Consider the following 287,750-nt stretch of genomic DNA (forward strand, 5'->3'; position numbering starts at 1 on the left):
ACACCTTGATGATAACCTCATGAAAGATCCTGAGACAGAAACAATCCAGCTTAGCCCCTCTCAAATTTCTAACTCACCAAACTTGGAAGATAATAAATGTTCATTGTTTCAAGCTGCTAAATTTGGGGGTCATTTGTTCTGCAATAGTAGATAACCAATAGACTCTTTTTTCACCCTATGGTTGAAGGTCTGTTCTTCTCTAAGGAAAGGGACTCCAGTCTTCGGTCTGGTCCATCTTGGGACTACAAGGGCCACCACAGGACCCACAGGCCAAGGCACAAACCACAGACACTGGGCCAGGCTGCCTATGTGCTCACAGGCTGTTTATTTATCCATGAGTAAGGAGGAGAGAGAGGCTGAAGAGAAGAACCTGGTGCCCCAAGGTGGTGGAGCATGAGGGGAGAAATGAATGAAAGGCTTCTCTGTCTCTCACCGTGGGCCCCAGGGAGCTCCAGCTTCAGGTGGGGCCTCTGGGGACAGTTTAGGGGCCTCTAGGAGGGCCAGCAGTTGTTAGCTGGGGTCAGGATCCCCATAGGGGCACATACTAGACTCGGAATGGCTTCTGTGTACACAAAATATCTCTCCACGAAAGGCACTGGTGGGGATGTGGGGAGCTGCAGGGACACTCCCCCATCACTGGTGGGATCCACTGTGTCCTAAGCTGGGTCTCCGCCTTCTTGCTCTTCTCCTCTCCCTTCCCTCAGCCCAGCAGCAAGCAGGCAATCAGCGGAGAGCCAGGTCAGGCCATGTGGTGGACACTCCCTCTTCAGGGCTAATGCATCTGACCACCTCTAGGCTAAGAGCCCCAGACGGGTGACCTTGGCCGAGAGGAAGGAGTGGATGATGAACACCATGGTTTTGGGGCACGAATGCAGGTCCAGCTGCTACGGGGTGAACAGAGAGAAGGGTCAGGAGCCCACCCAGCCTGGCCTCCAGGAGAGCATCACCCCTCGACCCCCTCCACTCACAATCTCGCCTTCAGCACCCCCGAAGTCCAGGAATAGGAGACTGGCACCATCGTCTGAGGACATCTGCAGCTTCTCAAAGGGCTGACGCAGCAGCACAGCTCGGGCTGCACCTGGCTCCGCCGCCCACAGTGTGAAGCCGTTGTCGATATGCACGGAGAGGCTGCAGGCACGGCCATTCCACGTGCAGGCTGTGGGGAGGGCATGGGCACGGGCGCAGTGACACCTCAGAGACTGCAAGCCCTCCCTCCAGTCCCCACTGGCAGCCCCCAAAGTGGGGCTTGAGTGCCACCGGGGGTGGGAAGCTCACTGTCTGTCATGCCATTTGTACATCCACCCTGTAGAGAGTCCCCCACACTCTAAAACACAGAAGGATGAGTGGGCAGAAAACCTATACCCCACTCCCAGACCCGCAGCCAGCAGCACCAAAGGAGGACAGGGGAATCTTCAACTCCGCCTTGGACAGGAAGCCCACTCCCTGTGAAGGTAGGCCCACCAAGCCTGGCCTTTGGAGACTTTAGATGCCTACAGACTTCTTGCCCAGTTAAATGGGAATTTCAGATGAGCAATGGGTAATTTGGATCTCCTCCAATTAAACAACTATTTGCTATTTACCTGAAATCCAAATCCAAGTGAGTGTCCTGTACTTTTTCTGGCAACCCTACCCCAAGTGCCACCTCTCATATCCTCACCAGCAGAGTCACAAAGCCAGGACAGGAAAACCCCTGGGAAACAAGTCTCACTACCTTCCAGGACACCTGCACATCCAAAACAGAGGGCCCTCGGAGACCCCAAATCCCACTCTTGATCCCCCTCCTGAAGCATCCTAAAGAAGGAAACTTGAATGCCCCTGGGGACAAGCGGCTCATTACCAAAAAGGCACTCCCAGATCCACCCAGCCCACCTGTCGACACCTCCTGCACACCCTCAGCGGCCCGGTGACAGCCATCCACCAGCTGGCGGGTCCAGGCAGCCAGCTCCTGCGGTGACTCCACGCTGAACAGGTGAGTGTCCACACCGTGGCGCGTGCCCGTGCGCAGGGCAAAAGAGAGCTCTGCATCGTAGGGCACCAAGCCCTTGGAGGGGCCTGAGTGCACCAGCCTGGGGGCAGGGGGCAGAGTGCTAAGCATGAGGCCCCGGGCATCGGGGAAATAGTTCTGGGCCAAGGGAGCAGTGACCTGGGAAGGGGCCCTGCGACTCCTTTTCCACCCAGTGGGGGGATAGGACCTCCAGACGGTCACTGATGGAGTCACAGGAGACCATCTCCTGCCACCCTCCTCCTGGCCCCCTCAGCTCCAGCCACTCTAGCATCTTCAATCACGCCAAGCACACTCCTGCCTCAGCCCCTCTGCTGTCCCCTCTGCCCAGCAAACTTTTCCCTGATTATCTGCATTGCTTTCTCCCTTATCTCCTTCAGACCTTTGCTCAAATGCCAGCTCCTCTGAGAAGCCTTCCTTGACTTCTCTGCCTAAAATGACACCTCAGGACTTCCCTGGCGGTCCAGTGGTTAAGACTCTGCGCTTCCACCTCAGGGGGCCCAGGTTTGATCCCTGATTAGGGAACTAAGATCTCACATGCCACACAGCCAAAAAATAAAATGGCACTCTCCCCTATCACTCACTAGCCACACTTTTCCTTATGGTACCAGAAATTATACTTACTTTTTACTGTTACAGTTGGCTTTTGATTGCTTTTTTCTCTAGAATATCATCTAGGGCACAAATGTTTGTCTACCTTGTTCAACTCTATAGTCTCAGAAACTAAAACAATGCCTGGCACAAAGTAGGTGCTTAGTAAACATTTGTGGCCTGAATTAATGAATCACTTGATTAGGTAGAACGTTCATGACCTGCTCATCCCTAGTAGGCAGCAGGCTCCTGACACGTGTGCTGGAATGCAGCCTGGAGTGAGGAGGCATGAGCAACAAGGGCCCACACCTCACAGCCTGACTCCCACTTGCTGCGTAACCTTGGGCAGTTCACTGGCCCTCCCAGGGCAGCAGACCCCAGAGTTCTATACCTTCGCCCTCTTTGGTCCTCACTCCACAAGCTTTCTCTTATAGCTTCAGTTCCCCCTTGGAGCTGTTTCTGATGCCCAGTCTCCTACTTGGCAGCCCTAAGCAACAGACTCACAAGTTCCCCAGTTTCCTACCCAAGCTCCCTACCTACCCGCCCCCCACCGACACTTTGGACTCAACATCTTGATCCAACCCCCTCCCTTTGCACTCCCACCCTCACTCCTACTGCCCACCCAGACACCAGCTCTAAAACTCCCGTTCATCCATTCATCAGGACACCTCCCTCACCCTCCCCATCTGGCAAGTACGAAGCCTGGTTAATTTTCCCACCATGTGTTTCCAATGCAAATGCGGCCTTTCTTCTCCATCTGCTGCCTCTACCCACCTCCACTGTCTCTCCAGCGTAACTGCTCCCATCCCCCTCCTCCAGTATATTTTCTGCATGGCAGCCACACAGATCCTTTTTAAAACAGGACCCGACGAGACACCTCACTCTCAGGTTAAAACTCTTCTCACTCTGTCTGCCACAGCTCTTAAGATAAAGCTAAAAGTCCTTATCCACGCAACAGAAGCTCTGCAAGATCAGGGCCTGCCAACTCCCTGCCTTCTTTCTCTCCACTTCCCAGACAGAGTCTACACCCTGGTTATAGCACACTCAGTGAGCTCTGTGAAGCTGTGAGAGCTCTTCATGCTTCTGTCCCTCTGACTATATTGTTCCCTCTGTGTAAGATGCTTCTCCACCCTTCCTTAAATAGCAAATTTCTACCCATCTGCCAAAGTCCAGCTCATATGTCATCTTCTACCTGAAGCCTTGCACCACCCCCACCTGCAGGCCAGGTAGAGTTAAGCGGTTCCTACACTCTGCATTGTAAAGGCTGTTTCCAGGCCAGTCTCCTCACCAGGCTGGGTCCTCCCTGAGGACAGAGACCTCTAGGGACTGTCTTTCATCTGAACCAGGCAGCACCAGGTTGGACAGAGCAGGTGTCAATGAGTGAGTGACTGATAGGACCTCATATCCTTCTGTTCTGAGGCCCCATTTTATAGATGAAGAAACCAAGGCCCAGACTGGGCAGGGACTTGCTTCAGGCCACCTGGGGAATAACTCAGCGTAGAATGGGGCTGGAGTCCCCAGCTTCTGAGGTCCATCTAGAGCATCGCCCCCACAAGCTCTGGGTGGGACACACAGGCCTGCCCTACCCGCAAATACCTGGTGGTGATAAGGGGGGCAGTACGCGCCGGCCGGCTCAAGGCCTCACGGGTCTGGGGGAGACAGCTGTAGAGGAGCAGCTCCTTTTCGGTCAGCAGGGCCAAGGTGGGTGCTGTGCCCCCACTGGGCAGCTGCAGGAGGCAAGGCACCAGTGAGAGGGGACAGGGAGGGGAGAAGAGAGGTGAGAGGGCCAGGGCGGGGTGAGGCAGTGAGGGGAAATGGGACTGGGGTCGCCTCTGGGAGAGGGGAAGAGGGGAGGAGGGGTCCCCGGGGCCCCGGCAGGCACCTGCTCAGTCAGCCAGCCTATCCGCTTGATGTCCTGACTCCCGGCTGTGCTGGTGGCTGACAGCAGCGCCTGCAGCTCATCCTTGACCCGGAGCGTCAGAGTGTTGACCTGGGCTTGGATGGCAGCCGCCCAGGACTTGGCACTAGCCTCATCCTTGGCCCTCAGGAAGAGGGTGTCCCGGCCATCAGCCGAGCAGATCTCCAGATACCTGCAGGCGCAAGTGAGGTAGAGGGGAGTCCCACTGGACAGGTGCCCAATGCTACAACTTGAGCCAAGGAACCCCCATCTACCACAAAACCAGAGGAAACCACAGGGGATGTCCATGAAAGAATCAGGAGCAACTCCCGCTCCTGGGCTCTGGCCACAGTTGTTGGGCCTCATGGGGTTTATCTATCTTATCTTATCTTGGGATAAGAGACTACATCTCTCTCTCCAACACACATACAGGCATATACACACAAATACACACACCCAAAAGTGTAGTAGTAGTAATTGTGTTAGTCACTGGGTCATGTCTGACTCTTTGAGACCCCATGGACTGTAGGCAGCCAGGCTCCTCTGTCCATGGAATTTTCCAGGCAAGAATACTGGAGTGGGTTGCCATTTCCTACTCCAGGGGGTCTTCCCGACCCAGAGATGGAACCTGTGTCTCCTGCATCTGCAGGTCAATTCTTTACCACTGAGCCACCAGGGAAGCACCACTACAAGGCACACTGTATGGTTAAAAAAGAAAAGAAAAAGCCAGGGTATGGTGAAGGGAAAGCGTGGGGAGACAAAAAGCCACACAGGCAAGTGTAAGGGGAAGGTCTCAAGGAGGTCCAAGAGGAGTCAGTGGCAGGGAAAGGACCTTCGAAAGTTCTGTGGGGCTTTAAAGATTCACTCCCCTTTGGAATTTCTGTAACCAGTGAAGTGGGGCAGAAACTGGAGAATGGCTTGCACATATCCATTCCAATGCCTTCACCTCTGCCTTCCTCCACTACAGATCTCCCCTGCAGCTAGCACTGGCCATCAATCCAATTCTGACTGTTGAAATAGAAAGCGAAGTCCCTTCCCAACTGAAGTGTTCCTAGCTGGGCCGTTCGTTTCCAAAGATGGCCTCCACCAAACTCATCTCTCCCTATATGCACTCTCTCACCGAGAGGTGAAGTTTATTTCTCCTCTCCTTGACCTTCCGACTTGGTTTGACAAACAAAATGTGGCAGAAGTGCCATTTTGGCATTCCTAAGCGATCACGAAATCCAACTACCCCAAGGTCACCTATGCTGAGAGGGAAAACAAGCTAGCCACGTGGAAAAGCCCTACAAAAAGAGGAATGCTTAGCCAGCCGCCAGCTGTTCCAACCACCCCTGCTGAGGAAGCAGGCACATAGGTGAACCAGCTCTCTTGGATTTGTAGCCCCTGCAGATGGCACAAGGAACAGAAGAACTGCCTGGCTAAGCCAGCCCAGATTACAGAACTGTGAAAAATATTAAACGTGCTATCTTCTAAGCCACTAAATTTTAGGATGGCTGTTTATGCAGTGATAGAACAAAATACCAGGGAAACAATTCCTTTGTCTTTTGCCTTCTCCCTGTCTAGAATATGGACACATGCATAGAGGTGCAGGCACCAAGCTATTTCCAAGAAGAAGAAAATCCACACTAAAAAACGGCAGGAGGGGAATTACCTGCCAGACCAGCCATTAGGACTCCATGCTTTCACTGCCAAGAGCCTAGGTTCAATGCCTTGTCTGGGAACTAGGATACCATAAGCTTCATGGTGCAGCCAAGAAAAATTTTTTTAATAAAAATGGTAAAAGATGGCAGAAGAAGCAGCTGGAAGCCTGATGCCTTGAGGGTACTCTTGACCATCAGTAGCAGCATAAATAGCTGACTGCTGGGTTTCTCTTTTATGTATGTCTGTATTTATTTTTGGCTGTACTGGGTCTTCATTACTTCGTGCTGGTTTTCTCTCTATTGCAGCAACCAGGCGCTGCTCTTCATTGTGGTGCTCAGGTTTCTCATGGCAGGGCTCACTGGACCCACTAGCTGCAGTACACGGGCTTAGTTGCTCCACAGCATGTAGAATTCTCCCGGACCAGGGATGGAACCCAGGTCCCCACGTCTCCTGCTTTGGCAGATGTATTCTTATCCACGGTGCCACCTGGGAAGTCTTGGACTTCTTTTTAAACATGTGGAAAATTAACTCCTCATTTATTAAGCCATTGCTTGTTGGGGTTTCTGATGCTTGCACACCAACGTAATCTTAACACTAAGTAAAAGTGTTGTTCATTATGCTTTGGTTACCGAATGGTGTTCCTTTGACTAGGATATTGTGCTGATATGGAACCCCAGTTATAGTCAAGTTACACATGTGTGCACAGGTCAAGCACATGTACATACATGCACATACACATATGGATATTAACACAAAAACATACAAACACATATGCACAGACCTACATCCCTGCCTGTGCAAATGCTCACATATACACACAAACACTTGCATTTACATGCCATCCACACATACACATACATGGAAATACAAATACACACATGCTTCAGGTGATGTCTGGGATCAGGCTAGGAACCATAACTAACCTAAAGTTCTATGAGTCGCAGGAAGGATTGATACCACCTCACCCTCACCCAACACAAAAGGTCCCTAAGTGGAGCACCTGTAAGTAACCTGAGAATCACTAGTTCTTGCCTCATGGGCGAGGCTGGGGCTAGGGCATCAAGTAGGGATGGGAGGTCTGAATGCTGGACATTAATCAGACCTCCCTGGCCAATTTGGGCATTGACTGGGCATTAAACCTCAGCTGTAATTAGCACCCAGAGCACAGGCCTTTTACCCCCGCCCCAATGCTGCACATTTGATCAACTGGACTGCATTCACCACTGCCATCACTCAAGTAGCTTCTGAAGCTGAGAAGGCTACCTGGAATGAGGCAAGCTCCATTCTCCTCCTGGCTGTGTGATCTTGGGCAGGTTACTTCCTCCCTCTGTCCTCATCTACAATAGCAGGGTGAAACAATAGGACTCTGCTCACAGGGCTGCTGTGAGAGTTAAATTCAATTGTGCATGATAAGTACTCAATAATGCTGGCTAGTATCAATCTTATCATCAATGTCAAGGGCTGCTCAGATGTGAGGGATGGTAACCTTCCATGGCCTTGAGTGAAAGTTACCAGGTATCTTGGAACCTCGGCAGAGTTGGAAGAGACTTGAGGGGATCACTGAGTCTGATATCCTTCTTTCATAAGGGAGAATCTCAAGGTTAGTGAGGAAAAGGGCCCAGTTCAAGGAGAACCAAGACTGGAATCCAGGACTCCTCTGCAGACCAAGTTCCTCCTGAGATGTGAACTACCCAGAGGAAGAAGAGAGAAGAAAAGCACACCATCATCCCCATAACTTCACTCTTGTCTCCATTCAACAAGCATTGCTTAAGCACCTACTGCGTTTGGGCATTGTGCTTGTCACTTGCAACACAAGGGATCTTTCCTTTGGCCCCACCACCTAACATGAGGGCACGTCTGTCTGAGCCGCCCCCTATGCTAGGCTTACCTGGTCTCTGGGTCTGTAGGGGTGCACCTCCTTGAGACATATGCCATCTTCAAGGACATGTGTTTGGCATCACGGAGGTCCCGGGGTGGGGGGCCAGGGGAGGAAGGCTGCCGCTGAAGGGGTGAGGCAGGAGGCGAGTCCCAGCCAACCGAGGTCCCGCTGGCAGAGTTCTTGAAATATGGTGAGACCTCTTTCATGTACTTGACTGGTTAGGGGAGAGGTCAGCAGTTACCACCATGACGTGGGCTCCCATGTACCACATGTAACAACTGTCACTAATTCATCAAATTTTAATTTATGTCCACTCCCCTTCCCTGGTGGCTCAGATGATTAAAGAATCTGCCTGCAATGCAAGAGACCTAGGTTGGATCCTTGGGTCAGGAAGATCCTCTGGAGAAGAGAATGGCTATCAACTCCAGTATTCTCTTTTTTTTTTTTTTGTCTTTTTTTTCAATTCCAATATTCTTGCCTGGAGAATTCCGTGGACAGAGGAGTCTAACGGGCTACAGTCCATGGGGTCACAAAGAGTCGGATACAACTAAGCAACTAACACACACACTTTGACATCACTATCCTCCTCTAGGCTAACGTCTCTGACAGGGCTACATGGTAGAAAATCCTGGATGCAGGCCAACATTCATCCTTTCACCTTTCTTATTCATAGACCCATGGACACCTGGTGGACTACATTTCACAGCCTCCTTTGCAGCTAGGTATGGCCACATGACTAAGTTCTAACCCCGTAAGTATAAGTGTTTAGAGTTTCAAAATGACTACTTAAAGAGAATGGGCAACAACTGCAACAAGGCAGTGAGCAAGCACCAAGACAGGAGTCAGGAGACAGAACTGCTCCCCCACCGTCCCCTTGTTTGCCTCTCTCTCTTCAGTCTTCTCATCTGCTAAAAGGAGGGGCTGCGTGAGATAGTCCTGTGGTGGAGGCTGCCAATTTTCCTCCAAAATAGTGATAACCTTCCAACTTAAGACTTCAATTTCCAGGTTCCCTTGCAGCTATCAGTGCCCATGTGACCAAGTCTGGCCAATAGGATGAGAACAAAAGAGGTGTGTTAGGCTACCAAGTCCTGCCCATTAAAAAGGGGGGCACACCCTTCCTTTCCCTGCCTTTTCCCCTCACAGGGTTGAGCTAGCTGAAACACAGACCGGTGGAGCACCATCTTGACCAGGAGAATATGAGCCATACTCCAAAAGGCTGACCAATAAAACAGAAGTAAGTGGATGCTGAGACTTTGGAGATGCCACGTCAAAATAGAACTTGAACTTCTATTATATTTGTGCCTGAACTTAGTCCTTCAGCCTGACTCTGCAAACCCGCCAGGCTCCTCTGTCCATGGTATTTCCCAGGCAAGAATCCTGGAGTGGGTTGCTATTTCCTTCTCCAGGAAATCCTTCCAACTCAGGGACCCAACCTATGTCTCCAGCACTGGCAGGTGGATTCCTTACCCCTGAGCCACCTGGTAAGTCCATGGTAGCCATTACCAATCAATTAAAGTTGATTGATAATAAAATATTTTGGTCCCTCTTACTCTATCAATTAGGTGGGTTTGGCTACAAATAATAGAATACATGATATTAGTGCCTTAAGCAAGAAAGATATTTATGATTTCATGTGACAAGAAGTCTAGAGGAAAGCAATATCAGGGTTGGTTCAGTGACTCAATGACATTGGATCCTGGATGGGCATCCCTACCATTCTCCCGGCCTTCCTCTCATGACCACAGGATGGCTGCAACACAGTCCAGCCGATGATCCCTTACATGACCAAACCAGGAAGGAAGGAGATAGGCAGCAAAAGCACTGTCAACTCATACCTCCCTCTTATCAGAGAGGTAAATACTTCCATGAAACCTTGTATTTCATTGGCCCAACTGGACTGGCATGCCAACTTCTAGCACAATCATTAGTAAGAGGAAGTAGTCATGATTGATTTAGACCAATCACAAGTCAGCCTCTGGGGCTGACTGAACATTAAAGTGAAAGTCACTCAGTCATGTCCAACACTTTGCAACCCCATGGACTGTAGCCTGCCAGGCTCCTCTGTGCACAGAATTCTCCAGGCCAGAATACTGGAGTGGGTAGCCGTTCCCTTCTTCAGCGGATCTTCACAAGCCAGGGATCAAACCCATATCTCCCACACTGCAGACAGATTCTTTACTGTCTGAGTCACCAGGGAAGCCCTCAGTTCAGTTCAGTTCAGTTCAGTCTCTCAGTCATGTCCGACTCTTTGTGACCCCATGAATTGAAGCACGCCAGGCCTCGCTGTCCATCACCAACTCCTGGAGTTCACTCAGACTCATGTCCATCGAGTCAGAGACGCCATCCAACCATCTCATCCTCTGTCGTCCCCTTCTCCTCCTGCCCCCAATCCCTCCCAGCATCAGAGTCTTTTCCAATGAGTCAACTCTTCGCATGAGGTGGCCAAAGTACTGGAGTTTCAGCTTCAGCATCATTCCCTCCAAAGAAATCTCAGGGCTGATCTCCTTCAGAATGGACTGGTTGAATCTCCTTGCAGTCCAAGGGACTCTCAAGAGTCTTCTCCAACATCACAGTTCAAAAGCATCAATTCTTTGGTGCTCAGCTTTCTTCACAGTCCAACTCTCACATCCATACATGACCACCGGAAAAACCATAGCCTTGACCAGATGGACCTTTGTTGGCAAAGGGAAGCCCTGGGGCTGAGCATATTCCCACCCAATTAAATCAGGCTCTGGTAGCATGGAAGAAGGGGAAATGGTTGAAAGGCAGGCAACCAAGTTGTCCGCCACATCTGACCCAGCATCTGGACTATCCCCAATTCTGATGAGCAGCAGTCTCCTTGTCTCTAAAATGAGCTACTAGGAGGACAGTGTATATGTCAAGATGGTTGAAAGTCTTGCCCAAGGGACTTCCCTAGTGGTCCAGTGGCTAAGACTCTGCACTCCCAATGCAGGGGGCCTGGGTTTGATACTGGTCAGGGAACTAGATCCCACATGCTACAAGTAAGACCTGGTGCGGCCAAATAAATAAATAATTTTTTTTTAATGTCTTGCCCAAGCACTGGTCTCTCTTCTCCCAGTCAGCTGTCCCCTTGGCTGCCGTACTGAAGAACGCCTATGCCTGCTAGCCCTGGGACAACCTCTCTTCCTCTCTTCTCTGCCACCGCTACATCCATGGCCATCTGGCTTGTTGGCTATCTGATGCCCGCAGTCAAGGCCCAGTCAGAATGCTCTGGCTGTGGGTGGACAGACCCGGAAGCAGAGGGAAGAAGTTCTTGGCCCAGCTACCTGGAAGAACCAGATAAGAAGTTATTTCTGTCACAAGAGACTGCTCAGATAGGATTCAAGGTAAACAAGGGTAAAAGTGAGAGGGGCGGTGTTGGAAAAGAAGTTATACTGAATACAACAGCAGAGTTTTTTTGAAAGAACTAAGCCTAAGTCTAAAGACGGGGAACTTAGGCTAAAAATGACTCATCCTCACCATTACAGCAATGACTTACCCCAAGACTATGTCTCAAGGGATGATAGAAATGGGACACATCCCAGCCTCTCTGTCAGTTAAACCATTAAAAAAAAAAAAACAACCCTACTTTTTTTTTCTCCTTGCTAACAGAACCCTGAGCCCTAAAGGCTGGGCTTCTCCCCAGCCCAGGGGGAAAATCTTAATTGGTTAAAGCTAACTATGATCATTAGCTTTAACCATGATCATTAGCTAATCATGTGGGGCCACCCAAGACAGGCAGGTCACGGTGGAAAGGTCTGACAGAATGTGGTCCACTGGAGAAGGGAATGGCAAACCACTTCAGTATTCTTGCCTTGAGAACCCCATGAACAGCATGAAAAGGCAAAATGATAGGATACTGAAAGAGGAACTCCCCAGGTCAGTAGGTGCCCAATATGCTACTGGAGATCAGTGGAGAAATAACTTCAGAAAGAATGAAGGGATGGAGCCAAAGCAAAAACGATACCCAGCTATGGATGTGACTGGTGATAGAAGCAAGATCCGATGCTGTAAAGAGCAATATTGCATAGGAACCTGGAATGTCAGGTCCATGAATCAAGACAAACTGGAAGTGGTCAAACAAGAGATGGCAAGAGTGAACGTCGACATTCTAGGAATCAGCAAACTAAAATGGAGTGGAATGGGTGAATTTAACTCAGATGACCATTATATCAACTACCACAGGCAGGAATCCCTCAGAAGAAATGGAGTAGCCATCATGCTCATCAAAAGAGTCTGAAATGCAGTACTTGGATGCAAACTGAAAAACAACAGAATGATCTCTGTTCGTTTCCAATGCAAACCATTCAATATCACAGTAATCCAAGTCTATGCCCCAACCAGTAACACTGAAGAAGCTGAAGTTGAATGGTTCTATGAAGACCTACAAGACCTTTTAGAACTAACACCCAAAAAAGATGTCCTTTTCATTATAGGGGACTGGAATGCTAAAGTAGGAAGTCAAGAAACACCTGGAGTAACAGGCAAATTTGGCCTTAGAATACAGAATGAAGCAGGGCAAAGACTAATAGAGTTTTGCCAAGAAAACGCACTGGTCATAGCAAACACCCTCTTCCAACAACACAAGAGAAGACTCTACACATGGATATCACCAGATGGTCAACACCAAAATCAGATTGATTATATTCTTTGCCGCCAAAGATGGAGAAGCTCTAAACAGTCAGCGAAAACAAGACCGGGAGCTGACTGTGGCTCAGATCATGAACTCCTTATTGCCAAATTCAGACTTAAATTGAAGAAAGTAGGGAAAAGCACTAGACCATTCAGGTATGACCTAAATCAAATCCCTTATGATTATACAATGGAAGTGAGAAATAGATTCCAGGGATTAGATCTGATAGATAGAGTGCCTGATGAACTATGGAATGAGGTTCGTGACATTGTACAGGAGACAGGGATCAAGACCATCCCCATGGAAAAGAAATGCAAAAAAGCAAAATGGCTGTCTGAGGAGGCCTTACAAATAGCTGTGAAAAGAAGTGAAGCAAAAAGCAAAGGAGAAAAGGAAAGATATAAGCATCTGAATGCAGAGTTCCAAAGAATAGCAAGAAGAGATAAGAAAGCCTTCTTCAGCGATCAGTGCAAAGAAATAGAGGAAAAGAACAGAATGGCTGGAGATCTCTTCAAGAAAATTAGAGATACCAAGGCAATATTTCATGCAAAGATGGGCTCGATAAAGGACAGAAATGGTGTGGCCCTAACAGAAGTAGAAGCTATTAAGAAGAGATGGCAAGAATACACAGAAGAACTGTACAAAAAAGATCTTCATGACCCAGATAATCACGATGGTGTGATTTCTCACCTAGAGCCAGACATCCTGGAATGTGAAGTCAAGTGGGCCTTAGAAAGCATCACTACGAACAAAGCTAGTGGAGGTGATGGAATTCCAGTGGAGCTGTTTCAAATCCTGAAAGATGATGCTGTGAAAGTGCTGCACTCAATATGCCAGCAAATTTGGAAAACTCAGAAGTGGCCATAGGACTGGAAAAGGTCAGTTTTCACTCCAATCCCAAAGAAAGGCAATACCAAAGAATGCTCAAACTACTGCACAATTGCACTCATCTCACACGCTAGTCAAGTAATGCTCAAAATTATCCAAGCCAGGCTTCAGCAATAAGTGAACCATGAACTTCCAGATGTTCAAGCTGGTTTTCGAAAAGTCAGGGGAACCAGAGATCAAATTGCCAACATCCGCTGGATCATGGAAAAAGCAAGAGAGTTCCAGAAAAACATCTACTTCTGCTTTATTGACTATGCCAAAGCCTTTGACTGTGTGGATCACAATAAACTGTGGAAAATTCTGAAAGAGATGGGAATACCAGACCATCTGACCTGCCTCTTGAGAAACCTATATGCAGGTCAGGAGGCAACAGTGAGAACTGGACATGGAACAACAGACTGGTTCCAAATAGGAAAAGGAGTACATCAAGGTGGTATATCATCACCCTACTTATTTAACTTATATGCAGAGTACATCATGAAAAATGCTGGGCCGGAAGAAGCACAAGCTGGAATCAAGATTGCCAGGAGAAATATCAATAACCTCAGATATGCAGATAACACCACCCTTATGGCAGAAAGTGAAGAGGAAATAAAAAGCCTCTTGATGAAAGTGAATGAGGAGAGTGAAAAAGTTGGCTTAAAGCTCAATATTCAGAAAACGAAGATCATGGCATCTGGTCCCATCAGTTCATGGGAAATAGATGGGGAAATAGTGGAAACAGTGTCAGACTTTATATTTGGGGTCTCCAAAATCACTGCAGATGGTGACTGCAGCCATGAAATTAAAAGACGCCTACTCCTTGGGAGGAAAGTTATGACCAACTTAGATAGCATATTGAAAAGCAGAGACATTACTTTGCCAACAAAGGTCCGTCTAGTCAAGGCTATGGTTTTCCAGTGGTCATATATGGATGTGAGAGTTGGACTGTGAAGAAAGCTGAGTGCCAAAGAATTGATGCTTTTGAACTGTGGTGTTGGAGAAGACTCTTGAGAGTCCCTTGGACTGCAAGGAGATCCAACCAGTCCATTCTGAAGGAGATCAGCCCTGGGATTTCTCTGGAAGGAATGATGCTAAAGCTGAAACTCCAGTACTTTGGCCACCTCATGAGAAGAGTTGACTCACTGGAAAAGACTCTGATGCTGGGAGGGATTGGGGGCAGGAGGAGAAGGGGATGACAGAGGATGAGATGGCTGGATGGCATCACCGACTCGATGGACGTGAGTCTGAGTGAACTCCGGGAGATGGTGATGGACAGGGAGGCCTGGCGTGCTGCGATTCATGGGGTCGCAAAGAGTTATACATGACTGAGCGACTGAATTAACTAAATCATGATCATTCCATCCTTCTTACTTGTGATTGGCCTAGAAAGGATCAGATAATATAATTCTGTCCAATGAGCTGTGAGGGAAAATATACTCCCTTCCCTTCCTCTCCTCTAGCCTTTAGAAGTTGCTGGAAAGCAGGGAGTTTGTTCTAAAGCAATGATAGTCACTTTGACCACAGGATTGGGGTCCACACATTGAGGAATGCAAGGCCTTAAATTAATCTACCCTGGAGCCACACTGACTTTAGGTATTCTGGAAGAAAACCTATTTTCTTTAACATTTAAGCCTCTGAATGGGGTTCCTATTACTGGCAGACAAAAGCATCCTAACTAATGCAGCACCCACCCATCCCCCACCCCCACTCAGGGTGCAACTGATATATCTCCCTACTATATTTAGCTACGCCCCTCCCCTGCTTAAAGCCATACTCTGGCTCCCTGCACTCTTCATCCAACTTCAATGTTTTCCAGGACCTGGGCCCTGCCTACCTTGCTGGCTTCACCTCCAGCCACAACTAGCCCTCTAATCCAATCATACTGACCTGCTCAGAGCTCTCAGAAGGTGTAGGAGTTTCCAAACACCTTTGAAAATGCAGCTTCCTCTGCACCGAATGACCTTAGTACATGGTTAGGGGACAGGCACTCTCAGGCTTGAATTCCAGCTCTGTCTAGCTGCGTGGCCGTTGTTGCTGTTGTTGTTCAGTCACTTAAGTAGAGTCCGATTCTTCTGTGACCCCATGGACTGTAGCCCACCAGGCTCCTCTGTCCATGGGATTTCCCAGGCAAGAATACTGGAGTGGATTGCCATTTCCTCCTCCAGGGGATCTTCCCAACCCAGGGACTGAACCCATGTCTCCTGCATTGGCAGGTGGATTCTTTACCACTGAGCCACCAGGGAAGCCCCTGAACAAGGTAATGCACCTCCCTGGCCCTCAATCTGAATAACAATGTATGCCTTAGAGAGACAGTAGAATTAAATGAGATGATGTAAACACTTGACACAGGTTCTGCCCATACTCCTTAGAACTCTGCTCTGCTTCTGTGTGTTGGGGCTTTCTTTCTCACCAAACTGGGAGCGGGCTTCCCTGCTGGCTCAGATGCAAAACAATCTGCCTGCAGGAGACCCGGGTCCGATCCCTGGGTCGGGAAGATTCCCTGGAGGAGGGAATGGCAACCCACTCCAGGATTCTTGTCTGGGGAATTCCATGGACTGAGGAGTCTGGCAGGCTACAGTCCATGGGGTCACAAAGAGTCAGACACAACTGAGCAACACACACACACACACACACACACACACACACACACACACACACAAAGACGACACAAATGGGGTTTGATTCGAACTCAGAGTCAGTGTTCTGTGAATGGAGAAATGAACGCCAGGACAGAAAAGATTCATTCAACGAGGAGAAGTTGCCACAGCCCAGGAGGTCCCAGCTCAGCCCAGACACTGCCCCTCAAGAAAACCGTCCCAGGTGCCCACTAGATCCTGCATACCCACCACCTCTGCAGGTCCCTAGACCCCACTTCCCTATATGTCCATGTGGGAATCTGTGTCCTTCTCCAGGCTGAGAGCACTGGGAGGGCAGGGACCTTGACTGACTGGTCTCTGTAGCCCCAGAATTCGGCAGGGATCTCTGACGCTATGTACTCAGCAAATGGACATTTGTCAGTTTTGAAACCAGAGAAACTGCTAGAGGCCTCTCTCGCTCAGGCCATCCTGGAAGTGGGTCCTCCTTCTCCTTGCCCACAGGAACACACCATAAACGGACAGCACACCAGCTGATGTCTGAAACCGGGCTGGCATTTCACAAACCAACTGGCCTGTCCCAGGGTGGGGGTGGGGTCCTGAAGGCCCCAGAGTGTGGCCGTAAATAGCCTAGCTCTGAGGTCTCCCTGCCTCTGATGTCTGCCTTAGTCACCCGACCAAGCAGGGTGGGGCTGCCCAAAGGCAATGGCCTGGAGAGCTGAGGGCAAGAATGTGGCCCTGTGGCCAGGATTCTTTGAGCCTCCAAGTATAGACCCAGTTGGTGTCCACACCCTCTCCAGCCAAACCTCTGGCCCAGGAACCTGGTAAACAGTGACACTTGGGCCCTTCCTCCTCAGGGAAGCAGAAACAGACACACATAGGACACCCTGCCCTTTCCAGAGGCCCCGATTCCCAACTCTGCCAAGGAGAGAAGCCAGCACTGACCCCAAGGAGCCAGGAATAGATTCCACAAGAAACACAAGGAACTGGGAGTTCCCTGGTAGCCTAGTGGATAGGATTCTGGGCTTTCACTTCTGTGGCTCAGGTCCAATCCCTGGTCAGGGAACTGAGATCCCCCAAAACACATGATAAGGCCAAAAAAAAAAAAAGGTAAAGAAACACAAGGAAGAGAGACAAGGCAGGACCCTTTGCCTGGCCCAGGACAATTGGAAGGGAACCTATGTGTTGCAGAGAGAAGGGGATAAATCCGTTCTGGCTCAACACAGCACACCCAGTGCATACCCTGGTGCTCAATAAAGGTGCATGTCTTGGTTTTGAATCTTGGCTCAAGCCTGTCCTCTAAGCTCAAACTGTTCCTTGTCTGTTCAGTGGGTGGTCACTTACTTGCCCCTGCCTGAAAATACATGATCTATCCGCTTGCTTACTGTCAACAGCCTCTCTCCTCAATACAAAATGTAGGTTCCACAAGGGCACGGGCTTGTTTCCTTTATTTATTAGGATATCCCCAGCATCTAGAATAGTGCCTGACATATCCAGGTAATCAGTAAATAAGAAATACTTTAAATAAATGAATATTGACAATCCTGAGGATTCCCAGGCTAGAGACATTGAATTGGGCTCTCAAGTGATGCAGGCTTGTGTTTAATTTCCCTGTTCTGTGACTTTGAACAAGTGACTTGACTTCTGTAAGCCTCTATTTCTGCATCTTTAAAATGAGAGTAAAATATATCTACCTCCTAGCATACTGAGATCCAACACTTGTAAAGCACTTTGCCCTGCCTGGCACAGAACAGGTCTTCAACAAATCGTAATGTGGTTGGTTATTATTTTTCCTGCTGTTCTTAGTATGACAGAATAAGGAGATGAACACAGGTGACAGGCAAAGATTTCAATCCAGATCCTATCACTTGCATTCTGGCCTAGGCAAGTCCCGAGGTCTCTCTGAGCCTCAGTTTGCCTGCCTATATAATTGGCACTGATATGCCGGCTCTCTGAGCAGGGCATTGTGAGGATTCAAGTCCAGGCTGCCCACCTGTCCACTCAGGATATTGTGACATCCCTTGGGAAGGGATGACCTTTGAGGTCTTGTTAGTCCAGCAAGCCTGGACTATAAATAGTTCCCAGTCATTGGCAGGCCCTGCAGCAGAGCTGCCTGGGTTGTCTGGGGCAACACTCTGGGGAATAAAATCTTACCTTCCAGACCCTTGTGCAGTCGTGTCCAACTCTTTGCAACCCTATAGGCTGTAGCCTGCTAGGCTCCTCTATCCATGGGATTCTCCAGGCAAAAATACTGGACTGGGTTGCCAGGCCCTCCTCCAGGGGATCTTCCCAACCCAGGGATCAAACCCCCATCTCTTATGTCTCCTGCATTGGCAGGCAGATTCTTTACCACTAGCGCCACCTGGGAAGCCCTATATGTGCAGTATAAGAGGCACCATCTATCAAGATCCTAAAGGCACACGAACACTTTGAACTTGCAATAAATACCCTTTCCAGGAATCCTCTTTAGATAAATGTTCACAGGTGCACGAAGGGGTCATGACACCATTATCTATGGTGCAAGAAGCTAGAAACAACGTGAATTCCTTGAATATGGTATTGCTAAATACAAGAAATGAGTTCCTTGGCAGATCACTCAGTCCTGTTCACAGCTCTGTCCCGAGCACCTACATCGAGTCTTGGCATAGAACAGGGGCTCAGGATATATTGGTTAAATGAACATCTGAATCCCAATAATGGGATATTGTGCAACCATTAAAGAAAATGAAACAGCTACATGAGCTGAGTTGGAAAGAGGTCCTCAACTTTCTCAATGATAAAAACAAATATGGAAACTTCTCTCTGGAAGTGTGTGAAAATATTAGCCATGGGTAACATTAATCTATGAGAAGACAATTGCTTTGCACTTTCCTGGGTTTTTTTTTTTTATTTGTTCTTAGTCACTCAGCCGTGTCCAACTCTGCGACCCCATGAACTGTAATCTGCCAGGCTCCTCAGTCCATGGAATTCACCAGGCAAGAATACTGGAGTGGGTTGCCATTTCCTTCTCCATTTTTTAATTTAAGTGTATATTATTTTTGACATTTAAAAAATTCTATTCTTCAAAAATATACCACATTCCAAACCATCTTAGCCAGGATTCAAAGACAAGGCCCTCATCAACTCAAAAAGCCTACTAGGATCTTAGTAGTGGGGGAAAGAAACACTTTTTGAGCATCTACTATATACCAAGCATGAAAGCTCAAATCTCACTGACACATCATCACTTAACCACACCAATTCAATGAGACTGATCCATTGCTAAACTGTTCTATTTAACAGTTGAATAAATTGAATAAACTGAGTCTCACATGGATGACATGGCTTGCAGTGCAGGATAAGCATATAAGAACATGGGCTTTGACGTCTGACAGATCTAACTTCAAATTCCACCTCTGCCTCTGTGTAACTTTGGGCAAGTAGCTTCACCTCTACAAGTTTTAATATTCTTATTTGTACAATGAGATGAATGATGTATCTTGAATCATAGGGGTGGTTTCGAGGCTCCAATGAGAAAACATACAGAAAGCATTTAGCACAGTATCTAGGACATTATAGGTGCTCAATAAACAGCAGACATACCATCACTATTATTAACATTCTTATCATTACTGTTAGAATTCCCTTCGCTACCATCAGCAACCAGCTTCTATTGTTAATAGAGGCCAAAACCTGCCCCCAGTGTCCCACAAGCATTTTAATCAAAGATCCAAGGAACAGGCCAGAGCTGGATTAAGCCAAGTTTTGTCTGTGGGGAATCATATGGCCCTAAGCCATATATGTGCAGAGCCAAATTAATGTTTTCTTGAGAACAATGATTAGAACAACAGGTCCTTGCAGTCATGGCGGGGACTGGACAAGGGCTCCATTTACGCCTCTGTTCCCAGGACAAGAGTCCCTCAGGCACCCCTCAGGCACAGCTACACTCACCTAAACTAAACAGGGTGACCTCACATTAGCTGCATCAGTTAACAACATCCCACTTTTGACAGTGGTGATATATGGAGCCAAATTTCAGGCAGGATATCTGGCAGTACCCATCTGCCAGAGGACGGGCTGGCAAGGACCTGGTCTTGGAGTTCTGAGGACTCATAATGGAAACTCTCAGGAGTCAGTCAAATCCAGCATGAGCCTGGAACCCCTTTTTAAACATTTAGGAAAGTCAACTGCAATTGAACAGGTTAAAGGCAAAGTAGAAAGAGTCAGAGATGTCCCCTCCTAGGGATCACTTCCCCCAAACTCACCAGCATCTAGGTTTGGCGCCAGGCCTGAGGATCTGAGACAAACTACACATGATTCCTGCTGTCAGAGACCTTCAAGTCTACTGGAGAAAACAAAAATTGCTGCTGCTGATACGATGATAACAAAGGTGGACATTGATCAAATGCTTACCGTGTGGAAGACACTGTGCCATAAACTTCAAGTGCACTGTCTCATCCTTATAAATAGCAAACAAAATAAACATAAATGAGTGCCTACTTATGCACACTGGCCTCAGCACATAACATGCCTTATTTCTTAATCTTGCAAACTACCATGAGAAGTGGGTATTATCCAAGGCAGGGTCAACAGTTGCCTCTGCAATCAGAGAAATCTAGGTTTGAATTCTTTTTTGTTGTTGTTGTTGTACCGCACAGCATGCAAGATCTTAGTTCCCTGATCAGGGATTGAACCCCTGCCCCTTGCAATGAAAGCACAGAGTCTTAACTACCAGCATGCCAGGGAAGTCCTTAGGTCTGAATTCCGAGTCTGCCAACTTAGTTGTATGACTTGAAGGAAGTTACTTATTTTTAACAAATCTTGGTGACCTTGTCTGTAAAATGGGAATTATAGCAATTCTGACTATTCTTTGTATTTTTATGTACATACTATTCTCTGCCTGTACATTTTAAAAGCCTGATCTTTATGTGAGGTGAACCTTCTCTTTGTACAAAGTACTAAAATTGACTTTATCCATTTCCTTTAGCATTATTTTTTAATGCATCAAAGGCTCCCTGTTGCCAGCCTTGCTGAGGGGCTATGGAGGGAGTGGAGGCATTTGACCTTCCCTCCCTTTTCCCCCAGGCACAGTCTCCAAGGGCCTGGCTCCAGATCGTGCACACAATGGGCCTCTCTAAGAAGCAGACAGATGAGTACTGGCTGCCAGCTTGGGCCCAGACTCTGATCACAAACACATCCCTTTAACTGAGAATAGGCTCAAGACACTTGTGCAAAATCCTGACCTCACAGAAGAAAAGGTCCCGAAGGCAGGCTGGGCTTGCTGAGTCCCTTAGGCCAAGTATATAGGGTTCTGGCTGGCAACAGCAGTTTGCCAGTGACAGCTTTCCTTCAAGGATGTTCTCAGGGAGTTTTGTACCTACCAAGCCCCAGACCTCAGGAAAGATGCCCTGCTACCCTGCCAAATTCACATCCAAAGGATAGGCCATGGGTCCTTGGAAAGTGAAAGTGAAAGTCGCTCAGTCATGTCCAACTCTTTGCGACCCCATGGACTATACAGTCCATGGAATTCTCCAGGCCAGAATACTGGAGTGGGTAGCCTTTCCCTTCTCTAGGGGATCTTCCCAACCCAGGGATCAAACCCAGGTCTCCCACATTGCAGGTAGATTCTTTACCAGCTGAGCCACAAGGGAAGCCCAAGAATACTGGAGTGGGTAGCCTATCCCTTCTCCAGGGGATCTTCCCAACTCAGGAATCGAACCTGGGTCTCCTGCATTGCAGGCGGATTCTTTACCAACTGAGCTATCAGGGAAACTCTTGTCTCCTTGGAGGTGGCCTTAAGAAGTGGGATGAGAGCGGGGAAATTCTGAACAATGTGATCACTGATTGGGTGCTGGGGAGCAACCTAGGCCCAGAGAGGCTTCTAGGAGCTTTGGTTCCAGACTAGGGCAGCTACCTGTTCTCCACAAACTACCCTAAGTCTCAAGGACCAGCCACAACCCAGCATCTTAGCTTCCTCACATCTTCCAGGCTCTTCAGATCACCTGTGCAATTCAAAGATTCTTGACCCCAGTTCTCGCCCCCAGCCCTTTGCTGCCTTGGGTGGAATTATCTCCTTCTACAGGCCTACTGGAGAGCAGCTGAGACAAACTTCAGCTAAGAAAAGGCTGGAAGAAAGAAAAAAAAAAAAAACCTAACAAGAAGGCTACAACATCAAGTGCATGCATGCGTGCTCAGTCATGTCCATCTCTTTGTGACCCTATGGACTGCAGCCTGCCAGGCTCCTCTGTCCATGGAATTCTCCAGGCAAGAATACTGGAGTGGATTGCCATGCCCTCATCCAGAGGATCTTCCCGACCCAAGGATCAAAGCCTCAACCTCCTGAGGCTTCTGCAGGTGGTTTCTTTAATGCTGAGCCAGTTGGGAAGCCCCACAGCTTGAGACTCTTCTTTTATCCAAGCCTGCTTAGGTCAAACCATCATGATCTCCCTTCTGCTCATGGCCCCAGCCTCCTTGCTGCCATTCTTTTTTCTTTTAATATTTATGTATTTATTTGGCTGCCTCGGATCTTAGTTGGGGCCCACTGAATCTTCACCGCATCATGAGGGATCTTTCATTTCGGTGCACAGACTCTAGTTGTTGCAGCACGCAAGCTCAGCAGTTGCCGCAGACAGGTTGAGTTGCTCCGGGTATGTGGGACCTTAATTCCCTGACCAGGGATTGAACCCACATCCCCTGCATTGGAAGGTGGATTTTTTTTTTTTTTTTTTTGGAAGGTGGATTTTTAACCACTGGACTGCCAGGGAAGTTCCCTCCTTGCTGCCATTCTGCATCTATTGTTGCCTCCTTCCAAATCAGGTTGATGCTGTAAAGCCCAAAGCTGACCGTGTGAGCCCCTGCTGAAAAACCCTTGAAATAGCTCTGTTTCCATCCAAATTCCTTTATTCTGGCACTCAAGGCCCTGAAGGATCTGTCAAGTTGAATAGCCTCCTCTTTCTCCACCCACTTCCTCACACCTAAGCTCAGATAAAGCTGAATTACTTCCCAGGCAGTTCCCCAGGTAAGTCAAGTCATTTCACCCTTCCCTTTTGCTCAGACATCTTCCATTCCTGGAATGCCCTTTTTCTACCCCATTCCCACCTCTGCTTATTGTTCATCAGGTGCCAGCATCCCTCCTCCAGGAAGCCGTTCCTGACCATTTAGAGAGAGGAAACCACTGCTTCCTCCAACCTCTAGGCAGACTCCATCTCAGCACCTGTGACAAAATGGTGATCTGGTAAGTTTGCTTAGCTATCTGCTCCATGAGACAGAATCCCCTTGGAACCATTGAGTAGAGCAGTATAAAGGGAGGAGGAGAGAAAGAGAAAGCAGGAGAGCGCTTTCATCCAACAGGGAGGAAAAATACACGAAGATTATAAACAACTTTATGCCAAGAAATTTGGCAGCTTAAGTGAAATAGACAAATTCCTTGTAAGACATAAACTACCAAAACACATTCAAGGAAAACATAGATCATCTAAATTGTCTTATTAAAGACATTAAAATCGTAACTTCCCTGGCGATCCAGTGGTTAGGACTCTGCACTTCCACTGCAGGGGGCCTGGGTTTGATCCCTGGTCAGGGAACTAAGATCTCATATGTTGCAAAGTGTGGCAAATAAAAAAAAAAACTTTTCTATAAGAGTAACTTCCCTGGAGACTGTTGCTGCTGCTAAGTCGCTTCAGTTGTGTCCGACTCTTCTCAACCCCATGGACTGAAGCCTACCACACTCCTCCATCCACGGGATTTTCCAGGCAAGTGTACTGGAGTGGGGTGCCATCACCTTCTCCACTGGAGACTGCTACCAAACATTTAAGCAGGAAATAATACCAATTCTATGTAAATGTGATGGGACAGGAGAGGAGTTACTAACAGAAAAAAGTGAAAATATTAATCTGACTCTTTGCACCCCCATGGACTGTAGCCTGCCAGGCTCCTCTGTCCTTGGAATTCTCCAGGCAAGAAAACAGGAATGGGTAGCCATCCCCTTCTCCACCCTACTGTGTGCCAAATCCTATGCTGGGCAAGAGGCAGGCCAGGCTCCACCCAGCAGCCTGCAACAGGGCTTGCCAAGGAAAGATCTTGCTCAAAGAAAAGTTTGAGAGAACACAAGTACCAGAGACCCTCAGTCTTGGGATGGTATGTATACCATATCTCTTCCCTTCTCTATCTGCACTAAACATTGCAAATTAATTCCAGTTCCTTTCTGCTGAGTTCAGATAAGACCTCCCAATGTTTCCAAATACAGAACTCCCAGGAGCCACCAAGGAAACTGACACTCAGAATGAAAGCTGTTGGATATCTCTGATCTAGCTTAACCCCAGCAGATATGAGATCTGAGGCCCAGAGAAGATGTGGGTCTTGCTCAAGGCCAGATTAATTTCAGAGCAGACAGGATTGTAGATGCTGATTTTTAAATGGCTTGTGTGGAATCAGTTCCGTCGCTCAGTCGTGCCCAACTCTTTGCGACCCCATGGACTGCAGCACACCAGGCTTCCCTGTCCATCACCAACTCCCGGAGCTTGCTCAAATTCATGTCCATCAAGTCGGTGATGCCATCCAACCACCTCATCCTCTGTCGTCCCATTTTTAGACAGTGTTCATATGTTGTCCCCCCATTCAATAGTGGGCTCTTTTAGGCAGGCCCTGGGTCCAGTTTACCTTCTACCCCAATGCTCTGCACATCGGGTACATAGTAGGTCTCTGGAAAGGCATCTTGGCTTTAATGAGGAAGGAATGGAGTGAATGAGATAGACAGAGGCTTGGGTATTAGCCCCAATACCAGGAAATGCTTCAAATGTCTAACACTCAAAGATACTACCTTCTCAGAATGATCCACACTAAGAACCCAGAAAGAGACATTCTCTACCTAAAGATGAGGAGGGGAGGGAGACCTCAGTGTGGATGAGAGACATGTCTACAGTAGAAATTTTACCATCTATGAACTAAATTTTCAAACAGCAGAGACTAAAAGAGCTTTTCAAGTCAACCGAAATATGACATTTTGATGAATTTCAACTATTTCAAACTGCATTGCTGGCTATAAATATCAAAGTGATGAGGCATGTGGGAAGAAAATCTCCTATATCCATCTCCTTTATGTGTGATCTCATTATTTAACTTTGCTGTTAAAATATGATTGATATCCTTAAGCTTTCAGGGATCAATCCCACAGGGTCAGCTTTAGGTGTATATTTAAAAATGCAACAGCAGCATTTGAATAGACACACAGTACATTTAAATAAATAATAAAATGTAAAAATAAAATAAAACGAAATGAGAGCGAATCGAGGTCAGGGCCACAAGAATGCCAAAGATCATCCAGGCATCCAGAGCCTGTTGGTTTCTGTTGCCTCTTGGAGACATCTTTGGCAACCTATCAGGACCTGGGCCTGGGGCTCAGCGCAGCAGCTTCGCTGGCCGTGGCATTCTCCATCAGCCCCCGCCACCTCCCTGTGCCTGTTCTGGGCCAGGAGCCAAAGACACATTCCTCGGGCCCCCATGGTTTCCGGAACTGACAGAGTAGAATTTGACGAATGGGCTGAGCAAAGCAGAAACCTCCTGACAGAGATGGCAAAAGGCAGAAGCGGGACTACCCCAGCAAGAGACTATAACAAGTGACGGGAAACTGAGGCCGGGAGGAAGCAAAGGTCTCACCTAAGACCACACAGTGAGGGGAGAGGGGCAGGGAGCCACCAAGTTTCCCTCCCCTCCAAAACATATTCCTCTTGGATCCTAGCTAGAAGTAGCCAATGTCCTGCTGCATAAAGGCCAAGTACCCTCCCAAGGCAGGATGGGTCGCAGGGTTCTAGGGCCCCTGGGTGATAGGAGGATTCAGAGTTGAGAGCTCCCCTGGTTTCTCAGGCAAGATTCTAAGTCTCCTGTTCCCCAGTCCCCACCCATTTCTTCCCCTGTGTCACTCACCGAGTGGCAGTTCCTACCATGGACTTTTCATCCTAGTCCCACAACCCAGCAAGGCAGAAGTTATATCCCTGCCCTACCGATGAGAAAACTAAGGCTCAGGGAAATGAAGTGACTCATCCAAGGTCAAACAGCTAGGGAGTGGGAGAGAGGAAATGAAGTCCAGATCTGTCTGGCTCTGAAGCGGCTCTATCTCCACCACACCAATGTCTCAAGGCAGGTCTCCAAGTTCTGTTTCTGTTTTCAACCCTGCCCACCTCCCAGACTCCACTGCTTGAGGCCTGGGGGGTTGTAGGGAAGAACTGAACACCCCTGGGGTCCCCAGTGCTTACCCTCCAGCACCACCTCTTTGCCTGTCTTCTTCAGGACTTGCACCGCCTCGTCATGGGTGGCAGAGGAAAGGTCCTCCCCATTCACGGACAGGATGGCATCCCCCACAAAGAGGGCCTCCGTCTGGTCAGCTGCCAGGCCCTTGAAGATCTTGGAGATGAGAATAGGCATCTTGTTCTCTCGGCCCCCTGGACAAGCACAGAAAGAGGAAGAAATTGAGGCACACATTCCAACACTTGCAAGTCACAACAAGGCAAAATTATTTCTGAAGGTCTCCCACTGTGTCCAGCCCAGTACTGGGAAAGCAGGAGTGCGGGGCAAAGAGAATCTCAGAAAAGAGCCTTAGAAGTTTGGGGCACTAATAATACCTAAAAGGCATTTTCTAAATTTATAATGTTATAATGGATCTTTTGGTTAAGTGCTTTGGGTGGTCACCAGTGTTGGAAGAACTTACAAGATGCTTCAATAACTTCTTATTTTTTATTTTACGTGAGTTTCCCATAATGGGGGAACTCACTGATAACCTCTAATTGAGAATAAAGATAGAAGTCAGTTACTGCTATGGCCACAAAGCTGAAAGCTTCACAACCTAGGTCTCAGGCTAGAAACCAGGGCTTTAAAGTCTAGAGATTTCAAAAGCCTATCTGAATTGCATCTCTGATGCAAAAAGACAAAAAAAATCAAATATTAATACATTTTACCATATTGCTTTATTTATAAACTCTTGAATGTCCTTTAAAAATAATAAACATTGATAACAGTTCACATTAGTTCCACATACCAAGTGCCAAGCACCATGTTAAATGCTTTCAATCTTGTCTCATTGCATCTTCACAATACCCAATCACACAGGCATGTTCAGATTCCTATTGGGAAGGTTGAAGTGTGGAGACAAATCCGTTGTCCAAGGTCACCCAGCTAATTAGTGGCAAAGACAATATCTGAACCTAGGTCTCCTGGTTCCAGAACCAACACTCTTAACCCTCTGGTAGGCTGCAAGTCAGGCCCTCAGATACCACACTATTGCTCCATCCTCAAAGATGAGGAACAAGTGGACCAGGGAGAGGAGGTCATAATTTCAAGGTCACTCAACAGACTGGTAGCCGAAGTAGGACTGGAATGCCTCTCTGGACCCCCACATAGGCCCAGCAGTTTGCCCACTGCAGTGCACAGAGCTTGAAGCCTAGGAAAGGAAGGAGCTTCTGTTTAAACAGAGTTGGCCAAAGTGTTCATACGAGTTTTTCTATAAGATGATATGGAACACCCCAAATGAACTTTTTGGCCAACCCAGTATCTCTCTGCCCTCTTCCACCTGAAACTAGGGACTTCAAGTCAGTTTGAATCCATGGCCATTCCTCGATGCCTTGGGCTGGGCTGGACCCTAAAGGAAAGGTCAACACAGCAACAGGAGTCCAGTCTCCATACAAAAAGAATTGAATGGAGCTGGTATTACCCCTGACACCTCCTAAAAGTCCCTTTACCCCCACCTGGGAGTAAAGCTAGGGAATAACTTTATGTGACCTTGAAAAGTCCTCTTCCTCTCCAAGACTCAGTCTATCTGCAAAATGGAACGCTATCTGAACATTAAGTTCCTTCCTGCTTTAACACAGAGTGTACAATTTCTGCCTTGATCTGTTGCCCTAACCCACACTGGTGTTGAGGGCAAAACAGGTGTCCACTCCCTGGCTTTCTCATTACCCCCCTTTTAGATCCCTTTGGTTGGTTGCATGGAAGTTTGGAGTTTTTCCAAACTTTCCTCCATCTTTGAGGATGGAGCAATAGCGTGGTATCTGAGGGCCTGACTTGCAGCCTACCAGAGGGTTAAGAGTGTTGGTTCTGGAACCAGGAGACCTAGGTTCAGATATTGTCTTTCCTTTTCCTGGGGAAAAATCAACTTCTCTGAACACTCTTTAGTGGCTGGATAATTGAGGTTCAAATGCCAGCTCTGTCACTCATCGACTGTGTGATCCTAGGAAAATCATTTTACTTTTCCAAGTTTCAGTTTCCTCACCTGCTAAGTGAAGATTATACTTCCTATCTTTTGGTACTTGTTGCCAGGATGAAGTGGATCCTGAGCCTAGAGCACTGGGCATAGCGCTCGGCACACAATGGTACCCAAGTCACCACCATCCCCACCCCCTCGGGAAGGAATGGTGAACGCAGCGGCTGGGGTGTGCAGACTTTTCAGCACCAGGTTACTAACTTTGGGAGTCTTTCTTGACTTTCATTTTTCCTCTCATCTAACAGCAGTAACTATCTAGGCACCTATTATGTGTTGGCAGACTGAGTATTTTGGACACCTATTTTCGTAGAAACATCCCAATTCTATCATTACTCTCATTATATAGTTGAGGAAACTCAGGTCCAGAGATGGAAAAGGGCTTCCCAGGTGGCAATAGCGGTAAAGAACCCGCTTGCCAACGCAGCGGACATGAGAGATGTGGGTTTTATCCCTGGGTCGGGAAGATCCCCTGCAGGAGGAAATGGCAACCCAGTATCTTTGCCTGGAGAATCCCAAGGACAGAGGAGTCTACCAAGCTACAGTCCATGGGATCTTACCACACAAGTTCACACAGGTTGATTCTGGACTTCAGTCTGGGTGGCACCTTAAAGAAAGCTGTCAGTACTGGGGGCTGAAAGCCCATCTCAGTGCTGTGATGGTGGACACTTAAGACTCTTCACCTATACATACAGGTTTCCTAGGCGCTCAGATTTCCAGGTCCTTTGTGGCCCCCTGTCTGTGAGCCCAGCCCAGTTGGCACCTCCACCTAGTCGCCATCCCAGCAACGCTTCCCACTCCAGACCTTGCCCCTCCTTCCCTTCTGTTTTGACTGTCTCTTGAAGACTTCCTCCTCCTTTGCCTAGTAGCACCCCAGGCCTCAGTCTCCCTTCTCTATCCTTTGCTCTACTGGGGTCCCTCTTGTCCTTGATACCCATGCAACTCCTGAAAGGCAATCAGTGTCAGACCTCTTTGCCTCAGCACACAACTCCCCACCCACTTGTCCTTGGCGTGCCCCCAAAGCCGTCCACACCTGTGCCCTCTGAATGAGACCTCAAAGCCCTCTCTGACCTTGGTGCTCTGGTGCCCTCGGTTCTGTCCTCCCAGAAGCCGTCACCCCGGACAGAAGTCCACCAACTCCACGTCCTCAATACGCTGCCAGCCCCCGCGATCCCTGCGCCTTAGCGGTCCCACAGACACCAAGACCCGTGCCCTCGTTGCCCCCGCGCCCACCTTTGATGCTGATACCCAGCCCGCCGGCGTCGGCCTTGCGCACCGTCACGCGGCGCGGCTGGAGCAGCAGCGCCTCCGGCAGCGGCGGGGACGCGGCGCCCGGTTCGGCGGCGCCGTTGAGCTGCGCGGGCTCCGGCTCCCGCTGGGCACCGGGCTCAGGTCCGGGCTCGCCGTCGGCGGGGCTCACGGTCAGCGCGTCCTCCTCTAGACTGAGCAGCACCCGCTGCCACCGCTCGCCACCAGCCCCCGAGCCTGCCCCGGCGCGCAGTTCCAGCAGTCCGGTGCGCGGGGCGCGCCTGCCTGACGCCATCTTCGCCTCCGAGCCCCCGGGCCGCCGCGCTCGCCCTGCCCCCGCAGTGCCCGGCCAGCTCCGACCCAGCGCCCAGAGCTGAGGGCAGCGGGGGCCCAGCTGGGCCAGCCGCCACCCTACCCCAGGCCGCTGGGGGTGGAGCATCGGTGGGCGGGGCTGCATGTGGGTGTGGCTAACAGCGAGGGGCGTGGTCACCGGCAAGCCAGAAGGGGCTGTGACGGGTTCCAAGAGCCAGAGGATATACTGTGAGACTACATTACTTTGCCCACAAAGGTCCATATAGTCAAAACTATGGTTTTTCCAGTAATCACGTACAGATTTGAGAGTTGGACCATAAAGAAGGCTGAGCGCCGAAGAATTGATGCTTTCGAACTGTGGTGCTGGAGAAGACTCTTGACAGTCCCTTAAATAGCAAGGAGATCAAAACAGTCAGTCCTAAAGGAAATCAACCCTGAATATTCATTGGAAGGACTGATGCTGAAGCTGGAGCTCCAATACTTTGGCCACCCGATGCGAAGACCCGGCTCATTAGAAAAGACGCTGATGCTGGGAAAGATTGAGGGCAGGATGAGAGGGGACGACAGATGATGAGAGGGGACAACAGATGATGAGATGCTTGGATGGCATCACCGATTCGATGGACATGAGTCTGAGCGAAATCTGGGAGATGGTGATGGACAAGGAAGCCTGGCGTGCTTCAGTCCATGGGGTCACAAAGAGTCGGACACGACTGAGCGACTGATGACAACAACATGGGCATGGGGACATAAGGATGTCCGGATGGGACCCAAAGTTAAGGCAATGAGAGCGTGAAGTGGGGTGGGCGGGGCCCTGGGGGCCCGGCTTCGTGTCCCGGGCTGGACCCTAAGATCCTGTGCAGGAGACAGCCGGGCGAAGCCGTCGAGGGCCGAGGCCGTAGCTCGCAGCCGTGGGATCACGAGAAAAAGATACAGAACCGTGGATCGTGGTGCGAGGCTTTGAACTTGGGTGTGGGGCTGCATATGGCAGAGCGCTGGACTGCAGGGACAGGGCTTGAGTTTAAGAGGCAGACATCGAGCTGCAAGGGACTTCGCAGGCGGGCGTATAGTGCAGGAGATTTGCGGGTTTCCGCCTGTGGGGCGGGAACTTCGGTCTGTGGGTATGGCTTAGTGTGGGGTGCGGTGTCTAACGCTGACAGGCCCCGCCCTCTGGGATAAGCGCGATGCTGGCTGTTGAGGGATTGGGCAAGGCGTAACACTCCCCGCGTTGAAACTGGAAAGGAGTTGAAGAGATTAACCCCCTGTTCTTCACAGTCGAATACAGAAAAGCCTGAATTCCACACTGGACAGAGAAGAACCCAGAACTCCTGGTGTTGGGGAAGACGGCTGGAAGGTGGGGCTTCTGGATCTGGACCTCTGGAGACCTGTTTTTTAACCCTGTTCAGAAACTGTGAGCTCCATATCGACCTTGGTCCTGGCACTACAGTTCTCTAGGCCTCAATTACCTCATCTGTGAAATGGGGGTCCTAATAACCCCTATAACCCTCACAGGGACTGTGTCAGGATTAAATCAGTGGGAAAATATATTTTACTCTGTGAATCTTATGCAATCAATATAATCACTTTGTTTTTTATTGAATCCAATTTTATTTATTTGTTGAGTTGGCCAGGCCTAGATCTGAGCATTTTCATGTGTTTTCTTAGCTTTACAGTAGCCTCGTGAAGTAGCTACAGTTAAGAATACTTCCGTTATACCGAAAGGAAAATTTTGATTCAGAAGATCTAATTGGCCCAGTTCACACATTTGTGAGTAGGACAGAGCTGGGATTCAAACCTAGTCTTGTCTCATACCAGTGCCTGGGCACTGACCCTGGGCACTAGACAGATGAGGTGTGATCATTACCAGAAAAAACACACTACCTCACAGACCTCAACCAGCCCTCATATCTACTCTGTTTCCATCTTCCACTCCTACCTGGGATGCTGTTGGACCATAAATAGGGCCACATCAGTGTATAGATTCCCTGCAAGTAGAATCTTCCACATAAAATACTATCAAGGGGAAGAAAAAAAAGCTCACAAGAAAACAGGTGCAGTGGTACAGAGGAGCCTGTTTTCAGGGCAGGAATAGAGACCCAGACAGAGAGAAGAGACGTGAGGACACAAGGTGTGAGGGGAAGGAGGGGGTGAGCTGAACTGGGAGCGCAGCATTGACATACATACACTACCATGTATAAAACAGAGAGCTCGTAGGAAGCAGCTGTACAGCCAGGGAGCTCAGCTCGGGGCTCTGTGATGACCTACAGGGGTGGGATGGGGGAGGGAAGGGAGGTTCAAGAGGAAGAGGAGATATATATATGTGTACACATATCACTGGTTCACTTTATTGCACAGCAGAAACTAACACAACATTGTAAAGCTATTATATGATTACTCCAATAAAGAAAGAAAGAAAACAGGTACGTATACAAGTTGTCCTCATCAAACATCTATTTGCGAATAACTAGGGAGAAGGCAATGGCACGTCACTCCAGTACTTTTGCCTGGAAAATCCCATGGATGGAGGAGCCTGGTGGGCTGCAGTCCATGGGGTCGCTGAGGGTCAGACACGACTGAGCGACTTCAATTTCACTTTCACTTTTCACTTTCATGCACTGGAGAAGGAAATGGCAACCAACTCCAGTGTTATCACCTGGAGAATCCCAGGGACGGGGGAGCCTGGGGGCTGCTGTCTATGGGGTCGCATAGAGTCGGACACAACTGAAGTGACTTAGCAGCAGCAGCAGCAGCAGGGATGAACCCAAGTATCCAACAATAGCGGAGTGGCTCTATACCACTGAAAACCTACTAAGGCTACATGCATAATGCAGATGCATTATTTGCGCATGTACATATAAAAATAGGTGTCATTTGTTCAGTTTGTTACACATAGGTACATGAGCTGGCTGATCAATATACATTGTCATTTAAACTTCACATGAATTCTGCTCAGTCTGTATATTATCCCCATTTTATAGGTGAGGAAATTGAGGCACAGCGCTAGTAAGAACAGTTCTCTATGCAAACCTTGGGTCTGTCTGGCTTCCAAGCTTATATCCCCCTTACTCCTTTCTGCAACCCACATAGCACCGAAGGATGATTTCACAGTTCATTCGCTCAATCAATAATGCCTATTGACTATCCACTCTATGCCAGACACAGTGGTCATTGTATAAATAAGTAGTTGTAAACAAGTTAGCCAGTGTCTCACCTCGCAGGACGTACAGTCCACTGTGTGGAGGGGAGGATCTCATGGTGCTTAAGAGCAGGTGCTTTGGATTCTGATTTTCTGTGTTCAAATCCCTACTGTGCCTTTTCTTCCTACCTTTATTGAGATATAATTGACATATAACACTGTGCCACTTTCCAGCTCTGTGGTCCTGAGTGACTTTTTTAACATATAAGCTTCCATTTCATAATCTATGATACAGGAATATTAAAATTACCTTGGATTATTATGAGGAATACATAAAATAATATTCATAAACCACTTAACATAGTTCCTGTACTACATAATTAGCATTCAAAAATATGAGTTATCAAACTACCCTGGTGGTCCTGTAGTAAAGACTCCATGCTCCCACAGCAGGGAACATAAGTTCAATCCTTGATGATGGAACTAAGATCCCACATTCCTCCAGGGGCAGCCAAAAAAAAAAAAACCAAACAAACAAAAAAGTGAGTCATAATAATCTTGGAAAACAGGTATCAGTCAAATAGCTTTAATTTAGAGTGATAAGTATCAAAACACCATAGACACAAGTAAAACAAAGAAAACCTAGGGTCTGACAAATACCCGATACTCAATAAATATTGGACAAAACCCAAATGAACTTTTTGGCCAACCCAATATATAGAAGAAAGAGACAAAGTGAGAAAGAACGGAAGGAAGAATGGGAGGAAGATAGAAGGAAATGTAACACTATATACGCACATATTTATGATCATGGAACTAAGATCCCACATTCCTGTGGAATCATATACATATATATATATGTGTGTGTGTGTGTGTGTGCATTGATATTTTTAAAATATGGTTGTGCTTCAAGATTGTTGAAGAACCTGAGAAAACTGAGGCTAAACAATGATAAAAGAGAACAGCATTTTATGTGGCTTTTGAAAGCTTCATTCTGAAGAAGGGGGAGTTGTGGGGGAGGGAAATGGAATCAGGCAGGAGGCAAGAAACCAGAGGGGAGATGAGATTCCTTTCCCAGGACCAAATCCTAAAGCCAGATCCTTAAAAGTCACCCCACGTACTGCCCTGCTTAAAAAAGACTTAATGAGCCCCAGACAAACTTGGTGAGAAAGAGTTTCTCCCCTCGGGGACTGTTTTCTATGGTTTTAAAGAGAAAGGAGGAAGGAGAGGGGCGATGTGTGTAGAATAAAAGGAGGCTAGCAGAGAAGGAAGAAGAATGTAAAGACAGAGAAAACAGTGGGGTGTGTGTGCATGTATATGCGTGTGTGTATAGATGTGTACGTGTATTTTTTCTGTGTATCTGTGAGAGAGAGAGAGAGAGAGAGTGTGTGTGTGTGTGTGTGTGTGTGTGTGTGTGTGTGTCTCCATGATCACGCAGTATGGGCAATGCCAATCAGCTCTGCCCCCGTCTGTCCACTCGCAGCAGTGGTATAGCTGGAGGAATACACTACCCCTCCACTATGTTCACAGCTGCCACTCTGCTGTGGCTCAGAAATTGGCCTTCCAGATACATACAGGCAGGACTGGCTCCTCACCAAACACCAGGGCAGAGCTCCCAAGGGAAACCAGTTCACTCCCAAGAGATAAGAGAGAGGGATGGGGAAAGGAAGGAGAGAGGAGCAGATCAGTTCACCAGTCTCGAATTCCCGTAGAAGGTCCTGCAGGCTCAGGCTTTTGGACCAAGAACCTCAGGCTCTCTTCCAGACAAGGAGGCCTCTGTGCTTTAGCTCCTAGGCAAATAGCAGAGATTCCTACACTCCTGGCCTCCCAGACCCAGTGAAGGCTGTAATAACGAGAGTTTACATGACCAGCATGCTTTCTGTGGATCATCTCATTTAACCTTCAAGAAAATCATAGGTCCTGTTATTATCCCCACTAGGCAGATGAGGAAACTGAGGTTCAGCGACAGGAAGTACTAAGCCCAGCAAATCAGGCACCAGAGCTCGCTGTGACACCATACTGCACCCAGGGAGATATTTGGATCTCTGGAATCCAAAGAGGGTGGGAGGTTTCCAAAATCTAAAACTGTGGTATCCTGTGGGATAGAAATCAAACCAAGTTCTGCCCTTACACACCACATCTTAATCTTCTTGCACCTTGTGAGGCAGGCACTGTCATCTCCATTCTACAGGTCAAGGCTCAGAGACAGAGAGCAGTTTGTCCAAGATTATACAGCTAATAAATGAGAGAGCCTGGATAGGAACCAAGTTATTTCTAATTCCAAAGTTTTAGCTATTTCTGGGCTACCCTAAGATCCAAGTTAAAATCAGACTCTCAGAATGTTTAGGGAATTCAAATTGTAGGCTTGTGGAATTTAGAATAAAGAAATGTTAGCATCCAAAAATCTTGATGTGGGGCTTCCCTGGTAGTTCAATGGCTAAGATTCTGGCTCCCAATCAGTTCATTTATTCACTCATTCAAAAATATTATTAAGTCTCTACTCTGAGCCAGGCACTGGATATTTATTAAATCTCAGTCTGAGCCAATGAGGTGCTGGTCATAGACCATGAACAAGATGTATATAGTCCTGCCATAATGGAATCTACAGTCTAGTGGGGGAATCTTTATTAAGCAAACATGCGTGCCTGCTAAGTCACTTTGGTTGTGTCTGACTGTTTGCAACCCCATAGACTGTAGCCCACCAAGCTTCTCTGTCCATGGGGATTCTCCAGGCAAGAATACTGGAGAGGATTGCCATGCCCTCCTCCAGGGGATCTTCTAGACCCAGCAATCAAACCTGGGTTTCTTAAGTCTCCTGCATTGGCAGGCAGGTTCTTAACCCCTAGCGCCACCTGGGAAGGCCTTATTAAGCAAGAAAACAAGTCAAATAACTTCCAAAACTGATGGGCACCTGAAAAAAATTAACAGGGCACAATAATGGAAAACAGCAAGGAGGACCTATTGGAAAGTGGTAAAGGGAAGAGGTATATTCAAACTAAGATGTAAAAGTTAACAAGGAGCAAATAATGCTGAGAGGAAACAGCCTGTGCAAAGGCCCTGAGGTATGAAAGACCTTGGCTTCTTTGGGTGGTTGTAGTTTAATGGCCAAGGGAGATAGTGCAGAGAGGTCACGGGAGCCAGATAATACAGATCTCATGAGGCAAGGAAGGCATCCAGAGTTACTCCAAGCTGTCACTGGAGGGTTTTAGTAGAGAACTAACATGGTTTGTTTTATGGAGTTACCCTTTATTTTCATTAAGTACTTGAAATATTTAGGGAGGGACTTCCCTAGTGGTCCAGTGGTTAAGAATCTGCCTTCCAATGCAGGGGACCCAGGTTTGATCCCTGGTGGGGGAACTAAGATCCCACATGTAGCTGCTAAGCCCGCACGCTACAACTACTGAGCCCCTGACAGGTGGCTCAATGAAGAGGGCTTCATCTTTGGGGGGGATTTTCTGTAGAGGAGGACTTTCTATTGACCACCAAGGAATTCCCTTAAATATTTTAATTTTTTATAAATGTGTCTGTATATATTTTAGTTTGGTTGATGGGCTCTTTGTTGCTGTGCTCAGGGACTTCTCTTGTTGCAGAGTCCAGGCACAATAGAAAATCTTTGAGAATTTCCCTTAGTGAGAGAGAGAGTATGCTAATGGTAAACTCTCTGTTTTCCTTTACCTGAAAATGTTTTTATTTTATGCTTTTATTGAGAGAGCCTCATTGAGTAGAAATTCTAGGTTGGCAGATTTTCCCCCTAGCATTAAGGATACTGTCTTCTGGCTTCTACTGAAGCTATTGAGAAGTCAGCTGTCAATCAAATACTTCTTTCTGTAGATAATCCATCTGTGGGGCTTCCTTTCAAAAACCAGCAACCCAAATTTAATCATGAGAAAAACATCAGACAAATCCCTATGGAGAGACATTCTACAAAATAGCTGACCAGTTCTCAAAACTGTCAAGGTCATCAAAAATGAGGAAAGTCTGAGAAATTGTCAAGAGGCAGGGATCAAGACGATCCCCAAGGAAAAGAAATGCAAAAAGGCAAAAATGGTTGTCTGAGGAAGCCTTACAAATAGCTGTGAATAGAAGAGAACTAAAGGCAAAGGAAGAATGGAAAGATACACCCATTTGAATGCAGAGTTCCAAAGAACAGCAAGGAGAGATAAGAAAGCCTTCCTCAGCGGTCAATGCGAAGAAATAGAGGGAAATGATAGAATTGGGAAGTCTAGAGATCTCTTCAACAAAATTAGAGATACCAAGGGAATATTTCATGCAAAGATGAGCACAATAAAGGATAGAAATGGTATGCACCTAACAGAAGCAGAAGATATTAAGAAGAGATGGCAAGAACACAAAGAAGAACTATACAAAAAAGATCTTCATGACCCAGATAATCACGATGGTGTGATCACTCACCTAAAGCCAGACATCCTGGAATGTGAAGTCAAGTGGGCCTTAGGAATCATCACTATGAACCAAAGCTAGTGGAGGTGATGGAATTCCAGTTGAGCTATTTCAAATCCTCAAAGATAATGCTATGAAAGTGCTGCACTCAATATGCCAGCAAATTTGGAAAACTCAGCAGTGGCCACAGGACTGGAAAAGGTCAGTTTTCATTCCAATCCCAAAGAAAGGCAATGCCAAAGAATGCTCAAACTACCACACGATTGCACTCATCTCACATGCTAGTAAAGTAATGCTCAAAATTCTCCAAGCCAGGCTTCAATAGTACGTAAATCGTGAACTTCCAGATGTTCAAGCTGGTTTTAGAAAAGTCAGAGGAACCAGAGATCAAATTGCCAACATCTGCTGGATCATGGAAAAAGCAAGAGAGTTCCAGAAAAACATCTACTTCTGCTTTATTGACTATGCCAAAGCCTTTGACTGTGTGGACCACAACAAACCATGGAAAATTCTTCAAGAGATAGGAATACCAGACCACCTGACCTGCCTCTTGAGAAATCTGTATGCAAGTCAGGAAGCAACAGTTAGAACCGAACATGGGACAACAGACTGGTTCCAAATTGGGAAAGGAGTACATCAAGGCTGTATATTGTCACCCTGCTTATTTAACTTATATGCAGAGTACATCATGAGAAACCCTGGGCTAGATGAAGCACAAGCTGGACTCAAGATTGCCAGTCAGTCAGTTCAGTTGAGTCACTCAGTCATGCCGGACTCCTTGCGACCCCCCATGAATCGCAGCACACCAGGCCTCCCTGTCCATCACCAACTCCCGGAGTTTACCCAAACTCACGTCCATCGAGTCAGTGATGCCATCCAGCCATCTCATCCTCTGTTGTCCCCTTCTCCTCCTGCCCCCAAACCCTCCCAGCATCAGGGTCTTTTCCAATGAGTCAACTCTTCACATGAGGTGGCCAGTAGAAATATTAATAACTTCAGATATGCAGATATAACAGAAAGCCAAGAGGAACTAAAGAGCCTCTTGATGAAAGTGAAAGAGGAGAGTAAAAAAGCTGGCATAAAACTCAACATTCAGAAACCTAAGATCATGGCATCTGGTCCCATCACTTCATGGCAGATAGATGGGGAAACAGTGGAAACAGTAACAGACTTTATTTTGGGGGGGCTCCAAAATCACTGCAGATGGTGACTGCAGCCATGAAATTAAAAGACGCTTGCTCCTTGGAAGAAAAGTTATGACAAACCTAGACAGCATATTAAAAAGCAGAGACATTGCTTTGTCAACAAAGGTCCATCTAGTCAAAGCTATGGTTTTTCCAGTAGTCATGTATGGATGTGAGAGTTGGACTATAAAGAAAGCTGAGCACCAAAGAATTGATGCTTTTGAACTATGATGTTGGAGAAAACTCTTGAGAGTCCCTTGGACTGCAAGGAGATCCAACCAGTCTATCTTAAAGGAAATCATTCCTGAATATTCATTGGAAGGACTGATGCTAAAGCTGAAATGCCAATACTTTGGCCACCTGATGGGAAGAACTGGCTCATTTGAAAAGATCCTGATGATGGGAAAGATTAAAGGCAGGAGGAGAAGGGGATGACAGAGGATAAGGTGGCTGGATGGCATCACTGACTCAACGGACATGAGTTTGGGTAAACTCCGGGAGTTGGAGATGGACAGGGAGGCCTGGAGTGCTGCAGTCCATGGGGTCACAAAGAGTCAGACACAACTGAGCGACTGATCTGAACTGAACTGAGAAACTGTCAGAGCTAAGAGGAGCCTAAGGAGACAGGTCATCTAAGGGAAATGTGGTGTCCTGGATGGGATCCTGGAACAAAAAAAAAGACATTAGGCAATAAAAACAAAATTTTTTTAATTAAAAAAAAACAAACCATGGATTCCCTGGAGGTCCAGTCGTTAATACTGTGCTCCCAATATAGGGGGCACAGGTTTAATCCTTGTTCAGGGAACGAAGATCATGCCATGAGGCAGGGTCGGAAAAGAAAACAAACATAAAACAAAAACAAGGGGGCTTCCCTGGTGGCTCAGCGGTAAAGAATCCACCTCCCAACACAGGAGACACAGGCTCGATCCCTGATCCAGATCCCACACACCTCAGAGCAACTAAGCCCACGTGCCACAACTATGGAGTCTATGCTGTAGCGCCCAGGAGCCACAAGTACCGAGTCACCACACTGAGCCTCCTGAAGCCCGTGGGCCTTGGAGACAGCACTCTGAAACAAGAGGAGCCACTGCGATGAAAAGCCCGCACACCGCACATCTCAACCAGAGAAAGCCCAGGCACAGGCAGGATGAGTCAGCAGAGCCAGAAACAAGCAAATAAAATTATTAAAAAATAAAAATCAAGAAAACCTCTAGCCTATGTCAACATCAAACAAAACAGTCAATGTATCCAACAAATATGTGTGAAGGTCAAGGAACTGCACCCTCAGATCACAAGACCTATATTTTTAAAAAAATTAAGAGGTTGTTTAACAAAATAATTCCAGGGACTTCCCTGGTGGTCCAGTGGTTGGTTAGGAGCATGCCTGCCAACGCAGGGAATATGGGTTCGATCCCTCTAGGAAGATCCCACATGCCGAGGGACGACTAAGCCTGTGCACCACAGCTACTGAGCCCACAAGCTGCAAGTGCTGAGGCCCATGCACCCTAGAGTCCGTGCTCTGCAACAAGAAAAGCCACTGAGGTGAGACGCCCACGCACCACAGCTAGAGAGTAGCCTGTGCTTGCTGCAAAGAGAGAAAGCCCACTGGCAACAACGAAGACCAAGTGCAGCCAAAAGTAAATTAAGTAAATATAAAAAAATAATAACAATTTCAGTTTTAGAGTTAGTCTGTTCTTTAAATGTTATGAAGCATTGTTATCATATGATCCAGCAAGCCTATTCCTAGGTATATGCCTGAGAGACGTGAAACCAACTGATGAGTGGATAACAATGCGATAAAAGAAGAACAAGGTACTGATACAGGCTACAACAAGAAAGAAACTCAAAACCATTGTACTAACTGAAAGTCTCTCAGTTGTGTCCGACTCTTTGCGACCCCATGGACTAAACAGTCCATGAAATTCTCCAGGCCGGAATACTGGAGTGGGTAGCCTTTCCCTTCTCCAGGGGATCTTCCCAACCCAGGGATCAAACCCAGGTCTTCCACATTGCAGGTGGTTTCTTTACAAGCTGAGTCATAAGGGAAGCCCAAGAATACTGGAGTGAGTAGCCTATTCCTTCTCCTGGGGATCTTCCTGACCCAGGAATCAAATCAAAGACCCTGCATTGCAAGGTCTCCTGCAATGCAGGCAGATTCTTTACCAACTGAGCTATCAGGGAAACCCAAGTGAAAGAGGCCAGTCACAAAAGACCACATCCTGAATGATTCCATTTATGTGGAAGGAATAGGCAAATCTATATCACTAGGCAAATTTTTAGAGACTGAGACTAGATGGGCAGCTGCCTAGGCTCGGATTGGGAGGATGAAGAGTCTATCAAGGGGTGAAACGGTTCTTTCTTTCTTTAATTGGGGTATAGCTGCTTTACAATGTTGTGTAAGTTTCTGCTGTGCAATGAAGTGAGTCAGCTGTATGTACACATGTATCCCCTCCCTCTTGGACCTCTCCCCCTCCCCACCCCCACCCAATCCCGCCCATCTCAGTCACCGCAGAGCACTGAACTGAGCCCTCTGTGCTATACAGCAGCTTCCCACTAGCTATCCTGCACACGGCAGTGCAGACATCAATTCAAATCTCCCAGTTCATCCCACCCACTCCCCATCCTCGTGTCCAGGTCCGTCCGCTAGTCCGTGTCTCCATTCCTGCTCTGCAAATGGGGTCATCTGTACTATATTAGTAGATCCCACATATAATCCACATATAATGTGTTAATATACAGTATCTGTTTTTCTGACTTACCTCACTTTGTATGACAGACTCTAGGTCCATCCATGTCTCTGCAAATGATCCAGCTTCATTCCTTTTTATAGCTAAGTAACACTTTAGGTGATAAAAATGTAATGAAAATCCATTTAGAGTATGGTGATAGTCACACAACTCTGTAAATACAATAAAAGTGGTTGAGTTATACATGAGTGAACTTTATGGTAGATGAATTGTATCTTGGGCTTCCCAGGTGGTGCTAGTGGTAAGAACCCACCTGCCAATGCAGGAGATGTATGAGACGTAGATTTGATCCCAGGGTCGGGAAAATCCCCTGGAGAAGGGCATGGCAATCCATTCCTATATTCTTGCCTGGAGAATCTCATGGACAGAGGAGCTTGGCGGGCTACAGTCCATGGGGTCCCAAAGAGTTGGACATGACTGAAGTGACTTAGCATGCATGCAAATTGTGTCTCAGTCAAACTGTGTATCTATATAGTTTCAGTTTAACTACAATTAAAAATTTACAATTTTCAGAACCAAAGATTCTACTGTCATACTTGACTCACGTTCTCCAATATGATAGGAAAGGTCTAAAATGGATGATATGATAACTCTTTCCAAAAATGTCTGAGATTTGCATGTAACAGTCCTTCATGAGTTGATTTATTTTCATCATGACTCAGATGTTGCAGAAATACTTGTGTATGAAAATAGTTTTTGCTCTAACCCTTTCATTCTTAGCTGCTCATAGTGCATTTTTAGGTTTTACCCAGCACTTTTAGATTTGTTTGAGCAAAAGAGTTGTTCAGAAAAAAAGAAAGAAATAGAGTTGTTCAGAGTTATCTAATCCACTAAATTGCTGACTGATTCATGCTTTTAAAATAACTCGCTGGCCACCAAATAGAACATGGACAATATGGTGGGTGGGGGTGGTGGATTAGAAACAAGGAGAGTATTTCAGGAGGGAGGCCCTAGAGAGCCTCACTAGCCCTGTTTCCAGAGCCCAGTATGGGTCACTCACAAAGAACACTGTCAATAAGCAGGAGACAGGCTGATGTTGGGGGTCATGCGGATTCCACAGCCTAGTGCCACATCTGTCAGGTGCCAGCAGAGGGCAGCAGAGAGCCAGGGCTGCAGAGTCCTGGGCAGGCTGGCCATCCAGCTCTGGCACAAGAAAGATGGAAATCTAGAAGAGGGTGGGAAGCAGGCATCTTTGAGATTGCCGCTTCTGAAGCATTTTCTTCTCTTCCACAGATCAGAATTACAAATTCACTTCACAGATGGTGATAATTATTACTGTAACCATATTATACCAGTCACCGTTTGTTGAACCCAACCCATCTGCACACTCTCAACCCCCAGTCACAGACCGCACCCGCCTCCCCAGTGGAGGGAGAACCCATTTGGGTGTCAGACTGACTTGGCCTCAACCCTGGCTCTTCCATTAACATCGAATATGCATGTTAAGTCGCTTCAGTCATGTTCCACTCTTTGCGACCCTATGGACTATAGGCTCCTCTGCCCATGGGATTCTCCAGGCAACAATACTGGAGAATCTAACTGACCCAGGGATCGAACTCACATCTCAATGTCTCCTGCATTGGCAGTTGAGCTCTTTACCACTGGTGCCACCTGGGAAGGCCCCGCTAACATCATATGACCTCTAATAGCTTTCTCTTTGAGTCTACTTTCCTTGTCTATAAAATGGAGATAATAAAACAAAAGGTTGGAGGGCTCTGAGAGAATTAAATGGGCCCTGTGTAAGGTGCCTCACACATGGGAGAACTCCATAAATTTCAGTCCCTTCTTCTGGCTTCTATAGATTGTTTTATTTAGATGAATGTTATTGATGTCACTCAATGGACATTCACTTGGTGCATACTCTGAGCCTAGATCTATCTTAGGTGCTTGGGGACACATGGGTGGATCTCCCAGATTGGCAGAATCCAGGAAAGCACCCACGAAGACTATCTGGATTAAAAGTCAGGGTCCCAAATACCTGTTGCCTTGCATTAAATTTATGTTGCACCCCTCAGTTTATGTCCTTGGGCAGGTGATCCTGTCTCTCTGAGCCTCAGTTGTATCATCTATACAATAGGGATAGTTGCAGTACCTAGAGGATCACGGTGACAATTAAGTGTACAATGCACAGCAAATGCACAAAGTAAGTGCTCAGTAAATTTAAAAACAGTGTCAGGAATGTCCTGGTGGTCCAGTGGTCAGGACTCGGTACTTTCCCTTCTGGTGGCCTGGGCTTGATCTCTGGTTGGGGAACCAAGATCCCTCAAGCTGTGGGGAAAGAAGCAAAAACAAAAATTAAAAGTCAGAGTTAGCCTCCCTTAAAGTTACCTCTCCTCTTACTGCTCACTTTGGCCACCAAACACCTCCTCAGATTTACCAAAGCAGGATGGCAGAAGAGAGGAAGCAAAAAGCCAGCATCTGAAGACTCTTTCTATCACTGATCCGCTGTGTGACCTTGCACATTCATTCAGCCTCTCTGTTCTTCAGTTTCCTATCCAAAAATTGGCGTTATAACAGTAGATACCTGTTAGGGTTTTTGTGAGGGTTAACTGAAGATACTACCCTGTTAGGGTTTTTGTGAGGGTTAACTGAAGATACTACTTAGAAATTCTTCTTTCTGCCCATGGACGCCGCTGAGAAAGCATCGTTGAAGTCTTCCCCGCCTCCACTGCCGTCATGTCTAAATCAGAGTCTCCCAAAGAGCCCGAACAGCTGCGGAAGCTCTTCATCGGAGGATTGAGCTTTGAAACAACCGATGAGAGTCTGAGGAGCCATTTTGAGCAATGGGGAACGCTCACAGACTGTGTGGTAATGAGGGATCCAAACACCAAGGGATCCAGAGGCTTCGGGTTTGTCACATACGCCACGGTGGAGGAGGTGGATGCAGCCATGAATGCAAGGCCACACAAGGTGGACGGAAGAGTTGTGGAACCAAAGAGGGCCGTCTCAAGAGAAGATTCTCAAAGACCTGGTGCCCACTTAACTGTGAAAAAGATTTTTGTTGGTGGCATTAAAGAAGACACTGAAGAACATCACCTGAGAGATTATTTTGAACAGTATGGGAAAATTGAAGTAATTGAAATCATGACTGACCGAGGCAGTGGCAAAAAGAGAGGCTTTGCTTTTGTAACCTTTGATGACCATGACTCCGTAGACAAGATTGTCATTCAGAAATACCACACTGTGAATGGCCACAACTGTGAAGTGAGAAAAGCCCTGTCTAAGCAAGAGATGGCTAGTGCTTCATCCAGCCAGAGAGGTCGAAGTGGTTCTGGAAACTTTGGTGGCGGTCGTGGAGGTGGTTTTGGTGGGAATGACAACTTTGGTCGTGGAGGAAACTTCAGTGGTCGAGGTGGCTTTGGTGGCAGCCGCGGTGGTGGCGGATATGGTGGCAGTGGGGATGGATATAATGGATTTGGTAATGACGGAAGCAATTTTGGAGGTGGCGGAAGCTACAATGATTTTGGCAATTACAACAATCAATCTTCAAATTTTGGACCCATGAAAGGAGGAAACTTTGGAGGAAGAAGTTCTGGCCCCTATGGTGGTGGAGGCCAATACTTTGCCAAACCACGAAACCAAGGTGGCTATGGTGGCTCCAGCAGCAGCAGTAGCTATGGCAGTGGCAGAAGGTTTTAATTACTGCCAGGAAACAAAGCTTAGCAGGAGAGGAGAGCCAGAGAAGTGACAGGGAAGCTACAGGTTACAACAGATTTGTGAACTCAGCCAAGCACAGTGGTGGCAGGGCCTAGCTGCTACAAAGAAGACATGTTTTAGACAATACTCATGTGTATGGGCAAAAACTCGAGGACTGTACTTGTGACTAATTGTATAACAGGTTATTTTAGTTTCTGTTCTGTGGAAAGTGTAAAGCATTCCAACAAAGGGTTTTAATGTAGATTTTTTTTTTGCACCCATGCTGTTGATTGCTAAATGTAATAGTCTGATCATGACGCTGAATAAATGTCTTTTTTTTTTTTTTTTAATGTGCTGTGTAAAGTTAGTCTACTCTGAAGCCATTTTGGTAAACTACCCCAACAGTGTGAAGTTAGAATTCCTTCAGGGTGATGCCAGGTTCATTTGAAATTTATTTACAAACCTGCTTGGTGGAGAAGCTGTTGTCTTCAGAACCTTGGTGTAGTTGAACTGACAGTTACTGTGTTGTGACCTGGAGTTCACCATTAAAAGGGTCACCCATGCAAAGTCATGGAGTTTTTTTTTTTTTTTTTTTTTTGGTTATTAATGATTGTTGGCACATCCTATGCAATATATCTAAATTGAATTATGGTACCAGATAAAGTTATAGATGGGAATGAAGCTTGTGTATCATCCATTATCATGTGTAATCAATAAAAGATTTAATACCCTCAAAAAAAAAAAAAAAGAAATTCTTAACACAGTGGCAGACAGAGTAAGTGTACATGTTCAGTTGCTAGTATTATTATTATCAATATTATTGTTACTACTACTATCCTACCATGCTATCTTCCACATCCACTCTGGCATCAATTCCTATGGTTCAGCTTCCTCAAAGCCTCTCAAAGCAGTCTCTATCCTCAATTCCTAAGCCTAGCCCTGTCTATCATTTCAGGCCTCTATTAGGGGCTTGTTAAAACACCAATTGCTGAGCCCCATTCAGCCATTAATAAACCCAGAGTTTTGATTCAGTGGGTCTGCCATAGACTCATTTGCATTTTTAGCAAGTTCCCAGATGACAATGATGCTCTGGTCCAAGAATTATCCTTGGACAACCTTGACTTCTTAGCTCTTCTCAGCTTCTCTGATTCAGGAGTCTCCCACGCAACCCTTCTCCGGCCGGTGGTCCCAGAACTGGGGTGACTTGGGGGTGGAGATCATTCAATGAGGGTCAGAGGTTACAGACTAGGGTATGAAAAGGCAATTGGCCTCTGGTTCCCCCGTTCGTTCTTCACCCAGGCCCCTCCCCAACACACACACACACATACACACACACAGCTCTTCTCTGCCCCTCCTGAGGAATATGTATACATACAGCTCTTCCTCACCCATTCCAGGAAGAGTCCCAAGCAGTGGAGGGAGCCCCCCTGGGCTCAGAGCTCACCCGTCCTTGTGCTGTGTCCAGAATAACCCTTCCTTCCTCTCCACACAGATGTTTCATTCACCCTCCTCTCTAGTCTGAAATTCCCTCAAAAGCACTCACTAGTAATTTTTCCAAATCACAGTAATTACCTCATTACTTTGATATTAATAGACTTTGCTTGGCATCAAGGAGCCAGTTGAAACATGCCCAGACCCTGTGTGGGGAGATGGATTCCTGGAGGCAGGACCGCAGGAGGGCTGGCCTGACTGCAGCCCCGTGCCTCAGCTCTGCTCACCTCCCTCCCCACTGCCTTCTCCCTTCATGCTCTTGCCCACATCAGAGACTATTCTGGAACCACAGACTCCTGAGAAACAGCAGAGGCCAAACCATCCACTCCCCAGAGACCTAGAGTCTCCCAGCAAAATAGTGGTGCATCCAGAGGAAACCCAGGGCTCTTGACCAACCAGGGCAGCCTTGTTCCCTTCCTTCCCTCAGCTACGCCCCAAATCTAACTTGGAGACCCTCTGAAACCCAGCCCGGGTGAGGAGGCAGCAGGGGTGACTCCTAACCTCCTAATAGTAATGAATACTTACTGAATATGGTTCATGAACCCTCCAGGTGATAGCTTATTTCATCCTCATAGCCTCCTAGGAGATAACAGTTCTCATTTAACCCATTTTACAGATAAAGAAACTGAGTCACAGCCAAGAAAAAGGTTGTACAATTGTAATTGGGGGCGTCCTTGGGGAGGACTCCAGGACTGAATCAATCACCTACAGATGCTCTGGGATCCTCCTGTCCCCACCCTGAGGCTTTCTTGTCTCTAGCAGCACCTTCACCCTCTTACTCGTTTCCAGGGACAATAGTGAGATTTATTTCATATGGATTGAGGGCCAACTCTGTACCAGATGCCTTCCTTGCCCTGTCTTCCCTCTCCCTCAGGATTGTTCTCTATGATAAAGATTTATTTAGCCCCATTTTGGATGAGGAATGAGAGTTTAGGTGATCTGCCCAAGGACTCACTCTCAGCGATAGATCTGGATTAATTCAGGTAGGCCTGACTCCCAAGCTTATTCTTCTATCCATGAGACTCTCCTGCAAGCACCCTCCGCTGTAGACTCCAGCTTTCCCATCTGCAGTAATCAGAGGGGCCATCAGTGAGGGCTCCCTGAGGGCCAGGCACTGGTTTGCCGCAATCCCTACATGGCCCGTTGCACTTGATCTTCTTAGTGTATTTGAATTGGTGACCTGTTATAAAAACAGAGCCATACTCGGTCACTTCTCCCCACCCTCAGATGGATAGTAAGTGGGTTTCCAAGTTCAAGGCTCTCCAGGAACACTGCTTGGGAAACTTCCTCCACAAATAGCACAGTGGGGAGGGACAGTTTCAGCAGAAAAGCTATGCAGGGCAAGGCAGGCCAAGGCTGAGGATGACTGGGCAGCCAGAGACTAGACTAGCCAAGCTGGTCAGGGCCGGGGCGGGAGGGGGGGAGCAGGGGGGCAGTATAGAGGATCCTTTGTCAGATCAGAAGCTACAAGGCTGCCCCATCCCCACCATCTGGCTCCAGCTCCAACCCAGTGATGCATGATGGGGGAAATGGGGGTGGGGTGCTGGGGGCTGCCCACCTGCTCTGCCTCCTGGGATAAACCCAACCCAAGACCTCCCAGGCCCATCTGGCCAACATATCCCCGAGCCCTGACTACCCCTGGGGACTCCTTTCGACAGGCTGGAATTGGCCGGGAGTGTGGCCAGCCTGTCAGGGTCACAGGTCACTGTTAATCTGCTAGAACAAGGGAGGGCAGGCAGGCAGGTGGGCAGGCAGCCAGTGTGGGCAAAGCCCTGGCAGTTCCTGCCTTCTGCTCTGGTGGTCTCGGAGGGAGATTTTCCTCTTCTGGAGTCAGGGAGGTAGGTTAGAAAGAACACAGACTCTAGGTAAAGTTGCAAACGCTCGTATCTGGCTACCTAGCAATTCCTCTTCTAGGTAAGGACTCCAGAGAAACTCTCACCCGTATGCTCAAGATGTCATTGCAACACCATGTGTAATAGCTGAACACTGGCAATAACCCAAACACCCATCAATAGGTTCTGGTAAGTCCCCTACATATGAACCTTTAAGTTTCGAACTTTCAAAGATACTAATGTGCATTGCATCAATGTCAGGCGTGAGTGAAACTGCAGTTTGCCCTCTGTCTCCTATTGTTGATGACCCTTCAATTCTAACATCTCCCACCTCCTCTCCATCCTCCAGTCAGTTACTCTTCTTGCCTGCTCACTCGGTGCCAGCCCCTATATGCCAGCTGTTGTTCTGTACTACCGTACTTTTCAAGGTACTGTACTGTAAGATTTAAAATGTTTATTTGTGTGTGTGTGTTGGTTTGTTGTGTATTATTTGTGTAAAAAGTACTATAAACCTATTACAGAGTAGTACTATATAACCAATGGTGTTAGTTGGGTACCTAGGCTAACTTTGTTGAACTGACAAATTGGACTCATGAATGTGCTTTCTGAAAGGAACTTGTTCTTAGGCAAGAGACTTACTGTATAAGAACCTAGGCCATTTCCTCACCGTTACTCAGTCACTGGGTCTGAGAACTGAGGCCCCCCTATGTCAATAGGACTTGACCATTTGTTCCAGGAAATTCTTGCCCAGAAAGATAAGACTGTAAACCAGTAAATATCTTTGCTATTTGCCCCAGGAAATTCTTGCTAACCAGTTTGTTTGGGCAAACAGTTTGCTCACCTTGGCAAATACCTCTCTTATCAGACGTCAGTTCATTTGTCGAAGTTTCAAGAACCTCTTCTCAGGTGTCCACCAGCTCCAAATTGTTTTGTCACAAACTTTGCGCAATCGTAGCCAGTTTTCTGCTTTAAAAGACTTCTACTTGGGAATTCCCTGGTGGTCCAATGGTTAGGACTCTTTGCTCTCACTCCTGAGGGCTGAGATTCAATCCCTGGTCAGGAAACTAAAATCCCACAAGCTATAAATAACCCTGTAAGTATTCTTCCCTGATCACTTTGTTTGAGGCACTGCTAAGAGTCTCTGGAGATACTGCTCCCCCTTATTGTTGTTTAGTCACTAAGTCGTGTTCGGCTCCTTTACAACCCTGTGGACTGTAGCCCGCCAGGCTCATGGGATTTTCCAGGCAAGAATACTGTGGTGGGTTACCATTTCCTTCTCCAGGAGATCTTCCAACCCAAGGATCGAACCTGAGTCTCCTGCATTGGCAGGCATATTCTTTACTGCGGAGCCTCAAGGGAAACCCACTCTTTGCCCTTGCTGCAACAGATTTCATTAACTCAGCTTTACCTAAGAGCAAAAGATTTTCCTGGTGGTCTTTCTGGAGAAGTTAACAATAGAAAAATAAAATGTGGTCTGTTTATATGACAAAATTACTAGAGGTAAAGAAAATGAACTAGAAATGGATGGATCTTGAAACACATAAGGTGAAAAATTCAAGTTGCAGCAAGATGTGGGGAACAATATGACAAATTACATAACACTTTTAAAACACACAAATAATATTGTGTATGATTTTAGGACAACTCATAAAAAGGAGTAAATTATAAACAATGCATGGTGCTCATGGAAACCCAAACTCAAGGCATTTATGAAAACCAAACTCCCCTGTGGAGGGCAGGAAGGGCAGTGGGATAGAGGAGTAGAGGAATGCAATGGAATGGAAGCTCTACTGTTTTATCACTTCTGTAAAAAACGAAAATAAAAAACAATTTGAAAAAACTTGCTTAAAACGGTAGTATTTGATTATTTGGGGAAATAGGTACCCATGTGATCTTTTCATTTCCAAAAATTGTTGGGTTTTTTTAAAACTGTCTACTGGTCAAAAGCTTACTCTTTTAAAAAAATTCTAGTAAAATATATAAAACATGAAAGTTACCAATTTAATAATTTTCAAGTGTAGAGGTGTGTGGCTCTTTTTTCCTTTTTTGAGAATAATTGCTTTCCAATGTTGTGTTATTTTCTGCTGTACAATGAAGTGAATCAGTTATATGTATACATATCCCCTCCCTCTTGGACCTTTCTCCCATTCCCCCCACCTCCCATCCCACCCATCTACATCATCACAGAGCACCAAGCTGAGCTTCCCGTGCTATACAGGGGGTTCCCACTAGTTATCTATTGTACACACGGTAGTATATGTATGTCAATCCTAATCTCTCAGTATGTCCCGACCTCCCCTTCCCCTGCTGTGTCCACATGTCTGCTCTGTAGTTCTGCTTCTCTATTCCGGTTCATTCACATTGTTATGCAACCAGCACCACTATCCATCTCCAGAACTTTTTCATCTTTCCAAACTGAAACTCCATACCTGAAAAAAAAAAAAAAAGAAACTCCATACCTGTTAAGTAATAACTTCCCGTTCTTCCCTCCCCCATCCCCTAGCAACCACTATTCTACTTCCTGTCTCTATGAATTTGACTACTCTAGGGACCTCATATCAGAGAAGGCAATGGCACCCCACTCCAGTACTCTTGCCTGGAAAATCCCATGGACAGAGGGCCTGGTGGGCTGCAGTCCATGGGGTCGCTAAGAGTCGGACATGACTGAGCGACTTCATTTTCTCTTTTCACTTTCATGCATTGGAGAAGGAAATGGCAACCCACTGCAGTGTTCTTGCCTGGAGAATCCCAGGGACGGGGGAGCCTGGTGGGCTGCTGTCTATGGGGTCGCACAGAGTCGGACACGACTGAAGTGACTTAGCAGTAGCAGTAGGGACCTCATATAAGTGATATCATACGATATTCGCCCTTTTGTGGCTTATTTCACTTTGCATAATGTCTTCAAGATTCATCCATGTTGTGGCATGTGCTAGAATTTCCTTCCTTTCCAAGGCTGAATAGTTAATTCAGTTCAGTTGCTCAGTCATGTCTGACTATTTATGACCCCATGGACTGCAGCATGCCAGGGTTCCCTGTCCATCACATGCTCCCGGAGCTTGCTCAAACTCATGTCCATTGAGTCGGTGATGCACTCCATTGTATTTATAGACCACGTTGTGTTTATACATTCATCCATCAATGGACACTCAGCTTGCTCCCACTTTTTCACTATACTGAATGATGCTGCTATGAACATGGGTGTACAAATACTGTTTGAGATCTTGTTTTCAGCACTTTTAAGTATATACCCAGAAGTGAAATTGCTGTATCATTGCTAATTCTATGTTTGATTTTTCAAGAAATTACCATGTCATTTTCTGTAGCAGCTGAACCATTTTCCATTCCCACCAGCAGTAAGGGCACAAAGGTTTGAATTCCACATCCTCACCAGCCCTTGTTGTTCTCTGTTATTTAACGATAGCCATCTTAACGGGTGTCTGGGGCTTCCCAGGTAGCTCAGTGAGTAAATAATACGCCTGCAGTGCAGGAGACACAACAGACACAGATTCCATCCCTGGGTCGAGAAGATCTCTTGGAGAAGAGTATAGCAACTCATTCCAATATTCTTGCCTGGAGAATCCCATGGACAGAGGAGCCTGGTGGGCTAAGTCTATAGGGTTGCAAAGGGTTGAACAAGACTGAAGCGACTGAGCAGCACATTGGGTGTCTGAAGTGGCCTTTTTTTTTTTTAAGTACAAATAATCTTGTATGCTTTTCTATATTGAAAAAGGCGGGGGAGGAAGTAAAAAGGAAAGAAAGAAAAAGAAAGAAAAAAAGAAAACATTTCCAAAGTTAAAGGAAGGAGGACAGGTTGGCTCAAATCCATAATCCAGTAGTTAGGTCTGTTCAGCAATGAACAAACACCACTTCACCTCTCTGAGCCCCAATTCTGTTACCTAGGAAAATGGAGGACTAGTAATCCCACTTCTAGAATTAAGGAAGTAACAGTTGTGCGGATGTTTGTGCAAAGAAAGGAATCTGGCCAGAAAACCAGTACATCTCCCTGCAGAAGTCGGGAACCAGGATCTGCGTGAAGGAAATGGAGCCTCACTAGCCCTTTACAGAGGGCCAGGCACTTCCAAACTTTAAAGTTCTCCCCATTGTACAGAAAAGAAAGTGAAGGTGCAGAGGGTCCAGGGACCTGCCCATAGTCACATATGGCAGAGCTGGGACCTGACCCCAGACTGAAACTCTCAGCCTCTGCTTTGTATGTGACCTGATCCTAATCCCAAGTGTTCACTGGAATAGGGCCCTGTAGATCAGAAAGTTTGAGTACCTCCATAACTGTAACTAATATTTAAAGAGCGCTAGCCCTATGCTAGGGCTTCCTGGGTAGCTCAGCTGGTAAAGAATACAGCCACAATGCAAGAGAGCCTGGTTCAATTCCTGGGTCAGGAAGATCCCCTAGAGAAGGGATAGACAACCCATTCCAGTATTCTTGGTCTTCTCTGGTGGCTCAGACAGTAAATAATCTGCCTGCAAAGTGGGAGACCTGGGTTCGATTCCCTGAGAGAGGCATGGCAACCCACTCTAGTATTCTTCCCTGGAGAATCCTCATGGACAGAGGAGCCTGGAAGGCTGCAGTCCATGGGGTCACAAAGAGTCAGACACAACTGAGCAACTAAACAGCACAGCACAGTCCTGTGCCAAGCACCACTCTAAGCTCTGAATCCTCACAATCACCATGAGTAAGTGTACTTCCTGCTCAGTTATTTGGAAATGGAGTCTCAGATAAGTCAGGAGATTTGCCCAAAGTCACACAGCTAATAATAGTGTCTGGTCTATATGGCTGTAAAGTCCCAACTGCCCCAATCCTAAGTGGAAGACATAGGATTCGAACTCAGAATACATTAGGACACTAAGCCAGTGCACATTCTTGGTATCCTCTGTCTCCCAGGGAATGAAGTGGCCTTGCCTTGCTCCCAGTCCTGGGCAGAACGCAGGGAGAGGCTTCTCCTTCAACTTGGAGGCTGGACCTGCCATAGGTGCTTGGGCATAACTCTCAGAGCCATAATTTCTAGGCCATCTCTGATCATCGGTGGCACCTTTCCAGGTTGCAGAGACTTCTGCAGTTGTGGGACCTTCATCTTGGTCTTCTTGACCTCCAAAGCCTCTTCCCAGGCCCAGCCAGCCGTAAGCAAGGTAGGCTCCTGCTCAGCAACAGATACCCATTTGCGGCCCAGAAAGAGCCAGGACTACCCCCCTCCCCCCCTCCGCCTCCACACACATGCACACACACACAAGAAGTGGCCCTGGGTCATTGCCACCTCCAGATTCCCAGCTTCTACGCCTGTCCCTCGCCCCCTTATCAGCTCCTCCTTCTGTAATCAGTTTAGACTCCAAGGCCAGCTTATGTCTTAGACTTGGTGGCTCAGATGGTAAAGCAATGCAAGTAGAGCTGAGTTCAATCCCTGGGTCGGGAAGGTCCCCTGAAGAAAGGAATGATCACCCACTCCAGTATTCTTGCCTGGAGAATCCCCTGGACAGAGGAGCCTGCTGGACTACAGTCCATGGTGTCACAAGGAGTTGGACACAACTGGGCAACTTTCACTTTTTAGGCCACAAACCACTTTTTCTATTTTTGGCCACCCCATGTGTCATGTTAGCTCTTACTCACAGAGATCAAACCTACCTCCTCTGCGGTGGGAGTGCAGAGTCTTAACCACTGGATCGCCAGGGAAGTCCCAGGAAACCATTCTTTGAAAGCAGGGGAAAGAGTGCTGGGCTAGAAAGATTATGAATAATTATTAATACAGTCTAAATAAGTAAATATTAAAATAAGGAGAAAACAACAGTAATAGCTGACCTTGAGAAGTTATCTATGTACTAAGCACACGTTGTCTCACTTAATCATTATTGATTCTTAATCATTCTTAATTCTCTCAAGAATGCTATTGAGAAAAGAAAAAAAAAAAAAAGAATGCTATGAGGTAAGGTTGATCTGTTTCCATTTTGAAGAAGTAAAAACCAAGCTCAGAGCAGGTAGGTACCTTGCCTGAGATCACACAGATGTCAGGTGGTAAAGTCTAAAGAGGCCTAGTGACCTAAACCTTACCCTCCCTGATGCTTCCTGGGGGCCGCTGGGAAAGGTAAACCCACTCAGAGCCTCAGTTTGCCCAGATGCAGAGAGGAAGAAAAGACAGAGAGGACAGGACCGAAAAAGCATGGAGCCATGCAGCTTGGTGCACTGGTGCAGAGGGGAGCAGCATGCTAAAGACTGTAAGTGGAATCTAATTAAGCCCAGAGGTAGGAACTTCTCTTAGTCGCATTTCACAGATGAGGACTTAGAGGCACAGAGAGGTTAAATAAATGCCCAGTGCCACATAGCTACTGGACACAGATTTGTCAGACTCAAAAGGCCTCATTTTATGACTGCTAGACCAGAAGTCCGTCAGCAATTTCCTTATCCAAAACCAAAGACCTTAAATGCTGTGTGAGGTTTGGACTTTTTCCTCTCAGGATCTGCACTATCCAGGACAGTAACCATTAGCCACATACGAAGATGAAGGTGAAGGTGCTTGTCACTCAGTCATGTCTGACAATGTGCAACCTCATGGACTGTAGCCCACCAGACTCCTCTGCCTATGGGATTTTCCAGGCAAGAATATTGGAGTGGGTTGCTATTTCCTTCTCCAGGGGATTTTCCTGACCCAGGGATCGAACCCAGGTCTCCTGCATTGTGGGTAGGCTCTTTACCATCTGAGCCACCAGGGAAGCCTATATAAGCCACACATACTTATTTATAATTAAATAAAACTAACAATTCAGTCCCAGTGTTGCATTTGCCACATTTCAGATGCCCCATCTCCACATGTGGCTACTGACTATATAGACCATTCCTATCATCCCAGAAGATGTTGGGGAGGGAAGGCATCAAACGGTAGCTGCAGCAGGAATGTCACCAGGGCAGGTCTTGGTGCTGCAACCATCACTAAGGAGTCAGGGAAGGAAACAGGTAGGTACCCAGGAGGTGACAGTGACCAGGTTATGGTGAAGAGCCTGAACCCAGATGGCAGCGGGGCTAGAGAAGTGGAGGCCAGAAGGGAGGAGGGAGATATTCCCAAGAGTTCAACTTTCCTGGAATACCCTCCCTGCCACTTGTTGTGTGGCTTTGGGCACTGTGTGCATGCCACTTCTCTGAGCCTCAGTTTCTTCAACTATAAAATGAAAATAATAAAAGTACAAACTGGGAATGCCCTGGCAATCCAGTGGTTAGGGGCTTCCCAGGTGGCTCGGGAGTAAAAGAGACACAGAAGACACAGGTTCAATCCCTGGGTTGGGAAGATCCCCTGAAGGAGGAAATGATAGCCCACTCCAGTATTCTTGCCTGCAGAATCCCATGGACAGAGGAGTCTGATGGGCTACAGTCCATGGGGTTGCAAAAGAGTCGGACGTAACTGAGTGACTGAGCACTCTCGCGCCAGTAGTTAGGACTCCACACATCCACTGCAGGGGGGATGGGTTTGATCCCTGGTCAGGAAACTAAGATCCCCATGAACCACATGGCACAGCACAAAAAAAAAAAAAAAAAAAGTACCAGCTGCACAAGGGTTGTTGTGAGTTTTGAATGGCTAATGTGAATAAAGCAGAGCTTTTCCTATCTGTGATAAGGGACCAGCTTACTGTTTCCAATCCACCCGTGGACTGACATTTTATAAAATACAATGAAAATGAATTATTTGAAAAATAATCACATGCTCGAATGTCAGAGCAATGTCAAATTGCCATAAAACTTCTAGACATTCTTTTCTTACTCATTTTGCGGTAACAAACAGTTTAGGGACTTACAGTAGCAGTGATTATAGATCACTTGGTTTCAAGACTGGCATGGGTAATGGCAGCCATTGCTATCATTAACAATAATACTGATGGAGCAATGAATAATAAATGTGGGGATGGGGAGAAGAAGGGGTCTTGGATGATACCCTACTGTGGCTAATACTCACAAGGGGGAAGGGCAGGACTGAAGCCCAGATACAAGTCACTCCAGAGTTCTCTCATTCAATGCAGTAGGGAGAAGGCTACAGAGGCCATAGGACTGATTGCAGGTGGTGTTGTCTTGTCATTCAGTCGCTAAGTCATGTGCGACTCCTTGTGACCCCATGAACTGCAGCATGCCAGGCTTCCCTGTCCTTCACTATCTCCCGGAGATTGCTCAAACTCATGTCCATTGATTTGGTGATGCCATCCAACCATCTCATCCTCTGTTGCCCCCTCCTCCTGCCCTCAATCTTTCCCAGTGTCAGGATCTTCTCCAGTGGGTTGGCCCTTTGTATCAGGTGGCCAGAGTAGCGGAGCTTCAATTTCAGCATCAATCCTTACAATGAATATTCAGGGTTGATTTCCTCTAAGATTGACTGGTTGGATCTCATTGCTGTCCAAGGAACTCTTTAAGAGTCTTTTCCAGCACCATAGTTCAAAAGCAATTGATGCTTCGGCACTCAGCCTTCTTTACAGTCCAACTCTCATATCCATACATGACTACTGGAAAAGCCATAGCTTTGACTATAGGACTTTTGTAAAGTGCTATTTACAAAATAGCACTTTTTAATACGTTGATTTTTAATATATTGTCTAGGTTTGTCAGAGCTTTTCTTCCAAGGAGCGAGCATCTTTTAACTTCATGACTTCAGCTACTGTCTGCAGTGATTCTGGAGCCCAACAAAATAAAGGTAGATGTGGGATTGGGGCCTAGCTCATCCAGAGGTGTACCTCTGGGCTTGTTATTTTTACCAGCCTTGCTGCAGATGAAACTCAGATGTTATGACTCAAAGGTGAAGCAATGGATCCTTTTGCAATAGATTGTCTTTTCAATCGAATGCCAGGGTGAGGGGCAGGTTCCAGATCCCAGCTTTTCCACCTTCCTGGCACAGGACCTTAGCACATGCTGTGCATCCCCTCCCCCTAAGCATTCTTCCTCCCTTCACCTGGTTACTCCCACTGATCACTAAGGTTTTGCCACACCCCCTCCGTAGCTGGTTTTGCAGGGAGGTTTCCCAGTTGATAAGAATTTCACAGATTCAGACTTCTATGAGTTAGAATTTCACAACCAGAGAATTTTATTGACTGGAATTTTATGGCGCCAGAAAAGTATTGATTAGCATTCCATGGTCCAAGAATTCTATTACTTAGAATTTCATGACTTGAAAATGCCATTGATTCAAATTTCATGCTTAGTGTTCCGGTAATGAATACTTCCCCCAGATACCAACACAGACTGCTCAGCCCTCTGCTCAAACTGTCACCTGTCACCTTCTCAGGAGGGGCCTTCCTTCACCACCTTATTTCAGATTGTCTGTCTGCCACTTGCTCTGTTTTATTTTTCTGCACGGTGGTGATCACCGCTTAACAGACCAAATTCGTTACTTACTGCCCCCTGCAATAGAATGTGAGAAGATCCACTGGGCAGGGATTTTGATCTGTCTGGTTCACTGCAGTATTCCCAGGGCCTAGAACAGTGCCTGATGCCCAGTAAATGCTCAATTAATATTTGGTGAATGTTTATAAATGAATCAACTGCAGAATTAATAAACTTTTAATTATTACACGTTTATCATATAATAATTTTTAAAAGAGTGACTGCCCATTTATCCACCTTCCTCTTCCAGCATGCTGCCTCTCACTCATTGCCTCAACTTACAATGGAGAGGAGAATGCCTCTCCTTTATCTGTGTTTCACTGCCTAAGACAGGTTTCTCATTTGAGTCAAGATCTATAGGCTTCAAGGAGAGGGGAAGGAATTGAAATGAAGGACAGAGAGAGGTGAGTCAAAAAGGAGATATCCTAACATCAGGAACCACTAATTTTTTTAGGCCTCAAATGTTACCATCACCTCCTCCAGGAAGTTCTCCCTGATGGGCAGATTAACTTGGCTCACCTGTCAAATGCTCTTCAACTTTCGTGCACCTTGTCCACAGCACTCTGTACTATTTGTATTTAGAGATGTGCTGTGTGATTGATATCTGCAGATAAGGACTACACCTGTTTTGTACCTCATGCGAGGACCAGTGCATAGCACACAGAAGGTGCTTCAATATACTTGTGGAATGAATGTATGAACACTGTATCACACTCCTGCTGGCAGAATGGAAAGTAACATGCTAGGGTCAATAGCTGTCAAGGGTCAGGGGATGTCAGAGGAAGAAAGACCCTCAGGAGACCAAACCTCCCTCTGGAGTTATCTATAGGGTTAAGGGGAGGATAGGGTAAGCAAACTTTTAATATGTCAATGGACAGATAGTAAAACATAGCCTGCCTGCTGTTGTAGCAATCAGCCATAAACAATATGTAAACAATAAGCATGGATGTGTTTCCAAAAACTTTACTTAGGGATGCTATTATATAATATACAATAGAATTTATAAACTTCATGTAAGTCTCAAGTGTCAAAGTAACATTCTGACTTTGGTCTGTTCAACAGTTAAAAGGTATAAACAGCACAATACAGCAAGCAGCTATAACCTGCAAAACTCTAAAAAAGTTTTAAGTGGAAAGGGTGGGAGATGGAAGTGAAGAAGGGGCTTTTTTGTTTAAATTTGCAAGGTTGAGCAAGTCACTTAACCACTCGCAGCCTCCTCTTCCTCCTTTGGAAAAGGGTGATAATGAAGTCCTTGGTTCCCAAAGCAGTCCTGAGGATTAACTGAGATAACGCCTTCAACCCAGCCAGGCGGGCTCAGCATGAGCCACTGGGCTGCTATTGTTAATAATAATCATTATTATTATTACCAGGGGGACTTTGGGAGGAGCCAACGGAAGGACATATGCAAATCCCACAGCACAAAGTCTGGCACCCAGGAGACCTCCATAGAAGATCCTAACCTCCCCTGGCCTCCACCCCGCCTCTACCCAGCCTAGGTCACTGGAGATAGACCTCCCTAGCATCCTCCACCAGCCTCCCAGGCTCTCCTGCTCCCCACAGGCCGCTTTGGAGACAGAGAAGGTGCCCACGGCAGCTGGCAGGGTGCGAGGAGGAGGGTTCTGACTAGGCCCCCCGCGTATTGTCTGAGCCCGCCAGCCCGCCAGCCAGCTGATGTCCTGAGTCCCGACACCAGCTGGCCTGCCCCACCCCCATCCAGTACTCCTTCCTCCCAGGTCCCTCCTTGTCACTCAGCCTCCATCCCCACCCACCCGCAGCCTAGAGTCAGGGTGTAACCAGAGGGTCTGAGCTTTTGTCCCCCAAACCATAGGCTGATTTGCATTCCTGTAGCAATTTGCACACCCCATTCATTTGTAGAGGCTAGACAACTGCAAAGCCAGCAGGGTCCTTGGGTTTATTTTATTTGTGAGGGGTTTTGAGAGGTGACTTTGGGTGTTCCCTTTCAGCCTTTAGCACTTTCTCATTCTGGGTCCTTGGCCACTCAAATCCTTAGTTTCCTCATCTGTAAAATGGGTACAATAACGCCTTTCCTATTGAGTGGTTGTGGGGAGTAAATAGGGGCTTCCCAGGTGGCTCGGTGGTAAAGAATCTGCCTGCCACACAGAAGAGCAGAAGAGGCAGGTTCAATCCTTGGGTCAAGAAGAGAAGGAAATGGCAGCGCACTCCAGTAGCCCATGACAGAGGAACCTGGCAGGCTATAGTCCATGGAGTTGCAAAAGAGTCAGACACAACTGAGCAACTAAACAGCAGAGGAGTAAATAAGGGAATGCATGCCGTGTACCTGGTATAAAGTATGTGCTCAACAGATGACAGTTATTATTATTATTTTTTTATTATTATTTTTAATATTTACTTATTTGGCTGCATCGAGTTTTAGTTGCTGCCTGTGTTAGGATGCATGGACACTCTAGTTGTCGCACATGGGCTCCTGAGTGCACAGGCTCTGTGGTGCATAAGGTCTTAGTTCCCCAACCAGGGATCAAACCTACATCTCCTGCACTATAGGGTGGATTCTTAACCAGTAGACCACCAGGGAAGTCCCAACTGTTACTACTTAAACAGAGTAGCACCCTCCTGTCTTCCAGAGCCAACTGTTAAAACTGGTGCCGTTGCATAAGACAGCCACTAGGCATGTGTGGCTATTTAAAGTTAAACAAGCAGTAAAGAATCTACCTGCAATGCAGGAGGAGAATGGCAACCCACTCCAGTATTCTTGCCTGGAGAATGACAGGGATAGAGGAGCCCGACGGGCTACAATCCATGGGGTCCCAAAGAGTCAGACAGGACTGAGCAACTTAACACAATTAAATTACAATTAAAGGTAAATTGAAGGCCAGAGAAGGGGACAACAGAGGATGAGATGGTTGGACGGCATCTCTGATTCAATGGCCATAACTTTGAACAAACTTTGGGAGATTGTAGAGGACAGGGAAGACTGACGTGCTGCAGTTCGTGAGGTCGCAGAGTTGGACACGACTGAGCGACTGAACAACAATTAAATTAAATTAAATTAAATTGGAACTTCAGTTCCTCAGTCTCACTAGCCTCGTGTTCTGATGGCTGTCTTGGGCAGCACAGATATTAAACATCCCCATTAGCAAAGAAAGGTAGGTTAGACTGTGTTGATTCAGGTCCTCGAACTCCCCTGAGCTTTTCTCCCTTTCCCCAAGAGGGCTCTCTCTTCTGCAGTCTTTCTCCCTGCCCCCATCAAGGTAATGACCTTGGTGAGTGGGTGTTCTATTGTTCTCAGCACCTGGGCTAGAGGGTGGAGAACAGGTGTGGAGCTGTGCCCTGGAGCACCGAGGGGGTGGGCGCAAATTGTCCTTGTGGTAAAGCAAACAGCTGCACCCAGCTCTGTGCCGGCCACCAGCAGGAGCCTCCACGAGCCCGGATGTCGATGAGGGAGGGGGAGGTTCCGGGTTTTCATCCTCACCATCATCCAGAGGTGGTTTAAGGTCACACAACAGATCAGCGCCTCAGATGAGCAGCTTCCAGCGCAGCTGACACCTGAGGAAGGTGTGCCAGATGGGAGGCCTGGAGTGCAGGGGGAGGGGAAGATTAGCAACCTCTCCATGCCACGGCTCAGCTGCACCAGAGACTGAAAGGCGTAAATAGGTCACATTCAGACTATTTCAAACCAGGTGGGCCCTGGGGTTTCACAACCGTAGCAAGAAATGTATTCAGTTCAGGTCAGTTCAGTTCAGTCGCTCAGTCATGTCCAACTCTTTGTGACCCCATGAACCGCAGCACACCAGGCCTCCCTGTCCATCACCAACTCCTGGAGACTACCCAAACCCATGTCCATTGAGTCGGTGATGCCATCCAGCCATCTCATCGTCTGTCGTCCCCTTCTCCTCCTGCCCCCAATCCTTCCCAGCATTAGGGTCTTTTCCAATGAGTCAACTCTTCGCATGAGGTGGCCAAAGTATTGGAGTTTCAGCTTCAACCTCAGTCCTTTCAATGAACACCCAGGATTGATCTCCTTTAGGATGGACTGGTTGGATCTCCTTGTAGTCTAAGGGACTCTCAAGAGTCTTCGCCAACACCACAGTTCAAAAGCATCAATTCTTCAGCGCTCAGCTTTTTTCACCGTCCAATTTTCACATCCATACATGACTACTGGAAAAAACAAAGCCTTGACTAGACAGACCTTTGTTGGCAAAGTAATGTCTCTGCTTTTGAATATGCTATCTAGGTTGGTCATAACTTTCCTTCCAAGGAGTAAGCGTTTTTTAATTTCATGGCTGCTATCACCATCTGCCCTGATTTTGGAGACCCCAAAAATAAAGTCTGACACTGTTTCCACTGTTTCCCCATCTATTTCCCATGAAGTGATGGGGCCAGATGCCATGATCTCCGTTTTCTGAATGTTGAGCTTTAAGCCAACTTTTTCACTCTCCTCCACTTTCATCAAGAGGCTTTTTATTTCCTCTTCACTTCTGCCATAGGGTGGTGTCATCTGCATATCTGAGGTTATTGATATTTCTCCCAGCAATCTTGATTCCAGCTTGTGCTTCTTCCAGCCCAGCGTTTCTCATGATGTACTCTGCATATAAGTTAAATAAGCAGGGTGACAATATACAGCCTTGACGTACTCCTTTTCCTATTTGGAAATGTATTGGGTTGGCCCAAAAGTTCGTTTGGGTTTCCATCCCAGCTTACTGAAAAACCCAAACGAACTTCTGGGCCATTCTGATAAATCTTGATGTGACTGTCAATTGTCCTCTCCAAATCAACATCCCTAAAACAACTCACCCTTGTCTCCAGGATGCGTCTGTTCATTTTATAGCTGTCTCCAGCTTAGGCAACGGCTGCCCCATCCTTTCAGCTGTCCCAGCCCAAACCTTCAGATCAACCTAGATCCTTCTCTTTCCACCACCTTACAAAGGAGCCCTGGCTTCCCAGGTGGCCAAGTGGTAAAGAATCTGCCTGCAATGCAGGAGACACCAAAATGATCCCTGGGTTGGGAAAAACCCCTGAGAAGGAAATGGCAACCCACTCCAGTATTCTTGCCTGAGAAATCCCATGGACAGAGGAACCTGGTGGGCTATAATCCATGGGATCGCACAAGAGTTGAACATGATGACTGACTAATCATGCACACAAAGAAGCCAATCAGCAAATACTGTTGGCTCTGCCTTCAAAATATACCTTGAATCTGACTCCTTCTCATCTTCTCTGTCTTCTTCACTGCAGTAACCCCAGTGCTCAGGACAATGCTTGGCACAAAGTCAATGTTCAGTGTACGAAAGAAGGAAACACAGGCTCTGGGCTAGAAACCATGCTAATGCGGTGTACATTTCTATAGGTATGATGCAGTTCATAATAAAATGTCTAAAAAGAGACCAAAATAAATAAAGAAGTGATGAGAGGACTTTCTGGTGGTCAAACGATTAAGAATCTACCAGCTAGTGCAGGGAATGTGGGTTCAAGCCCTGGTTCAGGAAGATGCCACATGCAGCAGGGCAATTAAGCCCAGGCAACACAACTACTGAGCCCGACTGAGCTCTGGAGCCCCTAAGCCACAAGAGAAGCACGGCAATGAGAAGTCCATGCACAGCAATGAAGACCTAGCACAACCAAAAGTAAATAATAAAAACTTAAAAAAAATTTTTTTCCACTGTCCACCCTGGACAGTGGAAGCAAGTATAAAGAGGAAGGCATGGACTCAGGGGCGTTTACTGGTGATGTCAATGGAATGGTGATTGGTTGTGGACGTTGACAGGAGCAAGCCTTTCTCTCATTTCCTGTCGGGCAGGAGGTGCACTGGTTTGGGGTAGCATCTACTTCTATTGGGCACTTCTGAGTCTTGGGGATTTACTCACTCTCGGGAATGGATATTGGCCATTAGCAATCATCCACAGTTTCATCTACAAATTTGGAAGTGCTGTAAAGTGATTGTCATACCCATTGTTAGATGAGCATGCTCAAACCCTACAGGTGGAAAAAATGATTTATTAAAATTGAAAATCCTGCTGTTATTTGATCCAATACTTCCACTCTGAAAAACCTACTTTAACAATCAAAAAAGAGGAAAAGCTAATGCACAGTGGTGTTCAATAAGGCATAATTTGTCACTGAAAAAATTGGATTCTACCAGAAGAACAATATTGTGAGACCATCAAAGAATGTTAATGAGTAGTTTCTAGGACATGAAAAACTGCTGGTAGTGACATGAAAAAATACAGATAGAAAAAAAAAGATAATAGTGAAAAAAGGCTGGATGCAGAAGACATTAACAGCATGGTCTGAGAAGACTGTACAGTGAAATGGTGAGAAAAATTTAATTCTCAGCGTTGAGAATTGAGTGCTTTTCCTTTTCTTCCTGACCGTGTTATGTAGTATTCAAATTCCTCACCTTGAGTTTGCTCACTTCCTCCTCAATCATAAACAGTAGTGAATTTTAATGATACAACTTGCCTTGTTCATCTCTCTCTCAGGGAGCTCTTGGGCTCTTCAGCCTCCAATGGAGAAAAAACTTTGCTTATTAGAAAACTCCCAGCCATGCCAGGTATTTCTCTGGTGTATAGATAGGCTTTCTAAAGCACCATGAGCATTTCAGACTCCTGTTTACCCAACAAGGATCATATACCTTTAAACTGCTTCCCCTCGTTGACTGTCATCTGGCCAGGCCTTGTGTTTATCCTATGTTAGTGGAAGGGCATGGTCAGGGCAGATGGCAGGCAGAGAACATTTCTCTCTGCCACCCATCTTCATCTTCCTTGTCACCAGTTAAAGAAAAATAATTCATTTGGTTTGGACAAGAAACAGTCAGGGTCCCCAGCAATTCTTTAGGTCTACTGAGTCTACCATAATATCTACTACTGTGAGCAGGAATCCCTTAGAATAAATGGAGTAGCCATCATGGTCAACAAAAGAGTCCGAAACGCAATACTTGGATGTAATCTCAAAAATGACAGAATGATCTTTCGTTTCCAAGGCAAACCATTCAATATCACGGTAATCCAAGCCTATGCCCCAACAACTAATGCTGAAGAAGCTGAAGTTGAATAGTTCTATGAAGACCTACAAGACCTTTTAGAACTAACACCCAAAAAAGATGTCCTTTTCATTATAGGGGACTAGAATACAAAAGTAGGAAGTCAGGAAACACCTGGAATAATAGGCAAATTTGGCCCTGGATTACAGAATGAACCAGGGCAAAGGCTAATAGAGTTTTGCCAAGAGAATGCACTGGTCATAGCAAACACCCTCTTCCAACAACACAAGAGAAGACTCTACACATGGACATCACCAGATGGTCAACACCAAAATCAGATTGATTATATTCTTTGCAGCTGAAGATGGAGAAGCTCTAAACAGTCAGCAAAAACAAGACCAGGAGCTGACTGTGGCTCAGATCATGAACTTCTTATTGCCAAATTCAAACTTAAATTGAAGAAAGTACAGAAAACCACTAGACCATTCAGGTATGCCCTAATTCAAATCCCTTATGATTATACAATGGAAGTGAGAAATAGATTTAAGGGACTAGATCTGATAGACAGAGTGCCTGATGAACTATGGATGGAGGTTCATGACATTGTATAGGAGACAGGGATCAAGACCATCCCCATGGAAAAGAAATGCAGAAAAGTTAAATGGCTGTCTGAGGAGGCCTTACAAATAGCTGTGAAAAGAAGAGAAGCGAAAAGCAAAGGAGGAAAGGAAAGATATAAGCATCTGAATGCAGAGTTCCAAAGAATAGCAAGGAGAGATAAGAAAGCCTTCCTCAGTGATCAATGCAAAGACATAGAGGAAAACAATAGAATGGGAAAGACTAGAGATCTCTTCAAGAAAATTAGAGATACCAAGGGAACACTTCATGCAAAGATGGGCTCAATAAAGGACAGAAATGGTATGGACCTAACAGAAGTAGAAGCTATTAAGAAGAGGTGGCAAGAATACACAGAAGAACTGTACAAAAAAGATCTTCACGACCCAGATAATCACGATGGTGTGATCTCTCACCTAGAGCCAGACATCCTGGAATGTGAAGTCAAGTGGGCCTTAGAAAGCATCACTATGAACAAAGCTAGTGAAGGTGATGGAATTCCAGTGGAGCTGTTTCAAATCCTGAAAGATGATGCTGTGAAAGTGCTGCACTCAATATGCCAGCAAATTTGGAAAACTCAGCAGTGGCCACAGGACTGGAACAGGTCAGTTTTCATTCCAATCCCAAAGAAAGGCAATACCAAAGAATGCTCAAACTACTGCACAACTGCACTCATCTCACACGCTAGTCAAGTAATGCTCAAAATTCTCCAAGCCAGGCTTCAGCAATACGTGAACCGTGAACTTCCAGATGTTCAAGCTGGTTTTAGAAAAGGCAGAGGAACCAGAGATCAAATTGCCAACATCTGCTGGATCATGGAAAAAGCAAGAGAGTTCCAGAAAACCATCTATTTCTGCTTTATTGACTGTGCCAAAGCCTTTGACTGTGTGGATCACAATAAACTGTGGAAAATTCTGAAAGAGATGGGAATACCAGACCACCTGACCTGCCCCTTGAGAAACGTGTATGCAGGTCAGGAAGCAACAGTTAGAACTGGACATGGAACAACAGACTGGTTCCAAATAGGAAAAGGAGTACATCAAGGCTGTATATTGTCATCCTGCTTATTTAACTTCTTTGCAGAGTACATCATGAGAAACGCTGGGCCGGAAGAAGCACAAGCTGGAATCAAGATTGCCAGGAGAAATATCAATAACCTCAGATATGCAAATGACACCACCCTTATGGCAGAAAGTGAAGAGGATATAAAAAGCCTCTTGATGAAAGTGAAGGAGGAGAGTGAAAAAGTTGGCTTAAAGCTCAACATTTAGAAAACGAAGATCATGGCATCTGGTCCCATCAGCTCATGGGAAATAGATGGGGAAATAGTGGAAACAGTGTCAGACTTTATTTTTGAGGTCTCCAAAATCAGGGCAGATGGTGATAGCAGCCATGAAATTAAAAGACTCTTACTCCTTGGAAGGAAAGTTATGACCAACCTAGATAGCATATTTAAAAGCAGAGAGATTACTTTGCCAACAAAGGTCCGTCAAGTCAAAGCTACGGTTTTTTTCAGTAGCCATGTATGGCTGTGAGAGTTGGACTGCGAAGAAAGCGGAGTGCCAAAGAATTAATGCTTTTGAACTGTGGTGTTGAAGACTCTTGAGAGTCCCTTGGATTGCAAGGAGATTCAACTGCGCAATTTTGTTCTCATGATCTTAGTTCCCCGGCCAGGGATTGGACTCCTGCACCCTGAAATGGAGGCAGAGTCTTAACCACTGAACCACCAGAGAAGTCCCAGAAAGTTGATTCTTTTTAAAACAATTCATTTGGCTGTGGCAGGTCTTAGTTACAGTATATGGGATCTTCATTGTCTTTTGTGGGATCTCTCCTTGCTGCTCATGTGCTCCCTAGTTGCAGCTTGCTGGCTTAGTTGCTCAGCAGCATGTGAAATCTTAGTTTCTAATCAGTGGTTGTACCTGTGTCCCCTGCATTGCAAGGCAGAGTCTAGACAGTGGACTGGACCACTAGGGAAGTCCCCCAGAAAGTTGATTTTTTTTTTGGGGGGGGTTTTAAGGCTCCTTTTTATTAAACAAAGAAACAAAAATTAAAAAACGTTTCAGTGAGTACTTTCATTTTTTATGAATTTCAAAAGTTGTTTTGAGGTAAAACTTGTGCTCAGTAGCCTCGGTCATGTCCGACTCTTTGAGACCCCATGGACTGCAGCCCACCAGGCTCCTCTGTCCTTGGGGATTCTCCAGGCAAAAATATTGGAGTGGGTTGCCATCTCCTTCTCCAAGAAAGTTGATTTTTTAAAAGAGCAATGAGAGAGTGAAGGATGGGAAGTGACTGCTATGAAGTATGGGGGCGTGTCTCTTTGAGGTGATGAAAATGTTCAAAGCTAGGTTCTGGTGATGGTTGTACAACTCTGTGAATATACTGAAACCATTGAATTATGCCATTTATATGGGTGAATGTGTGGTATATGAATTAAATCTCAATAAAGCTGTTAAGAAAAAATTATATAGCTAAAGTGATAGAATAGTGATGATCTCTGGGTGGAGTCTTAACTGAAAAGGGGCATTACAGAGCCTTCTAGGGTGGTAGCAATGAACTTTGTTTTGATATAAGTAGTGGTTACAGGGTGTTAAGCCTGAAACAATTCATCAACGTGTATGCTTGAGATTTGTGCATATTGGTGTGTATGTACCTTGCAGTTCAATGGTTTCACTTTTACTTTTTAACATTTATTTATTTGGCTGTGCCAGGCCTTTGTTTCAGCACATGGAATCTTAGATCTTCAATCCTTTTTTTGCAGCATACAGGATCTTAGTTCCCCAACCAGGGATGGAATTCGTGACCCCTGCAGTGGAAGCATGGATCACTGGACCACCAAGGAAGTCCCTATACAATTTTTTTATATTCTTTTCCATTATGGTTCATCACAGAATATTGAATATAGTTCCCTGTACTATACAGTAGGACTTTGTTTATCCATTCTATGTATAACAATTTGCATCTACTAACCCTGAACACTCAGTCCATCCCTCCACTACCCTCATTCACGCTGTTGTGCCTTCCAGAAATGTGTCCCTTGAATGATGATTGTACCATGGTTAATCCATTCACTAGGTGAGGAACACTTAGATTTCCAGTTTTTGTTAATTTTGATTAAAGCTGCTATTGACAACAATGCACAAGTTTTTGTGTAAACAAAAGTTTTTAAATCAGCTTCGAACTTCCAGGATAATTCCACTTTGACCATGATATATTATCCTTTTTGTATATTGTAGAATAAAATTTGTTAATATCTTGTTGAGGATTTTTGCATTGCAAATACTTACTAATTTTCCTGTGACTTCTTCTTTGATCCGCTGGTTATTTAGAAGTACTATATATTTTAGTTTTCAAGTGGTTGGGAATTTTTCAGATGTCTTCTCTATTATAAATATTTATTTAGTGAATGCATTGATTCTCTCCTTTCCTGACGATGCTTATATGACTCCCAAGGGCATGTGTTGGGAAACGGTGTCAAGGGGGCTGACTAGAAAGACTCTTTGTACTCTCACAGATGCCTGTGCCTCAGTTCAGTTCAGTTCAGTGGCTCAGTCATGTCCGACTCTTTGCAAGCCCATGAATTACAGCATGCCAGGCCTCCCTGTCCATCACCAACTCCCGGAGTTCACTCAGACTCACGTCCATCGAGGCAGTGATGCCATCCAGCCATCTCATCCTCTGTCGTTCCCTTCTCCTCCTGCCCCCAATCCCTCCCAGCATCAGAGTCTTTTCCAATGAGTCAACTCTTCGCATGAGGTGGCCAAAATACTGGAGTTTCAGCTTTAGGGTCATTCCTTCCAAAGAAATCCCAGGGCTGATCTCCTTCAGAATGGACTGGTTGGATCTCCTTGCAGTCCAAGGGACTCTCAAGAGTCTTCTCCATCACCACAGTTCAAAAGCATCAATTCTTCGGCGCTCAGCGTTCTTCATAGTCCAACTCTCATCCATACATGACTACTGGAAAAATCATTGCCTTGACTAGATGGACCTTTGTTGGCAAAGTTATGTCTCTGCTTTTGAATATGCTATCTAGGTTGGTTATAACTTTTCTTCCAAGGAGTAAGCATCTTTTAATTTCATGGCTGCAGTTACCATCTGCAGTGATTTTGGAGCCCCCACAAAAAAGTCTGACGCTGTTTCCACTGTTTCCCATCTATTTCCCATGAAGTGATGGGACCAGATGCCATGATTTTTGTTTTCTGAATGTTGAGCTTTAAGCCAACTTTTTCACTCTCCACTTTCACTTTCATCAAGAGGCTTTTTATTTTCTCTTCACTTTCTGCCATAAGGGTGGTGTCATCTGCATATCTGAGGTTATTGATATTTCTCCTGGAAATCTTGATTCCAGCTTGTGCTTCTTCCAGTCCAGCATTTCTCATGATGTACTCTGCACCTCCACTTTAATATTACCCTTATTTATTTAACAGGTATTTATGGTGGGCCATCTCTGTCCCAGATGCTGGAGACATAGTGGAAAGCAAGAAAAAGGAAATTTTTATGGAGCTTGAGGTCTATAGAGGAAGATGGATAGTAATCCAAGAATGGGAAAAACAAATGCAAAATGACAAATGGGTTCTGTGCTATGAAGAAGAGCTGCATAGTTCTACAGGAGTGGACACTAGGAGGTCTGACAGGTCTGGAGGGTTTTCTGAGGAAGTACCAGATGAGCTGATACCTAACGGGTGTATAGGAGTAAAGTGCGGGCTGGTAGTGTGGAGGGAGGAAGCGGGCTCCCAGAGGTGAGGTGAGGCTAGAGACCTGGTGCACAATGGGACTCACATCCTGTCCGACAGCCTGAGAGCAATGGAGATGCTGTCATAGAAGTAAGAAGATTTGACTTGACAACGACAGACAAGACTTTGGGAAGAGGTGAAAGTTGCTCAGTTGTGTCTGACTCTTTGTGACCCCATGGACTGTACAGTTCATGGAATTCTCCAGGCCAGAATACTGGAGTGGGTAGCCTTTCTCTTTTCCAGGGGATCTTCCCAACCCAGGGATCAAACCCAGGTCTCCCACATTGCAGGTGGATTCTTTACCGCTGAGCCACAAGGGAAGCCCAAGAATACTGGAGTGGGTAGCCTTGGAAAGAAGCGGAAGCCCCTTTCCTTTCCTTTTACCTCTGGAGGGGAGCTCTTGTGGTTTCAGACGTGGGGGCTTTCCTGATCAGCAGGGCCTGTATGTATTTCTCAATCAGTTTCTCATTTCCAAATGATTTTGACAGTAGCCCACTTTGAGGACCACTGAGTTACGGGCTAGTTTCTCACTACATGTTTAATAAATAAATTCATACTTATCAGCTTGAATGTGATATTGTGGCAGAAAATTCTATGTTTAGCCTCTTTGATCAGGCAACCACTTCATAGTATGTGGTCTTAGGCAGGTTAATTATTGTCCCTACTCCCTTCCTTCCTTCCTTTTGCTGAATTTTCCTTTAATTCAGCAAAAATTTCTTAAATATCTACACCATAAAATACTTCAAATGTTGCTCAATTATTATATTCCAAATAGCTAAGTGCCAAGACAAGGCTGGGCAGTATATGGCAGGATTCAAATGGTAATAGAATGCATTAGGAAGATTTTTTTTTGAGCACCTACTTTGTGTTAACAACTTCCAGGCGTGAAGGGTAGAGGCTCAGTACTGGGAGGGAAAAGAGATTAACAGAAAAAAAGAAGGTGCATATAATAATAAGTGTAACATTTTAAAAATGTACCAGGCATTGTACTTTTCATGCCACCATGTTTCTAGCTAGATACTATTGTGAACTACTTGCCTAGGCTTAGAAATGTAGGATGACTTGTCCAGGTCTGTATAGCTGGTAAGTATGGAGCTATAATTTGTATCCACTTTGTCTGGCTCTGGCATGTGGGCTTAGATTTAGCACCATTTTCAAGTGTACATCGTATGTAGGTGTTAAGAAAAATCATCCAATTATTCAAAACTTGGAAGTAAAGCAAAAGAATAACTATATGGAACTTGAATTTGCTTTTTCAGTTAACAAGTATGTCTTGGCAACCTTTTATTATAAGTAGATCTACCTACTTTTTAAATGTTGCATATTATTCTCCATAGTTTGTTTTACTAGTTTTCCACTTTGGACATTCTAGTTAATTCCACTTTTTGAAGATCTTTTGAATAACCTTTCCTACACAACATTTTGTGCACATAAACTAGTATTTCTTTGGGATGGAGACCCACAGTGGAATTTACAATCTACTGCATGAAATATGGCAACTCATTGTTTGGTGTTGTCCTGATTATTAGAAAGATTGAGCATCTTTTAAAAAATGTTTATTAGCTATTCAGATTTTCTTTTTTGTGCATAGTCTATTTATTGTTTGTCCATTTTTCTATTAAATTATCTTACTTTTCTTATTGGTTTTAAGGAGCTCTTTACTTATTTTGAATATTGATTTTTTGTTGAGTATGTTGCAAATATTTTATCTCAGTCTTTTGCTTGCAAAAGACAAGTCTAGTTAAAAGAATTTTGCTTTTGGTATCTTTGTACATAGAAGAGTTTGGAAATTTTAATCTCTTGTTTTAATTTAGAGACTTTGGGAGGCAGAATACTTCAGAGTAGTTCAAAGTACTGGGTCTGAAGTCACAAGTTCTAGCTTCCAATCCCATCTCTGCTGTTAACTGAACCCAGTGAGCAACCTGGTTGGTGGGAAAGCCCTATCCGCATGTATAGAAAAGGGGGAATAATAATACTTCTTTTGCTCATTGTAAGGATTAACGGGATGGAGTGTATGAAAATAGCTCGGTAATAATAATGACAGCTAACAATTATTAACATTATGATCATGACATTTGAAATACTTGGAACACTGTCGGGAGAAGTGAGTTGCCTAAAGACAGGCGCAAAGGACCTTAACCTGGAGAACTCAGGTGAGGCATTGCGCCCTCCCCCCCTAAGCTCCGCCCCCTAGGGCTCCGCCTCTGGGTTCTGGCAGTTGCCTTGGCCACAGCTGGAATCCCTAAGCCTGAAGAGTGGAACTTGCATGTGACGGGCGCCCGTGACGCAAGGGGGCCGGGACTGAGAAGCAGGGTGCGCCGGGATAGGGTAGTAAGTTCGCGCGGAAGGGGCGGAGCAGGTCAGGAGGCGGGGTTTAGTGCGACTCGGTCCAAGGGCCAGGCTTCCGCGTGCGTTGGTCTGGCGGGCGAGAACGCGCGGCGGGGGCGTGCCCGGCGGGCGGGGCGGGGCCAACTGGGGGGCGGGGCGGCGCGCGGCCTAACGGCGGCGGCGGCGGCGGCGGCGGCGGCATCAGAGCCTTTGGGGTCGGCGAGCTTGGCGGCTACAGGTCCCGCAGCGGTGTCTGCGGGGGACCCGGGCCGCGAGTGGAGGCGGAGGTGCGCGGCAGCGGCGTTGGGCGATGGTGGGCGTCCCTGGAGCGGCCGCCTTCCAACGTAAGCGGGGCGGGAAAGCGGGCGGCTGAGGGGGGCGTGTGAAGGCCTGCAGCTCCACAGGCGCGAGCTCCCGGGAGGCCCCCGGCGCGAGGCCAGGCTGGTAAACTGAGGCCCCAAGAAGGGCGGCAGATCCAAGGTCACCCGGCAGGCCGGGCCTTCCCTGGCTCCCAGGGCCACCCAGGCTCCTCCTGCACCGCTCGAGAGCTCGGAGCTCGTGGTGTGCGCGAGTCTCTGGGCACCGCGGCCTCGGAGCCCTGGCCGGGCCGGCATCCATCTAACTTGCCGGCGGACAAGGATTGTTTTGTTCTCCTGGCGCCGAGGCCACTAAGTCCGGCCCTGGAGAAATATTACACACATCCAATTTCGAAGGGTGTGTGGCGGATGGTGGAAGAGGCGAGGATGGCCCCTCTGAGGGGCCTGTTGAGTGCAGGCTCAGGGGTCTGACTGCCGGGGTTCACATTGCGGCTTCTCCGCTTACAGGCGGTGACCTTGGGTCTCTATGAGCCTCAGTTCCCCCTTCTGCAAAATGAAGGCGAGAAGAACATCTCCAGCCCTTCCCCACGCCGGTTCAGGGTTTTGTGAGGCCAAATAGGCTTGATACGGACTCTGGCACGCATAGGCGTGAAAACTGTCATTATTGTAATCGCTGTTAAACCTCATCCAGAGTGAACCTCACTCGGGAAAGCTCGAAATTCAGCTCTGATTGTGTATTTATTTGAGATTTTAATTTTCTTTTAGGTTAGTCCTGCTTTATGATCCAGTTGTTTTTCTTACCTTCATTTCTCCTTTTCAGCATTTATCAACTGTACCTCCTAGAAATGTGAGATCTTTGGAGGAGGTGTGGGTCTCTTAACAATAAAATTTTCATTGTTTCTTGTTTGCAATAATAGCCATAATAGCCAACATTTTTTGAGCAGCAGGCATGTTGCATTCTATTCATTTAGTATTTATTAAATCAAAAGGACCATTTCGGCCCTGGGAATATAGCAGCAAACTAGATAAACCAGACTCAAGCTTTGAGTTTTAGTTGGGGGAAGGGAGAGAGACACGTTCAGTGAGGAAACAGATAAATCCATTTTGCATGTTTTCTCTCATTTAATCCTGGTAACATAGATAAGAGTTAAGTATTTGTGTATGCCCATTGTGCAGAGGATGAAGCTGAGGACAGGAGGAACCTTGTGGATTTAGCCTCAGAGCCCAGGTTCCTCCACCCATAAAAGGGGGGCTTTACACAGCCTCTCTTCTTTGTTTGATGCCCATTAAATGTTGGATTGAAGAAATGCAGAGTAGGTAGGTGGACCCAGCTAATGCCTCTTCATAGTCAGTCTGCAGTTGCTGCTTTGGAAAGTTTAATCTATTCCTCTTGGAGTTTAACTCAGCAGAGACTAGCAGAGGTGACCCTTAGGTCTGACAAAGTTACACTATCTCTGTATAGTGAAAGGACCTTTAATATGAACTTAGATTTTTTTTTTAATGCCCAGATCTCTTTTATGCAGTTTTCTGTTTAAGCTCTAAAGTACAATTTTTTGGTTCTATTATGTAACTAAGGTTTGTTTTTTGTTTGTTTGTTTATAGTCATCCTAAGAGAATTCTGTATAACATTTCTAGGCAATGTGCTTAGTATGTTTTTTTTTTAAAGTCTGGAAGTATTTATAAGTTGCATTAAAATGTTGAGAGACTTTTTTTTTTTTTTTCTGAAGAGAATTTTTTTAAATGAGGTTCTCATGGTACAGTTAGATTCAACATTGACCATCTGCCAAGCACCCGGTCCTTGAGCTGATGTAGGGGTTCCAAATATAAAGACCAAACTCTTACCTCACTGAAGTTCACCTATAGTCTTGATTGGCTAATGTTTCTTAGCTAAAGTGGTAGGCAGAGAGAATGGAGGAACTGAGTCCCTGGGGGAAATAGTCTAGAATAGTGGCCTCAAATGGTTTTACTGTTCTTTGTATCAGTAAATATGGTTGAGTATGCACACACATTATGTGTGTTTAAGTTACTATTACAGTGTTGACTGTACTGTCTATTATGTACATTTTATAACATGTGCAAAAATAGACATTTTACAAAAGGATGAACTGAAACAAATATAAGTAGAAGTTCCAGTGTTTGGCTTTCCACACCCTAGTGTGTGAATAATAACTGTGCTCCCTGTGGTGGAGACCATTGATCTTGTAGTCCAACCTTCCCCTCAACCCATGATGTCTGTTGAAATTCAGTTCTGAAGTTGTGCCTAGATTGAAATCCTGGGGTCCAGTCCTTCCTAGCTTTGAGACTTTCAGCACTACTTAACCTTTCTGTGCACTTAATTTTCCTCACTTGTAAAACTGAGAAGAGAGTTCTGTCATCTCCTTTTCGGTTTTACTGTGATGACTTACTGTGATGTACATATTAGTAGAATGTATGTGTTAAAATATGTAGAATACTTACACTGGGCCTGACATACTATTTTGAGTGCTGTTAGTGGCTAAGGATACAGATGACTTGGAATCTCACAATCTAGTAGAAGTGAAGTGAAAGTCGCTCAGTCATGTACAACTCTTTGCGACCCCTTGGACTGTATAGTTCATGGAATTCTCCAGGCCAGTATATTGGAGTGGGTAGCCTTTCCTTTCTCCAGGGGATCTTCCCAACCCAGGGATTGAACCCAGGCCTCCCACATTGCAGGCAGATTGTTTACCATCTGAGCCACCAGGGAAGCCCCAATCTAGTAGAGGTCCTGCACAAATAGCTGGATAATGATAAAGTGCTTTAAGTTCTCAAAGTAAAGGCTTTGGGGAATGCAGAGTAGGCGCATTGTAATTGTTCTTTGAGGGTCCAAGTAAGGTTCAGGTAAGGAGGTGACATTTGGAAGGAGAGGGACTTTTTCCAGGAGGATGAGGCGTGAACCTTATTGGCTGAGAGTATAGAGTGGAAACTGGGGCTGTTGAGGGCTTGGTGAGTGGTTCTCCAGATCTGGACCTGTGGGAAACCTTGTTAATAGATAAACAGTGAGTTCTGGCTGAAGTTATGCCTGCCAGGGGCTGGATGGCAACGAAACCTGTCCTAGAACTTTTCACAGCACAACAGCTCTCTCCTCTCTGGTGGCACTCATTCTGTCTTCTTAAGATATCTAAAGATATGAGTGCAAACTCCAAAGTATTAAGTTCCTTGAGGGATGCGATAGTATCTGCGTTATTGTAATTTAATTTGCCTAGTAGGTAAGTGCAAAATCCACAAATGTGGAGAAAGATACGTACATTCTTGAACCTAAAAGATTTCTGAACAGTTACAAGTGGGATGGTAAATGACCATACTCAATTAGTGAAAAACTCACCCATAAATATTTGATGGTAGATAAGCATTACTCTTCAAAAGGGGTGAGAACTGTCCCATTCAGTAACTCTCTTCTTATCTGGCACTTAGCTTAGGATGAAAGAAGAGATGTGAGAGTGCACCAAGAAGACTTCTCTGAGGTAGAATTAGGTCCCTTCTGTTGGCTCCTCTAGGTCCACTCTCCATCCTTTCCCACCCTGGGAAGCTGACTGACTTAGACTCCATCAGTTGGCTTTCTTCTCATCTGAGGATATGGAATTTAATTATCCTGCTCCCTTCCTATGAGTGTTGTCTCTGTCTAGCTGTGTCCCTTGTTCTTCTTCTGAAGGAAATTCTCCCTGCATGCATGACTTGCTCCTTCTGGTTTGGAAAGTTTGTATTTCCTTTGTTCTTCAGGCTTAGAGGTACTCTTACTAGGCCTAGGGTACTTATTCGAGCCCAGATCATAGCGGATGTAAAAGCAGCAAATGCACTTGAAGAGGAGAGAGGCTATTCCAGCTAAGGATACTGACAAGGAGAAACTGGGTCTCATTTTTTCCCCTGGTCATCACCTGCTGTGGCACACTGGTGTGTTCAGTCAGTTTTCCTCCCAAACTATTAGGATATGAAAAAGAAAAAATGGAATAAGATTAAAAACATCCATAACTTGTGACCACACAATAAAGACTAGTAAATTGCAGTTAGTAGCCTGTTTAAAACCACAGGGATAGACATGAGATAGGGCTTCTCTGAGAGCTCAGTTGGTAAAGAATTCGCCTGCAGTGCTGGAGTCCCCGGTTTGATTCCTGGGTCGGGAAGATATGCTGGAGAAGGGATAGGCTACCCACTCCAGTATTCTGGGGCTTCCCTTGTGGCTCAGGTGGTAAAGAATCTGCGTGCAATGTGGGAGACGTGGGTTCAATCCCTGGGTTGGGAAGATGCCTTGGAGAAGGCTACCCACTCCAGAATTCGGGACTGGAGAATTCCATGGATTGTATAGGCCATGGGGTCCCAAAGAGTTGGACACAACTGACTGACTTTCACTTTCATACATGATATAGGTTGTTTGGCGTAATGGAAAAAGCAGAATTTGGAGGCAGACTTTGGGTTTGAGGTTCCATTCTACTGGGAAGTTACTCGACCTCTGAGAGTTGTTTGTTTATTTGAGGTTAACTCTTGCCTAATAATAATGATGACTAATATTGAATGTTTATTTTGGGCCATCTTTTGCCTTTTAATCCTTTACTTTTATTTATATATCCTCTTTTACAAACTAGGAAATTGACTCAGATCTCACCTGTGCATGCTAAGTCTATTCAGTCATGTCCGACTCTGTGCAGCCCTATGAACTAGCCTGCCAAGCTCCTCTGTCCATGGGATTCTCTAGGCAAGAATACTGGAATGGGTTGCCGTTTCCTCCTCCAGGGGATCTTCCTTACCCAGAGATCAAACCCACGTCCCTTACATCTACCTGCATTGGCAGGTGGGTTCTTTACCACTGGTGCCACCTGGAAATACATAGAGCTAATAAATGCACAGTTTAAAATCTAGATCTTTTGTGACTACAGAGCCTGACTTCTTAACATTAAGGTAGCTGCTGAAAGCTTTTAGACTGGAAAGGTGGTTTAAATAAGAGTACAGTGGATGCATGTAGCAGTAGGATAAAGATGAGTTAATACCCTGAGTTCATACTTCCTCCAGGGTAGGGAAAGCAGGAGGAAAGATGAGGAAGTAAGATTTCTTACCTGCTGGTTTTAGCCGCAATTCTTAATTTTAGAGTATTGTTTTGAACTTCATAGAAAGTGATCATTCAATTGTAAAGATTTACTTAAGATCCCTGAAAGTTTAAAGGCTGAGGGAGAATCTCTCCCCTAGTTATCGTTTTTGCTTTAGTAAAATTACAAAGAGGAGGGGTCTTTCTGGTGCTGTATTGACTGGCCCCCTGTGCAATATGAGCTAGTATATTTATATGTGACAGAGTCTGTCTCTGGGTTTTATTATGGCTGGTTAAGTAACTTTTGCCTCTGTCTCTGGTTTTTGTCTCAGGCCTCTCCAAGGCCTGGAGGCTATCTGAAATTATAGCAGTTGGGGTATCATAAATTAAACTTGTAAAATGAGTCTGTAGCAGATATGTCAACTGAATCTGACTGTAAGTCCAGTTGAATTCTTTAAAAAAAAAAAAGTCTTTGCCGCATTTTCTTCTGGGCACTTTTCATGTATGTTGTGCTCAGTTCTGTCCAACTCTTTTGGACCCATGGACTGTAGCCCACTAGACTCCTCTGTCCATGGAATTTTCTATGGCAGGAATACTAGAGCGGGTTGCCATTTCCTCCTCCAGGCGATTTTCCCAACACAGGATCAAACCCAAGCCACCTATGTCACCTGCATGGCAGGCCAGTCTTTACCACACGCCACCTGGGAACCCCCTTTCCCGTATGTCATCTCATGTAATTCTTAAAAACATCCTTGAGAGGGAGTTAGTATCTCTGTTTTACAGATGAGAAAGTAAGTCTCAGAGAAGTTAAATAAATTCCCCTAGGTCACACAGTTAACCAGTAGCAGATACACTATTCACACTTAGTTCCGTCCTGATAACTGAATTCACTGAGATCTGAGTCCAAAACCCACATTTTTCACTCTCTACCATGTGGCTTCTTCTTTTCACTAGCTAAACTATAGGTTTTTAGACATATGTTCCCAAGGATCCTGGTGTTCCCTGAAGATACTTGATTTCCCGTCATTTTTCTTCAACACCTTTCTTTAACATCTTTCCTTATTTAAAAATATCCTGGGATTGGATATGGTTTAAAGAGTGCTGTATTAAATCTTGGTCTTGTTTAGAGGTATTCTGAATTGGCCTTAGCCATGAATTAAAAACAGAAAACAAAAAGGCAGCAGAAACTCCCAGCAGCCTTTACCAATTCATCCCATATGTTTCCTGATTTTAGCAGTGAAGCACATGATGGCTGTGAACATCAAAAGCCCAAGAAACGTCCATGCTAATTTTGCATGGCCCTGTGAGGAGCTGTCAAATATGGATCATCAAATATAATATATGGACTGTACAGTAAACCTTTACTTTGGAATGTGGCTCTTTAAAATATGGTTCTGGCCCTCTATTTTGTATTCCTGTAATTAAATGCAGAAATCAAAGTAAAACTCAGAGGTACTTGGAGCTAGGTATCCTTCTGTCTGGATTGATAGCTTTGGAGTTGGCTAGACCTTTCAATTAAATTAGCTGATGGCGACAAATATGTAATCTGACCTCTCCAGCAACTCAAGTGAAATGTTAATACCAGGCATAGCAGAGTTCCCTTGACACACTGCTTTGACCTTTTCCTCTCATACAGATGTTTCCCTTATTCCTTTGTTAACTTAGCCATCTCAATGCAGAGGTCCTGCCTGCTTTTAATTTTTTGAAGCCACATGGGAACAGACATTCAGATAGCACAGATTTATTCATTGTTACCTTATATCCCTAGAGGTTCACTAATCAAAATCACTATTTCCTCTATTTCACATAGTTTTTAGCTGGTTTACTATCTCTTTCCACTATCCTCTCCCTCTCCCATCCCCCATAGAAGTTAAAACACTAGTGATATTTTTTTCCACCAAAAATGTGGCAGTATTTCTTTGTCCTTAATTTTGAGAAAGTGATTATGATTCATTTTGTTTCTCTCTTGAGAAGTCGCATCAACCTTACAGGGCAGAAGCTGGCAGAAAGCAAGTCTTAACTGCCTAAATTAAAAGTAACAGTGGCTTAGAAGAGGCAGGTTCTGCGGTGGGGAAGAGGAGATGATGGTCTTAGCTCCTCTGGCATTCATTCACTAGCTGCCTGGAGCTAGGCGCTTAGAAGCTCAAGTTTTCATAAGTTCCTACTTAAGGGCTTCTCTTGAGTTGTGGCCCCTGGGCTCAGCAGTTGCTCTTAGGCTCGGCAGTTGCGCCTTAGGGGCAACTCACCAGGACCAGGCGTGGAACCAGCATCCCCTGCGCTGGAAGCTGGATTCTTAACCACTGGACCACCAGGGAGGTCCCTATATTTTTTTTATATATGCATATTAATTTTTGAAACTAGAGTAAGTTACAAGTATGATACTTCTTTACCCTAAATATGATAATGTATATTTTCAGTAAACTAAGATATTCTCTTATGTAACCACAACGATGTTCTTTCCAAAATCAGGAAATACAGATTGGTTATAATATTATTATCTAATATACTGACTTTATTCAAATTTTTGCCATTTGTTTCAATGTTTTTTGTAGGGAAAAATTTTTCTAATCTAGGATCCAGTCCAGGATCTGCATAAAATATTTGTTTACTCTCCAGTCTCCTTCAGTTTGAAAGAACCCTTCAGACTTATCTTTCATGATCTTGTCTTTTTTGAATGGTATAGGCCATTTATTTCATAGAGTGTCTCTCAACTTGAATTTGCCTTCCTTATGAATAGATTCAGATTATGCATTTTGATGGGAATATTGCAGAATAATGTTACATCCTTCCCATTGCATCATATCAGGAGGCATTTGATATCCATTTGTTCAGTACTGATGATGATAACTTTGATCACTTATTTAAGATAATGTCTGTCAGGTTTTTCCACTATAGAGTTTAATATTCTCCTTTTTAATTAGTAATGTTAAGGAAGGTGCTGCTGCTGCTGCTAAGTCACTTCAGTCGTGTCCGACTCTGTGCGACCCCAGAGATGGCAGCCCACCAGGCTCCCCCGTCCCTGGGAATCTCCAGGCAAGAACACTGGAGTGGGTTGCCATCTCCCTCTCCAATGCAGGAAAGTGAAAATGAAGTCGCTCAGTCGTGCCCGACTCCTAGCAACCCCATGGACTGCAGCCTACCAGGCTCCTCTGCCTATGGGATTTTCCAGGCAAGAGTGCTGGAGTGGGTTGCCATTGCCTTCTCTGATGGGAGATACTGAGTCCATGTAAATACCTTGATTTCATCAAACTTTTATCCGGTAGTTGTAGCATCTATTGATGATGTTTGCCTGAGTCAGTTATTACTATGATAGTTGTGCTTTCATATTACAGAACTGTGCTATCAGTTTTTATTTTCTACATATCAGTTTTATTCCTTTCAGCTTATCAGTTTTAGTCTTTGCTTATTGGTTAACATTCTGCTGGAGAGCATTTTCTTACCCTTATTTGTATGTATTAATATGGATTCTTATTTTATGCAGTAGGTCATACATAATCTGTTACTGTCAGCATTTTTTGTGGTTTTCACATTGTCCCAGATTCGGCAGTGGGAACCCCTTCAAGCTAACTTTTGACAAGTTCCTAACATTCTTGAACCTTTTTGGCACAAAAAAGATGTTCCAGGCTTATCTTCCTACCTGAACTTTGGAATCAGCTATTTCTCTAAGATGTTTCTCTCCTAATTTCTGTTAGTGGAGAAAATTATTTAGAAATCAAGATCTAGTTGCTGTGTATGCTCATTGCTATGGGTTGTCATTGCTTTCAGATCCCTTCAATGGGCAGAGCTAAGACATTTATGTATATATACACACACACACATATATATACACATACGTACATATACACATACATATATATACACATATGTCTAAGTTTATTTCTGTTTTTATCTAAATATAATAAAAACTGAAACTGAGCAAAGGGCTCCTGTGCCTCCAGTACTGAAACTCAAACTCTGACAATGGGAGTTTGCAGCAAAGTCAGGATTTCAAACCCACCTGGTCTTTGAGTTGGGGTTATGTTTTAGAGGAAGAACAAAGAGGCATTACTGTGACATTCCTTATTTGTAGTTTTGGGAAGTCAGGATGTCTCTGGTTTACGATTCTCCAGCCAAAGTGGTCCATGGCACTGGGACCACTCATCTTGTGCTGGAGAAGCAACCTGAGTTTGTACATTAATGATGATGTCCATAATAGCAATTTTAGTTGCTTAATGATGTTGTCAGTAATAGCAGTTTTAGTCATCTGACTCTTGTTGATTAGTGTTCAGTTAGCACAGGCTTGAGGTCAGAGTGTACAAGAGAGGGAATCAAATTTTGGATAGAGAGATTGATCATAAACTTGATAAGGGAACTTGGTTTCAGAATTGTGTGTTCAGACTAACACCTCCAATACCACAAAGTTTATTTAGCCTTTATCTTATTTTTCCTGTATTTTTAAGCCCCTTCTCTTACCTAGGGATTGTAAACCCGACTCACATAATCCATAATATATTTATTTGTCCAAACCTAGAATATACTGAAAATAGCTCCAAGATTGCTAACCCATGTTACTATGAAATTTAGTTTATAAACCTCATTATAGCTTTTTGGCTTTAGTCTGGGGGTATGTGGTCAGTATATTATACTCAGAAGTTACTTTGGGAAAACTTCTCAGTGATTTAAGCGCATTGAAACATATATATTATCATATGTGAAACAGATCGCCAGTCCAGGTTCGATGCATGAGACAGGGTGCTCAGGGCTGGTGCACTGGGATGACCCAGAGGGATGGGATGGAGAGGGAGTTGGGAGGAGGGTCTAAGATGAGGAACACATGTATACCCATGGCTGATTCATGTCAATGTATGGCAAAAACCACTACAATATTGTAAAGTAATTAACCTCCAATTAAAATAAATTTTTTAAAAAATAAAAATTAAATGTAACAAACATACTAAAAAAAAATAGATGTAACTCAGCTTACAGAAATTTGATGTATCAGTTCAGTTCAGTTGCTCAGTCATGTGCAACTCTTTGCGACCCCATGAACCGTAGCACACCAGGCCTCCCTGTCCATCACCAACTCTCGGAGTCCACCCAATCCCATGTCCATCAAGTCGGTGATGCCATCCAACCATCTCATCCTCTGTCATCCCCTTCTTCTGCCCTCAATCTTTCCCAGCATCAGGGTCTTTTCAAATGAGTCAGCTCTTTGCATCAGGTAGCCAGAGTATTGGAGTTTCAGCCTCAGCATCAGTCCTTTCAATGAACACCCAGAACTGATCTCCTTTAGGATGGAATGGTTGGATTTCCTTGCAGTCCAAGAGACTCTCAAGAGTCTTCTCCAACACCACAGTTCAAAAGCATCAGTTCTTTGGCACTCAGCTTTCTTTATAGTCCAACTCTCACATCCATACATGACCACTGGAAAACCATAGCCTTGACTAGACGGACCTTTGTTGGCAAAGTAATGTCTCTGCTTTTGAATATGCTGTCTAGGTTGGTCATAACTTTCCATCCAAGGAGTAAGCTTCTTTTAATTTCATGGCTGCAATCTCCATCTGCAGTGATTTTGGAGCCCCAAAAAATAAAGTCAGGCACTGTTTCCCTGTCTGTCTGCCATGAAGTGATGGGACCGAATGCCATGATCTTCATTTTCTGAATGTTGAGCTTTAAGCCAACTATTTCACCCTCCTCTTTCACTTTCATCAAGAGGCTCTTTAGTTCTTCACTTTCTGCCATAAGGGTGGTGTCATCTGCATATCTGAGGTTATTGATATTTCTTCTGGCAATCTTGATTCCAACTTGTGTTTCTTCCAGCCCAGCATTTTCATGGTGTACTCTGCATATAAGTTAAATAAGCAGGGTGACAATATACAGCCTTGATGTACTCCTTTTCCTATTTGGAACCAGTGTGTTGTTCCATGTCCAGTTCTCACTGTTGTTTCTTGAGCCGCATACAGGTTTCTCAAGAGACAGGTCAAATGGTCTGGTATTCCCATCTCTTTCAGAATTTTCCACAGTTTATTGTGATCCACACAGTCAAAGGCTTTGGCATAGTCAATAAAGCAGAAATAGATGGTTTTCTGGAACTCTCTTGCTTTTTCCATGATCCAGCAGATGTTGGCAATTTGATCTCTGGTTCCTCTGCCTTTTCTAAAACCAGCTTGAACATCTGGAAGTTCACGGTTCATTTATTGCTGAAGCCTGGCTTGGAGAATTTTGAGCATTACTTGACTAGCGTGTGAGATGAGTGCAGTTGTGCAGTAGTCTGAGCATTCTTTGGCATTCATTGCCTTTCTTTGGGATTGGAATGAAAACTGACCTTTTCCAGTCCTGTGGCCACTGCTGAGTTTTCCAAATTTGCTGGCATATTGAGTGCAGCACTTTCATAGCATCATCTTTCAGGATTTGAAACAGCTCAACTGGAATTCCATCACCTTCACTAGCTTTGTTCGTAGTGATGCTTTCTAAGGCCCACGACGTCACATTCCAGGATGTCTGGCTCTACGTGAGAGATCACACCATCGTGATTATCTGGGTCGTGAAGATCTTTTTTGTACAGTTCTTCTGTGTATTCTTGCCACCTCTTCTTAATATCTTCTACTTCTGTTGGGTCCATACCATTTCTGTCCTTTATTGAGCCCATCTTTGCATGAAGTGTTCCCTTGGTATCTCTAATTTTCTTGAAGAGATCTCTAGTCTTTCCCATTCTATTGTTTTCCTATATTTCTTTGCATTGCTGAGGAAGGCTTTCTTATCTCTCCTTGCTATTCTTTGGAACTCTGCATGCAAATGGGTATATCTTTCCTTTATTCCTTTGCTTTTCGCTTCCCATCTTTTCACAATATTTGTGTGTGTGTATGTATGTATTTATATGACTGGTTGGTTTTGGTGCATAGTGAAATTTTAAATATTTTTTTCTTGTGAAAAAGGCAGAGTGATTTGCTACTGAGTGGTTTGCCTTTGAAATTCCAAGTAAGGAATTTAAGTGTGCTCATTTCTCCGATATATTTGTAGAGAACTGTAGGTTGCCTTTTTTGAAGTTTTGGAATGGGGAGAGCACTGGAAGGAAGTAGGTGGTAATGAATGAAAGTTAAGTAGTAGTGACTACTGGAGTGAGCACTGTCAAAATAATTAAACTAATGATTAAAGAGAGAGAATGGTTTCTCTGAAAACAGGGTATTCCTGTAAAACCTCCTCGGAGAGGTTTAACCCAGCAGTTGTTAGGTGGTTTAACTAAAATTTCTTAAGCAAATACTGAACCAAACTGAGCATAAATATTGTGATAATTAACTATTCCTTTTTCTCCCAGATGTGTAAATGAAGTAGTTTAGTTTTTCTTTCTCTTTTAGTCATGTTTTTGAGGTATAATTTACATATAGTAAACTTTATTCTTTTTTAAGGTTACAGTTCTGTGAGTTTTGACGAATATATGCAATTGTGGTCATCACACCAACCAAGAGATAGATTATTTCCATCATCCTCAGTAGTTGCCTCATGCTCCTTTCCCTTTGTTTAGCAGCCCCTGCTAACTACTATACTGGTTTTTGCCCCCCTAGTGGTTTCTATCTTTCTCTCTAGTTTTTTGCCTTTTCCATGTCGTATGAATGAAACTGTACGATATGTAGCCTTTGTATCTGATATCTTTCACTTACTATAATTGTTTTGAAAATCATCCATGTGGTATATATCTGTGGTTCCCTTTTATTGCTGAGTAGCATTCCACTGTATGGATATACTGTAATTTTTTAAAATCAGTCTGTCTACACTTGGGTTGTTTCCTGTTTTGATGATATGAATGAAACTCTAAACATTTATGTCTTTTGCACACACGTCTTCATTTCTCTTGGGTAAATACTTAGGAGTGGGCTCCCTGGGTTCTAGGTAGTTTCATGTCTAACTTCTTAAGAAACGCCCAAAGTATTTTTGAAGTGGCTGCACTGTACCATTTTGCATTTTTACTAGTGATCTATGAGAGTTCCATTTGCTTGTTGGGTGTTTTACTTTGTTTTAGAATTAGTTGTTAAGGAAACAGTGTATTTGGGTAAAATCAATTTTGGTTGTCTTGTTTCTACTGAAAGGCATATTCTCTTTTATAATATAGAGTCTGTCTTCTGTTGGGGTCAACAGTCATTTCTTATTTACGTATCATTAACAGAAATAATAGCAACTACCACTTAAATGTCAGAATAGTTTTCACACATCTGATTTTTACAGCAATCAGTGAGTAGTAGTATTCTCATCCTCTTATTTCATATAAAGTTCAGGAGTCAGGTGATTTGGTCACTATCACAGGTAGAATGCAAGGGTGTAAGTTTTTGGGAGTTGATCTGTAAGGGGACATTCTTTTCTTTTTCGTTAGATGTGTAATAAGTGAAAACATGGGTATCATCCCAGTGCTTCCTTTTACCTTCAGCTCACAAGCAGTGCAACCTTGGACAATTCATATTTGGATTTTTGAATGGCTTTTATCATCTGTGGAAAGGGGACAGCCATACCGTCCCTGTCTACCTGACAAGATGAGAATCAATTGAGAAATTGTAAAAGCATGTTCTAGACACTATTTGTTATTACATCAGTGATTTTGTAATGCATGAATATATTTTAGATATTTAAACAATACAGATGAAGTAAAAATCTCCTTTATAGTCTTAAGTGAAGCTGTTCATTTAACAACTATATTGTGCTGCCTTTAGCCGCAGGGATGGTTCTAGGTGCTGAGGGGGTTGCCAGGTGGATAAAATTCAGTCCCTGTTTTCAAAGATCTTCCAGTCTGTCTTGCCCTGTATGTCGTAACATGGATTTTTGTTGATTGCTCTTGTAGTGAAAACTTTGACAACTGGGTTTTAATTAAGTTTGGACAGTGATTGTCCATCTTTTCCTCTTATAACTGATGCTGTTGGGGAGAGTTGTATTGGGAAATACTGAAGCAAAGATTCTGGTTCAGTTGATGGAGGTAGTGAACTTCTTGGCGAGGAGATGGGATGCCAGACATGCCTCCGAGCCACTGAGCACATAACTAGTCGTGGATACCAACGCTTGACTTGTTCTGAGCGTCCTATAGGTCTCTAAATAGTCCATGCTAATTTTGTGGCTGTTGTACTCTAAGGAATGATTAGGTAAATAAAGAGAGTTTCCATTAAAGCCATGGTTTTTAAATAGTAATTTGAAATCCTAGAATCAATTATTGATTATCTTTTTCTTGAATCTCTTGGTTCTCTTTATTCTGCTAATTAAGTTCAATAAATCATTTATTTGAGGGGCCGAAATGGCAACCCACTCCAGTATTCTTGCCTGGAGAATCCCGTGGATGGAGGAGCCTGGTGGGCTGCAGTCTATGGGGTCGCAGAGTCGGACATGACTGAGCAACTTCACTTTCACTAATATCTGTATTCTACTGTGACCCAAGCTAATTATACTAGAAGGTGAACTTTTTTAAAAAAGATATTTTGTTTATTTAGTGGTGACATGTGGGATCTAGTTCCCTGACCAGATGAACATTTATTAAGCCCCTAGTACAGGATGTTGGCAGATACAAGAAAATTCTAAGGTGCCAGAGAAGTTTAAAAGTTGTTCAGTGGTGGAGGGAGGAACAGATTGATGTTTCATTATCAATGGTAAGCAGTAATAATAGCATGATAAGAACCACCACCAATAGGCATCTGACCTAACATATGTTCATGGATGTATGGGTATGTTTCAGAAAAGGCTTCTCCAACAACTGTTTTTTAAAAATCAGGTTTTTAAAATCTGGTAGTATATTTACATAATTCAACAATTAAAAGGTACAAAGGTTATTTAGTGAACTGTCTCCTTCACCTCTGTGCTCCAGCCAACACTTGCCTTCCTTGGAGGCAGCTAGCATTACTAGTTTCTACTGTATCCTTGCAGATATATTCTTGTAGGCCATATAATAACATAGATAAAAGAACTTCATCATTTATAATACTTTTTTTTCTACAGTCCACTACTGATGAACATTTCACATGCCAATCTTTTTCTGTTAGAAACAGTGCTGCATAGCTTTGCAGAAAATGCCATTTCATAAATCTGCCGACTAGATTCCTAGAAGTAGAACTGCTTGGACAAAGGGTACAATTTGTATAATTTTGATAGATGTTGCCAAATTACTCTCCAGAGATGATATATATCAAGTTTTTTTTACTTCTGACAACAAAGTGTGTGACCCAAGTAAAGAAAGGGTAAGAGATGGGAAAGCTGAGTCTGGACCAGGTTTGAGGGGAGGGATTGAAAATAAATATGTTATTTAAAGTATAAAGTGCTAGGTGAAGAAGGATAGGAGATGAGACTAGAGAACCAGGCAGGGAACAGGTTTATGCTTGGATTTTATTCCGTAGCGAATGGAGAGCAACAGAAGGACGAGGGAATGACGTCGTTACGATTGTATTCTAAGTAGAGCACTGTAGTGGCTCTGTGAGGTTGCATTTGAACAGGCAAGATGGAAGCAGTAAAATAATTTTGGTTAATGCAATAGCTTTGTCAGACCATGTGTTGTCATTTTTGGGTTTGGAAACTAGAAGGATATAGTGTGCTAAGGGAGACAGAGGATATGGATTTAGAAGAGAAAGAGTGCATCTCACTGAAAGTAGCAAGAAAGGCTTAACTGAATATTACTTAGTCGCATTTTGATGGGTGGGTCCATCTTGGATTGGTAAATACAGAGAGGAAGAAATGCAATAAAGAAAATCATGCCAGGGCCTGATACTGGAATAAGCCAGCAATAGGCAAACTTTTTCTGTAAAGAGCTTAATAGTAGATATTTTAGGCTTTATGGAACACATAATGGATTCTGTCACATATTCTCCTCCTCTTTTTTTTTAACAACTCTTTTAAAATATAGAAATTGCTAGCCTATAGCCATTACTGAAATAGACCATGGGCAAGGTTTGTACAGGAATGGGATGAGAAGTGGCCTTAGTTACTAACTCTTGGTCTGGAAGGTATGGGATGTACTAGTAAAAGCAAGAGTAAAGGCAGGTTGAGGCAGAACTGTGGGACACTTTGAATATCAGGCTAAAGAATTTGTTCCTACGTTAGACTCACTGAGGAATCGTCTATCATACTGACTCTGAGATGGTGACATTTTGCCTAGTACTGTAAACTTACTGTATTGTCAGCTATAAAAAGCCTGCCTGGGAGAACTGTCTTGTGTAGACATTCGTATTGCATGCATATACTGCTGATGGATTGCCCGATATTAGCATGAAATACTGAGTGAGGTCTTACCCATTTACTGGGGCTTTCCTGGTGGCTTAGCAGTAGAGAATCTCTTCTGCCAATGCGGGAGACATGGGTTCAATTCCTGGGTCAGGAAGATCCCCCGGAGAAGGAATTGGTAACTCACTCCAGTCTTCTTGCCTGGGAAATCCCATGAACAGAGGAGCCTGGTGGGCTACAGTCCATTGGGGTCACAAAGAGTTGGACATGACTCAGTGGCTAAACAACAACATCTCATTTTATGAAACTGCTTTTATCAGCACAAAGACCAAGAATAGATACTCTGCTCTTGCTGCCTCTAAGTCCTTGAACTCATTTTGAGCACCTTATGTGTACACAGTGGGTGTGCAGGTTTTTGTTGAGGCAAAATAATGCTCTAAATATAGGAAATTCAAAAGATAAAGGATCCCTGAGGTTCTTCTCATTCCACAGTCTGTGTGTCCATGAATTAAAAGGCAATAAATTCTGAGGAAACCCTCAAGATAAAATTCTCAGACCATCCACCAGACATGGTATCTGACAACCTTTAACAACTGCTTCTTTATTCCTTTTGGTGGCCAAAGTGAATAGGATAACTATGCAGACTATTAGGACATGCAGAGTTTGGGAGACAACAATTTATCAGTCATCTTTTTTTTTTTTTCTCTAGCTTCATTCACTTTATTTTTCTCATATAAAATTATGTGGTAGCTACGGCTGGAGCCTGGTTCCTCTGCACAGAGATTCTTTACAAGATGGTCAGTGAATTCTGATACAGAGACTTAGTGAATACTGTCTCCTTCCAGAGATCAGGGATGAGTAACTGTGAGTCTTGGAAATGGTGTCAAAAATGGCCTTCGTGAAGTTGTCCAAGGTGGCAGTGCAGCCCCTGGCAGAGGTGAAGCAGTCGTCAATGCCAGCCCTCATCAGGAGCTTCTTGGGCACAGGGGCTGAGACAGTACCAGTGCCCCTGGGGGCAAGGATGAGGCGTACCAGCACAGAGCCACAGCGGCCAGTCTCCCTGCAAGGGACCATGTGGGGCTCCAATCTTGTTCCCCCAGTAGCCGTCTCATCACACAGGGATGATGGAGAGCTTGGCCAGGATGATGGCTACCTCTGTAAAGCACTTGATGCCCAAATTGACATGCCCCGTAGTAACTCCTGACAGTGACAGATGCCTTGAACCTGGTCTGCTGGTCAGCACAGGTCTGCTTAATTCAGGGATGCTCCCAGGAAAAAGTGAGCAATCTCAGATTCCTTGATAGCAGAGAGAAGAAATAGATCTCCTCCAAGGACTTGATCTTCATTTCTTTGAGCAGGCAGCCCAGCTTGGTAATGGGGAGCCACTTGTCCTCTTGGCCTTGCCTCTGCGAGGTCCACAGCCTCTGCCTTGGCCTCAACCCCGGCCCCAGATGCCACTGCCAAAGCCTCTGCAGAAGCTACCGTGGCCTCCCATTCCAGGGCCCCTGGGGGCCTCCTCCGGGCCCTCCCAAGCACCAGCGTCATCTGCCATTTGGTGTTTTTACAGAGAAGTGCCATCTTTTCTAATTAAGGCTGTTATTTCCATTTTGAAGCAATTGAAATTTCCCAGTTTTTTAAAGCACATGTTGGTTGTGGCAGTGAAAGCTGTAAATGCAGTAATCAAAGCCTTTTTGATTGTAGCACATTTTCAGATACGCAGATTTGGAACTAAGTCTAACAGGATTATCTGGATGGTTGATAAAGATTATAAACTTACAGGGATCTATTAAGACTTCTTTCAGAAATAAGAAATTGGGATCTCATTAGGGCTTAATTGGTTTCACTTCAGTTTTTTAGCTTGGAGGCTGCTAAGAGTTAAGTTATTGTGTGAGGGTTTGGCCGTGTGTGGAGCACAGATTTATTTTAAGGAAAGGATCTCTTTGTATGTTTATGCATTTGTGAGATCAGTCCTGTTTACATGTGAACCCGCTTCTCGATTATAGGGAAAACAGGCAGACAGTTGATGCCAATATTAGAACATGACACTGATTTTGGTTCCACAGATTAAGGGGGAAAACATGGCTGAAGGTTTTATTCAACTTACCCTGAATGCTGACATTCGAAAATAGAAACCATTGGGGAAAGGTCTATCAGGAACAGATGAGTAAATTTTTTTCATTTGAATAGGTCCTTGTATCTAGTTAGATATTAACAGTATTGTGTAATGAGAAAGATCTTTAGGTTGATTTTCTTAACACTTGGATTCCAGTTTATAGGTGAATGAAGATGTGGCTTTAATCACCTAATCTTGAGTTATGTTTTAAATGAAAATAAATTTGCTTTTGGCTATTAACAAAAAGATGTTAAAAAGGTAAGTGGAGGGACTTCCCTGGAGGGCTCTGCTTCCACTGCAGCAGACATGGGTTTGATCCCTGGTTGGGGAACTGAGATTCCCATAAGCCTCATGGTGCAACCAGACGAAGGAGGGGGAAAAAAAGATAAATGGAATCATTAACTGTTTGGAAGATTGCTTAATAATGTTAATTTTTCCCTGTAGCATTCTCTTTTTTTTGGTAAACTTTTTTATTAAAAACTTCACAAATCATAAATGTACAGCTCAATAACTTTTCATAAAGTGATCATACTTGTGCTTTCCAGATCAAAAAATAGAATATTAAGAGCAGCTACTTCAGAAACCCACCTCTCACCTGCCAGGTACTATCCCTCTCTCTCTCCCAGGGTAACCAGTATCCTGACCTCTATTACCATTCATCAGCTTTGTCTTTTTTTTTTTTTTTTTAAGGAACATTATATAAATAAGAGTCATATAGTATATATTCTGTCTGGCTTCTTTTGTTCAACAGTAATGACCCATGTCCTTGTGTCAATAGTTTTTTCTTATTGCTGTATAGAATCCCATTATAAAAATATATCGCAATTTATCCACTCTGTTGTTGATGGACATTTGATTATTTCCAGTTTTTGGCTGTTAGGAATAATGCTCCAAAGAATATTCTTCTATGTCTTTGGGTGTATGTGTGTATGACTCTTTGTTGGGTACATACCCAGGAGTGGAATTAGAAAGTCACTGAGTGTGTATATTGCCAAAAGGTTTTCCAGAGATGCTGCGCCATTTATGCTTGTGTCAGCAATATATGTGAAGTTCATTTTTTTTATATCCTCACCAGTCTTTTAACATTTGCTGAGTCCTACTTTGTACAGGTGTCAGGGATTCACTAGTGAACAAAAGGAAGTCCTCTCAAAGAGTGTGATGAAAAATATATTTCTACGTGCATGTAAAATTTTGTGTATTTAATTGGCCGTGCTGGGTCTTTGTTGCTACATGGGCTTCTCTCTGTTGTGGAGTGTGGACTTTTCATTTCAGTGGCTTCTTCTGTTTCTGAGCACAGGCTCTTGGGGCACGCAGGCTTCAGTAGTTGCTGTTCCCGGGCTCCAGAGCACAGGCTCAGTAGTTGTGGCACTCAGGCTTAGTTGCTCTGAGGCATGTGGGATCTTCCTGGACCAAGGATCAAACCTGTGTCTCCTGCATTGGCAGGTGGCTTCTTACCACTTGAGCCACCAGGGAAGCCCCAACACAATATTGAATATCTTCAATTCAGTTCAGTCCAGTCGCTCAGTCCTGTCTGACTCTTTGCATGCAATGGACTGCAGTGTACCAGGCTTCCCTGTCCATTACCAACTCCTGGAGCTTACTCAAACTTGTGTCCATCGAGTTGATAATGCCATCCAACCATCTCATCCTCTGTCGTCACCTTCTGCTCCTGCCTTCAGTCTTTCCCAGAATCTGGGTCTTTTCAAATGAGTCAGTTCTTCGCATCAAGTGGCCAAAGTACTGGAGTTTCAGCTTTAGCATCAGTCCTTCCAGTGAATATTCAGAACTCATTTCCTTTAGGATTGACTGCAGTCCAAGGGACTCTCAAGAGTCTTCTCCAACACCACAGTTCAAAAGCATCAGTTCTTCAGTATTTGGCTTTCTTCATAGTCCCACTCTCACATCCATACATAACTACTGGAAAAACCATAGATTTGACTAGACAGATTTTTGTTGGCAGAGTAATGTCTCTGCTTTTTAATAGGCTGTCTAGGTTGATCATAGCTTTTCTTCTAAGGAGCAAGCATCTTTTAATTTCATGGCTGCAGCCATCATCTGCAGTGATTTTGGAGCCCCCCAAAAATAAAATCTGTCACTGTTTCCATTGTTTCCTCATCTATTTGCCACAAAGTGATGGGACTGGATACCATGATCTTAGTTTTCTGAATGTTGAGTTTTAAGCCAACTTTTTCACTCTGCTCATTCACTTTCATCAAGAGGCTCTTTAGTTCTTCTTTGCTTTCTGCCATAAGTGTGGTGTCATCTGCATATCTGAGGTTTTTGGTATTTCTCCCAGCAATCTTGATTCTAGCTTGTGCTTCATCCAGCCTGGCATTTCTCATGATGTACTCTGCATAGAAGTAAATAAGCAGGGTGACAATATACAGTTTTGATGTACTCCTTTCCCGATTTGGAACCAGTCTATTGTTCCATGTCCAACTCTGTTGCTTCTTGACCTGCGTACAGATTTCTCAGGCGGCAGGTCAGGTAGTCTGGTATTCCCATCTCTCAAAGAATTTTCCACAGTTTGTTGTGATCCACCCGATCAAAGGCTTTGGCATAGTCAATAAAACAGAAGTAGATGTTTTTCTGGAACTCTCTTGCTTTTTCTATAATAGAACAGATGTTGGCAATTTGATCTCTGGTTCCTCTGCCTTTTCAAAATCCAGCTTGAACTTCTGGAAGTTCATGGTTCATGTACTGTTGAAGCCTGGCTTGGAGAATTTTGAGCATTACTTTGCTAATGTGTGAGATGAGTACAATTGTGCAGTAGTTTGAGCATTCTTTGGCTTTGCCTTTCTTTGGGATTGGACGAAAACTAACCTTTTCCTGTCCTGTGGCCACTGCTGAGTTTTCCAACTTTGCTGGCATATTGAGTGCAGCACTTTCACAGCATCATCTTTGAGGATTTGAAATAGCTCAACTGAAATTCCATCACCTCTACTAGCTTTGTTCGTAGTGATGCTTCCTAAGGCCCACTTGACTTCACATTCCAGGAAGTCTGGTTCTATCACACCATCTTGGTTATCTGGGTCATGAAGATCTTTTTTTGTATAGTTCTTGTATATATTCTTGTCACCTCTCCTTAATATCTTCTGCTTCTGTTAGAGCCCTACCATTTCTGCCCTTCATTGTGCCCATCTTTGCATGAAATGATCCCTTGGTATCTCTAATTTTCTTGAAGAGATCTCTAGTCTTTCCCATTCTGTTGTTTTCCTCTATTTCTTTGCGTTGATCACTGATTAATTGATTAATATATTCAGGTGGTGATAAAGTATTACCTAAGTGTGTTAGTTAGAGAGAGGAGGGTGGTGGGGAGTGCAGTTCGATCCAGTGGTTAAGAAAGACTTCTCTGATCAAATGCTATTTGAGCAAAGACCTGGAGAAAATAGGCTAGCCATGTGGATATCTGGAAGAGGAGCAGTCAGACAAAGGGAAGCAAGTGTCACAGCTCTGAGGAGGGAGTATGCTCGATCAGTTCATAAAGCAGCAAGGAAGCCAGTTTGCCCAACAAACTGAAAACACTGTAAGGGCAATAGAGGTCGACTGTCAGGAGGTAAATCGGGGCCAGAGCGTGTGGGGTCTGAAGAGTCAAGGGAAGGAGGTTGGGTTTTCTAAACGAGGTGGGAGACTGTTGGAGGGTTTTGATCAGGGGGAGACTTGATCTCTTTTATCTATTTTAAAGAGTTAATTCTGCTCTTGGAGAAAATACTAATGGCAATGGTGGAAGCAGGAATGTAAATTCAGAAACTTATAAGAACAAAAAAAATTATTGCTCTGAGCCAAGAGAGGGAAGTTGACTTGGATCAGAATATTTATTAATGGTGGAAGTATGGAGAAATAGTTGGAGTCAGGATATTTTGAAGGTGCAGCTGATAGAATTTGCCCCAGTGGCTTGGCTAGAATTTGCCTCAGTAGGTGGTTGTGTGTCAAGGATGACTCCAAGATATTGACTTAAACTGCATCTTTACTGATTTGAGAAAGACTGGGGAGGTGGTAGAAGCCCCAGATAGGTTTAGGCTGGGATGGGGAACCAAGAATTTGAAATGGGAGTGGCAACCCACTCCAGTGTTTTGCCTGGAGAATCCCAGGGACGGGGGAGCCTGGTGGGCTGCTGTCTATGGGGTCGCACAGAGTTGGACACGACTAAAGCGACTTAGCAGCAGCAGCAGCATTTTGTATATGAGGTATCTGTTAAATGTCCAACTGGAGATGTTGAGTAGACAGCAGGATATGTGAATAAGATGGTGGGGGATTCCCTGGCAGTCTAGTGGATAGGACTCTGCTTTTACTGCCCGGGCAGGTTCATTCCCTGGTTGGAGAACTAAGATCCTGCGAGCCACACAGCTCAGCTTAAAAAAATGGTGAATGAAAATAGAGACTGGACCTAACAAGACCTTTGTAGTGAACAGATGAATTCTCTTTATCATATGAATGTTTGTAAAGCTAATTATTTTGAATTTAGATATATGCAGACTTTTCTGGTGTTTTTGTGAGAGCTATTTGAAAAAGAAGTAATATATTAGGGATTTATTGAGAAAGTTCCTGGGTTCTTCTTTGCAAAATCTGTGGCCGAAATTTATTAGACTTTGTATATATTTAATCGGCACTTCCCAGGTGCCGTCAGTGGGGAAGAATCCACCTGCCAGTGCAGGAGACGCAAGAGATATGGGTTTGATCCCTAGGTCTGGAATATCATCTGGAGGAGGAAATGGCAACCCATTCCAGTATTCTTGCCTGGAAAATTCCATGGACAGAGGAGCCTGGTGGGCTACAGTTCGTAGGATCACAAAGAGTTGGACACATCTGAGCACGGACTCCTTGTCGATTTAATCTACTGTACCATAGTTTATACTGTTATTCTGTGTAAAATGATCATAGTGACCTTAGAAGATCTGTATGACTATTAAGTATATGGTGAATTATTTGAAGAAAGAAAGCTTTAACCACTATTTTATGTTTTATCACATATTTGTAATTTGTACCTACACTGAAAAATAGTGGTTTACATGAGGATTTCATATAGATTATTTTATTCAGTGCTCACAACAGGCTGATTTGTACTATTGCCATATCCCACTTTACAGTTGAGAAAACAGAGGCTACATGGATAATGAACTCAGGGCATGTCTCTCTGTTTAGGTAGTAGAGACAGGACCTGAACTCCTCAGAACTATATAGGCTAACTCTGTTAGCTACCATGTTCCATTTCTCTGTTATGCTGAATCTGTGATAATTTATTATAATTACATAATTTTTGAAAGATAGTTTACAAAAGTAGCTTGACATTCTCATAAAAAATTTATAGCAAATTGCAGTCAAAAGTAAAAATTCCGTTTCACCTCATCACTGAAAGTTTGTATTTCCAGACTTTTTGGAATACCTTTACAGACATCTGTAAAACATACGAATGTATAATTTTTTAATAAATGGAATCATAGTATTTTGTGAAGTCTTTCTAATTTCCAGTCAGATGAGCAGTCCACAAAACCATTCTGTCAGACCTTTGCTTTAAATAAGAGCAAAGACATTTATCTCTTCTGCTATCTTAAGTACCTTGGAACATAAATGAATGACTGCAGCTTTCAGTATTGATTTGTTCAATGTTAGTAGTGAGATGCCTTTAAAGTGGTCACACCTTTCATCTCAGAGAACTTTCCAAATGCTCTGTAAAAAAGGCAAATATATGACCAATTGCTTCTTGAGGTTGCCAAGAACCATTCAAATCCTTTTCCCTTTCTCAAAAAGCGCAGGCTTGTCTATTTTGGAGCAATTGGCTCTTGCAGATGCACCTGTTACCTGCAGTTGTAGGAGATGATGTCTCATTATAGTTTTTTTTTTTACAAGATATTGAATGTAGTTTCCTCTGCTGACAGTAGGATTTTGTTGTTTATCTATTTTATGTATAGTAGTTTGTATCTGCTGATCCCAGACTCCTGATTTATCCTGCTGCCACCCCCAACCCCTTTAAGACTTCCCAGGTGGAGCTAATAGTAAAAGAACCCAACTGCCAATGCAGGAGACATAAGAGACGGGTTCGATTCCTGGGTTGGGAAGATCCCCTGAAGGGAGGGCATAGCAACCCACTCTAGTATTCCTGCCTGGAGAATCCCATGGATAGAGGAGCCTGGCGGGCTACAGTCCATAGGACTACAAAGAGTTGGACACGACTGAAACTGTGTAGGAAAGGGGACCCCTTCCAGGGCCCAAAACTGGGCTCTTGTCTAACACTCGGAAATGAATTGTCCGAGGAGACGCATGTGCTGACAAAGCAAGAGATTTTATTGGGAAAGGGTGCTCCAGTGGAGAGCAGGAGGGTAAGGGAACCCAGGAGAACTGCTCTGTCACATGGCTTGCAGTCTTGGTTTTATGGTGATGGGATAAGTTTCTGGGTTGTCCTTAGCCAATCATTCTGACTCAGAGTCCTTCCTTGTGGTGCATGCCTTGTTCAGCCAAGATGGATGCCAGAGAGAAGGATGCTGGGAGGTGGTTGGACAGGTGGTGTCTCGTTTTGACCTTTCCTGAACTCTTCTGGTTGGTGGAGGCTTATTAGTTCCCTGTTCCTTACCAGGACCTCCTGTCGTAAAACAACTCATGCAAATGGTTACTGTGATGCCTGGCCAGGGTGGGCAGTTTCAGTCAGCGTGCTTCCCCTAACAAAACAAATTAGCACTCACACATGAGATCTGAGTCAATTTCGTAGTTTGTAAAAGAGGATGTATATCTAATTTAAAAGGGAAGGATTAAAGGCAAAAGGTGGATATGATGCTTGTCATGGTTCAGTTCAGTTCAATTCAGTCTCTCAGTTGTGTCTGACTCTTTGCAACCCCATGGACTGCAGCACGCCAGGCCTCCCTGTCCATCACCAACTCTCGGACTTTACTCAAGCTCATGTCCATTGAGTCTGTGATGCTATCCAACCATCTCATCTTCTCTTGTCCCCTTCTCCTCCTGCCTTCGATCTTTCCTAGTATCGGTATTTTCGGATGAGTCAGTTCTTCGCTTCAGGTGGTCAAAGTATTGGAGTTTCAGCTTCAGCATCAGCCCTTCCAATGAATCATGGTATCTGCCCCAAAATTAACATATCAAGTAACTAGTAAATGTAGGCTTATTAAAATAATGATTAAGGAGGAAAAAATAACTACGTGCCACATATGCTTTGGTGTGCATCCCAGGCATCTGGGAAGCTTGTTAAATACAGCTTCTGGGACTTCACCTTCCAGAAATTTAAATTCCAGAATTTAGGATCAGGTCAAGAATCCGTGTTTTTTCATCAAACTTCCTAAGTTCTTTTAGGTGGTCTAAAGACTACTTTCAGAAATACTGATTTAGAGTATCTAAACCTGATAAAGACCATCCAAATCTAAATGGAGAAAGCATTAGGGGGAGGAAGAATTATTTTGATATAGGACATTGCAGTAAAGTTAAAGTGAAAGTCGCTCAGCTGTGTCCGACTCTTTGCAACCCCATGGACAGTCCAGTTACAGTCCCTGGGATCACAGAGTTGGACATGACTGAGTGGCTGAGCGTATACACACCTAAGTTAATTTAAAGTCCCGTGGGGAGAATAAAAAAATCTCAATTGTAAAGTTTCTTAAGTGTAAAACTAGGAAGAAATTCTCATTTTGCACGTTTATTTGGCGTTATTTCTTATGTGAGTACATTTACTAGTATTGATACTGCCATTCTTAATATAACGCACTGACTGCTGGGAGACAATGAGCTCATTTTACTGGGATTGCTGCTGCTGCTGCTGCTGCTAAGTCACTTCAGTTGTGTCCGACTCTGCTACCCGGTAGATGGCAGCCCACCAGGCTCCCCCGCCCTGGGATTCTCCAGGCAAGAAGACTGGAGTGGGTTGCCATTTCCTTCTCCAGTGCATGAAAGCGAAAAGTGAAAGTGAAGTCGCTCGGTCATGTCCGACTCTTCGAGACCTCATGGACTGCAGCCTACCAGGCTCCTCCATCCATGGGATTTTCCAGGCAAGAGTACTGGAGTGTTGTGCCATTACCATCTCCTTTTCTTCCTTTAAGTGCTCTGAATTAAGTAGTTTGGGAAGTGATTAATGATAACCAAATTTGTAATCTAGGATTTCACACTTTATAACAATTCTTTAGCATTATTACTCTAACTTCTTTGACATTGTTGTATTTGTGTTTTGGATATGAAAAATATATTTAAACATCTTATAGTTAAGAATGACGTTGGTCTTTAATTTTGGCAATACGATGAAAATGCTGACTTGGGCTTGCCTGATTGGTAACTAGGGTTCTAGCAAGCTGCATGGAATGGGTGCACAGAACCAGGTGTTTCACTTTAACGGCAGCTGTGCCATCTGTGGGAGCAGGTGGACAGATTCTGTGTCATCAGGAAAACACAGCTGGTGAGACTTATGAGAAGAGGTAACGGGCTGCTTTTCCTCAGCTATAGCTCTCTCCAATCACGTACATTTAAGCACAGCTTTTACCTGTGCACAGGTGTTGCCTTTGGTCAGGAAGACAGCAGCAACCCAAGTGAACAAACAAGTGTACATTTGGCTGCTTGTGCATTTTTGGGATTGGCACTGAGCAGGATAATTTAAGGTTTTATTTTTTTTGCTTTTTATTTTTGTTTTTACTTACTTGAGGATATTTCCAGTTCATCATATTAACTTCTCTGAGAGTTCCTTGTAAAGATAGTTCAATATAGGAATGTCTATATATAGTTTATGCAGGCTACTTTCTCTGGAGAACTGGGAAGTAAGCAAAATAAAGCAAAGTGTCATAGATCTCAAGTACTAAAGATTGGAAGGGAAATAAACTCTAGAGCCATAGATTCTTAGAATAGACTTACAAGGAATTATTTCTGTTTCACAGATAACAAAACTATGACTTAGAGAAAATAATTCCTCAGTATCAGAGCCTGATTCCTTGGAGAACTGGATTAAAATTCAAAATAACTTGTAATTCTGAAAAAGTGGATCAAATTCAGTGGTATTTTACAAAAAAATAGCAAAGTGAATGAGCCAACTGAATATAGGGAGCAACTAGTTATGTACATAATTTCAGTTCATCTGAGACGGCCAGTCTAAAAATGAGCCTGTATTGGTGGTGTTTCAGAAAGAATCATGCCACTGGGTTGCATCAAGGGAGCCAGGAGTTTGCTCCTTCCTACCTAAGGTTTAATTTAATATTTATGTACCTCAGTTTAAGAGATCTATGTGAACAGCATTTGAGAGATTCAGCCCCTAAAATGTGATTAAGAAAAAGAAACTCCGATTGATGAAGAGCATGCATGGTGGATTGATAGGCCTTTTGCAGAAGCTGGCTGTTTGTATTCCCCTTCACTTTAGACAACAGTGGTCAGGCAACATCAACTTTACCTTAGCCATGAGAAAAGTAAATACACGTTGTCTATGCTGAGGCTAGCAGCATCATTGTCACCTGGGAGCTTTTTAAAAATGTAGAATCTCAGGCTGTGTCACACATCTAGTGAATTTGCATTTTAATAAGATTTCCCCAGGTAATTCGTATGTACTTAAATATTTGAGATGTACTGGGTTAAACCAGTGTGGAATCCAGGTAGACAAGGTGACTTTTAGATGACTTTTTAAAAATGTTTCTTCTTTTCTCCTTTTCATAATACTGTGACTTTGGCTGGAATTCAGAATCAGGGTTTGGACAGAGAAGTGACTTACTCTGTTGCTTCTGTCAACCATCTACAGGGATTGGCTTTGGAATATCTAAGGGGTCTTCAAGCTGAGTTCTTGAGTGATCGGTGACATCTCTCTCCCTTTGTTGTTTCTTCTGGAACTTGTTTTAGATGGATGTGCTGCAAACATGCAAATGTTCTCATTTTCAAATAAAACACTTTTGTTGCAAACTCATTTTTAGGTTTTTTTTTTTTCCTCATCCATAGGCAATGGCCAAAAAATAAAGAAAAGAGAACAAACAAAAATACCCCAAGGCTCTATCTTAATAAGGAAAGAAGTGTGTGCTTAGAGAAGGGCCAGTTTTAGGCTTGCTTTGCTAGAAGTGAACTGGTTAAGTTATACCCAAGTAATTGTATGATAAGGCACCATTTTTCTTTTGGTGTTAATTTGAAAAGCAGGTCATAAGCATATTGCTATGCATAAGTCAGGAAATAATGTAGGGAATAGTGTTTTTTCATTAACAGCTTTATAATAGATATAATTCACGTACTATACTCTTTTAAAGTGTACAATTTAATGAATTTTAGTATATATACAAGGTTGTGCAGCTATTGCCACTGTATACCGGGACATTTTCATAATCCCCAGAAGAAACTCCATACCCATTAACAATCACTCTGCATTTTCCCTCTTTCCCATCTCTTCATCTATTTTCTGTCACTGGATTTAAGATTGGGAAAAATACAGTATTTTGTGACTTGGTCAGTTTTTTGTGACTGACTGCTTTCACTTAAAATGATGGTTTTTGTTTTTCCATGTTGTAGTGCATATTAGCACTTCATTCCTTTTTAGGACTGAATAATGTTCATTGTATGATACACAGTCAGTCCTCATCAATCACAGATTCTGTATGTGTGAAACTGTATACTTGCTAAAATGTTTGTATCCAAAAATCAATATGAGGTCATTTTTGGACATGAACAGTGAAAATTTTTGAGTTGCCCAGCACTCACATTCCCAGTTGAACTTGAACATGCATGATAACACTCTGCCTTCTTTCTTGCTTTAGTTCTCATACTGCAAACAAGTTTGTTTTTTTTTTTTCCCCCAAACAAGTTCTTTTTGTGGTCTATTTAGTGCCGCATTTTTCTGCTGTTGGTAATTTTTCTGTTTAAAATGGCCCCCAAGTATAGCACTGAAGTGCCGTCTAGTGTTCCTAAGGAAGAGAAGACTGTGATATGCCTTAAAGGAAATATATGTATGTCAAATAAGCTTTGTTCAGGCATGAGTTATATTGCTGTTGGGAATGAATTCAGTGTTAGTGAATCAACAATATATTAAATCAGATAGCTTTAAACAGAAACACATAAAACAAGGCTATATATTGATCCATTGATGGAAATGTTTTGACCAGAGACTCGAAGGAACCTAACCTTGTGTTTATTTCCCTAGGAACAGTGGTTTGGTATTTGGTAATTCATGTTTGCAGTAGCTTTACAGAAAACAACTACTGTGAATAAGGAGTATATGCTGTGCCTCATTTCTGCTTAAATGTTTATCAGTTGATGGAGTTTGGCTTGTTTCAACTTTCTGGCTAATAAGAATTGAGTTGCTATAAACATTTGTCTATGAGTTTTTATATGGACACACATTCTCTGTTCTTTTGGGTATATACCTAGGAGTGAAATTACTGGGTTATATGGTAATTCTGTGTTTAACTTTTTGAGGAACTGCCAGGTCCCTTTGGAAGAGTAGCCAACTATTTTACATTCCCTTTAGCAGTATATTTGGATTCCAGTTTCTCCACATCCTCCCCAATACTTGTTATTATCTGTCTTTTTCTTTATTATAGGCATCTAGTGGGTTGGAAGTAGTGTCACATTGTCATTTTGACTTGCATTTCCCTAATGGCTAACAATGTTGAGCATCCTTTCATGTGTTTATTGTCCATTCATATATCTTCTTTGAAGAAATTTCTAGTCTTTGCCGCAAAGATAGCTTTTTTGGGGGAGGGGGAATATCCAGGATTCTTGCCTGGATAATTCCATGGACATAGAAGCCTGGCAGGCTACAGTTCATGGGGTCGTGAAGAGTCGGACACGACTGAGCGACTAACACACACACACACAAAATATATATACATATATATATATTTGGTTATGCTGACACAGCTTGCAGGATCTCAGTTCCCCAACCAGGGATCAGACCCAGGCCATGGCAGTGACAGTGCCGAGTCCTAACCCTAGGCCACGTGGGACTCCTAAAGATAACTTTTTAATGAAATCAAAACATCTATTCGGTGAATATATTTATATCAAAACTGAAAATTTTAAATTGTCAACAACCCAAATTCAGAGTTATAAATTAGCTTTTTGCAGGATATTGATAGATTATTGATTAAAAATTTCAAATTGATTGTAATATAGGAAGTATACCTCTTAAAGCCATATTTCCATGTGAAAGAGGACTGTGTTTTCAGTATGGGTTTTGAGAGGAATTTAGCCCAGTCTGCTTCTTTGCGGTTGGAAGACTTAGAAAGTTCTCCATTTTGCTCATCTAGCTTGTATTGCAATATTTAGGGTCAGAGTTGGGCCACAGAGCCACACACTCAAGTGAGTACAGGTGTGTATTTGAATGGTACACAACTCCGCACTTGAATAAGGCAGATTTCCACACTTGCCATTATCTGAGTGTGTGATCACCCCAGCATTTCCTAATTTTGTAGGATCAGTTGATAGTAAGCTGCTTTCTTGTTCAAGTCTTCATCTGTGTTATTATTATAAGACTTAAGGGATCTTGTTGAGCCACTACCTCTTTGTATGTATATTTGGTAAAGTTTGCTAAATTCAGGAGCCTTTTGAAATTGTTCTCCTTTATCTCCTACCTACAGTTGTTATAGATCATTTACTTTGCATGTTTTATAATAAGTGTGTGTTTTAGTTCAGTTCAGTCGCTCAGTCGTGTCTGACTCTTTGCGACCCCGTGAATCGCAGCACGCCAGGCCTCCCTGTCCATCACCAACTCCCAGAGTTCACTCACACTCACGTCCATCGAGTCGGTGATGCCATCCAGCCATCTCATCCTCTGTCGTCCCCTTCTCCTCCAATCCCTCCCAGCATCAGTCTTTTCCAATGAGTCAACTCTTTGCATGAGGTGGCCAAAGTACTGGAGCTTCAGCCCCAGCATCATTCCTTCCAAAGAAGACCTAGGACCAATCTCCTTTAGAATGGACTGGTTGGATTTCCTTGCAGTCCAAGGGACTCTCAAGCGTCTTCTCCAACACCACAGTTCAAAAGCACCAAAAGCATCAATTCTTCAGCTTTCTTCACAGTCCAACTCTCACATCCATACATGACCACAGGAAAAACCATAGCCTTGACTAGACGGACCTTTGTTGGCAAAGTAATGTCTCCGCTTTTCAGTATGCTATCTAGGTTGATCATAACTTTACTTCCAAGGAGTAAGCATCTTTTAATTTCATGGCTGCAGTCACCATCTGCAGTGATTTTGGAGCCCCTCAAAATAAAGTCTGACACTGTTTCCACTGTTTCCCATGTATTTCCCATGAACTGATGGGACCAGATGCCATGATCTTCGTTTTCTGAATGTTGAGCTTTAAGCCAACTTTCTCACTCTCCACTTTCACTTTCATCAAGAGGCTTTTTAGTTCCTCTTCACTTTCTGCCATAAGGGTGGTATCATCTGCATATCTGAGGTTGTTAATATTTCTCCCGGCAATCTTGATTCCAACTTGTGCTTCTTCCAGCCCAGCGTTTCTCATGATGTACTCTGCATAGAAGTTAAATAAGCAGAGTGACAATGTACAGCCTTGACATACTCCTTTTCCTGTTTGGAACCAGTCTGTTGTTCCATGTCAATAGTTCTAACTGTTGCTTCCTGGCCTGCATACAGATTTCTCAAGAGGCAGGTCAGGTGGTCTGTATTCCCATCTCTTTCAGAATTTTGCACAGTTTATTGTGATCCACACAGTCAAAGGCTTTGGCATAGTCAATAAAGCAGAAATAGATGTTTTTCTGGAACTCCCTTGCTTTTTCGATGATCCAGCGGATGTTGGCAATTTGATCTCTGGTTTCTCTGCCTTTTCTAAAACCAGCTTGAACATAAATGTGTGTTTACTGGTTATTTAAATTTTAGTCCTGAGTTTGGGATATTTGTGAGTTGTCCAGATTATAAAAAGCAAACAAAATATATTTAGCATGGTTTTCATGAAAGGCATAAAGCTAGGAGTTCTTCAGAAGACAAGTTTTTCAGGTCTTAAGAAACTTGATACCTTGTGAGAGGTGTATGGCCTGTGCACTTAAGTAAATGAGTGAGACAGGTTCAGATGAGGACACATGAATGGAATAAAAGAGATAATCAGTAAAAGTTGCATGTGGAAGATGTCATCTGAATCATCAGGTCTTGAAGGATAGCTTTCAAAGAGCAGATCATGAATGGAATCCAGGCTTTTTGATTGGCTTGATTTGTTCAGTTGGCTGCTTTTCCTTCTGCTTTGAATCAGAGGATTCCCAGATGAGGCCTTTATCAACCTTTGACGCAAGTGTAAGTTTTATTTTTGCCCCGAATACTTGTGTGTAGAATTAGGACTTTATGACTTACAAGTTGCTTCTTAAGTGGTTCTTATACCTTTTTGCCAGCATTTTGTATATAACTAAGTTCAGTCTTCCTGAACATGTCCACTCTTGAGGAATTTGCTCAAGAACCAAACTTAAATAGCCTGTATTCAATACCAAGGTATTATCCATATCTAGGCTCGTGGTGCCACCAGTTCACTGGTGTGAGGAAATGTTTTAATCTACCCCCCTACCCCCACCCCCTACACCGCCGACTTGCACTGCCCATGGCCTAGTTATTTTCACATTATAACATTTCTCTCATATTCATGTTCTTTTTAGTAATTTCCATTCTTCTGGAAATGCTAGTTTTATTACTGTAGAACATCTTCCTATCTCCCCTGTTTACTTTGTTCTCATTGTGAGTTAAGAAAAAGTAAAAGAAAAAAACTAGGCATAAGATTATTGCCACTATCTTTGTATCAAGAAAGAAGAAAGCAGTCATATTAAGGGAGAATGTTAACAAAGGCTCAGAATGACAGAAGCTCTAATTTAGGCCAACATGTATCTCATATACCACCTAGACATATTGTTATTGTATAGCCTCCTGATCTTGTGTCTGGGGATTTTGAAAATACATTTTCGTTGGATTATTGCCCCACTAGGAAAAAATTTCAATCTGTTGCAGTTCCACATTTGAACTGCTTCATTCTGGATTCCTCATCCTTGGACCTTTCTGATAATTTCTGTGGTCACACTGGATCGGATCTGTTCCTGTGCTAAGTGAAAGCACACAAACTGTGTAGGCATAAATGAGAGGCATATGGGAGTGGTGTAAAAGGGACTCTAGGAGTCTTCATATGCCTGGGTGGGCAGGCTAAACTAATAGCTCCCAGCAGTTCTTCTGAATCAGACATTGTGGAGCCAAGAGTCTAGCATTTGGAATTCCACTGCCTGTGCAAAGGGTCTGTCTTTCATCCTCCAAACCAACATTTGTTAAATGGCTAATGACCCAGTGGACCTGTTGACAACAGAGGAAGGAGGCTGGCTAAGATCATATTTAAAGGAAAAAAGAAAGTTCAAAGGTACAAAAGTAAGAGCAAAAAGGATTTGAGCCTATCTTCACCTACTCTTTATTATTATTTTTTAACAATTTATTGTGCAGAATTTTGAACATACATAGAGTAGACAGAATAGTGTAATGAACCTCCATGTACCTTTCCCCTCAGCCCCAGTAAGCTGCAATTACCACACTTAATGAATGGAAACCAGAAAGAACTCTGCTGAGCCTTCGGTTTGGTTTTCAGGCCTCTTTAGGTCTTGTCACCTTTAGCCTTAAGCCATCGAACTCCTCTTTTCTCTGTTTTAGCACCTACTGTATATAGAACACTGAGGATTAGGGCAGTACTTAATCTCTAATAGCTCAAGGAACTAAGTACTGTTGTTTAAGTATAGTTATGAGGGCAGAAAAGTGTGGAGAGGGCTTAGAAAGGCTTTATTGAGAAGGTGGCATTTTTAATTTACTGTAGAAGGTTGGGGCATGGGAGTATGGACTGGATTCCTGATCCAGATAGCAGTGTAAGCAGTCTATTAGTTCTTTTCACTGGACTGTTCAGAACATGACATTTTTGTTATATTTCTAACACAAGATATATTTTAGATGAGCTTTTCCTCCTGCTTTAAGCAATTTAGAAATATAAGTCAGTTTCAGATATTTTTTGTTAAACTGTCTGTCTTCTTGAATGCATATTAAGATGAATTATTTAAGGTATGTTAGATTCTTTTTGAGAAATACCATTCAAAGCAAGCTGAGCCAAGTTGATTGTCTGGACAGGACTTGTGAGAGGATGTGGGCTTTGTCGGGATCTCTTGTTTCAGTTGTATTTATCAGTGAAATAAGCCAGGAGAGCAGTCTGACTTTTGCATTTTAGAAAGCTGACAGGCCATGGGGAATGCACCGTAAGTAGCGTGTTACAGATTAATGAGGTATTGAGCTAGCCCAGCACCTTCTGCCTTGTGCGCCGTCTTCTGTTGTTTCTCAAGGAATGATTCCTCTTTGTGTTTCATATCCGTGTTACTCTCTGCCTGCAGAAGATGTTTGGCTTGTTTCACTGTCTTCTCATATCCAGCTGTTTCTAACTGCATGGAATCCTCAGGGATCTACTCACTCCCTCCTGAACACACAGTGCTTCTTCCTGACTCTATTTAAAACTTTTTATTGCTTTTTTCCTTCAGTTCAGTCGCTCAGTTGTGTCCGACTCTCTGCGACCCCATGGACTTTTTTTCTTACATATACCTTGTCTTGTTCTTTTACTTTTTAAGAAGTGGAAGTATAATGAACATACAATCAACTATACATGTTTAAAGTGTACAGTTTGAGTTTACTTATGGTTATACGTGTGAAACCATCACCGCAATCAAGATAGTGAACATATCAGTCACTGTCAAAAGTTTTCTTGTGCCTCTTTGTTGAAGAGTACTTCCACTTCCAGGCAAATCTGCTTATAGATTAGTTTGCATTTTCTAGAATTTTACATATATATTAATATTTTATATAAATGAAATAATTTATTTATTTCATAAATAAACTGAGTATATTCTCTCTCCCCCATTTTCCTTTCTTTCTTCCTTGTCTGGCTCCATTCATTCAGCATAGTTATCTTAATATATTGTTGTATGTATCGTAGTTTATTTCTTTTTATTGTTGTAGTATTCACTTGTATGGATATATCATTTGTTTATTTATTCACCTCTTAATAGATGCTTGAATTGTTTCCAGTTTTTGGCTATTGTAAATAAGTAAGGCTACCTTTGTAAATACATAGGAATGGCATGGCCAGATCATAGGATAGTTGTATAACTATTCAAGAAATTGCCAAACTGTTTTTTCAAAATATTTTCATATACATTTACCATCCATATTTTTTCCATGGTGAAATGTCTGTTTAAATCTTTTACCCATTTTAACAAATTGAGTTGTTTATTTCCTTATTGAGTTTTGAGAGTTATTTATGCTGGGTGTTTGCAGATACTTTCTCCCACTCCGAAGCTTGTCTTTTTGTTCTCTTGGTAGTGGTATTTAGTTGCTAAGTAGTGTTCAACTCTTTACAACCCCATAGACTGTAGCCCTCCAGGTTTCTCTGTCCATGGGATTTCCCAGGGAGGATGACTGGAGTGGGTTGCCATTCCCTTCCCCAAATTCCTGGGGATCTTCCTGACCCAGGGATTGAACCCAAGTCTGTGCATTGGCAAGCAGATTCTTTACCACTGAGCCATCAGGGAAGCCCTTTGTTCGCTTAGTGATTTTTTTTTTTTTTTGGAAGAGTAGAAGCTTAGAAATTATTTGAAGTGCAGTTTGTCAATTTTTTTCTTTTATGGACTGGGCAATACTTTTTTGTCATATTTAAGAAATATTTGCCTAACCCAAGATTGCGAAGATTTTCTTTTATGCTTTCTCCTAGCAGTTGTGTACTTTTGGTTTTACATTTGGGTCTGTTAATCCTTTTTTAGCTCATTTTTCATATGGTATGAGGTATACATCAAAGGTAAGTTTTTTGCAGTGAACTTGGGTCTGTTAATCCTTTTTTAGCTCATTTTTCATATGGTATGAGGTATACATCAAAGGTCAGTTTTTTGCAGTGAACGTGTAGTTTCAGTGGCAGTTTTTTGAAAAGGCTGAACTTGCTCTGCTGTATTGCCCTTACACTTTTGTCAAAAATTAGTTTTCCAGGGACTTCCCTGGTGGTCCAGTAGCTAAGACTCCATGCTCCCAGTGATCAGTTGTCCATGAGTGTGTGGGTCTATTTCTGGACTCTGTTTATTTATTTATGGCTGCCCTGAGTCTTTGTTGCTGTGCATGGACTTCTTCTAGTTACACAGTGCAGGGGCTTCTCTTTGTGGTGGCTTCTCTTGTTGCAGAGCGCGAGGCTGTAGGGCATGTGAGCTTCAGTAGTTGCGGCTCTCGGGCTCTGGAGTCTGGTTCAGTAGCTGTGGTCCAGGGGTTTAGTTGCTCTGCAGCATGTGGAAGCTTCCTGGACCAGGGATGGAACCCATGTCCCCCTGCCGTGTAGGCAGATTCTTAACCACTGGATTGACCAAGAAAGTCCTCTGTTCTTTTCTACTGATATGCTTGTCTTTATGCCTCTTCCATGGGATTTGATTTACCATAATTTAAAATCAGATAGTGTTAGTCCTCCAACTGTATTTTTCTTTTTCAAAATTGTTTTGGCTGTTCTAGGTCCTTTGCATTTCCAAATAAATTTTAGGACCAATGTGTCAGTTTCTACAAAAAAAAAAAAGGCATGCTGGGATTTTGCTTGGGACTACATTGAAGTTTTGGGTGGGGAGGGAGGAGAATTGCCATCTTAACAATATTGAATCTTCTCATCTGTGAACATAGTATTTACGTTCTTTTACTTAGGTCTTTGTTAATTTTTCTTAGCAATGTTTTGAAATTTCGAAGTATAGGTCTTAGAAATCTTTGACATTTATTGAGTATTTTATAATTTTTGAGACCATTTTTTGAATTTCCACTTTTGATTGCTCATTGCTACTGTGCAGAAATAATTGATTTTTGTATATTGATCTTGTATCCTACAACTTTAATAAATAAATTCACTTACTATAATAGCTTTTTTGGAGATTATATTGGCTTGTCTGTACCATCTGCAGCTAAAGAGTTTGTCTCTTCTGTATCATTTATTTTACTTATTACTAATATTTTCTGTTGTCACTGTCTCAGAGTCTGTTGTAAACTCTCTTGTTACCTTTTTATTTCTAGCCATTATCATATATCTTTTTTTCTTTTTTAAATGACTTAATAGGAGGTTGCTCTAATACCATAAATTCATCTCTCAACATCTATCTTGCTTTTGGCTATGAAAACTTATCCTCAGGAAACACTGGTTTCATTCTATTCAAGGCCATATGTATCACTTACATGAAGTCCTAAAACTTACTTATCCCTCCACATTGAAATCGTTCCCTTACTGATAGTAATTGACATTTGTGTTCACCAGTCTGACTTATTCTAGTCCATTTCCCACCTAAAATAGTAGATGAGGGGAGTGAGCATCAGAGTTGAGATTGAGAGGTTTGGTTTGAATCCTTGCGTTGCCGCTTACTATCCGTGTAATCTTGGGCATGTTTCCTTGTATACTGTGTGCTCATCTTGGAAGAGAATTAACACAAGAAGGCCCTAACAGTGTGTTGTGAGGACTGAAAGAGCAGAGTAATCCTAGCCGTGTGCCTGGAACACAGTGCGGGTAGTCCATAAATATTTAGGCTGGCACTAATGTGAGCACTGAGTGAATGATTGCTTGACTGCTTGCTTGATTGTCCTATTCTGTACTGTTGTTAGTGTTGTTCTCTCATCTCAGGGTATCCCTATAGGTTTTCAGGTCCTCTGAATTCTTCCTCATTTTTCAGGGTCAATTAAGTTTGCTTTAGTTACTCATTTCCCTCTGTTCTTTACATCCCTGTTAAGTTGACTTCTTCCTGAACTTAAGGACTGGGACTCTTTTTGAGCATCTTTGTATTCCTCAAAATGCCTTGTTCAGATGTATCATAGGTGCTAAAATGATTAGTTGATTATATGGTTAATTCAGCAATACGTGAACCGTGAACTCCCTGATGTTCAAGCTGGTTTTAGAAAAGGCAGAGGAACCAGAGATCAAATTGCCAACATCCGCTGGATCATCGAAAAAGCAAGAGAGTTCCAGAAAACCATCTATTTCTGCTTTATTGACTATGCCAAAGCCTTTGACTGTGTGGATCACAATAAACTGTGGAAAATTCCTCAAGAGGTGAGAATACCAGACCACCTGACCTGCCTCTTGAGAAACCTGTATGTAGGTCAGGAAGCAACAGTTATAACTGTTGACATGGAACAACAGACTGGTTCCAAATAGGAAAAGGAATACGTCAAGGCTGTATATTGTCACCCTGCTTATTTAACTTCTATGCAGAGTACATCATGAGAAACGCTGGGCTGGAAGAAACACAAGTTGGAATCAAGATTGCCAGGAGAAATATTAATGACCTCAGATATGCAGATGATACCACCCTTTTGGCAGAAAGTGAAGAGGAACTAAAAGTCTCTTGATAAAAGTGAAAGTGGAGAGTGAGAAAGTTGGCTTAAAGCTCAACATTCAGAAAACGAAGATCATGGCATCTGGTCCCATCACTTCATGGCAAATGGATGGGGAAACAGTAAGCAAAGGGAACATGTAAGGCAATATATGATGTGGGACCAAATGAATTGTCCATGTATAATAGAGGTAAGTAATTACTGGAGTTCAGAGAAGAGGGAGGACCTGGAAAGAGACTTGAGAACCTGAGAAGTCTCCAAGGAGAAAGTAACAGGAGCTGAACCTGAAGAATTTTGGAATTTGATCAGAGGAGTAGGGCATCCTAAGAGGGAAAAACATACAAAGATTCATTTTTTAGATGAAAAAAATGGAGGCCCAGAAAAGGAAGTGTCAGGTGAGATACTGGTCCCCCCACCCCATGCTCTTTCTCTTTGTTCAGCATTGGGATATTTCCAGTGTTACCAAGTAAAAGACAGGTAGTGTTATGGTAACCAGGTGTCAAAGCACTGATAATTCCCAGTTTTAACTGTGATAATCTGAAAGTTGAAAATGAAATTTTTTTTGTAAAAGAATTATTAATTTGACAGAGTTGATGTTCCATTAGTACACATTTAGTTTGCATTTTCAACAGTACATTTTCAGAAGTAAAAAAGAAGTTGAAATAATAATTAAATATAATAATTTTGTATTGTATATTCCTTGAAGGCATATTTATTGTAATGAGTACATGTCTGAGGATATCTAGTAGTCAATTCTTAGTTCTCATCTTACTAGAAGAATTGACTCAATTGGTCATACTATTTCTTTAGTTTCTAGAGTACCACCATACTGTTATTTTTCCTCCTATCTCACTGGGAGACTATTTCTTCTCAGTTTTCCTTGATGGTTCCTTCTTTTCTTCCTGATCTCTTTATGGGCTCCTAGAACCCAGGAATTTCATGTCTTTATCTATACTTATTCCCTTCATGAACTCATGGCTTTAAATACTATGCTGACAATTCACAGATTTGTATCGTGAACCCAGATCCCTTCCCAGAACTCTTGATTGGTTTGTCCACTTGTCTTTATGACATCTTTACTTGGATATCTTATAGCTGTCTTAAACTAAAAAATGTCTAAATCTGAACTTCTGGCCTTCCTCCTCAGATCACATCTTCCTTCCATCTTCCCTGTCCTTTAATCAGAAACCTGGGAGTTATCCCTGACTTTTAGGATATGTATTAAAATACATTTAACATAAAATTTACCATCTTAACCATTTTTTTAAATTGGAGTGTCAAAGAAGGCTAGGCACTGAAGAATTGACACTTTCGAATTATGGTGCTGGAGAAAACTCTTGAGAGTCCCTTGGACAGCAAGTCAATCTTAAATAAAATCAGTCCTGAATGCTCATTGGATGGGCTGCTGCTGAAGCTGATGCTCCAGTACTTTGGCCACTTGATGTGAAGAGCTCACTCATTGGAAAAGGCCCTGATGCTGGGAAAGATTGAAAGCAAAAGGAGAAAGGGGCACTAGAGGATGATATGGTTATATACCATCACCAACTCAGTGGGCATGAATTTGAGCCCATTCTGGAAGATAGTAGAGGACAGAGGAGCCTGGCATGCTGCAGTCCATGGGGTTGCAGGCTTGAGTAAACAACAGCAGCAATAATTGCTTTACAATGATGTGTTAGTTTCTGCTATTTAACAACATGGATCAGCTATAAGTATACATATGTCCCCTCCCTCCCCCTCATCCCACCATCTTAAGCATTTTTAAGTTCAATGTGTTAAATACTTTCACGTTGTTGGGCTGCAGTCACCACCATCTAGCCACATAACACTTTTCATCTTGTAAACTGAAACTCTATACCTTTTAAGCAGTAACTTCCCATTCTCTCCATCCCCTAACTCCTGGCAACTACAATTATACTTTTTGTCTCTAATTTTAACTACTGTTAAGTACCCCATATAAGTGAAATGCATAGTGTTTGTCTTTTTGTGAGTTCCTTATTTCTCTTAGCATAAAGTCCTTAAGGTTCTTCCATGTTGTAACATAATCACAGAATTTTCTTCCTTTTAAAGGCTGAATGATATTCCATTGCATGGGTATAACCACATTTTGCTTATCCATTCATCAATGAACATTTGGATTGCTTCTGTGTTTTTTAGCTATTGTGAATAATGCTATTATAAACATAATGATACACGTATCTTTTCAAGACTCTGCTTTCAATTCTTTCGGGTATATACTCCAAAGTGGAGTTAATTGTGGGCTCAAATGATAATTCTCTTTAATTTTTTAGGAACCTTTACTGTTCTCCACAGTACCATTTCACATTCCCATCCACAGTATATCCTCTTTGGAGAAATGTCAGTTCAAGTCCTTTGCCCATTTTTCAATTGGGTCATTTGTCTTGTTGTTGTTGTTAGGAGTCCTATATATTAATCTGGGTAGTAATCTCTTATTACATATATAATTTGCATTCTCCCATGGTCTGGGTTGCCTTTTTACTCTGTGGATAGTGTATTATGTACAAAATTTTTAATTTTTTATGAAGTCACTTTGTCTGTTTTTTATTTTGTTACCTAGCTTCTAAACAAAAACCGTTCAACTTTCGGTGTAAATTTTATTTTCATTACCCACATTGACTCAGGAGATCATGTTTGCTTCACCTTGAGAATATATGCAGAATCTAAATAACAACTTCAGTTCTCCCGTTCTGGTCCAAACCACAAACACATCTGACTTGGCTTAGTAGAGCTGCATGCTAGTTGTTTTCCCTGCTTCCATTCTTGCCCCTCAGTAGGTTTTGAACATGGCAGCCAGAGTGATTTAGTTTAGTCAGGTCTTATGAATTCTCTGCTTAGACCCCTGTTAATGACTCCCGTTTTACTCAAAATAAAACAAGAGTTTTAAAAAAGACTTTCAAGGACTTCCCTGGTGGTCCAGTGGTTACGACTCAGTGCATCTACTCCAGGGGACATGGGTTCAATCTGTGCTTGGGAAGCTAAGATCCCACACGCCGTGTGGTGTGGCCAAAAATAGAGATTTCCCAGCTTTCTGTGTTCTACACCCATGTGTTACTCCCCCTTGATCTCTGGACTCATACCCTACTATTGATACCTTTCCAGCTCCAGCCGCAGATCTTGCAGTTCCTTTTGAATGCTCTAGTCCTTGTCTTGTGTTGGGACCTTTACCTAGATTGCGTTTTGTTCACCTGTCCTGTGGTTCATTTCTTCACTTCCGTCCTCAATGAGGCCAACCAGGCTACCCTATTTTAAATTGTGTGCCCTTCCCCATTGCCAGCTTATCACCTTCTGTGTATTTTGCTTACTTTGTTTATTGTCTGTTTCCCCTTTCTAGAACGTAAGTTCCAAAGGGAATAGGGATTTTTGTCTGTTTTATTTATTGATGTATTTCCATTGCCTAAAACATTGTCAGGCACATGGGAGATGTTCAGTAAATATTTGTTGAATGAATGAATGGAAGAGGAAGCAAAGTAGCCATGTGATCCTTGCTTTCATGCAGTTTTCAGTTTGTGGTTTGCTTTCTCTAAATGAAGTTGACTACATTTTCCTTATTTTTTTGTTTGGCTTAAGTATGTGTAATTCAGAATCTTTGTGAAATTATAGGCATTTAAGCTTTGGGAAGCAGTGTTTGTTAAAGAGAATGCTATCTTGAGTTATGTTTTGAATGAAAGGAAAACTGTAAAATATTGAAGTAAAAAGTCATGTGCATGCATGTGGCAGGAAAGGTGATGATATGACCAGTTTTTGAAAAATACTGTTAGGTCACTTTGGGTCTTAAATCATTGCTATGAAACTCTTAATTACATAATGTTTCATTTCCTTGCAATAAAAAGCAAATTCTTGTGGCTTATAAAGTGGACTCACAAACCAGATTATTTTAGCTCTCGTTAAGATTATTTATGAGGATGAGATGGCTGGATGGCATCACCGACTTGATGGACGTGAGTCTGAGTAAACTCCAGGAGTTGGTGATGGACAGGGAGGCCTGGCGTGCTGTGATTCATGGGGTCGCAGAGTTGGACACGACTGAGCAACTGAACTGAACTGAAGATTGTTTATCTTTTTGTAATCTACCATAAAAAATCTTAAATTTCATTGAAACCCAAAATTCTGTGGTAGAAATCACATATGGAAGACTTTTGAACAAATATCCAGTGTTGAAGCAAACGTAAATAGTAGATATCATATTGATGCCAACTGAGGAAATATGATTAGACTTAGTCAATAAATAAATCTGTTAACATAATCTGCCATGTGCCAAATGAAATAATGAAAGTATTACTGTAGGAGGATGTTTTGTTAAATGTCCTACAAAGACCTGTGTCTTCTCTGCAGGCCTACCATGTGATAAACACTTAATAATAATTGGGAAATAATAATATTAAGACCAAATTTTCTATCACTTAAATTGTTTATTTGAGGGAGGGGTATTTACTTATACATAAAACTTTAATAAGACAGCTAATATATCTTGTCTGTTAGTGGCTGACACTTTTTCCTTTTCCTGAATATTTCTAGTGATTCCATAATAGAACATTTATATCTTGATGGTTTTTTTACTTAAAACTTTAGAAGAAATAGCCATATGCTAAAGGAGAAGGAATTTTCAATTGATATGAATTTTGCATTTCTGTTGGTTTACTCCAGAAAACTAGCTCATTGCTGTATTTTCTTTGCAATTAAAAGTTTACCACTTGTAATAGCAGAGGAAAATAAGTTTACATTATCCCTTTAGTTTCATTTCAGAGTTAGAATTTGTTAAAGATATGAAATACCAGGACTTATTAAGAGAAATTAAGAGAGTTTTCAGGGAATGTGATAAAAGTCAAATTTTCTATGAAAATGCAAGAGAAAAATGGGATGAACTGAAGAATTTGTAAGGTTTTCCAGCAGGATGTATGAATTATATGTTTATCTGTAGATTCTGTAGTTACTTTATAACAGTAGAAAGCTATCATTAACCTTAGTATTTTGTGTCTCCAACTGAAATATTGATTGTGTGCTTGAAATACTGAATGATTTCAGTTTTCTTATGTTTCATGCTTCCTAAGTTATCAAAAGATAGAAAATAAAACAGACTACCTGGCAGAAATTCAACTTAGGTGTATATAAAAATCTGTTATGGTCACTCCCACATTTGAGCGAAAGAATTTGAACAGAACTAGTTGTAAAAAATTTCTCTGAAGTGACTATTTTCTGACTAACTTTTGGTATAAAACCAGAAACACTTTCCTGAAGGGTAAAAAGAAATAATCCCAATGTGTCAAGTGGGAAATCATAAGGAAAGTAGCATCTTTTTATTATTCCAGTTGTTGTATAAGTGCTAGACCAGTTGTGAGTTTTAATCTGTACCTTATGTTCACTTTTACCTTGAGAACTGGGAATTTAGATCTCTTTAACTGCTTGTGTGGTTTTTGGACATTAGTTTCCTCTAGGTAATAATAGGGGCTTCCCTGGTGATGATGGTTGTAAAGAACCCACTTGCCAGTGTAGGAAACATAGAGATACAGGTTCAGTCCCTGGGTTGGAAGATCCCCTGGAGGAGGGCATGGCAGCCCACTTCAGTATTCTTTCCTGGAGAATCCCAGGGACAGAGGAGCCAGAGGAACCCTATAGTCCATAGGGTTGCAAAGAGTCAGACATGACTAAAGCGGCTTAGTACATGTACAGATAATAATAGACAGGCTTCAGCAATAGGTACTTGTCTTAATACTAATAAAACTCATATTTTAGGCTTTTTAACCTCAAATTTGAGTACCTGAAGAATATATAGATGTATTTTTAAAAATCTTTCTAAGTGAAGTGAAAGTCACTCAGTCGTGTCCGAATCTTTGTGACTCGATGGACTCTACAGTCACAGAGTGATTCCATGTACAGTCCATGGAATTCTCCAGGCCAGAATATTGGGGTGGGTAGCTTTTCCCTTCTCCAGGGAATCTTACCAACCCACAACTTGAACCCAGGTCTCCCACATTAAACATGACATCAAAATCAGGCAGACTTCTTGTAAGAACAAAATTGCCTCAAAATAATCAAGAGAAATTACCATTATATATTTTAAAAAACTTGTTTAGGGTGAAACTTCCTGAATGGTGGAGTAAGGGGCTTGGAGAATTCCTTCCTCTCAAATTTTTGCAGTTAAAACTGGGCAGAATTGTTAAAAGCAACAGTTCTAAAACTTGTCCTGGTTTGTTCCAAGCAGCATTACTCAACAACCAAAAGCTGGAAATAGTCCAAATATCTGTCAGCTGGTAAATATAAAGAATGTGGTGCATCCACCAATAGAATACTACTCTGCAGTAAAAAGGAATGACTGTTGATACTTGGATGAACCTCAGAAGCATTGTGCTTGAGTTACGGTAGTCAGATACAAAAGACAACGTATCATGATTCCATTTATTTGAAATGTCCAGGAATGGTTAATTTATAGGAGCAGAGCAAGCAGATTAGTGGTTTCCTAGAACTGTGGGTATAAATGGGATTTCATGTAAAGGACCATACAGGATCTCTGGGGAGCAATTGAAATGTTCTAAAATGAGATTGTGGTGATGGTTATACAGCTCTATAAATTTACTAAAACTCATTGAATTATACATTTAAAACAGGTAAATTTTATGGCAAGTATGCTATGTCTTGGACTTCCCAGATAGTGCAGTGGTAAAGAATTCACCTGTCAGGCAGGAGACTTGGGTTTGATCCCTGGGTCGGGAAGATTCTCTGGAGAAGGAAATGGCAACCCACTCTAGTATTCTTGCCTGGGAAATCCCATGGACAAAGGAGCCTGGTGGACTACAGTCCATGGGATGGCAGTGTTGAACTCAACTTAGCAACTCAGCAGCAGCAGCAGCATGTTATATACCTCAGTAGAACTCTTACATTGAGTTCCCCCCACCTCCACCATTCTAAAGGAGTGGCCCAAGTATAGCACATTTCTGCAGATTAAATGGCTTTTTTCAGCCTATTTAATTCAGGTATTCTGAGAGCTTGAGGCCAGCAGGAGATAGAGCACTGGCTTTATTTGATCTTAGGCACATCAATGACACTAACATTGTATGTTTTTAAATTTATAAAATAGGATTCATTAAATACCCAACTTTGAAAAACCTGACAAGAATTTGGACATTGAGTTTTGTCATTCACATAAAGTCTTCTGAAAGATAGAGCTGTAGATTGTAGTAACTTGACAACTCTTGCACCTTGTTGCTAGGTATTCACCCCTGGGATAAATGATACCTTATCTGGGACAAGGCAGGGGTAGCAAAAATGGTCAAAATGTTTGGGGAAACCAATTCTAGGCTAGTAGTTTTTCATAGTTATTAGCAAAGTAGTCTTGAAATTATTAAAAGTTTTTGCCATTTCAAAACAGCTTTCCCATAAAAATTCTTGGAGAGAACATAACTTGATTTGACCACAGCATATTTAATAGGAGTTTAATCTAACTTTTCAGAACTTATCCTCTCCTTGCTCTATTTTTTAAAACTTTTTTTTTTAATTAATTTTTGGCTGTGCTGGTCTTCATTGCTGCAGGGGCTTTCTCTAGTTGCAGCAAGTGAGGCTGCTCTTTGTTGCAGTGGACAGGCTTCTCACTGCAGTGGCTTCTCTTGTTAGGGAGCACAGCTCTAGGCATGCGGGCCTCAGTAGTTGTAGTACACAGGCTCAGCAGTTTTGGCTCTCGGGAACCCGTGTCCCGTCCGTTGACATGTGGTTTCTTATCCACTGCACCACCAGGGAGTCGCCCTTACTCTATTTTAGTTAAATGAACGAGTTGGATTTTTGTTTTGTTTTGCTATTTCTTTTTGGCTACATCATGCAGCTTGTGGGATCTTAGTTCTCGGGATTGAACCCAGGCCCACAGCAGCGAAAGCACCATGTCCTTACCACCAGACCACGCAGGGACTCCCAAAGTGGCAGTTGGGTTAGATTTTTTCTAACGTTGATATTCTGTGGTTCAATCCTGTTAAACTATTTTTGAAGCAATTAGGAAATTTCAGTTTATCTAACAAATAAACATTGGGTATGTTGATTAAAACATACTGGTTGTCCTCAGAGAATAGTAGTAGAGATTCAGGTCAACAAAAAACTGAAAATCTTAAGTACTAGTGTGGTATTATGTCAGGCTTCTTGGACAGCACTTTGAGGGGCCGATTGTCAACTCTGCTTGCTTTGAGAATCATCTCTCCTTAAGGGAAAGCCTCTAAGATAAGCCTTTAAAAGATGAATCCTTTCCCAGGTGTGTAGAGAAGAGCTTATTTGAAGTGCTCATAGTGAAGGAAAATTGTTGGTACTCTGATTTCAGTAGAATACTTGTGTGTCATCCCTCGTGCCTTAAAATATAGGGTAATGTGTTGGTTTATTCTAGCAAATGAAAATTCCTGCTTCATTTATTTTCTGTTCTTCTGATCCATCAATTTTTAAAAAAATTTGCTATCACAATCAAATTAAATTCTTGATTTTAAATAATGATCCACAGCTGTTGCAGTCTGATTTGGTCCCATAAGGGTCGATGACTCAAACATCAAGAGAATTGTTTCAGCTTTGTTTTCAAGATCTCTTGTGAATTTGATTGCTTCTCTGCTTTTTCTGTTAAAGTTGACACAAAATTCTTATAAGCTTTGTAATGGTAACTATGTAAAGCAAATAATCAGGAAATTATGACGTTTTTAATAATAGTAAAACAGGAACCTATACGTAGTCACATAAACTGGAAAGTTAGAATATCTTGTTTCTGGAGAGCCTCCAAACATCTCTCATTTTCAGGCTATTTTCAGGTTACTAGACTACATGGAAAATAAATTTAAATAAGACATAGAAACAAAGAAGTTTAAGCAAGAAGCAAAGCTATAAGAGACCTCGTAACACCTAGTTTGATATCTGATTGGACAGATGGAGAGGGTTAATGATTTAGATAATATACTTAGTAGCTGAATTGGCACAGGTTCTCCAGGCTATTTTTATAGAATTGTGAGAGAAAATTAGTATCTCTTAAAATGGTTGCTGTAGATAACCTAAAAAAGAGGACACTCCATAGTCAGATCAGCTGTATATTTCAAACTTTAAATATGTGTTGTCTCGTCCCGTTGAACTGAAGATGAGTGAGACAGCTTTTGTCCGTTGAGGTTTTTGCAGGATTGTCTGACATGGAGAAGCTGAGACAAACTGGCCTATGTTATCTTCTTACTATTCCCAATAAAGCTCTGTGTGGTCTAACCCCTTGCTTGTCACACAACTTCAGCCTTCTCCTGCAGGTTTAATGCTGTGTAGTCATGCCAACCTCCTTCCACTTCTTCAAACTAGCCATGCATCAAGTTCAGTTCACTCACTCAGTCATGTCCGACTCTGCGACCTCACGGACTGCAACACAGCAGGCTTCCCTCTCCATCACCAACTCCTGGAGTTTACTCAAACTGATGTCCATCGAGTTGGTAATGCCATCCAACCATCTCATCCTCTGTCATCCCCTTCTCCTCCTTCCTTGAATCTTGCCCAGCATCAGGGTCTTTTCAGGTGAGTCAGTTCTTCATATGAGGTGGCCAAAGTATTGGAGTTTCAGCTTCAGCATCAGTTCCTTCCAATGAATATTCAGGTTTGACTTCCTTTAGGATTGACTGGTTTTATCTCCTGGCAATCCAAGAGACTCTCAAGAGTCTTCTCCAACACCACAGTTCAAAAGCATCAGTTCTTCGGTGCTCAGCTTTCTTTATAGTCCAACTCTCATATCCATACATGACTACTGGAAAAACTATAGCTTTGACTAGATGGACCTTTGTCAGCAAATAAAGGTCTCTGCTTTTTAATGTGCTTTCTTCCAAGGAACAAGCATCTTTTAATTTCATGGCTGTAGCAGTGATTTTGGAGCCCCCCAAATTAAGTCTGTCATTGTTTCCATTGTTTCCTCATGTATTTGCCATGAAGTGATGGGACAAGATGCCATGATCTGAGTCTCTTTCACTTTCATCAAGAGGCTCTTTAGTTCATTGCTTTCTGCCATAGTGTATCTGAGGTTATTGATACATCTCCTGGCAATCTTGATTCCAGCTTGTGCTTCACCTAGCCTGGCGTTTCGCATGATGTACTCTGCATAGAAGTTAAAGAAGCTGGCTGACAATAGACAGCCTTGATGTACTCCTTTCCCGATTTGGAACCAGTCTGTTGTTCCATGTCTGGTTCTAACTGTTGCTTCTTGACCTGCATACAGATTTCTCAGGAGGCAGGTCAGGTGGTCTGGTATTCCCATCTCTTTCAGAATTTTCCACAGTTTGTTGTGATCCACCCAGTCAAAGGCTTTGGCATAGTCAATAAAGCAGAAGTAGATGCTTTTCCGGAACTCTGCTTTTTCGATGATCCAACAGATGTTGGCAATTTGATCTCTGGTTCCTCTGCCTTTTCTAAAACCAGCTTGAACATCTGGAAGTTCATGGTTCACGTACTGTTGAAGCCTGGCTTGGAGAATTTTGAGCATTACTTTGCTAGCGTGTGAGATGAGGGCAATTGTGTGGTAGTTTGAACATTCTTTGGCATTATTTCTTTTGGATTGGAATGAAAACTGACCTTTGCCAGTCCTGTGGCCACTGCTGAGTTTTCCAAATTTGCTGGCATATTGAGTGCAGCACTTTCACAGCATCATCTTTGAGGATTTGAAATAGCTCAACTGGAATTCCATCACCTCTACTAGCTTTGTTCGTAGTGATGCTTCCTAAGGCCCACTTGACTTCACACTCCAGGATGTTTGGCTCTACGTGAGTGATCATACCATCGTGATTATCTGGGTTGTGAAGATCTTTATTGTATAGTTCTTCCGTGTATTCTTGTCACCTCTTCTTAATATCTTCTGCTTCTGTTAGTCCATACCATTTCTGTCCTTTATTGAGCCCATCTTTGCATGAAAGGTTCCCTTGGAATCTCTTAATTTTCTTGAAGAGATCTCTAGTCTTTCCCATTCTATTGTTTTCCTCTATTTCTTTGCATTGATCACTGAGAAAGGCTTTCTTATCTCTCCTTGCTATTTGGAACTCTGCTTTCAAATGGGTATATCTTTCCTTTTCTCCTTTGCCTTTTGCTTCTGTTGTTTTCTCAGCTATTTGTAAGGCCTCTTCAGACAGCCATTTTGCCTTTTTGCATTTATTTTTCTTGGAGATGGTCTTGATCACTGCCTCCTGTGCAGTGTCACGAACCTCCCTCCACAGTTCTTGAGGCACTCTATCAGATCTAATCCCTTGAATCTATTTGTCATGCCATGCATGCCTCTTCGCATATATCCCATTCCCTCTGCCTGAAATACTTGAAATACTCTTCATCTCCTTTTGAAAAAGAAGCCTAGTTCACTTTTTAACTTTTAATTATTCACTTTACCAGAGAATTCTCATTTCCCTCACTAACTCTCACTTCAACCCCTGATGGGAGGTCCACAGTTCTAATATCTTTCTAATTTTTTTTCCCCTTTATGTTAATAACAGTGGTTCCCAACCTTTTTTTGCACCAGGGACGGGTTTTATAAAAGACAGTGTGTCCATGAGTCAGAGTTGGGGGATGCTTTCAGGATGATTCAGGTATATTAGATTTGTTGATCAACACCACATCAGCTCTACCTCAGATCATCAGGCATGATCTGATTCTCATAAGGACCATGCTATCTATATCCAAATGCCGCTGCTGATCTGACAGGAGGTGGAGCTCAGGCAGTAATGAGAGCAATGGCTGTAAAGACAGAAGAAGCTTGCTTGTTCGCCGCTCATCTCCTGCTCTGTGGCCTGGTACCTCATAGGCCATGGACTGGTCCTGATCCATGACCCATGGGTTGGGGACTCCTGCTTTATTTACTATTTATTATATATTTATGTGTATGATAATTAGAATACTTTTCCCTCCAACAGACTGCAAGTTCTTTGTGGACAGAGTCTATATTTTTGTTTACTGTTGTATCTCCACCACATAGCATAATGCCTGGCCCAAGTAGGTGTCTGAGTCTTTCTAAATCTACTCTGTTGCAATGAAACCATAGAAGCATAGTTTTATGTATAGAGTCAGATAGTAAACATTTTTGGCTTTATGGGCTAGTACAATCTCTGTCTCAACTCTGTCGTTGTCATGGAAAACCAGTTATAGATCCGACAATATATAAACAAATGGGCTATATAAGTTTTAGTAAAACTTTATTTACCAAAAGAATAAAGAATTTACCAAAACTATAGCCTGCTGATCCCCACTTTGAATAATCATCTCCTAAATCATTTTTGTGGACCGAAAGTTCTCTCATTATGCAGTCTTGCAAACTTTCCCTAAAGGTTTTTTAGATGATTTCATTTTTGTATAGTGGATGTTAGAGCAGTGACTTTTTAAAAGACTGGTGTTAAAATATTTTTTCTTTCAAAATAAATCTTTAAGATTTATATTTTCTTATTATTTACTTGTATTATATTTTTTTGCTTTCCCCAATTTAGCAAGTATACTTGTACATTTAATTTTATATTTCTGTTTAAGTAAAACATTATTCTTTATATTAATTTAAAAATAAAAAACTGGGGGACCTTCCTTGACAATTCAGTGGTTAAGACTATGCTTGCGCTTCAGGGCACAGGTTTGAACCCTGGTCAGGGAACTAAGATCTCACATGCTGTGCAGCAAAGTAGAATAAAATAAAATATTTGGTTTTGGGGTAAAGTGTAGGTTGAAATTTTATAATGTGTTAAATTTTAAAAAATAAAATTTGATGTTTGAAATGAAACATAATATTGTTTTTAAATGACAAAGAAGATTCCAAATATGCAAGTAAATATGATCCACAGTGGGGAATTCCCTGACAGTCTAGTGGATAGGACTCCATGCTTTCACTGCTAATGCCTGCTCAGGGAAATAAAATCCCACAAACTTCATGGTATGGCCCCCCAAAAAAGCAGACCATCCACAATGAAAGTGTAGTTGACTGTAAGCATCAGTATTTACTGTTATTTTTTGACACCATTGTTTTGAGGATCTAGACTCATCTTTATGTGCTGGATGAGAGATAGTTTTAATCTAATGAATCCAACTCAAAGGTCCGGATTACAAACATATTTGTAGTATCATTTTTAGGCTTCTCAGTTTTATGTTATATATTTTTAAAAAATAATTTTTAAAATTTATTTACTTTTGTGTGTGCTGGCTCTTCATTGTTTTGCGGGCTTTCTCTAATTGTGGCAAGCAGGGCTACTCCAGTTGTGATATGTTGACTTCTCATTGCTGTGGCTTCTCTTGTTGCAGAGCAGGGGCTCTAGAGCACAGATTTCAGTAGTTGTCACAGGGACATCGTTGCCCCTCAGCAAGCGGGATCCTCCCAGACCAGGAATTGAATCCATGTCCCCTGCATTAGCAGGCGGATTCCGAACCACTGGACCACTCGGGAAATCCCTACTTTGTCTTTCAGCAGTGGCCCATTATAGGTATGAAATGAACATTATTACTGATACATCACTAAAAGTAACAGTTTAAAATAAGTTACTGTTCAGTACCACCACCATGGCAGTAGTTGTGATCATCAGAATACGAAACCAAAGGAGTCTGTCATGAGCATCTTCATTAGAACCCCATGGACTGCTGCACATGTTCACTTAATACCCCAGAGTTTTCAAACTGTTTTGTTATTTGGTGTTACAAAACATTTATAGTAAGTTGCAAGAATCATAAAACAGACCCTTGTTCACCACTTGTTAACATTTTGTCCCATTTGCTTGATCATCATTGTGTGTGTGTTAGGTAAATATAATTTTTAAAACCACTCTGAGAATATGTGAAACAATGTCCCTCTTGCCTCCAGATACTTAAATGAGACAATGTCTAGATAATCCTGTTTTTCATCAAGTTTCTAGTGACTCGTCTGCCATGGTGATTTTCTGCTTCCATCATCCTTTCTGTTTTTATAGGTTGACATCTGCTAGAAGGGATTGCTTTCTTTTCTTCCTTATATATTGTTGGATTTTTAAAATTCAATTTTTATTTCACATGTTATGCTTTAATCTGTTATTGCCATTTATTTTGATGCTCAGATTGTCTCACAGTTGACCACAGTAGCCCTTTCTAACTGGGATCAGTATCTTTTTTACATGCTCTCATCATTTCTGAGTAGTCTTTTTTATTTTCTTACATGAGATGTTGCCTGCTTATTTTGTATTTTCCTGCCCTGTCCTGGATCAGCCATTCCTCCAGGGAGCTCTGGTTTTACTAGAAAAATGTGGTTTAGATACCAGGATCTGGATATAAGATGTGTTCATCACTACAAGATGTCATTGCTTCTAAACTCTGAGTAAACAGGTAGGAAGTATATGTATGAATGTGTTTGTGTGTGTATTCCTATGTCCATATGTTTTTATAAAAATTTATAATACAGTGTCATATATAATATAATAGCCATGTGTTCATATTGATACCTCCAATTCAAATCTAATATCCAGAGGCATATTCTAATTTTCCTATAGGAGGACATTAAAAAAAAATACGTGTTCCTCCCCAAGTTTTTGGCTGCCCTGCGTGGCATTCAGGATCTTAGTTTCCGCCACCCACCAGGGATTGAACTCATGTACCCTGCAGTGGAAGCACAGAGTGTTAACCACTGGACAACCAGGGAAGTCTTAGGAGGACATTTAAAAAAAAAATCCTTTACAAATTTCATTGTAAAGCAACCAACTAGCACCTGAGTTCACTATTCCTGATAGATTGCACTATCATCCTTTATTTTTAAAAGTTGATGACATATCAACTCATGATGTAGTCAGTGAAATAAATGAATATGTTGGTACCACGTTAAACCTCATGTCAGACTTCAATTCATTTTGTCTGAGTTGCTTTAAAAAACTGTCTCTAGACACGGATACCAAGGGGGAAAGTCGGGGGAAAGTGGGATAGGATGAATTGGGAGATGGGGATTGATGTACATGCACAGTTGATACTGAGTATAAAATAGATAACTAATGAGAACCTACTGTATAGTACAGGGAACTCTACTCACTGCTCTGTGGTGACCTAAACAGGAAGGAATTTTTTTAAAATGGGGATATCTGTATACATATAGCTGATTCACTTTGCCATACTGTAGAAACTAACACATTATAAAGAAGGTATACTCCAGTATAACTGTTCAAATCAGCCTGCCATTTTCACCCATAATTTGGCACACTTTAAAAAAAAATGCTGTCTTTATTTTTTACTTTGTGTTATGGAAAATATCAAACAGACCTAAAAATGGGCCCTCATGTAAGTAAACACCATGCTGTGGTAGTCACCGACTCAGCTTCTCTTGAGGGAAATCTTAGATAGCATATAAGTTTATCAGTAACAGTTTCTATACATCTCTTAAATAAAGACTTTTCTTAAAAATATAAATAATAAAAAGTTTAAAACAATTCTTTAGTATAATTAAATGTCAAGTGAGTCTTACAGATTTCCCAGTCACAGGTTATTTTTTATGGTTCTTTCAAGTCAGAATCCACATAAAGTCCACATACTGCGTTTAAGTCTTTTATTTCTCTTTATTTATAGGTTCTCCTCCAGTTCCCTTCCTCTATCTCACCCTTTTTTCTATAAATCTAGGTTGTTTGCACTATAGATTTCTTCGCATTCTGGACTTTGCTAATTGTACTTCAAGCTGTCATTAACACGTTCGTATGTTCTCAGTGTCCAGTAAATCTGTTGTTAGATCCAAAGGCTTAATCAGCTTCAGACTTACTTTTTTTCTTTGGCTGCGCTGGGTCTTCGTTGTTGCATGTAAGCTTTCTTTGGTTGTAGCGAGCGGGAGCTACTCTAGTTGTGGTGCGTTTTCGTCTCATTCCAGTGGCTTTTCTTGTGGAGTACAGGCTCTAGGCTGGGTGGGCTTCAGTAGTTGTCGTGCACGGGCTTCTTTGCTCCATGGCATGTGGGATCTTCTCAGACCATCTATCAATCAAACCCATGTCCCTGGCATTGGCAGGTGGGTTTGTAACCACTGAACCACTAGGGAAGTCCCCATATGTACTTTTTTTTAAAATCATGAATGCTTCACAGGTGATGGTATACTTCCTCTAGGAAGGTTGTTAATGTCCATGTATCTCTCATCTCATATGAGCGGCAATTGATTTATTACCTAGATTAGTTTTTTCCATCACGGATTTGCAAAATGATTGTATTGTAAGTGCATACGTATCTCAGAGATAACTTTGGTTCAGTTCCAGACCACTCCGATAAAGTGAGTATCACAATAAAGTGAGTCACGTGAATTTTTTAGTTCCTCAGTGCATATTATTTACACTAAACAGTAGTCTATTTAAAGTGTGGAGTAACAGGCCTTAAAAATGTACATATCTTAATTTAAAAATTGTTTATTGCTAAAAAATGCTAATCATCACCTGACAATGCAAGATTGCCATTCACTTTGTTTAAAAAAAAACAAAACCAGTAGTATATGTAAAGTGCAATAAAATGAGTTAGGCTTGTATATAATTTTTTCATTTTAGTTGGACTATTTCAGTAGTGGTCAGTTTTCAGCAAGTATTTGTTTTCCTAGAGGTACAGCTCATATAGGAAAGCAGGTAAAATGCTTGATATATACTGGTTTCAGAATAATGAATTGGTTCCCTAGTATCCTCAAAAAGGTGAAAAATCAGTTTTTTTCTAAGTTCCATTCTAAAGTCATGAATGTAAGTATTTTGTTGTGTTTCAATCCATTGAAGTTATTATTACTATTTTACTGATGCTCAAATTATCACATTTTAGTTAGTGGGAGTCTCTTCAGGTTGGCTTCTAAGTCCCTTGGACTTAACTCCAAAAGACTTGGATCGCTTAATTGATTTCTGATATGACAAGTTTTGTACATATCCTGCCCTATACCTGGAGTCAGCTGTTTTTCTAAAGAACTCTGCTTCCTTTTAGTGGGAAATGGTATTTAGGAACTGTAGTCTGGGTGCTAGAAGTGAAAGAACCATTTTTTTTTCCTTTTTAAAATAATACTAGATTTATTTATTCTCTCCTGCACTTCCTATAGGTCAAAATTCCAAGGTATTTTAATTGGGTGATTGTGGTTAGTTATGTGAACAAGTTAATGCTGGCGTTGGCAAGAGATTTCAGTTCTTTACCATATAGACATCTTAGGGCTGCTGAAGTTTTTATGACATGGTTGCTGGCTTCTCCCAGAGCTAGTGATCCGGGACAGCCAGTGGCATCTTTTGATTCATTTTTCTGCTAGGCAATAGGCTATAGTTTTCTGGCTGTGAATCCAGACTACTTGGTGCTGACATTCGCTTTGTGGGCTAAATAGCCAAGTTATGTAACTCTTTGTGCCTATTTTCCTTAGCTATAACTTTGTGATAATGGTAATATTTAGAAAGTTTATAATATAGGGTCTTTGTGAAGATTCAGACAATTGAAACTGTCTCTGGCATTTAATACGCATGGTAAGCACTCAGCCGGCTGCTGTTGCTTCTATTACTGCCCCCACTGGGATGGAGCTACAGACATGAAACCTAGTCAGTAAGTTGCCCTTGACAGAAATAATCTTTCTTCTTATTTGCCCAAAATTGCCATGACTGAAAAATTGTTTACAGATTCCAGATATTCCAAGTATGATAGAAAAGGGTTAGAGAATCATAGCCACACCTGTTTTGATTATGTACATAGAGGAGCTTTCATTCTTAATCTGTGTTCATGGAGACTTTAGTGCAGATATGTGTTGATGTAATGTGACCAGGAATCAGCCATACACTCCCCCTGGTAACTTTTTGTTTTAAAATACTGATTTTCAGGGAGTTTTAAAAAAACAAAAAGGAGGTCCAGTGGACCTTTCACCCAGTTTACCTTGATGGTAATATTTTGTGTGTCAAGTACAATGTTGGTTATTTTTTTTTTAATTTTTATTTTTACTTTATTTTACTTTACAATACTGTATTGGACAATGTCAGTTTTTGATGATCAATTTTCATTTAGCAGAAATTGACTAAGCAGCTGTTATATGCTAAGTATTTGGAGGTATAAGTGATTAAACTCTGACCTTGAGCAGCTCAGTCCTCCTCTTTGGGTTCTCATTGTTAATATTTCTAAATGTATGTTTTGTCTCTTCATTGTTGAAGCTTGCATAAGCAGCTCCTCAGTGTTAAGCATTATGTTATTTCTCACATTCATATTTGCCTTGTTTTAAAACAATTTTTTGAATTGTGTCTCCATCTTTCATTTATAATCTTTACAGCATCAGAACCATGTTGCCTGCATTGTCTTATTTTAATCACGTGCCAGTTTTGCAGTGCTACCAAGTCTGGATCTGAGAGGCGGCTTGTGTGATTCATTTACATATATTTCTGTTAATATAGCTCCCCAAATTAATTTTCAACTTTGCATTTTATGTCCAATTACATGTTCGTTTTTAATCATTCGTCTTAAGAAGGAATTTTTCATATCTAGAATTTTAAAACTGGTTCAAAGAGCAGAAGCTATTAAACAATAGCAGAAACCAGATAATATGTAGGACTTTAAATAGTAATTGTTAAACATTTGAATAGTCCCCAAAATATGAGTCTCTGTGTCAGTGTGTGTTTCTACATGTTATTCCACTAGGGACTTGCACAGATAGGTTTTGCATAATATCCTTGCTGTTATTGTCAGCCATAAACAAATTACACGTATTTAACAAGTTAATGTCAGATTGGCCAGGAGCCACTGGGAGGTGTGTACTTAGTGACATCAGCTGGCAAAGAGCCCTGGTAACAGGGAGGGTTGGAAGGGTAGTGGAGGGAGAGGAAGCAGGAGGGAGGGAGAAAAGGAGAGAGACAGAGAGACTGACTGTATCTGGGGATTCTGGCAAGGTGAAGAGCTGGTCTGTTTGGCAGGACCTTCCCATCTGGGATCCATCTGTGTTTCCCTGGAATGGGACAGGCAGCTCTAGTCAGTGAGAAATCGCAGATGTGAGAGAGCTGACACATGTCCAGCTAATGAAAGAAGGAAGAAGGCTGGTCTCCATCGGGCTTTGAAGATTAGGCAGAGAAAAAGAGGAGCTTCTCTGTATCTATCTCTAATAAATTTGGTATATTTTAAGACTCTGGATTGTTATAACCTGGGCATTTGGGGTAAGTACACTTTAGTTTTGGGGGCTAACATGGGCAATCATTTATTTCCGATTATGATATAAATCTTTTGATATTTGATGAGAGTTTAGCCTTTAGCTACTCAGTGTTATTTTGATACTTCATTTAGTTCATATCTTTACTGTATCATTTTTCACTTCCAACTTTATATTTGAATGCCATGCTTTCTTGAATGGAAACTTTAATCAGATGTTACATATGAATTCTATGGCTAGGAAAGTAGTCCCACAAAAATTTCTTTAAGGTATTCTACATTGAGTCTTTCTGTGATATTTTGAGGGAAATTTTTTTCTCCTTTAGTATGCATAATACGAATAGTGTTAAAAAAGATGACTCATAAAATACTCTTTCTTATTGGCACATTTTATTTCAACATATTTGGTTGAATTACAGCTACAAGATAGTTTTAATGTATTTAGCTGTTTTTTTTCCTCTCATAATTTCTTCCTATCTTGTTTTCTTCTGCTTACTTCCTACATGCAAAATAACTAACATTGACAAACCTGATTTGAATTGTAAGTTTGGAGTAGTTTTGTAATGCAGTAAATTCATGTGCAGTTAGCTACTGCGTTCTATAGTCCTTTTTAGTTTGTGATCCATAATTTAATTTTTTTGGCTATTTCTGTACATTGTATTCATGTTTTTCCAGGCCCCCTAATTTGGACAACTATGAGAAGAGCATGGGTTTGGGAATTAGACATACTATACAGCTCTTATTTGCTAGTTTTCTAATCTCAAGCAAGCTACTTATTCTCTTTGAGTCTGTTTTCTGAAATTCCTGCCTTATGTCATTATTGGCGAAATTTGTCTGGCACATAGAAGGCATACAAGTTAGTTTCAGAACTTTCTAGATGTTCATTATTTTGCTGTGATTGTCTCCTAAATCTTCTGTATTTTTTAACATCAGGCTCTTAGACTAAGAATAGATCTTATCTATGTAGTTTTCAGGGTACTTTCCTCTCACTGTACTTACCTCCCAGATCATCATTTCTGTTACAAATGTTGTATGCCATCTTTTTTTCTCACTGTGATTATAAATGATTTGGAAAGTAAATATTGTAATGCAAATGAACCTGTTTTATTATATTAGAACAGAACTTTAAATTGTATTTCTTTTCTTTCAAAATGCAAATAGGAACTTTAAAAAGCACTTTATTCCATAAAAATTCTTCAGTCTTCACTTACGTCAGTTGGGTAATTATTTTAAGAGCACAGTATTAGTACAATACTATTCATTTTCTTCTTTCAGTTTTGTAGTTAGATTTCTTTAGCTGGGAGGAGACTTTGTAAATGAACTTTTAAAATGCATATTCTCTTACACCCAGTTGATTAAATGATTTAGTAACAAATTTCGAGTTTCTTTCTTTGATAGGTTCTGGTGTTCAGAATCTTTGGAGACTTGTTTGAATATTTGAGAAGGTATAGGATTTATATTGAATTTAATTGATACTCTTTCAGTGAGCAAGCTCTTTTCATTGTACTCTAAATGACGTGCTCCTAGGTTGAGTGGAGAGAAAAAGACTTAATGCTGAAGTGTAGTACAGGTTAGGGTCTATTGTGAAGTCATTCTCATACTGCCACATGTCCTTACCAGGAATACTTTTGATGCTAGAGTTTCAAGAAGCATATGAAATGATAAGTAATATGCATTTTAATATGTGGAGTTACCCTGACTGCAAATAAAGGTGGCTTATTAAATGTCCTCCTAGGGCCAACACAGTTCAGGGGGATAGCTGCTTATTACTAAGGCAATAAGCAATATTTTTGACTTGAATATTAGATAAAATGGTAGTATTGGGTTGGCCAAAAAGCTCATTTGGGTTTTTCAGTAACATCTTATGGAAGATGTTCATCTTTCTGAAGACTGTGAAAGCTTTCAAGAAACTTTCCTACTGTAAAAAGAGGAAACCTTCTAAATTGGCTTCCAGGAATGACCCAAAAGAAAGAAAGAAAGAAAGAAAGTGAAGTTGCTCAGTCGTGTCCAACTTTGTGCAACCCTGTGGACTGTAGCCCACCAGGATCCTCCGTCCATGGGATTCTCCAGGCAAGAGTACTGGAGTGGGTTGCCATTTCCTTCTCCAGGGGATCTTGCCAACCCAGGGATCAAACCCGGGTCTCCTGCATTGCAGGCAGGCGCTTTATCCTTTGAGCCACCAGGGAAGCCCCAGGAATGACCCAACCAAGGCTTATTTTATAAGCAAGGGGCTATAGCAAGGGGCCATGTTTGGTTGAAGGTATTTACTACAATAATGTCAGTAAACTAGAGAAGAAGATAATGACATTTAAATTGCATCTTTGGAACATAAAGGAAGAGTGCTTTTAAGTTTGAATGAACATACTTTGTATGAAACTGGAAAAATTCAAGCTGATCTGAAAGACTAGTTGGATCAGGCATTGAAGGTTTTTTAAGGCCAGTAATGTTCATAAGTCCCCAGTAATAACCTATTGAAAATGTTAGGATTGAAAAGGATCTTAAGGATAATCTAGTCAGTTGCCTTATTTTATAGATAAGGAAAGTTGAGGAAGGGTGATAGAGTGGTAAAAAGTCAGCCTGGCCCAGCGTTTATTACCCTAGTTGGTAACTGAGCTTGGACTGGAATCGTATCCTGAGTTTCCAGGACATTGATTTTACAGTTTTTCATTGCCCATTGTGTGTGATAAGATAGTAAGAGATAAAAATCTTCTAGAGGAAGTAAAATGAACTCAAATGTGTAAGTCCTGGAAATTACTGCCGACTCAGGCAATCAAGAGAATCTTCAAGAAGAGTTAGCATTTGATTAGAATTTAGAAGGACAGGAAGAATTTGGACTCTTTTTTTTTTTTTTGGAAGAAGCACAGTGGATAGTTGAAAAAGTTCACCTTTCATTAGCTCCAAATGCGTTAACTCAGACTTTGTCAGATACATAAATACACAGTGTTAATTTCTACCATGTTTTCAATTTGCCTAGCTGTTGTTGCTGCCTTTCCAAATCCAAGAGTAATTGTTTGTTTCTGAGATAATTATCTATATACATGATACCCCCTACCCCCTTTTTAAACTTAGATTTATACCAGGAACTCTGTAATTTAAAAGGTTTCTACTTAGGTGGACTGTGTGAGTTGTTTAATTTTCCCTCCAAGTTCAAGTCAATAAATAAGGAATTAGGAGTGGCTGTGTCTTGCAGAAAAACAACCCACTATAACTGGGTTTTTATATTCTCACTGGTTGATGGGCTTTCAAACAGTGTTTAACTTTTAAGATCTATGTGGCGTCATATTTATGCTGGGAAACTTAAAATGCATATGGATTTACTTTTCTCAAGCATGCCAAAACTTGCAAAAGCTACTCTTTGTGCTTTGTTTAAAGCAACGGCTAGCAGAAATCTTGTTATCATTCAGTCTTGAGCAGCTTGTTAGAGATGCCTGGCAAGGTGGAGTGCAGTTCTGTATGGAATATATATATGTGCATATGTCTGCAGTTGCTTCTCATGGCTGAAGTTCTGGAGTAATTAGGATATGTATTTTCATTTGGTTATGCTAGTTAGGACAGGTGGGGGAAAGTCAGTGAAAAGATAATATGTAGGCTTTGGCATTAGACTGTGTAACCGTGAGCAAATTTAACCATCACTACTGACCCCCAGTTTTTTCACCTGTAAAATGGGAATAAAGATAGCTATTATTGTGGGTTGTAAGAATTAAGTTAGAAAGTAGCGAGCATGATACTAGCAGCATAAACACTCAATCAGATTTACCTTACCCTGTGATTTTTCTCAGTCTCCCTAACATCAAAGTTGCAGTTAAAATGTGTTTCTTGCATTTTTAATAAGCCTCGCTTCAAGCTGACAAGGAGCCAACCCTGCTTCCTTAACTAATTCTTAGTCATGGGAGAAGAGTGTGTAGAGAGAATGCATCAGCCTTAACTCAAACCTGTTGCTGTGTGGCAAGCTGTTAGTGTTTAGGGACCTTGGTTACTTGCCCTGCTGGAAGAGCTGGGGGATGGGCCTCTTGGAGGGTGACAGATGTGCCCTCTGCTGCCGGCGGGCGCGTGCCGGCTCTGTCCCTCTGCTCCCAGCACCAGGTGCAGCCATTGTTCTAGCTGGTCTCTCTTCATCCGGCCTCGTCTGTTACTCTGCTCTTTCTAGCTCATTGTTTCTGTAGGAAATTAGCATTAAAAACCCATCTGAAACCCCCATGTCCCTCAACTGCAGGTGACTGTTATTGGCCCCAGCTGCCACCCTTGCGCTTGATTACTTCCATATGGGTCTGTGCAAAGAAGTAGTAGCCATTTATTGATTTCCACCACAACCCCCACCTCTATTACTCAAAATGTAATACCCTGAAATCTATTAGACCCCCAATAGGCTGTATAGCTCAGTTGGCACTACAACTGTGATGAACGTTTTACAAGCAAAACTAATTATGCCCTCTTTCTCCCCCTTTACCACCTCCTACCTAAATATTAAATGTAAAAAACCAGAGTGTCATAGTGGAATAGTAAATCTTTTAAATGTCTGGAGATGAATCTTTCTGAGTAGGAAAGCTTTTAGATTTTGGATGGGCTTTTATGGAAAATTTTAGTCATTGCTTTAAATATTTCATACCACACCCATAAACATTCAAGCAAACCATGGCCCAGTAGGCCCCTAGGGTGGGGGTGGGGGGACACAAACATTTTGGTCATCTGCTCTTTGGTTTATTAAATTTAGTCAGGGCAGGCAGAATGTTAGTAAAGGGACCTAGTTTTAAATAATAATATATTTTGTGGAAAACTGCACACATTTAGAACTAGCTAAGTCCTCTAATTTTGTATCATTTTGTTGTTTGCCCCACTATGTTTGCACAAATGGTTATTCCAGGTTATTTACTCCAGTAAATACCACAGAGGGGAGATTGGCTTCCTAGGCTTTTCTTCCTTCATCAATAAATTAAGTGTTCTATTTTGGTTATTGGACTAAATCAAGATTATAATGTATAACAAGTTACCAGACTTAAACCCTGAATCAAAATTGTTACATAGACAATGTCACTACCCTTATCAGTAAAGAGAATCTGGTCCTGGTGGCCTTTAAGAGTAAACAACTCAGAAAAAATCAAGGTGGGGATGATTGACTAAGGCATTTTGGCTGGTTATTAGATGTGTCAGGCTGAAAGAATTATTAGGCTGATTATTTAGATGTGTCAGCTCAGTCTTAAACTCTTGAGTTTATAATATTTCAAATTAAGTTATTTAATAATTCTGATATATAAAGTAACAATTTCAGTATTTCAAATTTAGCTTTGTGGTGCTTATAACATAAATAATTACAGAATAAAAAGCCATTTCTGTTGGAGAAGTGTCCTTTTGCATTTCTTCCTTTTTTCCTTTTCCTTTCTCTTCAGGAATTTGGAGTTTGAAAAGTTCCTGGAGGCCCTGGCAGCCAACATTTTACCGGATAGCTCCTTTGGAGGCAAGGCTCCAAGTAAAGCTGTATGATTATGTGTGGAATAGTTTACGATTTGTCATTTTTGAATAGTCTCTGGAGCGCTTTTAGATTTGTCCTTCACTTAAGTAATGAAGAAATGGAAGATTAGAGAGATCAAGAAAGGAGAGAGTTGAGGTTTGAAATTGAGTCTTCGGACTCCAAATTTAGTGTGGGGCTAGTAAAAGTTAAGCCTGATCGTAAGGATGGCAGATGTTACTGTCTTGGAGTGTGTGTATGTATTCTTAGTTTTTCTTCCTTTTTTATTAGTTTTTCTTCTTGATGCTCTGGAAGAACAGAATTTTCCTTTAGTAGTCTTTCTGAAGAGAGAAATATTCTTTTATTCTGTCTTAGAGATTTGCAACCATATGTAAAATAGATAGCCAACTGGAATTTGCTATATCACTCAGGAAACTCAAACAGAAGCTCTGTATCAACCTGGAGGGGTGGGGTGGGGAGGGAGGTTCAAAAGGGAAGGGATATATGTATACCTATGGCTGATTCATGTTGAGGCTTGACAGAGAACAACAAAATTCTGTAAAGCAATTATCCTTCAATAAAAAAATAAAAAGAGATTTGCAATCTAGTATGAGATAAATTTTCTGTTCATCCCTTTTAATGATGTAAATTGTCCTATACCATTCATGGGTCCAGTACCATGATGAAGCTGGCACTGGCTTTATTTTTGAATGAGAACTGTGATTTCAAAAGCAGTGTTCTTGGGTTGCCCCAAGTAGAAAAGCATGGCAAATGACCATGTATGCTTGTATTGCTCAGATCACATTTATGATAGAGATTCTTCAACAGGACTGGGATTGGGGTAAGGCAACTGAGATGCCTAGGTGAAAAATATGAGGCACTCTCTAAGGGAGGCACTCAGCTAAGGGAACAATCTCTTACACCTAATTTTTTAAAAATGTATCAGAGACTTCCCTGGTGGTACAGTGGATAGGAATACACCTGCCAATGCAGGAGACATGGGTTCTATCCCTGGTCCAGGAAGATTCCACATGCCACAGGACAACTAGACCCATGTACCACAACTCCTGAGCCCAAGTTCTGCAACTGTTGAAGCCTGTGCTGCCTACAGCCTGTACCCTGCAACAAGAGAAGCCAGTGCATTGAGAAGCCTGTGCACCAAAGTGAAGAGTAGCCCCCGCTTACCACAGCTAGAGAAAGCCCTCACACAGCAACGAAAATCAGTGCAACCAAAATCTTTTTTAAAAAAAGGTGTATCTGGAAGAGGAGCAAGAGAACCTGTGATTGGCCTTGGGAACTTTAAACACTTTAGTGCACGTTTCTGAAGGTCGTTCAGCTTTCTTGGTTTCTTACTTTTTAATGTACCACTTAATTTTTCTCCTCATATTTTGCATTCATAAATCAATATATTCCCTTAATAGGATAACTGAAATTATGGGTAGTGTGAGGACAGACATTAGAGAATATCCCACACTGCATATTTTCTGCCTTTTTGAGGGTGATTGTTTAATATCCTTTAACTGCATCCTTCTATGTCATCTTCCTGTAGCTTTACTTGTGTCTATATGCTGATGACTCCTGCTGCTGTTGCTGCTAAGTCGCTTTAGTCGTGTCCGACTCTGTGTGACCCCAGAGACGGCAGCCCGCCAGGCTCCCCCGTCCCTGGGATTCTCCAGGCAAGAACACTGGAGTGGGTTGCCATTTACTTCTCCAATGCAGGAAAGTGAAAAGTCAAAGTAAAGTCACTCAGTCGTGTCCAACTCTCAGTGACCCCATGGACTGCAGCTTACCAGGCTCCTCCATCCATGGGATTTTCCAGGCAAGAGTACTGGAGTGGGGTGCCATTGCCTTCTCCCGATGACTCCTAAAGTTATACTTTAAGTCATATTTGTCTTTTGAACTCCAGAATCATCTCTTATCTCACTGCCTAATGAATGTTTCCGCATGTCAGACTTGTTGATTGTATTGTTCAAGTACAATGCAGCTATAGTAATTTCCCAATTTTACTAGTTTTTAGAAAAGATGTGTTAAAACTTTCCACTGTGTTTTCAGTTTCTCTTTGCAGTTCTGTCAGATTTTGTTTTTGAACCTGTGTTACTGGGTACACACTTTGTCCAGGATCATTATATTTTCCTAGGGACTCATTTCTTTGTCAATTAGATAATGATCTTTTTTATCCCCAATAGCACTTTTTTATTGAAACCTGTTTTCTCCAGTATTAATTGCTAATTCATTTGTCTTTTTTAAATGATTTTTTTCTTAACCTTTCAGTATTGTTATGGTTTTAACATGACTCTTACGAATATCAAATATGCAGATTTTGTTTGAATTCAATATAAAAATATTCTTTTACTTGGTAACATTGTTCTTGTTCAGTTGCTCAGTTGTGTCTGACTCTTTGGGACCCCATGGATTGCAACACACCAGGCTTCCTTGTCCTTTACCATCTCCTGAAGTTTGCTCAAACTGACGTCCACTGAATTGGTGGTGCCATCCAACCATCTCATCTTCTGTCATCCCCTTCTCCTCCTGCCTTCAATCTTTCACCAGCATCAAGGTGTTTTCCAGTGAGTTAACTCTTGGTGAATGAGTTTGATACTTTTAAAGAATAGAAAAGTGGCCAGTGTAGTTAAAATGGAGTAGATGATAAGAAGGGCTTCCCTAGATGGCTGAGCAATAAAGAATCCGCCTGCAGTGCAAGAGACACATGAGACATGGGTTCGGTTTCCGAGTTGGGAAGATCCCCTGGAGAAGGAAGTGACAACCTCCTCCGGCATTCTTGCCTGAAAAATCCCATGGACAGAGGAGCCCAGTGGGCGGTAGTCCATAGGGTTACAAAGAGTCGGACACAACTGAGCTACTTACTGAGCATGCACGCACAGATGAAGAGAAAAGGATGAAGTATGAGAAACAGGGAGACATCTCCTGTAGAACTTTGTAAATCAGGGTGAGGACTTTGGATTTTGTTCTTAATAGTGAAAGGGCTGTCAGTGGGGTTGTAATGTGGTCTGATTTATACTTTATGAGGGTTCCTCTTCTGTGATAAGGAGAAGGAGTTATATGGGGGGATGACTGAAAGCAGCAAGGCCAAAAGTGAAAAATAAGTTTGGATTATGTTCATGACTTGGGAGATAGACAGGAGATGATTTGATTCTGATTTGGATGCAGATTGAGTTTTCTGAATTTGTCAGTGTAGTGAATATTGAGAGAAGAAGTGTGCTTTCAAATTATTGTCGCATTTGTTCTCATTATTCTTCATCCATTTAAATATTTATTAAGTACCCACCGTGTGCCCAGGGACTCTTCTGGCATTAAAGTTGTATCAGTGAAAAAGCAAAGACCCTGCCCTTGTGGAGATTAAATTCTACTGGGAGAGACAAATGGTAAAGTTGTTTAATAAGTAATATATGTGACCTCAACTATATATGTTGTATATATTGAAAATGTCTGAAATATATGTTAGAAAAACGGGAAGTGCTAAGGAATAAGGGAAAGAGTTTAAGAAGATCCAGGTGAAGTTGAGGCAGGTGTGTGGATGTGTGTGTAAAGGGTAGTTAAGGAAGGTCCCTGCTGAAAAGGTAACGGTTTTGAGAATGCAAAGGTAATAAATATAAAAGTTCAGCACATTTTTGTGGCACATTGTGCCTCTCACTTTTTGAGTACTTATTATGAAGATTGAAGGTGATAGTTTTTTATGGGATACAGTCTTGACTCTGTGCAGTTGTGTTCCTCTTTTTGAGCATAGGCAAGGACTCACCAAATGAGAGACTAAAGTATTTGGAGTGAGCCTTTAAGAAGTATAGGTCTTGGTGCGTGTGAAACATTCATAAATAGTTAGGTAGTAATTTAATAGCAGAAACATACTCTTCTTTAGAAACAACTTGCAAGGTCTTTTTGCTTTGACATTCATGTGTATCCAAATGGGGTTTGAGGTGGCATACAATAAAAGATTAAAAAGAAGGCAGATTAAGAGCCAAGGATTTTGGACAAGTATCCTAAGTGGAATTAAGTTCTTGCCACTCAGCCCTGCATTAAACTTTTAGCTAAAATGAAAAGGAAAACCCCTAGGTGTTTACCTTGTTCTCATCATCTGGACAGAGGATACATACTTAGGAGAGCCTTTTATCCTAGCTTAGCAGGAGAGCCTTTTATCCTAGCTTAGTGAATCTGGGAAGGTATGTCATGAAAAGATGATACCCAGGTCAGTTCTTTTGGAAAAGGTAAAGAGTCCCAGTAAACTTTGAGTTCAGAAGTATAAGACTGATGTCTAGATTATACAACATAATCTGTAGAAAATAAGATTAAGATTCCTTTAAAAAAATTTTAAAGCAGGAAAGTGTAACTTGTTTGTCATTTTTGATGATGGAGACTTCTGGGCAAAAGGTGAATTTCAAGAGGGTCGTCTTAGGGTTGAGAAGACCATTTTGAGATGATGGGAGTAGTCTAGGCAAGAGATGATGAGGTCTGTATTTTGTTTGTTGTAGATGGAGTAGAGAGGGCCAGAGGATTTGAACTTGGCAGGGAGTGGGTAGAGGATGCAAAGTAATGGTCGGTTTTAAAATATAAATGAAAAGACTGAGCCAATCAGTTGTTGTTTTAAATGCAGCCTATGAAGGGTTTTGTGAAAAAGGGAGGTTTAAAAGGGTGAATAAACCTTCGGTACTGTATGTATTTTGTTAGCTATTTGGGGGTGGCAAAATAATTTCTAAATATTTCTGGCAACTTTATTTTCATTTTTTTCCTGCAACATGAAAAAGTAAATCCTAGAGTTCTTTTTGATTGAATTAGCAGACCATATGGTGTTTACACAGACTGACTGCTACACGAGGTAGCTGTGTTATTTTTCTCTTTCAGGATATAATACTTACCTGATGCCAATGTTCTGAAATATTTATTTTCTGGTGAACGGTATGTGAAACAATTATTCTAGTCAATGTATTTTTTCTTGATGTCTCAGTTGATATTACTCTGTGTAGTGTTTAACCCTACTTGTTTATTTAATCTTTTTAAAAATTAAATCTTTTTAATATAGGTCTGTATAGTGCTTTCTAACCTTTTCACATCATAGCACACAGAGAAACTGATAAATTCTGATTGGCCATCTCAGGCTGAGTAAATCATATCTCAGTACACTCAGTACACCTCTCCAGTGTGCCTTGCCACACAGCTGGGGAAACTGCCTTATAGAAAGATTCTTATACTGCTTTTCTTTCTTTCTTTTTTTGGCCGCTCTGTGTGGCTTGCAGGATCTCAGTTCCCCAACCAGGAATTAAACCCAGGCCATGCCATGGCAGTGAAAACCCAGGATCCTAGGCACTAGACCACCAGGGGAACCGACCTCCCCCCTTCCCCGCCCATGCTGCATTTTAGTTAACTGAAATTAGGAAAGAGTTACGGTCTGTAGCGTGTATCAGATATGACAAGGAAGAGCTCAAAGAACTCACATGGGCTAGTGGAGAGAGATGGGCACAGAAAAAAAATGTTAGATAGTACAGCATGACAAATGACATCCTATCAGTGCTTATAAGGAGTCGTGAGAGTGCAGCTGTGGGAGAGTTTAATTCTGTCAAGTTGCAGTTGAATATCTGGGAGGACAAAGTTCCTGAAAACAGGGAAGACAGGGCAGTTTAGGGAGAGGGGACAGCCTGTTTGCAGGCTTTATGCAGCTTTAATTTCTGTCAGAGATCTTGCTCCTCTTACTGTATAAGAAGATATTGAAACTTAAGAAGTTTGCTCTAATGGCAAATACAGTTATCTGCCCTGCCAAAATGTCCATTTACTTTCCATTTATGTTGTTTGGATTCAGTCCCTACTCTAATCCAGACTCATATTTGTGTTGTGCTTTTAATTTTCAAAGCTTTTTATCCCCCATAACAGCTCCCCAGGGGCAGGAAATAAAACACAGGTGGTAGTCTTTTTATTTTTATGGAGGAGAAAACTGAGACATCATCATCATATCAGCATTTTTGTTTTCCAGGTCGTTAAGAAGCAGGAATAGAATCTTGAAGAGAAATCCCTCTGTGATGACTGTCAGTTCCTAGATACAGTTTTTGTTCTTTGCTTAATTACAGAGGGCGCTGTCCAAGAGGAAGAACCTCTGGGCACAGCTGGAGTGCTGACTGCTCGGGCAGTGACCAGGAGGGAGTCAGCAAAGCAGACAGCATGGGTGCCAATCCCAGAGCTAACAATCTGACATCTGCAAGCTGCAGCTCTAGTCATTGGTCACGGTGTATTTATGTACCTGCTCACACTGGGTGAGGAATCACTGAGTCTGGAGGAGAAATGGGACTGTATAAGAATATACAAGAATATGTCACTAGGACTTCTATTCTGTATTGGGTAGAGTTGTCCGTGAGATTCCATAGTTGGTAGTTGTCCCAGTTCATTTATTGCTATGTTTATTCCATCTTCCTTGTACCAATTTTAATTTAATGCCACAATAAGATCGAGCTCTCTTAACAGATGAATTGAGTAGGTGCTAATTGCATCACTGTGATACTTGCCAGAGATTTTGTTTTCTAGTTGGTTTTGATCTGTTCTATCCTTCAGGCTCTCTTGGAAAACACAGAATACCTGGTTATGTTTTAGGGTATCATTGTTAAAAGAGTCATATCAATGAGCGGTAATGGCAGTTGACCCTTTATATTTGTATCTGAACATTGTATTTACCATTTTTGTAGGTAATTTGTTACATGGAAATAAAACAATTTCTTTCCTGTTTTGTCATGTTGAGTAGAAGATGTCAGGTAGCACATGAGGGTCTAGGACATTTATTTTTTCTTAATTCTTCAAGCTCTTTTTTTTTTTTTTGTCCTCTTTTATCAGAAGCCTCTCTGATTTGGGCTGAGGACATAAATGGGTTCCTACATTAACAACTTTTACTTTTCAGTCTCACTTCCCCAGGACCCACTTCAGCTACAGATGCTTTATAGTTACCATCATAAAATTATGAGGAAGTCAAGTACCATAGAAGAATATGAAGTCTGTGTGCTATGATGAGTGTTCATTTATTGTATTCAGTTCTTTGTTACGGTGTGCAAAATTCATTGAGTCTTTTAATAATGCATTCTTCCAGCATCTTTCAGTTTAGATTTCTTATGTTATAGTTATGGTCTCTGGAGTCCAGCAGAGCTATGGTTTCTTTTGGGGTAAGGAGGGGGTAGTGTTCTTAACACACAGCTTGTAGGACTTCATTTCCCCAACCAGGGATTGAACCCAGGCCACAAGTCGTGAAAGCCCAGAATCCTAACCACTAGGCCAGCAGGGAACTCCCAAGCTGTCACTTCCTAACTACTGTGTAAAGCATTGAGCATAGTGTAACTTCCCCAGAGCCTTAGTTTCTGTTGAGTAATGATGATGGTTTTTCCTGTCATTTTGGTGGTGTTGCATAAAGAAAATATTTATAGAGTGCTCAGTACCATTCTTTGCACATAATAAATATTATGTTATCATTTACAAATAAAAATAGAGGGTAATGGGAGATATTATTGTTGCCAAAATTTGCTTCCTGACTTCTCCTTTCAAGCAAGAAAGTCTTGCTGAACTCAATATATTGGATAAATTGGAAACCTGATTCCTTATCAGTATGAATTAAGAACATGGGCATGGGCATCTGAAGAAAGGCTTTTAAATCAGTTTTCCTTTGTTATCAGTTGCTTACATTTATAGTCATTGTTAACATGGATGGCTGCATGATACAAGTAACATCAAAATATCACAAGTTAATGTAAGAATAATGCAGACTGTTACAGAAAAAACAAGGTAAGATCAAAAGTACATGACCTCTCTCCTGCCCCACTCCTTTCCTCTATAGCTGACTACTTTGGTGTTTGTACACCTAATTCAGGTTTTTCCACACCTCTAAAACTGTAATGTTTTCAAAGTAGTTTATATGATTGAATTTACTTGAGTATTACTTTCCTTGGAAATATTAGTTTTTAAAAATAGATCCCAGAAAAGTAGTAAAGAATTGAGAAGTCACATCTAAGAATAGAGAACTGGGGCCCAAGTTGAATATGGAAATGAGATAAACAACAACTACTCATTTGTTAAAAGAATCATAGAGGAATTTTATTAAATGAACTTCTGCATGCACCCATTTGTTAGTTTCCCTTTGAGCTTTCAGCACTTTATCCATATTGCAAGACTGTGGAGTTGCTATATTCTACAGCATCACAAGGCTGACATAACAACTCTCTGCTCACATTGCCTACAGTTATCATCCAAAGGGGCCAAACACATGGCATTGTAGTGTTATTTCCAGATGTCATTTGCTCTATTTTGATGACTTGGAGTTTAAAGAAAGGTATTTGCTCTTGAATGGGAGAAAAAATTGTTACTTTGGCATAAGGTCTACCTTGGCACCGTTCCCACATCTGTAATTGATTAGGAGTGAATGCTGGTCAGTCAGAATGCAAGAGTGGCAGCCGATTAGCAGGCTCACTCTTCAGGGTGACATACTTAAGGAAATTGCAAGGGTGGCATAAGCTGGCTGAGCAAAAGATGTGAAAGACCCTCTGATAGACGTACAGAGACTTGACGTACCCAGACAGTGAGTGGTTTCCACATGCCAAGAAGATATCATAACATGTGCATGCAGAACCTGTCCTTAGAGGGGGCAGTGGAATAGGTGGTGGGACCCTTTTTTGCTGATTTTAAAATAGATTTACTTAACATAAAATGTGCAGATACTGTGTTCAGTCCATTTGAGTTTTTAATAGTTGTCTACTCTTGTGTAGCTATGCTGCTCCTGCTGCTAAGTCGCTTCAGTCGTGTCCGACTCTATGCGACCCCATAGATGGCAGCCCAGCAGGCTCCTCTGTCCCTGGGATTCTCCAGGCAAGAACACTGGAATGAGTTTCCATTTCCTTCTCTAATGTATGCATGCAAGCTTAGTCGTTTCAGTCGTGTCTGACTCTGTGCAACCCTGTGGACTGCAGCCCACCAGGCTCCTCTGACCTCGGGATTCTCTAGGCAAGAATACTGGAGTGGGTTGACATTTCGTTCTCCATTGTGGAGAAGGAAATAATTAAAACATTTTAATTTACCATAAAATTTCTATGTATCTCCTATAACCAGTATCTCATTTCTTCTCTTGTATTAAATGAAGTCATGCAGCATGTATTCTATGTATGATTTTTCTGGTTTTGAGTTTCATACATGTGATTGCATAAGTCAATGGATCGTTTGTTTTTAATGTTTAATGTAGTATTCCGTTAGGTATATTTCAATTAGTTACCTATTGATGGACATTTGAGTTGTCTCCAGTTCTGGCTGCTATAAATGTCTATTTAATTTTGTAAATATACTCTTGGGCTGGAATTTTTCAGTGATTGAGTAGCTGTATGTTTGTTTGTTGTTGTTTAGTCGCTCAGACCTGTCTGACTCTTTTGTGACCTCGTGGACTGTAGCCCACAAGGCTCCTCTGTCCATGGGGTTTCCCAGGTGAGAATACTGGAATGGGTTGCCATTTCCTTTTCCAGGGGATCTTCCCGACTCAGGGATCTAACCTGCATTGCAGGCAGATTCTTTACCACTGAGCCATCAGGGAAGTCCATTTAACATTATAGGAAACTGCTAAATAGTTCTCTAGTAGTCCAAAGTAGTTGTACCATTTACATTTCTACCAGCAATTTGTGAGAGTTTCATATGCTTCATATCCTTAACATTTCATCTTTTTTATTTTAGCAATTTTAGTGAGTTTATTTTTGGTAGCACCTTGTGATTTTAATGTGCTTTTCCTTGATGATTAATGATGTTGGCCACATGTATATATTGGACATTGCTACATCTCGCTTTGTGAAGATATGTTAATCTATTCTATTTGCACAATCTATGTTCAAATCTCATTGTCAAAATGTAGATTATTTGTGTCTTTATTGGTAATTTGTCAGAGTTCTGTGTGCATTCTAGATATGAGTCCCTTGTTAGATATGTGAACTTTAAATAATTTGTGTTATGCATGGCCCATCTGTCCATTATCTTAATGATGTCTTTTTAAAATATTCCCTGTTTTTGGTGGTGCTAGGTCTTTGTTGCTGCATGTCGGCTTTCTCCAGTTGCAGAGAACAGAGGCTGTTCTCTAGTTGCAGTGCATGGGCTTCAGTAGGGCACGTGGGCTCAATAGTTATGGCGCACAGGCATAGTTGTCCGTCACTCAGCATGTGGCGTCTTCTGGGACTAGGGATTGAATTGGTGTCCCCTGCATTGCAAGGCAAATTATTAACCACCAGACTATCAGCAAAACCCTTAATGATATCTTTTGATGAATAGAAAACCTTGACTTCATAAAGTCTAATTTATCAATTAAAGATTTTTTAATAGTTTTTTTTAATAGTTTATGCTTTTTTTCTTTTGTGACCTGCCCAGGGATTCTTTGCTTACCATATGGTCATGGAGATATTCTTCTGTTCTGTTTCTAGGAACTTTGTGATCCTGGGTGTTAGTCTGAACTCCATGTTGCACTTGTGTTTGTGAATGGACTAACATAATATTGAGATTTTATTTTTTTCCTACTTGAGTGTCCCCCCACTGAATTGATTTGGTACCTTTTCTAACAGCCACTTGCCTTTGAGTAATTTGTCCTCTAACCTTTTTTTTTTTTTTTTGAGGTTGTTTTGACTGTTCTATATGCTGAACATATCATGTAAATAAGTTCTTAGTATCTATCCCTCTTGTCTTTCTGTTTTTTAATGCAGAGATATTCTTGAATCTAAAACTTATAAAATTGAGAATATACTTTTTATGTGGTTATAATGAAAAGTTGTAGAGTAATGAATGCTGTTGCACAATATAATCTCTTTTGTGCTTAAAATATAAAGGCATATGACAAATTATTTTAAAATAGAAGAGTGTTTTGAGTTACCTCCCATTATAAGCAAAGCCAACATTTACCTTGTTTTTATTTGGATTTAAATCCAAGTTGAAAGTTTGGGTTCTGATTTCCCATCCTGATTTTTCTTTAACCTATATTCCATTATTACGAAAATTCAATAATTCTGTGTAACCCACTAACAAATGCCTGAGAGTTGACTTAAACAGGTTTTTAAAAGTTAAATAAGCAAGTGTGTACTGGACTTGGCACTGGGAATATAGCAGTAATTGAGACAGTCTTGGGCCCCAACTTTCAAGGGATTTACTTACTGTACAAGAGACAGAGGCTGGCCTCTTCTGGTGGGGGTGGGGGAGAAATTATGCATTTGGGGACCGTGTGACTGTGAACAGAAGTTTTTTGATGTTTATTTCAAACAGCTGATAGAAGCATCAAAACCATCACCTAAGCAAGTGATTTTTTTTTTTTTTCCTATTTGGGTAGAACCATATCTAGCATAGATAATATTGCAGGTTTTGTTTTGTTTTTTAATGAAAATAAGGCCTGAAGCCATGGGATACAGCATGAACATTGGAATGAGTAGGTGTGTATGTCTACAATTTTCTTTGTCTATTATGTAGTTACTTAGTGTTTTGCACTTTCTAAATTCTCTTTACAAAGACTTGTTTTATACTGTGATTGGTATTGTATCTCAGGTTCTTTGTTTGTTTGTTTGTTTTTTAATTTTGGTTTTGTTTTGTTTTAATCCAGAGGAACTGGAGGTGTTAGCCTATGTTTTAAAACTCACATTTGATAGTGGTACAAACAGCTGTCACACTGAATAATTGTCAAGTCATTCTGAGGGTTTCTTTTGCTCACTAATCTGTAGGTATAAATCTGGGTTTTAACCACATGTGATTGGTAAAAATTAGTTCTTGGGAGAGTTTATGCTGTGTGAGCCATCTGTTCCCTGTTCTCAAACACTGAATGAAGTTAGCCTTAAAAATTTCAAACCATTGAACTAAGATGTGTATTAGGAAGGTAGGCTGAATGAAATCTCTAGAAGAGACACTTGTAATTTGGGATCTATATGTGGACACCACTGGATTTGGTTGTAGAAGCATTAATATATGTGAATATACTCTTCATTTGGTGGACAGAAGTTTTCATTTTTAGCTGATTCTCAGTGGTGACCATGAGCCAAAACAGGATCTTAAGCTGATAGTACAATATGATTTGTTTTTATGAGATTCAGCTAAATCTTCCTTTTTGTGTACATCCCCACTCCCTCTTGGACTTCCCTGGTAGCTCAGTCAGTAAAGATTCTGCCTGCAGTGTAGGAGACCCAGGTTTGATCCCTAGGTCAGGAAGATCCCCTGGAGAAGGAAACAGCAATCCATTCAGTATTCTTGCCTCTAAAATCCTTTGGACAGAGGAGCCTGGTGGGCTGTAGTCCAGAGGGTCACAAAGAGTCCGATGTGACTTAGCAACTAAACCACCACCCACTCTCTTTCTACTTGAGGTTCCCTCCTTTGATTCTTGTCATCCGTGTATACCATGGACTCTTTCTGGGTTAGAACTGCGGCTTCATTTTTGTATTCTGAGTACTTAGTACAGTACTTGGGTCATGTAAGCCTTTAGCAGTGATGGATAAGATGAATCATCATGGTAACCTCTTGCTTTAAAAATGGCAGTACTACATTCAGTTCAGTTCATTTCAGTTCAGTCACTTCAGTTGTGTCCGACTCTTTGCGACACCATGAATCGCAGCGCACCAGGCCTCCCTGTCCATCACCAACTCCCAGAGTTCACTCAGACTCACGTCCATCGAGTCAGTGATGCCATCCAGCCATCTCATCATGGGTCGTCCCCTTCTCCTTCTGCCCCCAATCCCTCCCAGCATCAGAGTCTTTTCCAATGAGTCAACTCTTCGTATGAGGTGGCCAAAGTACTGGAGTTTCAGCTTCAGCATAATTCCCTCCAAAGAAATCTCAGGGCTGATCTCCTTCAGAATGGACTGGTTGGATCTCCTTGCAGTCCAAGGGACTCTCAAGAGTCTTCTCCAACACCACAGTTCAAAAGCATCAATTCTTTGGCACTCAGCTTTCTTCACAGTCCAACTCTCACATCCATATATGACCACTGGAAAAACCATAGCCTTGACTAGACGGACCTTTGTTGGCAAAGTAATGTCTCTGCTTTTGAATATACTATCTAGGTTGATCATAGCTTTTCTTCCAAGGAGTAAGCGTCTTTTAATTTCATGGCTGCAGTCACCATCTGCAGTGATTTTGGAGCCCCCCAAAATAAAGTCTGACACTGTTTCCACTGTTCCCCCATCTATTTTCCATGAAGTGATGGGACCAGATGCCATGATCTTTGTTTTCTGAATGTTGAGCTTTAAGTTAACTTTTTCACTCTCCTCTTTCACTTTCATCAGATACCATTACCTTTTATTAAAAACAAGTTCTATTTTTTCCACATTTTCTTCCAGTTTTTGTCTACAATTTTATTTGTTTTATATATTATTTCCATAATTACATTATATATTCTCTTTTCCTTTACCTTAAGGCCTTACTATGTTGTCATTATTTCAGTAGAAAAATATACTCAGAATGTGCATTGTTTTTATCACATATCATTATTTCCATGAAATCTTGTTGCCGTTTACCAGTCCTTTATACAAGAATACTATTGTACTAATTTGAGAACTCATTTGTTTCAGTTCAGTCATTACCATAAAGTTGTTCTAGCCACATGGTCCTGGGCTTTTCCCAGGGTCAGAGCCACTAGCTCTAAAATCTTGTCTGGGTCTCATTTTCTTTGTCTGGACAGCCTGCCTATATGGCTTTTTAGCTTAAACGTCTTTAATTTTGTAAACCTTATTTTGGGAGAGGTAACTATTTTGTTGTTGTTGTTTTAGTTACTAAGGCTTGTCCACCCCATGGACTGTAGCCCACTAGGCTTCTCTGTTTATGGGATTTCCAAGGTAAGAATACTGGAGTGGATTACCACTTCCTTCTCCCCAGGATCTTCCCAACTCAGAGGTCAAACCCATGGCTTCTGCATTGCAGGTGAATTCTTTACTGCTGAGGCAAGTCAAGTATGAGAACTATTTTTACTAATCAATAGTTTAAATATAATATGTGATAAGGTTTTAGGATGTTTCTTTTTGAGTTGAGTATGTTTATACAATGTCTTCATATTTTATGTTTCATAAAGCATAGTAAATATATTAAAATCACTTTGTTTCTAAAAAAAGATAAAATTACAATGAAGAATGAATTATTTAGTTGGATTTAAATAATGAATCATAGAGGAATGTTGATTGGATATATTTAAAGCCCTGAGTCACTTTCTTTGGATTTAGGTGGCAACCAAGTCTCCACCAGCAATGCATTTTGAAACCGTTTCATCAGATGTGTTCTTTCTGCAGGGAGTTCTGCTATAGTATGCATTTATTTCCACCTGCAGAGGACAACTGTGAAAAATGCTATAAGCACTTTCCTGTACCCCGTCTTATACCAACCATACCATGCATTTGGTTATAAACTTTCTATTTCCCCTTCTTGATTGTGTACTCTAGTCTTAGTTGGCTTCTTTTTTTTTTTTTTTTTTTTTTGAGGGGAGAGGTGTTTAAGTATCATTGAAATGGCAACCCACTTCATTATTCTTGCCTGGAGAATCCCATGGACAGATGAGCCTGGTGGGCTACAGTCCATGGGGTTGCAAAGAGTCAGATATGACTAAGTGACTTCACTTTCACTTTCGCTTTTGGATTAGAAGATTTCTTCTCAACCTATTAGGTAAAAACTGTAGCCAGCTTCTTCAGCCGGCTTCTTGATAGGAACAGTAGAGTTAGTAACAACAATAATAGTGGATGATGTTGATGATGACAATGTTGGTGTTTTTGTAAAATGGTTTGCAATTTAGAACAGGACTACTAACTTCATTTCCTGATGACAAAACAGGTTGGAGAGAGGGGCAGACGTCATTGTCCGTTTTACAGACAGTGAACCACTCTTTCAGGTGTGCTTATGTGTTTAAGCAGTTACTGTGTATGGAAAAATGATACCCTGTAAACTCACAGTGAAGTTTTGACAGGTTAACTGTCATGCCTTTGGTCATACAACCAAATTACTGGGATTATAACCTAGGGCGGTTGGTCTGAATTAAGAACCTTTTTTTACCCATCTGTGCTGCTCATGTGGAGAAGGACTGGGATCTAGGGCTTCTGACTTTGAAGTCTTGGTTTTCCTGTCATGCTTCCTATTTCAGGTAATCTGTCCCATTGTTCCCTGACCCTAAGTATTTGTCAAAATTTTAGTTTCAGTAATTAGGTCACTGTAACTAGATCATACTGCTTGTGTGTAAAGGAAGACTTAATATGTTAGGAATGCTTGGCAGCTCAGTGGGTATCTTATGATTCCTCTGTAGAAAAGAAAATCTAGTGAGGAGACTAAATGAAAATATTTCATAAGCAGTGTTTTAAAAGAATTCAAGAAATTGGTATTTACTTGCTATGCCCACTATATCCTCTATTTCGTTTTCATGCTTCTTTACATACTCTGTGTCCATGTGAATCAATTTTTTAAATAAATAATTATAATCATACCACATATATAACTTTATAGGAGGCTTCCCCCTCCATAGTTTTGTTTTGTATGCATGTTCCAAGTGTTGAATGATCTCTATAATTATAATTTGTGATGCCTTCATAATTCACATTGACATGCAGTTCCACCATTTAATTAACCATTCCTCTGTGGCATAGATTGTTTTATCCCTTGAGTTATTTTCTTAAGAACAAATTCCCAGGAGTGAGGTCACATAGTCAAGTGGTATGAACATTTTTCTGGCAAAGAAATCATTTTTTAACCCCAGTAGCTGAAGTGGTACTTGGAAATATGTTTATTTCTGTGTTTATTCTTTCTAGTACATTACTAATCAGATACTGGAACTAATGAACGATAACAAGCATATAGATAGTCCAGAAAGCCTTACAGTTTGAGCTGGAAACACATCAGTACTTTCTCCCAGCATCACTATCCATTTTCTTATACTTCGGCAGAGTGATGGAGGACTGGCTGACTGAGGAAATGTGGAAAATTGGTATTAAAGCCTTGCCCGTGGCGAATTGAAACTTAACTTTAGAAGAAAAGCTTAACAATGAAGAAAGGCATGATTACTCTCCATGGTTAATTATGAAATATAGATTTAAGTCTTTCGTCCTTTGTTGCATGTAAGACTATATTTGACTATTTGCCCCATTTCCCTGAAAAGATAGATATTAATGGGCATCTTACTTTACCATGTGCAGACAGACTGCAGGTATATGCTCATGTAATCCTATTAACACTGCAATTATTTATTATTATTTTTATCCATATTTTAGAGTAAAGTGAGGTTCCTATTGGTATTGGTTCTTTGCCCAAAACGATGAAAAAATGCTCATCATATCTTTCTCTGAAGGTTTTAAGTGGACACTGGACTCATGAAAGTCATTCATATCTTACAGCAGGTCCTTGCATTGGACATGGATTCAAAGTTGATAAAATCTTAAGATCCTTCATAGTGAGGAGTTTCTAAAATCAAAAGTACTTTGCCATAGGGACTGATATAGAGAAGGAGAAATAGAAAAGATGCTCTTGAGTCAGGAAAAAGTCCCCACAGAGTCCTGTCCTGTCCCCACAATGATATGTATTTTGACTCTTTAAAGTTTTTTTTTCCTTAAAATATTCATAATTAGAGCACAGAAATTTAGGATTGTCTCAGTTTGAAAGCTGTGTACTTGATTGCTAGCTTCCTAAAAGTATATGGGATAGTCTCATAGAATTGTCTCTACCTAAGTCTAAACTTCACTACTAAACTGTGATTAATACTCTTTGCCTTTGTGTTTTTGTTTTTTTTTTTTTCACTTTATTTTACTTTACAATACTGTATTGGTTTTGCCATACATTGACATGAATCCACCACGGGTGTACATGCGTTCCCAAATATGAACCCCCCTCCCTCTTTACCTTTGTTGACTGGAATTAGTTTTAATTACATTCTCTTAAGTGGAACTTGTATGGGAAACATCTTAGATGTTTCCAAGGCCTAAAGTTGAATTGTTTACATGTATTTCATTTTAACTTGTTATGTCTGGGCTGTTTTGGCATTTAAAGCCATTAATCTTAACATTTGTACCCAAGGCAAATGAGAGGCAGATGCTCACATCTGGACCATTTGTTCCGAACATTGTTTCATTCATGTAGGTTAAATTACACTAGAAATTTTTGTAGTGATAAAGTTAGAAATTTAGAGTGAACCATTTTTTCCCATTGAAAGGGAATGTTGTCTGTAATTTCAGTAGAAATCTAGGTGTGAATAAACAGATACACACATTTTAAAAAAATGACCATTGTCATTCAGCTCATCATATTTCTTTATTTTTCCTTTTTTTCTGGCCTGTTTGAAAGGCTTATAACTGCATGATCTTTTTCTTTATTCCTTGGTTTATTATAAATAAGAACACTGTATTTTAGAGTAATAACAGTACACCCTAATCAAGCAAAGTGATTCCATCATGCAGGGATGGTTCACCATTAAGGCCTTCAAGGAGGAAAAAAAAATTTCTATAAATAGATCCCTTCCCCACATAAAAAAAAGTGTTCGATTAAACTGAAGACCTATTTCTAATAGAAACACATAAAAAGCAAGTTTGTTGTTGATAGAAACTTAAAGGATGTAAATGCATAATGTATGGCTTTAATTAGAGCTGAAACTTAATGATGGGGAAGACAAACAGAGGACAGTTTGGGGCTGTGGGAAATGCACAAATGAATAAATCTGATATAGAACTTCAGGGTTAGAAGTCAGATGCCCAGACACAAAGATCACGAGGAGGCTGAGGAAACACCCCCTTTAGTCTTTATCCTTTGTGGGGCTGTTAGTCTCGATTCTGTTTCTGCCAGATGCTTTGTAATAAAACATCTTGTTTATATATATATCTTATTACATTTTTTTAAGATTTAGGCCCATAAAATGATCAGTTAATATAAATTCTCTTTATTTTGAGCTTAAAGGAACTAAGAAGGGACAATAAATCAAAACTATCCCCCCTGGGTTTTTTTTTTTTGGTTTTTTTTTTTGGCCATGCTGTGTGGTATACGGGCTGGAATTGCAGTTCTCCAACCAGGGATCGAACCAGGGAATTCCCAAAACTATCCTGCTCTTAACTGATCAGCCCAGACAGTGCTAGGTCATTATTGTCCAGATTTCTCTCTAATTGAGTTTCTTTTTGTGGCGTGCGGTTTGTGCTAGATTTTTCTATATTTATTTCATTTGCTTGTCAACAGCAGCTGGACAGTATTGACAGCATTTTATAAACAAGGAAACTGAGACTTTTCAGGAAGAACTATTCCTACTATTAAAGAGTTAGAAAAGTAGCAGAACCTCAGTTTGAATATGAATCTGTCTGAATCCAGAGACCATGTTTTTTTTTTTTCTTGGTGTGTCATATTTCTACATCAGAGCTGTCCAGTTGAAATATAATGCACGCCATGTAGGCTTATAATAAGGGGCACATAATGTAAAATTTTCTAGTAACTTCATTTAAAAAAACATTAAATTTATTTTTTATTTTCATTTTTTCTTTTTTAAATTATGAGAGTATGATAACACATTCATCGTGTGTTTACATGTAACAGTGTTACATGTAGTCCTACCATATATTACAATTTTTTTAAGTAGATTAATGAAGATTTTTAGTTAGCGCTTCAATATCAAACTCTCAAAAATTAATAGAATGAGTATACAGAGAAGTAGAAGGATATAGTAGACCTGAAGAGCACTATGAACCAATTTAGCGTAGTTAAGATTTATACAATTTTCATGCAACAGTAGGATACAAGTTCTATTCAAGTTCTCATAGACTATAAACTCAGAGACACTAGAACATACCCAGGGACATAAAACAAGGTACAAAAATTTCATGGTCTAAAAGTATAAAAATCATTTAGTGTCTGTTCTCATATCACTGTGGGATTATGTTAGAAATCAATATCAAGACATATTTGAACATAACCCACATACTTGCAAGTGCAGTGTGACATTTACCAAGAGAGATCTTTGACTTAGCCAATTCTAAAGCATCATTTCCTCAGCACTCAGCTTGCTTTATGGTCCAACTCTCACATCCGCACATAATTACTGGAAAAACCAGAGCTTTGATGAGATGGACCTTTGTTGGCAAAGTGGTGTCTCTTCTTTTTAATATGCTGTTTAGATTTGTCATAGCTTTTCTTCTAAGGAGAAAGTGTCTTTTAATTTCATGGCTGCAGTCACTGTCCATTGTGATTTTGGAGCCCAGGAAAGTAAAGTCTGTCACTGTTTCCATTTTTTCCCATCTGTTTGCCATGAAGTGACGGGACTGGATGCCATGATCTTAGCTTTTTGAATATTGAGTTTTAAGCCAGCCTTTTCACTGTCCTCTTTCACTTTCATCAAGATCCTCTTCGCTTTCTTCCATTAGGGTGGTATCATCTGCATATCTGAGGTTATTAAAGTTTCTCCCAAGCAATCTTGATTCCAGCTTGAGAGGCTGAGGTTTAGATCGTATATAGTAGGGATAACCTCCACCTCAAGGCATGATGCTGATCAAATGTAATTTTAAGTCATTCTGTTCATGTGAAAAATATTAACTTGGTGGAGACTTGAAACAGATGGTATGCCGTTGGAATAGATAACTTTATTATTCCAAATAAACATTTGTTGAAGCTGAGAAGCAACAATCCATATTTCACTTTTCCTTATTTACATTATCAAGTCAGCTGTGTTGCTGCTACTTTTAACTTACATTAAGGTTATCAACACAGTTTTGATGTTGGCAGGCAATTAGAACATATCCTTAAATTTTTTAAATCATTAGCATTGGAAGAGACCCTTCAGTTACTTTCAACATGTAGTGGTATAATGATTGTTAATACATTGCTGATGGAAAGCTATCTAATGATACCTTATACATGAGTCGGGTAACAGAGCACTTTCTTAGTTAACTCCTTTGGCTTTTCAGCACCTCCCTCCCATGTTACAGATGAGGAAAACTGGATTCTGGAGTGAATTGTACAAGGTTCCACAGCTGATATAAATTGGCAGAAAATTAGGATTCAAAGTCACATCTTGTCGTTTCATGCCCAGTCTTCTTTCTGCTACAATACCCTGCTTTTGACTCTACAAAGACTTAAATCTCCAGCTGGTTTGGAATTTGGTCCATTTGTCAGACTGTCCTTTTCTTCTTACTTTTGCTGCAAACTGGCCTTTTTGTCTTTGCTATATATTCTGATTCAACTAAGAGTCTTAATTTGGGAGAGGAAGGAAGATTATATATTAACTGTTTGATATGGCTTAAAGCACTAACCATTGTGCTTTACTTGTTCCAGTTAAGTTTTGGAATGAGATTTATGTACAGTCTCTTAAATGCCTTTGTATCTTTGCTACAAATAATATATTTGTTCTAGACGTCTTCCTAATTTTTTCTTGTTTGTTGATGGTTTGACAAAAGATGAAGTTTTTAAATACTTGGTTTTGAAAGGTGTTTTATTTTTTTATTTTTATTTAATTATAATTTTTAATTATAATGTATTAATTGCTGCTGTACAGCCAAGTGGCATGTTGATATATACATTCTTTTTCATATTCTTTCCCATTATGGTTTATCACAGGATATTGACTATAGTTCCCTGTGCTTTAGTAGGACCTGATTGTTTATCTATTCTGTACCAGTTTGCATCTGCGAATCCCAAACCTCCGATGCAAGCCTCTCCCACACCCCTCCCTCTCGGCAACCACCAGTCTACTCTTTATGTCCCCATTTCTGTTTCTTAGATTCCACATTTAAGTTATATTATATAGTTCTTGTCTTTCTCTTTCTGACTCACTTCACTTTAGTGTGACAGTCTCTAGTTGCATCCATGTTGCTGCAAATGGCATTATTTGCTTTTTTTATGGCTGAGTAGTAGTCCGTTGTATGTGTACACCACAGCTTCTTTATCCACTCATCTATCGGTGGACATTTAGGTTGCTTCCTTGCTTCAGTGGACACAGAGGTGCATGTATCTTTTTGAAATTATAGTTTCGTTTGGATATATGCCCAGGAATTGCTCTATCATATGGTAATTCTGCTTTTAGTTTTCTGAGGAAGCTCCATAATGTTTTTCCACAGCAGCTTATGTTTGAACTTACATTCCCACTAACAATGTAGGATTCCCTTTTCTCTACACCCTCTCCGGCATTTGTTATTTGTAGACTTTTTAATGAGGGCTCTCTGACTGGAGTGAGGTGGTGCCTCATTGCAGTTGTGACTTGCATTTCTCTAATAATTAGTTGAGCATCTTTTCATGTGCCTATTGGCCATCTGTATTTCTTCTTTGGAGAAATGCCTCTGTAGATCTTCTGCCTATTTTTCAGTTAGGTTGTTCTTTTGTTGTCAGATTGTTTGAACTGTCTGTATATTTTTGAAATTAATCCCTTATCATTTACATTGTTTGCAAATATTTTCTCCCATTCTTTGGTTGTCTTTTCAGTTTGCTTAAGTTTTTCCTTTGCTATGTGTGAGTTTTTAAGTTTGATTAGGTCCCTTTTGTTTATTAAAAGAATATATTCCTACATGAGTATTTGTATATTTAATTTTGAAACTCACAGTGTCTACAGTTTGAAAGATTAGAGTCTTTACTTGGCTTCTGTTTTTTTTCCCATTTCCCTGGCTGCTCATTTTCTTTTTTTTTCTTCTTAGTTTTCTTTTCATTTTTATTGAAATATAATCAACATGCAGCTCTGTATAAGTTTAAGGTGTTCTGCAAAATGACAACACAGTGCTGCTCATTTTCTATCTGCTTTTTTAGTTTCTTCTCATCTTGCATGATCCCCCAAATTAGAATACCTAAAAATCAGTCCTTGAATCTCTATTCTTTACTCACTCACTCTAATATAACGTTTCAAGCTTTAAACAGCATCTGTGTATCATCAGTTGACAACATTTAATCACGAGCTCACACTTTCCCACCTCATTTTCAGACTTTTATATCCACCTGTCTATACAGCATCCCCATTTGAAAATCTGCTAGGTAGGCATGTCTAAGTTAGTTATGATCTCAAACTACAACTCCCTCTCCGTCTTCTTTTCACAGTTTTCCCCTTCTCAGAAAAGAGCAACTCCATTCTTCCAGTTGCACAGGCTAAAAATCTCAAAATTGTTCCTTGAGCTCTGTCCTCAGCAGTAGGATACTTTGTGGATAGATACTCACCTTTTTTGAAATGAATGAATGAGAGAACACTAGAATTCAGTTCAGGAAAATTTGCTCAACCTCCTCCACTATTAAAGAGCTAAACTGTAAAAATATATTTGTTGGAGTCCAGACCCCGAGTACTTCAGAATGTGACTGAATTTGGAGGTAGGGTCTTTAAGGAGGTAATTGAGTTAAAATGAGACTATTAAGGTTGTCCCTAATCCAGTATGACCGCTCTCCTTATAAGAAGGGAATTCAGAAACACAGATGTCTTCAGAAAGACCATGTGAAGACACATGGAGAAGAAAGATACAAAGGAGGGAGGCTTCCGAAAAAAACAACCCTGACAAAACCTCAAACTTCTGGCTTCCTGAATTGTGAGAAAAGAAAAATCTCTATTGTTAAAGCTACCCAGTCTGTGATACTTTGTTATGACAGACAAACTAACATGCCAAAAAGGACAGTTCCATAAAAATCAGCTATACAGTTTTTTTAGGGTCACACAGAGCCAGACACAACTGAAATGGCTTAACACACACGCATACGCTTTTTAAAAAATATTCCAGTGTAGGGAAGTAACACCTTTCTTACCACGTCCTTTTTTCTGCCCTCCTTTGTTGTCTTATTCATATTTTCCCTGAGAATCGATTTCCACTAAAAAGGCTTTGGTAAATAGAAGATGGACATGGGTGACTGATCCTGGCTGTCCAGAACTGGGAGCTGAAAATATCACCAGAGAAATGCAAAGTAGAATGTTCTGTGAAACAGTATGGACAAATTGCGGAACGTGAGAAATGGTGAGAATGAGGAGCTTGTAAACACATGCTATAAATTTTTGACTTTATGACTAATCCAAAGAAACTGATTAGTAACTTGAAGAAGAGGATGTAAGTAAACTATTAAAGTATGAACGAGTATTTGGTGTATAAATAGTCACTATCCTGTTTTTAACTTTATTTTTCACTGAAGTAAAGGTGATTTATAGTGTTGTGTAATGGCACCCCACTCCAGTACTCTTGCCTGGAAAATCCTATGGACCGAGGAGCCTGGTGGGCTGCCGTCTCTGGGGTCGCACAGAGTCAGACACGACTGAAGCGACTTAGCAGCAGCAGCAGTGTTGTGTTAAGGTTTCTGCTATATAGCAGAATGATTCAGTTTTACACATAAATATTTTTTCATATTCTTTTCCATTATGACTTATTACAGGATATTGAATATAGTTCCTTGTGCTTTACAGGAGGACCTTGTTGCCTATCCATTCTCCGTACAATAGTTTGCCAAACTCCCTGTCCACCCCTCCCCCATATTCCCTCCCTCTTAGCCACCACAAGCTTGTTCACTCTGTGAGTCTGTTTCTGTTTCATAAATAAGTTCATTTGTGTCATATTTTAGATTCCACATATAAGTGCTATCATATGATATTTGTCTAAACAATCAACAAATCTTATTTATTGTAACTCTAAATATTTTTTAAATCTATCCCCATTTTACCATTCCTACTGCTACTCCTATCCAAGGCCACAGTCGTCTCCCACTATAAACCTTGTAAGTTAGTCTCTTATTTCCCCAACTGTAGCTAGTGATCTTTCTTTTCTTAGGACATATTTCAAGTTTACAAAATAGGAAAAAGACAGTGTAACAAACACCCATGTACCCACTGTTTGTCAGATTTTAATGATTTGTCTTATAATTTGTTTCAGATCTTTTAAAGAAGTGAAATGTTAGAACTATAGTTTGTGACTATACCTGATTCCATTCCTTTCCTCCCTTTGCAGTAATCATTATCTTGATGATTTAATGTTTATTATTCCCTTGCTTAAAAAAGTACTTTGCTACATATACATATGTAAATGTAAATCAGTCCCTTATCGCATAATTTTAAATGGTTTTTATAGAAGTAGCCTACTGTCCCTGTTTTTCGTACAACATACTCTTTAGCAAGTATGGCTACACTGTTTGGGGATTTAGCTTTTCAATACACAGAGTTTTAATTCGTTCACTTATTTTAACAGTCTTCACTGTTTTCTTATGAATAAGCCACAATTGTCTATTCTCTGTTGCTGGACAGTTATGTATGTAAATTTTGTATATTTTAGTAATTGCTTATCAAGTTACACCAAAAGTCTTGCCGGCATGTAATGAGATTTATGTTGAATTTATTAATTAAAATGAAGTGAAAATATTAGTGATAGTGAGTTTTCCATCCATAAGTAATTTTTATATGTTATTTTCTTTCATTGTCAGTAGTAGATGTCTCTTTACATCCAGGCTTTAGAAGATAAAACTTTATTCAGATGAGCCACTTTGGTGGATGTGGTTTTTTACAAAAAGGTTTATAGGCATAAAATAAAAAATAAACTAAGAATTAGGCATTTGAATTTTTCCAGTTTTTTAATCAACCATAGTAGAGATCAGTAAACTGTGGCCCACTGCCTGGTTTTGCAAATAAAGTTTTATTGAAACACAGCCCAGTTCTTTGTATACTGTCTATTGTGCCACCACAGCAGAGTTGAATAGTTGTGACAGAGAGCATATGGCCCAAAATGCCAAAAATATTTACTGTCTTGCCCTGTAATTTACAGAAAAAGTTTGCTGATCCCTAACTGTAGAAATGTATTAAATTAATTTTTCAATGTATTTATGAATGTGGAATGGAAACATCTGTTTTTTTCAATCCTTATCATTAGTATATGGTAAAGCATTTATTTTGTTTCAGTTGGGTTCTGTTTTCAAAGTCCATTGTAAAATACTTTCTGGTAGTTTCTTTACCTGAATACTTATGCCTCTGTTTTTGTTGAATAATAAATTATCTCTCATTGTAAACAATTATTCCTGGCTATCACTGCATATGAAGCCTGCATGTTGTTAGAAAGTTGAATGTGTTGTCAGGTTTGTGGCAGAGCTACAAGAACGGGAAATGCTTATCCTTAAGCCTTATAAGCCTATAAGTGTGACAGTAATTTTGATGTTCTTTCCGTGATCTTTAAAAGATTAAAATAGTCAGTTTTGGAAATGCTTCCTACCTGATGGTTACACATTTAGAACATTTACCTATCCTTGACAATTGTTAAAGAGAAATTGTGGTCAAGAAAATCTTCTTCCTGATTTTTTTTCCTTGGTCTGATACCCACTTTGGGGACAGCATTCAAGCCATACACTTCATGCTTTTTGTCCAGATGTGCTGCCTGGACAGCCCATGTAGCCTTCCCAGTAAACTACTTAATGGTCTGTAAAGACTTCCCTGGCCTTCGTGAATCAAGTAATGCTTCTACTTCTTTATTTTCTTAGTATTTTGTACACATTTAAATGTATCTGTCTTTCCTGTAACTCAGGGTCCTGTCTTCTTTCTCTCCCAGAGTTTTGCAAATACAGGGCAGTTGGTATTATGGAAACTAGAGCACCTCAAAATTCAGCTACAAATGATTGCAAATAGTTCAGTTATATATCAGTAGAGAATTGTTTGAATAAACTGTGGTACACTCCCACAATGAACTGTCATGAATTGATTTTGTTTTTTTTTTTAATTACAGTATAGTTGGCAATGGCACCCCACTCCAGTACTCTTGCCTTGAAAATCCCATGGATGGAGGAGCCTGGCAGGCTGCAGTCCATAGGGTCGCTGAGGGTCAGACACGACTAAGCAGCTTCACTTTGACTTTTCACTTTCATGCATTGGAGAAGGAAATGGAAACCCGCTCCAGTGTTCTTGCCTGAAGAATCCCAGGGACGGGGAGCCTGGTGGGCTGCCGTCTATGGGGTCACACAGAGTCAGACATAACTGAAGTGACTTAGCAGTAGCAGCAGCGTAGTTGACTTACAGTGTTGTGTTACTGTTGTATAGCAAAGTGAGTAAGTATACCTATACTTACAGTCTTTTTTAGATTCTGTTCCCATATAGATCATTACAGAGTATTGGGTAGAGTTCCTTGTGCTATATATAGTAGGTGCTTATTAGTTATACAGTATATATTTATACTATGCTCTCTATATTTACTATATACTATAAATATTTAAATATACTATATATATTTATATATAGTAGTGTGTATATGTCAATCCCAATTTCCTAGTTTATCCGTCCCCCACCCATCATTCATTTGTTTATTAAAAAAAAAAGTTGTGGAATTAGAACTTTTCACGACATGCTGTTAAATTATAAAATGAAACAAAGAAACAAGGAGCAATACAGTTAGTATGTGGTATAGATCAGTTGCCTGTTGGTTTATTGCTACAACAAACCATGCTAAAACTTAGTGGCTTATAAATCTATGAGACAAGAGGTTCTGTTCTTGCTTGTGCTCATTTGTTCATATGTCTGCAAGCAGTTAACTACAGATCATACTCATTGATTAGGCTCTTACATGTTTGGGGATCAGCTCATTTGTAGAGAGAAAGAATGGGTGGGTATACAAGAAACAGATTTAAGTGGTTTTGGGTGAGATCTGGGGTATATAGGGACAGGAGCAGGGAATATTTCTTTTTATATCATATATTAATTTTTGAACCATATAAATATATGCTTATACATACAAAAAAGAAAATTATCTACCTAACCTCTGCCCACCCCCCCCACCCCCCCCCACTATCCCCATAGTTCTGTTTAAACTATGACAGTTGTTTCTTAGTTAGGAATCTGGTTTGTTTTAAAGAACTGGTAATGACTTCCTTGGTTCACCCTGTTTGGAATGATCAGTATTCCTGTGCTATTCATCTGTAAGATGTATCAGTTCAGTTCAGTTCAGTTGCTCAGTCGTGTCCAACTCTTTGCAACTCCATGGACTGCAGCATGCCTGGCCTCCCTGTCCATCACCAACATCATGAGTTTACTCAAACTCATGTCCATTGAGTTGGTGATGGCATCCAACTGTCTCATCCTCTGTCATCCCCTTCTCCCTCCTTCAATCATTCCTAGCATTAGGGTCTTTTCAAATGAGTCAGCTCTTTGCATCAGGTGGCCAAAGTATTGGAGTTTCAGCTTCAGCATCAGTCCTTCCAATGAATATTCAGGACTGATTTCCTTTAGGATGGACTGGTTGGATCTCCTTGCAGTCCAAGGGACTCGCAAGAGTCTTCTCCATCACCACAGTTAAAAAGCATCAATTCTTTGGTGCTCAGCTTTCTTTATAGTGTGAAAGTATAACTATAGTATAATAAGATCTATATTCAGCTTATTTTTCTGAGAGATGATAATCAGGAGCACTTGACCATATCTTCTTCTCTCCAGAACTTAGCATAGATTAACATCTCAATGGCCAAGTGAAATCATTAACAGGGTTATTGGGAGGGGGATATGTCGCAGAAACCATAGTCACAAAGAAGTAAGTGATAGAGCATCCTTCACATCAAGCTCACCTTCTTTCACCTAAATTTCGTTCCCCTTTGCAGCTCTGGGATTTCCACCTCTTTCCAGTTGTTTGTGGGCACTCCTGCCCCTCACATAGTTGCATTTGTCTTCTCTCGTATTTATACTTCTTGTATATGTTGCTCCTTCATCAACCTGAAAGTAATTTTTTTTTAACTGTAATAAAAAAAAATCTGATGGAAAAGCAGTTTATAATGACTTGTAAATGCCCTCACTTGTGGGCAGTTTATCATACAAGATTCTTCTCAAGTAGGACTTAGTTACACAGGATGTTTATGTTTGTGTTTAACATTACTTTCTCTTAAAGCTACAGAATAATTCTGCCCTTTAGTTTCATGTTTGATTCTTCAACTTCTTATGTGGGGAGAAAATATCACAGTACCCTCACACAGAGAACTGTTTATTATTTTTCTCTTTTGTCAGTTTTCTGTTTTTGTGACTTCCTTAGCGTCTTTCACAATGGAGGGTTAAAATCATTACCCAGACATATTTTCCCGTGTTTGTCCTTCTTCTTTAGCTCAAGTTGTTTGGCTTTATGTTGTTAGGTGGTGAAGCATCAGTGATTTTGCAAATTCATGTGATCACATTTCCAATATATCCAGATATTTTAAATAATCAAAGCACAAACTCATAGAGTGACCGAATAATTACTTTGAATTTTAGAATCTGTGTTTATGATCTAGTTAAACCTTTCCAATAAAACTAAGGGTTAATTGAATTTTCTAGGACTGAATACTTTGTCTCTTTAATGGTTCAGGCAGTGGTGTTTATGGACTCAAGTCACACTTTTAAGAAAATAGAATTTCTTCTGTTTGAACTTTAAGGTTCTCTGGAATCGAAAAGAGCTCAAAATATGGTTGATTCTTTCAAGGGATCCAGCTAGATGTTTTATAAAACATCAGTTTTAAAAAATTCAGAAACGATGTCACTCTAAAAGTGATTGGCCACCAAGCAGAGGGTTAAAACACCTGCTCTGGAATATACTCCTCATCCACCATCTGAACAACTGCTCGATTTATCAGGTTATGAACCAGAATAGAGCTCTCATGTTCCCAAGTGCAGTCTTGCTGCCAGCTTCCAACACAGCATCGTCTTACATTATACTTGGTACTTTTGCAACTGTTAATTCTTACATTTTTTCCCATACAATATCACTGAGGTCGCATGGACTGTTGTTGATCATATACTCATTTTCTGTGGGGAGCAAATGTCAATATTAACTTGGACATAGTCACAAGGCGAGTTAAGTGATAAAATCAGGCACTAGTCTTCATGTTTTTTAATCATTGTTAGTATTCTTTCTTAAAGTAGCTTGTTTATATCCAGCACTAGCATTATCTCTAATCCTTAAAACAGAATGAGGCCCAGAAAAGTGAAGTGATTTAAAAAAATTCATGCAGCCTGTTAGAATGATGGTTCACACCAAACCTTTCCATCTCTGTACCCATACTCTTCCTGCTAGATGGTGTTGCTCGAAACCTGAGGCATATCATTAGTGTTGCAGGTTTGTGAGTAGTGATGTGAATAAAGAATAGGTAGTTTTAACCTATAAACAATACTCTGGAGTTTGGGTTTTTCCCATTTTCTAAGCTTTCACTTGGTATGTAATTCAGTGTTCTGCAGTTGGGCTGCTCTGAGTTTTTCATTCTGCCAAGTGCTTAGTGCTAAAACACATCTCGCTGCTAAGCCCTCCTCGGGCCTTTGGCGCCCTTGCTGTAAAGGCAGGTGGTCTGAAGAAAGGCTCCCTCTAGGTTGCTGCACACTGTACACAACGCATAACAGTGCGAGACAACTGTCAGCTCCTTCCTCCTTTTCTCCCCTCACCCTCCAGAAAGCTGGGCCCAGATGGGAGAGCTGGAAGCGCGTCAACTGTGCTCTGAAGGGCATTGAGAAAACACTGTCAAGAAGAAAAAGGCAAACGTGATAGCTAATTAGTCCACTAATCAGACAGGACTTCCATCAATTTTATCGTGAAAATGTCCCCGACAGAGAGATGGAAGGGCTGGCAGAGTGTTGCCCACATGGCTCTCAAAGAGCTGCACATTTTTGTCAGGGGATTTGTAACTTGGGATTGCTGCCCTGATTGACTGTACATATGCATTTTCTCTCTCCCCAAAATGTGGCCACTGCAAACTAAAGTAGAAAAATTCTTTGGGGGGATATTTTCCTCATGAGAAAGTGCCCTTCAGTGTACAAAGATTTGCCTTTTTGCCAGTGTCATGAATGCTTTTAGATGTATTATATTTATAACTATGATCTCAGTGAAAGAAAACTTTGATGTAACATTCTCATTTTTCTATTTCTTGTACTTTGAATTTAGCAGTTATTGGAGAATAAGTGCATGGTACTTAAATGAAAAGCTTGGAATTGCTGAGAGGAACATAGCTCAACTTAAAGGATATTATGGTAGTCCTGACCCTATTTTTAACCAAGTAGGTAACAAGTTTCCGTTAATGGGAAAAATAACCCCCTGAAGGTACTAGAACATTACTCTTCAAGTCCTATTCGTATTAGCTCAGACCTAATTCTAATGTCAAGTTTAATCTACCCAATCTGATTTTCTGGGATTTGTTGCCATCGAGTATTGTCAAACAGCTATAAATTGTCCTTGTGGATGAAGTAGCCTGTGTTTAGGGTCACCTCTACTTTTATTTTGGAGACGGCGATGGCACCCCACTCCAGTACCCTTGCCTGGAAAATCCCATCAGTGGAGGAGCCTGGTAGGCTGCAGTCCATGGGGTTGCAAAGAGTCGGACACAACTGAGCAACTTCATTTTCACTTTATTTTTTGGACACTCATCATAAATGACATGCCTGGTATCAGAGATGTTGTCTCCACTCTTTTTTCTTACTTAGAAGAGTTGATATATATAAACATGTATTTAATCATCCATAGTAATTTATATACAGCCAACTATGATTCTGTTTCCATGCCATGCAGTTGATGTTCACTTGTCTGGATAGTCCCAAATTAGCTACCCACTCCCCACTACTTTGATTAATTTATTAGAAGTCAAGAAAGAATGCAGTTGAGATAAGCTGAATTCATAAGCTGGTTTCTTTCTTTCCCAGCCACTGTTCTCACTCTTAACCCTTGTGTCACATAATCCCTTGACCTTGCTGCCTTGTCTTAGATTCCTAGGATTGCCATAACAAAGTACCACAAACTGAGTGACTTAAAACAACACTATTCTCTTAAAGTTCAAGAGGCCAGATGTCCAAAATCAAAGTATCAGCAGGGTTGATTCATTCTTGGCCTCAGAGTAAGAATCTTTTTTATCCTTGTCTTCTAATTTCAGGTAGTTACTGACAATTCTTGGCATTCCTTAGCTTGCAGATGGCACTATTCCAATCTCTGCCTCCGTTGTCACATGGCGTTCCCTCTGTGGGCCTAGGTCTGTCTTCAGGTAGACTTCCCTCTGTCTGTCTTTTCCCTCCTCTTATAAGGACATCATATTGGATTTAGAAACTACTCAGATAATCCAGGATAATCTCCTTCCCTCAAGATCCTTAATTACATCTTCAAGGACCTTTTTTTCCAAATAAGGAAACATTCACAGTTCAAGGAATTAAGAGGTGGATATATTTGGGGCAACCACCATTCAGCCTATTATACTAAGTAATCATCTTCATAACTTCTCAGTCCTCTAGGTAGATATGTTGGTATTAGGTTGGCACAAAAGTAATTACAGATTCAGAACGTGAATTTTAAAATATTGTAACCAGGCTAAAACACATCTTTATTAATCAAAATAGGAACCATTACAATCAGCACATACTTGCCAAAGAGAAAGAAGTTTTGTTAACTCCTGTAGCCTAAAAATCCGTGCTTCAGAATTCAACCAACTCTTGGAAAGCATTTTCTGCCTCCTGCTGATTGTGAAAGCATTTTCCCTGCAAAAAGTTGTTGATGCTTGAAGTGGTATTTGGTTGGCAAGAGGTCAGTGGAGCATGAGGCAAAACTTTATATCCCAATTCATTCAGCTTTTGAAGCACTGGTTGTACAACGTGCATTCGGAAGTTGTGGAGAATTGGGCCCTTTCTGTTGACCAATGCCAGCTGTAGGCATTGCAGTTTTCGGTGCATCTCATCGATTTGTTAAGCATACTTCCTAGGTGTAATGGTTTGGCTGGGATTCAGGAAGCTGTACTGGATCAGACGGGCAGCAGACCACCAAACAGTGACCATGACATTTTTGGGTGCAAGCTTGGCTTTGAGAAGTGCTTTGGAGCTTCTCGGTCCAACCACTGAGCTGCTCATCACCAGCTGTCATATAAAATCCACTTTTCGTCACATGTCATAATCCAGTCAAGAAATGGTTCATTGTTATTGTGTGGAATAAGAGAAGACAACACTTCAAAAAGATGACAATTTTTTTGGACTTGCAGTCAGCTCATGAGGAACCTGCTTATCAAGCTTTTTACCTTTCCAATTTGCTTCAAATGCCAAATGACCATAGAATGGTCGACGTTGAGTTCTTGGGCAACTTCTCATGTAGGTGCAAGAGGATCAGCTTCGCTGATTGCTCTCGGTTGTCGTTGTCAGCTTCCAATGGCTGGCCACTGCACTTCTCATCCTCAAGGCTCTCGTCTCCTTTGCAAAACTTGATCCACCCCTGCACTGTGTGTTCATTAGTATTTCCTGGGTCAAATGCATTGTTGATGTTGTGAGTTGTCTCTGTTGCTCTATGACCCATTTTGAACTCAAATAAGAAAATCACTTGAATTTACTTTTTGTCTAACATCATTTTCCTATTCTAAAGTAAGATAAAATAAATGGCAAGTGATGTCATTAGCAAAAAAAAAAAAGGAGAAATGTGTATATAACATAACCACATTATTTAAGAATGTATTCTACTATCAAACAGCAAATTTCAACAATGCAAAAATGGCAGTTACATTTGCACCAACATAATATTTCAGATTGTTGTCACTATTTTTATTATCTTATAGGAAATTCTGACTTCCATTCCTTTTATTCTTTACAGTTGGTACTGACAAAAGGGTGCCAGCGATGCCTGGATCTCCTGTGGAAGTGAAGATACAGTCAAGATCCTCACCTCCCACCATGCCACCCCTTCCACCAATAAATCCTGGAGGACCCAGGCCCGTGTCATTCACTCCTACAGCATGTGAGACCTCTTAGTTACTTGGGTTTGTGGGTCACAGTGACGTTTGGATCTAAATGAATGTCATTAAGTCTACTATATGCACTACTCAACATTTTCTTAATGGCTATTAACCTACATACATATATTTGGTTGTTTCTTTTTCCCTCAGAGAATAGTACATAACTCTTTCAGGTGCTTGGAAATTTAGTAGTATAAATATTTTGTTTTCATATTTTTGACTTAAAAGTATCTATTTTAATTTCTTTGACTCTAAAAGGATGAATTTTCAATTATTATACTGGTTCATAGGATTCAAAGTAAATTTTATAAAATTATTGAACTACTCCACGAGTGTCATGGTAAGGTTTTTTTACAAAAGAAAATGATTGTTTTATTAGTTTAGTAGGGCTGCTTTAACAAAATTCCAAAGACTGGGTGATTTAAACGACAGAAACTTATTTTTTCACAGGTCTGGAGGTTAGAGGTCTAAGATAAGATGTCAGCAGATTGGTTTTTTTTCAGAAGCTCTCTCTCTGTCTTGAAGAGAGCTGCCTTCTTGCTCTGTCCTCTCATAGCCTTTCCTTGTGCATGTGCGTCCTTGATGCTTCTTCCTCTTCTTAAAACTACAATAGTCGTATTGGATTACGACCTAGGTTCATGACCTCATTTAACCTTTCAGGTCCCTGTCTCCAAATACAGTCATGTTCTAAGGTACTCTGGGGTCAGAACTTCAACATAGGAATTTGAGAGGGGGATATAATTTAGTCCATAACAATCTTATTAAGACAATAAATGTATAATAAGTTGCTCAGCCTTATTAGTCAAAAAGGAACTGAAACCAGTGTAGTACTGTGTACACCCAAAAGAATGTTCAGAATGAAATAGAACATCAAGTCTTGGTGAGAGTATGTGTGGAGCAACTTGAACATTGTTTATAAGAGCATTTTTTGGTACTATCTACTAAAGCTGAATTTCCCCCAAACCCAGTAACTTAATCAAATTTGCCCTAAAACCTCAATTTTAAAAAGAAGGTTTAATTATTTATGGTCCCAAAACATTTCAAGTTAAGTAACTGGCAACTGGAACAATTTGAGCCAGAATTTATGATATGAAGTTTGGTATCTTTTCCCCTTAATTTCTGTAATTTTATCTCACAGTTTAACAGCCTTAGATAAAGGTCCTATCTTTGATGTGAAACAGATTTAAATCTAGACTGTCATTCAGATTTCAAGATACACACTGTAGAATTCTGTGTGTGTCTGTATGTGTAACTAAATTGAGCCCTTTTGACCTCCATACTTGACTGTTTAGGGGTGAATATGTGTTATTTCAGAAAATGTGATCACATACTTTCATTGAAGAAACTGTAAAATAGCCCAAGTGAGTATCAGAGTGGCCAAAAGCATGGTAATGTGTTATATTTATGATTTGCGTCAAAAGAGGCCAGCTCTCCAGTGACAATGGTCCTTTCTGTGAACACCTTTGCTGCTAATTTTCTGAATTGCTGAGGTTGAGTTCTGAACCTTCCTTTCCAGTAGTAGCTCTAATGTCCTTTCCTGGAAGACAGTAGAAAGATCACCATCTTTTTTCTTAGCCTATTAACCTTTTATGCAGTGAGCCTTTTAGCAACATTTTAATATATGCTTTGATAGCTCATTATGATATACACAGATGTTTATTTATCAAGAAGTGGACAGTCTTTCAAGGCAGTGCAAACATAGAAAGAACTAAGTATAATTTGGTAAGTAAAATAAGGGGCACATGTACATAGCACAGGAAAAAGTTATGAAACCTAGTAGGAGCAACATGCACGCATGCTGAGTCGCTTCTGTTATGTCCAGCTCTGCGACCTCATGGACTGTAGCCTGCCAGGTTCCTGTGTCACACAGTCTGTCAAATAATGCTTCTTAATACAGGTGATATGTTTTTAGACCTTGCTTTATTTTGCTAAATTTTCAGGCATGGAAATGATTAAATAAAAATCTATTGACACTTAGGCATATTTATTTCATTACAGGGAAGAAGGAACTTTGCCTCTAAGATCATAGCTCTAGAGTTGTGTTCCAGATTAAAACTACAAGAAATCAGTGTTCAGAACAATGGGCAAATAGGAAAACTGTAATTAATCACATGTATTATCATTAGGCCAGAAATATAGAATGGAAGTGTCCCATATGGTATCTAGAAAACGCTTGGCACTATCAAGGCAGAGAAAAACAGATTTTGATGAATGTGAATATTCTGAATGGTCAAAGAGATACATATCTCATTGTAGGAATAAGTCAATAAACCTATGGGGTAGAAAAAAATTTTTTCATATTTAATTGACCGCTTTGCTTCTTTGGGAGTCTGAAGTTGGGATCAATGTCCTTTCGGAAATAGGATTCTACCAGATTCCGCTCATGCAACCCATTGCAAGAAGTCTTAAAAGCTACCTTTCCTCGCCACCCCCACACCTGCAGAAATTAGATGTCCCTTCTCTTTGCTCTTGTGGCTCTCACACTCTTCTCTCTTAACATGTCTATGTTACTCTGTTACCATTTTTTATCTGGCAGTCTGTCTCAGAGGGCTGAATCAATGTCTTCTATACGCTTTTATCATGTGATGTACAAAATTAAAATCAATAAATGAAAGAGAATGCAAAAATAGGAAATTAACAGAGATCATTGTGATTTGCACTTAAACCAAGTCTTTCTTTTAGTGAGCAATGGCATCAACCATTCTCCTCCTACCCTTAACGGCGCCCCATCACCACCACAAAGATTCAGCAACGGTCCTGCCTCTTCCACATCATCTGCACTAACTAACCAACAGTTGCCAGCCACTTGTGGTGCTCGGCAGCTGAGCAAGCTGAAACGCTTCCTCACCACTCTGCAGCAGTTTGGCAATGACATCTCACCTGAGATTGGGGAGAAGGTGCGGACTCTTGTTCTAGCACTGGTGGTAAGTACAGCATCACTGTCAACGACTGTTTTGAGTATGTGGCTCAGAACCGAAGCCAACAGAGAAATTTATGCATACTTCTCCTCATTCCCAAACTTGTAGCAGTGTGGTAAATTCTACATCTGGATTAGTTTAATTTGTAAAATATTGTTGAATCATAGATTTCAGTTGTGGATAATGGTTATCAATTTAATTCCTTTAAGCAACTTTGAATTTGTCTTAAAACTGAGTTTCAACAGATCCATTGAGGTTCCACTGTTTTGTTACTTAATAATATATTCAGTGCCTGGTGCATTGTTTCCTCATACAAATATAATTTCTTTTTAGGATTTTCAAGGTACATATAATTTCTTTTTTCTATACTGAGGGGCAAATCCATGCTATAAGTTAGAGATTTTCTTACATTGAAATCTGGGAGGGTTCAACTCTCAGTATATGTAAGAAAAGACCTACCAGTTCTTAATGTTTGTAAATTGAATTCCTCAAGATTTACCTCTACTAAAAGCACACTGTGCTCCTGCATATTAGCCTCTTACGTGATAAGGATAATTCACACAACTTGGCAGTTCTCAAAGTGTAATTAGTGACCCCTTGGATTTCTCAAAAACCTTTCAGGAAGCCCAGGAGGTAAAAAGCATTTTCATAATAATATTAAAGTATTACTTATGTTTTGACTCTTAATTCTCTCATGACTGTTCAATGAAATTTTCTAGAGATTATATAATATAGGATATTGCAACACATTAAATGCAGAAGAATCCAGCTCTCTTTTATTAAGTTATGTAGCAGAGAGATTTGCAAAAGAGGGGCTTCCCTGGTGGCTTAGACAGTAAAGAATCCGTCTGCAATGTGGGAGACCTGGGTTCGATCCCTGGGTTGGGAAGATCCCCTGGAGAAAGAAATAGCAACCCACTCCAGTATTCTTGCCTGGAGATTCCATGGACAGAGGAGCCTGGTAGGCCACAGTCCATGGGGTCACAAAGAGTCAGACAGGACTGAGGGACTAACACTTTCACTTTAAGTTACAATGTTGTGTTAGTTTCAGGTGTACAGCAAAGTGCTTCAGTTATATTCTTTTTCAGATTTTTTTCCATTATAGGTTGTTACAAAGTATTGAATATAGTTCCCTGTGCTATACAGCAGGTCCTTTTTGTATATCTGTATTATACATAATACTGTGTATCTGTAAACCCCAAATTCTTAATCTGTCCCTCTCCCACTTTCCCCTTTGGTAGACATAGTTTTTAATCATAAACAGATATTGAATTTTATCAGAAGCTTTTTCTGAGTCTATTGAGATGATAATATGGTTTTTATTCTTCAGTTTGTTAATGTCATGTATTACATTGATTGATTTATGAAATTTATGGTGTATAATCCTTTTAAAGTATTGTTGGAGTTGGTTTGCTAGTATTGTTGAGGATTTTTCCATCTGTGTTCATCCATGGTATTAACCTGTAATTTTCTTTTTTTTTTAATATCTTTATCAGGGTGATTGTCACCTAATAGAATGAGTTTGGAAATATTCGCCCCTCTTCAAGTTTTTGAATAGTTTCAGGAGGATATGTGTTAACTCTTCTCTAAATGTTTGGTATAATTCACCTGTGAAGCCACCTGGTCCGGAACTTTTGTTTGTTGGGAGTTTTTTAATTACTTATCTAATTTCATTACTGATAATTGGCCCACTCATATTTTCTATTTCTCCATAGTTCAGTCATGGCAGATTGTATTTTTCTAAGAGTTTGTCTGTTTCTTCTGGGTTGTCCCTTTTGTTGGCATATAGTTGCTCCTGATAGTCTCTTACAGTCTTCCGTTTTTCTGTGGTATTGGTTGTAACTTCTGCTTTTTCATTTCTTATTTTATAGATTTGGGCCATCTCTCTTTTTTTATTAGTCTGACTAAAGGTTTATCAGTTTTGTTTATCTTTTCAAAGAACCAGTTTTTAGTTTCACTGATCATTTTTTAAATCTCCACTTCATTTATTTCTGCTCTGATCTTTATGCTGTGTTCCTTCTGCTAGCTTTGGGATTTGTTTTTTCTTCATTCTCTAGCTGCTTTAGGTGTAAGCTTACGTTGTTTGTTTGAGATTCTTCATATAACCTGAGGCAAAGTAGTATCACTGTAAACTTCCCTCTTAGAACTACTTTTGCTGCAACCCATAGGTTTTGGGGTGTCATATTTTTATTTGTCTCTAGGTAATTTTTTATTTCCTCTTTAATTTCATCAGTGATCCATTGGTTGTTTAGTAGCATATTGTTTAACCTCTATGTGTTTGTGTTTTAAAAGATGCTTGATATGATTTCAGTTTTCTTATGCTTTAATTGCCCAGCCTGTGGTCTGTCCTGCAGAATGTTCCATTAGCACTTGAGAAAAGAGTGAGTATCCTGCTGCTTTCAGATGGAATGCCCTATAAATATCAATTAAGTCCATCTGGTATAATTTGTCACTTAAGACCTGTATTTCCTTATTGATTTTCTGTCTGGGTGATATGTTCATTGATTAAATAGAGTATTAAGGTCCTTTGTTAACATTTACCTTGTATATTGCTCCTGTGTTGGGTACATATATATATTACAATTGTTCTGTCTTCTTGGGTTGATCCTTTAATCATTATATTTGGTTTGTTTTGGGTTTTTTTTGGTGGGGGTGGGGGAGAGGTTTGGCCATGCCACTCAGCTTGTGGGATCTTAGTTCCCCGACCAGAAATTGAACCTGAGCCCTCAACAGTGAGAGCATGGTGTCCTAGCCACTGGACCACTAGGGAATTCCCAGTCAGTCTTTATTTTGTTTATTTTGTCTGATACGAGTATTGCCACTCTGACTTTCCTTTGATTTCTATTTGCTTGGAATACCTTTTCCCATCTCCTCTTTCAGTGTCTATGTGTCTCGAGATCTGGCACATGCCTCATGCTCAGTCACTTGGTCCTATCTGACTGTAGCCCACCAGGCTTAGGCAGCATATATATGGGTCCTGTTTTTGTGTGCATTCAGCCAGTCTGTCTTTTGGTTAGAGCATTTAGTTCATTTACATTTAAGGTAATTATCAGTATATATGCTCACACTGCCATTTTGTTCATTGTTTTTTAGATTTGTTTTTTAGGTCCTTTTTTGCCTTTCTGTTTTTGTTCTCTTCTGTAATCTGATGACTATCTTTACTGTTGCATTTGAATTCCTTTTCTCTGTGTAGATAATATTACAGATTTTTGTTTTGCAGTTACCATTAGGTTTTTGTATAGTGGTCTCTCTCTCTATATATATATATATACACATGCTTGTTTTAAGTTGCTGATTTCTTTCAGAAGAGTTTTAGATACCCTGCATTTTGTACTCTGCTCCCCTCATGATTACTGTTTTGGGTTTTATATTTTACATCTAATTATTTTATGTGTCCCTTAAGTGCTTATTATGGATACAGAAATGTTGCTGCTTTTGTCTACCCCCCCCCCCCCCAGTAGCTTGTGTATGGATGATTTCCTGCCCTTATTTTATATTTCTCTTTACCAGGAAGCGTTTCCATTTCCTAATTTTTTCATCACTTTAAGTGTATTGTGCCACTCCTCTTTTTTTAGCCGTTTCTGCTAAAAAAAATCAGCTGATAGCCTTAGAGGAGTTGCTTTGTATGTTACTTGTTACTTTTCCCTTATTGCTTTTAATATTCTCTGTTTAATTTTTGTCATTTTGTTTACAAATGTGTCTTGGTGTGTTTTTCTGTGGATTAACCCTGTATAGGACAGTGCTTCCTGGGCTTCCAGGTTAAAGAAGTTTTCAGCTATCAACTCTTAATATATTTTCTCAGACGCTTTCTCTCTTTCTCCTTCTGTGTCCCCTATAATGCAAACATTAGCGCACTTGATGTTGTTCTAGAGGTCTCTTACACTGTCTTCATTTCTGTTCATTCTTTTTTCTGTTTGGTGGCAGTGATTTCCATACTTTGTCATTCAGCTCATTTATCGATAATTCTACCTCATTTAGTCTACTATTGATTCCTTTTAGTGAATTTTTCATTTCAGTTATTGTATTCTTCACCGCTTTTTGGTTGTTTTTTTATTATTTTCTAACTGTTTCTTGAAAGGGTCTGGTTTATTGCTCTGTGTATCTGTTTTCCTCCCAAATTCTTTGATCATCTTTACGATCATTACGCTGAACTCTTTCTTAGGCCGATTGCCTGTCTCTACGTCACCTGTTCTCCTGGGGTTTTATTTTCTTCCTTTGCCTGAAACATTCCTCTGTTGCCTCATTTTGTCTACGTTTCTATTTGTATTTTTATGTATGTGGTAGGTTAGTTACATTTCCTGATTCTGGAGAAGTAGCTCTCAGTAGGAGATATCCTATGCATCCCAAGAATGCACTCCCCTCTCTTCATCCATGGAACAGGGGCCAACTGTTCTACGGTAGTATCTGACATGCATTTGCAGACTTGGTTCTTATTTCCTTACAAAAGTTTGTATCCGTCACAAGTGTTTTTAATTCTCAGTTTTATTTTCAGATTATTGATAGATGTAACCCACAATAATTAGAGGGATTATGAGACTAAAAAGTTTATGAACTGCTGCTTTAAAACATAACTCAGTATTGTGAGGAAGAAACCACTTTCATACAAGGCAAAATGTAGTAAATGACTTCTTTATCATGCGAGATTCTATCCCTGTTGTTTTGTATATCTGTAGGTGGTTCATTATCATTGCTGTATAATGTTTCATTGTAGAAATATGCCACAATTTATACCGTTTAAAAATACTTATATCTGCGGTTCATGGGCTTCTCATTGCTCTGATTTCTCTTGTTGCAGAGCGTGGGGTCCAGAGCAAGGGTTTCAGCAGTTGTGTTGTACAGGCTTAGTTGCTCTGCAGCATGTAGAATCTTCCTGGACCATGAATCGAACCTGTGTCCCCTGCATTGGCAGCTGAATTCTTAACCACAGTTTATAGTTTTAAGTGGACATTTGAGTTTCTTACATTTTGAGGCAGCATCATAGGTCCCCCAACACTGCTCCCACGTCTTGAGATTTGCTGGAATTCTCGGGACTTGGCATATTGTTGTGCCCAGAGCTGAGATTTAATACAGAAAGGATACACAACTGGATCAGAAAGGTGAGATGCAGTCAGGATCTGGAAGAATCCATGTGTAGGCTTCCTTTTTCCCCTGCATGAGTGGTCAGAGAGAGTTCACTCTTCACCCATCTGTGAAGATAACAGCAGCATATGTATGATGTATGTATATGTATGATGTTTCTACCCAAGGAACCCCATTAAACACGCGGTGCCTGGGCAAATAGGCACTCTGTGCAGCATGTATAAAATTCCAGACTCCTAGAAGGAAAGTGAGTGTTTAGCATAAATCAGAGCTTGTAAAAATAGTACTGTCATCCATTGAGGGATGGTGTTTTTGTTTCTTTGTTTGGGGTGAGGGAGGGGTCTGTTTATTGGTCAGATTTTAGAGTACCATAGAAAAGTTTCTGACTCTAGACTAATAAAATTTACCTTAAATGTCAAAACGAGTTTGAACATAATTGGAAGCAAAGTAGACATCAGAATTTGTCTGATGCCATTTCCAGCAGCAAATTACTTTAAGTAGGATCTGCTTAATTTCAAGAGTAAAAGGAAAAAATGACAGCTCATTTGCATGTGCATGCACACACACAACGAATTTTTTTCTAGCTATGAGCTATGAAAATATACTTTTTTGTTTGTTTGTTTGGAGTCTCTATCTCAAGGAGAGCAGAGAAGACTTCAAGAGAAAGCATCTTGAGGACACAGTGGAGTGGTTTGCTAGTCCTCGACAGTGAAAGTGTTAGTTGCTCAGTCATGTCTGAATTTGCGAATCCATGAACTGTAGCCTGCCAAGCTCCTCTGTCCATGGGATTCTCCAGGCAAGAATACTGGCCTAGGGTGCCATTCCCTTCTCTAGGGGATCTTCATGACCCAGGGATCAAAACTAGGTCTCCTGAATTGCGGGTAGATTCTTTACCATCTGAGACAAATGTAGATATAGCTAATTGTCTGTTTTAAATGGTTGTGCTTGGGTTAAAGTTTCGTTTTTTTTCTCTTTCAGATTTTTTAATTGTTTGATCATGAGGTGGTAAGATACACATAGCACAAAATTTACCACCTTAACTATGTTTTTCATCTTAACCATTTCTAAGCGCATAGTTCACTGGTATTAAATGTACTCGTTGTTGTGCAACATCAGCCACCATCTGCCTTCAGCGCTTGTTTTATCTTTTGGAACTGTGACTTGTGCCATTAAGCAATGGTTCCGCGTTTCCTTCTTTCCTCAGCTCTGTCAGCCATCATTCTACTTGACCACTCTAGGTACCTCATATTAGTGAAATCACAGTATTTATCTTTTTGTGGCTGGCTTATTTGACTTATATAATACTGTCAAGGTTCACCCTATTAGTCTAGAGTCATGTTGTAGCATGTCTTACAATTTTCTCCCTTTTTAAAGATGAGTTAATACTTCATTATACACACACTCACACACATACACACTATGTTTTGCTTACGCAGTCATCCATTGATGAATACTTGAGATGCTTTCACTTTTTCAGTTATGGAAAGTTTTGTATCAGTGTAGGAAATTATAAGTTCCTAGACACCAGTCAGTGCCCCAACCTTGCAAGCAGGCCTTCCTAAGGTTAGCTGTTGTTGACCAACTATATTGTCTATTCTGTACAGAGGCCATTGTAAATAATGAGCATTTTTATGTATAGTACATGTATGCAAGCATTGCACTGAACAATGGAATTGTGATTTCATAGGGTATACATGTATATAAATTTAGTATATAAGGCCAAATTGTTTTTCCAAGTTCATGCCAGTTTATATGCTCACGTATTAAGATTTTCATTGAGATCAACATCTTGGGACTTCCCTGGTGGCTCAGTGGTAAAGAATCCACCTGCCCAGTGCAGGAGAGTGAGATTCAGTCCCTGATCTGGGAAGAACCCACATACTGCAGAGCAGTTAAGCCCATGTGTCACAACTGTTGCGCATATGCCTGGGAGCCACAATGTGGCTCAGCACGTGGAGCCCACGTGCCACAGCAGCTGAAGCTGGTACATCCTAGGGCCTGTGCTCCACAAGAGAAGCCACTGCAATGAGAAGCCTGTGTACTGCAACCAGAGAGTAGCCCCCACTTGCTGCAACCGGAGAAAAGCCCGCCCAGCAACGGAGATCCAGAACAGCCAAAACTAGATAGATAAATAAAAATAAATAAGCTTATTTTTAAAAAAAGATCAGCATTTTATGCAGACACAGACAAATGGATTTGTGGACACAGCAGGGGAAGAAGAGGGTGGGGCAAATTTAATAGCATCTAAATACATATGTTACCATGTGTAAAATAGATAGCTAGTGGGCAATTGCTGTGTAACACAGGGTGTTCAGCCTGGTGCTCTGTGTAAACCTAGAGGAATAGGATGGCGGGGGTGGGGAGAGAGCCTCAAGGGGTAGAGGATATATATCTATTTATGGCTGACTCACATTGCCGTGCATTAGAAACCAACACAAGATTGTAATGCAGTTATCCTCTAATTAAAATAGATTTTTAAAAAGATGAGCGTCTTAGTCCTTTTAAGCTCTTAGAATATTAAAGAGTAGGTGGCTTATAAACAACAAATATTCATTTCTCACACCTCTCAAGGTTGGTAAGTTCAAGATCAAAGTTCAGCATATTAGGTGTCTGGTGAGAGCCTACTTCCTGGTTCATAGATGGTCTTCTCACTGTGTCCTCACAGGGCGGAGGGGTCAAGAGAGCTTTCTCAGATCTTTTTTATAAGAGCTCTAATGCCATTCATTAGGGTTCTGTCCTCCTGACCTAGTCATCTTCCAAAGGCTGTGCTTCCAAATATTGGAAATGAAGTTTCAATGTAGAAATTTTGAGGGCTTACAGAAACATGTAATCTATAGTAATTGGTATTGAAACTATATTTGGAGACAAGTGTTTGTTAAATTTAATATCTGTTTGTTGTTTAAAAATGCACACTTAGCAGGAATTTTCTTAATCTGATGACAGTTGTATGTATAAACCAAAAACCTTCAGCAGACCTGTGCTTAATGGTGAAATTTCAAAAGCTTTCCCTCAGATAATATGAACCAGATAGAAAGTCTATTCTCTGTAAACCTGAACATTATAGCCTAGTAAATAAGATATAAGGATTGGAGAAAGATAACAAAACTCATTATTTGTAAATAAAATGATTATCTTATGCATATTACATTTGAGCTTAACAATCAGTTCTTTTTCCTGTCTTTTTTTTCCTTTTTCCCTTTTCTTTTTCTTTTTTTCTACCCTCTTGGTGAAAACTTTGTCTAATTTGGTAGAAAATTAACACCTTTAGATTATTATATTTCCCCAATCCGTGAAAGCCTTTTTTGATCTTCTGTTTATGTAGGGAATGGTTAAGATTTGGCAAGCGTATATAAATGCACAGTCATTCCATGTGGAGAAAGCTTGCTTGCAAAGTCAGAAAAGGTCACATAGGTAGCATAGCCAGAGTTTAGTTTACCTGTGTGTTGGTATTTCTGTTGTGTAAGAGGTAAGGTCCTGGTTGGCCCTAACTATACCAGGAAGCAAGGGTGGCAATTTCCACTGCAAGGTAAAGATAAATGTTTTCTACTCTGTTTCTACTCTTCTGGAAGGTAGTTTATGCCTTAAACTAGACAATTCTTTTGACTTTCCAGTATTTCTCCTTGACATTCATCCTAAGAAAATGATAACCAATGTGCACTAACAGTATTTATAAGGCAAAAAAAAAAATTGAACCAGCTAAATGTTCTATAAATGCCTGAGTAAATGACAGTACCTCAGTTTAATGGAATATGGTTTGGTCATGTCCAGTCTGATTCAGAGATGTAACAAAAAGGTGTGTGTAAATCACTCTAGTCAAGTCCAACTCTTTGCGAGTTGAAAGGAATTCCATGGAATTCTCCAGGAAAGAACACTGGAGTAGGTTGTCATTCCCTTCTCCAAGGGATCTTCCCAACCCAGGGATCAAACCCAGGTCTCCCACATTGCAGGCAGATTCTTTACCATCTGAGCCACCAGGGAAGCTCCAACAGAAAGGTATACTTCTTCCTATTCCTCCTGAAAAATACAGCCAGAAAAAAAAAAAATGAACAGTTACATAAAGCAAAATTAAGACTCTTGAAGATAGAAGAAAGCAGATTGGCTAGTGACCTTGAGACCCAAGGAAACACATAGCAGTGAGTTCCCTTGGTTTTATGCTTTCATCATGTATCCTGGACTGTGGTCTGGAGAAATCAGTAACAAGGAAATGCAAATGAGCACAGACAAAAGCAAACCAAAAACCACCACCACAACAAACCCACCTCTTTCTAGCCAAAGGACTAGAAGAGGATCATCCAAGTAAGGCAGAAAACTTTTAGACAAAAATCACTCTATTGTAGTTGACCAGCTCAGGAAAAAAAATAATACTGTACTACCTTCCCTCTCCCATAAGAGACCTAGTGGGGAGTCTGAGCTCCCATCACTGCCCATCAATAAGGAACCCCTCCTTCCTCTTCAGATCAACAGAGGTTGAGTGGGAAACTTGGGATTTTACTGCAGCTGGCAGGTTCAGAGATTCTCCTGTTCTCAACGGCACAGTGATGGAGGATGCCTCAAAAACAGAATATGTAGATAAAATATGGAGTCTTAGAACCCAAAACATCCAGTATACTGCAGAAAGTCGCTTATACCAAGACATGACCATCTTGAGTGTAAAGAGAAAATGTAACCAAGAGACATCAGTCAAGATGACCCAGATATTTGAAATATGTGACAGGGGTTTTGAGTCAGCCATCATAAAAATGCTTCAGTGAGCAATTACACAAATGAAATACAAAGGTCTCAGCAAAGACATAGAAGGTATAATAAAGTAGAACTAAATGCAAATTGGAGAACTGACAAATACAATAACAAAATTATAAAAACTCAGTGATGGACTCAACAATAGACTGGAAAGAATCAATAAACTTGAAGCTAGAGCACTTGAAAAAACTACCCAGTCTGTACAACATAGAGAAGTTAGAAAAAAACATGAACAGAACCTTGGGGACTTGAAAGAGATCTGAGTCATAGTAGGAGGAAAGAAAGAATGTGGGGCTAAAATAAAGGCTGAAAATATAACAAAAGACCTGTGCCTATAGATTCAACAGCTGAGCAGACCTCAAACAAGACATCACATCTGAGGAATTCCCTGGTGGTCCAGTGGTTAGGACTCCATGCTGTCACTGCTGAGCACCCTGGTTCAGTTCCTGGTTGGGAAACTGGAATACCCCACAAGCTGCATGTCCTATTCTTTGTGCCCCATGGACTAGCCTGCCGGGCTACTCTGTCCATGGAATTCTCCAGGCAAGAATACTGGGGTGGGTTGCCATTTCCTTCTCCAGGGGATCTTCCTGACCCAGGGATTAAATGTGAGTCTCACGTATTGCAAGCAGATTCTTTACTGTCTAAGCTACCGGGGAGGCCCCTTCTCTTATACTTAATTTTTATTCCCTGATTGTCAGTAGATTTGGTTGCATTATATGCCTGTCATTTACAAAATCAGGCATTTGGGTTTAAAAGGAATTTTTTTATATGAAATGGGATAAGCTATTCAAACATTTTCATTTAACCTGGTTAAATTTGATATATTCTTTTTTCTAAAGAAATATTTTAGTTTTTGCTCAATATTATATGCTGTGTTTGGAAAATCAAACATAATTTCACATCTAGAAATAACTACTGTTGTAATTTTCCTTCCAGATACTTAAATATTATATAAATGTATGTGTATTATTTTCAAAAACATGTTATTGGAATATACTTCTATGTTACTGATTTTTCACTTAGTATATTATATGTATCTTGCTTCATTTATGCATACAAATCTACCACCCTAAGTGTTCTAATGTATTATGCATTATAATAATGCATTATTAATAATAAATACATTATAACTTTTAATGCAGTTTTGTGTTGGTGGACCTATATATTTTCCATTTCTTCTTATTAAGAAGTAATACTTTGCCGATGAATAATTTGTGCGGTACATGTTGCATCTTTGAACATTTGATGATTTTATATAAATAAATCCTAAAAGTCGTCATTGTTCTTTTAGGCAAGCAAGAATTCATATTAATGTTTTGTTTTTAACTTAGTATGCTGTGTTTTAAGGAATTGAAGTAAAAATAAAAATAGTTTGCGAACTTTGAAGAAAATATTTGTATTGTTATATTCCTCTTAGAGAAGCTGAGAATCCTAGTTTAAAGAAGGACTTGAAAAAATACTGGGAAAATGCTGAAAACTTCCCTGGGAATACTAAAATCTAACTAGTAGAAGTCTGCTCACTTGGAGGTACTCTGATTTGTAAACAAACCACTTGAAGAGCACCTATTTTTGTTGTTAACTTCCAGCTTAGGAAGATTTAGGGAACTGATGCTAGGAGGTAGGCAGAACCAGTGAAGAAATGAACTGAAGAAATGATGCTCCAAGTCATTAAGTTGATATCCTAGACTAATTTGGGAACTGTTCAACTGGAAACACTGTACTCTTGGTTACTTGTACCTAAGGTGACTTGTGATGAACCCCTCAAGACAGAGGACCTCAGTGCCACTCTTCATGGGAGGAATGCAGTGCCCTGTTTTGCCCAGGCTCCCAAACATCATGGGGGACTTATTAGATTTGGGACAGTTCAGAAGAAAATCAAAGAGGCTGGATTTCTTTCATAAAGGAAACAAAATCTGGTTAACTTTTGAGAGGGATCTGGGTTCACAATAGTGCTCTTGGAATTATCCTCATTATTTCACAGGGCTCAGCACTGTCAGATTTATATTAGGAGAACACTGTCCAGTTTTTGAAGTTGACCAGTGTTATTTTATCTTTTCAGAACTCAACAGTAACAATTGAAGAATTCCATTGCAAGCTCCAGGAGGCTACAAACTTTCCTCTTCGTCCTTTTGTTATTCCATTCCTCAAGGTAATTTTTATAACTACTGATTGTAAATTATCTTCAGCATTTCTTCAAAACTGCTACTGATCCCTCTTCTATGATCTACAGCAGGGCAGCTTGCCACATTTTCATATCTTTATTTTATTTGAGGCTGCTAGAGAAAATGTGAGTGCAGTTTTCAGATAAGGTTTATGTTTGGTGAGATGAGAGTTGCAAAAGCCTTGAGTTGTGATTTATATGCAGACACTGCTGATGACACACAGAGGAGCAGGTGGGAGGTGGGGAACAAGAGTGGGGTGGGCTAGAGGTGTGTGCATGACATGATGGTTGGGTTCTTGGCAGAAGAAGTAACTGGACACTCTTTTGGTTGTGGCCAGTGGGTAAAGAGTGTGTGTTATCAGTGGAGGCTGTCAAAACAGAGGCCTTTGCAGTTAGGACTAACCCTGTGGGTAGAAGAGCATGTGGGAAGTCATTGTTTGCTTCTCTCTTCCCCTCATTTAGTCTCGTTTCTAATTACATCCTCTGAAATTAATGGTCCTCTGGAACATAGCTTTTGGGGACATTGTTTAAAATTATTGTGCATCCCTGATAGGCAAGTCTGGGTTGAATTTATATATAAAAGAAGACAATTTTATTTTGAATTAATTTCGTGCTCACAAAAAAGTTTTAAGATGGTACAGTAAAATTCAGATTCTCTGAATGTTAATATTTTATCACATCATTATTATTCTCTTCCTATTATTTTTTCCACAAATATTTTAGAATAAGCTGCAAGCATGATGCATATGAATACTTTAATTATCAAATCTAGAAATTAACATTGATACAGTATTATCTATAGATCTTGTTCATATTCACCGGATGTCCCACCAATGTCCTTTTTAACAAAATGTCCTGATTTTTGGTCCCGCATCTAATTCAGGATCACATGTTGGATTACACTGTCATGTCTCCCTTCAGTTCATTTTAATCAGGAACAGCTTCTCGGTCTCTTATGATCTGGATTTTAAAGAGTGTGTGATAGTTATTTTATAGCATATACTTCAATTTGGCTTTTTCTGATGCTGCTTTATGATTACAGCAAGGTTATGCATTTATCACTGCATGCTATCAGAAGACATAGATGTTAATTTGTCTCGTAATTGGTAATGTTGACTTTGATTAGTTGGTAAAGGTGGTATGCCACTGGTGCTATTTTTCCCTATTAAACAGTAATTTTTAAAAACAAGAGACACATAAATGCATATATATATATATATTGATGAACCTGTTTGTAGAGAAGGAATGGAGGTGCACGCATAGAGAACATACTTGTGGACACAGTTGAAGGGAGAGAGTGGGAAAAATGGAAAGAGTAGTGTTGATATAGGTGAGGAGTTGCTGTATAACACAGGGTACCAAGCCTAATGCTCTGATGACCTTGAATTACAGCTGATTTGAGTGGTTATATAGCAGAAACCAGCACGACATGGTAAAGCAGTTTTCTTCCTATTAAATAATAAATTTTTTTAAAAAGTAATATTATAACTCATAAAGATGTTTTAAAACTGAACCTGTGTCTGTGACACAATTTGAATTGTATTTAATTCAATTCATTAATAATGAGGGAATCTATAAAGTGTTATAACCTGTTCAGGAGAAAAGCCAAAGAATATACATTATAGATCAGGATTGTTGCTAAGAATATGTGAACAGGGAATTCCCTGGCAGTCCAGTGGTTAGAGCTCTGCGTTTCCACACTACAGGGGGCACAGTTTTGATCCCTGGTCTAGAAATTATGATTCTGCATGCCACAAGATGTGGCCAAAATAAAAATATGCAAACGTGAAATTGGCTGCTTCTACAGTGGGGCAAGGGAAAAGTCTCTAGAACCTTTGCTGCATGTAATTTTATGCACGTTCACAGACAGCAAGTTTTTGCATTGCCATCTAAAGGTTAAGCTGCAGTGTTATAAAGTAGGTCAAAGGCAAGCACAGTTTGGAAACTTATGACCTGTATCCAGCCCACTACATGGTTTTACCAAGCGCTAGAGAGAAGGATGATTTTTACAGATGAACATTGGGATCGATTTGATGATAGGAAATACTTACTTTCAACTCCAAATAAGCTAAAAATGTTATCCTTAGTCCATCCCTAGCAAATGAATTTCATTCTTTTTGTTAATAGTAGACTATTACCCCCCCCCCCAAAAAAAACTGAACTCAAATTTTTTATATTTTGACTTTTGTCAATACAATATTTGTGGAAATGTAATTTCTCTCCTTTATCACAATGTGAGTACTCACATAATATCAGTTTTTGTCTCGACAAAATAAATATGCCCCTGTACCTTGTTTATTTCCTAAGAAAATGTAATAACATCAAAAGGTTGAGTCAACTACTGAAGTACTGACTCTGGGGTTTGGGGTTTTTTAAATGAGAGCATTAGAGACACGCAAGGAAATGCACAGGTCTCCACGCACAGCCTGTGTTGGGCTCTGTTCTGATGGCATTGACGCCTTGGCCTCTCAGAGCCGTCTGGGATGCCTTTTTCAGCCTTGAAGCAGCTGTGTGAGTTCTATCTTGGTCTCTTTTCTGTATATCAGAGCCAGTAGATAATTATTTCCCCCAAGACTCCAGAATCAGAGAGATTTGGGAAATTTGTGTTAATAGGAAACAATTAGCATTTTTAAAAATTCATCAAAGGGCACATGTCACAGGCATAGAGATCTAACATTGTATATTTTCCAATTAAGTTTTTACAGTTGCTACAAGATTGAAGTTATAAAATAGAAAACTTTAAAAGTGTTTTATATCATCAAATTCTCTATTCCTAACTCTTGTTATTTTGGAAAACAGCATGAGGTAGGTTGTTCTGGCAGCTTTTTGGCTAGCATTTGGGTTTTTGTCAATTTATTTCTGCTTTAAAACAGTCACTAATTATGGTGCTTGCTAAATTAACTGTTGGTAAAGGGATGAGTACTTGCATATATTAAACTCTCCTTTCACTTGCTCATCTGTTACCCTTGGGATAAAGACTTATTATGAGCTCAGTCTGAGTTGTTTTCAAATTTGAGGGAAAATATAATTATTTTTTAAGAAAATAAATATGGGGAAAGTACATTTTAAATATGAAGGACTTACAGTGAAGTTTAAAGGTGCACAGTGGTTTTTGTATGATTTGTCTCGTTAGAGATTTAAGTTTGAGGAGAAGGAAAAATAATCAGTATATAAATAATTATCCTTTTACAAAATAAGGTATGTGCTCAATGGAGCACCACAGTAAGAAATAGATTCTGCCCGTGGGATACCTGTGTATACTCAGATACTAAACTAGTCTAAGGCTTGTTGCCCCGTTCCTATCACTCCTGTTACTTTTTTCAAGACCCCATGTTCCGACTAAGCCAGAATAATCGCTGTTTCCAGAATTCCCTGGCAGCTCTAAGCAAGAATGGGAAGGCAAGGTTTTTGTGCTATCAGAATGTCCTAGGATTCAGAAAAGAGAGTGAAGTGAAGTCGCTAAGTCGTGTCTGACTCTTTGCAACCCCATGGACTGTAGCCTACCAGGCTCCTTGGTCCATGGGATTTTCCAGGCAAGAGTACTGGAGTGGGTTGCCATTTCCTTCTCCAGGAGATCTTCCCGACCCAGGCATCGAACCTGGGTCTCCTGCATTGTAGGAACCAGGACTTAAAATGAGAAAGGAAAGAGTGAGTGCCTCCTACTCCCGTGTAGACATTACTAATTCTCTAACTGGTCAAAGTCTTCAAAAATGTTTAAGTTTTGCAACTATTATGTTCAACAAACCTTTATTGAGCTTTGACTCTGTACTGGGGCCAGAAAGGTAAATAAAGCACAGTTTCTTGCTTAAAGGGATTTAGATCTTGTGGGGACAGTAGACAAGTTAAAATTTAAGCTCAGTATAATGGATGTCATATGAAAATTGGACTGACAAGGAGAAAAGGGCTTTTGTTTTGTGTCACCCTGTTTGTGAAAGCCTTTGGAGGTGCTGAGCCCTGTGTGTAGGGCCCAACACTGGGAAAACTACCTTCCAGCCCCTGCCTCTTCTTTTCAAGGCCAACCTGCCTCTGCTGCAGCGAGAACTGCTGCACTGCGCTCGGGCCGCCAAGCAGACCCCATCCCAGTACCTGGCTCAGCACGAACACCTTCTGCTCAACACAAGTATTGCATCCCCTGCTGACTCTTCTGAGCTGCTCATGGAAGTGCATGGAAATGGAAAAAGGCCCAGTCCAGAGAGGTGAGCCGAGAAGAGCTGCTTTGTCCTTGATTTTCTGGAACAGCTCTGAGCTTTCCCTTTCTTGTGAAAGAAAAAGAACTGGATGACTGTGGTTATATATAGGTATAGACTCAGAATTTCTAAGGCTAGTTTTGCTTTGTCACAGCATCAGGCAGCAGAATGCTTTTCAACTCTTCAAATGATTCTGTACACCCCTGATGATAAATTCTGCTCTCAAGTATTCTGTGGGTCCACTGCTCCAAAACCATAGAAAATATAATCTGTTTAAGGCATTTTTTTCTGATGTGAAGTCTTATAAACATGTAATCACTTTACTTTGAAAATTGAAATTATATTAATTTATCCTGGAAATTCATGTATGAGTATCTAACACTATTTTCTATTGTTTGTTCAGGAAGCAACATTTTAATAACAGTGGAAAATTTGCTACAATTGAAGAAAATGACTAAAAATCCTACCAAATCACAAGTATATTAATTATGTGAGCCTTTTTCCTCCTGTGTGGAGAATTGTCTCTTTCCAATACTGACCTCCACAGTAGCAAATTTGACATTGAACAGCATTTCTACACATGGTTGAACCCATAATCTTTGATAGTCCTGTCAAGTAAGAAACTGTTATCTCCTTAATTTCTCCTTTGCTTCATTAGGTTGAGACGTTTCTGCTTGGTGTGGATGGGTCTGACCTCTCCCTTATGCTAGGATAAATCAGTGGTTGCCTTCATCTGCCTAGCCCCTGAAGACATTTCAGTTCATGCTTCATCTCAGACTGTTTCTTAACATCTTCCTGTTTGTGAAAATGCACAATACATAGCCCACAGTAGCTGCCCGGGAAGTGTTTGCACCAACACTTGCTGACAGGTTCAGACATGTACTTGCCCATTCTTCTACAGGCGGGAAGAAAGCAGTTTTGAAAGAGACGCAGTTGCTCCTGAGCCTCCTACCAAGAGAGTGTGTACCATTAGCCCTGCTCCCCGGCACAGTCCTGCCCTCACTGTGCCCCTCATGAATCCTGGGGGCCAGTTCCATCCTACTCCTCCGCCTCTTCAGCACTACACCTTAGAAGATATCGCAACTTCCCACCTATATCGTGAGCCCAGCAAGATGATAGAACATCGAGAAGTTCGTGATAGACACCACAATCTTAGTAAGTGGCATAAGCAGCACAGGAATGATTTAAATTCAGATTGAATTCGTGGTTTTCTTTCCTTCTTAGTGATAAAGCAAAATACTGTCATCATTGCTTTTTTCCCACTGATAAAACAATATCATACATGAAAAGAATGTTAGAATTATAGTATTCTCATTTGAAATTGATCTCAATTCATACTTTGTTTCTATTATCATTATAGGGTGGAAGTGGGCTAAACATATTTTAGGAGATATGCAGTGAAAAGCATTTAAAAATAAAGGTATTATTTATTCTGATATAGTTCAGAAAAGAAATGGAGAATGGCAAAGTGAGATAAACTTACTCACATTTAGGAAATCTGGGTGAAGGGTATATGAGAATTCTTTATTCTTGCAACATTTCTATAAGTCTGAGTTTATTTCAGAGTGAAATGTTTTAGAAGTTAAGCAACAAAGACGTAAAACATGGTAAAAGGTGCAGAGACATTTAGGTCAGAGGTGGGGCATACCGGAAATTAAATCTTGATTCTGCATTATAACTAGCTGTGTGATCTGATGCAAGTTGTGTAGGCTTTCTGTGCCTCAGCTTGCTCATTTCTAAAACGGAAAGAAAACCACCCCCTGTGCTGGGTCATTGTCATGTGCCAGGAATGCCTGGCATATGCGTCCTCAGCAACCATTAAATGTAAGAAAAAACAAAAAGTCCCCTAGCAAACCTCGCCTGAGATCAGTTTTTTTTTTATTAATTTTTTTTCAATTATGAAAGTATGATAACATTTATGAGAGACTCGGAAGATGCAGAGTGAGATCAGTTTTGAACAAAGCTCTTTGTCATGCACTCATGTAACTTTACTGCAGACGGTTCTTGCAGTTGTTCTACTGAGGTGTGTCAGAGCAGAGAACCAGAGGGCTACTAGCTTCCAGGATTGCCCATACATTTCCATTTGTGGGTTGCCCTGTGGAGTAAAAAGTTGCAAAACATTTCCCTGTCCCCCTTCTGACTTAGATTCACTGTCATCTTTCAGAGCCTTGAACCACAGTAGGGCTCTGGCTTCATGCAGTGGTAGCTGAATGGTGAGGCCCGTGACAGCAGTGATGTTCTCATCCGCCAACATTTACTGAGTCTTAAGTGCTTAGATTGTGGTATATGTCGGTTGTCTCATTTAATCCTCACACATGGGGCTCCATGGAGTTTACATCTTTTTATACATGAAAATAGAACTGTGGCCAGAATCACATAGCTAGAAAGTGGCAAAAACAAGATTCTGACCCCAGTTGTCTGATGCTGAGAGCTTGGCTATATTCCCAGTATGCTATGATGCCTCCCTTAGCAGCTGTTCTGTATGTTTCATTTTATGTTAAAAATGAAACTTCCTATTGATTTCTTCCATATTCATACAAGTTTTTTTGCCAGTCGAATCCGTTAGAGAGAAGAATGCCACAAACTAGCTATAACTGCATTTTGCTCAGGTTTTCCTTGTATTTCTACCAGTTTTAGAAAGAGGTTTTTTTTCATCTTGAAGTGTTGTGCTCGAAAGATCTTTAATCCACTACCTTGATGGTTGTGTTTTCCAATCAACCATTTGCCTTCCAATCTGGATATAGATTCTGTAATTTTCCCCAGTCCTCTTTTGAAAGCATATGCCATAATAAAATAGTTCTTACCTAATCATTTCCCACCCCTCATTTTTAAACAAATAAACTGTAACACTCCCCTAATTTATTCTCCTAAAATAAAATTTATGGATACTATCCTGTGGTCAGAGGCGCCTAGCCACGCTACAGTCCATGGGGTAGCAAGAGTCAGACACAACTGCACCACTACTATTGCATAGCCTGCCTTAGTGCCGTAATTTCAGGGTCAATATTAAGTAGGATATTAATATGCAACCGTGTTTTATAATATGTTAGTGCTCAGGCATGACTACACAAAAAGATATGTAAGCAGATGGTTGCACAAATACAGATTCACTACGAACACAACGCCTGTAAATTCAGACTGATGACAGGTCACAAAGAGTTGGGCACAGCTAAAGTGACTTAGCATGCACACAGTTGTGTTACATTGATGATTCAGATACCAGGAGTAGTGGTGACATATATGACATGATTTTTCAAAATAGTGGATAATTCAGTATACCCTTGATTCACAGTCATTGCATTCTTGCAAAACCATGCAACAAATAATACTTTGGGAATACTGAATTGTTTACAAGTGCTTGTACAGCACCAACTCTTTTTATAGTGATTAAGTCTCTGTATTGTGCCACAACCTTGCCAATACTTAGTATGAATGACAATTTAATTTTTTCCAATAGAGATATCAAATTATCTTCGTGAACATTTTATTTACACCATGTGACTACTTATAAGTTTGAATATCTTTTCATATGTTTATAAATCATCTCTGCTTTTTTTGTCTGGGACGTAACCATCTATTTCTTTCACCTATTTTTCTTTTTGCCTACTTGTCCTTCATAATTGATTTGTAGGAGTTTTTAGTACATTCTGAGTAGTGATTTCTTGTTGGTTTTATGTCATTTTGCGGTTTTAAGTCATTATGAATCATTGGCGTTAACAATGTGCTCATAGCTAGTATGAATGAATGTGCATTTACTTGGTAGAATTCTGTTTACTATATTCTTCCCTTTATCTTCTAATTTAACTTCTAATAGGTCTAAATGGAGGCTATCAAGATGAGTTGGTAGACCACCGTTTGACAGAAAGGGAATGGGCTGATGAATGGAAACATCTTGATCATGTAAGAATTTTACAGTGTATAATTTTCCTAACTACTTACTACTTTTCATCCTAAATATTACTGAGAGTAAGAGTGTGTATGCTTGAAGTGAACTTAACCAGAGCTGCAGTGTCTTTGCAGTGATAGCTGATTTATCTCCTACTCCCCAAGCTAGAGTGTGAAGAGTAAGTCCCAAATCTTTGTGGTGGGTTTTCATTTTAGGTCATAACCAAGTGAAACGCTGTCATATAATGGTTAAAAACATAGGTTTATGAGTTTTAGGTCCCAGCTTTGTCACATCCTGCCTTTGCAATGGTAGGAAAATAGAAAAATTAAGTCTAAAAATGGGGAAGGAACTTGCCCATTACCATTTTTAGGCTTAATTTTTATATATTAAAAAAACATGCTATATTTGAATTTACAGGGGGAGTTAGAATGATATACAAGGTGCTTGTCACAGGGCCTGGTATAATAAATGGAGCTTCTCTAAATACAAATGAGAATTAGTACACTGGCACAGAATGTAAAGTTCAGTTCTCTGCCCCACTGGAAAAGAGAGTTTCCCCTCTGACTTAAAAGTGAAGAGAGGATGTCATAGCTCCTTAAAATATACATACAGTAGCTTTTCCTTTCTGAGTGGTGTTGTCTCTGAACATAATTTCTCTGATTGCATTCTTACATAAACCTGCTCTGGACAAAGATTATACTGTGCTTTCACCATACTCTGAAGAATCACATTATGAGACTGGCTGCTTCAACTGTGAAGAATCCAAAAAATACTAGTTTGAAATCTTAAGAAAAAGAAAAGTATGTGTATATATTTAAAGAGAAGCCGTAAGATAGGCTTTCAAATGTAAACTCTGTTGCTAAATCTGTAAGATTCTTAAGCCTTTACTCTGTGTATTTTGTTTACCTCTTCTCGATGTTCACTGTTGATTGTCTGAATGTCCTTCTTCTGGGGCTCCGCCTGACCTCCTGCCTGGCTCAGGCCCTCAACTGCATTATGGAAATGGTAGAGAAAACAAGGCGCTCCATGGCAGTCCTTCGGCGCTGTCAAGAATCAGACCGTGAAGAACTCAACTACTGGAAAAGACGATTCAACGAAAACACAGAGATGAGGAAAACAGGGAGTGAGTTGGTCTCCAGGCAGCACAGTCCTGGGAGTGCAGATTCTCTCAGCAATGGTAAGGGGAGGGTCTCTTTAGTTGGCAAGGGAGGCTTTTATATATCTTTTGTTCTTGTTTTTTTTAATATTTGAGGCTTTTTATATTTTTCTTTGAAAGGAAGATGGTACTTGATTGTGGAATTATAAAGACCTTGGGAATTATGAATAGTAAATGACAAAGTATGTCAAGAACTTGGTCAGTATCTGATATGTTCAAGAAATGGTGTCTTCCCCACATAGAATGAGAATGTTTGCCGTTTTGTTCTGTTTTCAACTCTCTACTGTATATAAGTATGGGGTGATGTTCAGAGAGTGTTTGAATGTTAAATTAAGCCTGGCTGAATGTATTTGGGACATCTCATGTACATCACATTCATTCATTTCTTATAGTAGCCCTCAAAATATTCACCTCAGCTTCCCTCCACTTTTCCCCACTCCCTGTCTAGAAAAATACCGTTTATCAACCTCTGCCTGGACAAAAAAACAAGTCGTTTTGCTGTACTAAGCTGGGTCGTCCCTTCCTGCCTCTTCCCATCCTGAAGCAATAGAGATGAAAATTGTTGAGCTCTCAATCCAGGATATATCCAGGATACCACCTGAAACTATTCCTCCAAAAATGTTCCCTTGCATTCACCTAGTGGCTAAAAAAGTGCCCTGTCCAAAGGCATGGCTAGATGAGGGGCCACCTGTGATCAGGCTGTTTCACCTAGAATTCTAACAAGACAGTTGTTAAGATTAATAACCCACAATTTAGGGGGAAAAAATCGCCTCCCATCTGCCTTCATTGTAGTATCTACCACATTTGGGTAGGATGTGCCCTAACACAGGAACCAGAAGCTGGCTGGAGATTTCTTTAAGAAAAGGGAATTTATAATGTATTGACACCACAGGAATAGAGTTTGAGATTGAATTTGAAATAATTACAAATTCATTTGTAATTATTGATGTAACAGAATTTGAGTATATTTATTTGGGGGAGGGGAAGAAGGAAATTTTTATTATGTCTGGTGGGCTGAAAAAAGAATGAAATTCTTTCCCACTGAAAAGCCTAATCAATTAATAATGCCTGCAACTGAAAGATCAAGGTGTACCAATATTTAAAGAATCAGCTGAAAAGGACTTTACCATTGTTACAGCAGAAAGTATATATATGTGTACATATATGACCTACAGAGAGGTGATGCTCCTAGTGTGGTTTGGGAGACCTTAACTGTGAACAGTGGGTTCTAAGCCAGGCACTTTTCTTTAGTCATTAATCCTGGATGCCCCTCAGAACCCATCTAAGGACCTTTGGAAAATGTGCCATGGCCCCAGCTCCAGAGGTTCTGAGTTAATTTGTCTGAGATGGGACCTGGTCTCCCACAGTAGAGAACCATTTCTTTTTGTTTGGGGCGACCTCATGAAGTTGTTTATGGTTGGTTTTTTTTTTTAACAGTCAAACTGTATAGCTCATTTTAGAAAACACAGAAACATATAAAGAATTTACTAGTTCATCATCCCACACTGAAGAGCTTTGGAATGTATCTGAGAATTCTGTATTACAACTTTCTGTTGATTTCTTTGAAAACATAACTGTGTATTAAACATGTTTCTCATATTGAAGATTTTATAAACAACATTTTAATTACTACTACAGTATTCCACCATGTAAATATACTATTATTTTTTTAAGCCATTCTTATTGTTGAACTTAAGGTTTTTTGCTTATTTTTTGTTTTATGGGAAGTGATATATAAAATCTTTATAGGTGGGAATTTTTCCTTCAGGATACCCTTAGCTGTAAATTAATGAGTTATGGATACAAGTGTATTTGTTCACTTGATCTTGTTTTGTTTTAATGGATGAGATAGTTGATATGGGGTCAAATCTAACATTTTATTTGTAGTTTTTCCTTGACCTTGATCCCTTCCCAGAGCACAATAAATTTCATCTATATTCAAGTTTTATGTGTTTGCATATTAGCTATCCAACTTTAAATTCTCCAAATAGTTTAAATTTTCCTACCATCAATTGATACCCATCCTTTACCTGTTAGAATGAAATAACTATCATATGCTAATTTTGTTCATACTTAAATATTATAGTCTTAAGTATTATAGTCTTTCTGACTATATTAGTTATCACTTCTGGTAATAATAGCTGTATGGACTCTTACTGTGTTCCTGCCAGTGCTAATAAGCCTTTTACATGGGTTTTCAAGCCTGCCTATGGAGATGATAGGAACTACCATTAGATTCATCTATAGATGGCAAAACTGAGGCTTAAATAAGTTAGAAACTTGGCATAAGTAGTCCTACAGCTTATTAAGTTTATTCCAGAACCAGCATACATGCTTGGCGATTAGGATAGCTTCCCTGTAATGTCAAACTTAATTATTATAGCTTCAGAATGTGTTTTAATATCTGGTAAAATTAGATCCCCTTCGTTTTCTTGGATATTTCATTTCTTTTTTTTTTTTAATGGAATTTTAAAAAATAAACTGCATTGCAAAAATGTCAAGCAGTACAGAAACATATAGATTGTGAAAATCTTCCCTATCCCACTTTTTACCTCCTCCATTCCTGGGCTCACTTATTAGCAAATTAGTGTTCCTAAGAAATGTTGTATGCCTATACTTAAAGATAATTTTTTTCTCAGCTTTTTGTTTTGAAGTTTTCTAAACACATAGAAATACTAAAAGAGCAGCAGCACAGGGGCCAGTCATGTGCCCTGTGCCTCAATCCACCGTTTTTTCACGGTTGCCGCACTGGCTTTCTCAAGTGCTTCATTCTGTTTCTCCTGCTAGAGCATCCTCTTACAGAACCACAGTTCTTCCTGTCCCTCACTTCTGATCTAAATACTTGCATTCTCTGTCTGACCTTTGATTAATAACCTCTGAAACTCTAGTTTTCTTAGTAAATGAGCTGAAAATTTTGACTTCTGGAAATACCATGAAGATACCACATCTTTATCCATCCATATGTTGATGGACACAGGTTGCTTCCATATCTTGGCTATCGCAAATAATGCTGCTGTGAACATTGGGGTGCTTTTATCTTTTTTAATTACTGTATTCATTTTCTTCAGACATGCACCCAGGCATGGAGTAGCTGGATCATATGGTAGTTTTTAGTTTTTGAGGAACTGCCATACTGTTTCCTATAACGTCTGTACCGATTTACATTCCCCCAACAGTGTACAGGGGCTCCCTTTTCCCCACACCTTCGCCAGCATTTGTTATTGTAGTCTTTTTGATGATAGCCATTCTGATAGGTATGAGGTGACATCTCATGGTTTTGATTTGCTTTTCTCCAGTGATTAGCAAGAGAGCATCTAAAAATTAAGCGTACTATTATAATCTGATTTTATTCCTTGTCACGATATTTTTTCCAGTAAATGAATGTGTATGTTTGAATCTTTCTAAGTGGTGAATGAGAGTTTTCCACAAAAGTAAAACATGCCAATTATAGACAGTTCTGCGCTATGCTGTTTCTCTCTCTCTCTGTAGATTCTCAGCGGGAATTCAACAGTAGGCCGGGAACAGGATATGTACCTGTGGAGTTTTGGAAAAAGACTGGTATGTCTGTCTGCTTAGGGGTCACATGTACTCACTGATTTGAGTGTAGAGTACATATTTGTGAAAAGGTGATCTTCTCATAACTTCCTCTTCAAAAATCTCTAAGTCCCTGCTTCTTCCCCTTTAGCTGTCCCTCCTTCTGGACTGCCTGTTGTGTTCCTTGCTGGTTGAGAATTTGTAGTGGCTCTGTACAGTCCATCCAAGTCCTTTTCACCTGCTTCTACTGGGAGGCATTAAGTAACCGACTCTTCCCTATTTATATGCCCTGTTTCTGGAAGTATAGCTTAATTCGTTTCTGCCTGTCCTCATCACTGTATTCTCACATTCCCACATTTGGTTCAGTCTACTCTTCCTTTCACCTTCACTGTCTCTAGCTTCATCAAGGCTGTTCTTGCTAGGTGTCATTTTCTACAAGAATAAGGGAGGGTAGGAACTGCTTGTTATACGGATTATGCTAACCTCATATTACCTTATCCAAATACTAGTCTTTTTTTCCTTCTTGCCTCCCTTTCTCAGTAGAATTAATAGTTTTGGGGTTTCTCCCTAAGAAAAAATTTATTTCTACAAAAAGATTAATACCCACTTAATGTCAAGACCATAATATAAACAAATAGACAGACACGTCATGTTATGAGAAATACGGATAACCCTATTGCAAAATGTTTATTTTCACTGACAGGAAAGTACAAGATGATGCAACCCTGACCAATTAGCCCCCAAAGTCTTTAACACCTAATTATTGACAAAATTTTAGAGGACCCTGTTAATTTCACTAAATAATTATTAATGGGTTAATAAGATTAAAAATAATGAATAATAATAATGAATTATTAAGTATTACCACCTGTGAACACATGGGTATTTTGAAATCATTTCTCATTTGCATGCTTTTAGAAGAGAGTGATCCAGGGACTTCCTGGTGGTCCAGGGTTAAGACTCCGAGCTTCCAGTGCAGGGAGAACAGGTTTGATCCCTGGTTGGGGAACTAAGATTGCACATGCCACATGGCACAGCCAAAAGAATTAAAACGAATTTAAAAATTAGAGTAAAAAGTAGACTTACTTAGTGGGTTAGCAGTTGAGAAGCTGCCTACCAATCCAAGAGATGTGGGTTTGATCCCTGGTCTAGGAAGGTTCCACATGTGGTGGGAGCAGCTAAGTCTGCAGATGGCGACTACTGAGCCCACACACCCCTGAGCCCATGCTCCACAACAAGAGAAGTCGCTGCAGTCAAAAGCCCACCCACCACAACTGGAGAAAGCCCATGCACAGCAGCAAGGACCGAGTGCAGCCAGAGATAAATAAATAAATTTTAAAATAACAGTAGTGGAGTCATGCTCAAAATTCTCCAAGCCAGGCTTCAGCAATACATGAACCGTGAACTTCCTGATGTTCAAGCTGGTTTTAGAAAAGGCAGAGGAACCAGAGATCAAATTACCAACATCTGCTGGATCATGGAAAAAGCAAGAGAGTTCCAGAAAAACATCTATTTCTGCTTTATTGACTATGCCAAAGCCTTTGACTGTGTGGATCACAATAAACTGGGAAATTGTGAAAGAGATGCGAATACCAGACCATTTGACCTATCTCTTGAGAAACCTGTATTTAGGTCAGGAAGCAACAGTTAGAGCTAGACATGGAGGGGGGGGCGGAAACTAGACATGGAACAGCAGACTGGTTCCAAATAGGAACAGGAGTACGTCAAGGATGTATATTGTCACCCTGCTTATTTAACTTATATGCAGAGTACATCATGAGAAATGCTGGACTGGAAGAAACACAAGCTGGAATCAAGATTGCCAAGAGAAATATCAATAACCTCAGATATGCAGATGACACCACCCTTATTGCAGAAAGTGAAGAGGAGCTAAATAGTCTCTTGATGAAAGTGAAGGAGGAGAGTGAAAAAGTTGGCTTAAAGCTCAACATTCAGAAAACGAAGATCATGGCATCTGGTCCCATCACTTCATGGGAAATAGATGGGGGAACAGTGGAAACAGTGTCAGACTTTATTTTGGGGGGCTCCAAAATCACTGCAGATGGTGACTGCAGCCATGAAATTAAACGACGCTTACTCCTTGGAAGAAAAGTTGTGACCAACCTAGATAACATATTCAAAAGCAGAGACATTACTTTGCTGACTGAGGTCCGTCTAGTCAAGGCTATGGTTTTTCCTGTGGTCATGTATGGATGTGAGAGTTGGACTGTGAAGAAGGCTGAGCGCCGAAGAATTGGTGCTTTTGAAGTGTGGTGTTGGAGAAGACTCTTGAGAGTCCCTTGGACTGCAAGGAGATCCAGCCAGTCCATTCTGAAGGAGATCAGCCCTGGGATTTCTTTGGAAGGAATGATGCTAAAGCTGAAGCTCCAGTACTTTGGCCACCTCATGTGAAGAGTTGACTCATTGGAAAAGACTCTGATGCTGGGAGGGATTGGGGGCAGGAGGAGAAGGGGACGACCCAGGATGAGATGGCTGGATGGCATCACAGACTCGATTGACGTGAGTCTGAGTGAACTCCGGGAGTTGGTCATGGACAGGGAGGCCTGGCATGCTGCAATTCATGGGGTTGCAAAGAGTTGGACACGACTGATCGACTGAACTGAACGATTTGGAATGACTCCTTACAATCCATGATTATAAGGAATGATCCCGATTTAGACACAAATTGTTAAAGAAGCAGTGATATAAAAAAGGACTACACCAAAGCCTTTGACTGTGTGGATCACAACAAACTGTGGAAAATTCTTAAAGAGATGGAAATACCAGACCACCTGACCTGCCTCCTGTGAAATCTGTATGCAGGTCAAGAAGCAACAGTTAGAACTGGATATGGAACAACAGACTGGTTCCAAATAGGAAAAGGAGTATGTCAAGGCTGTATATGGTCACCCTGCCTATTTAACTTATATGTAGAGTACATCATGTGAAATGCTGGGCTGAATGAAGCACAAGCTGGAATCAAGATTGCTGGGAGAAATATCAATAATCTCGGATATGCAGATGACACCACCCTTATGGCAGAAAGCAAAGGAGAACTTAATGAAAGTGAAGGAGAACTTGATGAAAGTTGAAAGAGGAGATTGAAAAAGTTGGCTTAAAACTCAACATTCAGAAAACAAATATCAGGGCATCTGATCCCATCACTTCAATGCAAATAGATGGGGAAACAACAGAAACAGTGAGAGACTTTTTTGGTCTCCAAAATCACTGCAGATGGTGACTACAGCCATGAAATTAAAAAAACGCTTGTTCCTTGGAAGAAAAGCTGTGACCAACCTAGATAGCATATTAAAAAGCAGAGACATTACTTTTCTGACAAAGGTCTGTCTAGTCAAAGCTATGGTTTTTCCAGTAGTCACATATGGATATGAGAGTTGGACTATAAAGAAAGCTGAGCACCGAAGAATTGATGCTTTTGAGCTGTGGTGTTGAAGACTCTTGAGAGTCCCTTGGACTGCAAGGAGATCCAACCAGTCCATCCTAAAGGAAATCAGTCCTGAATATTCATTGAAAGGACTGATGCTGAAGCTGAAACTCCAATACTTTGGTCACCTGATGCAAAAAACTGACTCATTGAAAAAGACCCTGATGTTGGGAAAGATTGAAGGCAAGAGGAGAAGGGGACCACAGCAGATAAGATGGTTGGATGGTATCACTGACGCAATGGACATGAATTTGAGTAGGCTGGAGGAGTTGGTGATGGACAGGGAAGCCTGGTGTGCTGCAGTCCATGGGGTCACAGAGTCAGACACAGCTGAGCAACTGAACTGAACTGGAGCAAAGGAAAGGCAGCCCAGGAAATGCCCACCTGTCAATGAATGATTATGTGAATTTACAGTGTGGCACCACAGAATATTATCTTACCATTAAAACTAATCTGGAAAACTACATAGCACTTCAGAAAAATCTTTGCAGTTGGCAGTGGGGAGGTATATATTATATTACCAAGACATAAAGTAGAATTATGGGAAATGAAAATAGTTATCAGCATCACCCTTGACATTTGGGGTGAAAACTCTTCTTGGCTGGAGCAATATGATGGAAAGTTCTAGGTTGGCAGCCTAGAACCCTGTGTGTGAACCCCCTTTGAACCTCGGCCATGTGCAAGAACCAGGCAGTAAGGGAGTGTCCTTAGGTTTCATGGTTGTCCAGTCTTGTGGACTCAGAAGGAACGTCATTCACATTGGGACCTAGGACTGAGGCTTAGGTGCATACTGTATGTCACCTGGAGTATACATCCTGTGGAAACTAAGCAGGGTCTGATGGGAAGAACTGATTAGGATCCAAGTGGGGTAATAGCAGCTGGGGTTTTTGTAGCCCAGAGCACCTAGCAACCTTCCCAGAACTATATCTTCAGGCAGCATTTCTCCACTAAGTTCAGTCTTCTGTACCTAACTGCCTCCTAGTGATTTGTACCTAGATGCACCTCAGCCTTCTTGCTTACCTCCACACCAGCATTTTGCTCATTATCTGTTTCAATGCACAGCACTTCCATTCTTCACCTTTACCTCCACCTCCAGACCCTTAGGTGCACCAGCCTCATTCTGTCTCACCCCCTCCTCTGTGTTACTTGCTCCTACCGACATTCAGAATCTCTATTTATCAGTCAGATTATTGACCAGCCTCTCAGTTGGTGTCTCTGCCCTCACTCTTTTCATTGTGCGTAGATCCCTTTAGGGTTTCACATTTTCTTTAGAAGGGCCAAATTCCTTAGCGTGAAATACAAGACTAGAAGATTCCTTTCCACCAACCATCTCAACCAAGACACATTTTCCTGATCCTCCTCTGCCACTTACAGACCTGGTCACCTTTCCCCTTGGAATTCTTGTCCCTGATAATGAAAAGTATCATGTCCCCTCAGCCACACTTATACTTGATCACGGTTGTGAAAATATGTTACATCTTAGTCACCGAGGTCGCCTCAGCACCTTGCATAGTGCCGACAAGTGATTGAGTCTGCAGACCCAACAAATGATCACGTGAATAGACAAGTGAAGATAAGAATGAAAGTGAATGCCATTGTCATAAGTATTTTTAGAAGAAAAATCATGTTTCACCTCTGTCCCTTCTTTGAAATGATGTGGAGTAGGAGGGGAGAAATTTCTCGGCCAGTTGATTTTACTGTCACTTTCTTCCAGAAGAAGCTGTGAATAAGGTGAAAATTCAGGCCATGTCAGAAGTACAGAAAGCTGTTGCTGAGGCAGAGCAAAAAGCCTTTGAAGTGATTGCAACTGAGAGAGCTCGAATGGAGCAGACAATAGCGGACGTCAAACGGCAGGCTGCAGAGGACGCCTTTCTCGTCATAAACGAGCAGGAAGAGTCAACGGAGGTCAGAGCACTGGGGGCCGGGGCTGGGGGGACCAAGCCCACTGCTTTCCTCTCAGGTGCAGGGCAGTAAGAGCCAACAGTCCTCTCTTGAACTAGATAATTATAATTTTTATTCAGTTCCCGAGAGGTTTGTTTCTCGATTATTATATTCTTACATATTGGCTCATTATATTGGTTTAAGTTATGAGAAGTCTCCCTGAAGCTTGTGGAACTGCATGGCGACAGTGACCACCCCTGCCTGAGTGGGCTTCCTGGGCGCCATGTACAGAGCTCAGTGTGTTTGTGGTCTTTGTGATCCTCACAAGGGGTTGTGGGTGTTGTTGGAATCCAGCTTTGCCAATGAGGAAACTGTGATTTCGAGAATTTAACTGACCTAATCCCACATCACTGAAGCCAGAGAAAGGCAGGGCAGGGTCCTGCAGTATCCAGTCTGTTTACAAAGAGGCTACTTATTTCATGGATTGAGGGGATAGATCCGGCAGGCCTGCCTGCCTGCCCTGGGACATGGTGGTGCTTTGTACCACTATGAGGAAAAAAATAATTAAAAGGCACATGACAGAAACATCCTAACAGCCCTTTCAAATGTAATGAAATTTTTCTTTAACTTTGATTTCAGTTACTTTTCAGGTTTAAGACGAACTTTTAAGTCCTGAAACAAGTCTGTTTCTATAAATAGGTAAATCCCATGTACTCTCTGGGATATTCCTGAGGTTATAAAGAACTGAGCTTTTTTGTTGGTGGTGGTTTTTTAAACGACAGAAATTTTATTTTCTCATCCTCCTTAAATCTTTCTCAAAGAATAGTGTTAAGCATGACAATGTGAAGATGAACATGGCTGACTATCGTGTGGCCATTGAGAAAGGATGTAGGCAAGTCCTGCTGTAGCCTTTCCAGCTGACTTGGAAGACAATAGTTCCTCTGACTCTCCCCTTTTCCTTCTCCTCTCCTATTTGTTTTTGTTGTGTATTGGATTCATTATAGCCACCCATATCAATATCTATATTCAAGGCACAAAGTGACTTGCAGGTGAGGCATACACTGGCACCCATCCCTGCAAACTTTCCTTCCAAAACAAGGCAGGATAGCAGGGCGTATGCTCTGAGTGAGTTTGTATTGGACCAAGAGAGCTGGTTTCCTCCAGTTCACTCAAAAAGTTCTGCTTGATATCTAGCGGTACCCCTGGAGTTTTTCGTTCATCCTGTGAGAGGTAGTTCGGTACAGCAGAAGGAGCCCAGGAGCCCTGAGCACTCGTCCCAGTTCCCCTCACACTGGGAGTGTCCCCTTCGGGGGTCAGCTCCTTCTCTGTATAGTGGGTGAGTAGCAGCCCCTGTCCTGCTGGTCTCATACTTTTTAAGGAAGATACAATTAGATCACAGCTGTGGAAGTGTTTTTAAACTGCAGTGCACTGTTCAGACAGAAAGGATTTTATTATGTTGTTAACAACGTAGGTGTGGCAGCTCCTACTCTTGCAGAGCAGCTGCGTCCTCTGGGGCCAGACCCAAGCATCTCCCTTGGAATGACACCTCAGGTAGAGATACCCTTCTGTCCCCAGCCTAGATTTCCTGGCAAACGTGATGGGCTAGCAGTTGAGTATAAGATAGGAATCATTTCTCCTTTGAGCCAGGTTTGAAATAAGGTCAGGAAACTTCGGGCTTTGGGTCATTCTGATACAGGTGTTCCCCAGGCCACACCTGGAGTAGTAACTGACATACACTGATGGCCCCTGCTTGTCAAAGGATATTCTGGAATACCATCTCTGACTTCCCTGGCCAGTAACTCAGAAGATTTGTAACCTTCCCCCATAAATTACAAGGTCTGTTTGGCCATGTGCTTTGCTCCATCTTTGAGGAATGCTGATTTGAAGGGTGATGACCACAGTAATTCTTTCATCATGTTTTTGGCAAAGCCACAGAGATAGGGAATGCAAATTGTCCTTTTCACCCTAGCTTTTCAGTGGTGGTCAAGGTGAAAGCACCGTTGATTTAATCCTCTGGCCCAGTTTGAGATGTTCTTGCAGACTTGGACAGAGGAAGTAAAGGCCTGTGTTTCCACAACAGCTCCATGAAACACATTCCCCACAAGCAGTACTGTTTGACCAAAGCATTGTCTGGAGTCAGCCTTTCAGAGTGTGAAATTTTCTGGAATATAGCTTGCTTGAGGATCTGTGAAGATCCTAAGAATGACATCTGTCCCTGATTCTGGTTCTCCAGTGTTGGTGTTAACAAGGTTGGGAAAGTCCCTGGAGTGTATTTCCTGAGATGTCTCTAGTATTGGAAGGGATCTTCAGTCCTTTCTGTTGCTCTTTGAAACTAAGTGTGTCCCTTGAGAATAGTAGAGACAGGAGGCCCAGGTTCCAGGTTTTGCACAGCCACGTGATCGTTTTATAAGCTCAGACAAGCCCTGCCTACCAGCCCTCAGTGTCCCATCTAACTGCACAGTGCAGGAGGCGGGGGACCTCAAGGTCCCTTTTTGCTCTTATCAGTCATTTGTTGTTGTTGTTTATTAGTTGTTTTTACACTTGAGGAAGAGACAGCATCTTTCTTCCTTGATCATCAGGCCAGGCCTCATAATTGGCTTCTGCCATTCTGCAGAGCCTGCAGGGGAGGGCGCAGCTGGCTGATCAAATCCATAAGTGGGTTGTGGAGACCTTAGGTGTAAAACACTCATGTGTCAGGGAGGAGAGTACCAAGGGGCAGGTGTGGGAGCAAAAAATAGGAAGGGAACTCCCTGACGTAGACCTTGGGGCCTTAGGTTCTGAGGTATTGCAGGGGCTCTTGTAAACAGACCAGAAGTAGTCCCATGATCCCCAGCCCACCTCTGACGGGATGTATCACTGAATGGAGAATGGGCACAGAGCGAGTAGCACAGCTTCCCTCACTCGTGGCCACCCAGCCTAGTACCCTCGCAGGTGACTTGTGTTTTAAAGATTTCAGGTGTTGTCAGTGAACACAGTCAAGATCATTTCTGCATTGCAAAGGGTAGGAAAGAAAACTATCTAAAGCACATTTGTGGTCTTGGAACAGATAGCTATAATGTGGGAGCCTGGTTTGGTTTGGTTTGGTCACTGAGGATTAAAATGAATCAAAACAAGGAGTTGTTGCCTTCAGCAGGACTTGCTCCTGCGCTACAGTGATGTGTGCATGTCTTCACATTCCCTTGTGTCGCTGTCCCCGCAGCCCAGGGTAGGTAGTTTTCCTGAAACACAGAAGTAAACAGAAAGCAGCAGCAGGGCAGGCAGTACAGGCACAGGGGCATGCAGCTCCAGAGCCCACACTCTCCCCACACGGCCCCGCCGCCTCTTCTGCAGAGGAGCTGGCACGTGATGGCAAGCATGCCCCCCAGGATCCCAGCAGCTGACCGATGCCTGTGTCTTGCAGAACTGCTGGAACTGTGGCCGCAAAGCCAGTGAAACCTGCAGTGGCTGCAACATCGCACGATACTGCGGCTCTTTCTGCCAGCATAAGGATTGGGAGCGGCATCACCGCCTCTGTGGCCAGAACCTGCACGGCCAGAGTCCCCACAGCCAGAGCCGACCCCTGCTTCCTGGAGGGAGGGGCTCCTCAGCCCGGTCCGCCGACTGCAGCGTCCCCAGTCCAGCCCTGGACAAGACCTCGGCAACCACCTCACGCTCCTCCACACCAGCCTCTGTGACAGCCATCGACACCAACGGACTCTGAGCCCCAGACTCACTTCCCCCGGCAACCTCACAGCACGACAGGACTCCGCACAGAAGGCTGGCATTGTGAAGCAGTGCCAGTTGCTGTTGGGTCATCATCCAGAAGAGAAGTGGAGGCAGGAAGACTTCAAGCCCCCGCCTGTCCACACACTTGTCCATTTCCCACCTGTGTGCACATGGCCGCTGGCTGGAGCTGCCTCCTCCATAGCTTCCAAGCTTGCTCTCCCAGCTAAAGCTGGCATGGCCAGCCACTTTTCCATGTAGACCACCAGCTCCTCCCTGCCTTGTGAGAAAGCCGACTGTCAGGTGTGCCCAGTCAAGCTGGAGGCAGCTCGCGCCTTCACCGTCTCCTGCTCCAACGTCCTTCCACGACAGAGGCCTGGAGACTGATAGCAAGCCGGAAAGGAGGGCGCGCTCTCACCGGGAGTGGCTCCTCTGCCCCTGAACAGTTCCCTGAGCCCATTTCCACCCTCAGCAGGTGCCACTGATTAGTCCCTGGGGAATTGGGCAGGCAGAAAGCAGCACTCAGGACACCCTCATCGGCCCTGCCGTTCAGATGTAAGATTTTCAGAAACCATAGGAAGAAGTCACCATTTCAGTAAAAGCACCCATAATAAAAAATAAAACTTCCACCAAGCATCACAGATCATGTTGGACAAGATTTTCCAGCCTGGCTGGCTATTTTAGTTTGGGACCTGTTTTTTTTCTCTCTCTCTCTTTTTTGATTTTGCTTATGCAGAAAATAGTTTTCAGCGCATGGATTGGTCTGAGGGAGAATGAGACTCGATTATGGATTGTCTGTTCTCTCTGAGCATGTTGGCCAGACTAGTGCCATCACGTTATCGAATGGATCAACTGTTGGAGATGCAGAAACTCTTGTCACCACTTGGCTCTTTGCACAGTCGTCTTGTTCTGTGTCCTTTTATCTCAGACCGTGCATGTCCAGATCACTGGGTAGATCTTCTTCCCATGGTCTCTGTTTGGCCCCTCTGAAGCCATAGTTGACCCATAGGATGTGATGTGGTGTGGCTGTGACTTGCCTCACCCATCAAGGCCTGGTCACTGCTGAGCAACCCTTTTGGACCTGAAAGAATTCTTCAGACTTTGTCATTATATGTCCTATGTCAGTTTATTATTGGGCATACAATCCTGTTTTCCTTCTCTAATTTTGTTGATACCTACCCTCTTTGAGCTAAGAAAAGTTCCCTGAAATGTGACAACCATTTGTGAGAGCCTGACCAATTTTTCTTCCTGTTTTCAGGGAGTTTTTCCAGCTGCTTACCTGATTGTCCAAACATGATACCACCTATACTCCCTTTAAAATGTTAGGAATTGCCACACACGTTCTTCCTTGCCATTCAAGTTTTATTGGGAGCCCAAGGACCCTGGCCCTCCCCTTCTCCAACTCCAAGCCTCTAGCACCCTCTTGCACCAAGGAGTGAGTTGGTTGGCCCTGCTCCTGCCGACCCTTGAAAGCCCAGCTTTAGACGGCCATTTTCTGCACATTGACCAGAGTGAACTGAAAGCTCCCAGTAAGGTATCAGCATAGGTAGCGTTATCCTTACATGTAGGTATATCTTACTTTAAAAACTAAGTCTCAGGACCTCCCTAGTGGTCCAGTGGCTATGTTTCTGTGCTCCAAATGCAGAGAGCCAGGGTTCTATCCCTGGTCAGGGAACTAGATTCCACAAGCTACAACTAAGACCCAGAGTAGCCAAGTAAATAAATAAGTAAAAATGCTAAGTCCTTAATTTACCTTACTCAAGGATTTTCTGTCTTAAACTCAGTATGAGGCACCATTAAAATATCCAGAGTTCTGCTGTGTGAAGTAAGGTATACCCAGAGAAAGAATAACAGAATAGTTGCTTTATTGTTCAGCTTTCCTTTAGTTGCCGCAGTTGAGGTATCCTGCCTAACAGAGATGAAACCAGAACCCCAGACAGGAGTTGCCTGCATTTCCCTGAGAAGAGATGTCCCTTGAGAGGTGGTCACTGAGCCTACAAATCTGGTGGCAGCAAGAGGGTGTCTCATGGTGTCCACTGGGTCTGACCTCAGCTCCCTTTTTTGTCGGCAAGTTGGATGAACACCTAGGTGTGTCCTGTAAGTCTTCAGTGGCCGAGCCAGGGCAGCTCAGGCTTTCTTGGGTTGGAATAAAGAGCAAAAGCCAACCAAGCACTGTTCGTCAGACTCGATGTCAGTCTGTGCAGCTAAGGTTTAGTTTAGTGTGCAGGTAAGTCCTAGCTGACTTCTGTGGACTGTGGGTCCAATGACAGCTTAGTTTTCAGAATTTCTGTAATGCTGTTCTAAACTGCTTTGCTCACGTGCCACCCAAAGACCAAGCTAAAGATTTCAGCAGTGTTCCACACTGCGATTCAGTTCTCAGGCCTGGTGCTGTATTCATTTTGGTCAGTTTCACATGCCGGTTGCTAGGGCATCTGTCCAGAACTTCCGATTTATATGTAAAGAATCCCTTTCTCCAGCTCCCTCTCTTCTGAAAGTCTCAGCTCTCTGGTTGGAGTTGGGAGGAGAAGGGACAGTCTTGGAATGGGGTGAGGGGACTGGAGGGGCAGGGCTGAGTCCAGGTTCCCCACTCGGTTTCCCGTGTCTGCTGATAACCACATTGATGGTGCAGATTCAGGCTCCCCCCTTTCATCTAGTTAGATTTAAAGCATCTTAATGTAATCAGACTGCTTAGAGGACCGACCTTTACAGTGTAAGAGGACAAAGACATGGTGGTGGTACTGAGGTGTCGTCAGCGCTCCTGGGCTCTCCAGTGTTATCCTAGGGATCAAAAGTAAGTGCGACAAGCAGTGGCACATCACTCCTCTGCCCAGTAGGGATGGTTGCAGGAGCCAGAGGAGACTGGAAGTAGCCAGCATGGGAGCTGTTTTAAACGTTCTGAGGGAAGCTTTAGGGCCGGATCCTCAGAGCTTCAGTCATCCTCTGGCCCCACTGCCTGCTCCACCCAGTGGTGAAAACAGACTCAGGTTCGTTCCATCTGCTCAGAAATGAGCAGCCCTCCTCCTGAGTGTGAGAGCTTCACCTGGGGGCTTCCTTGCGGCTCTCAGGATGGGGCTCAGTCATGCCACCCTGAGGTCACAGAGCAGATGCACCTTTTCTTGGACAGTGCTGAGTCCTGTGTGTCTCAGTGGATTTTAGTCTGGAAATGAGACCCGTCACCCTGGCCAAGGTCCATGCCTGGCACTGGCTGCTGCGGGCCCTCTGCCGTGTAGATGACTTTTGCACATCTGGGCCAGTGGCTCCACCTGGAGCTCCTCACTTCTTGGTGTCAACGTGAGCATCTTCAGCTTCTAGACAGAAAATCTCCACTCCACATTGTACAGCCTTGTCCCAGAGTCAGATGGAGCCCCAGTGCTGTCACCTGCTTGCAAAGGGCAGACCTTGTGGGCCGTTCCAGAAGAGATCTCAGCAAGTGGGCTTGAAGTTTCAACAACACAATTAAAATTGTGTGGTCATGAGTTCTTCAGGATGAAAGCATGAATAATGACCACATGGCTGTTTGTCCTGGAAACTGTAGATGAGATTATGGATTGAGTAAATCATTTAGAACTCGTCTTTGAGGCTTTCTTCAGAACTGGTTTCCAGGCTCCCGGGACAATAGACCAAGCCAGCTTTCTTAGATTTTTTTTTTTTTCCTTAAGCAATTTACAGAGAACTGGGTGGTAGCAGTAAGAAAAACCAAATGTAAGAAAAACCAGAGAGAAATGGACTGTTCCAGCATGGGCCAACCAGCCAGCTGTTGGGACTCCGTCCTGGGGTGGGGGTGGGGGTGGGGTACTGGGCAAGCTGTTGAATAGGGCCCTTTCCAACTGAGTGTCTGTAGTTCTTGTGAAACCAAAATGTTGACTACCTGCCTCTTTGCCCACGTGCATTGACATGCTCAATTCCAAAGATGATGGTGCAGGCAACCTTTTCCATCATGAGCCAGGAGAAGGTTGAGGCCTGAGGGCGGCCTTTGCCTCCCCGCTTCGCCTCCACAGCCCCAGAGATGGCGCTTCCCCTGCTCTCCATCTGGTCAGACTCACAACTGCCCAGTGTACACTCACTGATGCTTATACCAAATAGGGCACGTGCGGCTGGCGGCTGGCAGGGACAGCCCCGGGCCTGCGTTGGAGTTGGCAGAGAGAAGCGGCAATAAGCATTAGGCGGATGGCTGAAAGTGCTGTTTGGCTCAGAGGCCTTCAGTCCACTTTCACAGCTTTCCAAGTTCCTGATGAGGCTACAAAAGCTCCATCCACAGAGAAAGCCAATAATGTAAATAAATCCAAAACTGAGCTTCCAAGCGTGGTTTTTTAAGGGGGATGATGAATGTGAAGCCACCCACAGGATGCGGTAGAGTTGATTTTTTTCTGTGCTTTGTCATTTTACTCTGATAGGAACTTTTGTTACTTAACTCTGTGCATAACTTATTTAATGTACTGTATAAATGAACCAAAACTGTTAAATATGTATTTAGTTTGTTCTACTTCAAGTAGTCAATAAAAAGGCTATATTCCTTTTCTGACTCAAGCTGGAATGGGACTAGGAGGGAAGGTGATGCGTAGACTTGTGTAAGACATCCTGCCAGCAGGCTTCTACGTCGCCTCTGCCTTGTTCCTCGATCTGCTAGGAGGTGGTTCTGGCTGCTGGAACTCTGGGAAGCAAGTGCCAACAACACTCTACAGATGCTCCCAGCTCCGTGTTAGCTCTTCACCAATAAGTGAACCTTTAACGAGGAAAATAACCACAGAAAGTTTGAAGAATAGCATAGTGGCTCTGTAGGTCCTTTTTCTTTTCCAGTAACTTATTTCCTTAAACATTTTTTAACATACCTGGATTTGGGAATATTCATTTCCTTTTTACACGGATGTTAAATCGTAAGTTCACTGTTGCCTTCATGTCTATTTGCTTACTAGTTGTATGATCTCATCAAGGCCGTGTTTTGCTTGTCTGATTTGGCCACACTACGTGGCTCGCGGAGGATCCGAGTTCTCCTCCCCAGGCTTGAACCCTGGTGCTCATCAGTGAGCATGGAGTCCTAACCCCTAGACTGCCAGAGAGTTCCCTCAAGGCCATGATTTTCCTTAACTCCTCACCTCTTGTTGGGCAGCTGGATTGCTTCAGGTTTTCCCTCATGTACTAAAGTGAACATCTTCCTAAGCATGATTTCCTTCTTTGGGGTAATTTTCCAGTGGGATTTCTGGAACTGGACATTTCTTGGGTCCTTGACTGTGTGTCCAGACTGCCTCCCCTGAAAGCCCACCAGCTTGCTGTGCCTCCAACAGGACCCACGTAGTACTTCGTGTGGCTCTGAGGTAGCCTGGCCAGCTGAGCCGTGATGGTTGCTACAGGCACACCTGTACATGTGAGGTCTTGGGCTGTCCGGTTTCCTGGCCAGAGACCATTTCCCATGGGCCCGACTGGCCCCAGCCTCACTCCTGTCACCTAGATACCCATTTCTGGAAAGTAAGTAGCCCTAGAACCACTGAGCAGCCTTGCCCTGGAGGCTTGTTGGCACCATCAGCTTCACAGGCCCCCGAAACGCAAAGGGAGAAGTTGGTTACTAGGTCTCAGTGTTGGGAAAAGGATCGCCGTGGCCCTAGAAGGCGAGATGGGGGCTTAACCATATGAACTTCCATGCAGATGGTGCCAACTGCCAATCTTTCTCAGCAGCTGCCCAGCACTGCCCTCCACCACCCAGCGGATCTCAAGCCTGTGACTGTAAGTTAAAACTGCACTAGTAATTCAGTACAGTAGAGGAAAACTCCTTGAGGGCAAAAGAAATTCAAAGAAGTCAAAAGTTTAAGGGACTGTACAAAATGAAGCAACGACCGAGACCTCTCCGTGAAGCCAGGGCAGTGGCTTTGGCCTCAGTGAGAAGGCAAGCAGGGGAAACTGACCAGAGCCTCTAATGTCTGCTCTCTCCTGGGGCTAAGATCAGATTCTCCTTACTCCAGAGGTCAAAGAATACTTGGACTGAGGAATTAAGATGACTCCAGGTTTGTATTTCCTGGGATCTGGCAGAAGCAAAAATGCAAATCCTCTAGAGAAAAATATTAAAACAGCAATCATATTATTATATATCAACCAAGTGTAAGTTGTCCATAAACTAAAGTTCATATCTGAGCAAATGAGCCGTTATGAGCAACAGCAGCACTAACAATAAACTGATTTAGCGCTCACCCCAGGTGGTGCTCGTGGTAAAGAAACCACTTGCTAATGTAGGAGATGGAGACGTGGGTTTCATCCCTGGATCGGGAAGATCCCCTGGAGGAGGGCATGGCAACCCACTCCAGTATTCCTGCCTGGAGAATACCATGGACAGAGGAGCCTGGTGGGCTACAGCCTATGGGGTTGCAAAGAGTCGGACATGACTAAAGTGACTTAGCACACATGCACACAACTTGGTTTGACCCAGAGGTGCCCAGGAAAGGACAGCCACCCCAGCAGTGTCTGGACTCTCCAGATACTGTCCAGGGGCAATGTTCCAGGACATCTGTGCTGAGGTCATTCATCAAGCTTGTGAGGCCACCTGTTCAGATATAGGGTATCGAAGGTCACTATGCCACTGCTCTTTATTCTGCTGCATCTAAACAGAATAAATTGGAGTGAGTAGCAAAAGAATTGTTGAGATTGTCACGAATCTTGAAGGAATCTGAAAAGGCTGCTTCTATTATGAATCATGTAAAGCGTTACATTAACATAAAAAGCCTAAGTGACGCTACAGCAAAAAAGGTTTTCTGCCCTCAACCAGTTGGATCAACTTGCTTGCAGTAGAGACTGGCTTGAACACTCCTCCCTGGAGCCATCGCTGTGATGAGTCTCCCTCCACTGCAGAGAAGGGAGGACCTTGGACAGTTTGCACCGCAGCTCCTTTAGATGAAGCTACTCTTACGGAAGTAAAGCCTGTCCTAGGGACTTCCCTAGCAGTCCAGTGTTGAGGAATCTACCTGCCAATGCAAGGGACATGGGTTCCATCCCTGGTTCGGGAAGATTCCTCACACTTCGGTGGAACTAGGCACCTGGACCACAGCTACTGAGCTGCAACCCCTGAAGCCTGCACACCACCCTCTGCAGCAAGAGAAGCTGCCGCAGCGAGGAGCCTGCACACCACTAGAGTAGCCCCTGCTCGCTGCAACGAGAGAAAGCCCACGCACAGCAATGAAGACCCAACCACATAGCCTAAATTTAAAAAAAAAAAAAGAAGGAAAGGTCCTGAAGAGCTAAGTAAAGGCCAAGTACTGAAACTGGAAGTTAAGACTGATCCATCAGTCATGGGTGGAATGATTGGAGAGAAATATATCTGCAAAAATCAACATTCAGAAGTTGAGCAAAGCACTGCAGATTTTCAAAGTGTCGATTTTTCTCAGTGGAAATTCTTTTTTTTTTTTTTTAATTCTTAATCTTGGAGAAACAATAAAGTGCTTCCTGAACAGAAAAAATATTTTTTTATCTAGACTCCTGGGACTTCAGGTATTATCAGATACAGAATATAAAATAACTATGGAACCTGAAGATACTGCTACTGCTAAGTCACTTCAGTCGTGTCCGACTTTGTGCGACCCCATAGATGGCAACCCACCAGGCTCCCCCGTCCCTGGGATTCTCCAGGCAGGAACACTGGAGTGGGTTGCCATTTCTCTCCAATGCATGAAAGTGAAAAGTGAAAGTGAAGTTACTCAGTCATGTCCGACCCTCAGCCACCCCATGGACTGCAGCCTACCAGGCTTCTCTGTCCATGGGATTTTCCAGGCAAGAGTACTGGAGTGGGGTGCCACTGCCTTCTCCGAACCTCAAGGTAGTGCTGGAAAAAAATAGCAGAAAGTAAGAGACTGACTAGGTAGATTTGAAGATAGGGGAATACAATCACTGAAATAAATACTCTGCACTATTAAACAGCAGATTAGATGAATCAAAATGAGTGATGTACGGGTCCTTGACAGAGAGAGACAAGGAGATGGAAAAAAGAGTTGTTCCCCTTTTGGAAGGTAGGTTTCAAGGAAAGAGCCCTTCCAAATTTTACCAAGAATGCAGTCAAGAACCCTACTGAGTATAAAGGGAAATAACTGCCCTGAGACGATCCAGTCTCAGAATGAGCAGACATGCATTAATCTAAACCATCGCCCGTCTGTGCTTGTTCCTGATGCTGGAATTTCATGGTAGTGAGTTGGGTGTATCCCCTCCACATCCTCCCTCCCAAGAGCCTTAGGGAACCAGCAACAAACCACCCCCACCTTCTCAGGAGTGGCTTCATTGCCTGGTGCCAGGCGCCCCCTTGTGGCTAGAGTCAGATCTGCCTCCCTCCACAAGCCGGCTTCCTGTCCAGGAAGCTGATCCCTACACCCTTCCCCTTCCCGTTCGCATCAGCCTTTTCTGAAGCTGCCTATCTGCCCCATGAATTCAGCTGACTTTCTCTGGGCACCGCCTAGAGAGTTCCAGAAATGATCAGGACTCGGCACCTTCACCTTCCAAGGACTGAGCTCTGAAAAACCCACATCAGATCCCCCCTCCACCTCGCAATATGCTTCCATGGATCTTCTTGCCTTCTCCTCTGCTATCCTGCAGCCCCAGGGCTTGGCCTTGCTCCCTCGTCAAAGCTGCCACTGCCCTCCAGCCTCAGCCTGGTTTCCGTTACCAGAGAGAGTGGGAGATTTTGCTCAGCTCAGCAATGTTCACATTTGACAGCAAGCAGCTCTCCGTGCCAGGGAGCAGACCCAGCTGTGTGACTCACAGCAGGCACTTGCTTGCTGAGCTTCTGGTTCTTCCCGTGTAAATCGAGGAAGCTAATGGTGCCTTCACCACCAGGCTGTTGTGGGGTGAAATGTGATCAAATGGGAGTCACCCCCAGCTCTCGAAGCTCAAGTCAGTAAAGAATCTGCAATGCAGGAGACCTGGGTTCTATTCCTGGGTTGGAAAGATCCCTTGGAGAAGGAAATGGCAACCCACTCCAGCATTCTTGCCTGGAGAATTCCATGGACAGAGGAGTCCACCAGGCTAGAGTCCATGGAGTCACAAGTTAGATACAACTTAGCCACTACACGACCACCACCACCACCCAGCACAAGGCCTACCACCCAGGAAGCCCAGGCTGCCATCACAACCTGCTCTCTCTGCCAATATGTGACATCCTTGAGGATTCACCTTTGTCCCAGTATCCCTCCTGAAGGCTGATGTCTTCCTCAAGTAGTATTCGTTTCAAGGATAACCTTTTTTGGCCACGCCTCGAGGCATGCGAAGAGATCTTAGTTCCTTGACCAGGGATGGAACCTATGCCCCCTGCAGTGGAGGCACAAGTCCTAACCACTGGACAGCCAGGGAATTCCTTCTTGAAGGCCTTTTGTTTTGAGCCATCCGAGTCTGTTAAGGGGACTTGGTGTGCGTGTTTCTCTCTGAAAGCTGGAGGGGAGTGGAAGCCACCTAGACTGGTGCTGTCTCGCCAGCACCTGGCCTGGCCCCGAGCCAGGCCCCAGGTTTTGATGTGTGCAGGTGAGTCCCCAGCACAGGTAGGAGGAAGGTGAGGAGGCACGCGCAGGGAGTGGGTGAAAGGTGGGTGTGGCAGCTGGCAGGAGGAGCTGGGATCTCCCAGCTTCACTGCTCTGCCGGCTCTTGACCCAGGTGCTGTCACCAGCCTCGGACATTTCACCATCCCCAAAGCAGGGGCTGAGTGGCTGTTGAAATGAGCTGAAGAGCCAACGAGAGTGGGGCACTGAGGGCCAGGAGTGGAAAAGCAGGTCAGACTTGATGGCTTTGACCTGCTGCTAGAAGGCTAAGGAGGCAGTGGACAGGTAGGGAAGGGGGAGGGAACAAAAGTCTCGAGGGGAGTGGCCGAGTTTGCAGACAGCCCAGCTCAGCTGAAGTGTTGTAGGCTGCACATAATGGGCGTGGGTATTGATTGCTAAGAGCCTTGAATGCCAAGTCGAGATATCAGACTTGATGCTGAAAGCATTGAAAGGTCTTAGCCAGAAGGGTGTGGTCACCATGGCAATGTCTGAAAACGCCGCCCCCCCCCCCAACCCCTGTCTAAGGGAAACCCAGAGAAAAGCCTGCCACAGTTATCTCAACCAGAGATGAAGGTGGTCGAGACGTGGGGGCCTAGAGGGAGGGCAGGATGGAAGTGAATGTGGCGTTTTGAGAGTTCAGTAGACACATGAGAAGGCCTGGGGCCCTCCATGCCCCTACAGCCCCAGCTCAGAACTTCATTCTCCCTGTAGCTGGAATTCCCAGCTCCTGTCCAGCTCCACACTTGCGCACAGCACTCCCATCATAGTGATGCCCAGCTCCCCGTTCCCTGAGAGACTGATCATTCGGAGTCCCCCCAACCTGGTCTCCCTGCCCTCCTCCTATCCCTTGCACTCCACTTTCTCCTCCTGCTCCCTTTGTCTGGAACATTCTCCCTGCTGTCTACCCCTCACCTCTGTCTGGAGACCCGCACTCATCTTTCACAGCTCTAACCCAACATCACCATTTCCAAGTGGCCTTCTCAGACCCTGCAGGACTGACCCTCCCCTCCCCCTGCAGGACCCTCCCTACTCCAAACGTTCAGCCAGGGAGGAAGGATGCAACCTATCTTTTTTTTTTTTTTTTAAATAAAAAAGGTATTAACTTCAGAACTCCATCACAGGGTGAAGCAGGCACCCACTTGAGAGTTGTCAGCCTGAGCTGAAGAATTTCAGCATCCTGGTCCAAAGGCAATGAGACGATTTTTAGTGTTGAGGGTTTGCTGTTGGTGCTGTTTTCGTGGAGGAAACAGAAGGAATCAGAACCAGGCAGCCAGCCAAATTACTTCCTCCTAGGCGGGCTTCTCTAACAAGATAGACCCTGACCCTCCTCCAGCCACCCAGACCTGAGTGACTCAGGTGCTGGCAGCACTTTCTAGGAACTGCCAGGAGTCCAGGAAGTGTGGTAGCCTGCTGGCCAGGGGCCCACAGAGACCCCTGTGCTGGTTCCTGGCCTGGGCAGCTAGGCCAGTGGGAGCAGCTGTCTGTCCCTGCAAGTCTGAACTCCTACAGGGATCCCCGAAGAGAAACCTCCCACCCTAGGGCATCTATCCTGAGCTGGCACCATCTGAACTGCCTTCCTGGCCGTGCCCCAGTGCCCAGCCATGACTGGCACCAGCAGGGCAGCCAGGTGCCTTGGAGAAGTGGCACTCAGCCCACTGGCCAGCCACCCCCTAAAGCCTACCGTAGCTTCTGCAGGATGCAGTGCTTTCGAGGCCCAGCCGCCTCCCTGCCTTGGCCTTGACCTCAGCCCACCTCTGGGCTCCCTTCTGTTCAGTGAGGCAAGCTCTCCCCGCTCTCAGAGCCTCAACTTGTACATTTCTTCTGCCTAAATGCTCCTGACCCCACACCCTCCAGACGAGGTCAAGAGGCCAGCCTGTGCTCTGGTGCGGCCACGTGCCTCCCTGCTAGAGCCCACGACCTGGGTAGCCCTCTCCCACCCACCTTCATGTCAGTCACCTCCCTCCATGCCCCAAGTCCCTTCCCTCAGGGCTGCTCGAAGGAGGTCCACATAGCTGGAGGACTGACTCATCCAGTATTCTCCTGGAACTGCCCTCTGGCGCCGTGAGGCAGCAGGGCTGGAGACAAGTCCAGCCGGGAAGGGTGGGGGAGGTTCTATCTGGGGACAGGTCTTCTCACAGGGGTCAGCCATGCTCTTTGGGCCTTGAGAGGGCTCTGTGGTCTGCCCCCACCTTCATACCACACCTTGCTGGTAAAGGAAGGGGGTGAAGCTAGAACCCCCAGGATTTTAGGGGGGTTATGGCAGGGCCCATGTCCACTCTCCTTTCCCAGAAAAGATTTCAGAAATAGGCTTTGTGGAGTGAGAAGGTCCTGAATTAAGGGAACCTGGACTGGCCATGATTAAGTTCCCAATATCCACGGGCACAGGGACCAGGCTGCCTTGCTGAGAGAGAGAGAATGGAAGCAATGCCAGAGGTGACCACTGCCTTTATTGCCTCTGGGCTGGGGTTCAGAGGTATCTGGGGGCAGCAGGTGACTCTGGGCCCAAATTATTGCTACCTAGCAAGGTCACCCTGGGGCTTCCCATAGTGCCCTGAGTATGGGTGGGAATAAGCATGCAAATAATATGCAAATAACATGCAAACCAATCCAGGATCCTCTGGAGGGCTCTGGTGCAGCCACAGGTGCTGAAAGCGTCAGGAGCCCGCCGGCCCAGGAAGGGGGTGGGGACCCCCAGGTCCTTTGCCCATACAGCAGACTGATCCAGCCCAGTCTTGGGGCTCGAGGTTGGGGGCGGGGTGGAGGATAGTTCCTGAGCATCAGCCCTGGCTCTGCTGCTGGCTGGGAAGAGCAGAAGCCTAGTCCCAAGACAGCAAGAAGAAAGCAGGCACCCACTAGGTAGCCAGACAGCCTCAGGCCACCTCAGAGAGGGAAGGGACCTGCCCTGGTCACACAGCAAGGCAGAGGCAGAGGGGACCAGAATCCAGGCTTCCTGAGGCCAGGGTATCTCAGAGGCCGAAGCTATAAGCAATAAAACACACTGTTAAGAGAAAGAGGAAGCAAGCAGCCCAGTCTCTGATCCCTGGGCTGTGAGACTCCACCAGCTGGCTCCAGGAGGCTGAGAGCCAGGCCCCAGGTGCGGAGGTGGCAGCGTTCTGGTCTTGAGCTGAGTGGAGCTGACCAGTCCAGAAGCTCCAGGAGGAGGCAGGCAGGGCTCAGGGGTCCTTAGCTTGCGCAGATCAGGCTCAGTTATTATTCATAATCCACCAGGAGGCTGCGGGTCAGAGATTGGGAGTCAGAGGCCATCAGGTGCCCACTGCCCTTCCTCAGGGGTTGGTGGCCACTGCCCACCTGGGAAGAACACAGTGGTGAGGGTGTCTGGAGCCCGTAGATGGTCAATGAGGATGCGCTGGAAGGCCTTACTGCAGGCGGACTGCTGGTGCCTGGGAAGGGCCGCAGAGGGGACCAAGGCCGGAGCTGGTCCCCAGTGACCAGGACCACATGGTTAAAAGTGCCCCACTCCCGCCTGGTCCTGCTGCCTGGTTTCAGATCTTGGTCCTTCCTCATAGTGGCTCTGAGCCTCAGTTTTCTCCTCCGTGACATGGGGATGCAGTGTGCACTTCACTGATACCATGAGGATTACATGCAGTCACAACAAGGCACGTGGCATGGGGTGTGGCATGGTGGGAGCTGTGTGTATTCACTGAGCACCTACCTGGCACCGGGCACTGCGTTCAGTTCTTTACATGCCAGCTCGTAAGGGTGACAAGAGGAGGGACTTAGCATCACTCCCATTTTCAAAAGGAGGCCACTGGGGCTCAGAGGGGTTAGGTAACTCTCCTGATGTCACAGAGCCAGCAAATAGGAGAGGATTTGAACCCAGGCTTGGTTCACTCGAGGTCCCACAATAAACGTCAGACCACTGCTCCTACCTTCTCCAGGAAGCCTCGTCCTGCCAGAACTCGTACAGGGTGAAGGAAGCCTTGTCCAGCATCTTCTGGGCAGACACACTGCAGGGCCAAAGAGACGGCCAGGCCAGGCCAGGCCTGGGCTGCCACCACCCCTGCCCACCTCACCAGGGGTGTCTAATGAGAGCCCTGGCCCAGGACACCCAGCCCAGCATTCCTCCCTGCCCATCCACCCCACACCTTGGCTGGCCACCACCCAGCTGAGGACTCACTGCAGGCAGTGGCTCTGGGACCCCGTGAAGTCCACGTAGCAGCACAGGGCATGGCGGAAGTCCTGCAGGGCCTCCTCGGCCACCTGCACCTGCCTCTGGGCCACAAGGATGTGCTGGCAAGAGAAGCAGCCTGGTCAGCTGGGGTAGGGCAGGGCAGCGGGTGAGGGCCTACTGTGGCCTTCAGGAGGACCCTGCCCTTCTTGGCTTGCACCAGACCCAGCCAGCCCTGAGGTCGGGCTCCTGCCCCAGGCAGCCCCCAGCATTCCTGGCTCCATCCTCCTCCTCCTGTTGCCAAGGTTACTGCCTCGCTCCAGCCACTGGCCGGCTCTCCTGCAGCACCGCACCACTTCCGACCGCCCCTTTCAGTTTCTGTCCACACTGCTCCACACACCCAGCTTTCAGAACTGTAAGCAAGGAACGCTGATGCCCATGGAGGGACAGAGGACTTCAGAGTCACGAAGCAACGACCAGAACCCCGCACCTGCCCGCCAGTCCTGGGGAACAAAGGCTGGGCCAAGCCTGGAGAAGGGGGTGTATGTACAAGACAGAGGCCAGGGGTGGCTAGCCCCATGAACCTCCTCACTTCACGGCCTCCTCCCGGCCCCAAACCAGCTGCCTGCCCCTCTCCCAGACTCACCGAGCTGGGCCCCTTGGTCAGCTCCTCTTCATGCAGGGGTTCCAGCCGGGGCGCCTGTGAGGGATGCAGAGCATGGGCCGGGTCCCCTGTGTGAGCCTGCCTTGCGTGGGTTCCAGACAGTTCCCCCGGCACAGGGCGGTGGCCACACAGCACTCACCTTGCACTCCAGCTGGTCGATGAGCTCCTGGAGGCGGTTGATCTGGAGCCGCCACTGCATCTCAGCCTCGGAGCTCTGCCCTGGGGGTCGGGCACGGGCCCCTCAGGCTGGGGGCTTCTCAGGATGAATTGAGGGCGAGTGGAGGAGCAAATGCTGGGGCCCCGGGGGATGCCGTGCCCTCCCACCCCACCGCAGACACACCTGCGTTGGCGGAGCCAGGAGACCAGGTGGATGACCGACTGACGCTCCGCAGGGCCCTGCGCCCTGCCCGCCGGCTGCCTCGGGGCCGGCTCGGCACCTCCACCCTCTCTTCATCGGACCTGAGGGGAGTGGAGGGTCAGTCCACTTGTCCCAGACCCATGGGGCCAAGCACTGGGGCCCCAGAACAGGCCTGGCCCCAAGCTTCAGGACATTGAGGTCCAGCTGCAAAGCCAGCCATGCCTTCTCGCCCTCTCCTGACCTCCCTCCCTAAGAACAAGAATTTGGGCTCCGGGATGCCAGCACTGTGCAATGTGATGGGAGCTGAGGGACCTGACAACAAGGAGATAATGGCCATTCATGAACTGGACCCACAGGTCCAGGCGCAGGTGGCCGAGCTCCTCACATACCGCGGGCCGTGGGCCTGGGCCTCCAAAGTGTCTGACGCCCCCTCCAGCGAGCTCTGCAGGGCCTGGAGCTGGCTCACCGTCTCCCGCAGTAGGAAGCGTGTCACAAACTGGTCCACCTTGGACGCCCGCTCATACTCCTGGGGAAGAGGGGGGCATGGTTGGCATTTCCTGGCTCCAAGTATGTATTTCTGAATGGGGAGCTACCCCCCTGCGCCCCACCACCTACCCATCAGAGCACCTGTGGCAGCGTAAAGAGCAGAGGGCCTGCAGACTTGGCATCAACAGGAGGACACAGAGTCTCCAGGGGGCAAGGAAACCCCACACCCCGTCCTTGTCTGGGCCCAGCCTCTCACTGGGAGGGATGAGGCCAACACCCAGAGAAGCGTGTCCCATTCTCTGGGCCTCAAGACCCCTTCCCTGTTGGGGCTGCCACTTTCAGCCAGTAAGGCCCCAGGCATAGCTAGACTGGGTGTGGGTAGGGGCTGGGGAAGGCAATGGCCCCAGACTCACCAGCTGGCCCCAAACTCACAATCTTGTCATTCATCCATGCATTAAATCACTTATCCACACACCCCACATTTACTGAGCACTTCTTACTAGAAGCTGTAGATAAAAGACAGCGGGTCACATACGCCAGCGCTGATCCCTGTCTACACTGCCGTTTCCTCCTAGCCTTTGCCAAGGTAGGCAGAGACAAGGAGGCTGAGCGTTGCCAGGCCCTGCGCTGCCCACTCGGAACGCCCAGACTCCCCAGCTACCTTCATCTCCTCGTGCCTCCTCGCCTATGAAACAGGGTGGGAACAGCCATCTCACTGACCTGCTGAGAGGCTCCAATGAGTTATTTCCTACACAGGGCTCGGCCTACTATCTGGTACATAAGTTCTCAATAAAGAACTGCTGTCACGGGACTTCCCTGGTGCTCCCAGGGCAGGGGGCCTGGGTTCAACCCCTGGTCAGTCAGGGAACTAAGATCCCACATGCCACACTGCCATTGTTTTTAGTCAAACATAATACTAACAAGAAACCTGGCCACTTGTACATCGAACAGTCACAGATTTCCTGAGGGTCTCCTCACCGACACCTCCCTCAGCCCCATATACACACTTGGTCCAGGGTGGGAGTCCCAGGGAGCTGAGGTGACCCCTCCCCAAGGGGCCCCAGAGGCAGTTTGTCTCCAGCCTGTGACCTGCCTCAGTTCAGCCATCAGATGGGCAGACAGACTGGTGGCTGGGACCTCTCATTCTCACACGGGTCAGTAGTTTGTCCAAGCCACTGGACTTCCTGGCCATTTTTTGAGTTTCCTGAAATCCGTCCAATAAATTCCCTTTCTAGTGCTTAAGGTGACTGATCAGTTTCTGTGGCTTACAAAGAACCTGGCTGACACCATTGCTTGCCAGGTCCTGTTTCCAAGCAGTTTCATTTAATTCTCATAGGAATTTACAGGAACCATCACTGACCCCATTTTGCATGTGAGAAGACTGAGGCCTACAGAAGTAGATTACCTTGGCCAAGGTCACACAAGTGTCAGAGTCAGAATACAAACTCAGGTCACAGAAATTCCTCTCTCCTCACCACGAAGCCTTTTCATACTATTCACAGGGTTCTCAAAGTGAGAACACTAGAGCAGTTTGCCCTTCTCTTTTCCAGTGGACCATGTGTTGTCACAGTTTTATTGAGTTACGCAAGCCCCTTTCCTTTGTCACGGCAAGGCTGTGATCCATGTGATCATTTTAGTTAGCTTTCTGTGATTGTGGTTTTCGTCCTAGAGGATGTGGGACTGTAGCTCTTGCTTATTCTGTCTGCCAGACATCCTGGAGTGTGAAGTCAAGTGGGCCTTAGGAAGCATTAGTACAAACAAAGCTTGTGGAGGTGATGGAATTCCAGCTGAGCTATTTCAAATCCTAAAAGATGATACTGTTAAAGAGCTGCTGCACTCAACATGCCAGCAAATTTGTAAAACTCGGCAGCGGCCACAGGACTAGAAAAGGCCCAGCTTTCATTCTAATCCCAAAGAAAAGCAAAGCCAAAGACTGTTCAAACTACCATACAACTGCATTCATTTCACATGCTAGCAAGGTAATGCTCAAAACCCTTCAAGCTAGGCTTCAACAGTAGATGAGCCAAGAACTTCCAGATGCTGAATTTAGAAAAGGCAGAGGAATAAGAGATCTAATTGCCAACATCCGTTGGGTCATAGAAAAACCAAGAGAATTCCAGAAAAATTTCTGCTTCATTGATTACACTAAAGCCTTTGACTGTATGGACCACAACAAACTGGAAAATTCTTAAAGAGATGGGAATCCAGACCACCTTACCTGTCTCTTGAGAAACCTGTATGCAGGTCAAGAAGCAACAGTTCCAGACATGGAACAACAGACTGGTTCAAAACTGGAAAAGGAGTATGACAAGGCTCTATATTATCATCCTGCTTATTTAACTTATATATACAGAATACATCATGACTGGACTGGATGACTCACAAGCTGGAATCAAGATTGCTGGCAGAAATATCAATAACCTCAGATATGCACATTATACCAATCTAATGGCATAAAGTGAAGAACTAAAGAGCCTCTTGATGAGGGTGAAACAGTGTGAAAAACCTGGCTTAAAACATTAAAAAAACTAAGATCGTGGCATCCAGTCCCATCACTTTGTGGCAAATAGAAGGAGAAACAGTGACAGATTTTATTTTCTTGGATTCCAAAATCACTGTGGACAGTGACTGGAACCATGAAATTAAAAGATGCTTGCCCCTTGGAAGAAAAGCTATGACCAACACAGAGAGCACATTAAAAATGAGAGACATCACTTTGCCGACAAAGGTCTGTATGTCAAAGCTATGTTTTTTTCCAATAGTCATGTATAGATATGAGTTGGACTATAAAGAAGGCTGAGCACCAAAGAACTGATGCTTAAAATTGTGGTGCTGGAGAAGACTCTTGAGAGTCCCTTGGACAGCAAGGAGATCAAACCAGTCAATCCTAAAGGAAATCAACCCTGAATATTCATCAGAATAACAGATGCTGAAGCTCTAATACTTTGGCCACCTGATATGAAGAACTTACTCATTGGAAAAGACCCTGATGCTGGGAAAGATTGAAGGCAGAAGAAGGGGGCGACAGGGGATGAGATGGTTGGATGGCATCACTGACTCAGTGGACATGAGTTTGAGCAGGCTCGGGCAGATAGTGATGGACAGGGAGGCCTGGTGTGCTGCAGTCCGTGGAGCCACAGAGTCGGACACCACTGAGTGACTGAACACCACCATCACTAAGCACCTTACAAGCCATCACCTCACTAATCTTTAGCCCAGTTTTGCACTGAGAAACCAAAGCCGGAAGTCACAGACAGAGTAAATGGAGTCAAGATTCATCTGTGGGTTCTGGCAGGAGCAGCTCGGAGCCTGGAGCTGATGAGGTCAACCCATGAGGTCACAATGTGGTCCCTGGGACAGAGCCAGGGCAGGGGGCCCCCAGCCAGAGGGCAGGGCAGAGGCAGCATGGGCTGGGGCCCCCAGTGGTGACCAGCCCTGCCATGGGAAACAACAGTTCCCACAAGAGAACCAAAGTGCCCAAGCAGGCCCGCAAGGAGAAGCCACCTGACATGGACAAGGCCCGGCGCAAACGGCAGTTCTTCAACCACTTTAAGGGGAAGAAGCCCAGTGTGAGTCCAGGGAAAAAGGGGCAGCTGGGGTTTGGCGGACCTGGACAGGTGGGCAGGAGCGGATGCTGGGGGTCTAGGCCACGTAGGGAATGGAAGGGGTTGCGTGTGTGTGCTAAGCGGCTTCTGTTGCATCCGACTGGTTGCAACCCCATGGACTGTAGCGCACTAGGCTCTTCTGACCATGGGATTTCTTCCCAACCCAGGAATGGAACCCACATCTGTCTCCTGCATTGGCAGGCGGGTTCTTTACCACTAGCGCCACCTGGGAGGCCCCTATGGAAGGCATTAGAGAACCCCTGTTGAGGCAGAGGGACTCAGGAATCCATGTGGGTGTGGATGGTATCCCAGAAACCAGGAGGTGGATGAGACTTGGGAGCCTAGGAGGGTGTGCAGGAGACGGCTCTCCCAACCTGGAACAGATGGGTGGAAGTCCTGGCACGGCGAATCAGCCCTAGCGGCTGCCACTGGGGCTATGGGCACAGGGAGCTCCCTTATCCCCGCCTTTCCATTCCCCAGCTTCAAAACGTGTTAGTTTCCCTTCTCTTCAACTAGGCATGAGGACCTGGGCCGGGACCGGGGTGGGTGAAGGGTCCCAGCATCAAGACTGGAAGGGCAGACAGGGGAATCTCATAAACTTGATCCGAGTCAGATCTCAGGAAGTCAGCCTGGGGTGGGTGAGGGTTTCCAGGTGGGGAGGCAGGGGTCTTGGGAGATGGAGAAGGGTGCCTGCCTCCCCCACCTCCCCCTACCCAGGCTGGGAGGACAGCGGGTACCCCGGGAACGAGAGAGGGCGGGCTTCTGGGAGACAGGACCCGCTGGGTGAGGGTCCTCGGGAGGCAGGCGGGCGGAGCTCGTTCCCCTCACGCCCCTGCTCTACCCCCAGACCAAGATCGTGCTGCTCTTCCCCCTGGACAAGCGGCAGCAACTAGCCGAGGCGACGGCGGGGCCCGGAGCGCGGCCCGAGCGGGTGAGCGAGGCTGTGGCGGACACCCCCGCGGGGGCCCCGGCGGCGGCACCCATGTTTCGAGGAGCCGGCGACGGCGCTGAGCGGCGCGAGAGCGCGCGCGCGCGCGAGATGAAGAAGATCCTCGTGCTGCTGCTGCTGCTGGACGCGCGGCTGCAGGAGGAGGGGCGCCGCGCGGCGGGCGGCCCCGGGGGCGGGGCCAAGGAGGCGCAGGGCTGGCAGCGGCTCTACACGCGCCTGCTGACCGAGAGCGAGACCGACTGGGAGGCCGAGGCCGCCGAGGAGCAGCCGCGCAAGCGGCGCCGCTGTCCCCGCCCGCGGCCCTGAGTGCCTGGCCGGACCCCCTGTACCCTGGTCTGGCCCAATAAAGAGCGCATAGCAACGCTGGCGTCTGTAGCCCAGTCTGAGGCGTTGGGGCGTGGAGACAGGGTTGGGGAAACTAAGGCCCAGAGCAAGACAGGGAAGAACAGGCGAATGGCCGTGGCCTGGGGCCCAGGCTGGTTTTGCCTTCTTTCTTCTGACCCAAGTGTCAGAAACCCTGTGCCGCAATGGAGAGGGGGCACCCTACCACAGTGGAACAAGGGTTCTCCTCTCCCTGCGACACCTGGCCGGGGTCAGATCCAGCAACCAGGTCTGCAGATCCGACGGAAGAGCGCTCGGGCAAAGCCAGGCTTGGCCACGCTAGGAGAAGGAGAGACCTTCCAGCAGAGGCCAGGCCAGTCCAAAGTCTTCAGCACTCAACAAGTCTTTCCTAACTGAGGGAAAGTCCCAGGCAAAAAGCCACCGCCGTGTGGAAGAACTGGGAAGGTCCACAGTCAGCATAGTTTGAGCCTTAGACTCACATCCTGCCTGTGTGAGCAGCCAGGAGGAGAGACTGAGGTCCCTGGACCTCTGACCCCTCAATCCTACCCCACTGTGCTTGATGACCCCCAAGGCAACTCAATCACCGTCTCCCCACCTACCCCACCCCATTCTCTTCCCCACACTGCACCCAAAGAGGCTTCTTCCAAACCACTTAATAGGGCAGTCCACACTTCTGCTCATAAGCTCACGCTGGCTCTCCACTGCCCGCAGAGAAACACCCAAACTTATTATTGGAATGTGCAGGCCCAGATCCCCAGCCCCAGTCCTCCCCTCTGGGGCTCCTTAGTGACTTCCAGTCTCACTCCTGCTCTGGCCATACTGCCACTTGTGGCCTTCGATTCAAGGTTCACCTCCCCAGTTCATCCACAAGAGGCCTGGCATGCTTTCTGTGGGCAGGACCCAGCTGCTTCTCACGCTCCTGGGTCCCAAACCCAGCGCCAGACCCTAGTCATTCTTGTCCCCTCCAGCCATGCCAAACCTGCAGCCTGCTTTCCGCTGGCAACCAATCTCAAAATGCCCCTTTGGGGAGAGGGGGCGCGATGCAGAGGGGTGAAGGTCCCAGCTCACTAAAACCACAGGTACAACTTTTCCTGAAGGTACACTTTCGTCAGTGTCAACACCAGATTGCCTGCATCAGGCTGGAGGTCGCACTACCCGTCACATCTCCCCCGCTGCTTTGTGAGAACTGACCCTTTCCTACCATCCACATGGTTGCAATCAAAATAACCACCTTCTTCAATGTGGCCACATCTCCTGGCATAAGCAATTGGCCCAAGCCCAGTCCTATCAGTTCCTTCCCTGGATCTGTAATTCAGGAACTGTTGTTCAGTCGCTCAGTTGTGTCCGACTCTTTGCAACCCCATAGACTGCAGCACTCCAGGCATCCCTGTCCTTCACTAATCTGGAGTTTGCTCAGACTCACGTCCATTGAGCCAAGGATGCCATCCAACCACCTCACCCTCTGTTGTCTCCTCCTCCTCCTCAGGAACTGGAGGAGACAATTTTTTCTACGGGAACATGCACAGACTGAAGCCAGTCTTGAGAAGAATATAAACACAATGCAGACCCCAATGCACCTTTTGGGTCCCCCAAAGCCTGGCAGCCAGACCCTGCTTCCCATCTTTTCCGAAGACCTGTTTCACTCTTGCCCTTAGTAGATATAAAACATATAAGGCTCTTGTGATAAAATTCGTATTTTAGCTTAAGCTCACCTGAATAGGTCTTCAACTTGCAACCATAATGGTCCTAAAGAGAAAAAAGAGACTCTGCAGAGACATGACATGGCCTGTTTCCTGTGTTGGGGGATGACCGCCTTTGGGAGAAGTAACTGAGCCCAGGGTGAGATTCGGACTCACTCAGTACACAGTGAAGGCAGCCTCAGAATTGAGTCACAAACTCAGGCCCACGTTTGTAAGCCTCTGAAGGTAGGATCCCTTTGTGGGCTACCTGGGCCCTAGAAAGCTAAGCTCACAGAGGTCTTCAGGGTGGCTGGAGATCCATGATTAAGAGTTTTCTCTAGAGGAGAGAGGCTGCACGTTTGTCCAGAGCTCATCAAAGTGGTTTGAGGAAGCAATTAAATTGGTTGTGCTGGCCCCAGGTGGCTCAGTGGTAAAGTATCTGCCTGAGAACCCTGGAGACGCAAGAGATGCAGGTTCGATTGCTGGGTTGGGAAGATCCCCTGGAGTAGGAAATGGCAACCCACTCCAGTATTCTTCCATGGAAAATTCCATGGACACAAGGGCTTGGTAGGCTTCAGTCCATGAGGTTGCAAAGAGCCGGACACGACTGAGCGACTGCATATAAACACTGAGCACAGCTGGGTGGCTGAGACCACATCCCTGGATGTCAAAATCATTACCATTGGCCCTGTCCCTGGAGACAGGCTGGGTCTGGGCGTTTTCATCTGGGTAGAGGCTATGGAAGCACAGCAGATGCTGAGAACTGAGGTCACAATGAATCCAATCCAAGTTCTTTTCCTTGCTTCTTTGACCACCCCCTCCCACCTCCACTAGGAACCACAGTACTTCGGTCATGCCCAGTTGAGAAGTGCCAGGAGACCGCTGGAGGCTCAAGGGTCGGGCTGGACTCCTGGGTTCCCAAGCGGAACAGATGTCTGGATAGTATTGCCACAAAGGCCTTTTATTCCCAGAGCTGCTCCTGGAGGCTTCTCAATCTCTTCAAGGATTTGGCCCTCCCCTCTCATCATCCATCTAAGCAAGAGCTTAGGGGGGCGGAGCCGCACCGCTGAGGCGGGTCCTCAGAGGGGCCTTGAGCCGGAAGAGGGGGAAGACAGCCCGAGGCCCAGCGAGAGCGGAACCTGACTCTCGAACCAGAGGCCGGGCCTCAGGCCCAGGGGCGGAGCCAAGTCAAGCGCGGAAGAGACCTCTACTCAGGCCAGAAGAGTGGGACCTCGGGACCAGAGGGCGTGGCCCAAGAGCTGCGAGCTGAAAGGCGGGCCTCCATCGAGGCCAGATGAGACGCGGTTCTCAGGCCGAGGGCGGGTCCGAGCCTTCCGGGGCCGAGGTTTTGACTGCAGGGCTTGCCGGCCTGAAGATGGCTTCGCTGTCCAATAGTCGCCGGGTCCGCCGGCTGTCCTCGTTGGGCCACGTCGCGGTGGTCGTGGACCAGGGTTCCGGCTTCACCAAGGCGGGCTTCGCGGGAGAGGAGCAGCCACGCCTGGTACTCAAGAGCTCCAGCCTGGTCCCCAGCTGGGACCGGCCCGTGCTGCCCGGGGCGCCTGGCTGCGAGCTGGCGGGCGGCGTGGCACGGACACACCCCATCAAGCACGGCGTGGTGGTGGACTGGGAGGCGCTGGAGGGGTTGTGGGAGCGCCTGCTGGTGGGCGGCCTGCGGGTGTGCCCGGACGAGTGGCCGGTGCTCGTGAGCGACTCCCCGTCGGCGCCACCAGCGGGCCGCGAGAGGGTGGCCGAGCTGCTGTTCGAGGCCCTGGCAGTGCCCGCGTGCCACCTGGCCAGCACCGCCTTGTTGGCGCTCTGCTCCGTCGGCGCGTTCAGCGGGCTGGCCCTGGAGGCGGGTGCGGGCGTGTGCCATGCCACGCCCGTCTATGCCGGCCACTCGTGGCACAAGGCCACCTTCCGGCTGGATGTGGCTGGCAGCACCCTGTCGCGCTACCTGCGGGAGCTGCTGGTGGCAGCAGGGCCTGACCACCGTCTGCAGGCCCTGCCACACAAGATCATCACGCAGCTCAAGAAGCGCTGCTGCTACGTGTCCCTAGACTTTGGCGGTGACCTCTGTAACCCCGCCCGCCACCACCCAGTCAGCTTCTACTTAGGCGGTGGGTGCACTGTCTGCCTTGGCAGCGAGCGCTTCTGCTGCCCAGAACCCCTCTTCCAGCCGGGTCTGCTAGGCCAGGCTGAGCCGGGATTGCCCATCCTGGCCTTCCAGGCACTGCAGAGGGTGCCCGCAACACTACGGACACGGCTGGCCAACACCGTGGTGCTGGCCGGTGGCTCCACGCTTTTCCCTGGCTTCCCTGAGCGCCTGGAGCTGGAGCTGGAGGCCCAATGCCGGCGGCAGGGCTGTGGGACGCTGCAGCCGTGCCTGGTGGCCAAGCCTGGGCGCGGGACAGCGGTGTGGACGGGCGGCTCCATGGTAGCCTCGCTGCGCACCTTCCAGTGCCGCTGGATGACCCGGGCCATGTACCAGGAATGTGGCTCCAGGCTGGTGCACGAAGTGTTCCACTGAGTGCTGCTGGACTGGAAGGGGTGGCGCCACAAGGGGGCGCTGCAGAGGCAGACGCTCGGCAGGCTGAGTGCAGCTGTCAGAGGCATTGAGTGCCAGATAAAAACCTCAGTGATTACAGCTGGCAGAGTCGTGTGGTGATGGGTCACCTTCTACGCCTTTCTGGGCCAGGAGGGGGTGGTCAGGAACCCTGGGGCTCTTACTTTGAGCTGCAGTGTGAATTCCCGCTAACCAGTGCCAGTTCAGAGAATGCCACTAGAGCTGCCCACCCCCAGGCCCTGTTTCCATGGCAACAAGGAAGGTGCTGCCCCTACTGGTGTCCAGGCCACAGATATGGAAGTCATCACAGCACACCAACCCCTCATCATGTAGCATTCAGATCCCCAACCTGTGCCAGGCCCCAAAGGTGACCGTTGGAAAAGCTACTCGACCCTATGTGAAAGCAACCAGAAGGGGAAGCCCTGTCCTCAGCTGATCATTAATTCACAGAGAGCCTCAGTTTCTCCTTCTGTAAAAATGAGGTCAGGCACAATTCCAAGCCTGCTCACTGCTCCCTCCTCGCCCCCTCACTCAGAGTTATGGGACAAAGAAAGGTGGAGACATCTCTTACAAGGAACACAGAAAGGGAAGGGTAGCTTTCGGTGTTTTTAAAAATACCATCCAAGGGCCTGGAGCCCTGGCTGAGAGCACTGTTTATTCTGTGTGCACATGTCCATACTATACACAAACATGGGCGCACACATGCCTGTCTCCTCACGCATGTCCTCAGGCTGTCCCCACCCCCGCCACCAAGCTCTACACACCAGCATGGGCCTGTGGATGCGTGTGAGCCTGCCCGACCCCCAACCCATCCCTGCTGGAGCTGGGCTTGATACCCCACAACAGTCAAGTCCGGTCAGTAATAAACGCAGCAGCAGCTCCACATATGAAATGGCTATTGTGAGCCAGGCAGAGACAGCAAGACAGACAAAACTCTGCCTTCATTCTCCTTTAATTGTCACAACGAACGTCTGGAGGTAGGTTCTATTAATATGCCCAGTTTACAGATGAGGAAACTGAGACCCAGAAAGGTAAAGATGCACAGCCAGAAAGTGGAAGCCAGGCCTCTAGCCCCACAGCCCTGAGTCCAATGATGGAGGCTCCCACAACATAGCAGACACCCCCGGCCCTCATCCTGCCACCCCCCTGCAACCATCAGCCCCTCCACTCACGAGCTTGGTGGTGTCCATGGCAGTGAGCACAGCACAGTTGAGCGACTCCAGCGCCGCTAGCACAGGCCGGTAGACGCCCAGGTGTTCAGAGAAGTAGTCTGAGGGCAGAGGAGATACTCAAAGGTTCCTGGGGTACATCCCCCGATTTACAACCTAGAATTCCCCAGCAGCCAACCAGGCCGTATGCTCTAAGCCCAGCCCAGCCTGCTCCATCAGAACACCAGCAACACCCACCTGCCCGGGAGACAAACACCCCCATGGGCCTACTCACCGCACAGTTTCTCCGTCTCTAAATTGCTGCAGGGAAAAGAGAAGGCGTCCTTCAGACCCTGCTGGTAAACTAAGACTGACTTTGAAGCCAGTGGTCCTTTCCTCTCTCTGCCCAGCTCAGCCTGACACGGAGGCAACTTCTGACTCTACCCCACGTTACGCTGCTCAGTGGACAGAGGTGGGGTACTACCAGCCCATCAGTGTCTAACGGGGAACATTCAGTCCTGCTCTCAACCTCCAAGGGGATTTCAGGCTGGGAGAGACAGATGTGGACACAGGCCAGAGAGGAGTGGTTAGAGCTGGGAAGGAGAAGTCAGGTCTGTGGAAGCGCAGAAAAGGCATGGAGTACCTGTAGGTCAGGGAGGGCTTCCTGGAAGAGAGGCTCCCTAAGCTAGGCTTTGAAGGACAAGGAATTTGACTGGTGTTATCTGGTGGTGGTAAGGCAGCAGCAGTGCAAAGGTCTGGCCCAAGCCTCAGAAAATGGGAGAGCATGGGAGCCTAGAATTTCTTTTAAGAAGAGGGGAGTAGGGGGAAGTAAGAGGGAAGGATAGCCGCACACACGTGTGCACCCACGTGAGGAAGCAGGCGAAGGCAAGCAAACTCGCACAAAGGCCTGAAGATGCGGGAGCACCTGCACCCACGGGTGGGAGCAGGCAGGGCCCAGCTGTCCCCAGGCATCCGCTGGTCGCTCAGCAGGAAGCGGGAGTGCTGGGGGGGCACCTGTGGGCTGAACCATAGGTGGTGACTCAGGCCTGGCTATTTTGGGGTCCCAGCTGGAAGCAGTGTGATGGGCAGGACTGGAGCCAGGGAAGGGGTAGGTAGGCGGGTAAAGCTGGCACTTAGCCCTGGCACTCCTTTCCCCGTGCCCCACCAATCCTCCATAAGGAACCCAAGCAAGCAGGGGACACAGAGGGGTAGGGACAACCTGGGCTCACATCTACGCATGGCGTGTGCACCCCAACCCCCATACTCACTCAGCGGGATGCCCATCAACACCACTGAACAGCTCTCGCAGCTCCCCGGGGCTGAGAACCCCATCGGCAAAGTAATTCTGGAATTCTTCAAATGAGAGCTTCCCGTCATCTGGGGGTGGGGGTGGGCACAGGGAGCAGAGTCAGTATCTCTGAGCCCTGGCTGCACCCCTGCCACCCAATGGAGGCCCCCTGAAGGCTTCGCAGTATCTCATAACCACCCAGCCAAGTGAAATGGGATTCTGGGCTGGAAAGAAGGCCCGGCCGTTGGGGACCAAAGGGTTGGGGCCCCCAGAGGTGCCCACTTCAAGCAACAGGGCCCACTCTGCCGGCACCCAAGGGACAAGGCAGTGCATATGTGACACTCGGCAGCAACTCAATGTTTGCCAAATGCAGAAATAAATGAACAACTGCCTGGGGCACAGTTAGATCATGGCAGGGCCTAGATGTCACTTGGAGGAACCAGGGCTGGGTCTCTGCCCACATGGCTCCCGGGTGGAGAGGACCTCCGTGCTCTGGACCCAGGCCCTTCACAGAGAAGCTGCAGGGAATCAGATGAGATCTTCCTAAGAGCAGGGCCCCAGTAAGAAGCAGCAGACTGGAGAGGGAAAGACCTCCCCATCACAGAGGCTGCCTCCCCATCACAGAGGCTGAGATCATAAGAGCACTGGCCAGAGGCACTGGGGATTTGGCCTGCAGGGTCTCTAAGCAGATGGAGTGGGAGAATGGAGCTGGGGAGTGCCTGAGCCTCCCTCCCTAGACGGAATGCTATGAGCCAAATGAGACCACGTGCCCTGATCAACCGGCTGAAACAAATTTGAGGAGACCCAGGGAGAAGAGGCAAGGGGTGGGGACCGAGTCCTCTCTCAAGGAGGCCAGGTGAAGGTGAGGTCAAAGCTGACAGGTGGTCTCAGCTCAAACCCTCCACTGGCCCATCAGGGCACCGTGGGCTGCTCTGAGTCATCTGTGGGCAGCAACCTGCCTGCAAGGTCCCCTGATGGCTCTTGCTTTAAGCTTTCCAGATTTTGCCAGGCCAGCATCTGAGACTGCCCAGGACTCAGGGCATCGGGGGAGCTGACTCCCTGGACCTAGGTCTGTCCCGCCCACACCTTCCCTGCATCCAGGTGGTTGGTAATATGGAAAGTTACTGAGCTCTCTAAGAATCTACGATAGAATCTCCCACGGCCCTGGCTCCGTGACCACACCCTTCCAAGCCTCTCACAGAGGAAGCCTAGAACCAGGCATCGCATAGACCCGGGTTGAAGGCCCAGCACCTCCAGCTGTACCTCTCTGGGCCTCGGCTCCTTTGTCTGTGAAACGGGGTGAGGACTTCAGCAGTGGTGAGGAAGACAGGAGATCATCTATAGAAGTACCCCTCACTGGGCCAGGACACTGCGTGAAAGTCAGCCCCCACCTCCAGCCTCTGGCTCAACCACATTTCCTCCACTCTCCCTCCTGCCAAACTGGATTCAAAACAAAAATTTCCTCCGAGAAGGACACCTGGGTTGATTCTTCTGATTCGGGTCCTCTCAAGATTTCTCTCCATTCTCAACTGTGCCCCAAACCCTCCCCGGAGCCTCTCTGATGCCCCTCAACCCCCAGCATGGGACTCAGGGGAAGCCACACTCACCATTCTTGTCTGCTCGGCGAAAAACCTAGAGGACAAAAGGGCAGGGGTGGGAGCTGGGAGGACAGAACCACCCCACCCCTACTCCACAGAGCCCCAGCTGGCAGGCCTGCCCCCTGCATCTCCCTTCCTCCTGCCCAGCTTGGTCCCAGCCCCCGCCCAGCTCAGCCCTCCAGGGCCTTTTCCAACAAGGGGAAGAGCACACAGCGGGCCCCACGGCTTGCTCCCTTCTCCCACAGGGCCTGGCCTTGTGGGGGGTGCTCCAAGCTGGCTCTCCGCTTCTTCACCTCCCACACCCGCGAGTCAATCCTGAGTTCTTTCTAATACATCAGCCCTTGGAACGGTCCCAGCTTGAGGCAGGTGGGGAAACGGGCCAAGATGCGGCCAGAAGATCCTGGGCACCCATCCCAGAGCTGAACCCCAACTCTGCTGTGTGGCCAGGGTTCGTCCCAGACTCTGCCCACCCCAGGCTGTTTCTCAGTCAGCTTCTTGAGACCCTGCCATGCAGGCGGTGGGTCCTGTTTACTCAGTAACATACCGGGGACCAGCCCAGGGTTAACCCTTCCAGGGCTGGGTCTTCCTATGAGGCCAACTCAGTACGAGGGTCTTGGGCAGGCCCGTGTGGGTATGTGTGTGTTGTACGTGCAAGGGGAGTAAGAGGCACAGAAAGCAAGGGTGGACAGATGGTATTTATGGAGAAACAGACAGGAAAGACAACAGAAGTAGCAAAAGTAGAGTCCAGACGTGGTCCCTGTCTCCCCTATAGGGACCAGAGACTCCCTGGTCACCCAACACAACCCAGCAAAGAGGGCACCAGCAGGTCTGGCAAGGAGGGGCAGGCCAAAACCTGGACAGAGAGCCCTGGTCTGCTCCAGATTCGGAGTGCCCCTCCCCTCGGGCTGCTTTCTCGGGGATGAATGTACTCCCTGGCCTGAAGCCTGACTCACAGAAGGCTGCCACCGGCTCACTCGGGGTCACAGAGCCACCCAGGGTGGCCTGGCCAGGACAGACAGACATACTAGGGGTGGGGGTGGGGGCTGAGAGAGAGGGAAGGGTTCTAAGCTGTGAACACTGAGGACATCAAGGGCCACACCCTAGTGCACCCCTGCCTCCGTGTGCAAGCTGGAACACATCCCTAACCCTCCAGGCCTTGGTTTTTCCATCTGGGAAATGGAAGGGTCAGGTCCCTTCCAGCTGAGAGGGCTCTGGCCAAGGTGCTGAGTCACTAGGGACAGGGGAGGGGGCAGAACAACCTTTCCCACCCGAAAGGGACCTCTGGGAGTGGGGACGCAAGAGGAACAGGACAGGCTGTGCAGAGGGGTGAAAGGTGGGGAAGGGGTGCAGGTGAGTGACCCAGGCCAGGCCAGGGAGCTCCAGGTAGGTGCTCATAGGGGCTGCAGGGCCACCTGCCAGGCAAGGGGCAAATGTACAGACCACAGAGGGCGTGTGTGGGCAGCGCCGACCAACTGTGGGATCCCACAGCCCTTGGGTGGGATCTGAGGGGGTCCGGGGTCAGCACTAGGTCAGGAGTCGGGGGCGGGGGGCTGCTTCCTCTCCCAGGCCCCCTTGCCTGGTCAGTCCAGCCTGGGGCTGCCAGAAAGGGACACCGTGGCCGCTCCCGGGACCAAGAGTTGACAGCCCCCACCCGGCCAGACACATACATGGGGTGGTTTGGGGTCGGGGGGGCCGCGGGGGCAGTTACACTGAACAAGGAGAGATAAGCAGAGAAAGAGTGAGAGGCAGAAGACGGGACACAAAGGCAGCGAGATAGAGATAAGGGAAACACACGGAAACAGAGAGCAAGAGAGAAATCGTGAGAGACCCAGAGGCCGAGGCAGAGCCCCCAACAAACCTGGAGGGAGACACATGGACGTGGGGAACGGAAAACCAGAATGAGCGAGGGCAAGGAGACTGAGGCTGTCCACAGAGACCGGGAGCGACCCCGCGGGAGAATGACCAACCCCAGGGCCACAGCGCCGGCACCCCCGGCCCGCTCCCCACTCACGTCCTGGAAGAGCGCGTGTCCGGCGGGCCCGGCGGCGGGCGCGGGCGCGGGCGCGGGGGGTCGCGGGGGCTCGGGCGCGGGCGGCCGGATCAGGCACACGGTGAGCAACCCCGCGCACGCCATGGTGCCGCCACCCGCTTGGCTCCGGCTCGGCTGCGGCTCCGGGCTCTGGACGCCGCCGCCACCGCCGCCGCCGCGGACTTGGGGGGACGCGCAGGGGGGGCGCCCGCCCATCGGCGCCGGCGCGGAGGCTGAGGGCCCCGCCCCCCGCAGCTCCGCCCCCGCCGGGCGGGCCGCCGAGGCCCCCTCCCCGCCCAGCCCCGGCCAGCGCCAGAGCTCGGCCCTCCGCCCGCCCGCCTCCAGGGCCTCAGCTTCCCCGTCTGGAAAAGGGGAGCCAACTCCAGCCGTTAGGGCCGCGCGACGCAGAACCGCAACACAATGCACCTCTGCGACTCCCCATTCTCCGGGGGTGGCGGCCACTGGGGAGAAGTCACTCAAGGGGTCATTCCCTCTTGGGGACCGGTCGGTGTGGAATATTACACAGCCAGGAACAGGACGGGAAGGGGCTGCGCGTGCCCGCTGAGGGCGGGTCCCCACATCTTTACAGGGTCCAGTGAACTGCGGAAGCACAGGCGCGCCACCTGGTGGGCAAAACCCGCAAGCACCTTCCCCTGTGAGTGTATCTTCTGCAAAATGGGAGTGAAGGGAAGACATGATTGTTGTGGGGACTGACAGCGAGGACTTAAAATAGGGGTTGGCTCAGAGAAAGCCCACCTAAGGGTATGCTAAATAGATCCGTGTGGACAGTCTGCCAGTCAGTCACCCTCCACTCTCAAGCTCAACTCAGACTTCCCTCCCCCACCATGGGGCCCCCTCTTCAATCTATCATCCCCCGCTGCAGCCAGAGGAAGCTTTTTAAAATATAAAAAGGGAGCATCACTCCTCTCTGACTCACCAGTTCTTTCCCCCTGAATAAAGCCCAAGACTGAATGTCTCTCCACTCTGGCCCTCAGCTCAGGGCTCCAGCCACCCTGGTTTCTCTCGGGTCCTGGGCCCATATTGCCTTCTCCTGGTTGGTGTATTCCTCTTCCTTCTCAGTTAATTTCTACTATCCCACAGCCTTAGGTCAGGCACCACCTTTTCCAGGAAGCTCTCCCTGATTTTCTCGTTTATTTGAGAGTTTCCTCCAGCAGATTCTGAGAGCTCCACAAAGGGAGGAACACGTCCCCAGAACCTGACACAGAATCAGCTGGTTGTAATTATCTGCTGCCTGTTTACAAATGTCCAGAAACATCTGGACGGAGCATAGCCAACTGATCAGGGTGGCCTCTCTGTGGCTGGAAAAAGGAATTCATTGCTTACTTTACTCAACCAGTTTTTTAATTAGGATTAAAAAAAGGTGATGAAAACGATTATTCTTGGGGCTGTGAGGCTCAAATAAAATGAAGCCAGGCAGGGACAGGGAAACGTAAAGTAGGGAATGGTCATCACACCAGCAACCTTGACCTCTCCCACCCACAGACCTGCTCCCAGTACAGAGTCCCCAAACAGGGCCCAAACACCATCAATATATTTATTAAAACCAAAGCAGAGGGAACAGAGCTGTTAGGAAGGCAAATCAAAGTGCAGATTGGAGGGTGGGGCAGAGCAAGAAGTAGGGTGGAGGGGGCACTTCAAACGCCACAGGAAGGGCCCCTGTGGTCTGGGCTGGGGGGGGGAGGCCCTTCACCCCACCCCTCCCGCCCACCCTGTCAGTGAAGGTCCCCCACTCACCTCTCCCATCTCACATCCATCCTGGGGGCAGCTGGGGCCCTGCAGGGACCCCGTCGGGAGGGACCACCCCCTCAATCCACCCATGGCTGTCAGTCAGTCAGTCTGTGTCTCCCTCCCTCGCTTTCCGAATAAATAAACCACTCAGGCCTCAGCTCCTTCGGAGTGGGGCAAAGAACAGCTCAAGGACCCCTGCCCTCACTCAGGGAGTAAGGGAGTTGCGGCACCAGTCCCACATCCCTCCTACCCTTTGCTGATGCCCCAAGCTTGCCAAAAAGGCCTTGATAAATAAATAACGCTCCATTAAAGCTTCAATCAGAAAAACCTTTAAGACGATAGAAGTGCTCTCGCTGTCCTGCCAACAAGCAGGCCAAGGCCTCGCCACCTGGCCTGGTCAGCACACAGGATTCTGGGGGCAGGTGGCCACCCTGGGCCTCATGGGGCCCCTGGAGCAAGAAGACCAAAAGTGCAGTTAGAGCCCCCACCACGCGCACACATGGACTCATGCACACACACGTGGACACACTGGGGCGTGTTTTCAGTGCACGCACAGATGTGTTCACCTTCATTCCCCGGGACATGCACACACACATGCTCACACACCACTCACCCCGTGGACACACACGTCGGGGCTTGGGTGCATGCACAAACACCACAAACAGAATTCTTCCCTTCCTGGCTTGCTCAGCCTCCTGGCAGGAGCCAGGCTCCAGAGCTAGAAGCCTCTGGAGGTAGGAGAGAGGGGCATAAATTAAATGTTTCCAATTAGGCTAGGACGGCCAGGGGCGGGGGGCTCCAGGGCTGCAGAGACGGGGTGGGCATCTCAGGAGGCCCTGGTCCCCCTGAGCCCCGTCAGAAATCCAGGGGAGTGAGGTCCCCAAAGTCACAGTCGAAGAGGTCTCTGATGCCCTCACCCTCCTCGAGGCCAAAGTGGTAGTCGAGGGCCTCGTGGGGGGGCGACAGGCTGATGAACTCCTCGGGGAGGAGGCCGGAGAAGTCCTCCTTCACGTGCTCCAGGAGTGAGTCGGCCGCCACGAGTGGGGACAGGCGGTCCTCGTCCACGGGGGCCCGCAGGCCACCCATCCGGGAAAGCAGAGGCTCTGGGGAGATGCAGGAGCATCACAGCCGGGGACACCCCCGGCAGGGAGGGGCTGACACACCTGCCCACCCACCTCGGGGAGGGGCCGGGCCCACCCTGCCCACCCGGCCTTCACCAACCTTGCTCCAGGCTGAGCAGGGACTGACTGGGATCCGTGGCAGGGGATGAGGGAGGTGACGACGGTGGTGGTGGCACCGCGGTGGCAAGGTCAGCTGCCCTCTCCTCCTCCCCCGAAGCTGCCCCCTGGGACGGGGTCTTTCCAGGGCTGGTTCCGCCCACACTCTCCTCAGGGCACAGGAAAACGTCGATGGGGCCTTGTTTGCTCTTAAGGGAGATCTGAAAGTTCTGGATGGAGGTAGCAGGCAGGGTAAACTGAGGCTCAGCTGGACTACCAGCCCAGCCCAGTCCAGTCCATCCTAGTCCCGTCTAGACTCCCAGGTCTCACCTCCGAGGAGTCCACGGCTTGGAGCTGGGTCTCAGGGGGGGCCTTGATCACCATGACCATCTGCTCTGCAGGGTCTGCAATGCTACGAAGGTCCTGGCAGGTCACATAGGCCAGGGTTGGTGGAGTCAAGGACCACATGATCTTTGGCCTTTGGGGGCCACCCACCCAGACAGCTCAGAAGGCAGAGCCCATCGCTGCCTAGTCACTCCTGTCCTCTGCATCACCCACTCCAAGGCCTGGCACATGGTTGGGGGTCAAGCAGATCTCATGCCCTTGAGCCTGCTTCTACATCTATACAATGAGATCACTCTACCTATTGAAGCTCAAGGTAATGACAGCTGCCTATAATCATTTCATAAAAATTACTTAAATCCAGGCATAGTCCTAAGAATTTATTCTGACCCATGACCTTGATGTCAATTAGTGTGTGTGTGTGTGTGTGTGTGTGTGTGTGTGTAAGTGTTAAATTCTCAGTCATGTCTGACTCTATGACCTCATGGACTATAGTCCACCAGGCTCCTCTGTCCATGGAATTCTCCAGGCAAGAATACTGGAATGGGTTGCCATTCTCTTTTCCAGGGAATCCTCCTGACCCAGGGATCAAACCCGGGTCTCCCACACTGCAGGCAGATTCTTTACCGTCTGAGCCGTTATCTCCAAAATGTATAAACATAACTTCTTTCAAAATAAAGTTTATATTTTTGCAAATAAAAGCAACTCTAACCTTGAAGCTACAACCAGGTATTAAATCCCTGTATTAAATAAATGTTATCCCTGTGTTAAATAAACCAGTTATTACTGATATTAGCTTTTCTGGTTTTAATCCGAAAAGCTTTGAAGTAGGATTGTTTTTCCCCTTTTCCAGAGGAAGCTGAGACTCAGAGAGGTTAAGTAACTTGTCCAGTGTCACACTGGGAGTGAATGCTGAGCCAGGACCGGTATCCAAAGCCAGAACTCTTTCCTGAATCCAGGGCCCAAGGTAAGGCCCTCCACTCCCACTTAGATGGGGCCCTGGTGACCCTCCAGGCAGTTCAAGGATATCGCTGGCTGTCCGCATCCTCGGAGAGCAGACGCAGCTGGGTGCTGCAGATGTGGAGCAGGTGATCCAGCTGCTGCTCGCTCTCCTGCAGTTGCTGGAGGTCCTGGGTCAATCCTTCAAGCCGCCCACCGATCCCCACCGTTGCATGGTTGCCTCTGCCAGGAGGCAACGGGAGGGGTCAGCAGCTCCCAGCCCCTCTTCCCTGGAGCTGTGACCCTCAGCAACCAGTCTGCTGCTGCCCCCTGCCCCTCACAGCCCGGCTCTTCAGCCAGGCTTCCAAGGCAGACTGGCTGGGTTCAGAGTTGGGCCTGAATGTCTGTGAACACTGGCCCTTGTAGGGGGCTGGATAAGTACACGAGGGCAGACATGCCGTGGAACACTCTGTAGTTGTGTAAAAAGACATGGATGCATTAGATGCAAAAATGGAAGCATTTGTAAGACATATCAAGTGAAAAGAAAATAAATAAATAAATCGATGTAGAATGGAATATTTACCCAAAACTGAAAACACAAATGTGTCAGAGCGTAGTAAGATGACCGGGGAAAGAGGCGAAAACGGGGGGAAAAAAAACTAAGAATTAACCAGAATAAAACAGCTGTGTTAGCCAAGCTCATCAACAGCAACAGAAGCCAGAACAGTGGTCACCTGGGTGGTATGAGGAAGGGACAATGTCTGGGAAGGGGCACAGAGGAAGTTTCTGGGCTGCTGGAAATGTTCCTTATCCTTATCCAGATGGTGGTTACCCAGGTGAAGAAATGGAAAGTTGCGCTGAGCTAGATAGGTAAGATTTGTGTTCTTTCCTGCATCCATCACCTCACGGAAGCCAGCTCTCCTCTCTAAACCTTGGTTTGCCCAGCTGTTAAGATGGGGAAGTGGGCAGCCGCAGCAGGTATGGCTCTTAGCTCCTCTGGCCCAGCCCACCCCAGGCCTCCGCCTACCCTCCTGTCCAGCTGGTACCTACAGCCACTGGATGTGGTTCTTGGACTTCTTGGCGATGAGCTGGATGCCCTCCAGGACGTTGGTGATGTCGTAGATGCGCCGTTTCTGCACCTTCAGCACCTCAGCCGCCCAGTTCAGGTCGACCACCCCATCGGCCGAGCGGCTCAGTAACTCCAAGAAGCGTTTGGTGGTCAGGTTCAACGATGTTTCATAGCGTGACTTCTCCCCTGGGGACTTCACACCTGGAGGCCAGGCAGGACAAGGTCTCTGAGCACCAACCCCAGCCACACTGGGCTCCCTGGCAATAGCAGGGCAGCAGGATGGCAGGGGGCAGATGGTTCCTTCCCTTTGGTGAGGGCCAAGCAGGGAAGCCCCATGACTGCTGCCTGCCAACCACAGCATTCCTCTTCCGGCTGGGGAACTTCCCACCCCCTAGGGCTTGGGGAAGCCATGCCAGGTGGCCACTCCAGCTGCCCCTTGGGGCCCCCCAAGGCCTGGATCAGACCCAGGCCTGACAGACCAGAGCTTACTCTGCAAGCATGCCTGTCTGTCCACGTCCCCTCAATGTGGGTCTGGCCAGGGGGCCTGCCTGAGCCCAAGCCCTGGGGCTACCTTTTCCTGGGTGGCGGCCTCTGCCCCGAGCTGGCCCGCTGCTCTCAGCCAGGTATTGATGGTCAGTTTCCAGGTTCAGCCTCCGCTTCACCTATGGCAAAAACAATGGGAGGATGCCCAGTAACCAGGAGAGTGGGGCCACAAGAGACCTGGCTGAGGACCGGGTGCTCCTGGGCCGCCCCCTGCTCGACCAGGATGCCCAGGAGTGTGAGTGAGGGGGCGTCCCAGGAAGCATGATCCTACCCCACAGGACAGAACACTCAACTGGAAGGCAGAAGTTCAAGCCCCAGTTCCGCTACTACCTCCCTGGGGGACCTGTGGTAGTCTGCAAATTTTTTTGCTTCTCCTCTTTTCAGCAGATGGAGCCTAATGTTCCCTTAAGTACGGGCCCGATCTGGTAACTCGCTTCTAATGAACAGAATGTGGTGGAAGTGACAGTATGTCACACCTGAGACAGGGTCACACAGGTACTGTAGCTTCCTCCTTGTCCTTTATTTGATCTCTCCCTCGTGGTTGGAGCTAGCGGCCATGTCACGTAGGCACTCAGGTAGCCCTAAGGAGGCCCAAGTGGCAAGAAACTAAAGCCCTGCCCCCAACAGCAACACGGGCAGGCTTAGAAACACATCCTCCTGGTCATGCCTTCTGATGACTGCAGCCGGGCCAACATTTTGGCACTAACCTCAGAAGAGGTCCTCAGCCACAAGCACCCAGCCAAGTCACCACTAAATTTCCCACCCTCAGAAACCATATAACAAATGTCTGATGTCTTAAGCCGTTGGGATACTGATCTCCTAAGGGGGTAACTACCTCTCTCTGGTTTCTGATTTGTCTGTGAATACGGCAGCACAATCATGGCCCCATTTTACAGGTAGGACAACCGAAGCCCAGAAAGACTCAAGGTGATACAGGCAGGAAGTGCCAGAGCCAGGATTCCCGCACGAGGATGGAGACTGCCCTGGGGATTTCACAGGCATCTCCCTCATATTCTGACCCAAACCAGCAATACCTGCCCCTCTGCCACCCACAGGGTTTCCTGAGCTAGAACCTGGTTCAGGCCCATCCACTGCCCTCATCGCATCTAGCTGCCAAAAATCCCATCACCACAGCCACTGGCACCTCCTATCTGGACCACCCAGCTGTCTTCCCACTGGTCTCCCTGCCTCCGTCTGTCCCCTCCACCTTAGTACCCTCATCTGCCACCACTTTTCCCACAGGAACTTCTGCTGAGCTTCTGAGTTTCTTCACAGACCTGCACCTCCAAGCCTTAGCCCATGCTGGTCCCTCCCTGGCTGGCCCTCGCCTCCCTCCCTCCCAGTTCACACCAACGCTTCCCCCTCCAGAGAGGCACCTTACTCATCACCTCAGTCTTTTCAATCAATCGCGCAATAGAAACTGAGCCTCATCTCCCTCAGGACGGCTGCAAACCCAACCCTTTCCCACATGGTCTCTCGCCACAAATTTCTGCAAGTGTGTTTGTCTCACCCAGAGGCCAGGGAGCCCCTCAGAGGCGGGCACTGGGTCTGAATAATCCCTGCACATAAGGTCTGGGCATCAGCACGTTTGCTGAATGAATCGCCCCACATGCTGCCGGACTCAGATACTCTCACATAGGCACTCGTGGATTTCCTCAGTCGTCTGCCAATATCAGAGCTAATGCATGCTGACTGCTTCCTGTGTCCTGAGCACTGCTAGGTAACTGCTTCACCTGTGTGTGATCACCGACAACCTCCAGCCGCCTTGCAGCAGGGGTTCTGATGACTTCCACTTCCTGAGGAGTCTGCACCTCGCAGAGGTCACACAGTGAGGTGGAGTCAGGATTCGAACCTTAGTGGGCTGGGCAGAGGTTCATCCGGAAGCCAGGCTCCCGCAAGCCAAACCACAATGTACCCGCTCTCCAGCCTCGCCCCAGAGCTCTGAACTCTTGCATGTTCCAGCCAACCGCACCCTTTGCCTCCTTCCTGTCCTCGCAAAAGGGTGCCCGAGCTGAAGGCGGATCCATGCCACACTCAGAGATGCAGGCACAGGGACCCAAAAAGCAGGGATGAAAGAAATCCGGATGACTCAAATACCTATCCATGGGAGAGGCCACAAAAACTGGTTCATCCAGCCCTTGGAATACCACACTGCTGTCAAGAAGGATGGGGGCAGGTTGATACAAAACTCCCAAAGACATATTGACAAGAAAAACACGGTTAAGAAGCAATCCGTTTATGTGATCCCTTTTCGGGATCAAAAAGCTCATGAAACCACTTTCTCTGCTTCAGTTTGTATTATTATAGAATCCATTTCAAGAGTAACCTTGGTATCAGGGTGAGGACCATGAGGAATTGCTGCCTTGTCTCTAAAGTGGGGATGATGTGCTATCGGAACACAGGAAGAGAAAAAAGAAAAAATGGATGGGGCTGGGGATCTTGTCCCCCTCAACTTTCGCATCTCTTCCATAGTAAATATGCATTACATCCAGTTTGTTTTTTAAGAGCCATGACAACAGGGGAGATGTGGACCGGAAGAGCCAGGAGGAATGGTTGAATTGCACAGAGCCTTGTAGGCAGGAGGTACTCAATGAATGCTCACTTGTGCAGAAGCTGAGCCTGTAGCTTGTTTCAAGGACTGCCCCCAAACAAATGCTAGTGCAGAGGGTGAGTGGAGGCCACAGCTCAGATAGCCAGTGGCTACTCACAGGTACAATGTTAGGAGGTGTTGCACAGCAAAAGCTGGGCCCATGTTTCTGAACTACAGCAGCAAGGTGGTACTGGGCCCTACTCCTGCTCACGGCAGAAAACACGTACTAGCCCTTAAGTACTGTGACGGCAGAGGCTCTTTACGTGCCTGTGCCTAGAACCTCAGAGGCACTCACTAACAACTGCTGAATGAATGGAATGCTCAGACCCAGTGAGGCTGCCCCTGACACCCTGGGTGTGGAGCAGAGGGCAAACTTCCTGATCCCAGTCCCTGGCTGTCCCTCTAAGCCTGAAGCTCCATTGCCCAAGGGCAGGACCTGGGCCTAAGCACCTGTCCATCAGCTAAATGGAGGCTACTCGATCAGGCTCCAAGCTGGTACCTGCAGGGACAGGTTGCTGGGGTATAGGAGACCAATCAGGGGACCCACCCTGTGCAACTTCCCTCCCTCTCACTCATTTGGAGGAAGGGACCCTGGGCTTCCTACAATCTCTATTAGCATCTCCAGGAAGTAAGGCATGCCAGCAGTTAACCACTCAGGAAATCTGGTCTGGTCCCACCACTCATGAGCTGACTCACCAGGGAAGGTTCTAACATCTCTAAGCCTCAGCTTCCCTATCTGTAAAACGGGAAAGCTGTTGACAGGGTTAAATGAGTTAATTGGGTAAAGTGCTTGGCACATGGCCTAACTCACAAAACAGTCTCAAAACAATGGTGCCTCCTATTGTTATTATTAGCATCTCAGTGATTCCGGAAGGAAGGATGTACTGGGCAGGGGGCCAAAGGGGTCGGGGGAACCTTGTTGGGATGTCTCAGGGACCAGCTGCTACCCAGGCCTCCATCAGCAGCTGGGCTTCCACCTCCTTGCCCTGGGCCCTGCCTCCCTGCCTCAACTTGCTCAGCCAACTGTGCTGAGACCCCATCCTGCCTGCCCATCCATGCCCTAACTTTACCCACAGGCTGCACCAGTCAAACTGGTCTCCACGCCCTGTCCTGCAGCCCACAGGACCAAGCTCTAGGCCTCCGCCCCCTCCTTCCCCCCACCTCCTAATTCAGACACCTCTCTGGGCCCCCTAGTCTCAACTGTCTTTAGCCTCTCGCTGTGCAGGGAGCACTTTATCAAGGGATATCCCTGGGGCATTTACTCTCTCCTGGTACTGGGGGCCTCCTCACCAGCTCCCAGAGGCCTAGCCCACCCAGGACTTCCACTGGGGCCCGGGGGTCTGCCTGCCTGATTAATGAGGTTCCATGGCAACCAGGGCCTGGGAGGGTGGAGGGTGGCAGATGGAAGGACAGGCAGAGGGAGGGGATCAGCAGCTGGCCCAGTTACCCCCGCCCCTGCAGAGAAGGCCTCCCAGCCAGGCAGCCTGTCCCCAGAGGCCCGGAGGGCCAGGCCTGCACCTGGCAGTCCCAGAGGCAGGAAGGAGGGTCTCCTCAATGGCTCTTCTACGGACTGGTCCCAGAACACCCCACTTTGACCTCCCCAAGCAGCCATGCCCACCACCCAGCCACAAGTTATGGTCTGAAGCCAGAAGGCCTCAGTTTAAATCCCACTTGCAGCCTTGTGACCAGGGGGCAAGCCACTTCCCGTCTCTGGGCACAGTTCAGATGGGCACAGTGACAACACCGAGCTCACAGCATGGATGTGAGTTTTAGCTGCCTTGAAGTCAGCCAAAGGCCTGGCATGCAGTCAGCGACAGCTGAATACACGTGGACCATTATTATCATTGAGTCTGCTCCGGCGAGGAAGCTGAGGCCCACAGCACAGAGCAGCAAACAAGGACTGGCCCGAGGTCACCCCGCACCCCAGGGCGGAGCCCCGAGGCCCAACCCAGGCTCGGCACCGCCCAGCCTGGACGCCTCAGCCCACCCTCCCCCGCCCCCGCTGCCGCCGGGCCAAACATTGCGCCCCGCCCGGGTCTGCGCAGGGGTCCAAGGCAGCGCACTCAGCCCAGTGTCCCTGATGTCCGTACCGGCGGGCGGCCGAGCGCGGGGCGCGGCGCGCTGGGTGTGGGCCGGGGCGCCTGCGGCGTGGCGAAGAGCAGCAGGTCAGGGTCCCGGGGGCCGGCGGCCGGTGCGGCGGGGCCGGCGGGGGCCGGCGGGGCGCTGGCGTCCTGCGCGGTGGAGATGATGACGATCTGCGAGGAGTCGAGCAGCCGCAGCGCGCCGGCCCCGAGCAAGGCCTCCAGCGCCGGCGCGCAAGGGCCGCCCGCGGGGGCCCCGGCCACGGCCATGGCGCTCACGGCCCGCGCGGCCCGGGTGGCAGTCGGCGGCGGCGGCGCGGGCCCATGGCGGCAGGCCGAGGCGAGGGCTAGATCCCGCTCCGGATCCCGCTCCGCCCCCGGCCGCCGCTGCCTGCAAAGTCCCGGCCACTTTTACGCGCCAAATCCTTTTTGCCGCGAAAGAGCCACGAGCCGCCGAGCGCTACCACCATTGGCTGCCCGGACTGTGACGGAGGCGACGGCGACGTCACCCATTGGCTGCAGCGCGCCGGTCCGGCGGCGGAGGGCGGGACGGGGCGGCGGCGCGAGGGAGCACGACCAATCGGGGGTCGGGGCGCGCGCAGGCTTTGTCGGGGCGGTGCCAGGCGCGTTCGCACTCCCCGCCCTCAGAGGGGACGGCCCCTGTCCGAGGAGTGGTGGCCCCACCCCCTCCCCGACGCACCCCCATCTGGCCGATGCCTGTAAGTTGAGGACAGAATGTCCATTAAGCATATCTCAACGTCAGCAGACCCCACGTGACCCCGATAACTCTCACCTGTGGCCCCGACACTCTCGGCCAGATCTCTAGAAACTGCCCCTCCTCTCTTCTCGGTTCTCAGGCCCACCTCCAAGCTCCGGCCACTTCTCCCTCAACTTCCGTCACCAAAGCCGTTCACTTTCAAATCGTGTGCCCACCCTATTCCTCTCACCCAGAGCCCAAGCAAAAGGGAGCTGTCAGAAAACGGGGAGGGATATCTGGACCAATACAGCTCTGGGCTTTTCTACAAGCCCTCCTATAGCTGGAAACTCCAGTACCCTATGCACAACTTCTGCGTGAACTGATTCACTCGTTCAACAAACGTTTTGAGAGCCGGCTCTAAGCCCCATTCTTGACTCTTGGCGCTAAGGAACTCACAGTTTAGTGAAAAAGGGAAGAGAGAAACAGGTACAAGCATTTACAACATGATGTGGAATTTTCACTATTAATTCCATGTTAGATCTCACAAAGGGAGGAGGTGAGTATGCTGAGCATGAAAATGCATTTAATCCGGAGGCCCTGGGACCTCTCCATCAGCCATTTCTCATTGCTCAGATCAGCTGATTTGAGCAGTACTGTCCCCTCCTCTATGCCAGGCTCTGTGCCAGCACTAAGGGCAGAGATGCAAAAGGCTTGATGATTTCTATGAACTTGCCTGCCATCTGGTGGGGACTGACCCATCAGGGGAAAAAAAAACACTAAGACGCAGTCAAGAATGAGATCCCTAGGCCCCATATAAATATCACTTCTTCCAGGGAACACTCAAGTATTGAAGTTACTCGCTTCCTCCACTGTCCACCCCCACTTCTGTTCCAGCACTGAGCGGGCACACTGGATCTCTTTATCTGCTTTCCTTATCAGACTGGGAGCTCCAATAGGGCCTCTTCCCAGCACTGGCCTGGTCCACAGTAGGTGCAGAGAAGGACTGTAAAAAGAAACAGGCTCACACTGGAGGCTACCTGGAATGTCCCAGGTCTCAGAATCACCTGGGTGCTTGTTAACTATGGGCCCACCCCATCCCTGCCAATTTAGAATCTAAGTGCCCAGGCATCATTTTCACAAGCAAACCCCTACTCTCATGCCAGGTGATTTTTATGTACGTTCACATTGGAGAACAAATCAGTGTACTTGTATAACCAAAATGTGTGGGGCAGCCTCAAATTACAGCACCTTGCAGACACTTAATAGCCTCAGTTTCCTCATCTGTAAAATGGGCTCACTGCCATTCCCCCACCTCACCTTCCAGGGTTGCCATGTGGATGAAAAGTATAAGGGATCTGAAAGTGTTTCAAAAACTATTAAGATGGGGTGGTTTAGGAACACAACAGGAGTTTCCTAAGCAGTTTGTGAAATTACTCATCACAAATCCTAGACTATATGAGCACTAGAAGGGACCAGAGAGACTAAATAAGCTTCTTACAGCACAGAAGGGAAAACTGAAGCCTATTCAGGAGTGAACCAGCCAGTGACACAATCTGGCAGGCAATGGATTTCCAGCCCCAGGGTTGACCTGTCCCCCTCCTCCCTCCCCAGTTCGAGAAGCTCCCACTAGAATGGTAGGTCTCATTCTAAATAGCCAAGCCAGATCCTGATAAGAGGGTAAGAGAAGCCAGCAGCATTCCCACTTCAGAGGGAATTTCCTTCCTTCACACATTCCCAAAGGGGCTCAACAACAGTAGCATTCATTCTGTGAAGCCCTTTCATGCCCAACAGTCATTCAGCAAACATTTATCACGCACCTATTATATACCAAGCACTGTACTGGTTCCCGGTGAAGGAAGACAGATACCATTATTATTGTCCCATTTAGGATGAGGAAACTGAGACCTAAAGGCCATGAGCTTACCTAGCCAATGAAAAAGCTTATTATTCAGACTCGATAAGACCAAAGCCTGGGGATTTTCAACGCCCTGCCCTCCCTAAATTATTCCAGTACACAATCTCCTAGGTCAAAGCAGGTACCCTCCTTCCCACAAGCTCTCCTGTCCTGTAGCAAAAAGGAGTGAAGAGCAGAATTTCCAGCGTGAACTCAGAGATAAGGTCCTTCTGCATCTATTAATACGCACTTGAAAGTAGCAAAGGCTTTCTAAGATAGAGCCTCTTAGCCCCAAGCCCGAGGTATCCTGATAAGCCTGTTCTCTACAGTTCTCGGGCTTCAAAATAAAAATCCACAATTACTGGGTAGCCAGTAATTCCACTGATGATCTCCTTTCGACCTGATAAATAAGTGAAGCTCATTTATCTACATGGCGCAGGAAGGAGGCTCAGAGAGGGGCACTCGCTGCTCAAGGTCACACAGCAGAATAGAAGTCTTCTACTGTAAAATCCAGGGCCTGCCCTTCAAGTACAACCCCCTCTGTAAATACCCCAGGGTCAGCCTCAGGGCTGTTAAGAGTACAATGTGTGGTTTCCAAAAGGTATTATGTGGATAGTGGCTTAATTAACAGGGGCTCACTGTCCATCTCCACCTTCCTTAAGTCCTAACTCAAGAGGCGTCCAAAGGGGTAGAAGCTCCTGGAGCCACTATCCTTTGCCTGAAGATCTCTTTCCAAGAGGCAGGCTGGTGGAGGAGTGATAGCATGGGCTTCTAAATCAGGTGGATGTAAACGAGAATCCGAGTCTGTGACCTTGGACGAGTCAATTCACTTCCCCTGAGCCTCACTCATTCAATCCACTCCCCACTCTCCACTCAATATTTACTGAGCCCCTGCTATGTATCCAACATTGTGCCAGGTGCTTGGGGGACAGCTGAAAGCAAAACACTCATCTCTGACTCCTGGAACTCACCCTCCAATGGGAGAGTCAGATTTCTATGTATCTGCACAATATGCTCATTAAGAAGTTTGACAGGCAACACAAATAGTTCAAAGCTATTTATTCCACATACACCAACTCCCCTAAACGTACATTCATAGCTTAAAAAAAAATCTCCAAACATGAACATCCCATTATTATAAGGAATACATAATTGGGAGAAATGATCCTGTGGGGACTTCATTTTATTAAGAGGCACAGAGACATCCATTGTTGAGTTCTGGCAGAAGGAGGTGGGGAGTTTTATGTCTGCAACATTACATTCATCTTGAATGATCCCTTGTCACTACGCTGAATGGTTTGACTGACGGTTTTCTGTCTCTGGAGACGTTCTGTCACGGTGCCAGTCCTGGCTGTGTCTGAACACAGGCCTCTCACCCATTCGGGAGGCTGTCTCACATACGAGTAAGCCCTGGGAGTCGGGCAGACCCCCACTGTGTGGCTTGGCCAGATGGGTAAGTGATTTACCCCCCTGAGGAGCTCTGATTGCCTCCTTCGTAGAACAAGGGGCAAGGGTTCCTCAACAGAATGGGTGTCAGGGTTCAGTGAGAAAACAAGACAAGCAGAGTTTGCAAACTGGCCCACAGGCCGGATTTAATTTGCTCAGGGTATTCTTCCCCTGAAATATGAATTTGTTTTTAAAACAAATTTTAAATTGGGACATGCTATAGAAAAACTTAAATATTTGGATTTTTAAAAAATTTTGGCCATGTTGCATGGTTTGCAGGATCTTAATTCCCTGACCCCTGGAATCCTAACCATTCAATTACAAGGGAACGCCTAAATGTTTGGCTTAAAAAAAAAAGTAATATTTGGCAATGCCAGGTAGGCCATCAGTGTACTGAGCAAGTGCTGTCCCCCATTTAGCTAGAGCCTTGGCCCTCCAGGCAACCAGTGTCCCTGCCTGGCTTGCCTCACGTGATGACCTTACTTGCCCTGCCACTCAGTTTGCAATCCCTAAGGCCTGTGCCTGGCACTGAGTAAGCATCCAATAAATGTTGACTACTCTTAGTAACATTACTAGAGCACCAGCATGGTCCTCTTTGTGGAAGACGTGGATGTGGAAGGGAAGGGAAGTGGGTGTTCATGGGGCTTAGTGCCAGCCAGCAGCTGCCTATGTGGCCTTGGCTAAGTCTTCGGTCATCAGCCAGTCCAAATGTCCAGCCAGAGGGTCCAAGGTCAGTGGAAGTGGACAGGCTGCCAATCCATAAGTGAGCCTCCCTTCCCTTGCACCCCCATTATTCCATGAGCTCAAGCTCTGGGGACCCCCTCTCCTCTCCAAGGCTCACCCAGTGCCTCTTCCTTTGCCTGTATCACTCCAGCCTCCGCAGTGGGATTATGCTTTTCCAAGCGGAGGGTAGAAAACCTGACACAGTGGCCATGCCTGCCCTGACCAGGGCTACAGTGAGGGGCTGGGGAGTCCTCAAAGCAGAAGGGCTCTGTTTTCTCACCTGTAAAATGGGGATGGTAATAATAATAATCACAGTGTTCACCTTACAGGCCTGGTGGGACATTAACTGAGTTATGAAAGCGCTTAGGGCACTAGTTGGTGCGCAGAGAGCCCTCAGTAAATGTCAGCAGTTACTAAGAATGAAGGCTGAATTACGGGAGCAGCTTGCCTACATCTCCTCCTAATTTTTCCAAATGAGAAAAGAAAAAAACTTCTTGTTAGGCTGCAGAGTGAGTTTTCAAGCAGCAATCCATGCACCGCTTCCCAAATTTTATTAGGCTCAGAGACAAGGAGAAAAACACACTTGGACGGCGATGAAGTGTGTAGACGAGACAATCATATATTCCACTGATTCTCAGACCATTTTCTAAAAATCAATTATTTTGTTTTTGGCTGCACCAGGGGGCAGGTGGGAATCTTAGTTCCCTGACCAGGGATTGAACCCATGCTTCCTGCAGTGGAAGCACAGAGTCTTAACCACTGGACCGCCAGGGAAGTCCTCTCTCAAACTTTCTTTTTTCGTATTTAACAGCTCTGAAAGTGAGGTGCATCATACAATCAATGGCATGCCCGTTTTTAGTCAGCAGCTCTTCTCTTTCCTAGGGGCTCAAGATAAAACGTTGTGCCTCATTTTGGAGGGTGTCTTGGAAGTCGGAGATAAGGTGGCTGAAAAGCACGGGGCCCCGGGGCCTGCCCCCCAAGAGGCCTCGTTGTTCTCATCACCTCCAGCCTCACCAGCACATTTGAGGCTGGCCATGGTGGAGCGAGTCGCTTTTCTCTCATTTTTCTCGTTTTCTTTCTGACACCTGCTGACCTGCATTTGGTCCCGGGGTTGACAGCACATGGCAAATGCGGTCAGGGAGGGGAGTAGCAAGAGCTCACGAAGAGAAGAGAAAGGCTTTTCATAATATATTAAGATATTCAGAAAGGAGGAGCCTGAGATATTCTCCCTCCCTCCTTCTCCTTTTTTTTTTTGAACAACAAAAAAATCCCTGCTGGAAGCCAGAGTTATATATATGCCAAACAGGCCAGGAAACCCAGCAGGCCTCCTGGAGCTGGCAATGAACCGAAACAGGGGCATTGTGTCCAGGCCACTGGCTGGCTGAGGGGCATTGTTAGGGCCTGGCCCTGTCTAGGAAGAGGGGGGCGCAGAGGGCAGGGGGAGTGTGTTCCCATGACTCCCTGGGGAGTGACAACAATCAAGGCCAGCTGCGAAGCTCGCATGCCAGGGGCCCGTGGGCGGGTGGCTGGCCCCAGAGGGGCCGGAGGGCTGCAGGGGGCTGAACAGGCGAGGGGAGGCAGCAAGGTCCAGGTCTGTTTCTCAGCTGGGCGGGGAGCGGGGGGGTCATTTGCTATACCCGTCTCTCTCATCCCCACCTCCAAAAAGTCCTGGGCCACTGAGCCACTTTGCAAATGATACCCCAGATCTGTCCACTTCTCTCCACCCCGAGGCCCCACCCCGGTCCAGGTTGCCATGGTCTCTCACTGGGACCCCTGCCTGGCCTCCTCACTGGATCTTGCTGCCAGCCTGGCTCTCTCTGTTCTGTTCCCCACACATAGCTAGAAGGATCTTTCCAAAATGTAAACCACATCACAGCCATATCACTCTCCTGCTTAAACCTGCCAAAGGCTGCCTGTCAAACTGAGAAGAAAACCCAAACCCCTCACTCTGGCCCACAAAGCCTGCCTGATGGGCCCAGCCAGCCTCTGGGACTCCATCTCCGACACTCCAGGAAGCCCCCACCTGCCACTCAGTCCCAGTCTCTAGGACCTCCTGCAGGCCCTGGAATGCTGTCAGCTGTTCCCCGCTTACGGCCTGTGCACTTTGCAGCTCCTATGCCGGGAACACCCTTCCTCTACCTCTCAGCATGGCTCGATCCCAGAGCGAAGAACACCTCCTCAGAGAGGCCTTCCTGGGAAACAGACCTTGCTGTTCTCTTCTGCACTGCCTTCCTGGCACCTACCACTCGGAACTGTATATCCCCTAGTCTTCCCTCCCTGGGTGGTAAACCCCAGGTGAGCAGGAACTGTTTTTTTCATTGCTAAACCCTAGCCTCCCATATCACCAGGTAACTAGTACCTAGCAAGAACTCAGCCAATATTGATTGTTGTTGCTCAGTTGCTAGTTGTATCCAAGTCTTTGCAGCCCCATGGACTGGAGCACGCCAGGCTTCCCTGTCCTTCACTATCCCCCAGAGTTTGCTCAGATTCATGTCCATTGAGTCGGTGATGCTATCCAACCATCTCATCCTCTGTCATCCCCTTCTCCTCCTGCTTTCGATCTTTCCCAGCATCAGGATCTTTTCTAATGAGTCAGCTCTTCCCATCAGCCAAAGTACTGGAGCTTCAGCTTCAGCATCAGTCCTTCCAATGAATATTCAGAGTTGATTCCCTTTAGGATTGACTGGTTTGATCTCCTTGCAGTCTAAGGGAGTCTCAAGAGTCTTCACCAGCACTACAGTTCGAAAGCATCAATTCTTCAGCGCTCAGCTTTCTTTATGGTCCAGTTCTCACACCTGTACATGACTACTGGAAAAACCATAGCTTTGCCTATACGGACCATTGTCAGCAAAGTGATGTCTCTGCTTTTTAATACGTTGTCTAGGTTTGTCACAGCTTTTCAGCCACCCTCAAGCAGTTCTGAAACTGTGATGCATGAACCCAAGTTCCATGCACTTGGACAGGAAAAAAAATTACACCTATATTTTCACTAGTCTCTAACTGAAATGTAACATTTCCTTCCATTTTAAATGTAGGCAACAATCCAGAGGCCAATTACCAGCAACTTGGGACTTTATCACCAAGAGAAATCACAGCTACTTCCTTATCACAGCTGCCCCAGGGATCCTAAGATACTGTTCATGCTTATGACACCTGTGACATCCTGGTAGTTTTGGACCTGCCACTCGATCTTTTTATCTGATGTGTTTAAAAAAGAACACACAGGGCTTCCCTGGTGCCCTGGATTCTTTCAGTAGTAAACAGGCCACCTGCCAATGCAGGAGACACAAGTTGGATCCCTAACCTGGGAAGATCCCACAGGCCTCAGAGCAACTGAGCTCCTGTGCCACAGTTATTGAGCCTGTGCTCTAGAGTTTGGGACCCATAACTACTGAGCCCACGTGCTACAACTACTGAAGCCCATGCACCCAGGGCCCATGCTCTGCAACAGGAGAAGCCACCGCAATGAGAAGCCTGCACGCCGCAGCTAGAGTAGCCCCCGCTTGCTATAGCCAGAAAGAAGCCTGAGCAGCAATGAAGACCCAGCACAGCCATAAAAAATATTACTAAGTCACAAATACAAAAAATATTATTTAAATATTCAATATAACTGTCTTTTATCATTCTATTTATGGTTTAAAAAATAGCATTCTTAAAAAAAAAAAAAAAAGCAGAATTCTTGAGAAGGGTCTAGAGGCTTCACCAGATGCCAAAAAGGTTCATGACACACATAAAAAAGACATCCTAAAAAGGAGTGTCCCGAAAGAGCTGATGTAGGGACTTCCCTGGCAGTCCAGTGGTTAGGACTCTAAGCTTCCACTGCAGGGGGCCCAGGTTCAACTCCTTGTTGGGCAACTAAGATTCCACAAGCTGGGGAGCATGGGCAAAAACAAAAAAGAGCTGATGAGGTATGACTTTGATCTCTCTCAGCTGACATCCAGCCCATGAGAGGATGAAGGGAGAGCTCAGCAAAGCAGGAGAGCAAGGCTTCCAACAGGAACCTCATGACCTGCATTTCACTGCTGCCTGGTCCTGTCTTGTTCATGAAATCATGAGTACACAGGCCTGCAACAGAAAGCAGGGAGCCCTCTCGAAAAATCAGTACTCAGAGGGGAGCCCCGCTTTCCGTCTGTCCTCTAGCTGGGCCCCTGTGGCCTCCAGTCCCAAGAGTGAGTCCTGCAGGAGGCCTCTGGTTAAACTTAACACGCTCTCATCCAAAATGTGGGCCTTCCCCGTGGCTCAGTGGTAAAAACCCACCTGCAACACGGGAGCCACAGGTTCAACCCCTGGGTCAGGAAGATCCCCTGGGCGAGGGCATGGCAAACCACTCCAGTTTTCTTGCCTAGAGAATCCCATGGAGAGGGAAGCCTGGCGGGCTACAGCCCATAGGGTCGCATGGAGTTGGACATGACTCAGCACGCACACACCCAAAATGCTTTTCAAGACTGAAAGAAGACCCTCTCTATCCCTACGGATCTGCAACAAGCAAGGGAAGGAAAAAAATTTTTCTTTTTATAAATACCCTCATAGAAAGCAACCCACCTGCAGTCACAGATTGGTTCCAAGAGGTGGACATAGCACGGCGTGCTGGTTTAGGAGGGTGTCAGGTTTAAAGCCTGATTCTCACAAACCCAACACACACTCACGGGAGTGGGAGAAGCGAACAGTGTGGACAGAAACACCATCTCCAGGATCCTTTCTGGAGCCTGCTGTGAGGAAGGCAGCAGTCGTGAGAAGCCGAGGAGGCAGCTTCTTCAAGCCTGGGTTTGTGAATCATCACTCTCACATAGGTTCCCCAAACAACCTCTAATTTGGGAAAGGAGCAACAGAAAGGCCCCAAATTCACTTCAACTTTGTCCTTCCCCTTTCAGTTGGAGTTCCGTGGGCATTCATGTTGGGCGTCATCTATGGCAAGACTCAGGACATTGAGGATGATTCATCTCCATGCTGATTTGCCCGAGATATTTGGGGACTTGGGGGTGGGGTTGAGGGGGACAGGAACTGGCTCAAAGAAAGGACTCCCTTTTTTTTAAAAAAAAAATACTGACTTTTTTTTTTGGCCACGCCCCACGGCTTGCAGGATCTTATGTTTCTGACTAGGGATTGAACCTGTGCCCTTGGCAATGAAAGTGCCAAGCCCTAACTACTGGACTGCCAGGGAATTCCAGGACTCACTTTTATATCAGGTTATTGATCAAAGAGAAACCAAACATGCAGAGAACAAGGAAGGAGTGTCTAAGAGTTCTTGAGAGGACAGCACAATGTAAAAGCTTCTCAGAGGACAGAGATGGGTGGTTGTGCAGAGAATTTCTCAGGAAGGGTGCACGAGAATGTATGGATGGGGGCACCCCTGGCTGGGGCAGTGGTGGGTAAGTGGAGCTGAGGTTCAGGGGGAACTGGACTCTTCCTTATTATACACTTTTTGTGCCCATTTACGTTTTGTGCTATTGTGTATGCATTATTGCTTTAAAATTTTTGTTTACAGCTTTGCAAGTCAGAGACCTCATAGGAAAGTAGCAGGTGCTTAATTGACAGATGTTAAAACACTGCTATTTCAGGAATTAGCATTTATGGAGCGCCTACTGTGGGCCAAGGGCCTCTGGCAATCCCGGTTTTCCAGGTCTTACAGACACGGAGGCTGGGCCAGGAGGGAGCTGAGTGGGAACTCCTCCCAGGAGCCGGGGCTCTAGTCCTGCATGAGGACCACACCGCCTCCCTCCCTGGAGTGAGCAGTTGGAGACACCAGATGCCTTGGCAGGATCCAGAGAGATGCCATCTGTGAGGGGAACCTATTCTTAGAGAGCAGAGACAGTGGGTGGGGTAGCCGGCCAACCCCCAGCAGCAGTGGGGGGACATCGGGAGGAATGGGGGGTGGGCAGCCAAGGCTTTTACCTTCAGCTGAGGGGTGGCGCAGGCCAGGTTGAAAGCAGAGTGTCCGTAGTCCTTGGGGCCAAACTTCCTTTTACATTTGGATGATACATTGGAAACAGCAGCAGGCATTCATCGAGTGCTTACTTTATATGCTGTCGTATCATTTAATCCTCCATACCACCCTCCAAGGCATGTGCCGTGAGAATGGCTGTTTAACAGATGACAAGACGGAGGCCTTGAATGGTTAAGTCACTTACAAGGAACCAGCGGGGCCAGAACTGAGCCCATACATTCTGGGTTCCAAAGCTGATAGCCTTAACCACCAAGCTCTGCTGCCCCTCAACTCGCTGCACCAGGGGCCAGTTTTAGTTTGGGTTCCCCCAAGAGCAGACCCCGAGATGAGGATGTTGAGGGCAAGCAGTTTCTGTGGGAAGTGGTCCCGGGAAGCAGTGGTAGGGGCACAAGGAAAGGGGACAAGGGAGGAGGTGTTACCACACAAGTGACCGCTGTGGGCGGCCGGAGTTCAGTCCTGCTGGGTGCTCCGGGGGCCAGCGTGGAGCAGGCACCTGGGAGTTATCCCACCCAGTGGCAATCGGAGGGCAGGAGTGGGGGTCGCCACCAGTCCCTGGTTGACAGCTGCTCCCAGGATGTATTCATCTCCAGCACTGCAGGTCTGCCGCAGGCTGACAGAGCAGGTGCCGAGAGCAAGGGAGGAGCCCTCAGGCAGAAAGACTCAGGGTAGCAGTATGGTGGCTGGTGTGCACTGAAGTGGTAAGTTAGACGGGATGTGGGTGGGGCACTCCAGCATCTGCTTTAAAACCCACTGCTGGTGGCTACCCTCTACCCTCCCCACAACCTCAGGACCTCATTCAGCCTCCACAGAGTGAGCTAAGGGAACTTCAAGGCTACCTTCTCTAAGCTGGCAGTACAACGTTGTGCCTGAGAATACACCGTTTAGACTCAGACCCAGTCCCGCCTTCATGACCTAACAGCTCTGTGACATAGCTTCCTCATTCGTCACAAGGGCTACTGGCTGGCCCCTGTCATTCCCTACCACCTTGTTACTCAAGCTCAGAACAGCAGTAGCCATCACCCAGGTGCCGTGAGAAACCCAGGCCCACCCCAAACCCACTGAATCAAAATCTACATTTTAATAAGATCTCCAGTGACTCATGTGGATATTTCTACTAGTAATTTTCAAAATATAAAAAGAGATTGAAGTACGCCTACTCCAATTGATGGCCCATGGACCAAATCTCCTGGAGATGTGTTTGATTTGTTCAGCTTGGTGGTTTAAAAAAAAAAATTAGTTCTGGCACACACACAAGTCTCCAGTTCACCAGGTCCCCGTCCCTTCCAACTGCATAGCACCCAGAACATCACCATTTATGCCACTTCCCAGGTCCCTATAGGCATTTGAGTGTGCGCCCCAATAACTCGCTAATTTTGCATAGCATAGTTTAGCTTTCTAAATTTAAGGCACTGAAAAAAAAGGAGCTTTGAAATTGCACAGATCTGGTTTGGCTGTCACACTTGTTGTATTGCCTTTGGCAAGTTACTTCTCTGAGCCTCAGTTTCCACATCTGTGAAATGGAGATTAAGATATGTATCTGCAAGGTCATTGTATGGGTTACAAATAATAATGTGCAAAGCACCCAGGAAGGAGGAAGGAGGAGTTCACTAGGTGGATGTCATTAGTAGTTGAAGCAGCCACGTAGTTACACAAGTCCAATGTAGACACCAGGTATTACTATGATTATCCTCACTTTAGTAGAAACTGAGCCTCTGAGAAGAACCTTCCCCAAGGTTACACAGCAGTCCAGTAGGGACTCAAGCCCAGGTCCTCCAGCTCTGTATCTGCACTGTCCACTAGAATTTTCTGCAAGGATAGAATGTTCTAATCTGTGCTGTCCAATACAGCAGCCACTAGCCACATGTGGCTGCTGAGCACTTGAAATGTGACTAGTCCAAACTGAAAAATGCTGAAAGTGTAAAACACACACCTAATTCTGATGACTTAGTACAAGAAAAACAGAATGTAAAATATCTTATTAATTTCTATATTTAACACATTAAAATGATAACATTTGAGAAATATTGGATTCAAAGATATAATTAAGGTTAATCTCCTCTGCTTCTTTCTCTCCCCACATTTTTTTTTTTTTTTTTTGGCCATACCTCGTGGCATGTGGGATCTTAGCTCCCCAACCAGAGAGAGAATCCATATACTTGGCAGTGACAGCGGAGTCCTAACCACTGGACCACCAGGAATTCCCTCCACTTTTTAAAAATTGTGGCTGCTAAAAAAAGCTCAGTCACATATGTCTCACACTGTGTTTCTTTTGGACAGTGGAAACGCTGGAGCTTCTACAATAGAACACCCAAGGCAAGAAACTGAGTATTGTCTAAAAATGCATTTTTGCAACCCACTGCCCAAGGCAATGGCACTCCACTCCAGTACTCTAGCCTGGAAAATCCCATGGACAGAGGAGCCTGGTGGGCTGCAGTTCCTGGGGTCGTGAAGAGTCGGACACGACTGAGCAACTTCACTTTCACTTTTCACTTTCATGCATTGGAGAAGGAAATGGCAACCCACTCCAGTGTTCTTGCCTGGAGAATCCCAGGGACGGGGGAGCCTGGTGGGCTGCCGTCTATGGGGTCGCACAGAGTCAGACATGACTGAAGCAACTTAGCAGCAGCAGCCCACCACCCAGAAGCCCTCTGTTACAGAATGGTCAGAGAACATACCCACCAGAAAGAGACTTCGGTGCCCTCGTCTGGGCTCGATGATCCCTGAGGCCCAGGGTGGGGTGTGACCTTCCCTGGTCTCTCAAGAGTCAGCAGCTGTCACCGTGCCCAAGGCTCCTCAGCCTGATTCGGTGGCTCGTTCTACTATTCAAGAGTACCTAATGAGAACTGATAATCAGTGCTTCCATTTCACCAAATGGAGCCCTGGGCTAATAAAAGTTAGAGTCTGAGACCCCAGATCTTGAAGAGGTAGGATCCTCTGGGATGGTTAGCAGGTGGAGCCATAATCTCAAACCACAGCTGGACACCTCCGTCACCCGACTGGGGTGCAGGAGCCTTCCTGAGCACCTGAGGGCCCTGTTACTTGGAGGGCTGGCTCTTGTTGTAGATAAGGAAGTCCGAGAGGTCGTGCCACACGTTGCTGTCCTCGTACAGGTAGGTCATGGATGACTGCAGCGAGGGTTGCAGGGTTGGCCGGTGGTACTCGAAGAGCCACAGTACCAGCCCCCACACCAGCCCCGTGAACCATGGAAATGGGTCCGACCTGGGTTCAGGGATGAAGCCCTTCTCCACACCCAGGCGGCACAGGGCAAACAGGACGCGGGATAGCAGGTACATGTTGATCTGTGGGGGGGAAGGACGGGGTTAGAAGTGGGCCCAGCCACTGGGAACCTTCCACCCACCCCACCCCACCCCATCCCTCCCCCATTTCCCCCCATTCTCCTCCCTGACCCCGCCCCACCCTGGAGTGCTGCCTGTGCACTGGATCAGGGTTTTGCAGAGTATGAGCAAGGTGATTTGAAGCAGTTTGCAGCAGGCATTTGAATATTACTATTTATGTCTTTTTTTGTTAGCAGTATCGCATGGCAAAAGGGATCTTAGTTCTTCAACCAGGGATTCAAACCATATCCCCTGCAATGAAAGCACCCAGTTTAAACCTCTGGACCGCCAGTGAGGTCCCACTATTTATGTCTTTTATTATTCTTTTTAATTAAAAATTTTGAAAAATGAATATATTTACACAGCTCAAAACTAAAAGGTAGCTTGCTGACAAAAAACACAGTCCACAAATGAAAAAAAAATTAATAAACTGGATTTCATCAAAATGCAAAATTCTCCAGTTGTGAAAGTCCATGTGAAGAGGTTGAAAAGAAAAGCTACAGACTGAGAGAAAATATTTACAAACACATATCTGACAAAGACTTGTGTCTGGAAAATATTTTTAGAAACTCGCAAAACACAACAGTGAAACCAAGAGGCAATCCAGTTAGAAAATAGGCAAAAGACACAAACAGATATTTCACTGAAGAGGTTACACAAAAAGAAAATAGACAATTTACATTCCCACATGTAAAAAAGTTCAGCTCCATTAGCCATTAAGGAAATGCAAATTAAAACCACAATGAGAGGGACTTCGCTGGTAGCCAGTGGTTAAGACTCTAATCATCCAATGCAGGGGGCCCAGGTTCCATCCCTGGTTGGGAAACTAGATCCTGCATGGCACAGCTAAGACCTGATACAGTCAAATAAATAACTAACTTTTTAAAAACCACAATAAGCACTACACACCTATCAACATGTCAAAAATCTGAAATGTAATAAACCACATGCCAACTTGAAGGTAAAGAAACTGGACCACACATATATTCCTGACAGGAGTGTAAAATAGGACAACCACCCTGGAAAATACTTTGTCAGTCTCCTCTAAAACTAACTATATATGTACCGTGTGTATGTGCTCAGACCCTGAGTCGTGTCTGACCCTTTACAACCCTCTGGACTGCAGCCCGCCAGGCTCCTCTGTCCATGAGATTCTCCAGGCAAGAATACTAGAGTGGGTAGCCATTTCCTCCTCCAGGGGACCTTCCCAACCCAGGGATCAAACCCATGTCCCCTACATTGCAGGCAGATTATTTATCTCTGAGATATCAGGAAAACCCTTTATGTATCATATGACTAGGAACTGTACTCCAGGTATTTATCACAGAAGTGAAAACTTATGTTCACCAAATACATATACAAGAAGGTTCTGAGCAGCTGCATGCCTAATAGGCAAAAGCTAGAAACAACCCAGATGTACTTCCATAGGTACACCATGGAACACTACTCAGCAGTGAAAAGGAATGAACAGCTGATACAATAACTTGGAAGAATTGCCAGGAAATTATGCTGAGTGAAAAAAGCCAATCCTCAAAGATTACATACTATAATGACTCCATTTATATTTTTTTTAATTGAAGTATAGTTGATTTACAAAGTTGTGCTTCAGGTGTACAGCAAAGTGATTAAGCTACACACATACATATATGTATGTGTATTCTTTTTCAGATTATAAAAAATTTTATATTATAAAATATAAAATATTGAATATACTTCCCTTACTAATTGTTGTTTATATATTTTATATATAGTAGTATGTGTTAATTCCAAACTCCTACAAATTTATGCCCCCCTGCTTTGATAACCATAAATTTGTTTTCTATGTCTGTGAGTCTGTTTCTGTTTCATAAATAAGTTCATTTGTATCATCTTTTCTCGGAGAAGGCAATGGCACCCCACTCCAGTACTCTTGCCTGGAAAATCCCATGGATGGAGGAGCCTGGAAGGCTGTAGTCCATGGGGTCGCTGAAGGTCAGACACGACTAAGCGACGTCACTTTGACTTTTCACTTTCCTGCATTGGAGAAGGAAATGGCAACCCACTCTAGTGTTCTTGCCTGGAGAATCCCAGGGACGGGGGAGCCTGGTGGGCTGCCATCTATGGGGTCGCACAGAATTCCACATGTGATATATTTGCCTTTTTCTGTCTGATTTTACTTAGTATGATAATTTCTAGGTCCGTCCATGTTGCTGCAAATGGCATTATTTCATTCTTTTTTATGGTTGAATAATATTCGTGCGTGTGTGTTTATGGTTGAATATTCCAGTGTGTGTGTGTGTGTGTGTGTGTGTACACTATATCATCTTTATCTGTTCATCTGTCAGTGGTTGCTTCCATGCTTGTAAATAGTGCTGCTATGAACACTGGGGTATATGTATCTTTTTGAATTAAGAGTTTTCATCTTTTCCATATATATGCCCAGGACTGGGATTGCTGGATTGTATGATGACTCTAGTTTTAGTTTTTAAAGGGACCTTGATACTGTTCTCCGCAGTGACTGCACCAATTTACATTCCCACCAACAGTACATGAGTGTTCCGTTTTCTCCACACCCTCTCCAGCATTTGTTATTTGTAGACTTTTTGATGATGGCATTCTGACTGGTGTGAGGTGATATTTCACTATAGTTTTGATTTGCATTTCTCTAACAATTAGTGAAATTGACCATCTTTTCGTGTTCCTTTTCCTGTGCCTCTTGGCCATCTGTATGTCCATCATGTAACATTTTGAATGGAGGTCAGAGCAGCTGTTGCCGGGGGTGAGGGAAAGGAGGGAAGGGGGAAGGAAATGGGTATATCCAGGATTCCTAGAATTTGGAAGTTCATAGACAATTCCTATATAAAAAAAAAAAATGGAGAAAATTTCCCAAAATACAAAATGCTCATATCCATAGACTCTACAACTCCATGTCTAGGAACTTACAGCCAGACTGACACAAGTGCAGAAAGATGTCTGAACAAAGATGATACACTGAACTACAGTGTATGTGTGAGGTCAAACGCTAAAGAGCCCCTAAATGTCCATCCAGAGGAGACTGTGAAATCAAGGCTGGTCTATCCCATCAGCAAAGAGCTCTGCTCATGTTATAAAGGAGGGACTGACAAGAGAAGCCTCCAAGATACACTGTTACATTTAAAAAAAAAGTACTATGATCTCGTTGGTGGAAAACTCCTACTATGAACACTGATACAAGCACAGACAAGTTCTGAAAGGCTACACAAGACACAGTTAAAATGACTGTCTATATACACGTATAACTGATTCACTTTGCTGAATAGCAGAAACACAACATTGTAAATCAACTATACTCCAGTTGTGTGTGTGTGTGTGTGCGTGCGCGCGTACTCAGTCATGTCCGACTCTTTTCGACCCTATGGACTGTAGCCCTCCAGGCTCCTCTGTCCACGGGATCTTCAGGCAAGAATGCTGGAGTGGGTTGCCATGCCATCCTCCTCCAGGGAATCTTCCTGACCCGGGGATCAAACCCACATCTCCTGCATCTTCCTGAATTGGCAGGCAGATTCTTTACCACTGAGCCACCTGGGAAACCCAATACTCCAATAAAAATTGTTTAAAAAAAAAAAGTGTTTCTGGACAGTGGCTGGACAGTTAAGAGGGGGAGAGAGACTTTCAATTTATTTTCTAATTTCATCATGATGTATCCTAAGCATCCAGAAGTGTGCCAGGCACATAAGGGGTGCTTAGTTTGCATTACTTAAAATGTGAAAATAAAAAAATTATTTTTATAATTTAAGAATATTTAAGAAATTTGAGGGAGGCAAATTGGAAAGACTGCCAACTTTTCATATAGCGCAAGAAGGATGCTAAAACCCTAGCAGTAGCAGCAACAGTTAGCATTTTGTTTTACGATTATCTCATTAAAAAATGGAATTTTTAATGAAGAAAAAGGGCAAGTTGCAGAATAAGAGATAATTCTTCGAATGTAGTAAGTTTCGTTTTATGAAAATCTTACTCATTTTTTTTTTTCCTCACTTCACTGCAGAGTAGTGTTTGGGGGCGTTTTGTTTTATTTTTTAAAATCTTTGCCCCAGAGAGCTGCATGGAACTCCAGCAAGGTACCTGGTTAACAGAGGGGGAAGTTCAGGGGGAAGTGACCTTCCCAAGGTCACACAGGGATTGGTGAACTACAGACCCTCAGACATGGCAGGGAGCCAAGAGCTCGTCTTCTTTGACTCCCATCCCCAACTCTATACCTGAATCCTGCCCCACCCCCTAGCCCTCTCCCAGCCCCTATTCCGGGAGGACCTTTACCTGGCTGTTGATGTTATTGTTGTTTCCAAACACCAGCAAGCCCGCGATGAAGGCAGACACGAATGAGTGTGCCTGGTAGGTCTCACCCTGGATGTGGGACTGCAGGGCGCAGAGTCCCTTGTAGAAGAACACAAACCTGGCCAGGTTCCAGGAGTGGGTGTATGTGGCCTGCAGGATGGCGCGCAGTTTCTCCCGGAGGCTGCATAGACACAGGGAGCCGCCGTGAGTGCAGGCCCTGCCACTCTGGGGGCATCCACCCACCTGGCATGCAAAACCAGCCCAGGCAAGGAGCCCACAGGCCAGCGCTCATTCAACCCCAGGCCTCTGCCCTCCATGCCCTTAGGGCTACTCCCTCCCTGGATACAGGCTTTGACTTCACGCCATCTCCTCGAAGAGGTCTTCCCTGACTACCCCACCACCTTCTTCAAGAGGTCTTCCCTGACTACCCCACGTGTAAGAATGCCCATTGTATTCTGTTCCCTTATCCAACATTTCTTTTCCTTCAGAGCTCGTATCACCATCTGACATTTACATACTTGTTTATTATCTCCCCACACTCCCACCCCATCCCAGTGGAAGCTACCAGACAGTGGTATCTATACCTCACTCATTCATCCTCAGTGCCCGGAGCATGGCCTGGCACACAGCAGATGCTCAATACATTTGTTTCTGGAGTGAACATGTGAAGAAATGAATGAGCGAATGAGCGAGGACATACTATGTGCTGGATCTGAGGATATGATTCTGAGAAAAAACAGATCTGCTTGCTGCCCTCACAAGGTTTATGATCTAGTGGGAGAGGGAGTTATGAAATGAATAATCACAAAACAAAGGTCAAACTTTGACCCTGACAAGCAATGATGCCAGGATGTGAAGGATGAGGAGTCCATGAGGTCAAGAGGGGAGAGGAGTTGTACTGGGATCAACACGAGCAGAGGTCCTGAGGAGGGACAGAGAGTGGGGAGTAAAGGAACAAAGAGAGGTCATTAAGGCCTGAGCGGAAAATGTGTGAGGCAAAGGCTGTGAGGGATAGGTGGGACTATGGTAAGATGCATCTTAAAAAAAAAAAAATTCATTTATTTTTGGCTGGACTGGGTCTTCGTTGCTGCTCGAGGGCTTTATCTAGTTGCAGAGCCAGGGCTGCTCTCTAGTTGCAGTGGGTTCTCTTGTTGGGGAGCACGCACTCTAGGTGTGTGGGCTCAGTAGTTCCGGCACGCAGACTTGGTTGCTCCAAGGCATGCGGAGTCTTCCCAGAGCAGGGACTGAACCCATGTCCCCCACACTGGCAGGCAAATTCTTAAAACACCGGGCCGCCAAGCAAGTCCTAAGCTTTGTCTTTATCTTGAGAGAAGTGAACTTTTAAGTAAGGCACGTGGTTTGACTTATCTTTTCACAATCACCAGGGGGCAGTGAGGAGAGCCAAGGAGAGGAACTGCGTGTGCTCTGGGAGACCAATTCAGGCCCAGCAACCGCATGCAGCCTCGAGGCCGGAGGAGGGCCTTGAAGTGTGTCAGCTGGGGCCTGGGAAGTCTGCCAGCTGGGGCCTGGGAAGTCTGCCAGGCGAGGGGGGACAGCTAGGAGTCAGCAAGGTCTCACCCCACAGGAACACGGGCCCACCACTGCCAGTTCTAAGGCAAGCTACATTTTCCACTTTCCAAGCGTAGGCACTAATACTGCCTTAATATGTTTCTAGAATCTGAACACTTCTCATCTCTATGCCACCATCAAGGTCTGGGCCACCAAAGTTGCTCAGCTGGATTATTGCCACTGCCTCCTACTTTACACCTATTTCTCCCCTTCACCCCTAGCAGCAAACACTTCACTTCCTCACTATTAAATTTAAGTCAAATAGTAGCATGTCCCTATACAGATTCTTACAACAATTTCCTGTTCCATTTAGAGGATATGCCAGCGGGGTGGGAGGAAGGTTCAAGAGGGAGGAGAGATATATATGCGTATATCACACACATATATATACACACACACATGTTATATAGTATATGCTCAATAAACCTAAGTATATATACATACATATATATATTTATGGCTAATTAGCATTGTTGTGTGTCCGAAACCACCACAACATTGTAAAGCAATTATCTTCCAATTAAAAATTTAGAAAGTTAAACAAAAAGAAGAGGAAAAGCCAAACTCTTCTCTTTGACTAATCCTGAACAGGATGGGCCCCAGTTACCCCCATAATATTCCTCTGTTTGTTCTCTCCCCTGCAATCCCTGTGCTCCAGCCTCCTCAAACTCACCAGGTATGATCACCCCTCAGGGCCTTTGCACAGGCTGCTCCCTTGGTATGAAACACTCCTTCCCTTGTTACCCACGTGGCCAACTCTTCATTCTCCTTCAAGTCTCTACTTAAATGTCACTTTCTCAATGAGCCCTTCCCTATTTAGCTCTGCACCCTGCCCTTCCCCCAGCACTCTGTATCCCCTTTCCCTGCTCTACATTTTCTTTCCTACAGCCCATATAATATTCTAACATCCCACATACTTTTTTAATTTATTATGTTTAGTTTCTGCTACGCCTTGCTAAAATGTCAGCTGTACGAGGGAAGGGATCATTCTCTGTTTTATTCACTGCTGTATCCCCAGCACCTAAAGACAGTGTCTGGCACATATTAGATGCTCAATAAATATTTACTGAAGGAATGAATGAGTTTAATTAAAAATAATAATAATTTGGAGGACAAAAACTAAAACAAAAATAAATTTAAACAGGAAAAATACATAAAGAAATCTTCACGACCTGGATTTGAGCAGCAGGCAGTCCGTGTATGATTCTTATAAACTCCAGGTGAAGCTAGATACATTAAAAACTAAAACACAAGGTGATTTCTGAGAAGCGCCTTGAGGGAAGTTATGGAAGATCTGAGAAAGGCCAAGAAGTTTGAACAAGGAAACAAAGTAGGTCATGGAGAGTTTTCCTGAGAAAGTGATCCTCAGAGAACTGGTATGGGTTGCTAGGAAGGAATAAAGATGGGGTAGAAGAGGAAAGGGGATTCCTGGTGTGTGTGTGTGGGTACTGCATGAGAAATGTAAAGAGGTGGAACCACCTGTTGCACATGAATGAATGGCAGCGAGTCTTGGTGCCAAGAGCTCCCCAGGGTGGGCGTTGGAGAGAAGAGGGAATGTCCCTGAGGTCAGACTGCAGGGGGCCTTGAATGCCACACCTGGAAGCTGGCTTCTCTGGACAACAGCAAGGAGCCAGGAGCTGGTGAATTTTCAAGATGGGTTAATAGAATCAGACTTGTACTCTAGGAGATGGTGGTGTGGGCAGGTTGGACCCAACCTGGAGGCTACTGCACCAGTAGTCCTGGCACAATCTTGCCCAGTTTGAGGGGTGTGCAGAGGGGACAGGTACCTGCCACTCCGGAAAAGAAAGGTCATGACCAGCGCGTGAGGGGCCCGGATTTTGGCTCCATAGCTGTAGAAACAAAAGAAAATGGTTATTAAGGTACCACTGCACCACTGTTTCTTTCTGAGCTCTCTCTTTGACTCCCTGTGCCCCCTCCTCCCCCTCCCTAATCCTAATATCATTTCAGGAGGGAATCTAACACTGGCTTTTGAGTTAGATCTGGGTTCCAAGTGGGTCATACAAAGAAAATAGTATCTGGTACCAAAGCCTTGCCCTGTTTTGCTCTATGCTGCTGCTGCTGCTGCTGCTAAGTCACTTCAGTTGTGTCCGATTCTGTGCGACCCCACAGACGGCAGCCCACCAGGCTCCCCCGTCCCTGGGATTCTCCAGGCAAGAACACTGGAGTGGGTTGCCATTTCCTTCTCCAATGCATGAAAGTGAAAAGTCAAAGTAAAGTCACTCAGTCGTGTCCAACTCTCAGTGACCCCATGGACTGCAGCTTACCAGGCTCCTCCATCCATGGGATTTTCCAGGCAAGAGTACTGGAGTGGGGTGCCACTGTCTTCTCCAGTTTTGCTCTATAAACTTGGGTAAATCACTGAATGTCTCTGAGTCTCCCTTCTCCCTTCAGTAAAAAGTATTGCCTGTTTCAGAGTTGTTTCTGGCAGTTAAGGACCTAGCCACATGTAAAAGTTCCTCATTCAACCAGTACTAATGTCGCTACCTGTCTTTTTTTTCTTTATTGGACTTGCCCTCGCTCCACCAAGTTCTCCAGCTGTCTGGCCCTGACCTTTCCAGGCTACAAGGTCTAACAATCTTTGACAGTCTCCCTCAGACAATGGTCATGAGCCCTATATTGCGGTCATATGAGTATCTGTGAGGCTTGTTCCCTCCCCCCCCCTCAAAGTATTTATTTATGTCTGTATTCATTTTGGCTGCACTGGGTTGTAGTTGCGGCATGTGGAGTCTAGTTCCCAGACCAGGGGTCAAACCCGGGCCCGCTGCATTGGGAGCATGCAGTCTTAGCCACTGGACTGCTAGGCAGGTCCTTGTGAGGCTTGTTTGAAGCAGCAAAAGACTGGGAGCAAACCTGTGTCCATCCACAGGGGGCTACTAGGTAAACACATATCGGACCCATGGCAACCAGCGGAATACACAGAGCTGTATATGAACCAGGATGCTCTAGGTATGCTGCAGGCTTGGTTAAAGCAAGGTGTGTAAACTTCTAAAAGGGTCTAACTTTTTATGCCTTTTGTGCATATGCTATCTAACTTTTTAAAAAATCAAATAAAAAGTGTGATCAACTGACAGCAGTGTTACTGTATGTGGTGGCCAGGCTGAACGGCTTATTTGCTCGCTGCCTAGCAGTGGGTGGGCAGGACCCTCCTCTGGCCCCCAGCAAGTTCTCTGCCCCGCCTTCTCCAAAGGCATGTCTTCTTACCCTGAATAAGGAGGCCGTTGGCCTCCTCCAGCTGGCCAAGGTGAATAGGACCCTGCCTTATACCTCAGACAGGAATGGAACAATGCCCCAACTGCCTACATGTGCCTGGCCCCCTTCCCAAACTACTCAGACTCTGGTGGGAGCCAGTTACTGCCACCCACAAGATCTCTCTGTGTCCTGAAACATGGAATGCTCTGGATTAAAAAGAACTGAAAGGACATGACAGGGACTTCCCCAGTGGTCCAGTGATTAAGACTCTGTGCTTCCTGCATGTAAGAATTAAAGATTTTAAAATTTAAAAATAAAAAAACTAAAATTAAAAAAAAAAAAAAAAGACTCTGTGCTTCCACTGCAGGAGGTGAAGTTTTGACCCCTGGGTGGAGAACTAAGATCACGTGCCACGTGGTGTGGCAAAAACAAAACAAAACAAAATTGTCATGACCGAGGAAACTTCAGAGCAGCTCTGAACACAGACCTTCAGTCCTCTTCCATATAAAAGAGAAATTAAATAAATAAAGGACCATGACAGATGCAGTATGATATCCTGGGAGATTCTTATCTACACTATCTTGCTATAGAGGACATTTAGGGGACAACTGGGACAATCTGTCTATTGACTAGACAGCAGTCAACATTACAGGATTATGATTAATTTCTTGTTTAATTAAAAAAATTTTATACACCTACATTTTTGTTCTTTAAAAAAAATTTTTTTTTAATTTATTTTTGGCTGTCCTGAGTCTTTGTTGCTGCGTGGGCTTCTCATTGCAGCGGCTTCTCCTGTTGCAGAGCATGGGCTCTGGGGCATGTGGGCTCAGTAGTTACATTTCCTGGCTGTAGGGCACAGGCTCAATGGTTGCGGCTCAAGGGCTTAGTTATACCTCAACATGTGGGATCTTCCCGGACCAGGAATCGAACCTGTGTCTGCTGCATTGGCAGGTGGATTTGTTACCACTGAGCTATGAATTTTCCTCTCTGAGCCCCAGTCTTCTCATCCAGAAAATGTGTACGATGGCAATTCCTCCTTTATACACTTATTCATTCAGTTAATATTTAAAAGCCTACTTATACTAAGGAACAAAACAGATAAAAATTTCTGTCCCCGTGAAGCTCGTTTTCTAGTGAGAGACAGAGCAGAAAATGCGTAAGTGAATACTTAAGTGTCAGGTGGTGATAAGGACTGCGGAGGAAAAGTCAGTAGGAAAGGAGGTGGAAGTTCAGAGATAGCCTCATTGAGGTGACAATCAGAAGCCTGAAGGTGAAGGAGGGAGCCAGGCAGACATCCATGCCACTATAACAATGATTACAGCACCCAACAGTTATATACATATCAGGCGCTATGCTGAGCATGTCACACATATTGACTCAATCCTCTCGACAGTATGATGAAAGTCAAAGTGTTCGTTGTTCAGTCTGTCCTCTGTCCATGGTATTATCCAGGCAACAATAATGAAGTGTGTTGCCATTTCCTTCTCCAGGGGATATTCCCAACCCAGGGATCGCACCTGGGTCTCCTGCATTGCAGGCAGATTCTTTACCTTCTGGGCCACCAGGAAAGCCTGACAGTAAGATATTGAGAGGGTAACAGGCAGGAAGGCCAGGGGTCTCCAAATGGAGGAAACAGACTTACAAGTGTCAGACATTTTTTATCTCTCTCTTAAGCGGCTGCTGCTGCTAAGTCACTTCAGTCCTATCCGACTCTGTGCGACCCCATAGACAGCCCACCAGGCTCCGCCGTCCCTGGGATTCTCCAGGCAAGAACACTGGAGTGGGTTGCCATTGCCTTCTCCAATGCATGAAAGTGAAAAGTGAAAGTGAGGTCGCTCAGTCATGTCCGTGACTCTTCGAGACCCCATGGATTGTAGCCTACCAGGCTTTTCCATCCATGGGATTTTCCAGGCAAGAGTACCGGAGTGGGGTGCCATGGCCTTCTCCCTCTTATGCGGCAGGAGGAAACAACAAGTGTTAGATTTTTTTCCCCTTCTCTATACAAATTTAAAAAGAGGTTTCTTTTAAAATTCTGTGTTGCCATGACAACACCTGGTTCCACCAGAACTTAACTTTTCTCAAACCTTGATCTAACCAATCCGGTTTTTCTTATGGAAATGTTTGTCTTAAGCTATATTAATGAACTATGTATTTACCCTGGACTCTCTCCTAGAAAGAAATAGCAACCCACTCCAGTGTTCTTGCCTGGAGAATCCCAGGGACAGAGAGGAGCCTGGTAGGCTACAATCCATGGGATCGCTAAGAGTCGGAGATGACTGAGTGACTTCACTTTCACTTTTCACTTTCATGCCTTGGAGAAGGAAATGGCAACCCACTCCAGTGTTCTTGCCTGGAGAATCCCAGGAATGGGGGAGCTACTGAAGTGACTTAGCAGCAGCAGAAGCTCTCTTCCTAGGTTCTGAGTCTCAGATGGAACCGACTTGACAAACCAGTATGTTTTACTCACGCAAATGTTCTCTTAAGCTATGTTAATGAGACTGTATTTGGTTAGAAACCTCCCTTTCAAGATTCATGTCAATCATTTTATGGCCCGGGACAACTCACCTTGTGCCAATGTTATCTCAAAATGCATGTTGTGGGTGAGGGGCCTGGTGCCAGTCTCTGAGTTTTGAGACATTTCCTTTCTCTAATTAGCAGACTGCTAGTAGCTACATAACATCGAACAAGACTAGCAGGCGGGCACTCTTTCTGCTGATGTCTATGTCAGAAGCTTTCTCTAATTCTTTTATACTTTAATAAAACTTTATTACACAAAAGCTTGAGTGATCAAGCCTGTCACTGGCCCGGGATTGAATTCCTCTCCTCCGGAGGCCAAGAATCCTGGCATCTTTCACAGCTCAGCAACAATCTTTCAATATAAGTACTATTATCAGCCCCATTTTATAAAAATTGAGGCTTAGAGAGCCTAAATGAGTTGTACAAGATCATGCAGGTAAGGGGCACCAGTACTCAAACTGAGGCGATCACATCCACACCACCATGTCATGCTACCACTAAAATGTCAACTCCAAGAACGTGCAGATTTTTGTTCCCTTTGTTTTTTGATGCTTCCCCAGTTCTGGCACTGTAGGCTCTCAATAAATGATAGCATTTATGCATAAAGTTTAAAGGAAACTGAGTTCCCCTCCTGATGCCAGCCAGAGGAAATGACCTCCTCTTCTGCAGGTTTGATGGCCAAATTGTAATCAGTTTGCTTGGCAAATACTTGCAGCTTCAGTTACAATGGTCACACCTGCGGCTTATCAGAAAAGGACTTACCAGTAGAATCTTACAAAAGGAAGAGAAGCGGGATGAAAGAAAGCCCAGGGCAGCTTAATGGGGGGAGCATAGAGAGGCAGAGCCGCAGGCTTGCTAGAAGGCAGAGTCCAGTTTACCACTGTGCAGATGGAGCCGCGGAAGCCAGACAGGCCCAAGGGCACACAGCAGCGGGAGGGGGAAAACTGGACCCAAATGAAGGGATACACGGTCTGGCATGGGAAATAGTCAAGGCAATAGGGCCAGGCTGCAAAGCACGTAGTACCTAGAAACAGCGTAGTTAGAGCCCCGGCTCAGAAGGCGCACGGAACCCAAAATCCAGCGCCCACTGCGCCGACAGTGGACACCAAGACCTAGAGACACACTAGGACTACTCAAGGGCGCACAGCGCAGCGGCGCCGGTAGCAGAGCCCGCTTCTCCAACCCCACCAGACCGATCCTTCAGCCCCTGCCCAGCCCGAAGACCCCACTCACACTGCCCCGTTCCGGAAGCCCTTAAGCAGGGCCAGTGCTGCGTGGTAGCGGCGCTTGCGCAATAGTGCGTTGACCGCAAAGAGCAGAGTCCTCAGCTGCGGTGGGGCGGCCATAATGCAGGCGTCGCTGGGGGTGGTGGGCACGGAGCAGGACTCAGGTCCTGACGGACATGACGGACGGACTGAACTGAACTGAACAAGTAGGGCTGGAGCCGCCGGATGGTGCCGGACATTGCAGCCGCGTTTTTGAGCCCATAGGATGTGTCTGCTGTCACTCATACGAGCAGGGCCGATCACAGAGCTCACTTAACTCACCAGCGGAATGGGACGCAAGCACTCTCCCGAAGAGCGGTCTGATTGGAAGAGAGGGAAAGCTCGTAGCCAATTACAATGGGCTCCGTCCAATTCGACCACAAAAAGGTTAGAAACGTATTCCTGGATTTGTCCAATCAGAAAGCAATTTCCCTGGGACTTAGAAGAGGTGTGTCACCTGTGAGGGTGGAAGTTTTTTGAAAGAGGAGCCGCCCTGGGGATGGTGACACAGGGAGGAGCCAGGCCTTAACTCTACACAGGACGATTCTGGTTGGTAAACATGGACTACCGATCTTCTCAGACCAGAAACCACTTGGCACCTTCACCTTTTTGGTTTCCATATGTTCTTAAAAACCAAACATTTTCTCATGGTCCGCAGAAGACTGTATGATCTGGCCCCTGTTTTCCTCTCTAATCGTACACCTCCACTCTCCCTTTGTCCCTCTCAGGCACTTCTCTTCAGCGAAACTAGCCGCCTTGCTGTTCCTTGACCTTAACACTCCTGCCTGAGCGCTTTTGCCTTTCTTAATCTCCCTGTTTCCTATGCATCACCCCAAGTTCTTCCCATAGCTAACTCCTTCTCAACGTTCAGGCTTCAGCTCAAATGCGATCTCTTCAGAGGTCTTCCTAGATATCTCAGAACACTGAGGGTGACATTTGTGTATGATGTCACTGTGTGGATAATCACGATGGTGTGAGCACTCATCTAGAGCCAGACATCCTGCAATGGGAAGTCAAGTGGGCCTTAGAAAGCATCACTACGAACAAAGCTAGTGGAGGTGATGGAATTCCATTTGAGCTATTTCAAATCCTGAAAGATGATGATGTGAAGGTGCTGCACTCAATATGCCAGCAAATTTGGAAAACTCAGCAGTGGCCACAGGACTGGAAAAGGTCAGTTTTCATTCCAATCCCAAAGAAAGGCAATGCCAAAGAATGCTCAAACTACCGCACAATTGCACTCATCTCACACGATAGCAAAGTAACGCTCAAAATTCTCCAAGCCAGGCTTCAGCAATACGTGAACCGTGAACTCCCTGATGTTCAAGCTGGTTTTAGAAAAGGCATAGGAACCAGAGATCAAATTACCAACATCCGCTGGATCGTGGAAAAGCAAGAGAGTTCCAGAAAAACATCGATTTCTGCTTTATTGACTATGCCAAAGCCTTTGACTGTGTGGATCACAATAAACTGTGGACAATTCTGAAAGAGATGGGAATACCAGACCACCTGACCTGCCTCTTGAGAAATCTGTATGCAGGCCAGGAAGCAACAGTTAGAGCTGGACATGGAACAACAGACTGGTTCCAAATAGGGAAAGGAGAACGTCAAGGCTGTATATTGTCACCCTGCTTATTTAACTTCTATGCAGAGTACATCATGAGAAACGCTGGACTGGAAGAAACACAAGCTGGAATCAAGATTGCTGGGAGAAGTATCAATAACGTCAGATATGCAGATGACACCACCCTTATGGCAGAAAGTGAAGAGGAACTAAAAGCCTCTTGATGAAAGTGAAAGAGGAGAGTGAAAAAGTTGGCTTAAAGCTCAACATTCAGGAAACGAAGATCATGGCATCTGGTCCCATCACTTCACGGGAAACAGATGGGGAAACAGTAGAAACAGTGTCAGACTTTAGTTTTGGGGGCTCCAAAATCACTGCAGATGGTGACTGCAGCCATGAAATTAAAAGACGCTTACTCCTTGGAAGAAAAGTTATGACCAACCTAGACAGCATATTCAAAAGCAGAGACATTACTTTGCCAACTAAGGTCCATCTAGTCAAGGCTATGATTTTTCCAGTAGTCATGTATGGATGTGAGAGTTGGACTGTGAAGAAGGCTGAGCGCCGAAGAATTGATGCTTTTGAAGTGTGGTGTTGGAGAAGACTCTTGAGAGTCCCTTGGACTGCAAGGAGATCCAACCAATCCATCTGAAGGAGATCAGCCCTGGGAATTCTTTGGAAGGACTGATGCTAAAGCTGAAACTCCAGTACTTTGGCCACCTCATGCAAAGAGCTGACTCACTGGAAAAGACCCTGATGCTGGGAGGGATTGAGGGCAGAAGAAGAAGGGGACGACAGAGGATGAGATGGCTGGACGGCATCACTGACTCGATGGGCATGAATCTGAGTGAACTCCGGGAGTGAGGTGGTGATGGACAGGGAGGCCTGGTGTGCTGCAGTTCATGGGGTCGCAAAGAGTCGGACACGATTGAGCGACTGAACTGAACTGAACTCACTGTGTAGAGATGTCATTGGATAGCAGTTACACACGGAGTAGTAGCTGTGACTTGTGAGGGTTTCCCCCTGGTATATGGACCACCTAGTATTTATCTGTGACGTTATTGCCTAGGTCAGTGTCAGAAGACGATGTCAGAGGTGAGTGAGAAGGAACTATGCCGGCCCTATTTTACCATTGGGGTTTCTCCTGTGGGTCAGCAATAAAGAATCCGCCTGTAGAGCAGGAGACACAGGCAATGCAGGTTCGATCAGGGAATGGCAACCCATTCCAGTAATCTTGCTGGAAAAATCCCATGGACGGAGGAGCCTGGCAGGCTACAGCACACAGGGATGCAAAGAGTCAGACATGACTGAGCATGCATGTATGCATATTTTATCACTACGACTGGAGTTTCTTTTCGGATGACGGGGGGATGGTGGGCTAATTTATTCAATTAATTTTCCCTCTGAAAATAGCAACATTGGATAAAATATTAACAAATATGCTCTGAGAAACACCAAATCTTAAAATCCTGGGGGAACTCCTAGGCCAATTATTAGGTGAAAGCTGGTAACCAGATATTTAACAGGAAGACTGGAATACTGGAGCACCAAAGCTATTATGACTTGAGGGGTTTTGCCAGTGTTGAACCTGTGGATTTCAGTTCTCTAGCCACATAGGGCAAGAGGGACAGAAGTAAAAGTCCAGGGCCTATCCAAAATGGGGAGCCTAACAGAAGAATCTCCTCACATTAGGCTTAAGGGTTTCACCCTTGTGTTTAATGTGATAGGAACCTGCTGCACATCCTACACCACTGACCCAAAGGGAGTTAAGAAAAGGTTCCCTTGATACTGAGCAGAACAGGTTTAATTTTTAATATTAATTATTCTCATTTATTTTGGCTGTGCCAGGCTCACTTGCAGCACACAGGATCGCCAGTCTTCATTGCAGCATGTGGAATCTTTTAGTGACTTGCAGGATCTTTAACAGTTGCAGCACGCAAACTCTTTAGTTGTGGCGTGTGGGAACTAGTTCCCCAAAGACTGGTCCCCCTACAAGAGGGGTGCAGAGTCTTAGCCGCCAGAACCCCAGAGAAGTCCCTGAGCAGAACAGTTGAAAGAAAAGGAGCAGGGAATATTTAAAAAACCCTTCTTCAGAGAGTTGAAAACATTGATGTGTACTTTTGTGTCCCAAGGAATAGAGTCTGGTAGCCCAAGAATTCTCAAGCCATGAACTGGGAACCCAGTTTGAAGTGATAACTGGATTGCCCCTAATGATCACTGGAAGTGATTGGTAATGCCCCCAAACCTTGGACAAAAGTAAATGGGAAGTCTTTCTGAAGAGGGCACATTTATCTTTGCCTTCAGGGAACCACCACAAATAATTTTTCAAGGTGACACCAGCACACAGTCAGAGAGAACCAGGAACCCAAGACTTCATGAAGAAAAAACAAATACAACATATGGGAGGAATAGATCAACACAGACGTCAGGTATTATAATTCACAGACAGGTTTTAAAAACTTTTCCACACAAGACTTAAAGTTAGACAATAGCTACAGCAAGCAGATAATTAATTTTTTTTTAAAAAGCATAGAAAATTTGGAAAGGAACCAAACAGGACTTCTAGAATTATCACCTGCTACTCCCATGAAGAATCAGCCACTGATCTCTGACACATGGCCTGGCAACAGGAGATGCTATTTGATTGGCAAACTGGTTCAGCAAATAGGCCTTTCTCACAGAGACTAGGAAGTTTCTGCCATCAGGGAGCCTGGGGTAAAGAGTTGCCATATGAGGACACTTAATCATTGCCTGGTGACATTTTCTTGGTACATAACTCTGAGTTCATCAGGATTTGGTCTATGTCTTCACCTTTGCCCTGTGAAATTGAACTTATTTATTTAGTGAGCACCTACAGGTTATTTGCTGTATGTCAGGAGTTATTTCCTAAGAGCTTTGTTAACCAATTCATTCTCATCTAATTACTGGAACTGAAACAGAGAAGCAAAGTAACTTGCTTAAAATGATTTAGCTAATAAATGATTGGAATCCAGCCCCTTACGCCATTTTTTTTATCTTACCTGCTGTATTAGTTTGCTAACAAAATACCATGAACTGGGTGATTTCAACAAGAGACATTTATTTTCTCACAAATTTGGAGGCTGCAAGTCCAAGATCAAGGTGTCTTTAGATTTCCTTTCTTTGAGGCCTCTTTCCTTGACTGAATTCAGTATGCCAGCAAATTTGGAAAACTCAGCAGTGGCCACAGGACTGGAAAAGGTCAGTTTTCATTCCAATCCCAAAGAAAGGCAATGCCAAAGAATGTTCAAACTACCGCACAATTGCACTCATCTCACACGATAGCAAAGTAACGCTCAAAATTCCTGTTGAAGCCAGGGTTCAACAGTATGTGAACCATGCACTTCCAGATGTTCAAGCTGGTTTTAGAAAAGGCATAGGAACCAGAGATCAAATTACCAACATCCGCTGGATCGTGGAAAAGCAAGAGAGTTCCAGAAAAACATCGATTTCTGCTTTATTGACTATGCCAAAGCCTTTGACTGTGTGGATCACAATAAACTGTGGACAATTCTGAAAGAGATGGGAATACCAGACCACCTGACCTGCCTCTTGAGAAATCTGTATGCAGGCCAGGAAGCAACAGTTAGAGCTGGACATGGAACAACAGACTGGTTCCAAATTGGGAAAGGAGTACATCAAAGCTGTATATTGTCACCCTGCTTATCTAACTTCTATGCAGAGTACATCATGAGAAACGCTGGACTGGAAGAAACACAAGCTGGAATCAAGATTGCTGGGAGAAGTATCAATAACGTCAGATATGCAGATGACACCACCCTTATGGCAGAAAGTGAAGAGGAACTAAAAAGCCTCTTGATGAAAGTGAAAGAGGAGAGTGAAAAAGTTGGCTTAAAGCTCAACATTCAGGAAACGAAGATCATGGCATCTGGTCCCATCACTTCACGGGAAACAGATGGGGAAACAGTAGAAACAGTGTCAGACTTTAGTTTTGGGGGCTCCAAAATCACTGCAGATGGTGACTGCAGCCATGAAATTAAAAGCGCTTACTCCTTGGAAGAAAAGTTATGACCAACCTAGACAGCATATTCAAAAGCAGAGACATTACTTTGCCAACTAAGGTCCATCTAGTCAAGGCTATGATTTTTCCAGTAGTCATGTATGGATGTGAGAGTTGGACTGTGAAGAAGGCTGAGCGCCGAAGAATTGATGCTTTTGAAGTGTGGTGTTGGAGAAGACTCTTGAGAGTCCCTTGGACTGCAAGGAGATCCAACCAATCCATTCTGAAGGAGATCAGCCCTGGGAATTCTTTGGAAGGACTGATGCTAAAGCTGAAACTCCAGTACTTTGGCCACCTCATGCAAAGAGCTGACTCACTGGAAAAGACCCTGATGCTGGGAGGGATTGAGGGCAGAAGAAGAAGGGGACGACAGAGGATGAGATGGCTGGCCGGCATCACTGACTCGATGGGCATGAATCTGAGTGAACTCCGGGAGTGAGTTGGTGATGGACAGGGAGGCCTGGTGTGCTGCAGTTCATGGGGTCGCAAAGAGTCGGACACGATTGAGCGACTGAACTGAACTGAACTCACTGTGTAGAGATGTCATTGGATAGCAGTTACACACGGAGTAGTAGCTGTGACTTGTGAGGGTTTCCCCCTGGTATATGGACCACCTAGTATTTATCTGTGACGTTATTGCCTAGGTCAGTGTCAGAAGACGATGTCAGAGGTGAGTGAGAAGGAACTATGCCGGCCCTATTTTACCATTGGGGTTTCTCCTGTGGGTCAGCAATAAAGAATCCGCCTGTAGAGCAGGAGACACAGGCAATGCAGGTTCGATCAGGGAATGGCAACCCATTCCAGTAATCTTGCTGGAAAAATCCCATGGACAGAGGAGCCTGGCAGGCTACAGCACACAGGGATGCAAAGAGTCAGACATGACTGAGCATGCATGTATGCATATTTTATCACTATGACTGGAGTTTCTTTTCGGATGACGGGGGGATGGTGGGCTAATTTATTCAATTAATTTTCCCTCTGAAAATAGCAACATTGGATAAAATATTAACAAATATGCTCTGAGAAACACCAAATCTTAAAATCCTGGGGGAACTCCTAGGCCAATTATTAGGTGAAAGCTGGTAACCAGATATTTAACAGGAAGATTGGGATACTGGAGCACCAAAGCTATTATGACTTGAGGGGTTTTGCCAGTGTTGAACCTGTGGATTTCAGTTCTCTAGCCACATAGGGCAAGAGGGACAGAAGTAAAAGTCCAGGGCCTATCCAAAATGGGGAGCCTAACAGAAGAATCTCCTCACATTAGGCTTAAGGGTTTCACCCTTGTGTTTAATGTGATAGGAACCTGCTGCACATCCTACACCACTGACCCAAAGGGAGTTAAGAAAAGGTTCCCTTGATACTGAGCAGAACAGGTTTAATTTTTAATATGAATTATTTTCCTTTATTTTGGCTGTGCCAGGCTTACTTGCAGCACACAGGATCGTCAGTCTTCATTGCAGCATGTGGAATCTTTTAGTGACTTGCAGGATCTTTAACAGTTGCAGCACGCAAACTCTTTAGTTGTGGCGTGTGGGAACTAGTTCCCCAAAGGCTGGTCCCCCTACAAGAGGGGTGCAGAGTCTTAGCCGCCAGAACCCCAGAGAAGTCCCTGAGCAGAACAGTTGAAAGAAAAGGAGCAGGGAATATTTAAAAAACCCTTCTTCAGAGAGTTGAAAACATTGATGTGTACTTTTGTGTCCCAAGGAATAGAGTCTGGTAGCCCAAGAATTCTCAAGCCATGAACTGGGAACCCAGTTTGAAGTGATAACTGGATTGCCCCTAATGATCACTGGAAGTGATTGGTAATGCCCCCAAACCTTGGACAAAAGTAAATGGGAAGTCTTTCTGAAGAGGGCACATTTATCTTTGCCTTCAGGGAACCACCACAAATAATTTTTCAAGGTGACACCAGCACACAGTCAGAGAGAACCAGGAACCCAAGACTTCATGAAGAAAAAACAAATACAACATATGGGAGGAATAGATCAACACAGACGTCAGGTATTATAATTCACAGACAGGTTTTAAAAACTTTTCCACACAAGACTTAAAGTTAGACAATAGCTACAGCAAGCAGATAATTAATTTTTTTAAAAAAACATAGAAAATTTGGAAAGGAACCAAACAGGACTTCTAGAATTATCACCTGCTACTCCCATGAAGAATCAGCCACTGATCTCTGACACATGGCCTGGCAACAGGAGATGCTATTTGATTGGCAAACTGGTTCAGCAAATAGGCCTTTCTCACAGAGACTAGGAAGTTTCTGCCATCAGGGAGCCTGGGGTAAAGAGTTGCCATATGAGGACACTTAATCATTGCCTGGTGACATTTTCTTGGTACATAACTCTGAGTTCATCAGGATTTGGTCTATGTCTTCACCTTTGCCCTGTGAAATTGAACTTATTTATTTAGTGAGCACCTACAGGTTATTTGCTGTATGTCAGGAGTTATTTCCTAAGAGCTTTGTTAACCAATTCATTCTCATCTAATTACTGGAACTGAAACAGAGAAGCAAAGTAACTTGCTTAAAATGATTTAGCTAATAAATGATTGGAATCCAGCCCCTTACGCCATTTTTTTTATCTTACCTGCTGTATTAGTTTGCTAACAAAATACCATGAACTGGGTGATTTCAACAAGAGACATTTATTTTCTCACAAATTTGGAGGCTGCAAGTCCAAGATCAAGGTGTCTTTAGATTTCCTTTCTTTTGAGGCCTCTTTCCTTGACTGAATTCAGTATGCCAGCAAATTTGGAAAACTCAGCAGTGGCCACAGGACTGGAAAAGGTCAGTTTTCATTCCAATCTCAAAGAAAGGCAATGCCAAAGAATGTTCAAACTACCGCACAATTGCACTCATCTCACACGATAGCAAAGTAACGCTCAAAATTCCTGTTGAAGCCAGGGTTCAACAGTATGTGAACCATGCACTTCCAGATGTTCAAGCTGGTTTTAGAAAAGGCAGAGGAACCAGAAATCTAATTGCGAACATTCACTGGTTCATCAAAAAAGCAAGGGAATTCCAAAAAAATATCTACTTCTGCTTTATTGATTATGCCAAAGCTTTTAACTGTGTGGATCACAACAAACTGTGGAAAATTCTTCAAGAGATGGGAATACCAGACCCCCTTACTCTTGAAAAATCTGTATGCAGGTCAAGAAGCAACAGTTAGAACCGGACACAGAACAGCAGACTGGTTCCAAATTGGGAAAGGAGTACATCAAAGCTGTATATTTTCACCCTGCTCATTTAACTTCTATGCAGAGTACATCATGCGAAATGCTGGGCTGGATGAAGCACAAGCTGGAATCAAGATTGCCAGGAGAAATATCAATAACCTCAAATATGCAGATGACAACATCCTTATGGCAGAAAGCGAAGAAGAACTAAAGAGCCTCTTGATGAAAGTGAAAGAGGAGAGTGAAAAACCTGGCTTAAAATGCAACATCCAAAAGACTGGGATCATGGCATCCAGTCCCATCACTTCATGGCAAACAGATGGGGAAACAATGGAAACAGTGAGAGATTTTATTTGGGGGCTCCCAAATCACTGCAGATGGTGACTGCCGCCATGAAATTAAAAGACATTGCTCCTTGGAAGGAAAGCTATGACAACCTAGACAGCATATTAAAAGCATAGACATTACATTGCTGACAAAGGTCTGTCTAGTCATAGCTATGGTTTTTCCAGTAGTCATGTATGGATGTGAGAGTTGGACTATAAAGAGAGCTGAGCACAGAAGAATTGATGCTTTTGAAAGGTGGTGTTGGAGAAGACTCTTGAGAGTCCCTGGGACTTCAAGGAGATCAAAGCAGTCAATCCTAAAGGAAATCAGTCCTGAATATTCATTGGAAGGACTGATGCTGAAGCTGAAACTCCAATACTTTGGCCATCTTTTCCAACCAACTCGTTGGGAAAGACCCTGATGCTGGGAAAGATTGAAGGCAGGAGAAGAAGGCAGCGACAGAGGATGAGATAGTTGGATGACATTGCCAACTTGATGGACATGAGCTTGAGCAAGCTTCAGGAGTTGGTGATGCACAGGGAAGCCTGGCGTGCTGCATCCATGAGACTGCAAAGAGCTGGACTGAGCGACTGAACTGAACTTACAGATGGTTGCCTTCTTACTGTTGTCACTTAGTCTTTGTATGCTGAGACACACAAAACTCCTCTTCTTTTAAGGACATCAGTCATATTGGATTAGGGTTCACCTAAATGACCTGTGCATGCTTAGTCACTAAGTTATGTTCTCACTTAACCTTAATTACCTCTTCAAAAGCCCTATTTTCAAACAGACTATGTAGTAGGGATTAAGATATCAACATTTGAATTGGGGTGGGGAAGCAGTTCATGCTGTAACAACCACCATGCTTAGCTGTCTCTTAATTATACCAGGAAACCTAACATGATGTCAGTATCAAGCTTTGCTTTGTGTGTCCTAAGTTCCTTCCCCTTAAGTCTGGGAGTCTGGTTTAAGCTGCTCGTGATTTCTCCCCTCACTGTGGAGAAGTTATCTTTTCTGGGGTGGCTGGTGCACTTAGTGTGGAAGGGAATACTGGACATTTCCCCAACTCTTCCTCCTCCCTGCTTGGCTCCATCCCTGGAATAGCTATGTTACATAGCTCAGGAGTCTCTGAACTGTGACTGGATTCAGTTCAGTGGTAACCTGCTGGCCCTAAGGGAAGGTGACATAGGATTGATAGATTTTGGTGGAAGAAGAGATGGAGGTGAGTGAGAAGTTTGAAGCAGGGGGAAGCCTGACTGGAGAGCCTGCTGGAAGTAGGGTTCTATATCCATGAACGCTCATTCAGTTGTTCCATCAGTCAAGTAGTCAGTCAACAAGCATTTCCCAGGTTGCCTCTGTCCCAAGCTTTGATGTTTGCCTCCATCCACCTGGAAGGATGAAGCATTCTGCTCAGAGGGCTCCCTGTTGAGGAGATACAGAAAAGGGGAACTTCCAGTGGCTGAAGAATATCACAAGATGGGGTAGGGGTAGAGAATAGCACTTTAGTAAGAGAGCACTGCATGTGCAAAGGCCTGAAGAGCAGATAAAAATGTGTATATGCACCTAGATGTATCAAAAATACAGTCCTTCCTTGACTTGCAGTGGGGTTGTTGTTGTTAAGTCACTCTGTCATGTCCAACTCTTTGCCACCTCATGGACTACAGCACACCAGGTTTTCCTGTCCTTCACCATCTCCCAGAGTTTGCTCAAACTCATGTCCATTGTGTTGGTGATGCCATCCAACCATCTCATCTTCTGTCATCCCCTCTCCTCCTGCCTTCAGTGTTTGCAGCATCGGGATCTTTTCCAGTGGGTCGGCTCTACAATGGGGTTATGTCCAGATAAACCCACTGATGGTGAAAATATCATTAAGTTGAAAATACACCTAACGTAATGAATAGGTAGGCATAGCCTACCTTAAACATTCTCAGAACACTTATATGGAATGTTTGTAAGTACATTGACTGTTCAGCCTTTTGATTGCACAGTTGACTGGGACCTGTGGCTTGCTACTGCTGCCCAGCATCGTAACAGATCGCTAGCTTGGGAAAAGATCAAAATTCAAAGCTTTTCTACTGAATACGTATCACTTTCACACCATTATAAAGTTGAAAAATCATAAACTGAACCACTGCAGGTCAGGGACTGTCTGTACATGAGAAATATCTAAGGTCTATATTAGAGGAATCATTTAATCCATCACCATACCCTCTGAATTAAAACCCAAAACCTCTGAAACAGTGTCTGATCCAGAGTAAGGGATGAATAAATATGTAATAATAGACATCATTACTGAAAAGGAGGGGGAAAAGACTTAGAGAATTTCCTGGAGGACATTTGATGAAGAACAGCTCAGTATCCTATATGAAGACCAGAGCTCTTCATGGTTATATTTCTGCAAAACCAGTGATGTACTATGTAAAGTAAAAGCAGTAACCAATGTAAAAAAAGTATCATAAATTATTTTCTCTTTCTACTCAAGAGACAAAGCCCACACCTCTATACTTAATGAGAATATATCTGGATGTTAGGCCTTTAGCAGTTGCAAAGTTTTCACAAGTAACCTAATATAATTCTAAGACACATCATTTTGACTTATAATTGAATTAGTGAGAGCATTACAGCCAGAAAAATAAATTATAGTGTATCCCTTAAAAAAAAAAAACCCACAACCTCACAGCGACCCTCTCCATCTAGTCAACCTCATCCTCCTGTATCCATGTATCATTTATCATCCTCATTTCCCCCTTTATAGTCCTTGCCTTCCTTTCATTTTGGCCTCACTGCCTTTGCACTTGCACAAGATGCTAAAGTTAATAAGCTCTGCCTTTTTGTTCCCTTTTCTCCATCTGACTCCATCTCATTCCTCAGGTTCACCTCCCCAGGGAGGCCTTCCCTGACCACTCTGTCTAAAGTTGCTTCCCCTCATCCCAGGAAAAAAAATATTTTTTTTCTGGGAGACAGACAGACATGTCTCTGTCTCTCTGTTGACTCCATGAAGGCAAGGATTTTGGTCTTTTCGTTTATGGTTGTGTCCCTAGCATCTAGAACAGTGTCTCGTCTACAATAGGTCCTCAATGCTAATTTTTTTTGGTTTTTTTTTTTTTGGCCTTGTGGCATGTGGGATCTTAGTTCCTAGACCAGGAATCGAACCGAAGCCCCCTGCATTGGAAGCATGGAGTTTCAACCACTGGACCACCAGGGAAGTCCCTCAATACATATTTTTAAGCTAATTACATGAATGTGAATGTATTAATTCATTACTTGAATAATTTAAAAAAGAAAAAACAAACAGTTATATTGAGAAACTCGTTGAGGAGAGATGATAAGGATCTGTGGCCATTGGATCAAGGGAATGTTCAAAGAAGATGGGGAGAAGGGAAGCCTGGCTTACTTTTGCCAGAGAGGCAATGAGAACAGGGGTTTAGGGCTTAAGGTGGCCCTGGGTCTCTAAGGTTCCCAGGAAAAGAGGAGGGGCAAGAAGTCTCTGTGGGGACAGTTGCTCAGAGCCAGTTGTGCAAGGAGGAAATAGGATGGGGAAGGGTGCTAGTGGTGGTGGGTGGGGAGCAGCATTCAGAACGGGATGAGAAGTGCATGGCAGACATGGGCCTTTAGACAGAGGGTCTTTGAGGTAGTTTATCAGGAGCAGTGAAACAATGTCCTATGACAGTGGCGCTTTGAACAGACTGTATATTTTTAATTTTAGGAGTTATATATTTAGTGATGAAGGTGAAAGAGAAGCGTGAAAAAGCTGCCTTACAACTCAACATTCATAAAACTAAGATCATGGCATCCAGTCCCATCACCGTGCATCGTGACAGCAGCCATGAAATTAAAAGACGCTTGCTCCTTGGAAGGAAAGCTATGACAAACCCAGACAGCATATTAAAAAGCAGAGACTACTTTGCTGACAAAGGTCCATCTGGTCAAAGCTTTGGTTTTTCCAGTAGTCATGTATAGATATGAGAGTTGGAACATAAAAAAGGCTGAGCACTGAAGAACTAATGCTATCGAACTGTGGCGTTGGAGAAGACTCTTGAGAGTCCCTTGAACTGCAAGGAGATCAAACCAATCCTAGAGGAGATCGACCCTGAATATTCACTGGAAGGATTGATACTGAAGCTGAAGCTTCTATACTTTGGCCACCTGACGTGAAGAGCTGACACATTGGAAAAGACCCTGAACCTGGGAAAGACTGAGGGCAGGAGAAGAAGGGGGTGACAGAGGATGAGATGGTTGGATGGCATCACTGACTTAATGGACATGAGTTGAGCAAACTCCAAGAGACGGTGAAGGACAGGGAAGTCTGGCATGCTGCAGTCCATGGGGTCACAAAGAATCAGACATGACTTAGCGACAACAACAATATTTAGTGAATATAAGAAAATGAAAACTGTGATTTTTGTGATGATTGCTTTGGATGAGGCTAACATAGGTATTTAAGAAAAAACAAGGAGAATGTTTAGAGTCAAATCTATGGTAGTCCACTTGTAGGAACATATGACTATGTTCATGGGAGAGATCATTTTTTAAATTAATTTTCGGCTGCTCTGGGGCTTCGTTGCCATGTGCGGGCTCTCTGCAGTTGCAGTGAACGGGGATTACTCTCTACTTGTCCCTCGAGGGCTTCTCATTGTGGTGTCTTGTTGCGCAGCACAGGCTCTAGAGGAGGGGGCTCAGTAGCTGTGGCTCACAGGCTCCAGAGCACAGGCTCAGCAATTGTGGCGTAGGGTCTTAGTTGCTCCTTGGTATGTAGAATCTTCCTAAACCAGGGAATGAACCTGTGTTCCCCTCATTGGCAGGTGGATTCTTAACCTCTAGACCACCAGGGAAATCCCATGGGAGAGAGATCATGATTCTTGGCCACCTCCATGGTTCCCCTCTCCCTCCCAAGCACACCCCATCTCTTCCTTGTGACCCAAGTGTACATCTTTGAAACATCACACCTTGTAATTAAACAATCTTTTAAAAGATTTAATGTCTGTTTGCACCCCCTCCACCAACTTCAAGGGAAAGAACCACTGTATTCCCAGAGCTATTATAGAACTTCAGTTCAGTTCAGTTCAGTTGCTCAGTCGTGTCTAACTCTTTGCCACCCCATGGACTGCAGCACGCCAGGCCTCCCTGTCCATCACCAACTCCGGGAGTTTACCCAAACTATGTCCATTGAGTCCGTGATGGCATCCAACCATCTCATCCTCTGTTGTCCCCTTCTTCTCCTGCCTTCAATCTTTCCCAGCATCAGTCTTTTCCAATGAGTCAGTTCTTTGCATCAGGTGGCCAAAGTATTGGAGAACTTGTTACATAGTAAGTCTCCAAGGAGGGGCTGATGGAACATAAAGGAAGATGAGAGAGAGGTCTGTGTGTGATGGGGGATCCAAAGGAGGCAGGAGGATCCTTGGGAGACCAGGATGGGTTTCCTGTGAGGTTGGGCTGGGAGGGTTGCTGAGGTGGGTATTGGGGGTTTATATAACAAAAATGGGGTCCTCCAGAGGCAGGGATGGAGGCCCATGTGAAAAGGAAATGGAGGTTCCCAAAAAGTGGAAGCGGGGGGTTATGTATCAGCCAAGGGGAATCTCTCAGATGATGGGGGATTAAGACCAGGCAGAGAGGAAATTCACGTGGGGAGAGGCCAGTGGCTTCCAACACGTAGAGATGGTGGTTAGTGTGGGAGGGGGAATGAGAAGTCTACGACAAGGGAAGGGACTCCATGTTGCACAGCTGGGCAGTAGTTCTGTATTAGGTGGAGATGGGAGTCCTTGCAACCAAGTTGGGTGGTCCAGATGGGATAAGAATAGGGGTTGGTGTTGCAGAGGTGGGGATACCGTGTACTACGGAAGTGTTCGGTCCATGTTGCAGAGTTGTGAGGTGGCACGCGGTGGGACAG

At 44.3% G+C, this 287,750-nt stretch overlaps 7 protein-coding genes and 2 pseudogenes across 15 annotated transcripts; 4 read left to right on the plus strand and 5 right to left on the minus strand.

Moving 5' to 3' along the window:
• Positions 1-297: 297 nt before the first annotated feature.
• SNTA1 (syntrophin alpha 1) lies at positions 298-29,965 on the minus strand. The gene is made up of 8 exons (XM_042230320.2): positions 29,567-29,965; positions 26,337-26,522; positions 8,020-8,224; positions 4,476-4,683; positions 4,190-4,320; positions 1,870-2,066; positions 969-1,156; positions 298-884 (listed from the first exon to the last, which is right to left on the minus strand). Exons 1-8 carry the CDS (start codon positions 29,874-29,876, stop codon positions 792-794), a joined length of 1,518 nt encoding a protein of 505 aa, XP_042086254.1. The 5' UTR covers positions 29,877-29,965; the 3' UTR covers positions 298-791.
• A 14,031-nt stretch (positions 29,966-43,996) lies between these two features.
• On the plus strand, positions 43,997-45,564 carry LOC101109899 (heterogeneous nuclear ribonucleoprotein A1-like). Its single transcript, XM_004014498.6, has one exon. It carries the CDS (start codon positions 44,038-44,040, stop codon positions 44,998-45,000), a length of 963 nt encoding a protein of 320 aa, XP_004014547.1. The 5' UTR covers positions 43,997-44,037; the 3' UTR covers positions 45,001-45,564.
• Positions 45,565-72,506: 26,942 nt separating this feature from the next.
• CBFA2T2 (CBFA2/RUNX1 partner transcriptional co-repressor 2) lies at positions 72,507-209,507 on the plus strand. Of its 6 annotated transcripts, none has more exons than XM_027977087.3 (11): positions 72,507-72,653; positions 168,159-168,302; positions 170,983-171,224; positions 183,100-183,189; positions 187,216-187,397; positions 188,290-188,543; positions 191,203-191,288; positions 192,256-192,451; positions 195,920-195,988; positions 201,124-201,314; positions 204,691-209,507. In XM_027977087.3, exons 1-11 carry the CDS (start codon positions 72,620-72,622, stop codon positions 204,988-204,990), a joined length of 1,788 nt encoding a protein of 595 aa, XP_027832888.1. In that variant the 5' UTR covers positions 72,507-72,619; the 3' UTR covers positions 204,991-209,507. The 6 variants fall into 6 exon arrangements, with proteins under 6 accessions (XP_027832888.1, XP_027832890.1, XP_060253694.1 ...); XM_027977089.3 differs by having other exon boundaries at positions 201,127-201,314; XM_060397711.1 differs by having other exon boundaries at positions 72,507-72,596.
• On the minus strand, positions 89,561-96,936 carry LOC106990737 (small ribosomal subunit protein uS5-like; annotated as a pseudogene).
• LOC101117009 (ATP synthase subunit O, mitochondrial-like) lies at positions 208,156-212,370 on the plus strand (annotated as a pseudogene).
• A 4,547-nt stretch (positions 212,371-216,917) lies between these two features.
• Positions 216,918-235,524, minus strand: NECAB3 (N-terminal EF-hand calcium binding protein 3). Of its 3 annotated transcripts, XM_027977090.2 has the most exons (13): positions 235,310-235,524; positions 233,308-233,332; positions 231,681-231,789; positions 230,708-230,733; positions 230,437-230,534; positions 220,030-220,166; positions 219,623-219,741; positions 219,422-219,501; positions 219,265-219,318; positions 218,628-218,740; positions 218,380-218,457; positions 217,799-217,890; positions 216,918-217,721 (listed from the first exon to the last, which is right to left on the minus strand). In XM_027977090.2, the coding sequence occupies exons 1-13, from the start codon at positions 235,430-235,432 to the stop codon at positions 217,693-217,695; spliced, it is 1,083 nt and encodes a 360-aa protein (XP_027832891.2). In that variant the 5' UTR covers positions 235,433-235,524; the 3' UTR covers positions 216,918-217,692. The 3 variants fall into 3 exon arrangements, with proteins under 3 accessions (XP_027832891.2, XP_060253696.1, XP_042086258.1); XM_060397713.1 differs by lacking the exon at positions 230,708-230,733 and having other exon boundaries at positions 235,310-235,486; XM_042230324.1 differs by lacking the exon at positions 217,799-217,890 and having other exon boundaries at positions 217,122-217,721.
• ACTL10 (actin like 10) lies at positions 225,455-229,708 on the plus strand. Its single transcript, XM_042230323.1, has one exon. The coding sequence runs from the start codon at positions 227,996-227,998 to the stop codon at positions 229,226-229,228; it is 1,233 nt and encodes a 410-aa protein (XP_042086257.1). The 5' UTR covers positions 225,455-227,995; the 3' UTR covers positions 229,229-229,708.
• Positions 235,525-236,868: 1,344 nt separating the features above from the next.
• On the minus strand, positions 236,869-246,260 carry E2F1 (E2F transcription factor 1). The gene is made up of 7 exons (XM_027977091.2): positions 245,867-246,260; positions 241,215-241,305; positions 240,625-240,844; positions 239,665-239,817; positions 238,624-238,738; positions 238,298-238,523; positions 236,869-238,179 (listed from the first exon to the last, which is right to left on the minus strand). The coding sequence occupies exons 1-7, from the start codon at positions 246,125-246,127 to the stop codon at positions 237,932-237,934; spliced, it is 1,314 nt and encodes a 437-aa protein (XP_027832892.1). The 5' UTR covers positions 246,128-246,260; the 3' UTR covers positions 236,869-237,931.
• Positions 241,215-273,022, minus strand: PXMP4 (peroxisomal membrane protein 4). 2 transcript variants are annotated; one of them, XR_006055770.1, is made up of 5 exons: positions 272,716-273,022; positions 267,543-267,605; positions 264,169-264,367; positions 259,241-259,860; positions 241,215-241,305 (listed from the first exon to the last, which is right to left on the minus strand). XR_006055770.1 is itself a non-coding variant. In XM_004014501.5 (4 exons), the coding sequence occupies exons 1-4, from the start codon at positions 272,991-272,993 to the stop codon at positions 259,597-259,599; spliced, it is 804 nt and encodes a 267-aa protein (XP_004014550.2). In that variant the 5' UTR covers positions 272,994-273,022; the 3' UTR covers positions 249,493-259,596. The 2 variants fall into 2 exon arrangements, 1 of the variants encoding a protein (XP_004014550.2); XM_004014501.5 differs by lacking the exon at positions 241,215-241,305 and having other exon boundaries at positions 249,493-259,860.
• Between the last annotated feature and the right edge of the window lie 14,728 nt (positions 273,023-287,750).

This window comes from Ovis aries, chromosome 13 (genome assembly GCF_016772045.2).
Source record: "Ovis aries strain OAR_USU_Benz2616 breed Rambouillet chromosome 13, ARS-UI_Ramb_v3.0, whole genome shotgun sequence".
Classification (NCBI taxonomy): domain Eukaryota; kingdom Metazoa; phylum Chordata; class Mammalia; order Artiodactyla; family Bovidae; genus Ovis; species Ovis aries.

Bases quoted from the DNA above. Each gene is read 5' to 3' on its own strand.
- NECAB3 (XM_027977090.2), bottom strand. From the start codon at position 235,432: ATGGCGTGCGCGGGGTTGCTCACCGTGTGCCTGATCCGGCCGCCCGCG. The intron at 219,742-220,029 runs GTATGTGAGGAG...CACTCCCCTCAG, and splicing joins GCCCAGGCCCACGGCCCGCG to GTCCGATGAAGAGAGGGTGG. The intron at 219,319-219,421 runs GTGAGTGCTGTG...CATCCCTCACAG, and splicing joins TCGACCAGCTGGAGTGCAAG to GCGCCCCGGCTGGAACCCCT.
- LOC101109899 (XM_004014498.6), top strand. From the start codon at position 44,038: ATGTCTAAATCAGAGTCTCCCAAAGAGCCCGAACAGCTGCGGAAGCTC.
- E2F1 (XM_027977091.2), bottom strand. From the start codon at position 246,127: ATGGCCGTGGCCGGGGCCCCCGCGGGCGGCCCTTGCGCGCCGGCGCTG. The intron at 241,306-245,866 runs GTACGGACATCA...TTTTTGCCATAG, and splicing joins CCGCGCTCGGCCGCCCGCCG to GTGAAGCGGAGGCTGAACCT. The intron at 239,818-240,624 runs GTAGGTACCAGC...GCCTCCTGGCAG, and splicing joins AAGAACCACATCCAGTGGCT to AGGCAACCATGCAACGGTGG.
- ACTL10 (XM_042230323.1), top strand. From the start codon at position 227,996: ATGAGACGCGGTTCTCAGGCCGAGGGCGGGTCCGAGCCTTCCGGGGCC.
- PXMP4 (XM_004014501.5), bottom strand. From the start codon at position 272,993: ATGAGTGACAGCAGACACATCCTATGGGCTCAAAAACGCGGCTGCAAT. The intron at 267,606-272,715 runs GTGAGTGGGGTC...TTGTTTCTACAG, and splicing joins GGCTTCCGGAACGGGGCAGT to CTATGGAGCCAAAATCCGGG. The intron at 259,861-264,168 runs GTAAAGGTCCTC...TCCCCCCCACAG, and splicing joins ACAATAACATCAACAGCCAG to ATCAACATGTACCTGCTATC.
- CBFA2T2 (XM_027977087.3), top strand. From the start codon at position 72,620: ATGGTGGGCGTCCCTGGAGCGGCCGCCTTCCAAC. The intron at 183,190-187,215 runs GTAATTTTTATA...CTTCTTTTCAAG, and splicing joins TTGTTATTCCATTCCTCAAG to GCCAACCTGCCTCTGCTGCA. The intron at 187,398-188,289 runs GTGAGCCGAGAA...ATTCTTCTACAG, and splicing joins AAAAGGCCCAGTCCAGAGAG to GCGGGAAGAAAGCAGTTTTG.
- SNTA1 (XM_042230320.2), bottom strand. From the start codon at position 29,876: ATGGCGTCAGGCAGGCGCGCCCCGCGCACCGGACTGCTGGAACTGCGC. The intron at 4,684-8,019 runs GTAAGCCTAGCA...TTGCGCCTGCAG, and splicing joins CCTACAGACCCAGAGACCAG to GTATCTGGAGATCTGCTCGG. The intron at 885-968 runs GTGAGTGGAGGG...TTCACCCCGTAG, and splicing joins GGGGTGCTGAAGGCGAGATT to CAGCTGGACCTGCATTCGTG.